Source organism: Clinocottus analis, unplaced genomic scaffold (assembly GCF_023055335.1).
Source record: "Clinocottus analis isolate CAN_PGR_092001 unplaced genomic scaffold, fCliAna1.0.p SCAF_15, whole genome shotgun sequence".
NCBI lineage: Eukaryota > Metazoa > Chordata > Actinopteri > Perciformes > Cottidae > Clinocottus > Clinocottus analis.
The window spans coordinates 1,321,820-1,610,177 of record NW_027175876.1 but is presented as its reverse complement, the minus strand read 5'-3'; the positions used below and the strand labels follow the sequence as shown (position 1 = coordinate 1,610,177).

The 288,358-nt window shown below is 45.7% G+C and overlaps 6 protein-coding genes across 14 annotated transcripts in view; 2 read left to right on the top strand and 4 right to left on the bottom strand.

Annotated features, from left to right (window-relative positions):
• The window catches only part of LOC137785993 (galectin-3), a 2,046-nt gene extending 438 nt beyond the window's left edge, over positions 1 to 1,608 (bottom strand). Inside the window, exons 1-5 of the mRNA XM_068577571.1 lie at positions 1,567 to 1,608; positions 1,060 to 1,352; positions 720 to 939; positions 519 to 607; positions 246 to 417 (exon numbers count right to left, since the gene is read on the bottom strand). Of these exons, the coding sequence (XP_068433672.1) occupies positions 246 to 417; positions 519 to 607; positions 720 to 939; positions 1,060 to 1,352; positions 1,567 to 1,608 (816 nt within the window). The remainder of the gene's footprint in view (positions 1 to 245; positions 418 to 518; positions 608 to 719; positions 940 to 1,059; positions 1,353 to 1,566) is intronic.
• An 8,038-nt stretch (positions 1,609 to 9,646) lies between these two features.
• pak5 (p21 protein (Cdc42/Rac)-activated kinase 5) lies at positions 9,647 to 72,439 on the top strand. 4 transcript variants are annotated; one of them, XM_068577352.1, is made up of 12 exons: positions 9,647 to 9,822; positions 35,863 to 36,086; positions 38,345 to 38,389; positions 56,995 to 57,861; positions 61,567 to 61,776; positions 62,796 to 62,937; positions 63,036 to 63,190; positions 64,093 to 64,226; positions 68,542 to 68,668; positions 69,153 to 69,278; positions 69,365 to 69,499; positions 71,721 to 72,439. In XM_068577352.1, the coding sequence occupies exons 2-12, from the start codon at positions 35,883 to 35,885 to the stop codon at positions 71,874 to 71,876; spliced, it is 2,301 nt and encodes a 766-aa protein (XP_068433453.1). In that variant the 5' UTR covers positions 9,647 to 9,822; positions 35,863 to 35,882; the 3' UTR covers positions 71,877 to 72,439. The 4 variants fall into 4 exon arrangements, with proteins under 4 accessions (XP_068433453.1, XP_068433454.1, XP_068433450.1 ...); XM_068577353.1 differs by lacking the exon at positions 9,647 to 9,822 and adding an exon at positions 29,893 to 30,130; XM_068577349.1 differs by lacking the exon at positions 9,647 to 9,822 and adding an exon at positions 29,893 to 30,618.
• Positions 72,440 to 75,833: 3,394 nt separating this feature from the next.
• On the bottom strand, positions 75,834 to 81,923 carry lamp5 (lysosomal associated membrane protein family member 5). The gene is made up of 6 exons (XM_068577141.1): positions 81,300 to 81,923; positions 80,622 to 80,800; positions 79,967 to 80,098; positions 79,481 to 79,577; positions 78,722 to 78,910; positions 75,834 to 77,034 (listed from the first exon to the last, which is right to left on the bottom strand). Exons 1-6 carry the CDS (start codon positions 81,358 to 81,360, stop codon positions 76,856 to 76,858), a joined length of 837 nt encoding a protein of 278 aa, XP_068433242.1. The 5' UTR covers positions 81,361 to 81,923; the 3' UTR covers positions 75,834 to 76,855.
• A 5,895-nt stretch (positions 81,924 to 87,818) lies between these two features.
• On the bottom strand, positions 87,819 to 142,045 carry LOC137785466 (1-phosphatidylinositol 4,5-bisphosphate phosphodiesterase beta-4-like). 2 transcript variants are annotated; one of them, XM_068576719.1, is made up of 40 exons: positions 141,681 to 142,045; positions 138,382 to 138,427; positions 129,210 to 129,275; positions 114,409 to 114,506; positions 110,643 to 110,723; positions 109,652 to 109,711; positions 106,706 to 106,849; positions 104,005 to 104,084; positions 103,848 to 103,901; positions 103,322 to 103,403; positions 103,129 to 103,229; positions 102,629 to 102,686; positions 101,653 to 101,761; positions 101,034 to 101,244; positions 100,811 to 100,904; positions 100,578 to 100,657; positions 100,392 to 100,476; positions 100,203 to 100,293; positions 100,009 to 100,104; positions 99,767 to 99,903; positions 99,233 to 99,328; positions 98,983 to 99,127; positions 98,772 to 98,856; positions 97,902 to 98,026; positions 96,872 to 96,923; positions 96,166 to 96,268; positions 95,865 to 96,029; positions 94,321 to 94,525; positions 93,409 to 93,497; positions 92,897 to 93,053; positions 92,756 to 92,805; positions 92,219 to 92,284; positions 91,567 to 91,682; positions 91,300 to 91,375; positions 91,028 to 91,203; positions 90,820 to 90,921; positions 90,675 to 90,732; positions 90,480 to 90,566; positions 89,859 to 89,895; positions 87,819 to 89,433 (listed from the first exon to the last, which is right to left on the bottom strand). In XM_068576719.1, exons 4-40 carry the CDS (start codon positions 114,490 to 114,492, stop codon positions 89,357 to 89,359), a joined length of 3,714 nt encoding a protein of 1,237 aa, XP_068432820.1. In that variant the 5' UTR covers positions 114,493 to 114,506; positions 129,210 to 129,275; positions 138,382 to 138,427; positions 141,681 to 142,045; the 3' UTR covers positions 87,819 to 89,356. The 2 variants fall into 2 exon arrangements, with proteins under 2 accessions (XP_068432820.1, XP_068432821.1); XM_068576720.1 differs by lacking the exon at positions 89,859 to 89,895.
• Positions 142,046 to 144,725: 2,680 nt separating this feature from the next.
• On the bottom strand, positions 144,726 to 252,337 carry plcb1l (phospholipase C beta 1-like). 3 transcript variants are annotated; one of them, XM_068576717.1, is made up of 34 exons: positions 252,014 to 252,337; positions 246,885 to 246,962; positions 221,960 to 222,028; positions 193,482 to 193,622; positions 192,045 to 192,124; positions 189,999 to 190,052; positions 188,283 to 188,358; positions 186,862 to 186,962; positions 186,087 to 186,253; positions 180,528 to 180,674; positions 178,694 to 178,851; positions 176,511 to 176,593; positions 176,163 to 176,247; positions 173,032 to 173,206; positions 171,805 to 171,891; positions 171,421 to 171,491; positions 171,105 to 171,201; positions 170,926 to 171,010; positions 169,882 to 170,006; positions 169,620 to 169,774; positions 168,915 to 169,079; positions 168,735 to 168,834; positions 167,988 to 168,092; positions 167,780 to 167,895; positions 165,678 to 165,816; positions 165,378 to 165,431; positions 164,323 to 164,542; positions 163,084 to 163,252; positions 161,968 to 162,044; positions 161,780 to 161,869; positions 161,585 to 161,642; positions 161,002 to 161,088; positions 159,590 to 159,614; positions 144,726 to 147,420 (listed from the first exon to the last, which is right to left on the bottom strand). In XM_068576717.1, exons 1-34 carry the CDS (start codon positions 252,110 to 252,112, stop codon positions 147,323 to 147,325), a joined length of 3,636 nt encoding a protein of 1,211 aa, XP_068432818.1. In that variant the 5' UTR covers positions 252,113 to 252,337; the 3' UTR covers positions 144,726 to 147,322. The 3 variants fall into 3 exon arrangements, with proteins under 3 accessions (XP_068432818.1, XP_068432817.1, XP_068432819.1); XM_068576716.1 differs by lacking the exon at positions 159,590 to 159,614 and having other exon boundaries at positions 144,727 to 147,420; XM_068576718.1 differs by lacking the exons at positions 144,726 to 147,420; positions 159,590 to 159,614; positions 161,002 to 161,088; ... (1 more) ...; positions 161,780 to 161,869; positions 161,968 to 162,044 and having other exon boundaries at positions 163,090 to 163,252; positions 164,333 to 164,542.
• A 27,821-nt stretch (positions 252,338 to 280,158) lies between these two features.
• bmp2b (bone morphogenetic protein 2b) lies at positions 280,159 to 285,355 on the top strand. Of its 3 annotated transcripts, none has more exons than XM_068576858.1 (3): positions 280,159 to 280,513; positions 284,217 to 284,360; positions 284,439 to 285,355. In XM_068576858.1, the coding sequence occupies exons 1-3, from the start codon at positions 280,159 to 280,161 to the stop codon at positions 285,179 to 285,181; spliced, it is 1,242 nt and encodes a 413-aa protein (XP_068432959.1). In that variant the 3' UTR covers positions 285,182 to 285,355. The 3 variants fall into 3 exon arrangements, with proteins under 3 accessions (XP_068432959.1, XP_068432958.1, XP_068432960.1); XM_068576859.1 differs by having other exon boundaries at positions 280,183 to 280,513; positions 284,217 to 284,342; positions 284,418 to 285,355; XM_068576857.1 differs by having other exon boundaries at positions 284,217 to 285,355.
• Positions 285,356 to 288,358: the final 3,003 nt, after the last annotated feature.

Below are 288,358 nucleotides of genomic sequence, written 5' to 3'. Positions count from 1 at the left end.
CAAGCGGCTTTCCAACCCTTTCCATCTTTTCCAAGCGTTAGCCTTAACCGTGAGAAAGTGACCTGGAGTCAGTCAGCGTGTGCATTTAGAAACATCAACGTAAGACCAAATGAGACCAGAGTTAAAACAATTAGCAGCTCCAGACACTTAGAGGACATGTGACTCATGATTTATTGATGTTAATACACCGCGCACACACACGCACAAGCGGCTTCAAGCACTGCTTTACAATGTCTTACACTCACCTCGAATGGGCTCCCCGGAGCGAATGGGAAGGGCCCCTTCAGCTCCCTCTCCTCTGGGCCCCAGCGCTCGCCCATTTTGTGGTTACGGACCAGCGCCGGCTTCCCCCCTTCACTGAAGCGGGGGTTGATGTGAAAGGCGATGTCTTTGCCTCTCAGAAAGTTCACCGTGAACCTGGAAGGAGAGGGAGGGGGTTTGAAGCTGGTCAGACTGGCAGTGCGAGCTCAACGCGACGTGAGAAAGTCAAAAAGAACGGTTCTTAATTCAAGCTTTACATTTTAGCGCCGGGCTTGACGTTGCCCAAGATGGTCATCATCATCTTGTCGTAGACGCCTCGGGCCAGGTTCAGGTTGTACGGCACACTCTGACCGGCGGGAAGTGAGAGAATGGCGTTAAAACAACCGGAAATTACACAGCGTGGAGACTTTGTCACTTGTCTCTGTCATTCCTGTAGACGCGAGTCTGATTTGACTCACAAGAGGTCCAGATGTGGGCGGGAGCCAGTGGGGCGCGACAGCTGGATTCTGCCCAGGCCACCCGGACTGTCCCGGGTTATAAGGCCAGACGGGGTGGGCCGGCCACGCTGGGCGGATGGTGGTCGCGGGAACCGGTGCCGGGACTGGGACTGGAGTCAGAGTTGGAGCTGGAACTTGTACTTGAACTGGAGCTGCTGGCTGAGGAGGCTGGTACTGGGTTGGCTGGGACTGAGGAGGTTGATACTGGGGAGGCTGATACTGGGGAGGCTGGTATTGGATTGGTTGGTACTGAGGAGGCTGATACTGGGGGGGCAGGTACTGGGGGGACTGGCACTGCGTGCCTGGCCAGCAAGGCTGCACCGGAGCCCCAACTTGAGCTGGAGCTTGGACCGCGGTTGCGGGCGGCGTCGCGGCCTGACCCGGAAATGAAATCGGAGCACCGGCGGCAGGGACCGGGGCTGGTCGCGTCCCGGTCCAGCAGGGCGTGTTTGGCTGGCCGGTCCAGCACGGCGCCGGCTGTCCCGGCCACGCGGGCACAGCTGCTCCGGGCTGCACGGGCAGGCCGGGCCAAAGGCTGTTCGCCTGTGGGGCAGAACCAGAGGACGGGCAGCTGCCACACAGAGCGCCAGAGGGCTGCCAGGGAGGCGAAGAGGAGGAGGAGGAGGATGGAGAGAGAGAAGGGTCAGGGGCCAGAACAGAGATACGAGGAAGAGAGAGGGTGGACAGGATGGAGGACACCAACTTGCGGTCGCAAACAACGCCGTTTGACACAAGCAAAAAGTTCAAGCGTTCATATTTAGATGGAAAATGTGGAGGAAATAACTGCAGTGATTTGTGTCATTCTTACCGGTGTAGAGATCTGAGGATTTGATGAGGTACTTACATCCATCTTGCCTGCCAGAAAGAGATCAAGTGCACTTTTTTAAATGTATTTTACAGCTACGGAAAACTACAAACAGAACAGAACCAAAATAGATCTTTTGGGACAATAGAAATACCATGCTATGGAAACAGAGGCACGATAGCAGCAACGGAAATAAATCATCTTTTCACAAGAAGCAGACGGAGCTTTAATTAGCCGACGAGAGGAAATAGTTCTTTCGGTGACCAGCAGAGGACTCTACTGCTTCTCAAAATGTGAAAGTATCAGCGCTGGAAAGGTGGAGGATTGTCTGTCTCCGTATAGATATTCACTGTTAACGGCAGCTGACTGGATGCCAGGGAACGCACTAATTAAATGAGTCATGCAGGAACATAACGGCAGATTGATTCAGGGTTTTATCAATGACTCATGTGCATTTGGAGAGGAATGTGTAGTAACAATGACCACTAATGTATATATAGTTGTTCTTGTGACTGAGAAATTAAATTACTGTTACAGAAATCATCTTTTGCGGATGTGTAATAAATCCTATAATAACCTTGATTCCTATAATATCCTATAATAACCTTGATTGAACGTGACCAATCAGCTGACAGCAAGCAAACAGATAATCAATACATCCACAGTTATCATATCTAGCTACATTCTCTGACTCATTTAATACACTATAACTCTACAGCAGCACGCTAACCCACAATGCATTATTTTCCTCTTGGATGCAAACAACCTTTCTGGTATTTTGTATCAGCTGCCTCAGATGAGACTGGAGTCCAGAAGTTACCTTTTCTTCCCGTCCGTGGTGCTCAGGTGCCGGCTGCAGGCTGCAGGCTGCAGGCCGAGGCGCAGTGGAGGTGAATCAGTCGGCTTGTGGCCAAACGCATCGAAAAGCCTCTTTTTATAGACACGGACCCTTCCAGCACTTGGCCACTCCTCACCTCATCCCTCCACTGTCAGAAAGAGATACCACACCCTCACATGTCTCGTGACATATATATATACACATGGATTAAAAACTTTAGTTAGTCATATTACATACTTTTTACATTCATACAATAGGTCTTCTGCATTTAACCCGTCCTTAGCAGGAGCTGTGGGCTTCTGAGAAGCAGCCAGGGGTTCAGTGTGTTGCTCAAGGACACTTCAATATGTGAACTACAGGGATTAAACCAGCTACCTTGTGGTTTTAGGACGACCTCTCTACCCGTGAACTCCAGCACTCCCAAATGAGTGACCCCGACGTGATTTACGCAACCTTCTGATCTGGAGTCCGACTCGCTACCTTTGCGCCACAAAATCCTCTAAATAAGCTACAGAGGGTAATGTGTTTGTGTTTAAGGTTTTAAATGTGATGTTCTCCTTGTTTATTTGATCTTCATCTGCATTCCCGGACTTCAGTTGGTGTTTAATGTTATGGTGGTCTCGTAAAATAAAGGGAAAGAAGCTGGGAGATGAACAAATATCAAAAATATTGGATGTAAAAATGTGATATTCTCCACAAGATGATATTCCTACACGAGATCCACTGGCGGCAGAGCGATGTTTTTTTGTGCTGACGTGGTTCCCTTCACTGGTGAGCAGTCATGGGACCATAACACAACCGCCATGTGTGTCAAGGCCTCGCAGAGTAACGCAATTACAGCAGAGAGACAAAGGAGTCAGGACTCACTGCTGTTCTCTGTGTGTTTTTAGTGACGCAGACAGTTTGGAAGTCAGTCAGGTTAAGTCACTGCACTGGGTTTAGTCAACTCAACGCTTCTGATTTAATATCTCTGTTAGCGTGTATTAATATTGGAAGCCTGGTGTATCCTCCAGAAGAACTCAGTTCGACAACTTCTCTCTTTTTCGTAATTTATTTCCTCAATCACAGGTAAAGTAACAAGCGTTGCAGTTGCAAAAGCAATGAGTTGAACAACCAACTTTCAGGTAGGCAGAACAACAACTTCCCCACAAACGGAAGTGGGGCCTTTACATACACAGTTTATAGTCACAGGTTCGTCTCCCCTCGTCCTAACATCTGATTCGCTCTATCCTGTCGGGAAGAGGAGAATCCCGTGTTCCAGTCTGCTTTTCTCTAATGTCAATATCCTGATAAACAGGTGTGTGTGTTGAGAAGTGCAAGCATGTGACTACAGTTCCCTTGAAAACCAGACATTTCTAGACACAACTACAGCTGCATAGCTGTGTTGTACTGACCTTACTAACATAATCTGAACTTCACTATACATGAATATGAAAAGCATCTACAGGAATTTTAGATTTATATTATCATTTCTCTGGATGATTTGTTGAATGCCAGAGCTGTAAGTGTCTGACCTCGATTGATGTTTTAAGTATCTCTTCTGGCATTTTTACGCGATATTAGTTAGACAAGAGAGACGTCGGACAAATAAATCTTCACACAATCGTCCAATTAATCTCCAGGGCGACGCCGTCAACCACGACAACATACGACTCTCACGTATGTGGATTCACACAGCTGCAGTTGTCCTCTCCGTTATTAGATTAGCGATCATCTGAGCTGAAGAAAAAAATACAAAATGCCAGAAATTGCAGAGCTTCTTCGAATGCTAAGACTTAATCCTCCGAGAATTCAGCGCCTGACATTTATCCAAGTGGGTCTTTAATTCTAAACTCTATCCGGAGACCGAGGATGAAAAGCATCTTTTATACATTTAACGAGTATATAATTCAGTGTAACTCTTGCTGCCAAGCTTGACTCTTTCATGTCACGTAAGTAGCATCTTAGGCGCTACTGGTTCCTCGAGGTTGTGTGTAACTTATTGCTGCAACATCAAAATCATATACGACACAGTTGCAGTACATCTCATAGCATGTGCACACACACATACTCGGTTGTGTTTTCATGACTTTTGGTGACATTGATCGTCATCCTAACTATAACCCTGAACCTCAATTTATCCTTACTCTAACCCTTAAACTAAGTGCTCACTAAAATATAATGAATTACATGCAATTGGACCCGTATTATGTCCCCCAAAAAGTTGAGTCCCCACAATGTGACTGTGTAATCAACGTCATGTCCCCATATATAGAGGTAAAACAGACACACACACACTCACACACACACATACACACACACACACACACACACACACACGCACACCCTCAAACTCATTAATTCTTCACGAGTGTGTGAGAGCACCCTGCAGCCTGACCACAGGAGCCCAGCTGTGGCTCACAGCGCCACACATTAGCGAAGGGTGCGGCAGTGTCGGACAATTTGGTATGTTGTAGCCTCTGGCATTGTGTGTGTGTGTGTGTGTGTGTGTGTGTGTTTGTGGGACTTCACTCGAATCTGTTGAGCTGAGCATCTGCGCTGATTAGATCCTAATGTCTCATCATCTCCTGTAAGCCTTTACAAGGCAAATTGTGTGGTTTCTTTTATTGTTCTGTTTTTTTCTTCCATTGATTTTCAAGCGTTTCCAGAATTAAATGATGAGCAGACAAATGTTTCTCGTTTACCCGTTAACAACGGGGCCTGTTGTGTCTTACAGCAAACAGTTATAGGAAATGTAGCGGCAGTAATTAGTTGTCGGCGTATTGATTAAACGATACGCATCTTAGTCGACCGAGTGTGTCCCACTGGTCTTGTTTCGCAGCACCTCGAGATCTTCTTCCAAGATGCTTGTTCCCCTAAAGTCTGCCGGGTTGATGAATGCATGATACTATCTGATGTCTGTGCTTTTTTTAAAATCATTTTTTATCATTTATAAACTTCACTCAGGAATGCTACTTATTTATTGATATTTTATATTTGTTTCCAGTGAGATATTAAGGACTTTATATTGTGACTTTGCTGTAAAATCCTAAAGATATCCCCGTAGTTATCTGGCTGGAGGGGTGTGTTGTTGCATGCAATCTGCAAACTCACCACTAGATGCCACTAAATCTCACTGTAATCCTTTATTAAACAAGGGAACTTCAGTCTCGCTGTTAAAGTTACGAATCCTTAAATATTAGTCATTTTTACTTTAAGAAACCCATACAATGTATGTATCTAAATACAGGTGTCGATGCTCTATATGAATATTATAAATCCATTAATTTATTGACTACTAATTAGCAGAAATCTCAATTCTGTCTCTCTATTTGTACCAATTTCTACCAATATCTACGCATGCAAAATGCCCGCCAAGTCTTCCTGAATCACGTGACAGTCGAGCATTTTGAACCTCCCTTGACTCTCTTTCTGCAGCTTTCGCCATAATGTAATGAAACAGCGTCTCAAAGACACTTTGTCATCGTGAACTCAAGCTCGGGCCTCGTGGTCGAAGGGTATACTTCTCTTAAACGAGCTGTTGCGCTAACGCAACACATTCCACGGTGGACAGACAGGCATATTTTACTATTTGCCACTGAATCCCTGAATCAACTCACTGTAATTGACAAACAATTGTCCCACATTGTCGTATTCTCCAGCACACAGTGACCACGGCTTCAGGCAACCACAGAGTGAAGCTTCATGTGAGGATTGAAGAGAGTGGATTTGCTCGGAGGCTGCGTACTGTCACAAGAAATTGTCTTGCCAAGAAACAATCCAGAACATTTGGTCCACGGTTAGTCTCCTGTTTGGCCTGTCAAGAGCTGGAACTGGCAGCACTTGTTTCCTCAACCCTTGTATGGACTCAACCCAATCTGTTTCTCTTGAATAATGTGATGAAAACAAAAAGAAAAGTGGCAATAAAAACATTTTTAAAAATTGAGCTCAAATAGAGATTCAAATCAGGGGGAGAACAAAAGACAGCGCCTCATTTGAGTGACCATGTGCTCATGACATATGTTGTCTGATGGGAGAAGGAGGATGTCACTTGCAGGAGATCTTTTTCCCTTTTGTAGTTTTTTTTATCCAATAGGAGGAGCCGAGGGAAAAGGAGGCAACCGCGAGGCGCTGCTGTCAGGCAGAAGAGAGCCTCCTGGCAGGAGCAGGGCTTTTCCAAAGCGACGGCGGCCTCCGATAATCTCCGGGCCTCGTTCCAACACTCGTAAACTGCGTCCTCCTTGCCGTCCCTTTGGCCTCTTCGTCTTCGGCCCCCTTTTATTTCATACGAAAGGTGCAATGACAGGCCGAGCGGAGAATAAAAGAGACACTTCTACAATACAATTCCTGCAAAAGGTCAAACGTGTGGTTTTCTATGATTTCCTGTCTTTAGAGCGCTTCTGTGTGAACACAGAGATGAACGAGTGTGTCGAGAGGGAGGGAGACGGCTTCAAAGAAAGCGTGTTTTTGCAGAGACCTGAGTTTATGTTTACATGTTTATCTTTGTGTGTGTGTGTGCGTGTGTTGAAACCATCATGCCTGGAGCGCTATGATATCCTCCTGCTATCACAATGGAGCACATTATTCACTCAGAGATGTCGTGGCTCACGTTTCAGACGCGACCAGCAGCCACCAGTGTAACGTACGGTTGGGATGTCAGGAGCCGTGCACTGCCATAATCCTCCACTAGATGGAGGTGTCAAAGTCTCACAGGGGCGGCATGGCAGTCATGTGGTTGGGGCGATGTGAGTGTATGAGTTTGTAATATGACTCCTTCACGGACACCATCACTCCAGAAACACAGCATACGGATCTGATGATGCACTGCAACCTATTCAAATGATTTTCCACCGAAATATATATATATATATATATATATATATTAAGCATAATCCAGTAAATCATCTAGATATAGCTTAATCCACTGCTTCTATCACATGCTGGGTGACTATTTTGTTCCTCAAAAGATAGAGCGCTTCACCGTCACAATCCATGCTCTCCCCTGACTAAAATGCATCACTTGGCTTATACTTTCCTCCCCCGAGTGGCTGTATGAGAGGGATGGATATGGCTGCCCATGAAGCCCGTAATAAGTGTTGCACCGCCTGGAATAGTCAGTCTTGGCTCACGTTTCCCAGCAGGGTTCATGGGGGAGACAGTTTCCTCACAAGACGACACATCCTCGGAGCAAGGAGACGATCTAGTAGTGAGGGAGAGTCGGCATGCCTATGCTCTTTGTGCCAGCTTCCATTTATGGTGCTTCCACATATTTAGCGCATATGTGCAGTGAGAGCAGGAATGCATTTTTGATTTGTTCTGAATTTTAAAGTCTCCACGTGTATGAGCAGCGGGTAGAAGGGAGGGAAGGGAAGCCGCAAGCAAGTCAACTGGTGAGACGGGTAACGGGCTGATGAGCTTTAGGGAAGCTGGTGAAAAGGGAAGTAGTAGCAGTACCCATCATTGATAGTATGTTTCACAACAACACAAAGAGCTAGACCTCGGCATGGTGGACACTCAGCGCTCTGCACTCCTCCCAAGTTAACCAGACAGTCAGACATAAGGACTTTCCTGTCACAGCAGGGGATGAGGGGGGAATTGACTCGTGCCCTCGCACATTCACTTAACTGCAGTCTGGGGAAGAACCTTGTGCGACAAACGGCACGTCAGCAACAGAGATGGGAGATCAATGAGGGCTGTGACATCGTCTCACTGTCTCACTGTGTGGATACCCAAACGCTCCGGGGCTGCAGCCTTCAGTATTTCAGCATAAAAAAAACACATTGCAAAGAGATTGAAAGGAATATTTATTTTTGCCCCAGGGCCGCATGGCAGGTCATTTCGACGATGTATATTTTGGGTTATTGGTATACAGATTCTATGAAGCGTTTTTAAACTGGATGCAATACAACACATATAAAAGTGCATTTGTTGCAATGTTTTGTTCATACAACTGAACTGTTTGGGATCCTGTTAAGTTGAGTTTGTTTTTCATACAACTTTAACATGATTTGTTCCAGTTTCTGACTCTGGGAAAGTAGAAAAACAGTTGACATTCATCCAAAGTCCTGTATTTCTGAACCAAATCACATTCGTTTTGATATATAATGTTATATTTTTTTCACATCCATACACCAAACCTCCACTGAAACAGTTTGGAACTATAATTTTTAGCTAAATATATCATTATCAACCCTAAATTAATTCACTATTTGCTACATATTTGCTACATGCTACATATTGTGTTTAAGCTAGCTTGAATACATGTTAACTTCACTGCTTGCATGCTAGCTCCTGCTCAGGTGACTTAATATGTCGGCTAGAGGCCCATATTCTGTTAGTCCAACTAAAATATGAGTGAAGTAATCTTTTTTAAACATATATGAATATACTCTGAGCTAACTCAAAGTGCTGAATTATCTACTTGCTTGCTAATTCATTGTGTGTCGGCTATAGGCACAAACTTTGTGAGACAAAATAAAATAAGGGCCTAAAGTTATCATTTTTAACCATTTAGTTGTTACTCTTCTCTATTTACCAACCACTTAGCTATCTGTTACTCTTATACTAAGCTAACTACTTAGCTAAGTGTTAACTTCTCTGCTTGTATGCTAGCTAGTGTTCAGGTGAAGGTAATTAATATGTCGGCTATAGGCCCATATTCTGTTTGTGGTGCCGAAATATGGCCCCATAATAATCTTTTTAAAACATTTAATAATATACTCTTAGCTATCTCAAAGTGTTGAACTCTCTGCTTGCTTGCTAACTCAATGGGGTGTCGGCTATAGGCACATACTTTGTTAGACAAACTAAAATAAGGTTAACATTTTTAACCATTTACCCACGTATCCAGTTTAGTGAACCTAATCTTGACTTCTCTGCTCAGGTGCTACAACAGCACCATATTGTGTTAGTCACGTGGTATTTCTTCTATTTTAAAAATCCCTGGAAAAAAAACGAATCCTGTGATGGACAGTGTATAAAACACACACACACACAAAAAAAACGTTTCAGGTGGGAGTTCCCCATGAAAACGTCTTTATAGTAAACGTAGGCGTGTGCGTGTGTGTGTGCGTGCGTGTGTGTGTGTGTGTGTGTGTGTGTGTGTGTGCGTGTGTGTGTGTGTGTGTGTGTGTGTGTATGTGTGTGTAATTGAGGCGACGTAACGTGACGGCACGTCGACGTGACTGACAGTTGTCCCCGCGCTGCTGCTGCACAGGTGCTCCACAGACCCGGAGCGCTCTCCGCCCTCCGCCGCCACAAACTGCGCTCATTCGCTCCCCGCAACAAGCCCGGATGTAGCGCACAGGACCGCACAGTCCTCCGTGATAATAACATGGCGCTGGCAGACACATAACGGTGCCCACTATCATAACAATATCCACAATAGCGGACCCAAAATAAGCAGCGGGACATGTGAGCTCATCGACCCCCGAGACAAGCAGGTACGTGCGGGGCATTTTTGTTCGACAAAACGCGCTTTTTGTGTGTGCGTGTGTATGTGTGTGTGGACGATTGCGATTTGGATGGAAATGTGGCTGCTTCTTCTTCTTGCAAGGGGGCAAAAAAAAAAAAAAAAAAAAGACAGAAGAAGCCTCCTCTGTAAATGCAAAATGCTTATCCAAAAGGTTTAGTGTGTATCTGTGTCTACGCGTCTGCGGGTTTTCATGCCTCACACTGAAACAGCAGTGTCATTCCGGGGGTGGGGGGTGAGGGACAGCGGGAGGAGGGGGAGAGAGAGCAGGTTTGTGGCGCTGCTTACGATGCATCCGTGCAGAAATAAATCTGTCATTTTGTAGTGCATGCTGTCGTCATGGCTGTCAGATCCCTCCGTGCGTCGACCGCTGTCCTCGGCATTGAACCGGGTGGGCATCACACCTCTTATGCACGTTGCACAATGCACTGTGGAGGCCCGGCTCCGTGAAATGCATGTCATTGTTTCTCCAAAAAAACGAGGAGAGGAATATTGTGGAGGATGCTTTTGGTGGTCGGAAGGGAAAATCAGTGCACCTCCAGCCTCGCAATGTAGCAGTGGCTCACAGTGTATGTGTGTGTGTGTGTGTGTGTGTGTGTGTGTGTGTGTGTGTGTGTGTGTGTGTGTAGCCCCAATGGAGCTCTCAGCTCTCATGTTGTTATGTTTCTTTACCTTTTTTATCGCAGCACTACCCCTCATTCACGCTGATGACGGCACATGAGGCATGTATTATTTGCACTGCCCCATATATTTTGTGTTTGCTTGTTTGTTTGTTTGTTTGTTGTTGTTGCTTGCAGCCGAGTGCCAGAGCTCGAGTGTGCTCGGGCTAATGTAGGCCAGGTGAGAGCAGGAACAGATGGCTTGTTTTCAAGTTCAGTGTGGCTTTCGGATTAGAATGTGGAGAGGAAAATTAAAAGTGGTGGCTGTAGGCCCTCTGAGCTGGGGTTCCCTTGATAAGCTCATAATCGCCCTAACGGCAAAACTCTATTAATAGGGGTAATAACACAAAGCACAAAACCTCTAAAGCTGTGCGTGGAGGCCTGCGTTTCGCCCCGAGGACGTGGTACCGTGCTTCCCCGGTGTCGCTCGCCCTTTGCGTTCGGCCCATGTGCCAAGGAGGCGCCGTGCGTTTCCTTATCTGGACATGCTGTCAGTGTGTAAAGGGGACGTAACCTGTGACCTCCAGGCTACAACCAGCCTCCTGGAAGTGATGGGGCTGTAACAATTAGTACATTTTTTAAAGCAGCAGTCTAAACATTACCTTGATCTTGCCGCTCTAATTCGCTGCTTCTCTTCGCCTCGTGTGAAAGTAACTGAGTAGCTTTGGGTTCATGTTCAAAACTGGACCGTTGAGGAAGTTATGATGGGATATTTTACATATAATTCTTCAATTATAGGCTGATCAGTTGCTGAGGTTATGTTTCAGCAGTTTGCATTTGGTCATTTTGGTCCTCGGGAGCGGCACTGCTCCAAAAATATGTGGCATTTTTATCTGCAGACTACCCTTCTGTCATACTATTACTTGTAATATCAATTTATACACACTTCATATGTCATTTTTTTCTATTTAACAATAAACTATGTTGTCTAGTTGATTAGAAGTGGATAAAAGTCACTGTGACGACACCCGTTGGTTTGTGGATTGCGGATTTTAAAAGTCTGGTGTTCGGCATTTTGGTGATCCGTCGCCATCTTGGCTTTTTGCCACCATGAGAGGGTATATATATATATATATATATATATATATATATATATATATATATATATATGTGTGTGTACATCCAAACACTGAATGAAACATTTGCAGCCAATCAAAAATGGTACAATTAACGTTTATGAACTCATCATATTTAAGACGTCTGCATTGGCTTCACTTCTCAGACCCGGCGTCTAAACTGACCTGAAGATGACCTCCCGTTCCTCTCAACGGCTGCACTTTGACCTCTGTTCTTCTGCCTTTCTGTAATGTTATGTTTCTTTCTTAATAAATACACTTGTCTCCACGCCAAAGCAGAGATAACACTGATTATATCATTATATTCACAGACTTAACACAAAACTCCTCCAGAACCCAAAATAGACATTATACAACTGTTTTTTCGCAGGCTGTGAAGCGCCTCTTGTGTCTACAAGAGTAACATTGGTGAAGTGATCCTTTACATATACTTGATATTTATGTATATATACACCATATATACAGCATCTGCATCTCCAGATCACGCGACATGAGGAAATGAGATGAGAATGCTCTCTTTGTTTCTCCCTCAGAGACGATGGGGTTGTGTGTTATAACAAAAGAACTGGAGGAAACTTAGCTGAGTCAATGTGTTGGTCTGTGTGCGCTTGCTTGCACACTCCCTGGTTATCCACTCTGTGATGTATATGCAGTGCCAGCACCGAGCACAACAGCTTTACATAATGATCAAAGCTCGAGGGGTGCCAGAGCATGGCTTCAGCCGGCGGTAATAATAAGAATAACCTTTTGAAGTTATCACAACCCCACAACCTCATTTCCTTTATATTCTGCTTCTGTCACACACTCTCTCACCTCCGTCAACCTATTTTACGAAGGCAACGCACCGACCCACTCGAAGGTTCCTCTCCTGTTCAATGTTCCCCGATACGGGGGTCAGCGCTTCAAAAGATAAATAGAGTTAATGAAGGCATGACTATTTCAGTCCCAGTGGCTCTGCACTGTCTGCACTGTCTGCCCTGTCTGCACTGTCTGCCCTGTCTGCACTGCCTGCACTGTCTGCACTGTCTGCACTGTCTGCCCTGTCTGCACCGCCTGCACCGCCTGCACCGCCTGCACCGTCTGCACTGTCTGCACTGTCTGCACTGTCTGCACTGCCTGCACTGCCTGCACTGTCAATTACATAACACAGTCAGGAGGAGTCGTACGTTTGACCAGAAGAAGAATATCCTGCACCCTTTGATGCACACCCTGTGTTTTCTCTCCTGTGCGTGTCGGGTGCTACTTCCTCAACCTTCAAGATTGACCTCGCGTGTCTCCGGCCTGCGTTCTCTGTCGCTCTGTTAAACAGGGTTTGAAATGCAACAGTGGGAATGTGTTATCTGTAATTGAAGCGTCCGTGTCCGAGTCGGCCCCCTATACTTATACTTATATATATATATATATATATATATATATATATATATATATATATATATATATATATATATATATAGGAGCCTCTTAGGCAAAAAAAAGAAAGAAAAAAGACTCATTTGGCCATTTTAACCAAGAGTCTGGAGGACTAGCGCTGGTCGATCGCACTAATCAAGCAGCAGAGCGAGGGAGCATGCAAACAAGGCTCCGGGTTTATAAAGATGAAGAGGGACGTACAGAAGGGGAGGAGAGGAAGAAGGGATGGAGACGGGAGAATTAAGGTGAGGAGGAGGATGGCGAGAGGGACAGGTGATGAAGGGAGACGGGGATGAGGAGAGGGAGAGACGCCGCAGCCCGGAGGTTTTAACTGAAGGGAAATACAGACGGGTAAAGTATTGGGATATAAAGAAATGGGTTAAATGGAGGGGAAGTGGAGAATAAAGATGAGGGAGGAAGAAGAAGAAGAAGGGGGGAGAGTAAGAGGATCAGAAGGGCCAGAGACGAGTACAAAGAGAAGAGTCCATGAAAGGAGTGTCTGTCTGTCTGTCTGTCCGTCCGTCCGTCCGTCTGTCCGTCTGTGGTTTATTTCTCTCAGTCTGTCTCTTTCGCTCAGCTGCAACCTCCGCCATCAGAATGTCAGACTCATCTTCAGATGTCAGCACTTTTGTCCCAGGTTATTGCAGTTTGCTGTTTTTTTTTGTCCTGGGATTTAAAAAAAAAAAAGAAGGGGAAAAAAAGCTTCCCTTGTGTTTTCTACATGACTTGGCATGTCAGGGACAAAATGAGGTGGCGTGTGTGTGTGTGTGTGTGTGTGTGTGTGTGTGTGTGTGTGTGTGTGTGTGTGTGGGAGAGATTGAGCGTATAAAAGAGACATTTTGATGGAGGAGAGATGAACAAGAAGCAATGTAGAGAGCTGTAGGAACATACAGTGTAATGTTCGTGCACAGACTTCATGGACGTCGTCATCGTGATGTCACCAATCGATTTCAGCAACTCGGCCGCCGCCATCTTGAATGACGGCAGGTTGTGGTTTCCTGCCGCCAATGAACAGAAGTTACCGTATTTGAAATGCGGAGGTGTGACGTAGAGACGGCGTCTACGGCTCTGGTAGCAGCAGCGGCCTGTCAATCACAGTAAGCCCGCCCTAAAGCATATCCTTCTTTATGGTCTATTTAGCTCTAACTGGGACAATCACTTACTAAAAGAACATCATGCTGGATTGAAGAAGACTTGGAACGAGACATTGAGACCATAAACTCATGTTTACTATGTTTACTGAGGGAATACATCAAGAGAGAACTAGAGTCATTTTCTCATAGACTTCTATTTAATCAAAAGAGTCGCCCCCTGCTGGTCACAAGAGATTATGCAGGTTTTAAGACACTTCCGCATTGGCTAGATGTTGCCTCTGTTGTGTCTTTCCAAGCTGCAGAATGAATGACTTCTTTCCACCAAGGTGCACAGGTGTACAGGTGTTGCATCCTGTCTTTCAGAATTTAATAATTCAGCTTTTCAAACCAATAAATATCTGCTCATCACCAAGTGTTATCTGACTGTCAGCGAGCCAATTCAAATGATTTGAAAAGAAAGAAACATGGATCTAAAATGTTGTGCTGACACACACACACACACACACACACACACACACACACACACACACACACACACCAACGAGTTAACCTAGATACTCCAACAGCATCAGAATTAGTGGAGGAGACACAGTCCACCGTAACCTACATCCTCTACGGTTTAACTTGTGTGTGTCTGCGCTCAATGAGGCTGTTCTACTTCTTACCCAATTCCCCTCTTGACCGGCTCTGTGCTGGCAGTGTGTGCGTGTACGTCTGTGTGTGTGTGTGTGTGTGTGTGTGTGCCGTCGGTCGTGGGGCGAAGGCATCAGAGGGCACTGATGAAGAGGCCCAGTGAAGCTTGAAGACCCAGCGATGCCCTGCGGCTCCTCGCTGCTGCTTCTGCCCAGCGCAGCGCTGGCCCTTACAGCGCCGTCACCCGCCCTGCGGGCTGAGGGAGCTACGCTATTTCTGTGCAAGCGTGGTGGTGAACGAGTGTGTGTGTGTGTGTGTGTGTGTGTTTGTGAACATGCCTCAGCTTCTCTGTATGTAAGGAGGGTGATGCTGCACGGTTGAAGATGTGCAATAGAGGCCTAAACTTGTGTTTTACAACACTTCCTGTTTGTCTTCTTATGTATGTGTGTGTGTGTGTGTGTGTGTGTGTGTGTGTGTGTGTGTGTGCTGCAGTAACCAGTTGGAGCTTAATTCCAGTTTAAGCGCTATTAAAACGATATGTGCTCAGAAAGCAAATCGCTTTTTTTGCAACTGTGCGTTGGAAACATGAATGGGCAAAGTTTTCATACATTTAACAACAAATTAACTTTCTAATAAATGTCTTTTAGTGTTATATATATTTTGAAAAGAGAATGAATCTTTAATTTTTGGGGCACTAAATGAATAAAAGCTTCGGTTGGTTGCCACCTCTGAGCTGATTGTTCGGTCGTTCTTTGGCTTTTTTCATGCTGAGTGCCTTATTTCCAATATCTTATGAGCACATCTCTGGCCAACACAGGCTTTAAAGTGGTGCCTTTGTGTGTGTGATTCTTCGTCGAGGAACTTTTGTTTTTCACAGGAAAACTCCTCAGTCCGGTTTAAGCAAAAGCACGACTTGGTTAAGTTTGGTTTAGCTAGTTTAGAAGATTGTAGAAAAAGAAGTTTGGGTTAAAATAACTACGGCGGTGCTGTTATGAAGTGACAAATAAATCAAAGATGACGGGCATCAAGCAGCGGCCTGCGGGCTGAAAGGAAGATGTTCGTTGGACCTTTTGCTTTTACTGTTTTTATACTTCTTCCTTCATGATTATGTGCAACAAGAATTAGCTTAAAATGCAACTTTACTGCAGTGTTACAAGTCCAGTTCAACACCAAAAAGCTGTAAGCAAAAAGCGTCATAAACACAACTCATAACCGCAGCGTTTTCTTTCTGCTTTGCACTCACAGCTCCGTTGCTTTGCTTCGTCCATGAGATCCCTCTCTTTATATAATTACTACTTCTTTAGTGACTCCTGGCGGTCTCCTGTCTACCTATCTCGAGCACCGCAGGCCTCCAGATGGGCCCCAGACCTCCACAAAGCACATCGCCGGTGCCTCGACTTCGCGGGAAATGCGGAAAAAAAAGTCTGAATGCGGCACGCCGACTGTGATGTTGCGATGAATCGCGACATAAGTGAGTTCACGGCTTGTAATGTGTTCAGTCTGTCAGCTTTGTTAACAGGGCTGTTGTTCCACGGCGGAGATCGGATCAGTGTATTTTATGACCTTTTTCTTGATGTATTTACACACTGCGCTGATGAATGGACAAGGCACTCTGGGTAAATCGCTCTGCGGAGCTCGTAAATCTTTATTGCTGCACATGTGCGACACCGGTTACAAGATTTACAACCATAAATGATGTGTCATGTATTTAAATTCCCCCCTCTGGGTGCACTCCCTTCTTATGGAGGCAGAGATCTGCACGATGTTCGCCATCTAAGAGCGGAAGACTTGCATGTAAACACAGAGTGCAAATGTAGACACTTTTTTTTCTACCAGAACTCATCATCCCACTCAGCGACATGATCACAGAGGAAGTGGGAAGTGAAGGGAAGACACGGGAGTAAAGTATCGTGAGGGGATCCTTGAAGTCGGTCTCCGACGCTCTCCGCCGTGGCGTTGCCGGCGTGGGCTTTCGTAACAGTCGAGCGAGCTCGCGCTGTTTTGTTCTGTGATTTGAGATCAGTCAGGTGGAATTTCATCAAAGCAGACTTGAATGAGGACATTCATTATGGCTCAGCTTGATTCATTACCAACCCCCTAGCTCCCCCACACCCGTGGGGGTGTGTGTGGGGGGAGACTTCAAAGGAAACAGAGAGAGCGAGAGATGGGTTGAAGATGCAGCGCCGAGGATTACATCATCGCATCCCGTCCGCCATCCACACTGTACCCACCACCTGAGAGGTCGTGTGCAACCCTCAAACCGACTCACCTCGACTGTGGGTTCATGGTGATGCCCCCTGTCAATCAATTTAGGCCAGTGTCTCAATATTCATGCATGTACAGTATGTGACTCTCTCCGTCTCACCGTGTGGAAGTGACTGCGATCGTCCTCTCATCCGTAAGGCGACCTCAAGCTCGACTCACTGACCTGCCATGTTGGCGAACACGCCCCACTGTTGTGCTTGTTATTGACTCGTGATCAGGAGGGATTTAGCAATGTGTCAATATGACGGGAAGACACCCGCTAATATCAAGGGTCTGATTTAAATAAACAGCACAATGAGTCAAAGCCACTGAGGCTTAAATGCACAGCTGCGTTCCCCTATTGACCAGCGGGCGCTCGCATCCCCATTTGTTTTGACCTGAAATAAGTGAAATTCATTCAATCAGCATTTTCAGAAGACGAACGGCGTCCCGCTTCTAAGCTAATTACACCGAATAGATGACTTTCTGATTGGACGCAGTCGGTTTGACAATGATTTATACGAGCCGAGACAATCTAATCTGTCTTAACATTTGGTTTGCGGCTCTATAAAAATTGACTCTGCTGAGTTCCCGGAGTCAATTTTCGCAATCAAGCCTCCAGTGGATGTGGCCCGCGCTGTCAGCGGGTACAAACACACACACACACGTGTGTTTTACCGGGTCGACACAGTGTTGGTGCTGGTGTTCTGGGAGCAGAAGGTAGTTGGGGGGATCTCCTGTTCTCACCATCCCTCCTTCTTCCCCTTCTCTTCTTTCTCTGATTATGCCTGAATGTTATTTCTCACCGCTTGTCCGTCAAAAGCGGCCTAAATTTAGCGCCGCTTGGAAAACTCGACCATCACATAGATTAGCGTTTGCGATGTGACGTCGGCCCCGGGAAACCGAACACAACGTAAAAAAAAAGAAAAAAGTCCCTCATTATCCTCTCATGTCGTTATCTTCGTGTGTGTGTTTGTTTGTGCGTTTGTCCGTGTGTAAACTGCATTTGTCTTACTCTCAATCCGGAGCACATATGCAGCCAGACTCTTCATGACTGAACGCATACTGTGTGTATGCACTCACATAAGTACTCTAATCAGCCACACACACATACACACACAAAGACACACACACACATTATGGCAGGCGGCTAATGACGTAGTGTAACACAGAGCACACAGATGCGCCGGCTGAATAGATTAAAGCATCATCCAATGACACAGCTGTGCTCTCTTTGATGCCTGCAACTGCAGATAATTACAACAAAAGAGGGATGCAGAGGTTTAGCTGATATATATATATATATATATATATATATATATATATATATATATATATATATATATATATATATATATATATATATATATAATAAAGAGACCCAGTCTGGCGTGTATGGCATGTTAGCGCTGTGTAACCTGTCAGCTGCAGGCAGTGTGATATACTTCTCTATTTGTGGAGCGCTTGTAATGCTATAAGCTACTTGCTAACTCCTCAGAATTTACAACTGCATCGTGCTATTGTGCAGCAGTCTGGTCGTATTTAAAAAAAACAAGACGTGCAAGACGAACCGGTGTCGACAGCAGTTACATTCTCCAGCATTGGGGTCTGCTAATTCGAGGCCGGGTTGCATGTAGCTTTCTATTAGTGTAGGGAGATGCTAAATGTGCAGCATATAGGCTTGTTAGCTGTGTGTACTCCGTGGGGGTTTGTTTGTGCGCCTGCTTGTCGAGCAGTTCTCTCTCTGGAAGGAGCTCCAGCAGCCTCGCAGGGTTTTTTGGTTGTGCAGCGTTCACAGCGCTACCAGAGTAGCTCTAATTAAGCCGGGCACGAGTTTCTTTTAACCACCCCCCCGTCCTCCCCTGTGTGTTTAAGATAAAAAAGACAACTCCCTGAATCAGCCGAGAGATGCAGGAAGAAGAGGAGGAGGATGAGGATGAGGAAGCCGCACGCTGCTAAAATATAAATGGGCTGCACATCTTTATTTGTTGAGAGTTTGACTGCAACAAAGCAAACAAAATGGTGGACCCCACTAATGGCAACAGTTAATCCCAGATTTGTAATTGGTTAACAAAAGGCATCGTGTAATTCTAAAGTGATTATCCTCGAATCCATGTGGGCAGATTAGGCGGTCGTCTTGTCACTTATGGCGCGTCACAAACACAGACACACACACACACACACACACACACACACACACACACACACACACACACACACACACACACACACACACACAGACACAGTGGTCGCTCGCTTCCGTTTACGGGATAAAAATAGCACGACCTCCTTCACCTAAAAAGCCAACGGCTGAAAATGGGTCCTTCACCTCCTTCAGCCCTTTAAGCAGCTGTCTCGTCTCTTTTTGTAATGCTCCAGGAAAAACCACAACAGAGGTAGCCCTCCTGATTGTGCAGTTCTGCAGCATGCTGCAACGCAATATGAATTATTCGGCTTTGTTTTCCCCCGTCGTTCCATTATCCTTCTAGCTAAGCCTCTTCATTTCCTCCTCGGACGGCTGTGCCACTGTGCCTTTCCCTCCCTGTAATTTATCCATCTGCAGGAATGGAGTATGTGTATTTGTGTGTGTGTGTGTGTGTGTGTGTGTGTGTGTGTGTGTGTGTGTGTGTGTGTGTGTGTGTGTGTGCACTGAGTAATAGGAAACGTTGTGTTTAAAGGGTGATGATTGCTCTGGCCCTCGTGGCTTACAAGTAGACAAGGTAATGATGGCTGCTACTTTCTCAGCTAGCTCCAGTCAATCCCCACTTAAGTGTGTATGTGAGTGTGGCTGTGTGTGTGTGTGTGTGTGTGTGGCTGTGTGTGTGTGTGTGTGTAAGTGTGTGTGTGTGTGTGTGTGTGTGTGTGTGTGCGTACACTAGTACAAGGAAATGGATCTAAGAGCTGTCATGCTTTACACACAGTAGCTTGGGGTATTGCTGGATATCTTCACGAGCGACACACTTTCTGAATGATTTTTTTTTCCTCTGCTGACTGAAATGACAAAAGTCTCCAGCAGATTTGATCAGCCGTCGCTCGCTAGCCTACGTTAGCTGACGTTAGCTGACGTTAGCTGACGTTAGCTGACGTTAGCTGACGTTAGTCGACGTTAGCTGACGTTAGTCGACGTTAGCTGACGTTAGCTGACGTTAGCTGACGTTAGCCGAGGTTAGCCGACGTTAGCCGACGTTAGCTCCATGAATTGGTTGAAAACACTGTCTCTGGCTTTTAATATTTCTGTGGACTAAAGCATGTTCATGTCACTTGTATCCTAGGAAGTAAAAGTTATAAAAGTTATTGTAACAGGGGTGTAAATCACTAGTTTAATGACGATGCAATATTACCGGTATGTTGATGCTTCAGATCACAACTATCACTAAGTGTGCCACGATATGATTTTGATTTGATTCAAGGGCCTGCGATCGATATAAGACGATATCACGTGCCCATCTAACACAATCAGGTACATTAAGAACTTACCAAAAGCAATGCAAATTAGATTTTATTTTGGAAGGAGGTGCACTTGAATGGAAATTGGTGACACCGACGCGCACGAGAGATTAAAAAAATAAAGCAGGAATGAAAAAAAAAAGTTAAAAAATCTATATTTTTACATTTAGACTCTTGCAGTTTCTAAACTCACCAGCCTCCAATCTCTTTTCAACACGCTTCCTTCAGATTGTGGAGATTAAAGCGTGGGTCTCTCATATCTTCCAGGATCTCAAGCGGCGTGAGTTAATCATATAATCTGACATCTCATAGTAATTTGACATGAAAAAATCGGCAGGCCACATTGCCAGAAGCTATCTTCTCAACTGTCCTTGAAAAAAAAAAACAGACGCACATGATGTCTGGTCCATCTCATGCCAATCACTGTCAGATGATCTGTGTGTGGATGTGCTGCAGTGTATTTATAGCATCGACGTTGATCTATGTGATGGGCATGTTCATCTCTATGTAAGACATGTTGTACATTTGTATTCACTTTATTGTCAGATGTTACTGAGAGACTTCAGAGCAGAACGGTTTCATCAAACTATACATTTAAGATGAGCCGATGGGATAAAGAGAGAGCGAAAGAGTGAGCGCAAAGAGACTAAAGATGGGTCATTTTGGATGTATTAGGTATCCTTAAGAAAACACACTCTTCAGTCATCGATTTCTCATTTTCATGGACTCTTTTATTGCCTCCATACAAGTCCGATAAAGAAAGAAGTCGAGTTGATGCTTTACACAGAAATCAAGGTTGAAGATCCTGTAAACAATTTGATTTGGCTGCAAAATATATTACTTTTCGAAAGCATGTTAAAAGCATCTTTGACCTGCTCTGATCCACACACGCTGATCCAAATCTTTCTCTATAATTTCATGTATTATAGTAATTTTCCACGTAAGTTCTCAATTAAATGAGAAAGCACTCTGTACTTAATTCACAAAAGAGCGTACAATAGACAGATTTACCATGTGGTGATTATTTATTTGTTACCTTACTCGAGGACATGCTTCATCGTGATGTATATTATTATGGAGAGAGCCTCTGTGGTGTGTGAACGTGCTTGAATGTGAATTATGATGAATGAGTGAATGCTGAAAGGTCGGCAGACTATAAAGAAACTATGCAAACGACAAATCTGAGAAGTATGATGGAAGATTTCGCCCCACCTCCCAGAACAAAGCGAACCGAAAAGTCAAAACAAGTCTAAAAATAAAATAAGTCAATTCTTCTGTGGAAGGATTTAGTTTTTCCTTTTTTTTCTCCACTCATCCGTAGTAAACATCTTGTGACCCCCTTTAGATTCATGTTGCGACCCCTTAGGCTCGTTTCCCCGGATGGCGAGCCACTCACTGGAGTCTCACAGCTGCTGGTGGGAGCTACTGGCAAGAATCAGCGGCTATGTGGGGCGTGGAAATCTGTGGCTTTTTCCGCGGCGAGCCGGCCCTCAGAACAACACTCGCGCACACATTCTCACACGTCGACCCGCTGTGGCCCTAATCCCGGCACGTTATCAGTGAGCATCAGCGTGTGAAGTCATGCGGACGGGTTTTGAGTCGAGGGGGGGGGGCTGAGCCTCGAACTCTGAGCAGCTGGGAACCGTCGATGAGAGCGTCTCCGTTGGACGCATGTCATCCTTTCACACCCCGAACCCACCACTGCCCAGCAGCCCACATTAGCTCAGAAGAGACAGAGAGAGAGAGAGGGGAGGCTATTTTTAGCGCTTCATGTAAGACACTCTGTAGTCAGGAGACCAGTCAAAAGTCATATGTAGTCACAACTCTCAGCTTTTACAGTTCTGACTGCTGCCTGGGAACAGAAATGACGCGTGCCATTTGTTTTATGCTCCGGAAGACAAAGGAGATGCTTTGTTTCGCGCTCGAGAGACTCTGGACAAGAGAACAGATTTTGTTAATCCCACGAATGTTTCAGCTCGTGCTGTTGAACATCGCACTTTGTAACGGCACAGACCAGAAAATGAGCCCGTCTGCCTGTGTATCGACTGATCAGTTCTCTAGAACGATCCCTCACTTTTGTGCGCACCACACAACTCCAGCAATGTGCACCTGTACATGACATCCATGACAAAACAAACTGCTTTCAGATTTGCTCTACTATAATCCGGTTTTATACAACATACCGTAAAAGTCGGTTACTAGCCGCTACTACCGTCAGTGGGTGTCCCTGCTAGCTCCCCGCTGTAGCCAGCTAGCACTGCTGCTAGCTCTCCACTACCTCTGCTGCTAGCTCTCCACTAGCTATCCGCTATCTCCATGTTAGCTCCCCGAAAACCACCGAAGGTAGCGGGACCAGCCCATGCTCGACGCCCAACTCGGGCAGCGGGGACGCGGGTAGCTAGCAGCAGCGGACAACTAGCAGCAGCGCTAGCTTGCTACAGCGGGGACACCCACCGAAGGCAGAAGCGGCTTGTAACTCGACTTTTACGGTAACGCTTTGTCGACCTTTCATCAAAGTGCCGAACAGACAAACTGGAAACGGCATCAAGAGAGAATTGAAGAGACAAAAGGGCCGGTGCTCTTTCTTTGGGACGGGGGGGAGTGCGACTGCTGAAATGAAAGGGAATATTTCAAAGACAAAAAGCAAAGTGAACATCAGCGTTAAGATGAAAGAGGACCGATGCAGATGTGTGCTATCGAGCGCTGCTGAATCGTGTCTTTGTTTTTTGGAACTGGGTGAGTTTGCTGTAGCGACTGTATTATTATTTTTGGACCGACGCCTAAATTGAATTACTGCTTGTTAGATCAATAGAGCCCATACTTTTAGCCACTGACTGTCTTGTCTCAGTTTCGACGTTTCTCTTTGTAGTTTTTTCCGGTATTTGCTTGCACCTAATCCACTTCAACATATTCCACAGATTGTTTTATACACAGTGTGCTTGTATGCACTGTAGATATTTAAGTCTCTGTGGACACAGCTTCATATTTCCACACCTGCATTCTGAAGCTTTACACTGTATTTGTGCTGAGGAAATGCCTTGCAGAATTCAATACAAGTCTTATATAGTTATATTGGACAACAGATGATGCCCGTGGGATGCCATTAAATCTACCACTTACGCAGTTTCACAAAAGATTCTGACATGTTTCCAATGTTTTCTTATTTTTTTATTGTTAGCGCTGTGATGTCTGTGTGCAACAATATTTGTTATGGTGATACAGTTTGCACAAAGCTCACTGGACTATTTAAAAACACAGACAACTCCCAGAACTCAGGGACCTGTCAATCAAAAAGGTAGCCACACCCTAAAGTGTACCCTGCTTTATGGTCTATTTTACTTTATATGGGAGAGATAATTTACATAAAGAACATCATGCTGTATTGAAGAAGACTTTAAACTGGAGATTGAGACCCTAAACTCATGTTTACAATGTTTACTGAGGGAATAAATCAAGAGAGAAATAGAGTCATTTGTATAGGCTTCTATACAACCAGAGGAGTCACTTCCTGGTGGTCAGGAGAGAGAATGCAATTTAGACTTCTATACAACCAGAGGAGTCGCCCCCTAGTGGTCAGGAGAGAGAATGCAGCTTTAACACATGAAGCATAGACTTCTATACAACCAGATGAGTCACTTCTTGGTGGTCGGTAGAGAGAATGTAGCTTTAACACGTGAAGCTTAGACTTCTATACAACCAGAGGAGTCGCCCCCCTGGTGGTCAGGAGAGAGAATGCAGCTTTAACACATGAAATGGCAACAGAAAGGAGAGCAGGCAGTAGGAAGCTCATCCAAATGGCCGTCTCCGTTGTTTTACGTGCAGCACCTGAAGCTCTGCTGTTCTTTCTTGCAGAAGCCCGACTTCCTGGTCGCTGTCACACAGCCGGTGCTTGATCTAACCCAGACAGTCAAAGGTTGGCCTCTGTCCGATACATTGCCGTGCTCTCAAAACAAGGACAGAAGGAGCTTCCTCTGTTCCAGCCCGACAAGACGGCGGTAATGTAGGTCAACAGGTACGAGCTCCCATTTGCAGCTAAAGCCAAGTGGGGTGGAAGAGGAGGCAGTGGGATGTAAGCATCATACAGAGGATGGATAGTGGAGGGGGATGAGAAAATAAAAGGCACACCATTGGTCCACAGAGCGGATTGGCGGTCTGATTAATGTTTTATAAGTATCACTGCTCTGTTTGTAGGTTGGACTTATCTTTCCTAGCCCATGCGTGGGCTAATGGTGGAGATGTGAGTCACACTGGGCTGCGGTGTGGAGATAACTCCCAGTATTGTGCGTTTCCCAACACAATTAACCGGCAAAACACAATTACCCGGCGTCCCGTTTCAATTTTCAGGAGAATGAAACCATTTAATTTATGAGCTGGGAGGTCGAACAGCAATCTTGTTGTTTAGGTAGGTTGGGCAGATACGGATGTCTCTACAGATGTGTGTTTCCGCTGATAAATAGTGTTTATTGTTTCAGCGCAAGGTTTTCAAATGACTGAAGCCTCTGCGTGAATGATATTTTAATATATTTGGTACGCAGAAGTAAGTCACGTTGGTCACTGTCGCAAAATCCAAATGAAAATGTCCCGACTCGCTCGCTTGATTGCATCGTCATTATCATTAACGTTAACATCTCCTCGTTATTCCTCTCTTTGCTCGTGCTCTTCATCGGTCGCTCCTCCGCTGCGTGGGATTCATTGTCGAAGTAGAAGTTGCTGGAAGCCGTGGCGTGAGCTGGATCCTCCTCTCCCGTTATGGGGGAAATCAGACGGTGTCCTTGTCTTTTCTTTTTTTTTAATGTCATATGTCAGAGCCATGTGGTCCAGCTCCTTCCTTCAGGTAATATGGAGGCGTGACCTCGTATTCAGTCCCACACATTCAACCTGTCCTACATCTCGTGGTGCTTTTCGTTAAAGGTACAGTATAAGGGACCATGGAGCAGATAAGGACTCCTGACCCGTAGTTCGAGGTCACGACCTCCCAATCGGGTCAGATAAAAGGCGGAAAAGCGGCACGGCTGGTGTTTTTCCACGCGTCTTTTCTATCCGTCTTCCTCGTCCACACACTCGGGGTGCATGCTGCGTCGTTGACTTTCGCTCACACCTTTACGCCCCGGCAGTTTTTGAAGCGGGAGAACGTGTCCCAGGCGTAAAAAGAAGAAGACGACGCCGCTCGCTGCCTTCGCCGTGCGGCGTCTGGCTCCTCGAATCCTTAACCTACATCTTTTACATCTCAGCATTAACCATTTTCCCATAACACCGGGAGGGAAGGCTTCTTGCCGAGCTATCAATAATAAACGATTAAGTGGAGGGTTTAACGTGCTGGTGTAGATAATGGGGCGGAAAGGAGGAGGCTTTCAAAGAACAGAGTGCTTTTAGCTCGGGAAAAAAACACAGCAGCGGGAAGAAGGAGAGGGGTTTTTAATGGTCAGAAGGCTGTGGGTTACTTTTCAAGCGTCCTCCATCACAGCTGCTTAGTGACGAATGAAAAATTGATGATTATCATTTTGTATCTAAAAAAAAAAATTGAAATATTATTTCTGGATGATAATTAAATCATATGACCAGCTAGGACAATGGTGCACATTCAGAGATGTAATCACAAAGAGGTTATCTGTGCATCTTCTCTCCCTTATGGAGACGGCAATATAACTCCTTCTTCTTCTTCGTTGGTAGCTCAGGTTTAATTGCCAGGAACAAATCGTATTTCTATAGATTGAAACAAGACTAAATTTGGTTGGAAATGACATTTTCTTTACTCCTTTCAGCTGTTTAAACTTCATTATCATGACTTATTATAATAATAATGAAGTATAAAGTTTCAACCGATATGTCTTGATCCTCAAACGGTACTGTACCTGGTGCCTGTGAGGTATTTGGGGTTTTATGACAGTTGGATGCAGTGATTTACATCTTTGAACCCCAAGCAGCTTTGAAGCCTTTGTTTTTGTTCATCCTGTCACATTTTACTCTCTATGAACTCATTTTTCACTACAATACACGCGACCTGCAGCTCTGTGGAAAAGGTTAAACGTTTGGCATGACACAGAAATAGAATAAAAGAATGATTGAATGAAATATAATGACATCAATCATGAAATAAAAGCGCTTCAGTGTGTTCAGTAGCCTGACTGTGGAGCTCAGCAGGAGAAAAGAGACCGAACTTTTGCACTGTGAGTAAGTCTGTACAGTGCAATAAGACAACAAGAGAGAAAGTTCTGTCATTTACAGTATGAGACATAATAGAGACACACACACACACACACACACACACACACACACACACACGAGCGCGCGCGCTAACATAAACAAATAGTCACAGAGCGCCCTGCAGTCATTCCCTTTGTGTTCCCACTGCTTCTCATTGAAATGGTAAGTCTATGAAAAGACTGCTCTCAGTTTAAAAAAGCAGCGTTTGTCTGTGCGGTCTGGAAGTGGATGTGTCTGCACACAGATGTTTGCCCCGGGGCCCCGAAACTAAAACCACATGGCAGGACCTTCTTCCCACGTGCTCGATAGTGTTGATAGCGCGACTGAGAAATGGCTCCTTTTCTTTATCGGGGGGGTCGAGGTGCAGAATAGAAACGCGGCATGAGGCGCACACAGTGTGTTGTTTTCACGTGCAAGACAACACAAGCGGCGCTGAAGCGACTAAATTCTTCCTTGCTGCTTTATTTTATTCATGTATTTTCTCACGCTTTGGGCCACAATGAAGGTTCAGCGTGTCTCTGGTGTCATCGTGTCGTCGTTCCACATCTCAAACTCTGCAATGTCTTTTCCGAATGAATGTGTTGGAGCGTCTGGGCCCTGGAACCAGGAGGCCCGACTTTAAAACGTGATCTTTCCCTCCTGGACATGCATTTAGCTGTCTGATGTTTCAGTTTAATGTTGGCAATATGAAAACTACTATTAAAGTATTGAAGCCTCTGAAAAAATACTGAACCTCAAGGTTGTGTGTGAGTCTGGAGCTATAGAAAAATACACACTTATTTGTCTTTGCTAGGGTTATGGGTGCTTATATTTTCCATTTGAATTCAAATAAGTGAAGAAATGTAGGCTGAATGAATACAGATACCGTCAAACCTCTGCTCTAACCCGATTCAAAGTTTCCAATAAAGCTATTGTGAGTGCATTTAAGTAGAAATTGGCCACGACATTGAAGCAGGAATCCAAAACCTGATGTTTATTCGAGCTACTTGTCCAGGGGGAAGATGAATTGTGAGGTCAACAGGTGGATTTGCGTTGTGGGTGTCGTAAAGAAGTTCGCTAACGTCCGACAATACGAGCTTCTTGACCTGACAAGCGATATCCCCAGCATGCGCTTGCATCAAGTTAATGTAAAATCAAGATTGTCCAAACAAGCAGAGGAAATGCGACGGCGCCAGCGCTTAACCTTGGTGAAAAAAGCGAGGAGCTCGGATATCTGATATCTGGATATCTATCTCCTCGGTGTTGAAAGGGCCTCTGTGGTTTTTCAGGCACTAATAACTGGAAGCAGACGCAGATCCAGCTGGAGGGAAAACCCTTTTTTTCCATCTCGAAACGTCTGCAGCAGGAAGTGGAGGACGTGGCTGTGGGGGGAAAAAGCACATCTGAGCCAATCTAATAAGTGTCCGGCAGCCAGGATGGTCAGCCATTTAACTCTGAAATGCTACGCGATAGCGTTAGCATCCCCTTTGTGCCTCGCAAAGGACCAAAATACCGAAACACTGCGAATCCTCCTGCGAGATTTCCATCTCAGATCCGCACAATGCTCGTCGAACGGAGGCGACGCTATCAGATGCTCAGTTTCAGCGCCGCTTTAGTTCGCCTTCAATGCGCTTTTTTAAAGGCGTGGTCACGTGTGTGCTCGCATGTCTTTTCGTCAGACGGCGACACACACACACACACACACACACATTCCTCATTGCTCGGGACTGCAGAGATCTCATTTAGATAACGCCCCCCTGATCTCTCGGTACCTCCCAGAGTCGGCCTCTCCTGCTGAACTCATCCATTATGTCGCCGCGCGAGGAGGAGATAGCGGCGACGGCTTCAAGCTGATCCTCTCGCCCGATAGCGAAAAGATCAGAGACAGACTTGAAGTCGGCGTCTTCAAACCCGGGTAGCTCAAATTCTCTGACCGTCTGTTTCTTTGCACTTAAATATTTGTGCAGGAAAAGGACCATTTATCCCGCTAACAAGCAGGCGTCCCTGCAACAGTCATGGTGTAGCCGCCCATTAGCCACGTGGAGGGCGCTTTGGTGATGCTGTTTAAACTCCACTTATCGGCCGTAATTCTAGTCTCCTCCTTCTCTGTTTAGTCTGCAGCCGCCCCTGCAGCTCCCACACACGTCCATTAGCCCTCTGCATGTGTGTTAGCGCCTGGATGAGACGCATTGGAGGTGGCTGGTGTATTTATATCCGGTGCGTTTGCAACCGTCAAACACGTTCCTCTCTCACCACAATGCTAAAGCAGTGGCGGATATCAAAACCTCACGAGGTTGCAGACGCTAGATTTTGGACGGTAAAAATGTTTTTTTTTGCTTTCTGACTTCTGTGTAGATGTCACACGTCCTGTGAGGATGTAATCCTCGCAGGAGAAGATGAAAGGCCCGTCTCCTCGAGGTTTCATGGCATTCTGTGAGCCTTCAGAAATCCTACAATATTCATGCAACGTCTTTACCGAACTACGCCACAGGCTCTGTGAACAGGTCGTGATCATTATGAACATACGTGAACTCAGAGCAGAAGATCTCTACTGACAGACACTTCCCTCCCTCCTTGTAACGCCAGATCCAGAGTGTTTCCATCTTTTATGTGTGAAGTATTGCTATGAATGAAAAGGGATCCATTGGCAGAAATGTGATATAATGTACTTTAATGTGTAATACAAGTAAGGATTGTGTTTTTATTATCTTAGACTGAGTTTTTAACCTCCACAGGGAGACAAACACTGGCTCTAGAAATGACCACTTTCATTTGTTTGCAATCTGAAACCTCACCACTAGGTGCCGCCAAAAACAAGAAGAAAACATTTTTTGCTTCTTTGTCAGGTTTCATTCAAAAAAAGCTGATAAATGCACAAATATATCAGCTTCTTGCTTTCATGAGCGCCCGAACAGGAAGTGGTCCGTCTCACATCGTTAAACCTCAGAACACTCACGCTGATTGGTTTCATAGAAGGTCAGACGTCATACATGTTCAATGTTTTATTAAATTGCTTTTTGTATAAATGTAATTCCCCGTGCGCTCTCTCCAGAACGCACACTGTGACAGCCTCGCCCTGCTTGTGTGTGTGTGTGTGTGTGTGTGTGTGTGTGTGTGTGTGTGTTTGCCCTCAGCGCGGTGCTCGGCCCTGGCTGCCACGCACAGCCGAATGTCCCCTCGGCGTCGGCAAACGGCCAGACTCTGTCACAGCCGCTGACTGGACCAGCTGTTTCTTTCTCTTTCTTCCATCTTATCTCCGCCGCCACACGATCTGTCTTCCTCTCCGTGAAAGAGGCAGCGACAGGGCGGCTGGCGGTGCGGCACTTGACACCAAAAAGTTGATATCCGCGCTTGCTGGTAGACACTTTTTAGTGTGTGTGCGTGTGTGTGTGTGTGTGTGTGTGTGTGTGTGTGTGTGTGTCACAGATCAGCCGGGGACTCAAACAGCGTCCCGTGGGTTGTGGGAACACAGAGGACACTTACGCTCTCTGTTGTCGGCGACAGACCGACGCGTAGGAAGGAGGACAGCGAAGGTCAGAGGGAGCTCGGTTTGGGACGCGGCCGGTCGAACCCAGTTAGACAAACAATGGAAGTGAAACGGGACCGGTCCGGGCTTAAGCTGTCTGGCCGTGCCTTGGCCCGGGCTGCTGGCGTCGGCACTTTTTTCGGTGCCCTGTGCATCTCACATGGGGAGTTATCAGAGCGTGCAGGCAGGGAGAGGCGCACTGTAGCAGCAGCAGCAGCAGGCTGGTCGTAGTAGTCGGAGCAGCTCGCTGGGGGCTGCAGAGGGTCCTCTGGATCTGACCCGGTTTGTCAGTTCGATAACTTCACCCACGTGTCCTGCAGGAAAACCGCCGGCTTTCTCATTCTGCAGTCACGGCTCGGGCTGGGGGACTCGGCGTTTCATGTTTTTATTGAAGGAAAGTTGAGGTGCGTGATGGATTGAGCAATTTGATCGACTCCGCCATGGCTTACCCGGAGCACTTTGATTGGCTGAGAGAAAGCGTCACTTTTTTTCCAGGTAAGATCGACAATTTATTGAGTCGACGTACAAAGAGTTGACGTAAAACATGGACGGTGAGACGTAATTATCACCAGGGCCGTAATTTTAACACGCGGCGGCCTTTGAACGTGATGCGAATGAGGGATGTTACACACTGTTAAAACCATAAAAAAAGAGCCTTCTCCCGCTGAAGTTGTTTACTGCTCTACGGATACATCTACGGGGAATGAGGAGGTGAACTGCACGTCTGTGTAAACAGCTTTTTGGGCCAATTAAATCATCTGAAGGAACAAGGTCTGGAGAGAACAAGTGAATGCAAATGGGACGCAATTGAACGGCACACAACAAAGCACGAGGACAAAGCAGGCGAGGGACAACACAACCCGAACACCATTGAAGAGGAGCACAGTTTTTTGCATCACTTTGTGCTGTTTTTTTTAGCTGTCACTCAAAACAAGTTGCATTCAGGAACACCAGAGAAGGGATGAATACCTCTTTGAACAACAAAAAATGTACCATCGTGTTTTGATTTTGCAAAACATTTGACCTTTTTTATTAGATTGGGAACTCCTCCTCTTTTCCCTGTCGCGGCAAACGAAGCAGAGAACTTTGCCTCCCCGTGAGCGCGTTCATCAGAGGAAACTTGTGTCCTACTCACGTCGCATTTTAAATTATGCATGAACTGTATTTGCATGTTTGCGCGCGAGTGAACGGCTCTGCATCTCAATACCAAATGATGCCTCCAAATTACAATCTAAAGGATGCAAAATTTATGTTTTTTTTGTTTGTTCGGAAGACACATGAACACGTCACGCTGCCGCAGAGCGTTAGCATGCGCTCAGGAACCAAAAATAGACACGGTGTATATTTATATACACACACACACCAACAAACAGAGAGTTTTGCTGTAGCGTGAGGCAGGTTTCCAGTGAAAGTGTGTGTGTGTGTTGAGGTGATGCACAAAAGAGGAAATGCCTGTGGAGGCTCAGATGGTGACAGATGGTTTGAAGACAAATCAGCCTGGGAGTCGGGATCTTTGCCCTGGGAGTACTCGGCCCTTTAAGTGTGTTTGTGTCAAAGCATCCGTGTGTTTGTACAGTATAGAGGAGCGTGTGTGCTCCTATAAGAGTGTGTGTGCATGGCTGAGCATCTCTGTGTTTCGTGTGTGCAGTTTGTGTACATGTACGTGTGGTTACGTAACGCAAGATGCAGTCTCTCACACGCGCACACACACCTGGAATGATGGCGTTCCCTGTGCAATCTCTCATCGGAGTGACATCGTTACTCTTTTGGCAGAACCGCCTCGCGGGCATCAGCCTGAAACTTCACAAAGTGCTCCACAATCGGCCCCGTAAATTACAGCTCAAGAGGCGCTCATGTGTGGCAGTCGGGAGGAGTTGTGTGCCGCAAAGTCGTTCCTTTCGGCCGCTGCGTGGAGGGAATTCCCGGGGGCGGCTACACTTTAAAGCCCATCTCAGTTTCCCAAAAAAAGCAAAGGGAAGCTGCTAAAAGCTCTGCAGGAGTATACGTTTGTGCCTGAGCGGGCGTCTCCATCTGCTCTTGTTGTCTTGTTGTTGTGTCTCTCATCGGTTGAGCCGGGCCGAGACGACTTAAGCCCCCGCTAGCCTCTAATAATCTCATTCTCGAGACGTACCATCTATGTCAGGGAGGTTTTCCGTCTTCACAGGCCTCAAGAGAGCGGTAACGACGGCGTACCCCCAAAAATACGTTTTTGCCCGTCATGAAATGAAAGTCTAATAAATATCTTGCCTAACCCGAATCAAGAGGAAACCAAGCCTCCTTTAGTTTGCTGTTGCAGCGCAGCACCAACACGTGGCTTCCTCCACGCCTCTAATCTGGTTCTTAGTTGGTGGATGTTGCATTATGGGAGGTGTTTTCTGTTTGTACTTTTGCTCCAAGGTAACAAAGGGGCCTCAGCTGGTGATTCACTGCAAAAGGCTGCGAGTTTCGTCACAGCGTGTTTCAGCGACTTTTGCAGTCGATATTTACAAAATGCTTCAGCGTCGCCTTCTCTTAGACTCTCCCTTTCTCCCGGAGCGGACGCTGTCCAGCTTCACCCTTGACGTCGTCTTTATCGACTTTGTTTTTTGGGAATGTCGTTCCCAATCAGCGGGACGTCTCTCGCACGTCGCAGTGTTTCTCCTCACGGGAGCCGCTTTGTGTGTGTGTGTACACGCTGGGAAAATAGTAACAAGGTCAGAAACCTTGGCTCGATTTGTGGAGGTTTAGTTGGACGCCGGCCAAAAGCGGAAAAAAGGGCTGCCTCGGCAGAAAAAGGGAAAAGATTAGCGCCGGGGATTGTTAAGCTTTCGCTTTTTATCGAAGGGTGACACCTGTCTGTCCTGTGTTTTTGTGAACCAGACCATGTGAAGGACCAAACCAGTGGTTTCACGTGTCTCAACATTTATTTTTAGATTTTCTTTACTGTGTAAACGAGCCTGTGGCACAAGGTTTCTCTTCCTCTTGACTTGTTTTAGATCCAGTATTGAGCTTTCTGAGGGCAGCAGTGTGCTGCATACTGTAATAATCTCTCGTGCTCTCATTGTGCCGCTGTGTGCATCACAAAAGCCGTAAGCCTTTCTCAGCTTCCCTCCTCTCTCCGTGACTCTTCACATTGTTGTCTCTTCTCTTTCCGTTGTTTCCTCTATATGCGTTCAATCCGCTCTGTTCTCCTCTTCCGCCTCCACCCATCCCCCCCACATAACCACCACCACCACCTATCTCCCCATCTTTCCTGTTTGAGGCTACTAATTTGCTCCGTCCGGCTCTCCTGCAGGGCAGCAAAAGGAAATGATTGAGAGAGATTTCTGTGATAATTTCTTCGTTTTTTTTCTTCATCTTTTTGTCATTGCATCTGCGGACGTTTCTACCCGATCAAAAGACTTCATTATTTGTCAGTAGTACACAGATTTCATTAACCCATATGTCTGTAAGGACTTAATCATCTGTTGGTTCACACATAGCTCACATAGAGACGTGTAAACATATTACATGGGGAAATATATAAAGATATTTGAGAGTGGTTCCTTTTCCACCCTTTCCAAAATCTAAAATACAAGATGAAACGTGTAAGAAATGGATAAAATAGCGTGTTTGTTTGCTCTAACATCATCTGGAAATGTGAGCATCTCTGGCTATAGTGTACAGTAAGTAGCTCACTACCCACAGTGTTGATGTTACTTCCAAAGTCAAGGGGCGTAGCGTTGGCTAAATATATCATTTTAAGGTTAAAAACATGGAACATCCACTGTGTGGGAGCCGAGATGCCGGTGCAGCATAACAGAGTTTAAGCTAACGCTAGCGGCTCTTTCTTGCTCTTTAGTTGACATTTGGTTTGGGGAAGTTTGAACTCCAGGAACTTAATTGCAGAACTTTTTTTATTCATAATACTGTAATACTAAGGCCAAGAAGAACTAAAAACAATGCCTCCTCAAGTCTTCAACGGGGATCATCAGTTGGTGAGGATGCTGATATTTGCCTGCAACATATAGCTGAGCTACTTATTTAAACATTGTCGGTAGCCATCGTGTTCATATTCAAGACCATTTAACATGGTCTCGCTTTAAAACAAATCAACTACAACATACAGAATTCAGCTCGAGATTTCAACAAACTCAGAGTGTTAGCATGCGCCTTAGCTTCGGAAGATGGACGGCCATTAAGCTAATTAGCTTCGTCCATCTCCAGAGCTAGTTTGTTAGCTAGCAAGGCTCCAGAGTTCGCGTCTGTTCTCCCAGTCGTAGTCTCCTAGAGATGAGGAGTGAGGCATGATGCAGTAAGCAGGGTATCGAGCTAACTAGCTAAACTAGCTAGCCACTCCATTTTGTGTAATTTAGTGTAAACGTAATGCTTCATCCACACAATGTGGGAAAACACATTTCACCGTACGCTTTTTGTTCCTAGCTGGCCCTCAAATGGCTTTGCTGAGACACTTTTTTTTATTTGTTTAGGTTTCTTGGTTATGTTGTGCACAATGCACAATGTACCACACACAGATGGAAATATACAAATGCAATATTTGGTGCGGGCCAGGCACAGCTGGCGGTATCTGGTGGGGTCGGGTGTGAGCTTTGTTTTCCTCTGAGGACAATGCCTCCTCAGGGAGGCGACACAATGGACTCCATTCACAGCCACACCAACACCATCATGACATTTTGTTCCTACGACTGGACACCATGCAGCCGCCCGACACCGCCGATACCTCAGTGGGATTTCCAAACAGTTACAGAGTAAAAAAACAACATGAAACCTTACATAAAGAAAACACCAACCCGAACTTGGCATCCGTCTTCTTCTTTTTCTCTCTTTCTCAGTTCTTTCTTCTTCTGATGTTTATGTTATGTAACCAAAGACACTTGATTTTTCTGGCGTGTTTGGACATTCGTGCTTGTTCTTTCCTTGTTTGTATCCGCCGGCATTTGAGGGCTGAGATTAGCATGCAGAGTATATAATAATAACACAATATAGAACATCACCGGTCGTTACAGCCAATCAGCCTGACTTATGTGGGGTACTTCAACTGTTATACTTCAGACTTTTTAATAACCAGGATGATTATCAGTTCAGTTATCTTTAGTATTACTATTGCCTGCTTTAAAATGTGTTGTAGTTTACTGTTGTATAATTCATACGCGTTTCTTACCGGACAGTGAGCCATCTGTAAGGCTCAGCAGTAGATTGAAAGACATGCTTGCAGAGATATTAAAAGGCATATTTAGGCAACTTTAGATGTCGCTGCACATCAAATCTCTGCTTTTTAATGTTTGCTCGTTAACACAAACAAGAGGGAGCAAACTTTTCCTTAATTTCTTTCCATATTTTTGTATTCTATCAGTTGCATTCATCATATCTCCATATATATATATATATATATATATATATATATATATATATATATATATATATATATATATCATAGAAAAGAACATTAATCAAACCCCTGGAACAGTACATGCTAATTAGTTGTCACAGCTTTCATACGTATTTACTTGTACTGACAAAACGTTTGATGCATACCTCATGTGTCATGCGGTATTTTTAGAATTAAAGTGCACGTGATGCAAACTGTATTAACGACACACTCGTCTGCATCCACTCGACCTGACGCCGCGCCACACCTTCCGCACGCAGTGAGATATTAAATGCATTCAAGGTCGCAGAGATGAACCCGACAGTGGCGCTTTTCCTCTCTTCGTCTCTTGACGTGTGAATCCATCTTTTTCCGTGCTTTTCCCCCCTCAGGTTTGCCAGGGTTTTCCAGCATGTTTGGGAAGAAGAAGAAACGGCTGGAGATCTCCGCCCCGTCGAACTTTGAGCACCGGGTGCACACGGGCTTCGACCCGCGGGAGCAGAAGTTCACCGGGCTGCCTCAGCAATGGCAGAGCCTCCTGGCGGACACTGCCAACCGGCCCAAGCCCATGGTGGACGCCTCCTACATCACGCCCATCCAGCTGGCACCCATGAAGGTAGAGTGTGAACGGACAGAGGGCGGCGGGCCCGAGCACCCGCGGGGACAAGTCGGTATCATCTTCTGTGACTCTGTTGTTCTTCATCCTTCTGTTTCTCCCCCCACGCGCCCCGCCCTCTCTCTCTCTGTCTATAGGAACTTTACATTCCTTTTATTTATTCCTCCCACCTCCGTTGCTTTGACTTTTTCTATCTGTGCCTCCTCGCTGCGTACAGCTATGTTTCACTTCGATGTTGCCGCGTCTTCACCGCTCCTTCCTCCACTTGTTACAGAGATTTCAATGCCATCTGGCCACATTCACACTATTCAAATCGCCCCTTGTGTTTGAGATTATAGTCATAGCATTTACATCGCATTGCTTTAAACCTGCACAAGGCAAGTGTGTGATATTAAAGTAATAGTGAAGGACCATAAGAAAATAGCACAGCCTCCCTTTTACACATTAAAATGTTGAATTCAGAAACAATTAAAGTAACTGTTGCTCAAATCGGTGCCTTCAGGGACTGAGCTGCTGCAGTTTGACTCGTAGCTTTTAGTGGCTAATGTTGGCTTCAGTGGCTTTATTACTAAAACAAAAGAAGAAGTAGCTTTACTTGTAATTCCTTGACACCATTTTACTACTAATCTAACTATAGAGAGGTAAAGTCTCTCCGCTTTTGACTTTATTTTGTATTAAAAAAAATATGCACAGTAGTCAAAAACGAGAGAAATGTTTTTAAATTTCGTTGGGATTTTGCCATAAATTAGACGGATGATGTTTTGCAATATAAAAGATCATTTTGTGAAGAAAGATAAAAGAAAAGTTGTTTTACTGTACCGTATAGTTTTGTGATCTACATTTCACGTCTCACATACACGTGACCGACACCAAACACGGCCGTCTCTCACATGTTCAACGCACAAATGAAGCCGTTGTGTTGGTGTGTTTTATCCTGCGACTCTTTTTATGAGCCGGTAGTTGTTTGTGTGAGTACACAAAACATGAGAAATACATGCCTCTGGGGTGTGTAATAAGTCATTATAATATTTAGGGTCATTCTCAGTCATTCTGATAACATATTTATGACACAATTTGACTTTTTTTAGACTATTTATCAACAAATATCATATAGGTAATTCATGGCACAATTCAAACAGGATCACATCATTATTTGTGACTACTGTACTTTTTTTTTTTTTACCAAAATAAGGCCAATGGTTGTCCACCAGGGGGGCGGGGCTTAACCTCCTCCATTGAAGAAAGACAACAAGCGGCACAAAATGCTCCAAAAATAAAGAAAACGCAGAAATCAAACCCCAACCCAGAGAATATGACTTACTCTAGAGATTCATGACAGATGTTTGCTCACAAACGAACCATAAACTCTTGATAAACTCATCGTCTTTCTGCCCCCTGCTGGCCAACAGCAGCTCAACGCACCTTTCAAAGGCGACGCCTCGTTTTGTTTTCCATCCGTCGGTGTCACAACCTCCTTCTGACCTCCCCCATGTGACTGTGATTGTGTGTGTCTCCCCTTGTCTCTGAACCTTCTGAGTGTCTCCTCTGATGTGTTGTTGTTCATTGGCTCTTCTTAACACACCGCATCGACACATTCGACCCACTGATTATAGTCGTTTTGCACACACACACACACACACACACCAAACTGTTGGATAAATAACAGTATTTTCGCCTGCACCTTCCTCTGGGTTGTAGCAGGGTGTGTGATTTTCTTTTGAGGCTCCTCTCCTGCACACTTGGAGGTTGCATAAGGCCTCGCAGGGTGTCCACAGGGGGGCCACTGCTCAAGCCGTGGTGTTATATATCTTCCATTGTGCTGTCTGTGGTCCCACCATACTGCATGTGTGAACCACCGCTCTCCAGCTTTCAAACCTCGGAGCCTCTCCTGTGTGTTACAACACCTGCTTACACCATTTTATTGTCGACCTTGGTAACTCTTAAAGAACACTTGCCTCATAAACACGCCACTTTTTTTTTAACATGGTGCTGCACTTGGTTGCATTTTTCTTTGTTTTTTTTGTTTGTATAAATCTGAAACAGTAGGACTAAAAGCACCACAGTGAGCATTAATCATCAAGCGAACTTGTGCATTAGTCCCCGAGGAACCACTTACAGGTCCTGCTGACAGTAAAAAAAAAAGAAAAACACACCATCAGACATCCACATAATTCCTGTAAGAGAGAACAGCAATATGCCACAGGAGATATCTCTGAAGAGGGGGAAACAAGAAAATAATTCTCTTGCTCTCTTCACAGATATCTCCCAAGAAAGTCCGGTCATCCGAAACGCCGTTGCCCAAAGTATGACTTCCTCTTCCCTTCTGTTTTCAACCCGCCCCCCCTTTTTCCTTTTTTTGTTTCTTTTTTAAATCCCTTCTCACACAGCCTCAACTCTTTTGTTCCCACATCTCTCCTCCGCCGCCTGCTGCCATGCGTTCAGGTGGAGGTGGTGTGTCAGCAGGAGCAGGGAGAAGCGCTGTGACTCCTCCCATGACTCCTCACATGACTCCTCCCATGACATAACTCCACCTTCGCTCCGCCAAGTCTTTTTTCCACCACTCGCCCCTTTTCTGTTTCCTTTCGCATGAGCACATGGCCAGATTAACCGCGGCGGCATGTTCCCTTTGGTTCTCCCCAATTTTTTTGATGATGATAATCTTGATGATGATGATGATGATGATGAAGTGCATGTTGCCATGACAGCTGATTCTGCTCTGCTGGAGGCCACTCTGTAGGAAGTAGGTCAGAAAGGGTTTGCATGTGTTAGAAGAAGCTCACGATCCATTTTGATTCATCTCGATCCGAGCCGGACCAGACCGGCACTTCTCTCCTCCTCTCACCTGTCCTTTCCTCTCCTCTCCTCTTCTCTCCTCTCCTTCACTCTCCTGTCATTTCCTCTCCTGTCTCCTTTACTGTCCTGCTCTCCCCTCCTCTCTCCTCTCCTCCTCTCTGCTTTCTTGTCCTTGTCTCTCCTCCTCTCTCCTGTCATCTCTCAACCTCTTGTTCTCTCTCCTTTCCTGCCCTGTCCTCACCTCCTCTCCTCTCCTCTCTCCTCTCCTCCTCTCTGCTGTCTTCTCGTCTCTCCTGCCATCTCTCATCCTCTCCTTCTCTCTTTTTTTATCCTCTCTCCTTTCCTGTCCTGTCCTCACCTCCTCTCCTCTCTCCTCCTGTCTCTAATTTCTTGTCTTAGTCTGTCCTCTCCTCTTTTTTTTATGCTCTCTCCTTTCCTGTCCCGTCCTCACCTCCTCTCCTCTCTCCTCCTGTCTCTTTTACTATCCTGTCTCGTTCCCTCCTTCTCTTTATTGATTTCTCTTGTCATCTCTTCTCCTCCTTTCTCTAATGTCTTGTCCCCTTCTCCTCTTTATTCATTTCTCCTGTCCTGTCTTGTTATCTCCTCCTCTCCTGCTCTCCTCCTCTCCTCCTCTCTTATGTCCTTTCTTGTCCTGTCCTTTCATATCTTCTTCTCCTCTTTCCTTTCTCCTCTTCTCTCTCTTCTTCTCCTCTCCTATATAAAACAGGATTTGGTCTGGATGCTTTGCTAGCGCTATTTTTTTTTTCAGATTAAAAGAAAGAAGTATTTCTAAACGCACGTTCTTCTGGAATCTCTGTTTGCAATATTGACGAAGCGCAAAAGTCACTCAAGAAACATCGTAAAACAAGTTTTGAGGGTGAAATTTATATATATGAACGATACAAGATACTCGCCAGCAGTGTTCAATCAACAGAAGACGCCCATACCCGTCATGAATAACTCAGAGTTATCCTCAATATCGAAGTTCTTGCGCCAGACAACTTTTCAAACATTGCCAAATTGCTGGAAACTTCAAAGGGAAAAGAAGAAGAAGAAGAAGAAGGAGAAGGAGAAGGAGAAGAAGAAGAAGTAGAAGTGATGTAACCCAATAACTGGAAACAAAAGTCTTCACGTAAAAAGAGAAAGAAAATCTTTAAACTTCAACAAGGACCAACATCAGTTTTACCCGAATAAAAACCAGACTGGGGTGGGAAATACAAACATGTGTGTGTGTGTGTGTGTGTGTGTGTGTGTGTGTGTGTGAGACCCTTGACTCCCAAGGTGGGCTGGGTTATAAATAGTGTCTCACCCATGGCCCGATACCCTCCCTGACACTTGATTGACACGAGGCTTCCTCTGCTTGGCAGACTCCTCCAGCTCTGTCTACAAAGTGTGTGTGTGTTTATGTTTGTGAGTGTGTGTGTGTGTGTGTGTGTGTCCGTGCACACACCAGGTGAGCATGGACGCAGTCTGGCAGACCTCCAGTGCAGAGCGACAGAGCATCCAGTCAAAGGTCAATGTTGCTCGTGTGCATGTTTCTCTCTCTGCGTGCTTGAACGTGTATTCTGCGTGTGTGTGTGTGTGTGTTTGTGTGCGGTTTAGAGAGGCTGGCGTGGTCATGATGCTGGAATAACTACTCCCCCCTGCCCTCTGGCTCGTGCGCTCATCGTTTATTCACGAGGCTTGTAGCCTCGTTGTCAGACTGCTCATCTCAGCTGAGCGTTAGTGTTGCTTAAAGCCTTGGCTCTCATCTCTTTTCTCTCCCCCTCTTTCCTCCCCTCCTCCTCCCCCCCCCTCCCATCACGCCTTTCAGCACGCATGCTAATCCAGAAGTATAGGCTAACACCATGCCCTAACAGCATTTCCATGTTTAAAACATTGTGCGCTACGCTGCTCCCCTCCGCGCAAAAAAAAACGTCTTCATTTCGATGTTGCGTTTTTCCTGTTTTGATGCTGACGTGTGTGTGTGTGTGTGTGTGTGTTGTTGTCTGACACCAGGTTACACGTGTGTGTTAATGTGTTGCATTCATTAGCACCAGCAGGGGCAGAGCCGTGGCTCTTATTCATGGCGGTCTCATGTTGCACCTTGACTCCGACACCCTCAAATTGCCGACTCCCGTGGAGCCGAGGAGGTAATTCACCATGATGGCGTGTGTGTGTGTGTGTGTGTGTGTGTGTGTGTGTGTGTGTGTAAGCTCAGTGTGTGTTGGCATGCATGTAAGTGTGTGAGCGACCGACCTGTGGAGGAAAAGGTGACGGGAGTTTAGTGTGAAGCAGATTCTTCCGTCTGTCGGTCGTGTGTTTTTCGACGGGATGTTGCTTTTCTTCCGCTCGCGTCATTTGCATTTGGATCCGGGCCAACACAATTAGAAGATTCATTCCCAAAATAACCAATACTGCAGTCAATTAGCAGTGTTTAGAGGATGAGTCGGAGCCATACTAACCTGGCAATAACGGTGAGAAAAGAAGGTGCAGCGAGCAGTGAATTAATACCATCGTCGTTATAACAGGATTCTTTTGAACACTCGCAGTAAAGTGAATATCCTCCACACAAGGTCAAGGCAGTGAAGAGTTTGCTAACTCACAGAGGAAGACAGTAACGCACTGAGTTAAGCTGCATAGTCCACCTGAACACATGCAGTTTAATGAGTGGAAAAAAATAGAAAAGATGAATCTTTTACCCTATAGGATGTTTTATTCAAAGGCAATTTCAATTCGTTGTCTTGATCCCAGGGTTATCAAACAGGCCCCGAGACGTAGACATCCTCAGCAGTGAGGCCGTTGGAGAGAGAGAGAAATATGATTTATAAGGATTTAAAGGCAAACCCATCATGGGAACAACTCAACGGGTCTTCTTCCTCATCCTGAGGGCGTCCCAGGAATCATCTGTGCTCATCATGTGTTTTAAAGGATGGATATTCGTCTTTAAGACCTCCCCTTTAAATAACACCTTCCTCTCCCTGGTGAAGATCAAATCCCCTCCTCCTCCCTTCCCTTCGGCCTCTTACAGCAAATCCAGCAACCGACTGCTTTCTTTTCTGTAAAAAATATAACGGACGTCATTTTCAGCTTGAATTAAACGCCGTTTCACGCTTCCAGTCGGGTCTCGTAATAATAATATACATCTCCGTCTCGCGGCGTGTGGGCGGGAAGTTAATGTGATAGTAGTTTAATGGCCTCCAGTAGATCCACAGGTTTCCCTCTGAGCGAATCAGATAAGAGCGGCGAGGGATGGAGACATGTGAGGATGCTATTATAGCCGGAATGGATATGCAGGCTAATTAAAGCTGCATTTAGATAATATCTTTAAAATATCTCTGACAGGTTTCTCAGTCTTAGCAAAAGACTGACTCGTGGACGTAGTCGTCTCAACGTCACCTGCTGGTTTGTTTACTGCAGTTTTGAAGCATTTTGCCTGTTTTTTTTGCAAATAGTGAACGGAAGTGATCGGATTTGTGCTGCAGAGCAGTGACGAAGAGACACCTGTCAATCATGAGGTAGCCCCGCCCTAAAGCATACTCTGCTTTTTGGTCTATCTCACTCTAAATGTACCATATTGCTGTATTGAAGAAGCGATTGAGACCATAAACTCACGTCTGCATTGTCTCCTGAGGAGGAAAGAGAGCAGTCGGGTCTTTTTCTCATTGACTTCTACATCAGTGGTTCTCAAATGGTGGTACGTGGACCCCTGGGGGGACGTCTTGAAGGCCCCTCAGGGGCCATGTGAGATTTGGAAAACATATATTTAAAATGAACATGCATTAAAAAAAAATCCTTTTAAAAAGTAGTTATTCAATGAAGATTCAAGTGTAAGTTCATAATCCGTTTTTTTAAAATATTTTATAATAAATTAGACGCTATCACATCCATTTTAAACCAAAAGTTGCTCTGGTTAGGGGGTAAATCACTGAAAAAAAGGTTGAGGACCAACAATTAGGATTATCAGGCGTCGCCCCCTGGTGGCCAGTAGAAAGAATGCAGGTTTAATGCACTTCTGCATTGTCAGAACCAGAAGGAGGACGGCATTAAGGATGGTGTTGCTTGTGCTTGAGGGATAAATCAGATGTTTTTGGAGTCAGGAAGGTGTTGTTTGCTGCTGCGGGCGCCGCAGGAAGGGGGACGGCGTGGCGAGGGAGAGCACGGCGAGCATGGCGTGAACTTCAGGGCATCTCCGCATGCAAAGTGGAGGTCCGTGCATATGAATCCTAAATGTGCATGATGATATCTCCTGATGTAAAACCTATCCTCCCTGAATGGACACACACATACAGACACATAGATAAGTGAATGAGCAGTGCATTCCAGGAGTTATAACGCAAAGAAGATGCACTTCTTCCCTCCGGCCGCCTTCTTTTCTCCTGTTTTGTGATTTCTTGCATTTTCCCCCAAAACGGCTGCCGACAAACCTCCGGAGCCGCACACGCTGAAACCTCCCGCGATCAGCTGGGGGGTCACATGCACTGCAGGTAGTGTAGGTGGAGAGAGCTCGCTGGTATTTTGGGTAGCTGAACAACGCTGCGCTGGTCTGAAAATATCTCATCCTTACATCACACTGGAGGAAGAAATAATGCAACAAAACGCAGCACAGAGTGCCGAGGAAGCTGCTACTGAGGCATGTGCACTGCTGGTTTGAGGGTTTCGGGTTGCACAACAGTACATGAGTGCAGATTTACACTTTTAACTGTACAGTGTGCTGTCAGATATCATGAATCACATCTTTTTTTTTCAACTGTAAACCCACAAAAGTCATATTTAAGTGACTCACATGACATATTTTGAGGTCAGACCAGGCGGTCTCAGTGTTTCTGACAGCGAGACAAAAGGACAGCACGAGGCACGTGACAGTGGGCATGACATGCAGGGTGATACCGGGCACAGCGCTCCTGTACATGTCAGTGGGTCAGCTGGCAGCGGAGCACCTCCCCCCCACCACCACCACCACCACCACCACCACCACCAGCTCTCTGGCAGGTGACAGAAGGTGGAAACTCGATCGCCGAGTCTCTCCAAAACGTCCAGAGGGTCCAGGCTCCACCAGTCGGGGAAAAAAGGCCGCCTGGAGGGGTGTGGGGGGTGTTTCTGGATGCAGCTGCTTCGCCTCCCGAGGAGGTGACGGGGGTCGGCAGGAGGGTGAGTGATTATGGCGGGGGGGAGAGGAGCGGCGGCGAGCGGGAGAGAGACGAGGCCGGAGCCGAGCCGGCCGGCGGGAACGCCGAGGACGGAGGAGGAGGAGGAGGAGCCGGCGGCGGTGGGGTTTAACGCCACCCGGGCGCAGACGAGTCATAATCGGTCACAGGTGGGGCGTTCGGCTGTTTTTCTGTCTTCCCGCCGAGCCGAAGACTGCATGCTGGTGTGCTGAGCTTTGCAGGTCGGTGTGCGCAACAGGCCTCTCTCTCCGCTCTCGTCATATAACGAGAATAAAGGCATGACAGTGGGTGACGGTGCAGGTAAGCAGCCGCTCCACTCAGCTTTCATTCTCTCGGTTTTTCCTTTTTCGGGGGGCCCGACCTTAACGGAGACGTTGCGTTTTACACACCCAAAAAAAAAGGTCACGTTTAATTTGACTGCGTTTCTATTTCTGTCGCATTCTTCACACTAAAGCGTGACGACGCTGTGAGTTATCGCCGCGCAGGCTGTTTGCTCATGTTTCTTGCAGAGGGCAGGTTCTGCGCTCCGAGCGCCTGCATGGCACGAGTTATTTTTGGTCGCTTCGCTGGGTTCGCTGTACGTTTAATACATATGGAAACGCAGTCCAGAGAGAGATAGTGTTTCTGATGCAACAGGGTCACCCGGTCTTTGCTTCAGGGGCAGGAATGCAAATAGTGGGCTATTATGGGTCTTGCATGTGCAAGCAGGGAGCAGCTAATTTGAAGTATTTGTGAATGCAGTGTGTGCTGGGGATTGGAGGCAAGAAGAGGGTCCAGACTGCAGAATCTCTAACTTCTGCTCGTTTTTTTTTCCTAGTTTCTTTTCTGCAAAAGAACAGCTGAGCGGCTCCTCCATCGCTGTGTGCAGATGCAGACACACACACACACACACACATGCGGTGCTTCATCACGCACAGCGGCTGCGTCGTTCATTCCACTTCTTCAAACAACACAACAAAAAAGAACAGAAAAGAAAGTCGGACGCTTTGATCGATACGCGTCTAATTTCAAGTTTGATTTGAATTTGACTCCTTGTGTATCACCCACACCCCCCCCCTCCTCCATCTTACATTGATTTTGGGATTAAATTGGTCAAAGCAGAAATAGACTCGCAAAGGAAAATAACTCCTGATTGATGCGTGTCCGTGCAGACACACACACACACACACACACACGCACACACACGCACGCACACGCCCTTGTGCACGCTACAAGCAGATAGAGAGAGCATCTGTCTTTCTTGGCAGCGAGCTGAAGTGGATGGCATTGATTTAGACCTCTCTCTCTCGCTCCTTCCTCCGCTCTGCTCCTCCTCCTCCTCCTCCTCCTCCTCCTCCTCCCTTGCTTCCTCACTTTGTCTCCTCTCGCGGCCGCCATTCACAGTCGCACTCGGCTGCAGATCTCCTCTCGCGGAGGCTTTTTTTCTGGAGCCACAGTCGGCGGGGGAATTTTTTTTTTGGGCCCTCAAGCAACGTGAGTTTGCCAGAGCGGCTCAAAATGTCCTGGCAAACAACCATCCTTCAGTGTCTGAATGTGGGCTTTTTTTTTAAGGACATTTAGGCTGTGCATTTTAAATAGTTAAGGATTGTTGCATAAAATAACTGATGTGAGATGACTGGCGGGTTTTACTTTAAGAGCTGCGAGTTTATCTTCTTAATACTTTGTGTCCTGTGGCGTTAGAAGAAATATGGAAATGCTGTATTAGAAATGCTCCCCTTGAGGTGCAGCGTCTCGTTTTCAACGACAATTACACGACATAAGCACAATTAGACAAACGAAACATGAAAATAACAACAACATTATGAGATGGTACCTTACGAGGAAATAACACGCTATCCAAAATCAGGGGGTCACACTCAAGCAGAGCGAGAAAATGGATATTTCTTTAATAGGTTATTAAAAAAAAAGCTTTACTGTATTTCTCCACAGCTCTATTGTGGATATTTGCATCCTATTAAAGTGAAATCAGCATCAACGCTGTTGACATAAGCCAGTGGGTCTTCCCTTTGTTTCTCGGTCACGTGATGATACTTGATCCACTTGGTGTGAGGCCATGTGATGACTGGACCTGCAGGATCCTCGTGTGGCCGGATGGAAAACTACAACTCACTGTTTAGTGCTTTTAAAAAAATATATATATTAGGCCCAATCACAATTTTCTCCACACTCATACTCGCTGACTTTAAGGTTCGAGGGATCTCTCGCAGACATTTTGAGCCCTTTATGAACCCAAGTCCGAATTTTCGGCAGCCTTTGGCTTAGGGAATTACCCACAATTCATAGCAATGTGACTTTAAAGACGTGGTTTTCCGAGGAGTGAAGTGAAAATGCAAGCGTGGACTATGTTACACAGCTTTATTCATTCAATTTAAAGCTGTTTTGACCAAAAATCAGTAAAGAATATAAAATAAATAGCCACAATTGTACATAAAATGTTAAGATATTATCAAGATGAGGCGATACGTTGCAGTAAAGTGCTGTGATATTTGTATTTACACCATCTCAAGCCCTCTTAACTCTGTTATAACATATAACAGCGGACGTCAGTTCAGTCCGGGGGCATTTAGGGTTTAAAGCCATTCCTTTATCCCTGTGGAAGAATAGTGAATGACACTTTTCATCTATCTATCAGCTTTTCAGACCAGATTAGGGAGCATTATTTGTATTATTTTATAAGCTTTCAGCTGGGATATTTTTAGATCCCTCTTTTTATGGACTGCTACCAGACCAGGAAACTCCTCACAAAAACATTTCATCCGCTTTCATACATAAATATAAATGATGTATCATTAGTTTGGTTTTACCTATAAATTACTATAAATATTACCACTGGATTGAGAATTGTTTTCTGTGTACTGTAAAACGCCAGAAGACGAGGATGTTCACGCTGTGGAAATTTAAATATAACTGTCGCTAAGTCTAAGCTAACATCTTGTTGTTGGTTGATTTTGGTTCTTACTGCACAGCCTTTGCTTTTTTAATTTTCTACTTTTTTCTACACATAAAATATGAAGCTGTGATTCAGGGTTGAAGTCTACGACCACGCGAGCTGCTCTGTGAGCACTGAGCCACCGTGGTGCTCGAGCTGAACGCTAATGCTAGTGTGCTAACATGCTCGCAATGACAGACGCCAGAACGCGAATGTTGAGCTTGTAAAATGTTCTCCGTTTTCTCCATTTTAGTTTTTATGGCACACTGACATTTGCTAATCAGCAGATAAAGTGGTTAACTTTACATTCATATCGATTAAACTGTTTCAATCTATTTTTAACATTTGACCTGCTCAACATTTAGCTTGTCATTGCAAGCATGTTAGCGCACTAGCATTAGCATTCAGCTCAAGGGACCACTGTGACTCAGTACTTACAGAGCAGCTAGCTAGCCACCTTGGCAATTGCAAATGTAATATATAGTGTGTGTGTGTGCGTGTGTGTGTGTGTGTGTGTGTGTTTGGGGGATTAAAAGCACAGCAGTGGAATAGAAGCGAGAGGAGAAAAGACAACGTGAGCGCGGTCTAATGAGTAGAAAGTGAGCGTTGAATGAGCTGCGACGTCGCGGCCTGTAACCGGCTGACGGGGCTCAGATTAATGAGCGCCGCTGTGTAATTAATCCGAAGCGGGCAGCTGTCTGTTTATCTGTCTCAAGACTTGACTCGGAGATAACTTGGGGGGTGGACACCTAATTGATCCCCTCCTCTTCTTCTGCTTGCTCTCCGTCTTCCTCTCTGCTTTTAGATCAGAAAGTTTTTCCCTCGACAGTGAAACTCACATGATTGATCACCCGGGCGAAAGCGAGACACAGTGCTGCGGTTTTGTCGATTCTACTTCATATATTTCCTGGCAATTTTGCGCCGGCTATGTTTTTGAATCAACCTAAATCTGCCAACGCTTTAGAGGGGATGTGCCTCCGGGCTTTACCCGGCGCTAATATACTTAAGGTCGGGGGATTTGCTCCGATTGTGTGTTTGTGTTTTCATTTTGCTTCCCGACCACTAATCCATTTTGCTGGAAATCCTCCCTCGTTCCACGCGTCGCACCCTGTGTGAAGCTTGTAGCCGAGGTCAAAGGTCACTGGGTCACGCTGGTCTGAGCCTGCCGGCTCTGGGAGCTGTGTGGGGGGTCGGAGGCGTCTCGTGGTTTCTCCCAGCGAGGGAGCTCCACACTCGGCCTCCAGCAGCGTGTTTACGACGCCGTGAACGCCGATGCGTTAATCCCATCGGACCTCCAGAGGCTTCCACTGTTTATATGTGCGCTAACGTGTACAAGGAGAAATATGATAATGACATGTACAAATCGGGACATACGCTGTTATTTAGAGCCCTTAAAATAATGCAACGTCTACTTGTGACCCCACAAGAGATGTTCAATTGTCGACAGATTTTCTGTTGTATTGATTTTGTCGCTCACAAAAGATTTAAGAGGTGACTAAGAAATGACGGCTCCGGCAATTATTACATTTGCGAGTATGTAAAATGATTATATTAAGTATTATTAAGTATATATAAGTGTGAAATACAATAATTCTATGGAGGTTTTGAGTCAATGAATAGCAAAACACAGAAACTACAAATCAAACCGATTCTAAAAATGTAAACTTGACATTGAACCTTTTTAGGTAGACCCTTAAATTACACTTATTGATTTATTCAAAATATAAACTATTGAAATGTATTTCAGGTCATCAAACCCTGAGGTCAAAATTCACAAAGTGAACCTAAAGTGACGTCAGTCTGTTTTAAAAGACACTGACGTGCATTTCTTACAATAACACATGACGACAACGTTCAAAGTAGAAACTTTTCTGATTAAAGTTTAACATGTAAATGCTAATAAACAATATTTAAGTTGAATTTGGCTCGGACAAATTCTTTCACCTGTTGCTTGAAGTTTAGGACCTTGTTGTTGTCCCCATGGAGAATCATTTCAGCATTTAATCAAACTGAATCCTCTTCATCTCTCTTATTACTCTTTGTTTTTACTCTTTGTTTTAAACATTTTGTGCTTCCATAGTATTTACAAAAACACAGACGCGTGAGCAGAATCATTTTAACGTCCCGTTTTCATCCTCGCGTGTCTTAAGATGGCCTCCGCCCAGTCAATGAACCCCATCCCGCGCGCAGCCTCTCCTCCGCACGTAGCGGTGACGGCTATTAGCTTCTGTAACTAACAGGCAGAAGGACGGCCCGAGGAAACGGGTCAGCTCACAGCCTATTAATCATAGAAACAATCCAAAATACGCTCCGTGAATCATCCTGCTCCCGTTTGCCCCGAGACCTCGTCGTCCGCAGTTATAACGCGTCGAGAAATTAGCCCAAAAAACTGCTGATACAGGTGGGTCAACCTGTCAGCTAGCGTACTGATGCGAGGTCGCGCTTCACTGCGTTTTGAGGTCAGGATTAGTGGTTGTAATTAATAGCAGAGAGAGGAGCCTCTAGGGGAGAGAGAGGGGTCTTATTACCAGAAGCTTCACTCTACTTTGTCCCTTAATCAGGGAAATTAACATTTAATTCACGGTTTATTTCATTCACAATGAGTGTGCAATGCTGAGTGGAGACCAGCAGAGGGCGGCAGAGGATAATACACTATAGCTACACACAACACACGGCCGTCAAGGGGGAAACAACCAGCTGACACTGAAAAGTTTTGTTCATTTTCTACATTTATCACTGTTCCGATAATATAATCTGTTTTTATTACTGACTTTCTAGAGAAAATAATGGATGAATTGTGTCTTAACTTCAATCCTTTGCTCAGTTAATCAAGTAAAACGTGTTATTTTTAGGGCAAGGCCGGTGAAATCCATCTGCTGCATGCCATCCGATCTGCTTAGGACACAGCGTGGACTCTATTAACGTCACGACTTCATCTTTAGTGTACAGTATCAGCATTAATTACTTATTTTTACTACGATCACTTCAAACAGGCAACGCAATTTGAGAAAACACCCAATGAAAGCTTTCCTTCCAAAGCAAGTGAGTGTGTTTTGCCCCTAGAATGGATAAAGACTAACGTTACTCAGATGATTTTGAAAATTTGTATATATATATTAAGTAGTAGCTTGGAGAAGGGCAGACAGGACGGGGATGAAAAATATAGAATAACACCGGTATTATAATGTGTATTTGTCTTCTCACCACTATATATATATATATATATATATATATATATATATATATATATATATATATATATATATATATATATATATATATATATATATATATATATATATGTCTGTGGATAAATGTTCTTCTTAAACTCAAGAATACCCAATAATTTAACATTTCCACCATGATTTAGGAGCAACACACCATGCTAATATGTACAGATTAACAAACATATTAATAATGACAGGTCCTTATTAGCAGTATGAGTAATATCTTGGGGGAAAAAAGCATACAAAGCAAACACATTTTTTATTATTGGACACTTACCCTGAAATATGTTATGTTAAATGAAATATAACACGCATACATACATGTATAAATTTAATAAACAGTAAAAGTGAAGCATAATTAACATTTTCGGTGAAGCGGTTTGTTTCTTTTTACCACTTCTGTCCACCAGAGGGAGCTAGAGGACAAGACGTTGCCTTTTATCTCGCCGCTCACCTGAACGCTGTGAGATTATCTGTTGAAATCAACACTGTGTGTGTCTGTATGTGTGTGTGTGTGTGTGTGTGTGTGTGTGTGTGTGTGTTTAAGACACGAGCCACTCGTCTCACGCAGCGTGGCCCCGCATCAAAGAGGCCCAAACGGGCCGGATGATGGATGTCCCGAACAATATCTCCACTCTTTGTTCCCTGCATCAGATGCGGCGTTGCGGCCGCTCATTAATCAGCGCCGCGGGTCGCGTGTCGGTCCTCTGAGGAGAGTTGTGAGTCGTCCCTTTGTCCGCCGTCCCAAAGGCGCTCTCTGATGTCATCTTCCTCTGAGACGCTGAGGATAAGCTGCTGTTCACAAATTGGTCGCCGATGCAAAAAAAGGATGCTGCACTTCAGGAGCGGAGGCTGCAGTAGTAGTAGAAGTGTTTGTGTGTACTTGTGTGTGTGTGTGTGTGTGTGTGTGTGTGTGTGTGTGTGTGTAAATACCCACGTGTGCTCGTCCTCTGCAGTGTGAGTCGTGACAGAGAGATTCACCGGGTGCTGAGATGGTGGGATTTGAACACATAAAGGAGGAGAGAGAGAGAGAGGGAGAAAAGTGCGACGTGGATAAGAAGACATGTTTCTGTTGTACAATGTTATATGACAGTAAAAAACACACACACACACACACACACACACACACACACACAATTTCTATGCGGCCGCGTTCTGGCAGAGCTGAGAGTTGAGAGTGGGCGTGTTGAGTAGGCGATGTTCTGCAGTGTGTGTGTGTTTGTGTGTGTGTGTTTGCATGTGTGCGTGAGTGTGTGTGTGTTTGCATGTGTGCGTGAGTGTGTGTGTGTGCGTGAGTGTGTGTGTGTGTGTGTAAGGCAGAGAGAGAGAGTGCGGGGGTGTGGTAGGTGATGAGCTTTCATGTGTGACTAAAGACTCACGACTGGGAGGAGTTACACATCTGCTGTTGTCGTGCATGTGTGTATTTGTAGTCAGGCTGCGTGTGTGTGTGTGTGTGTGTGTGTGTGTGTGTGTGTTTAGATAATACAGGAGCAGGATAGCAGCTTCATTGAAGGGAAAAAAGAAGAGAATATTCACATGTAGCGAACATTAATGGACTGAAATTGGCGTCTAAATCAGAGCTGAAACCATCGGTTGATAAATCAATTAGCGGATCAATCAACAGGAAAAACGAGCCATTTTTTTTAATGAGTAATTCATTATTCATCAAGAGAAAAAGCATATGAATGTAATACATTTGGGGTTTTAGTTTGAAGGTCTTGTGATCGGCATGTTGTCTGTTTCCTTCGTTAAAATCCTCCTCTTGAGATAAACAGCTGATCAGACGATGGATGAAGTCCATAGACCTCAAAGAGATTACATCATGTCCACATTATGCATCATCAGTGTAATTTAATGTCAGTTATGTATTAAAGGACGATTTGTATTCAATCTGCAGTATAATTAAATATGAAAAACCCATCTTCTAGGCTTTAACACAGCGCTGCAGCGTCCAGCCGTTATCTCAGCAAAGTCGAGTTTTCATTTCCTTTCGCTTCATTTTAACCGTCCTGCAGGCGCCTGAAGGGGGCGCTGTGCTCCATCACAACCGCGCGCTGGATGCTCGAGTAGCGTCGTGCACCCTCTCACCCCCTCATCCCCTCACACGGCCTCACCCCTTCACCGCCTCACCCCCTCACGCCGCTCTGCCGTGAGCTTGAAGGGCCCGACTAGTTCAAACTAAAGCTACGACATATTTTACTCTCTCGCCTCAGGCAGTGACGGGAGGTGATGAGGAGCCAGAGCTGCAACACTATGAAGGTGTGACACCTCTTTTGTGACAGACGGCTTTATAGTTCATGGTTTGCAGATACAAACCATAAACTATAAACAGTTTAGTTCGAGGGCAACCTGCCGTCAAACTGTTTGCGACCGCGTAACGGAAGGTTTCGGTTTAAAATCGCGGGATTTTTAGTAGATTCCTGACACAGAAAAAAAGCACCAGAATCAAACGAAACAGCAGTGCAGAGGAGCCATGCAGCAGAGGAGCTCCTCCTCCTCTTCCTCCTCCTCCTCCTCCTCTTCCTCTGGCCCCTTAGCCGTCCCGGGACCCCGCCGGCCCGGTGAAGCGAAGCCTCCAAACCAGGAGGGTTCTCGCTAGGAGTCACGGGAAGGGCAAGCTCATTAATTATCTCTCCCTCTCTTCCTCCCTCCATCCTCCCATCACACCCTCCCTTCATTACCAGCAAGGTTAATCCCCCCTTATCTCCACAATGAGGCTCATTTTTCATGGCTCCCTTTCCTACGACACTTCCTCCCCTCTCCTCCCCCTTCTTCCCCCTCGTCTTCCCGTCTCCGTCCGTTTGTATCCGGCGATTCCTTCTTTCCTCTCCGCTGCTTTTCATCTTCTGCTTCTAGTTTTGCATCAACCCACCCAGTTAGTTTGTTCACTCTTTCTCCACTTCTATTTCCTCCTCTCCTCTCCTCTCTCGTCTCCTCTCTCCTCTCCCTCCCCCCTCCCCTTCCCGTGCTTACCTTGAACAGGCCGTAGTGAGTGGAGGAGAGTAGATCTATTACAGCTTATCACTAAAGGACAGGCCAACGCCGCACGCCGGTGAAATATGGCTGCTGTCACAGCCGCCGCCGAGCACGACCCGTGCACCGAGCTGTAAGGACAGGAGGGAGGAGGAGGAGGAGGAGGAGGAGGGGGAGGAGGGCAGAGGAGGAAGAGGGAGGTGGGGGTGCAGGAGCCGGTATCAGGGCCCCTAATTCAAATTAATGGAAAGATTTTCAGGCTTGATGCCGACCGCTTGACAGTGATTTGGCACACAATTAACCTTGTCTCCCCCCTTCTTCCTCCCTCACTCCTTCCCTCCCTCCCTCCTCCCCCCGTCACCTCCTCGCTTTCCTCTCGCCCGCCTTGTTTTCCCCCCGACTCTCTCCGTCCTCGCCGCACCTGTCACGCTCCTTGACACAGTCTCATTGATTACGAAGCCACTCGGAGACGATGATGTTTTATTAGATAACGTGACGCTCCCCGCTGTCGCGTGCCGATTGAATTAAGCTCCGAATCACAGAAGTCCACGCCATCACGCCTTTTTTTTTTTTTGGGCGAATTCACGGCGCGGCTCAGAGGAAGTGTGAAGGCAGTGACGGTACCGGCAGCAGTGAGGAGTTGTAGCGGTTTTATTCGCAGCGATTAACAATATTAACGCTCCACAGACGTCATGTTTTAAGGAGGATGCGGCCGAACAGCGTGAAGAGACGAGCGCGTGACCTTTTTATTTCATTTTGTACGTCGGCTCCAGCTCGCTCCGTCCGATGCGTGATGGATTTCCTCTCGCCGACGTCTTTAAAAGTGTCCCGCGGCCTCCTCCGCCGCCTCCTCCGCCTCTCAGCCGGACGTTTTTTATCGGCCGTTGAACTTTTGGGCTCCGGGGTCGCGGCACCTGAGACACTGGAGACACTAGAGGGTTTAGGAGGAAGAGGGGAAGTTCACCAAGAAACAGAAGAGAAATGAAGGAGAGGAGGAAGGTGTTATTTTAGTCTGAAAAGAAAAGGAGTGCTGGAGGAACAAGTCAAAGCCATTGTTGTATAAAAGTGTAAATCATAGCTTGTTTTTGAGGAAAAAAAGCCCCAAACTTCTGTACTTGGATGTATTGAACCCCATAAGTGGAATATATAGTTTGGTTCATGAGAAAATTAAGAGTTGGACCATTACAGCTGCATCATTTCAAAGAGATAATCATCCTGAAAGTGATGAAACCTTTTAATGTGTCATCTTCATTCACTCTTAACCAGAAACATATAGACTGATATTTACACATCTGAACAACACCTCACATGTGTAGCCTTTTATTATAACACCCAAATGATTCAAACAGCCCTAGTGGTTGCAGAGACACTTCGAGCAGAGGCCTTGACTCACAAGCTTGACACACAAACGTCGGCATTCCTCGAAGCTATCTTCACGGCTGGAAATGTGAAAGAAATTGAACTCTTAAGCGCTCAGCCAACGCCTTGAAACTCAGATCTTCTCGTACGTGTGAAAGGGAGAATACTCCTTTTAAATAAACCGCGGTCGCCCCGCTTGAGCCAGCATCTCAAAGACAAGACGGGCGGACGGCAGCGTGTTAGCAGTGACAGCGTGCAGCTAGCCGAGCGACGGCGTCTCGGTGTAAATCCACGATGTCAGCACAACGAAGGCCGCGGAAAAAAAGAGTTGATGATTATCACGACTTGTCGGAGACTCTACTAGCATTAGCACGCGAGCGGGGACGAGCGTGACAGTTATGTGACGGACAGCGAGGCGTGAGGGTGTCACAGGGTGTCACAGGACCTGCTGACGCGGCGTTTAATGGAGGTTCAACACCTCGCAGAGGTAGAAGAGACGGACGAGTGTTTAGTGTACGTCAGCAATTTTGGCTCCAGACCTCCTTTTTCCCTGTGTTTGAGTCATCGTAGGAACCCCAAATTAATTCAAATACTTGTGTTTATTGTATGTAGTCTTGGGGAAAAAATGTGTTTCTGCAAAGAAAATCACTTTTAAAAAGATATTTTGATGGTAACTATGACCATCCAGCATGATATGAGCCAGATTCCCCAAAAATGCCTCCTGGAGCGTCAATAAGACAACTTTTTGGAAAGATTAGGACCTAAAGAATCAGAATCTGTAACACAAATCACAATAAAACAAAGTCTTGGTCTGTTAGGAAGGAGTTTCAGTCAAAAAAACTGTGCGGTTAAAAAATGGAAAAATTACGTATTTTATGCTTAAAGATTATCTGAATGGGGCATGCTGGGACTTAAAATTGGTGCGGGAGGATTTTCACACGGTTAAGGCCATTTCTAGTTATGTCGGCCTTCGTAATGACAAATACTTGTCGGATTTTTAAAGATACATTTCTCCTGAGGAAAAAACAACAAAATGATTTACACAAATGACATTTTTTGACACATTTATTGATAAAAAAAAAACAAGACAAAGAGGACAATGCAGACTGTCCTTCATTACAGATGTTATAAGGTTAAACAACTGTCAGCCAGCTGCGTTACAGAAGCTAATTTAGCCGCTTAAATTCTCTTCAGCTTTAACAAAAACCCATTCGCTTAAATGATATCCTCCTGAACATGTTTCTTTCTGAGCGGTTCGTCTGCGGTGTTGCAAAAGCCGCACGCGTTAGCATTGACAGGCGGGCGGAGAATTTCGTGTGGAGAGGGAGCTGAAAAACTTGAGACTATGAAAACATCAAGAAGCTGCAAAACACGCTAAAAGTATGACGGGCACTTTCACACAGGTACCCGAAGGATGCTAATCCAGAGTGGAAAGTCGTGATTAAAAAAAGCACACACACACACACACACGCGGGGGGATTTGCAAAACAACTGAGATTGTGGAAAGTCAGGAGATTGTTTGACTTCGATACTGGATGTTCTGACTGTAAGTCGGAGGACAACATCGCCTGAAACTCAGTCAGATAAACGCACATTTTGCAGCTGTGTTTGATCGCCGCGAAAAGCTCTCGGATATGTAGCCGATAATCCGTTTCCAATCGTCCCCTCGAATGTCCGAGTATGGCGGCTGTGACGAAGGCGGGTGGCGATCCCTACAGTCCACACACCACCACACAACAACAACAAAAAAAGGCCATACGTGCACGCGCAACACGCACGAGTGCGGTCGAGCGAGTCGCGCCGCAGCACCGGCTCCCCCCGTGACTCACGACACCTCCGTGTAAAAGGGCTTAACACGAGGTAGGAGGGGATAAGCAGCACCCCTGATGTTTAAGCTGCCTTCGCTTTGAAGCAGATGTGTGAGAGAGAGTGTGTGTGTGTGTGTGTGTGTGTGTGTTCAGTCGTCCGTGTGTGCAGCAGGCGCACGCCGTTGTGTTAGAGCGCCGAACCAAACGTCACGACCGTTAATGTATCCTGATCAGCCCACTGAAAGTGAGGCTGATCTGTTGCGAGGGAAATGGGGCAGGAGTTAGCTTCTTCAAGTCACCGCTGGTTTCCTGTTAGCATCCGAGGTACCCCGCTCGTTAAACCCCCCCTCCGCCCCTCCTCCCATTGCACTTTCCCACCAGCTGCATCCCCAACTAACTCACAACAACCGGTTGTGTAGTGATGATTGATTTCACACTTGTCTCCAAAGCCCTGATACGCATGAATTGAAATTCCCGAGGGCCTGAAAGGTTTTTTTGCACGTTTTTCCTCGAATTTCAATTCATCTCATTCAGTTTCTCCGCCAGGAATGATTGACCTGAAATTGAATGTACTGCACCCCCTCCCCTCCTCTCAAAGTATCAGGGCTTCCCTCCATCCCCGCTGCAGCCTCTCCTGTGTGTTAAGTGTAAATGTGTTTGCTCTTCTCGTAGACCATCGTTCGAGGGAACCGGCCGCCCAAAGACGCTTCCATCAACGGCCTCCTGGAGGACTTTGACAACATCTCGGTAACGCGCTCCAACTCCCTGCGTAAAGAGAGCCCGCCGGGCGCCCACCAGGCCGGCGGCGGCGGCGGTGGCGGCTGCGGCGGCGGCTCCAAGCCCTCCGGCAGCGGCCGCCCCAACGCCCCGGAGGAGAACGGATTCAGCCATTACTACTCCCGCTACTCCTGTGACCTCGACACCTCCAGCAGGGACTTTTCCCTGGACCCCAGCAAGCCCAGCTTCTCCATCGACGGGGACTGGGCGGTCGGGCGGCACTACCGCTTCACCAAGCAGAACGGCCACTCGTACCCCATCCGCAGCCCCTTCTACCCGGACGCCATGCCCCAGAAGTCGGACTACGGCAAGCTCCCGCCGGACTACCACGCCTACCTGGAGAGCAAAGGGCGCTCGGCCGACGAGGTGGCCTCCACGGTGGGGAGCGGCGTGGGCTCCAGCGGCTACTACCGGGCGTCGGTGGGCGGCTCGTCCAGCCAGGACTACCGGGACACCTCGGTGGGCACGCCGTCCCGCGCCTCGCTGCACAGCGAGCAGATCAACTACCCGGACAGCGAGTGGAGCTACGGCGGCCTGCGGGACGAGTACGAGAAGCGACCCAAGAGCTCCTACGTGGCGCAGACCAGCCCCACGCCGGCCATACGCCAGCGCTCGCGCTCGGGCTCCGGGCTGCAGGAGCCCAACGTCCCCTACGCCGGCGCCGGCGGGGCCTTCAAGAACCCGCCGCAGGCCCACCCGTACAGCTCCTACACCTACCCGCGCCTCTCGGAGAGCCTCGGCAACTCGCAGACCTTAACCAAGGTAACTACGCCCCGCCCACAAACACCAACCCCACGCACGGTAATTCTGGTAATTCCCTTCCTCGCAACATGAAAGGGAGTTGCGACGGGGATTTTGACACTGCAGCGCTTGTTGTGTAAATGGCTGAACGGGAGACGTGTCGCAACACCCTGACGAGCCTGTAGAAACATTTCAGAGAAAATTACACAGACGTATCCCCACATTTAGTCCCACCTGCAGTCTCTTTGAAATATTCTCTCCTTTCTCTTTGCGCTTCTCGTTCCCTCTGAGTCTCGCTCTAGCTTTCGGCCTTCTTTGCCGGGTTAGACGGCGTGTCAGCTATTAATCTGCTCGTCCCTGAAGGAGGCGGCCACACACCGGATCAGCCCTCTTTTAGTGGCCACTGTCTCTGCACACACAGACCCATTGATGCGACCGCCGAGCGTCAAGCAGAAGGCTCTGATTTACATGAAAGAGTGACGGAGACGAGACAGAGAGGCACAGAGGATCGTAAAGAACAAAGACGTGACGTCGCAGGAACGAAGTGAGAAGAAATACATATAAATACCAAAACCAGAGAAAGTCAAAGCAGGAAAAAAAACAAAAATTTGATATTTTTTGTTAGTCATTCTGTGGTTATCTAGTCATAAAAGAACACTTTTAGAATTAATTTGTAAGAGATTATTAATTTAGCTATTTTAAATATCTCGGGCATGATGTTCCTGAAGTGTCATGAGTAAAAAAAAGTCATCATAGTATTATAAAAAACTTAAATTGGAGCAACATGTCTTGCTCTTTAGGTCAGATCCATTTTGTTGGAATAGTTTTATCGACACAGCGGTGTGTCGTCTGCGTAGAAGTTGTCTGTCGTGTTTAACAAACGACGCCAGGAGAATAAAACCAGACGCAGATATGAATCTTAACCGGTTGCGTCCATCATCGTGCCGCTGTCTGCTCCTCACCAAACCAGAAGGTCTTCCAGGTGAGCACCTGAAGAGGATCAAAGTTAGCTCAACGCATCGCCAGCAGCGTATTGTTGAAGCGAGAGAAGAAGAATTTGAGTGTCGGTAAAAACTACCGGCGACGTGACCTGCCATTTATGTCATGTTTCATAGCATAAATCGTATGTTTCATAGCATAAAGCTCATGAAACAACTGCACTGTAAGTATGTTGGCGATGAGCTCCAGCGGAGCAGCCGGAGACGCCCGAGAGATCGTTCTGTTCTCCGACGTCAGCAAACAAAGCTTCCACGCATTACTGTAACCCGTGTGTTTCCAATTTACTCGTGGCGATTCCTTTTATGAAGCGGAACTGCGTTTGCTCGAGTAGAAGATGTCCGATACGTCGGTACGGTCGTGTGTGAGGGGGTGAAAGAGCTGCAATGCATCCGCAGGGGGTTGAGAGAGTCACAGAAATCACTCTATGAGGTGCTTTTCATATCATTTCTGTATGTATTCTTTTTAAAAAATCATTCTCCAAAAGCGCCCCGTTAGGCCCCGTCTGAGGTGTGTGTGTGCAAACGCCATCGCAGCTTCTCCACCATCCAGGAGGAGACCAGGAGCCGGGAGAAGAACTGAGGGGTTTTGCTGATGTAGATCCCAGGGCGCCTTGATGGAAAACCATTTAACCTGCACGCTTCAGTAAATAGCCACTCAGGATGAAGAAGAAAGAAAAAAACTGCCACGATAATGCCAGAGTAGCAGGATTGGAAGTGATGCAGGGTGGAGGAGTGTGTGGAGGGGGGGAAGGTCATTTTTCTTACACATGGTCTGTTATTGCCACTCTTGGAGTCGTCGTGCTCCAGGAGGCACATTTGCGTCCCTGAAAACAGAGCGTGTGTGTGTCGGGAATGTGAAGATCTAACAGGGGGGGAGCTTGTGTGTATCGATCTCCGTTTGTATTTATTACTATATTAAGCGTATTGTCCGTGTTTGGCTCGATGTTCTCTGTGGTTATGTTTAAATATACATAGTGTAGAGTGCAGGACGAGAGGAATCAATGCATCCTAATTTGTCTTTGTGATGCTTGGAGATTTCACAGCAGTCGTATATATATATATATATTTTAAAAAAAAAGAAGAAACAAGGAGTCATCTGGCAGCTTAAGAATCACTATTCTTCTCGGCTCACAGACCTTGTAACAAACCCGCCCGTCTCCCTGCGCTCTCATTCTCTACCTTTTCTTCTCCTTCCCTCATTCAGCCCACTCACACCGCTGAAGTAAATCCTCTCTCTCTCTCTCTCTCTCTCTCTCTCTCTCTCTCTCTCTCTCTCTCTCTCGCTGCCGTTGTTGGGAGCCGGTGGGGATGTAACAGTAGACAGCACAGTGACTTGGCCACACACACACATACAAACACACACACACTTCCTCTCTCTCTCTCTCTCTCTTTCTCTCTCTCTCTGTGTTTCGTGGCGAGTGCGAGAGCTCAGTGCCGCAGCTCTCGGTGACAAATTGATGTTGCGGCACTTTCCCTTTCTGCAGCCTTAGCATAAAAAAAAAATAAAAAAAACGGGCCGAACGATGTTCCACCGCCGAATTCAATTTCACAGTTGAGTTAGGTTGTTGATTACCCTGCCAAACTCAGATTAATGCGCGTTTAACCAACATGGATCAGGAGACCCCTGGCTGACAGCCAGCCAGCGGTGCCGGCCAATGATGTGGGGAGGGAGGGGGGGGGGGGGTAGAAGAGGGAGGGGCCGTCTCAGCATCCCCCCCTCCCTCCTCCCTCCTCCCTTACACCTGCCTGAGAGTGATTGATTCAAAGAGTTCACACCATGTAATTATACGCCATCCCAACACATCAGGGCTCCTCCTCCTGCCCTGTCTTTTCCGTGTGTGTGTGTCTGTGTGTGTGTGTGTGTGTGTCTTTCTTGTGAGTGATAGTCACAGAGGGAGAAACAAATGAAAGGAAAGAGAAATAGGGGGAGTTTTTTTGATGATTATCATCCTCTCAGCCACGCTGGTTGAAGAACATTTTTTGTGGAAAAGACTCATAATTAATCTCCACATGGTGGAGGCGGTTTGATCCACGACTGTCTGTACGGTCCAACCTCTGGACTATTGATCTTTTAGCCATTACACTGTCACCTTCTTTATATTTGGAAGATGAATTTAATCAAGATAACTTTCTTTGAGTGCATGCTGCAGTCCATTCAGTCCTCTGCTTGACTGTCATATATTATATCGAAGTGGAACATGCATGTATTGATTTCTTTACAGTTTTCTTTACATTACTTTCCTCTGGCGAGCCTTAAAACTACATCACACACATGTCCACATGCCAAAAAGGATGCCACCGGCCTTTTAACGCCTTTAGAGTATGACATAGTACATAGACGGTGACTATAAAGTACTGCCTTGTGCATTTCTACTGCTAGTGTAGTCAAAGATGTTTGTGCGTATGCATGCATTTGTGTGTGTGTACGTCTTCTGGGATCGTCGGTGTGTGTCCCAGATCCGGACGCCTCCCGGGCTCCCGCGTGATGAATGGAGAAGTTGGGGGAGCGTCGCAGGGCGGTGGTGATGAAGTGTGGACTAAACGTCCTCCATGTAGGTCTGTCAACGGGCTCAAGCACCCGCAGACGTCCCGGGAAGTAAAGCTGGCAGTTTCACACGTTTACATCGACGCCTCCAACGCTCCCAGTACACACACACACACACACACACACACACACGTTGTGATCCACCAGTCCAACAACCTTTGACCTCGTTCCGTCTCTCTCCAGGGCGACTACGAGCGTCCGGCCCGTGACGGCAGCCCCCAGGTCGCGGGCGGTGACACGTACCCCCGGGGGCCCCTGAAGCAGCCGCAGGGCCACATGAAGCCGCCGGGCTACCCGCCGGCACACCTGCCGTACCCGCCCGTCTTCCACCATTACAAACCTTCACCCTACCATCACCCGCCCTCCCAGCCCAGCCCGCCGTACACCCCGCAGGTACGAGGGAGCGCTAACGTTGCTGAGACAAATATGTTCATCTCAGTCCATGTTTAAGGTGTTGTCTGAGGAAAGATCCAGCAGAAGCCTTTTAAACTGGTCTTACTCTCCAGTGAAAAACATGTATTTTGAAAGCTATTGTCTGAATTTCAGCCATTGTCTGGGTTTTTGGGGCGATTGTTAGCTCAAAAGTTCCTTCAATCTTTTGGAAACCGTGATTGAAAATCCTCCCGCGGCCATTTTAAGTCCCAGCATGCCCCACTCAGACAATCTTTTAGCATAAAATACGCCATTTTTCCATTTTTAGACAGATTTTTGACTGAAACTCCATCCTAACAGGTCAAGACTTTGTTTTATTGTGATTTTTGTTCCATATTTTGATTCTTTAGGTCCTAATCATTCCAAAAAGGTGTCTTATTGACGCTCCAGGAGGCATTTTTGTGGCTCATATCATGCTGAATGTTCATAGTTACGATCAAAATATCTTTTTAAAAGTGATTTTTTTGCAGATATACATTTTATTCCCAAGACTTTGCTGAACAAATACATACAATAAACACAAGTATTGGAATTAATTCGGGGTTCCTACAACGACTAATAAAAACACAATATATAAAAACACTATAAGGTGGTAATATCTACAAGAAAGGTGGTAATAAGACACTTTTAGATGCAGTTTTAACAGGTTTTAGTGCTGTTCCTGGATTGTAAAAAGAGGGAAAATGGGAGAGTTATATGGGAATATTGCACATGTAAACATACGAGACATAAATCAGTTGTTTTGACAGTCTTTGTTTACTTCTTAATTACATATTGGGATTTTCCTTTGAAGATACTCTTAAGAAATACATATTACATCATCTTAGTTGGTTCACTACAAGTTACAGTGGCTACAAATATGGAGAGAAGCTGCTAAAAAAGGATCTCGCACACATCAAATTGTTCTTGTCACTTCCTGTTGGAAAGCATCAACATCTCGTGTGTGTGTGTGTGTGTGTGTGTGTGTGTTTTGCACACAGGGCGCCTACTCGCAGCCCTCGTCGCCCTACATCCCCCCGGGCGCCTACCCGCCTCCCTCCTGGGGCTCCAGCTCGGACACGCAACCCTCCAGAGTCTCTCACGAGCAATTCAGAGCCGCGCTGCAACTGGTGGTCAACCCAGGTGGGAAATGAACCAGAATCCTACGAGACACAGGTAAAACTTAAAAAAAATACATACATATATATTATTATTCTGCACTCTTGTGTTTTGGCCTGCAGGCGACCCGCGGGAATACCTGGACAGCTTCATCAAGATCGGCGAGGGCTCCACGGGCATCGTGTGCATCGCCAGCGAGAAGCACAGCGGCAAGCAGGTGGCCGTGAAGAAGATGGACCTCAGGAAACAGCAGCGGAGGGAGCTGCTCTTCAACGAGGTGCGAAAGACGGGCGACATTTTGAGCTCGTGGCTCCGGCTAACGTTGTGCTATCAGCGCGCACGACGCGTCCGCTGCGGGTCTGGTTTCAGATGAGACGCGAGAGTTTTGGTTCATTTGGAGGCTGGATGCCGGATGTTGTGCAGCTCCTGGAGGCCATCTTGACCCAGAGCACGACGCCCCCCCCCTCTCCATGTTTAGATTAGATTAGATTAAACTTTATTGTCATCACACATGTACAAGTACAGAGCAACGAAATGCAGTTTAGCATCCAACCAGAAGTGCAACAGTAGTGAGTACCAATACAGAGAATAAGTTAACGGTCCAAGTGGAACTGTAATATATAAATATGGAGTATACAGGTTGATTAATTGAAGTAATATGTACATATTATACAGATTGATTTGTGTATTTAATGTAGTTAGACTTAGTTAGAATTGAGTGAAGGGCTTTAGATTTATTGTATCAAGCACTATTGCACTGCTTCTATTTTAGGTCTGAGTGTGTGTGTGTGTGTGTGTGTCTGTGTGTGTGTGTGTGTGTATGAGCATGCATGTGTTCAGCTGGGAGCTAATTTGCTTTGTGTAATCTTGTTCATTTCTGACTGTAATCCCTTTATAGTAAATCCTCCAGAACACGTTCACATTAGAAAAAAAAAAAGTTAAATTAATAGATAATTAAAAATTATATGAAAAATGCAACGCGTTATTGAAATAGTGCGTGATTTATTTGCAACATATTTATTGCAGTCATGACATGTATCCATAAATTTGATTTAGGTGTGTCAAAACAAACGCAGTTCAGAAATGAGCAATTATTAATATTAATATCATCGGCAGTTATTATTGCTGAAACATGAAGATACACAGAATAAAGTGTGTGTGTGTGTGTGTGTGCTCCAGGTGGTGATCATGAGGGACTACCATCACGAGAACGTGGTCGACATGTACAACAGCTACCTGGTGGGAGACGAGCTGTGGGTCGTCATGGAGTTCCTCGAGGGCGGGGCTCTGACCGACATCGTGACTCACACCAGGTAACACCTGACACACCAGGTAACACCTCACCTCTATATAGAAGTACACACACCAGGTAACAACTCACCTTTTATATAGAAGTACACACACCAGGTAACACCTCACCTTTGTAGAGAAGTACATATATATAGTACTATATAGTACACACACACACACCAGGTGACACACCTCATTATAGAAGTACACACACCAGGTGACACACCTCTATATAGAAGTACACACACACACCAGGTGACACACCTCTATATAGGAGTACACACACACACACACACACACCAGGTAACACACCTCTATATAGAAGTACACACACCAGGTAACACACCTCTATATAGAAGTACACACACACACCAGGTGACACACCTCATTATAGAAGTACACACACACCAGGTAACGCCTTTCTTCAGTATAGAAATACATGAGACTCTCCCTAAATACCAGGATGTTGTTGAGTTATTGTTTGTTTGTGTGTCAGACTTTTATTTTGAAAGGTAAGAACGTTAGCAGAGGATCTGCTCCGCCTTCATCAGAGTAATTAAGTTTGTGAACCTTCATGTACATTTTAATATATATATATATATATATATATATATATATATATATATATATATATATATACGCTCCGGACGACGTGATTGGCTGAGGCCTTCATGTGTAATCTGTATCTGGTGACGTTCTCCTGATGTTCTCCTGATGTTCTCCTGATGTTCTCCTGATGGTGCCGACATCAAACGGATGAACTGGGAACCAGCAAGTGAAGCTGTTCGATGAGTTTTTCGGCGTCATTGTTCTCCAGCTTCTCCTCCCCGCCGCTGCGTCGTGTCTCCTCGCCGCCGCCTCATTGTTTTAAGCTCACTTCGTGCTCGGCGCTTAATTACAGTCATTTGCGTTGGAGTGTCAGCGTTAGCGCCGCGCGGTGTCGGCTGCTAATAACACGCTTTGGCGAGGCTGAGCACCGCCGCCGCCGTGAAACCGCTCTCCCACACAGATGTTTGCCTGTTTGTGTGTGTGTGTGTGTGTGTGTGTGTGTGTGTGCGTGTGTGTGTGTGTGTGTGTACTTTAGAGAGAGTTTCAGTTCACACATGAGAGCTTTTAGAAGTACTAATGAAACTCTCAGTAAAGAGGATATTATTGGGCGCACGTCTTTTTCTTCTCTTTTTCCGTTTGTTTCATTTTCAGTGGAAGTAAACGTGGACTTTTCATGTTTTCACCAAGAAGTTCTTGCACTTTTCAACGTCAATATAGACACAAAAAAAGAGGAAACACGGTGTAAATATAATATTATAAGAAATACGGCAGCAGGTTTTTTTTTTGCTAATTTCAGCCATATTTGTCCAGGTGAAGGCTTTGTGCTATTTATGTTAAGCCTTTTGTTGTGGAAATAACTGCTGTCTGCCTCGCGTCGTGTAAGCCTCATCAGCATGAACACACACATATACATCTGACACACACAAACACACACACACACACATAAAGGCACGTTGGAGAATGAAACGGGCGTCCGTCATCCTGAACTATTGCAATCACGTTCAGATTTCAATTAAACTTAAGAGTTTGTTAATGAGCTGCACTTCACAGGGACTTGAACCAATACAAGTGCGAAAGCATATGTTTGTGTGTGTGTGTGTGTGTGTGTGTGTGTGTGTGTGTGTGTTTAATTCTCCCCTTGACAACCTTTTCAGGCTCATTAAAAATGTTTTTCACAATTTTCTATTTCAGCGATCCTGTTTTGCGTTCAAGTGTGTGTGTTAATTTCTCTGTAAATGTGTGTGTGTGTGTGTGTGTGTGTGTGTGTGTGTGTGTGTGTGTGTGTGTGTGTGCAGTTAGACGTGAATTGCTTTTGCAGACACGTCTCCATCCCGTTCACTTTGAGTTAGCCAGTTGTTTTTCCACCAGCAGAAGGCTCATTTATCTTTTGTGATTGTAAATGCACACATGTGTGACTATAAAATCTGCTGTGTGTGTGTGTGTGTGTGTGTGTGTGTGTGTGTGTGTGTGTGCGTGTGTGTGTGTGTGTGTGTGTGTGTGTGTGTGTGTGTGTGTGTGTGTGTGGTGGCCTGGGGGTTGTTTCTCATAATGCAAGTTTATAAGTGACTCCTCTAACAGTGAGATGTTGGCGCAATTTAGATTAAAAAAAAGAGAGGTGTGTGTTGAGAGAGTTAATGATGTATACTGTGTGTGTGTGTGTGTGTGTGTGTGTCTCTGTGTGTCTCTGTGTGTGTGTGTGTGTGTTCTATATGCATGAACATGTACATGTACTATACATTTATATGTTTACGATGCTCGCAAATGAGCATTTCTCTATTTCTGTACATATATGTGTCGGCAGCTTAGAGCACACACACACACACACACACACACACACACACACACACTTATAAACACGCGGCATGGCCCGGCCAGCTGGGTCTAGATGTCAATGTTCAGTGGAGCTGGGAGTTTCTGTGTGAGCTCAGTCAGACGCACTGCATCGCCCTGTCTCTCCATATGGGACCACACACACACACACACACACACACACACACACACACACACACACACACACCATAGCTCCAGTCGCCGCCGGCTACACAAGGGCATTTCTGCTCCATTTTAGTTGAGTTGGACTGTAATCTCTCCAGATTGACAGCAGAATCTGGAACAGTGGTAATTTCTACCGTCCCAAAAAGTCGATTATGAAATATGATAAATTATTATAAATAATATATTTTTCAGGTGTTGGATTATGTTCTTTTTGTTATGTCGTGTGCAGACATACACGTACACATTGATTCAATTTAATTAATTAGTAGTAAGTAAATAAAACAAATCTGATCTTCTTTTCCCATAATGCACCACAAAGAAAGTACAGGGATTGCGATGATTAAAACAAACATAAAACATGGATAAAAAGAATACAAACTCGACCGTGTGACTTCTTAGGACATTTTATCTCGCCTAAGTCAAAAGATAATGTGACTTCAGGCAATTGTACAAGCTTTTAAAGATGGCATTTTGAAGCTAGCATTTAAGCTAGCAAGTCAATTAGCATTTTTGCAAGCATTTTTTGTCAATATGCTCAAGGGAGATTTTTATTATTAGTGATCATAACATTTGATACAGTTCACCTGTTGTGCAGTGTGTCTCGAGGCTATGGAAGCCCATTTCCGCCACACACACCAAAAAAAATGAGGACCAAAAAAAAAAAAAAATGTTTTAGATTTTTTTTCCGTCCTATTTCGTCAACGAAAAAAAATAATTTTTGTCCTCTTTTATTTTTTTTTGGTCCTAACTTTTTTTTCTTTTTTTTTTTTGGTCCTCTTTTTTTGTGGCGAAGATGGGTTTCAATAAAAAAAAGGACCCCAAAAAAGGACCAGCCCAAAAAAAAAGGAAAACTTTTTTTTTTTTGGTCGTCAAAAAAAAAAAAATGACAAAAAAAAAAAAAAAATCTAAAACTTTTTTTTTTTGGTCGTCAAAAAAAAAAGACGACAAAAAAAAATAAATCTAAAACCTTTTTTTTTTGGTCGTCAAAAAAAAAATGACGACAAAAAAAAAATCTAAAACTTTTTTTTTTTGGTCGTCAAAAAAAAATGACGACAAAAAAAAAAAAATCGAAAACCTTTTTTTTTTGGTCGCCAAAAAAAAAATGACGACAAAAAAAAAAAAATCTAAAACCTTTTTTTTTTGGTCGTCAAAAAAAATTGATGACAAAAAAAAAAATCGAAGACCTTTTTTTTTTTGGTCGTCAAAAAAAAATGCCGACAAAAAAAAATTAATCTAAAACCTTTTTTTTTTGGTCGTCAAAAAAACTTTTGTCCTCTTTTTTTTTTTTTTGGTCCTAACTTTTTTTTCTTTTTTTTTTTTGGTCCTCTTTTTTTGTGGCGGAGATGGGCTTCAATAAAAAAAGGACCCCAAGAAAGGACCAGCCCAAAAAAAAAGGAAAACTTTTTTTTTTTGGTCGTCCAAAAAAAAATGACGACAAAAAAAAAAAAATCTAAAACCTTTTTTTTTTGGTCGTCAAAAAAAATGAAGACAAAAAAAAAAAAAAATCTAAAACTTTTTTTTTGGTCGTCAAAAAAAATCACGACAAAAAAAAAAAAATCTAAAACATTTTTTTGGGTCGTCATTTTTTGTTGTGTGTCGCGGAAATGGACTTAAATGAGCTTCCATACGAGGCAACTCATGCACCCCTCAAGTTTTTTGTGTTTTCTGAAAAAAATGATCATTTTAGGACGTTGACGATATTAAAAGTAGTCTTTAACTTTTTAAGTGTTTTGTTCTTATTCCATTTCAAGAAGTCTGCTCACGAATGTGCGTTTTTTTCCTCCTCCTTCGCAGGATGAACGAGGAGCAGATCGCCACGGTGTGCCTGTCGGTGCTGAGGGCGCTGTCCTACCTGCACACGCAGGGCGTCATCCACCGCGACATCAAGAGCGACTCCATCCTCCTGACCAGCGACGGCAGGGTGAGTGCACACGCGTGTCGTCCATTCACACGCCTCCCACCGGGACGCTTATCAAAACCCGGATATCCCCGTTAATAACCGATGTCCCTCCCTTGCTCCTGTCACTGATGATTTCAGTCACACACACACACACACACATACACACTCTCGCTGACCTTCTCCACGGGAGCCACTTGTCAACAGCCAGTGCCAGAAAACTCATCATCATCATCAATTAGCACTCGCGCCCCAGTAATTAAATCCCGCCTAATGCCTCCTAACGAGCTGATAAGTCGTGATTAATTGAAGGCTAATTAAGCGCTAATACGGGAGATTAGTGTCTTCTATTGAAGTGCGCTTCCCCTCACAACGGGTCAGCACACTTCTTGACATCCGACACGGAGTTCCTGCACTAATACGATCGGCGCTGTGCGTCCGCACACCTGCGTGGCGTCTTTGCTCGCGCGCGTGTGTGTGTGTGTGTGTGTGTTTCTTCTTCTTGCAGATCAAGCTATCAGACTTCGGCTTCTGCGCCCAAGTTTCCAAAGAGGTGCCCAAGAGGAAGTCGCTGGTGGGCACGCCCTACTGGATGGCACCGGAGGTCATCTCCAGACTACCTTACGGGACCGAGGTGAGGACACACACACACACACACAGACAGACACCCACACTGATGATGGTGGCGCTCTGAGTGAAGGTTTTTCCGTGTGCGTCCAGGTGGATATCTGGTCTTTGGGCATCATGGTGATCGAGATGGTGGACGGAGAGCCGCCTTACTTCAACGAACCCCCTCTGCAGGCCATGAGGAGGATACGAGACAACCTGCCGCCTCGGCTAAAAGAGTCGCACAAGGTACAAGAACACAAAAACACAAGAAACAGCGCCACTTTTCTATTTTGAGTTTACTTCTTTTACTGAATGTTCTGGTAGAACTTTATAATAAGTACACACTACTTCACTTTAGATGAGGTCACAGAACATACTTCACTAATACTTCACCAACGAGTAGCTACTTGAATTCATCATTTACTAACACTTTACAAATGATCGTATTAGTTATATATTAGTCCTTAATACTTCTTTTACAAATGGGGAATCCATCATTTATAAAGTATGAAAACCAAATCTTATTATTTAAGAATGAAATATGTATAACTGTGTTTATGAATTGCATAATAATGAGTATTAATATTGGAGTAATGCTTCATAAATGATTAATTCAGTGTTTATTAATGCTTTACTAATGCTAAATGGTGCATACTTATCATAAAGTGCCACCAATGTTTCTTTTATTGATATTCTAGGGGGTATTACTTCTTACACAATGTATATTTGGCTTTTTCCCTTATTTTACATAATAGTTCTTACTTGTATTGTTCTTTTTAGGTTCCCCCGGTGTTAGTATTAATCATTACACACTTTCTATTTATTACTCTATATTGTTTATGTGTGTATATATTTCTATCTTATCTTTTTTCTTTGGACATTAACAAACACGTAGATGAAGGAAAAGGGTCAAAGATGCATAACTTGATGCATCAATACATTAAGTGTGCATGGTTGACCTGACCTTGACAGGAAGGTCATGCCTGAAACACAACTTAAATCTCAGTGATTGTTTGTTAATGAAGCTTTTTATGAACAAGAGGACTATTTCAGACTATTTTCTCTGTTCTGCTTTCTGAAATAAATTAATAACGAATCTCTCAGGCAGCGCGAGGCAAAGTCAGTGGACTGCAGTTGTCTTTTCTAATTTCATGATAAATCATCCATGAACATCCCTTCTGTTACTGTAGGGGTGGAAAACACACAGTTATTGAATCTGACATGCCACAAAAAAACCTGAATGCTGCTCGGTTTTAGCATTTCAGCTCAAATAAAACGCCTTGAACTCGTCTGGGTTTGATGGTAATTGATTTGTGTGAGCAGTTTGTTTACACACATCTCTCTATACTCGGATGTCAAATACGGTTTAAGAATCTACAGAAACACCACCGTCCAAACGTTTGGGGTCACTTATAAATGTCCTTATTTTTCAAAGAAAAGCACAGTTTTTTTCAATGAAGATGACATTAAATTAATCATAAATACATTGGTAACGTGGTATACGACTATTCTAGGTGGAAATGTTTGTTTTTTTAATGAAATATCTACATATAAGTGTATAGAGGCTCATTTCCATCAGCTATCACTCCAGTGTTCTAGTGGTACATTGTGTTTGATAATCGCCTCAGAAGACTAATGAATGAGTAGAAAACCTTTAAAAATCTTTTAAAAAACCCTTAAAAACCCTTGAAAAAAACCCTTAAACATCCTTTTTAAAAAACAACGTAAAAACCCTTTAAAACCCTCTTGAAACCCCTTAAAAACCATTGAAACCCCTTGAAACACCTTAACCATTTCTTTAAACCTGGAGCACTCTTAAAACCCCTTGAAAATAATTTTAAAAAAACTTTAAAAACCTTTAAACAAAACATTGAAAACACTTTAAAATCCCTAAAAACCCTTTATTAAAACGTGAAACCTTGAAAACCCATTGAAAACCCTTAAAAACTCTTAGAAAAACCTTGTAAAACCTTAAAAAATCATTAAAAAAACATTGAAAACCCTTTAAAATCCCTTTAAACCCTTTAAAAAACGTGAAAACCCATTGGAAACCCTTAAAAACTCTTAGAAAAACCTTGCAAACCCTTTGATATCCCTAAAAACCCTTAAAAAACCATGAAAACCCTTAAAACCTATTGAAAACCCTTAAAAGCTCTTAAAAAACATTGTGCACCCTTTGTGCAGTGATGTCACACAGCTGAAAACAGTTCTGCTGGTGAGAGAAGCTATAAAACTGACCTTTCTTTGAGCTCGTTGAGTATCTGGAGCATCACGTTCATTAAACTCTCAAAATGGCCAGAAAAAGAGAACTTTCATGTGAAACTCGCCCGTCGAGTGAAAGCTATCTCATGCCAGAACTTGCAAAGAACCTGACAATGTGTCTGTGTGACCCTCAAACCTTTAACCGGTCGTGTACAGCCTTTAAATAAGCGACCTCTGTAACGACCTCGTCTGCCGGCGTCCTCAGGTGTCCTCGGTGCTGCGCTCCTTCCTGGACCTGATGCTGGTGAGGGAGCCCTCGCAGAGAGCCACCGCCCAGGAGCTCCTCCAGCACCCCTTCCTCAAGCTCTCCGGACCCCCGTCCTGCATCGTGCCGCTCATGAGACACTACCGCCACCGCTGACCTGCTGGCCCCGCCTCCTCCACACAACAGACAAACAAACAAACAACAAACGCACACATAATACACACACACTACCAGGGTTGGCACGTTGCCCTCCACCAGCCGAAAACTAACACTCACACCTGTAACCGTGAAGTAGATTAGCTAGAGGAATATCTAAAGAAGTTACACTTTTTTTAAATTAAAATAACAGAAAAGAAGAAAATCCTTTTGGAGACGAAGAAGTGGAGGAGAAGAGTTTTCCAGAGGAGCTCGCTGGTCGTCGGACGGCTCGCCTTCGTCGAGTTGTCGTAATTCAAGCGAGCTGCTGGAGGAACCTCACAGGTGTGCACCAGGTCTGCTCCGGGGAGGCGGCCTCCGAAAACCGGTCCCGACCGGTTCTCCACGACGGCCGCTTGGTCACCACAGAGACTGCGCTCTCCTCGCGTCTCAACGCACTCAAAACGGTGAAAATGTATTTTAGAGAAACTTGTAAGTTTTTCTGTACAGTTTTGATAATTTGCAGTATTTTATCGTGTCGTAACCATTGTGATATGAGCAGTATTAAATAGAGTTTCTGCAGAGATCTTTCCTACTGTTTATAATCCAGTTTTTTGCTTAAGAGATATCCCAAATAAAAACCCACCTAAACCTAACTGTTACTAAAAAAATACTAAATATATTTATTATCTTACATTTGTAGACAGACCTTCCATTAAATGTTGGAGAAAAAAAAGGGTAATGTCACAATTTTTGTATGACGTTTTAAAAGTATTTATTTATTTATTGGAATAGAAGGATTCTTTTGGTAGTGTGGCCTTTTTTCTTTCATTTTTTTGAAGGGGGGGGAGGTTAAAATCGTACATTTCTATAAAAAAAAAAAAGAAATATAAAAAAAAAAGACAGCGCTATCAGTTGTCATATCATCCAAGCAATACCCCGATCCTATTTATGAAAGCCCTGTATTTATGATACTGTAATTTACATGTAGCAAAAGGAGGAGTGGATTTGACGGAAGGGAAATTTTAAAAAAAAGAAAAGAGAAAGGATTTACTCCACGCAGGCCTGTTTCCTTTTCTATATTTGGAGGCTCATCCTGTTTCTATAAATGCCAAGAGGCGCCCGTCCAAAGACGCCCCCGCCTCCCGCACACATTTTTAGGGGGGATGCCGATAAAAAAAAAAGTCTCGTTTTTTTCTACTCCACATCTTCACTGTCATCATCTCACTCCTTTATCCTCACGCCTCAGTCAGACGCACTACTATCACCGGAAATGTGCTGCCATTCTCATCTCTGGTCGGAAACCGAGGAAAGGGAGGCGGAGAACAATCCTCCTTCTCCTCCCGCATCGTTTTTTTTTTACCCATCGTTCACTGTGATATGTAAATACGACTGTGCATACGTGGATGTGAGCGTGTGTGTGTGTGTGTGTGTGTGTGTGTGTGTGTGTGTGTGTGTGTGTGTGTGTCGAAGAGCAAAAGAGGTAGAGCGTGTTTATCTCTGTACAACATCTGAAAGTGTGTGTGCGTGCGCTGCTGGCTAATCCTTGACAGTTGTGTCGAGGCTTGAATGAGTAACACTTATCCGTGGTGTTGGCTTGTACAGTGATATTGCATGTTTGTTATCAGTGAAGCTGGTTTCAATTAAAAAAAAAAACGCCCATAAAAACATTGAGATGTGTTGCATGGATTCTTCCTTCATCACCCTCTGGTCTCCTCTTCTTCTTCTCTGTGTCTCATATCAAGCAGCAGAGATTATCACACTGTCAGATTATCCAAGGGGAAGTCCCTTTCAGTCATCCACAGTTTTATTTTCCTCTTTTGTTGTTTGGGTCTTCCATATTCTCTGAATTCAACAGTTCTCATTTCCAACTATTTCACCCGATAACTTCACCTCTAGAGACGCGTCTATGGATCGGCGTCGCCGTAATTTACGAGGTTATTTCTCTTTCTTTCCCTCGAAGCCATTTCCCTCTGGAGCAGCGTAATGGGGTATTGATTTAGCTCAGAGAATGGAGCCTCTCTCTCTCTTTCTCTCTCCCAGTAAATAAACGTAACACGTACTGGTGGCCCAGCGGGACCGCAGGGCATCAGAGAGCATCCAACTCAAAGACTGAGTTACTGTTGAGGTGAACAGAGTCACACAATTTACACATCAACAGGACAACGCTCCAAACACAGCAGGTCAGCGTCACATTAAAGGTACAGGTGACTCAAGACGGTCAATGTGTTCCTAAAGAGGTGCGTTGAAGCTTCAAATGCCATCGATTCATATTGATTGTTTAAAAAAAAAAAGATATTCAATCAATTACATTTCCTTTTGACGCCTCACTGAAGGAAAAGTGCAGGTTAATATGATTAAATAGCTCCATTCAGAGCGTTTTTATGAGTCAGTATTTTATTTTTAAACGTGTAAAGTTGAATTAATAATATATATAATACGATATTTAGTGTTTCTGGAGAAGTCTGGTGGGTTTTGGCCGTTGTGTGGCTCAGCGGCGTTGTTTCCCAGGTCACTTGAATGCAACACAAACTGGCTTATTAGTGATATTTGTTACACCTGTGTGTTTTCCAACTACGTCACGTGTCCCAGTAGCTGCTGCTGGAAAAGTTTACACACATTTTATTTGAGTTTTATAATAGAATATTATGATATAGATAGTAATATATATTTTGTATTATTTATTTTTTTTAAAACACATGTCATCGTTGTCTTAAAATGAGGAAGAAAAACTGATTCAAGCTCACAGAAACAAAAGAAACTGAACAGACGGCAGCTGCATTGTGGGAAATGACTGAAGCTCAGCAACAGGTGAGTTTTCTAAAGGGAGGAGTTACCTGTCGCTTAACACTTAATCCATCGTCCATTCAGGTGGCTCATCTTGCTCGTCGTGGGATTTGAGTATATGAGCTGTTTAATAAAAAATAAATTACTTGTGTAACATTTGCTGAACTTGTTGAGTGTTGCAGGTTGTGTAAAATGTCACCTGCGGCCATTGTGTTACCTTATTGTCAGAGAAACCTCAGTGTCACTTGCATTGGCCTGATTTTTTCTTAACACAATTCAAATGGAGCCTTCAGTTGAGCCTGATCACTTTCTGACCTCAACTCTTTTCACGATGCTTTTCTGAATAAACAGAATGACCCATGCTGGACGACCTTTCCACCTAAAGACACACACATCTTCTTAAAAACTACACTTATCGGCGTCCTGTATGGGTCAACCTTTGAGGGCCCCCTCCTCGTGGATGTTGGATCATTCTGGTTAATCAAAATGTTCCAACACGCTCTCGTAAAGGTATCGTTTTAAAATCTTGCTCAGGTTGAAAAGGGCGACGTCAGAATGTGATTGATTTGTGACCCACTTTCTCAACACCAGACGGTTTCTTCAGGATTTCTTCCACTGACCACGTGAGTCACGAGTGAGGAACTGAGATGAAGAGCTTTGACTTTGATGACTTGTGACTGCAGCTGATGCACGACGACGCCCACGCTGCTCAAACAAATAGGTGGAGCAGACACCAACGCTCCATTTATCTCCAATTAGACTTTTCATATTGCATTTCCTTCAAAGTCAAAGAGTCAGTCGACAAAATCAATACTTCTTTCCTGTCTTCTCTTTTGACGGATCGCTCAACTTTTTTCACATTATACCATTTTATTTGTAATCTTATGTATATTTTTATTTTATATATATATTTTAAATTATGATATACATAGATATATATATAATTATTTTTTCATTTTATTTCTATATATTATATAAATATTTTTTTATTTAATTTTATATATTTTTTTAATTATTTATTTTTATATTAAATATATTTATTATATCAAATATATATATATATATATATTGTATTATACATTATGTGTGTGTATGTAAATAATATATATATATATATATATATATATATATATATATATATATATATATATATAAAAGATAAGAATAATTTACCAGGTGTGTGGAGGTGATTCCAGCAATTTATTTCAATGAACAGAAGAATACTGCACAAGATTGCATCAGCAGAGGTTTATGCATAGACTTTGATTCTGAAAATATTATACACACATTTTTTTTAAACCTTTTTTTCTTATTTGATAACCTCTCTGTTCATAAACACTTTCATATGGCGGTCTGATAAAATTCTTCACTTTTTTCAGTACAGAATTTGTGTCAGATGTTTATGCATTTCTTTCCTTCTTTTTTTTGATATGTTCCGATACGTCGGTGTGGAGAAACCTTTCGTCGAAAAAGTCAAAGCAAAAAAAACATCGCAAACTCTGAATGCCACTGCACTGCACACACGACAAGACGGTCCACTGTGAAACACGATGGCTGCATTCAAAAGACCAAAGAAAAGCTCAAAATGCTTGAACAAAAAATAAATATATACATCAACATTAGCGATTTTTACAGAACCAACAATAGGTATTCAAATTATTTAGCAGCGCTTTCCGAGAGAGGAGACGACAAACAGTTGACAGATGACGGCAGAAGCTCTGGCAATTTCTTTCAAAGACAAGCTGGATGAAAGTAGCCGAGGTGACGGAAAGAAAAAACAAAACTTAAATCAATCAATCAAATCTGTAACCTCAGATGACCACCAGTCTGAACAAAACTCTATTGTATGTTTCATAAAAGCATAAATTTGTTTAAATTGTTATTAAAATTCTAACTACTGTAATACAGACTATGAATTCATGGCATTAAGATTCAATTCAGGCGGTCGGGAAAATTAGGTTTTGGTGGGTTTACCCTGCAACTACATCCATGCTCGGCCCCGAGCCGGCCCTTTTTTTAACTTTGTGTTGTTCCAAAAGTCCGGCCTTCGGCGCCGGCTGCACGCGTTCCCCCGTTGAGGGATTCGGTCCGTCGCGCGGTTTCTTCCTCTGTGGTGTTACGCCGGGGGACATCGAGGAGACAAGTCCTTTTTTTAAATTTTTCTTCTTCTTTCGTTGTTATTTAAATCAGGTTAGCTTTGGAGAATGCCGAGGCTACATGTTCTTGTACATGGAGCGGTCTCTGGGCAGCGTGGGCTGGGTCGGCGCCGTCAGCTTCAGGTGGAAGTGGTAGACGGTGAGCGTGATGACGATGATGAGCGCCAGGATGAAGCCCAGGATGAGGGGGAGGGTCTCCTCCAGCCGCTCCCGCTGGTCAGTGATGCACTTGTAGGCTGCAGAAAAAAAGAGAAACCATGAACACAGACGACAAAAATAGGTTGTTTCACTCGATTGTGTCCAAATGAGGGCTGCAGCTAACAATATTGTTGTTTAATCGATTCATTGTTCAGGCTACAATCTTTCCCGGGGAAAAAAAAAGCAGCTAAAAATTTCATAAAGCCCAAGAACTTCAATATATTACGTTTACTCTTGTGAAAGATGAAAGAAACAAGTAAATATTCACATAGAGAAGCACATTCTCCCCTTGCAGGCATCAGCTGATGCAGGCTGTGCTTTCCTTATGTGCAGCGTGCACAGGTGTGTGTAGTATGCGTGTGTAAAGTGGAGGTAGCATCTGTGTGTGTGCACAGAAGCAACTGATGAGGTTTGTTGTTCACTAGATGACACAGATGCTTCGTCTCCCTTTCATCTATTCAACCAATCAGTGTTTTCCTTATTTATTACGTGCTCAGCTAAAGGTTAAAGGTTAGCGTGCAGCGTGCACATCTTTTCTTGCACGGGACGCATCAATACAACACTGGTATTGGATATCGGTTCACTCAGGTATCTGGATCAGATATCGGGACAATGGGTCGAACCTTTTCAGCTCCACATCTACGTCATGTGTCTGCAGCGTGTTGTCTCAGAGCTGAAGGAGCTGAAGACAAACATGTCGGCTGTTTTGAGGTATTTCACGCTTGTTGTGCCTCCAGGTTCTTCAGCTACTTGCAACATCTGCAAAGCCAATTACAATTTCTTTTGACTTATTAGTAATTATCAGGTGTATTTGCATTAGTTTGTGACTTAACTGGGATTTTAAAGGTTGCATTGAGTTCTCATTTGATGCCGTTGTGTCGTTTTTATATTGAGATTTTAATTCCTTTTTTAACGTTTTTTACAAAATGATGACACTTATTTTTTAATTTTGAACATTGCAAGTTGCAGGTGTACAATTTTGATTGAAAAAAGAGTCGGTAAATGTATCTATCTTTATGTGGTTTGGTTAACAAAGTCTTAGATATCTGTTGATCCAGATTAGTGTTTCCATATTACAGCAAACGCACCTTTTAGTCTGTTTTGTTCATGTGTTTCACGCCCTCCCCTCCCACTGCCTGCACTATGTGCGCCCCTGGTGGGGAGAGGAGCCCCCCCCCCCCCCTCCGGCCGGCTGCACAGGCTGGTTTAAAGTTGTTCCTCCCTGTGGAAAGCGGTAACGCACACGAGGAGGGAGGCAGTGAAGCGTAGCACAGCCTAGTTTACGGCGGCTCAGAGCGAATGATTCTTCCAAGGTGATTGGCTTCAGAGGACAGCCGGGTACGTTCAGGATGTCTATAAAAGCTGCATTGAGGGCGAGGATATGACTGCTCTCATAAAGTCCTCACCCTCACACCCCTCTCTCTCTCTTTGTGTCTCTTTTCCACCTCTTCTTACCCCGTCTCCCTCTCTGCAGTCCTATCTTCTCCTCATACTGCAGCAATAACCTCCTGATGGGGGTTGTGTGTGTGTGTGTGTGTGTGTGTGTGTGTGTGTGTGTGTGTGTGTGTCTCAGAGAGATAGAGATAGACAGCTGTATAGTTGTTAAACCCTCACCCTAGGATTCCTCATCATCATTATCACAATGTCAGCATGTGGCAAAGGTTGACTCTGCTTTCTCGTGGCAGTGTGTGTTTTTTTTGTAGTTTTTTTTTCTTCTGTTCTTACGTTCACTGAACATGAAGTCCGAGGTGATGTCGAAGGGCTGGATCTGGGTGTCGTACAGGGAGACGGTGACGCCCTTCTGGTGGTCGGTGGAGATGAGGGTGAGGGTCTGCTGCGCCTGGCACACGTAGGAGAGGCCGGCCGGGGTCACCAGGGCCGACAGGCGGTGCGTGTTGGCTGTGTGCTTCCCAGCTGGAGAGAGAGGACGAGTGTGACTGTTGGCAGGGGATCTGGTTCTGGTAAGTCTTGTCTGTGTGTGTGTGTGTGTGTGTGTGTGTGTGTGTGTGTGTGTGTGTGTGTGTGTGTGTGTGTGTGTTGGCCCAATGTGGGCGTATATGTAAAAACGAGATCCATGTAAATTCCATAATCTGAGATGATTTAATAGATAATTTGAGTTGATTGATTGTTACCAAAAGCAAAATAAAGTGACCCTCCAAAATAAAAGATGACAAACTTTAAAATACTAGCTGGTGTGTGTGAGAATATAACAGGAAGTCATCTTAAATATATAAAGTTGTATCATCTTTTATATCAATCTATCTATATTTCATCTTAAACTATCTTAAATCTGTAAATTTTGTGATTTTTTTTTTTTTGATAAACGTGGGCGAAATGCAAAATTCAGCATGCATGAATCAACCCTTTAATTCCATCTGAATGCAAATGTGACATGAATGAGCGCACGTTGCGCTCCACGCAGGCGTCCCGCAACGTGCTCCATGCTGTAGTACTACTGTACCGCACACTGTGCGGGACACTCACGGTTGTACGCGTTGATGAAATGCGATGTCTCCGCGGTATCGTAGACGAACTGGACCTTGCTAATCTTCCACACCTCAGTGCCTTTGTCACGGAACTCCTGCAACACACACACACACACACACACACACACACACACACACACACACACACACACACACACACACACACACACACACACACACACAAAGCGTCAAACAGGGCTTTGCCACTGCATGGAGAGGGCAGGTTGGCCTCCATTGAGGGGGAAAAACGCCATCTTGAGTGTTTTTAGGCTCCTTTCCACTGTTGAAACATGAATATATCCTGACGATGAATTATGTAATAAACATTCCATAAATATAATTAATTAGTAAAAGCGACGTAAAAACCAGTATTGGCATGTTATTCATGGTGTGGTATGGCGTCTTTATATCCTCGTGAGATGATGGACTTCTCTACATTGTTGGTGGGGATTCATTCTGCCGCTTCCGGCGCGGTCTCGCCCACCTTAGAGAAGTAGATGCGGAGCGTGTAGGCGTTGTTGTTCCAGGTTATGTGGATCTCTGACTCCGTGGTTCCACATTTCCCCTCGATTTCCGCACCACGGGGCAGAGTGAACGCCGCCTGCTCCGTGATCAGCTGGAGAAGTTGGGACACAAAATGGACAGATTACGCTTGAGGTTTGTTTTAATCGTTCCATTTTTTACGCACGAGTTTATAGTGTAACCAAATATCTAGAAACGGGTGAGATTATGGAATATGTTCTCATGAGAGGCAACAAAAAAAGCATATTTAATCAATGATTAAAAAAAAAGTTGGATATCAAAAAACGGATTCCTTTTCTTCACGGATGGTTCCAACGACGTTGCCATTTTACGCACAACTACACGCTATGAAAGCAGTTCCCCAAAACGATTCTGATGTACTCAGCATATATACTGTGCTTGTTAACAAGAACAAAAATACTCAATTTAAATAAATGACAACATATTTTTTATAAAAACTCCAATGTTCCATTGCGGCATCCATCTTTACGCACAGCGTCCACTAATGACTTCAGCACAAAGCAGCAGCATTTCCATCTTGAATGCTTGAAATGTCCATTGCGTTTAATTTCTCGTGTTTTTGTTTTTTATTATTAAATGCACGAGGATTTCCTTACGTCTATCCCATTGAGCGCGAGCACGTCATATGGCACGAGGAATCTCACGGCGAACTCCACCATCAGGCATGTCGTGCCGTTCTCCCGCACCGCGAAGATGGCTTTGTCTGGGTTGGTGGAGAGACCGGACAGGTTCTCCCCTTCCTGCTCCGCCAGCACCACGGACAGCGCCAGCACACCTGGCAACAGAATCGAATAATATGGAAGTTTGAGATGGGGGAGGAGGAGGAGGAGGGGGGAGGCAGTCATGGTAACAGATGAGGCACAGCGAAAACACGCAGAGTCAGCAGAAACCGCCAAATCATGGTTATACCCTTTTATAGTTGACGTCTTTGGACTACTGGCATTTCACCTCTGCCTCCTCGAGGCAAAGTCACACTCAGGTGAAAACACCGTGAGTCTGCAATCTGCAGCATCGGGGGAGCAACAGCACGCCACTGGCTGCGTCCACCACGTCAGAAAGTCATGGAGCTGCAACACGTTTCAACGACATCCGCGTCCACTTGAAGAGGAAATAAGCGGGGTTGAAATTATGCCAGAACGCGGAGACTCTGTCATGCTTGAAACACGCACAGAAGGTGCACGCGCACACACTCACTGCAGTGAGGAGTCACGACAGCTGTACACACACACACACACACACACACACACACGCCCCCCCCCCCCCCCCTCTCTTACCAAACACGCCGAGCAGCAGCAGCCGGGCGCTCTCCGTGGTGCTGAAACCGCGTCGTCCCATCGCGTTCAGCTTCCCCAGCGCTGAACCAAAAAAAGGGGCTAAATGACTGGGCAGCTCGTGCTGAACCCGCGACAAGAAAGGAGAGACAGAAAAGGCAGAAGAGGGGGGAGGCGGGAGAGGAAGAAAGAGAGAGAGAGAGAGAGAGGGAGAGGGAGGGAGAGGAGGGAGAGGAGGGATTCCTCTACTCAGCGGCCAGTCGTCACGCTCAGATCATCGTGAATGCAGCAAAACACTCTGGTCCGGACGTGAGATCCGGGTTGCTGTGCAGAAAGAAGCAGCCGGCTCCGAGGAGTTCTGGCCGTCCAGAACAGACCGTCCTCTCCAAGGTTGACGGGGTTTAACCCGGTGACAGCTTGCAGGACCGAGCTCCTTCAACACACCAGCAGCAGAATAATGATCCTTCTTGAAAAGAGGAAAAAAAAAGTCCGTCACCTGAATTTGTTTCTTTTTTTTAGGACTCTGCCACAGTCTCAAGTTATTCCCGCATTGCTGTAGTCTCCATCTCTGTGGTCGCAGCTGTAGGTTGGGCTGAAATGATGTACGTCTGGAGGGAAACGCCGACAACACCCCCTCCCTCCCTCTCTCAAACTCCACTTCTGCAAGGTTGCAGCGGAGAGTTAGAATGAGGGCTGCGAAAACGACTTCAACTTCACATCCTTTGTTTTAAATGTATTATTTATTCTGGATTTACTACAAATGCGTCTCGTTAGAAAACGTTATAACACTATAGTGTAGAATGTGTGGGTGGCTTTACGAATAGTAATTTTGATACCAATTACACACACACATAATTGGCACGTGCGCGTACTATAAACCAAACCCTGCTATCAGAACAAAAACGACATGCAGGATGACAAAAGTAAATACTGTTCACATTAATGTCTCCTGATTGAGTCTCTCTCTCTCTCTTGTCCAACACAGGACACCAAGTGCATTTCATATTGAGCTTTTATTCATCATATACCATTACAATCAGTACTTGAAGACAGACAACCTAACGTAAATTATTTGCTGACAGGAAACTGAAACAAGGTAGTAGCACAACAAACGTAAACTCTTCAATATTTCAAAAATGTATGATCACCCCCCCACCTTCGCTGTGACCCCCACCCTCTCCAAAAGGAGTGGCTGCTGAACAGCCAAAGAGCACATACTCTGAAACTAGAAGTTACACATTACGTTTCACTCTAGCAGCAGAATCCAGCTGGAAGCTGCTGGCATCTTTACGCACAGTTTACGCATAGTGGGTTTGAGTTGCTGTAGATATTTTTAATCATTAAACAACCTTTTATGCTCTTTTTACTCTCTTTATCCTTTGGTTGATGGCATCCGTTTGTGAAATGGCAGAAACCTTTGCAGGACGGATATAATGTCACCACTCTAGTGTGAAACTTTAGATGTTGTTAGTGGCAGACACGGAGACTCTTTACGCACGAGGCACGCTGGCTTTCATTTCAGGACGCCGAACTCACACTTGACGGAGCTGATGCTGTCGATGCTGGGCTGATTGTCCACCTGGGGATGATTCATGACCTGAGGAAAAGTTTCCGATCGAGGAATCCGCCCCGAAGGCAACATCGGATTCTCCTCCAACTCTTTGCCGCCAGTTTTAAACTCCGGGGAGGTGAACCGGCGTAAGAGTTTGTTGCTCAACAGAGAGAAAGTCGTGGTCGAAGTTGCGCCAGTCGGTGCGCTGAACAGAGGAGCTGCGGCTTCGCCGGGAGACGCGTCGCGCCGCCTCACGGTTCTGGATTTACGCGCGGGCACCAGCGCGCGGTCCCGCGGCGGGCTGAGGACGCTGGTTGGCAGACTACACCTTTTCTCGTGAAATTTGAACACACCGTAGTCTAACAATTTGGGTTTTTCTTTCCCAGGTTCACTTTGTCGTTTGTTGGAAGTAATTGGAGCCAGCAGGATGTCCAGGGCAGAGGGCGCGCGGGGTGTAGGGTCGCTGCTGGGCCGCGGTGAGAAGGATCTAGATTTTTGAGCCTCGCAGCTCTGCTTCAGAGGCGGGAGATTGTCCTCCTCGCTTACAGGATGCTTATAGTTCTGAGAGTGGTCTGAAATCCGCCGAGGTGCTTTAGGGGTCAGGATTTGGGAGAACACCAACGCTTTTGGAGGCGAGGAGCCGCCACTCTCTCTTTCAAACTCCTCTATCGAGTCCATCGACGGCGACGCGCTTTGCTTTACGCACGGCTCTGGTTGCCACGTGCACTGTTGAACCGCTAGACAACCCGCGTGAGTACACGTCTGCGGGTCCTCGAGTGTTTTCACCAAATGTCCAACTCTCCTCTCGACCCCGTCGTGTCCATCACCGCGTCCCAGACCGTGTCGCGGCTGCGCGTTCCCCTCGTCCACCGCGCGGCCCTTCCGGGAGTGCTGCGTGAGCGCGGCGACGCACTCCGCGTGGCCGAGAAACGTCGCCACTCCCAGCGCAGAGTTGCCCACTTTGTTCCGCCGGTCCACCTGGAGACCCAGCCTCTTGAAGGCTCTCACCAAGAACTCCACCACGGGCGAGCGGCCCGCCACGGCGGCGTACATGAGCACGGTGTTCCCCCAGGCGTCCGCGATCTCCGGGTCCGCGTTGTTTCGCACCAGCATCTTCACGGCGTCCAGGTGGCCCCGCTCGGAGGCGTGGCTGAGCGCCGTGCGCCCGGCGCCGTCCCGGCAGTTGACGTTGGCCCCTTTCCGCAGCAGCAGCTCCGCGAACTTGCACCGCGTGTCGCCGTCGGGCAGCAGCACGGAGGAGATGAGCGGCGTCTGCGCGCTCTCCGTCCGGGAGTCCACGATTTGCCCGTCGAGCGCGTCCAGCACGAACCTGGCCAGGTGGACTTTATCCTGGGACATCGCCTCCAGGAGGATCTTGGTGCCCGTTTGCCCGCCCGACTTCCCATGAGCCTTCAGCATGATTTTTTTTAAAATTGTTTTAATTGGATCAAAAACCTATCGGATAAATGTCATGTCTCTAAATGACACAGAGCAGGTTTAGAAAACCCTCTCCCTCCAAAACTAGTGCTGACAAAACGAATCCATTACCTGAGTTATATAGTGAAGGGGAGGCCACCGAGTTGCCGAGCAACTCAATGACTGCGCTTTGTTGCTCTCTTTCTCATGGAAATGTGTTGCTTACACTGACAATTAGGCGACACTGCGAGATGAATTCATCCTGCACTTGTTGAGTGGGATTAGACGGCAGTGCTCATTGTTTGGGCTCTGTGTGTGTGTGTGTGTGTGTGTGTGTGTGTGTGTGTGTGTGTGTGTGTGTGTTTAAATCTGGCCTGCGGGCTCAGTTCGTCCCCTCGAGACATTTTCAATCCTCAGTGATTTGATGTCAGAGCAGAGGAGGATCTGTCTCCGTTGGTGTTAGAATCAAGTTTTATTGAGTCAAAGGAAAGAAGTCTTTGGAGCTGCTGTTGTACAAAAAGCCCCAAAACACCAACATCACGTTCATAAAGATCCAGTTCATCTCATGGTTGTGTGAAAACAATAAATGGATGAACCAAACAGGTTTATGTTGTGACAAACATACAAAATTACTCACAATTGTCCCATTTACACCTGAATTAATTGCACATAAACTGTATTCAAAGAGCTTAACAAACCACATTTTGATTGCTTCAAGTTCATCAATCTGTTATTAATATAACAAATCTACAGTTTAAATAGAAAACAAAGGAAAAACAGAATAAAATCAGGGAAAATATTTTTTTTTTGGCAAACCAGAGCTTCAAATGTTTCATATTCTCAGTTCATCTCACTCATAACACTGAACATCTATCAGACGGCTTGGTTAATGTCTCTGGGCGGCAGAGGGCCATCAGCAGTGGAGTGTTTCTGCACCTGCAGGTGTGTGTCTGTGTGTGTGTGTGTGTGTGTGTTGGTCTCATTCACTCACACCACCGTCTGCGCTCCACCTCCTCCTCCATCTTCCCCATCTGCTGCACGTCGTCGGCCTCCGACGAGACGGAAAACACAGCGAGACGACAAAACGCACAAGAAACCAAACGCATGCAGAAGAACCACGTTGTGTCTTTTGTGACCAATTTGACACCTTTTACCTTTTTAAAGGTCTGAACGTTACGACGCTCATCAGTTCATCAGAGATCATCTTTATATATTCGGCATTTCCTTGCATACTAATGACTTCAGTCCGTTTTCATGCAAGTGAAGTGACGACAATGTGAACACGTGTCATTGTTGAACACAGAAGACGCTCTGGGAGCGTCAAACAGCGTAAAGACGTATTAAAAAAACCCACATGGTGGGATGAAGGTCAAACACATGACTTTCAACCAGGAGACCTGCGTCCAAGTCTGCTGTTTGTGTCCCAGACTCACATTAGCGGCGTTATATTGTCTATTATAATTAGTTTGTGTATCTATTTTAAGAGTCATGACGTCTTTCTTAAACCAAAGCATTTTGTTTGAATTCATGAAGTTAAACACAACCGGGCGACTTATAAAGTGACACTAAAGGCTGTGACGGCTCTGCAGTGATGCTGTGTGTGTGTGTGTGTGTGTGTGTGTCTGCAGTGGGACTCGGTCTCAAACTATGAGAGCAGATGATGATGGTGATGATGATGAAGAGGAGCCGGCGTGGGGTTCAGCTTGTGCGCTGCTGTGTTCTGCTCGGTAATAGCTGGTGAGTCACGGTGGTGGTGACTGGAGCCGCTCGCTGCAGTCGTCACCGCAGGATTCTCACTACAAAAGAAGTCTGAATCACTTCATTTATTTATTATTTTGCAGATTTGTCGTGTACTACGTTTCTCTGCCTTCGTCTGTGATTCACTTCAAGAACGCTCATCGTAGTATTTACATAGCGGGAAATGCAGATTTGAACAAGATAAGCAGAAAGAAGTAACATAAGACAATAAATTATGAACTTTTTAAAACATACTGACTTAAATTCAGCACACTTTGCTATGACATGTGACTTACTGTGAATTCTTCATGACATTTTGACATGTATTGTGAGTTTAATCCAGTTTTTTCATCCCCTTTTCGACATGCTATATATTCTGAGATTATTTTGTACTAACACTATTTTCCTAACATGACTTGTTTTCATGAGATTATTTGACAAACTATAATTATTTCATGACATATGACTGCTATGATTATGAATTCACATACTTAACTTTGATTTTGGATGTCATATTATTATAAATTGTCCTTTTTAATAACCTTTTGATATCAAAGACCATTTAAATATTCTGGCCAGCCGCAAACACACTTCATCTTTTATGATACAATAACATTACTGTTATCTCCAATTACATAAACTGAACATAAACAGGTTCATATTCAGGGGAAAAACTACATTTCTTGCATTTGGACAGTGAAGGAACACAAATGAGCCGTGTGGTTTTGTCCCATTTTACACCTGGATTTATTGGTACACATACTATAAAACAGTATTAAAGGAGCTGGATAACAACAGTATTTTCATTGCTTTAAGTTCAACAATACAATATAAATACAAAAACACGCACAGAATGGTTTGTTGACAAGCTACAGTTCAAATAGAAAACAAAGAGGAGACACAGTAGAAACGGAGGAAATCAAATCGGTGACTCGCACTGCAAAAATAATCCGCTTTTTTTTTTTTTTTGGACAAACTAGAGCCAAAAGTTACAACGGAAACATTCAACTAGTGCAAAAAAAAAAAGCCTCTAACAAACATAGTAATCTTAAACTACACTATATATAATATATATATTCATTTATTTATATATATCTTCATATAAATAACCCCTTAATTTGGCATTTTGTCATTCATAAAATAATTTTACCATCCTAACAGACACCGAGTGGCACATTAGAAAGCGATGGGATAAAATTTAAAAGCACTTTTTTTTTAATTAATTAATTTTTTTAACTGGTTTCATCTCTCTGCTCTAGATATGTGGTGGAGCTTCATCCTGTGTGTTGTGGTGCAGGAAGGGCAAAAAAACAACAACGGACGAATAGAACAAAGACGGAAACCCGGTGGTTTGATAAATGTCTTTTCCCCCGAACATCCAACAGACCCTCCCTCTCTCTCTCTCTCTCTCGCTCTCTCTCTCGCTCTCTCCATGAGCCCTTGTGACTGAACACAATTGGTCAAAAAAGTAAATTATACTACATACATTCCAGTATATACAAGAACATCCCGTCCCCCCTTTAAGTGTTACAGCAGAATAATCCAGAAAACTACAACAAGGCCAAAACGCCTCGAGGTGCTTCTTCCCCCGGAACGTCTTTTTATATCACCGTCATGACTTGTGGTCGTTGTTTTGTTAGTGGCGTGCCATGCGACGTGAAGCCTGGCTAATCATACGTGTACAAATACCCACAGGAATACTTCATAGTAGTACTTCACTCCCACGTGTGTCTCTGCTGTGGCTTCTTCGTCCGGCAGTGTGCACAACAGTGCTTCTCAAGTGAGTGGAAAGCGTCTCGGGCTTTCCACATGTTATTATTCAGTCACACCCCCCCCCCCCCCCCCCTTGACCCCGAAGGCGAGCGGCGGGGGAACGGCGAGCGTTTACGAGCTCTGAGGGTCGCGGTCGTGCAGTCAAGAAGCTATTAAAGGGAGCGCTTCGCTTCAGACGGCGTCTTTAACGACGCCGCCGACCGGACGAGGGCGGCTCGGAGACGAGCCGGTCGGCTATCGACACGACGTCATTTTGATCACCCATAATGCAATAAAAGTTTAATTTAGTCCGTCTTAACCCTTTAAGTTACTCCTAGATGTTCCCTTTATCACGTCGTCGGGTTTTCAATTAGGTTGGAAACTCGTGTCACTGCTTCTTGAAGTGAATTAAAAATAAAAAAGCAACCACATTTTGTCAGTATTGCTGTAAAATTGTCACTGATTCTCTTTTTTTCGGTTTAACTTTGAGGGAATCATGTGTTTTTTGTGTGTTTTAGTTGCATAGTATACATGATTTTGAGCCCAAAATGACTTTGAACGAATGTTACACGTGTTACTTTCAAGTAAAAGTTTCAGGACTGCAGTTACACAATCTCTCGGGTATTTCCTCAGTAATAAAAACAAAACTTTGACAGGATAAGCGGCCATAATAACAGCAAACATCTATCCATCGTGATCCCTTTATAGTTTTTGGACTCAGCAAGATAATAAGCCTTTTTCATATATATATATAATAATATATATAAATATATATTCGGCCGTTACATGAACAACATGAAAGTCAGTAATACATCTTGGTGCATTGTGGGTAAAGGTGACACTGGGGGTTGCCGCTCCTTCATACAGTGATTTTTCTTTTTTTAAATACATTCTTACTGAAATACAGACGACCTACAGTAGTGCACTGCTACATGTTCCACATCATGAAGGCCTATCACATACAAAGTGCTCCGGACAGGACTGGTGTGTGTCTGTGTGTGTGTGTGTGTTTGTGTAGCATACAGTGTATTTCACAAAGCTTTTTTTTTAATCATTTGTGCTGACATGACATTAAAAATCCTAAACGTATTCTTCTCTCCTCTTCCACACACACACTATCTCTGGAGTGGTTGATCGGGTACCGATTTCTTTTTTTAAATTTTTTTTAAAGAAATAAAAAAAAGAAAAGAAGTAAAAATGGAAATCCATCTTCTGTGAATGAATGAGTTTGTGCGTGTGTTTTCTGTGTGTAATGTGTGTGTGTGTCCCCGAAGGATGCAAAGAACATTAAAGGTGAAAGAAAATCTAGATCCAGTGGAGGAGGGGGGATGCATCCGACTCTCTCTCTTCCTCCCTTCCTCTCTCTCTCCCAGTGGTTAGACCCTCTGACAAACATGGTGAGCCCCAGCGGCTCAGTGGCATAAAGGAAGTGCGTGGGGTAAAAGTGCAGAGGGGCTACTGTGTGTGTGTGTGTGTGTGTGTGTGTGTTTGTGTGTGAGAATGACAGAAAAGAACAGAGATAGTGATGGAGGCCGGGTTAATGTCTCTGGGTTGTATAGGGGCTATCAGCGGCGGTGTGTGTGTGTGTGTGTGTGTGTTGGTCTCATTCGCTCACACCACCGTGGCAGGTCTGCGGTCCATCTCCTCCTCCAACTTCACCATCTGCTGCATGTCCTTGGCCTTCGAGGAGACGGGGGGGAAGAAAAAAACCACACTGAGACGAGACGGCGTTTTGTCTTTCGTCGCCACGTTTTGACGCGTGCAGGTTTGAGCTTCAGGGACGTGGATTAGCATTCATATCGTTGCCTTTTTAACTCCTAAAGTGGTGCATTGCTTCATTTCCATTGCATATTTCCACAGGTGATGTATAAGCTACATTGTTGGTAGGAAAGTGGGACTCTGTCACAAAACTATGAAAGCAGATGATGATGATGATGATGATGATCTGAATCACTTAATTTCTGTTTTATCGCTTGAAGAATGCTCACAGAGGTTATTTAAAATACAGATTTTAAACAAGCTCAGCAGAAAACTGATGATATGAGGGGAAGAAAGGAGGGAAACAAAGGTGTCAGAGGTAGAGTCGAGTGAGATGAGATGCCTACCTTGAACCTGTTTGTTTGCGTGGTGTGATTTCAAAAGCTGTGCCGGGAGGGGGAAAAAAACAAGCAAATCACATTAAAAATAAATGAATATGTGCATACAGGTGATGGAGCGTGGCAGGTGGTAAAATAACATGTACAGATGGAGATACGAGACCTTCACACGCCAAGTGAACATTTACATTTAATGCCAGTTACTGAGTAAATACTTCAATACGTGAAGTTGTTCTACTGGATGAAAGAGACTTCTTCTTCTTTGGGAGCAACACGGAGTCTCCTGAGGCGATCCTGACCAGCTATGTGGAACACTTCCTGCTTAAACTATTTACAGTCTACATCACAGATGACAGAGTGCGGCCATTATCGGGGGAAGGAATCACATTAGTCCCCCCGGTTTTGGACTTAAAAACCCAGTGGAGCTGAAAGGACCATAAACTGCTGGATGCTCTGGTTCACGCAGGAAGCGGCTCTCATAATAAATACTGCGGGTTGAACATCTATTAGCAGTCGCGATGGACACCGGCGGGCAGCGTGATGGCGGACACGCTCTGTTACCTTCGTGTAGTTTCTTCTAAAACATGCAGTTTATCGGCCGTGATGTTCGGTTTCTTGCATTCGTCCTACCTGCTCGTTGAACTTCTCCAGTTTCTCCGACTGCTCTCGCTGGTTTTTCTGTAGCTGCTCCAGCTCCTTCTGATGCTTCATGGCCAGCTGCAAGACCCCCAGGGGGCAAAATATTAAACAATAATGCAGCAGGACAATCTATCACGCGTTAAAGATCGGAAAATCTTTAAAAAAGTGCATTAAAACGCGACCCACCCTCTTCCTCTCGTCCAGGAACTTCTTGGTGTTGCTGCTGTTTAACTCTCGTACTCTCCTGAAACGGCACAAAAGAGCGTTACGAGTGCGACCAACGAGTCGACCTCCCGCCGAGCGACTTCAGCGTACATACGTGCGTACCCACCTCTCTCTCTCCGCCTTGTTTTTGATGGACTTGTCCTGGCTGATGGCTTTACTGTTTTCCATGGACATCTTGGCCTGGTTGGCGCGCATCTCTTTGCTCTGCCTACGATTGTGGAAGGAAAAAAAAAATATCTGGACCCCTGTAACACATGGATGTAGACTGTGTGTGTGTGTGTATATGTGTGTGTGTGTGTGTGTGTGACGCTCACCGCTCGTGGATGAGTTTCAGCTGCAGCGTCTGCTGCTCCTGGACGGTGGTCAGGAGCTTCTTGAGGTGTTCGCACTGCTGCGTGACGTGGCTGTCCTTCATCTCCTGCTCCTCGCTGCTGTGACTGCTCAGCAACTCGGACCACTCTTTGGTGTGCTGCGCCGTGATCTCCTTCACCTGCAACACACACACACAGACACACAAACGGGACGTTACAGGCGCACGTCTAAAGGTTACGGGTCGGCCCTCACAGGTGGTGACCGTGTGCGTCACCTTGACTTTGTGGTCGGCGGTCAGCGTTTGGATCTTGTCCTCGGTCTCTTTCTTCAGCTCTTGGCAGTTGTTTTCTCTGTGAGGAAAACAGCAGATGCATTAAAGTGATGACGTGCGTTTAAAGAGACGCTCCTCTCTGGATCACACGCTAAAAAGGCCATTTGGGGTTTTATAAAAGCTTTTGTAAAAGGATGTTCTTGAAATTGAGCAGGATGAATATGTGACTTACGATACCGATTAATTTCTCTTTCTTTAATTTTTCATTACCCTCGTTTCTTGATGGCTTTCTCCAACAGTTTCTCCAGAGTCGTCTTCTCCTTTTCGTGCTGAGAGATCAGCTTGTCCACCTGGCTGCAGTGGGCTTTCTGCATGGCAGTTTGATCCTAATTGAAGATAAGAAAAAGAACATTTATTAGTTTATTCACACTGTGGAAAGGCAGTTCTAACCTTTACCCAAACTATATCAACCTCGTGCATAAACAAGTATGAGAATCAAGCTTAAAACATGTTCAACACGACAAAACAGACTATGATTAGCTCAAAAATATCGATAACGTCTACAAGTAATGAACCAGCAGACGTCTTCATCCAGTCAACAGATGGAGGCTGGTGCTATTATACATGGGTTACGCAATAGGACTTAATGCTATGCTAATTATTGAGCCAGCACCCGCCATGGTCTCTATGCTGAGCTGTGGTCAAAGGAAAAAAGCAACTTTAGCAAGTCTAATTTCTAACAAATCGTTAATTATGTGGCCGCATTTACGCACGTTTTGTAATGAACGGATTTGGTAAGCAGGAGAGACAATGAGGACGCAGTGGTCAAGGGAAGATGAAAGGAGGCGCCGGCCGCCCGCGCTCTCCTCCTCGTCCGTCTGAGCATCAATGAGCAGCAACAAACACTGAAACCATCACCAACCTTTGACTGCTTCTTCTTTAACGTGGCGAGCTCCTTCTGTTGCTTCTTAATCAGTTTAAGGTACGTCTGCAGCGGGAGAGAGGAAGGCGTCATTGATCCTGTTCAGTTCATGTTGAGAAGAGTCTTTTTTGGCACAATAATCAGTATTTAGTACAGCGGATATTTTATGAGGTAATTATGAGATCGTTGGGGGGATTAGATAGTTTTATTTTAACAAAAATAATAAATTGCAAAGAAACAGTGCAGTATTAGGTGCTTGTAATGCTATCATAGCTATGTGATGCTAACACTATCCTGGTACTTTGGTATGATAACATTACACTTTCACCCTACGCATATTTTACCTATAGCTATAACTCTGATAAATACTTGTATATATTCATAGTAACCTGATAAAAGCATACATTCTTGGTACTTAAAATGAATTATGAGTAAATAATGCAGCATTTGTTTCTTCCAAAGGTAATGCTTTCACTCTTCTTGTACGATGTCTCACAGGCTTGAGCTGCAGGTAAGTTTTCGTGTTTGTTCACATACCTTCATCAGTTTTAAGTCATCAATGCTGACATTAGGCACGAGTGCATTATCTGAAACAGCAGAGAAAAGTGAAGTTTGACTCTGTGTACGAATGTTATGTGTTTTTAAAATGCATATGTTTTTAAGTGTGTGTGTTTTTACCCTTCTTGGTTTCTGCCGTGTTGTTCTGAGCAGAGTTGGAGGTCTGGGCCATGTCCGAGCTGGCCTGCGGTGTCACGCTGGTCTTCACCGTGTCTCCTTTGCCCTTCCCCTTCTTGTCGTTCTTGGAGCTTCCGCTGGGAACGTCTGCGATGTCGTTCTACAAAAAGGAAATTATAGACTTAGCTGGTAAGTTTTGTATGGCTGCAGACGTAATGGAGGTAAAAAAAAATGGCCGGTCGGACAAATACAAGTTCATGCTTTTTGAGGGAGATTTGTTTTTCCCTGTGTTTTATCTATTGTACAGACGTGAAGCGCTAGCAGACGTTAACTGCTAGCTTAACTAGCGTAGGTCACTGCTGGTGTCCACCTGCCTGTTGCTCCCTTAATAGCTGCTCAATGTTGAATCAAAAGAGCCACAGAAGTTTAATTCCTTCTGGGTCCGACCAGACCCAGTCAACCAGTAAACATATCTTTAAACCAGTATGGAGCTGGTGGTGAGCGTTCATGTGTACCGTGTCGATCCCCAACGCCTTCATCTGGTCCGCTCTCTTTTCGGCTATAGTCAAGAACTTCTTTGGGTCCGATAGCGCGTCCACGATGGCTGAAAATGCACAAAAAACAAAGAAAAGATTCATTGATGAATAATAACGGCGGGGTTGAGAGATTGTTTCTTTGCCACATGTTTGATAAGATAATGTCCAAATATATATACTCCATAGTTAAGGAACTCTTTTTCGGAGCTATGTCTGGTAATATTTTGACGAGAGTAACCAAAATGAGACTTAGAAAAGGTAGTAAACAAAGAGCGTTATCTTTAATGTCACTCTGCTCCAACAGATCTAAAGCGCTATCACAGAAGCTGTCCTCCTCCTGCATGATTAATTGCGGCTTCATTATGCTGAGAGAGGACTCGTGGAACTGGCCCCGGGGTTGCGTCTAACCGGGTTTAATGAAACTGTTTCTGAGAGATGGATTATTTCTGAGCTGCTAATACAGCGCCGTGCGTTTGGCGGGGAAGCGATTCTGGCAGCAGATCTCATGGAAGAAAGCTAATGGTTACAGTAATGGTTCCTCAGCGCGAGCCCTTTGGCTTTATTTAACGACGACTCCAATTGTCCTACTCATTCGTATGCTTGTGCTTGTTTTAAACTGTCTATTACTGCAGATTCACTGTCATCATCATTTGCACCACGCCATTACTCTGAATGCTCAACCCAAGGCTGAGAGAGAGAGAGAGGGAGAGAGAGTTGCCTTGCTTGCCTTTTTCTTCTTCCCTCTCCTCCCTACAGGCTACAGAAACAACTTCATTATCGCTTATGAATAAACAAAATGTCGGTATGAAGCAAACTTGTATTTCGGCGTTGAGACATCGTAGAACAAACAGCAACAGACACAAAGTTTTGTAATTATTGTGCTCGCCTCACCTCCGAAGCCATCGGGCACGTAGGTCTTGAGGATGATTTGGCAGAAGATGGTGGGCAACGACAGCGGCTTGTTGCCCTCGTTCCTCAGCGAGATGTGGCGGTAGCCGGCCTGCAGGCCGTCCAGAGGCAAGAGGCGCTGGCCAATCAGCTTGTTGTTGTCGTCGTAGACGCCGATGCGCAGCACCGCCAAGTCAGGTAAGATCACCTAGGAGGGAGGAAGGAAGGAGGGAGGAGAAGGTGGGTTGAGGAACAGGACACGACAAGGTGCAAGAGGAAATAAAAATCCTGGTTAAGAGGAGTAGGTCATCAGCAGCCCTGTGGGAAGTCTCCTTACAGCAACGCTGCTGAACCGCTCTGATGATAAACAACAAACTACTTCACGGCCGTTGCAGTAAAATGGTTTCTCTTTCGAGCTAACGGCGTCAGAAGGTCAAGGATGAAGCTGCAGGAGACGCCATCAGGGGGACGGTCACAGGGATACAGGGAAAACGATAGCACACGACATAGCCGACTACTGACAAGGCCATCTCCACCGTTAGTAGAGTAAATCATGTGTGTGTGTCTTTGAATGAGCTTGTGTGCACCGGAGAGAAGAGTCTCAACTGGCCGTGTGTGTGTGTGTGTGTGTGTGGAGATAAGTGAACGACGAGAAAGAGGGTGATTAATACCAAGACGAAGAGGAAGGTACGCGATAAGACCCGGAGAATACTCACGAGAGATGAATGGGCGGGAAGCGGCCGCGCTTACGCAAACCGTTGACCGGCTGATGGCTGACGTACCGCGAGCGAGCGCCGTGGGTGTGTGTGTGTGTTGTTCGCTCTGACTCATCTTGACAGCGTCGTGTGTATGCACGCAACGCAAAAAAAGGTGTGGCAGCACATCTGAGGGCATTTGTGTCTCTTTGAGTGCATGTAAAGATGTGAGAAACGAGCCTTGCCAGCAGCTCTGCTTGTGATGCCCCTCTGATAGCACTGTGTGTGTGTGTGTGTGTGTGTGTGTGTGTGTGCGCGCAGAGCAGCACTGCGGCAGGCTGTGATTGATGGTGTGTGTTAGGAAGCTGGAGTCACAGTCATGGCTGAGAGACTCCTCATTCTGCTGAGCGCAGCACTATTGCACACACATTTCTTTCTCTTTCTTTCGCTCCTTTTATCTCTAATCTCTCTCCTTTTATTCTCTCCTTCATCCCCCGCCCCCCATTTGTTTCTTCTCTGCAAACCAAAAAAAACAGGCAAACAAGACGCCTCGTCGTCGCCCCGTCTATTTAGGTTGTATAGGTGATATTCTGCGAATGATCACTTCCCGCAGTTGAAGTCTTTTCTAGATTTTCAACAACCAAGTGGGCGGCTTCCATCGCCACGAGAACCTTCTCTTCGAATTCACATCACGGCCGTCCTCCTCTCCTCTCCCTTTTCTTCCCTTCCTCCCTCCTGCTGTTCCAACTACCGCAGCTTTCTTCGCAACGCAGACGGCATTCAAATAAGTGCAGCACATTTGTTTTGCCTCACTGTATTCTGTTATCTCCTCCTCCCCGTCCTCCTCGCTACCTTTCTGAAAACAAAGGGCTCCTCGTTGTAGGCGGGGTTCAGTCCGTTGTTCATCACCATGCGCGTGCGAAACTCCTTGCGGATGGTGTCCGTCGGCAGCCCGTACATGTCCACCTCCACGTACGTGCCGATCTTCTTGTCCGACAGGAACTGTCCTGAGAACACCTGAAGTAAAGAGGAGGACGGCATGATGAGGATCTTTTCTATGAGGTACAATCAAGCGCCATCTACTAAAGTAAAGATACATCACTGTGGGGTTTCTTTACATTTATATATTTTTACATTTTCAGGGTGACCTCACCTGTACGCTGCAGGTCGCAGCGATGACTCCGTCCACGGGCGTCTCTGAGAACGGGTCAAACATCCTGTCTGACCGCCGCATGAAGTCGGGCTTCAGCAGGTACCTGATGTACACACACACGTACACACACACACACACACACACACACACACACACACATACAGAAGATGAATAAGGAAAAAGCACTAACAACAATCGGCTCTGTTGGATCAACTCATGTTGTTAAATACATAATCCTAATAATTAAATACAATACTTCACTTAAGCTCCAACAATATCAGGAGTGAGGATATGTGCAGCATGAGAAGGTACTGAGGCTTTTGTGCGTGGGAGCGTGTGTGTGTGTGTGTGTGTGTGTGTGGTAACCCCGGGCCCAGCTGAGTGGTATTAGTGATGATGGGTGTCTACACGAGCCCAGATCTTCCCACATATGAGATTTCCAGCATTAGCAGTAAAAAATCTCTGCCCTCGGGGACGGTATTAGAGCCGTGGGACGGAGAGAGGAAGAGATGGATGACTGCAGAGCGCCTCGGAGGCGGTTAAGAGCAACTCGCTTCCCCCCCCCGCCTGAAGCACTCATTGGCTCTCACGGCAGACAGTAGATACGGTCTCCTCTGGCAACCACTAATGAGATGTGACAAAGCTTTAATTGATTAGCTTTTTCGGAAGAACGGAGGGATGGAAACGAGCTAAAGACTGCGCTCACCCGCAAGAGCCGTTGTACTCAAACTTTCCCTGGTTCAACTGCATGGCCAGATCTGAGAGAGAGAGAGAGAGAGAGAGAGAGAGAGAGAGAGAGAGAGAAGTGTTTAGAAATACTCACACGGATATCACAACTTAACACAGTTACATGTCTCCCCCGCGTCCTCCCTCATAACTTAACCGCCGCCATCACAGAAGCTCCTCCTCTAGTGTCATTCCCCCCCTCCTGCCTCCAGGCTCGCACATGCTCATCTCCCAGCAGGCCATATGGTCGCCCGCGTTCGCCTCTGGCCATGGGGCAGCAGCTGTTTTCCAACAGGCATCACTCACAGTAGAGAGGTGTGTGTGTGTCACATTCGAGTTTGTGTGTGCATAACGGAGATAATCAGAGAGAAAGATAGATGAAGCGGAGTAGGAGGTGTGTGTGTGTGTGTGCACCTGCTCTGTTTCATGCATGCATAACCTGATGCTGCAAAATTACATGCAAATTATTTGCAGAGACTAGAAACTACATTTGTTATGTCTCCACAGGTGTGTGTGTGCGCGAGACTTTGCTTTTTATGCCACAATATGGCAACATTACCACCAATGTGGCAAGAAATACTTTTATTTAAAGACGCAGTTAACCTAAATGAGTCCAGTCCAGAGATCTTAATGTGTTCATTTTGCATCCATTACATTGTAACGGTGAAATATATGTGTAAACCTTGGCCTAAGGTTTGCAAATATACTATCCATGCTAGTACTATATGCTATCAGCATGTCCTCATTATTTTCCACTTGTGTTTTGGGGGGTGTAGCTTGTTGATTAGTGGGCGTGTTCATTTAGACCTCAACATTAGCATCTAGATGCTTTCAGTGTGACGTATGAATAAGTGAGGTCACCGGTTCGCTGCATGCTTAGATCAGGAGGTTAATGGGGGTGCTTGCAGATGTGTATGCAAGTGTGCGTGTGACATGTTTCTGCTGCATGTGGAGTGCTTGATGTGGGTGTGTTTGAGGTCAGAGGTCCCATGTTGTGTGCCGTGTGGTACCTGGGGTCTGAAAGTTGAGCGAGACCATCTGGCAGCCCGCGTTCCAGAAGATCTGAGGCATGTAATTACTGGAGTCCACCCGGCCCCCTTTGGGGTAGATACGGCTCATCTGACGCTTGTTGTAGCTGCACTGGCGCTCAGGAAAATGTGGAAAAGAGACGGAGAGGAGAGCATGTGCGTTCCACACAGGACTATTTTTAGTGTGAACAGCTTGGGTCAAGCAGTCCCACGAGAGAGAGAGAGGGAGGCAACGTTTGTGTGAATGTTGGTGTCAGGTCAAGGCACATTGGCCTCAAGAGGCCTGCTGTGCTTTTTCCAAAAGCAGAGTGGAAACAAATATGGCTAAAAAACATCAGATCTGACCGCCATTCATTTAGATGACCTCAATCTATTAAAACTCTAAATGTATGCGGCTACAAACAAGTAGCTTCACAACTGTGCTCCAGTGAAGAGTCGTGGACGTCGAGGGAGCGGTGATCATAACAAAACATCCAAGTTGTTGATTAAAGCTATAAACTAATTTGTCAAATGGCAACATGCATAAGGGAAACCCGCTTGTAGAGATGAACCCACAGAGGATTATCATCAAATCAGCAGTTCCTCTACACGCCATCTGCTCTGCAAACGCAGCTAGCGGCTAGCAGGTTGACTTAGTGGAGCGTTTAGCAGCTAAACAACCACATATTTACCTCCAGGAGTTGGTAACCAAAGCTGTTATGTGACCTGTAACCGTGTTAAGATCACAGTAGCATGGCTGCCTTTTGTATTATGCTAGAAACAGGATGCTAATTAAATAACAATGTAGTGTAAATTGTATTCTCCTGTTCAGATGAACGCAGCACAGCTTTTGTCTTGGCGCACAAAGGATACTTGACGAACTCTATGGCGTTGGTCTTCAGATAGCCGAGACCGACGGACTCGTTAAAAGATGACATGTTATGGTGAATGTTCCGGTCTGAAAGACAGAGAAAAAGGGGAATGAGACGCGCACAAAAGATGCTAAATGAATAGGTCGGTCCCACATCATCCATGTATTCATGAACAGGAAGCAGAAACACAGCAGCAGGACGTCAGAGCTCACCCTCTGCCACATCGAAACTCTGGAACTTGACGGGCTGTGCGTAGTTGACCATCGCCGAGAGCCACGGGTGGATGTTGGTGGTGGCTCCTACGTAAGTGTACTGAGCGATCAGAGCCTCTTCAGAGTCCTCGGCCTCTTCCGCAGCCTGCACGGGGAGGAACAAACACACGTTCACACGTTAACGTCAAACTGGATCGCTCCGATGCATTAACTCCGTACGAGACGTGTTTATTGTCAGTCGCGCGCTCGCCTTCTTGTTGTTGTCTTGGTCGGACGCTTCTGAGATGTCCGTGACGTCTGTTGCTTCTGTGACTTCAGATATCTCGGTCACTTCATCGTCAGGGCCCTAAAAACAAACACAAAGATTTAGAACTTCACTTCTTAAATGACGGAGAAACGGAGTGTAATTCCTAAAAATTAAACATTGTGGTTTTAGAAAAAGACATTTCAGACGATTCTTACTCGCGTAATTTTCTCTTTTTAATTTCATTTAGCTTTTTTTGGCCACATATACAATATGTTACATTCATGTCAATGCATATTGATTTGAATGTACACATCATTTTTATGTTATCTTTATAGTTTGTACTCATGTTGCATGTTTTGGATTTTTTCCTTTTGAAGTCTTACAAGTTTGAGAGTTTTGCAGCAATGTGTACTGGGAATAATTGGCACAAAACATACTGTACTTTATACCACTAAATGTAGGTAAAGACACTGAAGGATCCATTTCTGAGTCTCCCGTCTGCTCAGTGAGATCTAACGGCGGCCTGAGACAACTCACCTTCTTGATGCCGTTGTTGTGTTCTTCTTTCGTCGTGCTGTCTGCGTTACTCTGAGAAACACTGTTGGTCAATTTCTCAGTGGGCGCCTCCGACAGACTGCTGGGGGCCTCTGAATTCAAATCCGCCTCCTTCTCTCCTACAACACACACACACACACACACACACAAATACCCAATTGTCTATTGATAAATCTATTGCTTTCCCTTTAACATGTCAACACACACACACTCATTAAGCTGACCGTTCTCTGTGTCCTCTTCAGTCTCCTCTCCCATAATGATGGCGGGGGTGTTGGTCTCTCCTGCCTCCATGTGTTTCTTAAAGGCCTCTAGCTGCTCTGTACGACACACACACACACACACACACACACACACATTAAACCAGTAAACCACATTATAAGAATGAACTATTCAACAGACTGAGTTGATTACGTACTCTGTTCAACTTCAGGTTTCAAGCGTTTGTTTTTGATGAGGATTTTGCGTTTGAGGTCGTTTGGAGAGGGTAAGGGCCGCCCCGACTCAATCTGCCGTTAGGAACATAATCACACATCTTAAATGTAGAGCGCCATCATCCAAACTCAGTCAACGCTGAGAGACGCTGTGAACCAGAGAGAGAACTTACCGGGTAGTTTTCCAGAGGCTGCTTGAGGAGGAACTCGCCAAAGGTCTCCTCACAATACTTGGCCATCTTGTACTGCTGTGGTTTACTGGTAAGACACACAGAATGCATCGAGTCCACGACTTTAATACAAATAGCTGAAAATATATGCGTGGACACCCTTGCTTATTACTAATTAAGCACACACACCTGCAATGGTTTTCAAAGGACAAAATAACAGGATAGTCTGAGGTCACGAATGCTGTCTCTTTGATGGCTTGTATGACATCCTGTTGGAAGAGGGAACAAGGAGAAGAGGAAACATTAAGGAAGTGGACAAAGCTGTAATAGATGCAATGTCACACTCCCAACACAAGGGGGCAGACACACCTCATGCAAAGGTATTGAAGCAGCCAGAAAAAGGCTTGTGTGTGTGTGTTCACCTTGAACAGGATGTCTGTGCACATGGCTTTGCCATGAGTGATAATGGGCTCCTGGTCCTCTCCTTTCCCGTCCCAGCAGTCCAGCTCCACACATCTGCCCGGATGGAAAGCAAACACAAAGCGTTCATGCATTGCAGCGGTCCGCTGATGATGCACACGTGATAAGTTTTACTATCGCCGTTACCCATGTGTGTGTTTGTAGCCACACACATTATTAACCCACCTGCATCCGGACAGCAGCACCTGCCGGTACATCTCTACTGAAGACTTTCCTCCGAACTGTCGGCCTGTCAGGTAAGTGTTGTGGGAGGAGCTGATGAAGTAGTGGGCCAGAGGCTGCTCCATTTCCTGGTACAGCTCCAGCCGATCCAAGAAAACTGGAGCGTTTTCATCTGACATCAGGTACCGGCAGAACCCGTCGCTGGACATGCAGCCTGTGAAAGAACAAAGGGGGGCAAAGTCAATTGAGGGTAAATATTAATATTCTTTATCCTATTAGAATAATTGGCGGCGGCCAGAAAGGCAGACAGAAAGCTAGTTCAAAGGATTCTTCCAGGATATTTGGATCGCTTACACATGCTGAGGCGAACATGAATGGCTTTTATCAAACATTAAAGAAACTCTCGTGACCCTTTTTAGCTAGTTTGTACATGATAATAAACATATCTCTTTGAATAATAATGTAATCGTAATCATAAGCAGTCACACTAGCGGTAAACTCTTGGTCGTGATGACGGGAACAGGGAAAACCAGACGCAGAACTTTGCAGACAACCTGATGCAACATATGTAGTTGCAGAGCTACGCCTGCAGGTGGCAGCGCAGCCTAAGAGATCTCTCTACCTTTCTTCTTCAGCTCGTCATCCCGCTCGTATTTATCGATGATCTGCATGGCTCTCTTGGGGTCGTAGAACGGGAACAGGATCTCATTTAACCTCGGGTCACGCTGGTTCTGAGGAGCAACATTTACCCACAGACGTATCGTCAACACACACACACCTCATCCGGGACACAACACATCCACTGACGCACACAGGCCTGGGGGGGACAACTACAAAACAGTCATTTCAAGAACTGCAATTACCTCATTTTGTGTAATAAAGTAAAAAACAGTGGATTTTTTATGTCTACTGCGGTCTTGAATGGGGAGCACTTGTGGGTATAAACAGGATTTCACAGACAAAATGTAATTATGAGACGTGGAAGGGGAAGCGGTGAGCCACACTAACAGGTGCAGTGATCTGCTTAAAAGCGAGGAAGTCGGAAAGGCAGCTCTACTTTAGCGAAAAACAACAACAACATTATGATGCCAGTGCCCGCCCACAAAAGCCACTTATGGAATTCATCAAACTGAAGCTTTTTTTTTGGCTCCGTCGAACCAGAAGCAGGTACGTTCATCCAGAACGGAAGAGCACGGCCACGGAAAACAAGACGACGCGGACGGAGGGCAGGAAACGAGACGAGCCGAGCAGAGCGGGAAGCAACAGGACGGGGGAGGAGGGGCCTCCACCTCCCAACACCAATCAGACACAAGGAGGTATGGAAGAACAAGGGAGGAGGGGGAAGGGAGGGGGGGCGGCAATGCAGAATAGGGGAGCTGGTGGAAGTTGCCCTTGCAGGTTGACTTGGAGGTTAAATACTTTGTACACCTCGTTAATTGACTTTTAATGAGGGTCGGCTGATGTCCAGTCCGGGCCAGAGGGCAACTTCTTCCCAGAGCAGGAGGGAGGAGGATGGAGGGGATGGGGGGAGTTGCAGAGAGGGGGGGGGGCGCGAGCAAGCGACACACAGAGAAGTTAATGAATAATAAAGAGCTTACTTCATTCAGAAAGCTGACTAACTGGTCTACAGTTAAATAATCAGTTTTGTTCCCATTGCTGCAAAGGAATTAATTAGAAGAAGAAAAAACAAAACAATGTTATGCCTCTTTTTGGAAGAAAAAAAAACACTAGACATCCCCCTCAGTCACTCACACAGTCCATCAGATAAAAATCAGCAAGCAGTCTTTGGAAAAAAGAGGATCATACAATGTTACACGCTTACTAATAACATGTTAATCGTCCCCTTGTTATTAATGTTGAACCGTGGAAGCGGGTTAGGCTGTTCAGACATTGTTAGTGCAGCAGGCGCAGAAACATTTGTTCTGACTGTCTCCAACAAGATGGAGTCGCTCACACACTTCAGGGATATTTCAACAGTCATTGCTGTCTGTACGTGGGCACGGGGTGCTCCTGTTAAGAGGGTTCATCACGTTCTAGTATTCACTTTGAGGTATGCAATCTGTTCACAATGCCGTAAAAACAAAATGAGGACACTTACATGTTCTTGAAGAGTTCCTCGATGTCCGTGCGAGGGCAGATCTTCTGCGTGAGCGCGTAGAAAATGTCGTAGGTGAAATCCGACGGTTCGATCTCATCGTTCTGCGGGCGAGAAGCGAGTCGGTTAAGGCGAGAGCTAAACGGACGTACGGCTCCGAGTGCCACATGTTATCCGTCCGACCGCCATGTCTGACCTTTCCACTCGGAAGGCCGAGGTCCTTCAGAGCCTGGAAGATCCCCTTCTCCGTTTTTCCCGACGCAAACGTTCGAGTGATGCTGTAAAACCAGAGAAGAAGAAAGATGAAGAAGAGTGAAGTGAGATAATTTAAGAGTGAACAAACATTCAGTTTGCATGACTGATCAGCTGTTCCTGCTATCAGCGTCTTTTTGGATCGACATTTTTCTTCATTTACAGCCATGAAACATGGGAAAAATTGGCAATCTAGGACGAAAAACGGTTTTCAGGAAGTTGTTTCAATTGGTTTAAAAGGTGATTTATGTCGGTAACTTCTTCTCTACAGCCATCTGGAGCTCATAGTGCCAACTTCTGACCAAACTACGCTGTAGCAGATTTTATTCGCTGATGGAAACGCCCCTAATTAGCATTTCTTTCTTTTTTTTCTCGTCATTTTAAAATGTCTGCATATCATTTGTACGACAATTGATTGCAGACATCCTTCAGCTCGCGGTTAACCAAACGTCTCATTCGTTTCCACTTACCCTCTCACAGGAATCTTGGCATTCACATTGGTCTGGAAGCACATTCTCATCCAACTACAGGAGAGAGAGGAATTTTAAAAAAAAAGCACGTTAGTGAGAAATGTCCGATTTTTCCAGAACTACGTAGAGAAAAAGATTGTGTAGCATTACTACGCACTGTTTCTTGAGGCAGGTCATCGGACAGACGTTGTTGGCCTTAAAGTTGTGAATCACAGACCTCAGACCCTCGATCCACTTCTGCAAACAACACAAGCAGAAGTGTGAAGTCTTAAAACAAACCAAAGCCCCCGCACACACACAAGCACACACACACACACACAAAGTAGCACAGAGTGTGCATTGTGTTTAGAGGCGAGTGTCTTTGGGGAAATAAACACAAGCAAATTAATTGCCTCCTAATTCACACACATGGGCGAGTGCTTGGACAGGAAAATCAGGAACACACACACATGACCCAGCGATAAACACAGTGAGCTGCTGCACGTCCACAAGCAGCGACGGTAAACAAGAGAAGACGATAATCTGAAAAGTTTCGACTCTTCTATCTCTGAACGCCTTTGATTCCAACGCCGTCTGACAGTGACGGCGGCATCGTTATAAACACATTAAACAAGATAACGGGTGCAGCAGGGGCAGTGTGGTTGGGCATGTGGCCCGGTGTATGTACACGTGTGTGTGTCTGTGTGTGTGTGTGTGTGTGTGTGTACACGTGTGTGTGTGTACGTGTCTGCTGATGTAAATAACTCTGTCATCTCCCGAGGTCTGCTACTCAGGGCCACCTGCATGCTGGGAAGTGGTGCTGGTGTGCTGGTGTCATGGTGTGTGTGTGTGTGTCTGTGAGTGAGAGAGAGGAAAAGGAGAGGGGGGGGGTGGACAGAAATGACAGGAATAAATGTGTGGAGGACGAGGACACAAACCTGGATCTGCATGTATGCGTGTATGTATGTGATTGTATACGTGTGTGTGTGTGTGTCTCCTTGCTGAAGGCCGTTTTACAAATATCATGGCAGCCCTGTGGCACGGAGCTCTCCAGAGCGCAAACATGGTTTATAACAGCCACGGCCACAGAGACACGCTCTCATCAACATCGGCGCTGCAGAGACGAACATCAGGTCTCCGCCGCCACAAAGACGTTCGTTGCGTTTTCAGTTCGGTTCGACTCCGGCTGAGACTCTGAGGGACATTATTTCTTCGTCAGAACTGACATCTTTAATACATTAAACAAATATAAAAAGGATGGATTCCTCAAGACTAGCAGAGCGTGCTGCGACTATTAATCGCTCCAGCGTGCTTTGTTCCTGCCGGTCGGCTCGTCTTTCTTTCCTCAGCACCTGAATGATCCTCAGACATAAACCACGACATGTATATGTGAATCCATAGCAGCGACTATTTATACGTCGTTTACTCTGCATCGACAGCCCTGAGGCTGAGAAACAACGACACTCACTTCACGTCGTCGTTGTGCTTTTCCTTGATGGATCTTTTTTTTTTTTACGGTTTTCTGTTCAAGGTCAAATGATGAAGACGGCTTTTCATTTTCAAGAAATCCCATAAAAATGTTTAAAAAAAACTGGAGAATTAATATACTACTACCAATAATACTAATAAAATGTTATTATTATTTATGATCTTATTTTAGTTATTTCCTACATTGTTAGCCAAAAACTATTCCAGCACATCGAGTCACATGTTTCTCCATCATGATGCTATATAAAAAAATATTTTGAAAGCATAATGTCGACCTCTATGCTGTTTTTTGACACTATAAACGTGTAACATGGGTTTGCAACTCATGATTATTTACTTGGTTTTGTATTTTTTGTTGTTCTTGCAGTGGATTTTGAGTCAATCCCACATACATCCATCCAAAATAGTTCCCAACAAGCAGATGCTGCTCGATGAAAACTACAGTGCACAGCTGTTTTTCAGGAAATAACTTATTAGAATTAGTTTTGTCTCCTTTTAAAAGATTCACAACATCAACAGGAACAAATGGGTTCAATCTTTTAAGAGGATTCAACCTCATCTTTTGAAGTATTGCAGGAAAAGGTTTCCTCTCGTGTCAAGCATGACACCACCAGCACTAACGCCGCGATCACTTCATCTGAGAAGTGTCAAACTGCAAATCCAGATCAATTCAGCTCCGGGAAATTGAAATTGAATCTGCATGAAGGGTTGTTTACTGCGGGCCGTACAGGATGTGTACGATGTTTGGAGGTTTGCCAGCAGGGGTCATCAATAATGTCTGCTGAGAGAGAGAGAGAGAGAGAGAGAGAGAGAGAGGGAGAGGGAGAGAGAGAGAGAAGGGTGGAAAGCTGCAGAGAGACTTCTCACAGAGCTTTTTTCTCTCGATGTGTGAAGGAAAACAAAAGAAGAAGAGAGTGAGCGCGCGAGACAGAGAGAGAAAAGAGAGAGAGCGACGGGAGCGAGAGTAGACGAAGAGCGAGACAAAAAGGCTCAAAAAATAACAGCAGAAGCAGAAGAGCGGGCGGCGCACGGGGAGGTGGAGACGCTCAAATGACTCATTCTCAATCTGTCTGTTTATCAGAGTGAATCCACGGCAGCGTTGCTCTGTGTGGGAGTCGGCATGTGAACCATTCACCTGGCAATTTGCTTTGTTTCTGGAGGAAAAAAAGGGACAAAAATCTGCTGTCTCAGGGTTTTTCTGACGCAGAATTCATTAATGTGCCGAACAGAGTTTACGTCTGCTTTGTGTCCAGATCACGCATTTGTTGTCTGATTGTCACGCACATCATAAACACATACAATTCAAAACCGCACCAGCTTCGGCCGTGAAAAAAGACAACTTCCCCTCTCTTACGTGGTGGAAAACACAGAGGATGCAGGTGTTTCTTTACCCTGGCTGTGTCCGGGTTCTCCGCCACCATGAACATGAAGTTGAGGTTGACCAGGTCCGTGCCGCTGCAGATGCAGATGATGCAGCCCTCCAGGTCCGCCTCCGTCTTCCCTAGGGCCTCGAACGACGACAAGATCTTGGGGTCCTGAGAAAAAGAGGAAGCGAGTTCAGTAAAACGCCGTCGCCGTCGCAAACTACTTAATATGCCCCAATACATAGTTTGTCTAATGCAGTACGGCAAAAATAAATACCAGGATGTCCTACTGGAAGCCAACATGCCTTTCTGGACATTTTAACCCACAATTCTTTGCCAGATGGGCAAAGTTCAAAGCGAAGCGTTCCACATGAACGCATACTGTATGCAACAGTATTGAAACACAGCTGCGGCGTCTGCTAGAAGTACAAATAAGAAGGGATTCAGAACAAAGGACAAAAAAGAGGTGAAGGCAGAAAACGGAGAAAATAATAAACGATAGAAAACAAGCGAGAGGTAAAAAAAAGTGTGTCGGCCGTCCAGGACGGTCACAAACCGAACAGCTCAGAACCGAGAGGAGGAAATGGAAGAAAGATGAAGGGAGATTTCAATCTCCTCTTCTGGTATTGTGTTGCCGTGAAAGAAGACACAAGGGGGGAGGGAGTTCAGAGAGACGGCGGTTGAATTGTTTGGTGCTGTGGATGAGACTCAGGGTGTTGAAAAGTAGGATAAACAGTATGAATCATGCATGGGAGACTTTTAAAGCTCCGCTTGAAAGAAACGGGACACATTAACATATTATAACATTTTAAAATAAATCTAAATCCAGACGTGGATGTGTTCGACGGTGAAGGAAAGCAACACTGCAGACGGCGCTCTTCACTGGAGCGAATGGTGTAACGACCCTTCCCTTCCACTAGGGGTCTGGGTCCTGTTTGCTCTGGGTTTTGTCTTTCAGGCTTTTTTTCATGAGTGGATGAGCCACACCTGAGCCTGGAGGCTCCTGTAAAAAGGAGCAACACCTGAAGACAGACGCGTCGCTCCCTTTCGACCTGCCGGCTGCTTGCCGCTGCAGCGGATTCGTTTAAGTTAGTTGCGTTATTATTTGAATAAATGTCTATTTATCGCTTTGCTACTCGTCTCATCTCCAGTCTCTGAGCCGGAGAGTGACAACTTAAGTCAGTCAACGTGAGGAGGATCGGCTCATGACATTAACGGGTCCAATTAAGACACTGGTTTTGTCTTTTATGTTGTTATTCCACGTCGTTTTAACCCGTATTGTCGACACATTCACTGCTCATTGATACAAATACAAAAACCCGTTTGTTGTCTGGGCTGTAACGTCTGCGCTGGACCCTCGAGACGTCTGAGATCGGAGGATGGAAACAAAGCAAATCAACAGGTTTTCAGGCGGATAAAAACGGATTAATTGATTGATTGAGAGCTTTTCTCATCAATGTTACCTTGACAACACAAACAGAAGAACAAAAAAAGGCAGCAAATGCTTTGGCTCCTGACAGAGCACATAGTGCAAGGCGGGACGCTTTATATAATTGAGCTATATAAGAAAAATCCCATCAGGGAAAATGTGCAAGATATTTGACGCGTTGTATTAACCCGATCCAGCCACGGCTCACCTCAGAAACCATTTGCACATGAGCGTGATATGAAAACCAGCTTTATGCACTTTAATTACTGGATAAGGCGCTAAATGTAAGGCTAAAATAATTTCCACAAGGGTGAAGAAGTAAACAGCTCGATTTACGCTAAGTATATGTCATACAACTGACATTTGAAGACCTGTAGTTCCTTCTCAGGACGATCTGCGTTCCTCACCACACAAGACAGAAATCCACGAAAAACAATCTCTCGCTATCAAAAACACGACTCCTCCCTCACCTCAAATCTTTTTCAGATTTCCGCCGGCCACCATCGTCACCGGGCGGGGGGGAAGTGCGTAATGTTTTTGTGTGTTTGTATGATTGAATTAACGGCAACAGGCCACGGGTGTGGGTTTTAAAAACCCTAGCCAGCAATCATCCAATGCCATTCATCCTTCCCTCGCTCATTGGATTATGTGAAACGGCTCTCGAGCCTCTGAAGAGAGAAGCCCTCCGGTGCTGCCGGCCGGGGAGGAGCTGCAGCGTCTGTATACGTGCCCTCACACATGTAGATACGTACACACGGCAAACAAATCCCCTCCTGCTGTCAACAATGCACACAAGCTGGTAATGCTTATGTACACGGTACACAGCGGTGCCTCCGGTCAGGTGTTTGACAAGGATTGCGTCATCATTACAGTCCACAGAAGTCATCTGGTCTGTCAGGATCAACGCTACGACAGGATGAATATGAATCCATATTTAATTCACGGAGAAACCCGCACAGGTCCGTGTGTGTGTGTGTCCGTGTGTATCCAGCTCAAAAGATCGGTTGCCAGCTGCTCTGAAAATGCACAACAATGCAGCGGCTTTGTTCATATTGGCTATTTCTAGATCCGTTTCCTATTACAGGACGAGGAAAAGGTCATTCTGACAAGAGACGGAACGACTTTTATACCTGAGAGAATTTGATCCCACAGCGTGAACTCCTTAACCCAGTTGTCCTCTGACTGACAGCTCGTCATAATTAGGACCGGAAGCACAACGTCTCATTACTCCTCTCCGTGTCAAAAGCACACGCACACACAAAATATATATCTTTTTTAAAATGATTTTTTATTCAGATAGAACCTGCAGCTTAAAGCCGGGGCGGTATGAATATTGATGAGTTAAATATTTGATGTTTACGTTGCTGCTGATGCCTGCGGTGGATCCGGGAGAAACTCAACGGAGAGTCCCGCTGCAGCTAATTAAAGCATGAATAATGTCTCCCCAGATTTCATTTTACCAGGAGAGAGACTGAAACGCCGGGCGGTGTGTGTGTGTGTGTGTGTACGGCGAGAGAGGAAATTATCTTTCCCCGAGGTCTCACCTTTGGGACGGCACCAACGCGGATGCTGTTGATGAGGGAACACTCGAGGACCTGGCCTTCCTGCGGGAGACACGACAAGGAAGATGCAGAGAAATGAAGAACAGAGATGAATGCGTTTGTTTTGCAATCGTTCGGTTATTACGCAACACCTCCGCGACTTCCTCGTAATCGAGTAAAACACAACGTGTCTTGTTCATCGCCGTCAGATGGGGCGTTGTAACACGTTGGTTCAATTTGGGGGTTTAATTCCCAGGAAGGCGGCCTGCAGGCGGGATGAGCAGGTATAAAGAATGCAGAGAAATATATATATATATATTTGTTTTGCTGTTGAGCAGCGGACGTCAGCTGCAACGAATTACCTTCATTCTTCCCCTCGTGGATTTTAATACCCGTACTTGCACGAGCTGAAAACAACTGGATGCACAGAGGGGAGGAAATCAATCTAAAAAACACACGTTGGAAACCAGCCATCGGTGAGGACTTGCAGGCCTTGATAGTCAGGTGTTTTTCTTGTTTACTCAATATCTCACACATTTCCTCTGTCACAGTGACATAACACTCTTGTTTGCTTTAAGGACCAGACTAGTTGAGTCCTGTTTCACCTGGAACTACAAATAGCCAAAGTAATAGAGACCGTAATCAGCTCACAAGGGTTGTGTTGCTTGAGGAAACTCAAGAAGGCAATATTCAACAGAGCCGGGATCCTTTTTTTTCAATGTGTACGCATCATCTTTCTGACTCAGTAGAGGATCAATACCTGATATCAGTGCATCTGTAGTTCATATTCAAATGAACTTGTTACATAAAAGGTTAACACACACGTCACTGGATGTTTTTCCTGTTGAAGTTGGATTACAACTTGTAGAACAAGACCAGAATGGAGATTACTCTGTTTCTGAATGTTCAGCACTCTGATGGTTTTACAGGTTTCCAGGGATAAAGAAATGTTAGATTAACCTTTTTACGACTACTGTTTGGAGGATGATCATACCTTTCCCTCGCTCTTCCAGCAGATGAAAAAGCCATACTCGTCCACCCTCATCTGGCAGTTGGGCTCAAAGATGAACGGGTCCTGCAGAGGGGAAGGAAATATTTAGAAGAGAAGGGACTTCATCCGTCACGGGGGTTTTACCTGACAGGGGGAGGACATTAAACAGTCAACCTGTGAAACACCCGGAGCTCCACAAACAGATGGAGCTAATTCATTTCCCTAAGATATACCCGATTGTCCAATGACACACACACACACACACGCACGTTGCGTGCAGAGGAGATGAAACCTTTTGCTCGGGCAAACATGAATTGATATAAATGTGACGGCTATGAACTGTTAAAACACAAACATTCTCTGGCTGCGCGTTGGGGACAGGTGACAACCCCGAGGGAGAAGCACGTGTGTTTGAGCAAGATTAAAAAATGCGTTCGCCCAGCCACGATGATGCTGCTGCAAACACACACACACACACACCCGTCTATCAGCTCCTGTTCAGTTCAACAGGAGTGTCGGGGCAGAAAATCTACTAACATTAGCCGGCTTATCTTACCCAAATATTTCTCGCTTTAGTTCAATCAGCTGTTGGAGGCTTTGATTGCACTAATGAATGACTGTGTGTGTGTGTGTGTGTGTGTGTGTGTGTGTGTGTGTGTGTGTGTGTGTGTGTGTGTGTGTGTGTGTGTGTGTTTTAAGCCATCAAAAGCCAGACATCTGAGAAGGATAAAACATGAGAGAAAAACACAATGGCTCCTGGGTCACTTTAACTTTTACATTAGCAGTCAGGAACAGTGTGACACACGCACTCACACACGCACACACACACACACTATAGCCGGATGTGGCTTCCATGACACACTGCTGCTGGTAGGACCAAGCAAGCTTTTAATCGTCCGTATCATGTCATCTAAAAACCATCATAAAAAAGTATCGAACAGTCTAATTTCCATTATGGCAAACTGTAAAATCGTCTGTAAGTGCAGTTCAAAGCTGGACTCTTTCATCTGGATTGGGTCTGACAGGAGCTTCGGTGTCACACGACACAGCCAACTCAAAGAAGGAGACGGTTCTAAAACGAGCCCCCGACTGTTTGGACCGCGCAGCCGGCTACTGTTACGCCGTTCTTGTAAAACTAAAAGCTTTATGGGAACACTCCGTCCTTCCACACGCAGAGGAACAATTAGGCTGAAGCTCCGGCTGTCTCTGGTTGGACGTGGACGGAAAGACAGACGCCCCCGAGCTGCGGCAGTCCAGATCCCACTCCACATGTGTACATTCCTCCCTAAGTGCCTTTGTAAGTGCAGCCCGGCGCGTCTCTCTGGGTCCGTCGCCCTCGCTGCATTGATCACTGCCACGATGACAGCAACCCTAAACCCATTTGGTCTGCGTTATTAAGTCAAGCCACACACACACACACACACACACACACACACACACACACACGTTTGTTTACATCTGCATTAAAGAGCATCAAGTGGATGTAAAACACTCAATATGTCCTGATCTTATTTGTGTATTATCCTAATTTTGCAATCAGTGTTCAAGCCAAGTTTTTATGTGACAATTCACAATGTAAGTTATAATAAAGCACTTAATATTTTTGGTTATATATTTGCTATATTCAGCATGGATGGGGCGGATCATGTCAAAATGACTAAACCAATAGTGGGATCTCTTAATCTACGTAGGAGTTACAGTAATATCAACAATTTGGATAGACATAAATGCTTCAAATAGATTTTCAGAGTCTCCTCATCTCGGCCTTCATCAACTGTCATTATGAGGCTGTTCAGTCCCCATGGAAACCAGATCCTAAGTGATTGATTTCCAAGTAATGAGACAAGGAATAAAACACACATCCTCGCACACACAGACAGACACACACATGGTGATCAGTCATGCTGGCAGCTGAGGGGCCCTTAAAGATCTCCTTGACCTCTGACCCCAAGACAAAAAAAACTAATACATTCTCGTAAATCTATAGCTAATTTTAACGTCTCTGCCACCGCGCTGTACCACGTACAGGCTAACCAGAAACACACATTTAGTCAGGTAACAACTGACAGACGAGCAACATTAAAAAGACACAAGAAGAACATATTAGCAAAAGACAGAACTAGCACCGCTAGTTGTGAAAGATATCACAACAAAGCATTCTGGGAAATGAAAACGCTCTTACAAGTAGCCTATGTTGTATATTGTTGGTGTAATTATAAGTCATCCCATATATAGCTTTGACTTGCATTGTAAACTATGCACACACACACATACACACCCCTGATCATTACCTGTCTCCACCAGCTGTCACTCAGCGGGGTTTTTGTTCAGTGGAAAATGTTTGGTGGAAAACCGCCGTGCTGGTCCGCAGACTCGCCCCGTGTGTGTATTTGTGTGTGTACTTGTGGCCTTGTGAGAGAGGGGCTGATAAAGAGCATGTGTCCGTCTGTGGGTGGACTCTCTCTCTCTCTCTCTCTCTCTCTCTGTACGTCATTCCCATCGATGCAGATCTCCCCTGCGGGCGTTGTGTTTGCCGGGCAGCAGAGCGGCGGCAGCAGCTCACGCAGGACTTTTCCTCCAGAAGCTCGCCGGCCCAGTTTCACGGCTCACTTTTTGACACGGCATGAAGCTTTTTTCCCCCCATACTGTCGCAAACAGAAAGGACTGGAGTGTGTGTGTGTGTGTGTGTGCGCGCATGTGTGTGTGTGACACACTTTTGCCTTTGCGTGGCAAATGTCCTAGCTAAGTGTCCTGATTAAGTTAGTCGGAGGAAACGTGGGCAGAGAGACAGGAAGACGCACACGGGGTCAGATGAACATGTGTGAACGTGTGCTGCAGGATGCATACGTGGTGACACTTTTACTCTTAAAATATTTGTGGGAATCATTTCTAATTATATTGTTTTTGGATAGATGGGCAATATAAACGCTTGCAGCTGTAACTGAGTAATAAGTTAATGACCCTTCTGTTTAAAAGAAAAAAAAATAGCTTTTCAAATCAATCATTGTTATGTTTTGAAAATTCAGTATCAGTTATTGTTCCATTATTGGACTAATTATTGTACATTGTTTAAGTCTTTTGCCTTTGGGAAAGCACTTTGCAACTGTGTTTTATATCCAGACGTCTCCTGTGCGGCATCAAGCTCAACTTTGTGATGCTGATTGTGAACCTGCTTCAGGATCTCTGCAGAAGTCTCAGGATTCAGACGCTTTCTTTGTTCTCCAAAAGCGTGTATTTTTCCAGATTTTCTAGCGTTTTGAAATCGCACCACTCAACTCCCCTTCCGCCCGTAACAAACCGACATACCGATGAAGAAAATGACTAACGCTCAATGTGTAAATAAACACGAGGAACACGTTCGCTCACTGCGATCGCACACAGATAACCTCTTGTGTGGCGCTGCAGACGAGCAGCGGCCACGCCGTCTTCTAGAGCTCTCATTACAGCGAGGACGTATCGGGTTATGCAGGGGACGCCTCTGCTACATTATGTGCGTGCGTGTGTGTGTGTGTGTGCACGCTAATGACTAACCGAGGGGCGCCGTCATTAAGGGTGAAGGATGATAGAAGGACGGAGCAAATAACCTGGAACAACGAGGTTATTGACTGACTCAGGCCGAGCCTTCCCGCGCTCATCAAGGACTAAATGTGTTACGGTGTATAAACCGGTAAGAGGCTGATTATTTTGACATTCTGAGCAGTTATAATTGTATTTGTGTAACGCAACGTAGAAACCCTCACGAGTGAACCGGAGACACGTGGCTTTTTACCTCATCAAACCTTTCGAAGGAGGCGCCGTCCTGCATGAACTCCGGCAGGTGCTTCTGCCAGTTGAACTCGTAGGATTTCGTCATGGCTGCTCACGGACCTGAGAGACAGACGGAGGAGAGAGAGAGAGAGTTAGTGAAAGCTCTGCAACAAGCAGGAACATGGAGCATCCTACGGAAACACACACACACACTGTGTGTCTTCTTCTAGCCACTGTACCACACGCAAAACCATACACCAACAAACAAGATCTGGGGATCATTTTGGGTGCACGTGTTGAACTCGGATGTTCAAAACCGTGAAATGTTTTGATGACAAATACTGAATCACAAATAATAAACAGTTGGTCCGGTTTTTCCCCAAGGAGTTCACATGCTGATGTCACAGCTTCACAAGTTGTTTGTGGGCTTTTATTTAGGATGCATTGTGTAAAACCTAGAGAGGGGAAAGGCAGTAAAAACATTCTGTAGTTGCACACAGAAAGGTCAAAACTCAAATGCCCTTCAGCCAATGAAACAACCCGACTGAACTCAGGGGTTTAGGAGTAACTGCACGTGCTTTTTAAAAAGGTATTTACTACATTATATGATAAATGTGATTGCCCAAAACATGAATAACTGATACATGCATCCACAGCAAAGTAACTATCTTATGTACGACGTAAAAAAGCATGACTTTACTTCTGACACGTTACTTTACTGTGCAACACAAAGAGCAACGTGTTTACATTGTAAATACATAATGCACGACATAATTACTTTGGATAATGAGATTTAAACGGGGTCATGACCTTTTCATTCCAGTCTGGCCTCGGACAAGTGCTCAGAGACATTAATGGGCATGTCTAAAAGTAGAAACAAATCCATCAATGCAGTCATAAATCTGGCTCGCAGTAGCAATCACTTGATTAAGCAGCAACTGACAGACGTTTTAACCCCACAACACCACCGTCCTCCACAACCTCTGCCAGCGCATATCTTATTCAGCCTCACAGTATTTCAGTGCGATGCTTTAAAACGACAAAGCAGACGTCGCCGGGTTGAGTTGCTATTCGGTGGTTAGGATTTTCTTTTCTTCCATATTTAAGTTTGAAGGAATACAATCCCTAGAAAAGAAAAGGCAGATCCTTTTTCTACGGCTATTTCAAAGTGTTTATCTCGGCATCGCTCCGATTGCCGTCACCATTTTGTGACAGTGCCGTGCAGAGTGCCGTCTTCTAGATATTTACAAAAAAGGAGCAATTTACTGCACCACATCCTCACTGGGTAACTCCGGGTGACACGGGTTGAGCATATCTGACAGTTAACGAGTATTTGAGGGTGGAATTTTTCCATTAAGTCTACTTTTATCTTGCACTTAGCCTTAAACACCGTCTGGATGGGCACCGCACTCCTCTTCAAACACACGCATTAAAAAATAAAAAAGTCAGGCTTGATTCATGTGACACACCTGAATGTGTAGCATCATGCTAGACTTCCTGCTTGGGGAGGGAGGGGCTCCTGACAGGAAACAGTCATAGTGGTGACGGCAGCACTTGAATACAGGCTCTCCTCAAACGTGTCGGGCAAACTGAGACCGTGAGCGACTGTGTTTAGTCTAAGAGCTCAGCTGGTGATACGTCGTTGAGGGAATACTCTGAGGTGTGATTTGATTTTGATTACGATGTATTTCAGGGCCGAGATTCCTTCATGACGATAGTCAACACAGACACTATATGCATTGAACAATACACAGCAAATCCCATCTAACATACGAGAAAAACAATTTCCAATTGGCTTGGATGTAATTTAGTTTCTAAAAATACCCCAAAAAGGTTTTTATGGGAGAAAATATCCACCTGCATGAATGTGTGTGTATGTTTTGTGTACACGTGTCGGTGTGTGCAAGCGCCTGCTGTTAGCGCCGAGATTGAAGTCACACATTTTGAATCTGAAACCTTCCCATTCTCCCTCCCGGGGATGAACCTGAGGGAGACGGGATGTTGACGGGTTGAGATGACAAAAGGAGGGGAAACAGAAAACAGAAAGAAAATGGGGACAAACAACGTGCTCCAGAGAGATGGGGAGGAGAGTAAGAGATAAAACGAGGCTGATAAGAGAGAGAGAAAAAGAGAGAGAGGGCGAGAGAGAGAGAGAGAGAGCGAGAGAGGCGCAGAAGGAAATAAAAGCAGTGCACTTAAAGTAAGTCAGCGGAGAGGTTCGAAGGGTTGGGAGACTTGAGAGATGGAATAAAGGGGGGATAGGAGAGAGATACGACAGGTCGGCAGGAGATGGACGAGTGAAACAGCTGTGTGTGACAGAGGCTTGCTGGAGAGGCTGTCGGACAGCGGGGTGGGGGGCGTCTGCTTTTGATGTGGGGAACACAGATCAGAGACAACATCAACAGGGACAACAGACAACGACTCGCCGAGTGGGCTTCAGTCCAACCCCGACATGACAAATGCAGACGACGAAGACGGGGCATTGAGATGTCTGTGAGATGTCATCAGGCTTCAGAAGCACAATTATACAGCAGCTAATAAGAGCTAATCTCAACCCCGCCCCTCCATGTGCGGTGTTCATTAAAAATACACAATTAGTCTATAAACAGAGGGCGGACCAACCAGAAAATGAGAAAACATTCTGGGAGGGTAGTCTGCTATACGTCAGAGAGGCCGAGGGGAAGACTGGCCATCTGGAAGTTCGAGAAGACGAACCGATCCATTCCAGGCCGAACCGGCAGAGAGGGTTTTTTTTTTTTTTTTTTTAAATTTATTTCTGCTGTCAGTAGTAACTGTATCCTCGGCCTGGACTTGGCAGCCGCAGGCGGCACAGACAGGCCAGTCTCATACAGACTGAGTGATTGTTAGATAGGACTGTAAATCATAGCTTGTTGAATAAAAAAAAAAAAAGAAGCCCAAAACTGCTGCATTTGGATGTGTGTAAATGTTCCCCAATGCATTCATTCTCTCTGAACTAAACTCTCTTTTTAACTTTGTTCTGCTTCACTTTATCAAAGCCAACCTGTGCAGAGAGAATGTTCACATGTTGAATGTTCACACATTGAATGTTCACATATTATGTTATGGTTTGGGTTAGACTTTACAGCTGCATCATTTCAAACAAATAATCATCCTGAAAGTGATTTTTTAATAGGCGGAAAACCTAAAACCTTTTCATTTTTTTGTGTGTCATCTTCATTTTATCTTAACCAGTAACATATAGACTGATATTTACACATCTGAACAACATCTCACATTTGTACCTTTTATTATAACGCCAACATTATTCAAACAGCCCTTGTGGTTGCAGAGATACATCCTTTTTAGTTTGGGGATGACATTTTCGAGGAAAGGGCCAACAAATAGGTTAGATTAGGGTCTTGATGGTCTTCAGCTTTATTAAATTTCCTTTAAACCCCAAAAAACCCTGTATTTCTGTGCCCTCTGGGCACGAAATTAAAAAAGGCCTCTCCATCTCAAAGTCCTGCGGCTGGTTTTCAGTCCCAGTACGCCCAGTGATGTACGAAAGAGGAGCCAACTTTATCAAACCCGGCCCTCCGCCATCTGTGGTGTCCTTCCAGGGGACCATAACACAGACACAGACACACACACACGCACACACACACACACACGCACACACACACACACACATCCTGTCAGGGGAATGAAAACACAGATGCAAACTTCCTGTGGAGATTACGAACTGAGGGCAGGCGCGATGCCAGCAACACAACCCGCAGAGAGAGAAGCAGGCTAGTGTAAATAGGCTGCGCCCCTTTTAGATTATTGAATTATACTAAACCAAAATCGGAGAGAGACGTTACGAATTCCCTAAAACCGGATTTCAAAAAATGATACGACAAATCGCACGTCTAATTTGGACTAATTGGGTTGTGCTGTCCTGGGCTGATGTTAGCCTAGATCTGGCCACTCTCAACAGTTAGCATTAGATAACATTTTTTTCCTCAGCGGGATGAAATTCGTCCAATGGCGGCGCGGCTCGGCTGAGGTTCTGCGAGGTCATGCCGAGCGCTCAGCGCCACCAGGACGTGCCGAGTGTGTGCACACGTGTGTGTGAGGAGCAGGAGGAAGCGAGCGAGGTCCGAGCCCCGCTGTCCAACCCCTGACAGTGAGATAATTACGACAGATAGCAGCCCCCGTGAGGCGCACCGTTTCCAGCCCGCTCATCTAAAATGGCAGCTAGGGTAACACCCAGCGGTCCCACACCTCATAAACTAAAATTAGGCTACCGCTACATCAGTCAGCCAGCGGTGGAAGGTTGACCGGGGACACACTCAAACACACACACACACAGAAAGAGAGAGGGAGAGAGAGAGAGGCACATCTGACGCGGCTGGCACAATAACCAAAGCTCTGCTTTAATGCATAATCCACAACAGGTATTAAGTGAAGGGCTCCGACTTTCAAAACAACAGATTTCGCAGTTTTGGCTAACCAAAGCACAGGAAGTTGAGGTAGAAAACATGCTTTTTTAGTTAGTTAGTTAGGCCTGGCTTCCTGCCTCACTTGATCCTACAGCACAAATTACCTCCTGATGTGTTTGATCATGCACTTACTTCAAAATCTGACCCCATCCAACCCATTTGAGTCCATGTTTGTAACTTTTTTTCATATTCGGTTATGGAGAAACGAGGATCTCGTACGACGTATACAAGTATGGCGTCTCTGCAATCTCTCAAAATGATCTAGATTCACTCTCGAATATACAACGATGGCGATACTTTAGGGGCTACTAGACACAGTATTAACATTAGCCGTACAATAAAACTTTAGATGAAACCGAATAATAATAAATTAAGACCCTTTCTGTTTATGACCGCTGTTTTCCCTCCGCATACTTTGAATGTTGCCTTGAGGGGTCCAGAACACTACACCATGTATGTGCAGTACTGTAAGCGGAGTATACACAGAGTCTATTAGCCAATGAGCTCCACTGAACCCTGATTCACAGCAGCTCTGCTGCAGCTGTTATGAATGATCGGCCAACATACAAGCGGAGCTTGGAAGAAAAAGAAAACTCCTGCATCAATGGCTTACTCAAAGTATTTAAACTATTCAAACTCCGGTTCCCATAATTGTTCGGCAGTCTTCTCCTTTTGTAGCCTCAGAAAGCAGGAACGCCGCTGTTCCTCCGCTCGGTGTTTATCTTGAGCAGCTGGTCGGAATTAGAGCGCGAGATAAATGTTACGTATGTGATGCTTTTCATCATGCAACTTGACATTTTTTTGTGCCCAGGTGCTCCTTGTTTGACCATGTACGGCCTGACTGGGAGAAAAAAAAACAACCAAAGTCACACTGCAGCGAGACGAGGACCAAGAATTATTCATCGTACTTCGGTACACACACACACACAGACGCACTATTTACGCATCTTTCAGGACCAAAAACTGTGTATATCAACCACAGACAGTTAACTATATATCATACAACAAGAGACAATCAAAAGCAAACTATGACAGCAGCGTAGCACCGGACACAACTTGGGATTTCTCTCTGAATTCCTCATCCGACTCCGGCTATAAAAATGTTTTAAAAAGAAGAATAGTTTTTCCATAATGTGAGACATAACTTGACTTTGCTCAAGGGCGTCTTCCTCTCGACACAGACAAACGTTCATCATTCTGTTCCCCCACCCACGATTCTGGACCACAGGCTCACGTCTCAAATCACAACGTTAACTCACGCGCTCCATTTCATTAAACAATACGACACCCGTGAGCATCGCTGCTTTCACGCGCTCGTGTCTATTATTTGTTCAGGTTGTTCCAAGCGTGGCCTTCCTTTTTCCCAGCGTGTCCGTCACGTATCGAAGTAGAAAGAAATATGAAATCTCGTCGAGATCTTTAACCGTTTCGTGTCACCGTTTGAAGAAGAGATGCAGTTTGTTTTTTTCAGCTCTGGTTCCAGAAATCTGGGTTTTTTTCATTTCCACCTGGGACTCACCGTTTGTTGTGTTTGTGGTGTTTCTTGTGTTTCTTGTGCTCTTTTAGACGTGACAGTCTCTGGTTTGCCAAGTGCAGGGCCCACTTGTCGTTTCTGGTGACATTTATGAGCAGGTGAGGTCAGATTGATGAGGATTTGTGGATTAGAAGACAGGACTCAATCGCATTAAGTCATTTCTGAACTCAGAACCTTGACTTAATATATTCTAATCAAATATACACACAGATGAAATGTGTTTCCTTTCAATTTACTGCACTACACAACAATGATGAATCATTTCTGTAACTTTAACACATCGGGCACGGTGTGTTGCCTTCATTATAAACACTGATATGTTTATAAGATAACCCTGTTATCATAACATCCAAAGCGTGACACCTTTATGACTCAGTTAGTTTGACTCTTGATAGATATTCACCTACACGGTAAAACATTTGTAATTTTGGAGATGAATAAAAATGATCCGAGGTGTGTAACTCTATACTTTAACTTTTTTTAAACCGGGTCTGCAGCGTGGTTTAGTCAAACTGCCGATCCGGCATCTCTCTGAGTGGAGGTGAAGTCTACGGGAAGCAGCAGCAGCCGGGTTCAGACGAAACCACAGGTGCAGATATGGCAATGGAGGTTTTAAGTGATCATGTGAATTTGAGACAGACAACACCAGTTCAAACCGGTTCAAACCGCAGCTAATGACGGAGCAAAGAGCCCTGTGGCGTAAAAAAAAATCCATGAAACGAAGGCAAACGAGAAAAACCGCCCCGTGGTTGTGTGCCTCCGCCTGTCTGTGTCTGTCTGAGATGTCAGCACCTGATCCGGTCAAACAGGATGACATAAATACACACACACACACACACACACACACACACACACACACACACACACACACACAAAAGACAACTTCTGAAGACACAAATTATCTACAGGACGGGCACTAGCGAGTATAACCGAAAGAGAACAAACCATCTGAGCTTCCTCCTGCAACTTGACATCGCTGCTGAAATAATCTAACAATCACAGATGCTGCTGATTGAGCCGATGATCTACACACATCAAGAAAAAATTGTGTAACACCGTATCACAACCTGGAGGACAAACTAGATAAAGGATAAACTAGACAACCTAATGATGTGACAAAAGAGCTGTAATGTTGGTAACAGGGCCTAAAGAGGGACCTCTTTTCTAAAGTAAGATTAAAGATTAAAGTCCAAAACAGCATTCTGATAATCTGTAATGTTTCTTGATTTTGTTTTGTTTTTCATCACAATACAGAAAAAAAAAAGAAATCAGACAAATGATAACAATCATCATTCTTCCATCTAAAAATGTATTTCTAAATCAATGTTCTGTGCTTCTCTTAATCTGATAAGCACTGATATGCGCGCTTCAAACGTTCCTTCTGATCCGTTTCAGCCTTGAAACACAATACAGGAAATCAACTCCATGTGCGTACCCGCCTGATCATATCATTCTCACTCGCCTCTACACTCTAGAAACTTAGTGTACAAGAGAAACACCAGCCAAGCTTTAATCTACGTACTCTGCGTAACATTCTTACATGATACTGCTGCTCCACGCGCTGCCGGCTAAGCTTCAGCAAAAACAAACGACAGTAAACAGAGCAAACAGTGTGTGTGTGTGTGTGTGTGTGTGTGCGAGGCAAACACGCTGTAACGTAATGTCCATCAGGCTGGCGGCGTCGCCGCTGACGTTTTATTGCACACGCAATACAATCGCACTACTGTCTCGGTGCTGCATCGCAGGCTCTAATCTACACTGCACACACGACAGAGTGTCATCACGTCCTCTTGCCTGTTTGTCTAGGATATTTGCATTGTCTTGCGGCTACAAGCGAAGGCCAGTAACACACCTCTCCTATCTATGTATTTACATTAGTTATGTATGCATTCCTGCTATAAAAAGGCATAGAAAGACAGACATAGAACAGTTCCTGTGCCGACCCCCTACGCCGCTTCTTAATGTGCCTCTCCTACAATAATACCATCAATCTTCCTCTCTCGCTAACAGGGTCAGGGCAGCCCTGGAGGCCGAAGCCATCTTAGGACACACACGTCGAGCAGCTCACCTGCAGCGACTCTCTGCTGCGAGTCCACTGCCACCAAGAACTAGTTCAATCAGAAATATGTGTGAATATGTTAAAACACAGCACAAAAACGGTGTTCATTGAATATGAAGAACGATGAAAAGGCAGAACTTAAACCAATGGCGCCATTTAATTGTTACGTTTAAAATCCAGCTGTATATTTCAAACGCTAACACACAAGGGGTCGGAGGTCAAACCCCCCCTCACCCTCACTGGCTCTTCTAACGATGCTGCTTTGGCGCTCGACGGGTCTGAAAACCTTACCCGGCTTCGTGACTTCCCATCACGTTGAAATAAAAAAACAAAAAAAACAATGGTGTTCGTTATTCCGCCGCATCACATCGCAATTAATCTTGCATCTTAAAAAATTAAAAATTAAGCAGCACTTTGGCAGACAGTGTGTTAAGACAGCTGTGACGCACACGGCCGCTCCCTGCTCCTGTTGTTTTTGGATTAGAGAGAGAGAGGGATGTTTGGAGAAGCATTAAAACAAGATTAAGAAGGGAACGAGCGTTTCATTGTTGTAAGATTTGAATCAATGAGTGTACAGTTTGTCTATGATGTCACGCGTTTAGCAGTATGTGTGGTTATCTTGCCCTGCATACATTAAACAAGGGGTAACAGAGCGACCGGTATGAATCAATTTCCATCCATACACGTCGCCTTGCATTGCCTCATCTGCACGCTTCCAAGTACACCTGTCACATAAAAAAGGGAGCGGGGAGAGAAAAAGAGGGAGGAGCAACCCAGAGGCAGTCAACTTCCTTAGATGGCACACAAACACCACCAGGATGACGTTGAGGTGACACTCCAGTAGCCGTGTTGTACTGTAATGTAATGTATGCGGCTGTCGCAGTACATTCCCATCTCAACATTAGCCCTGTGAAATATACAACTTGTATCCAACTGCATTGTATTGGAAGGTGCTGCTGTTGTCTGCACATAACATATGGAAAATATAAGTAATAAGATAATAGTATATTGCAATCCAACACAAACAAGCATCAGGAATTGTACCGTTTTGGGGGAATCCACATGATTTAGAGAACAATTTAATAAAAGCCGCAGTACTCCTGCAGGGCTTTTAGTTTAGTTAAACAATGTTATGACCTCCATCGGCAGGCGAGACAACCTCCAACCAGGATGCACATTAAAAAACAAAAGAAAAACAACATAAAAAAAGGGCAAACTTTCACAGCGTGCCCTTCTTGGGGCGACGCCGATTCAAGATCGTAGACAACAGGACGGCAGCGTGCTGGTGGTGGCAGGTTTGTTCAATTGCATTAGCGCGAATTAGATTAAACTCTGCCCTATCAGATGCAATCCAGTTAGCAGAAGGAGGGTTTGACGTTTGAGCATACGGAGCCGCACGCATCAGTCACACTGCAGCGAGACGAGAGATACCGCAAACCTGCTGCCGTTTAAACTGGATGAAGCAAGTCTCTAATTTGATGAGAGCCCTTAGCGAGACATACAGTGTTGTAATTACACAGAGAAGACCTTTGTTCTCCGAGCGGTGAAATCAATGTCGCTATCGCCTGCGTCTGGGTGCATTGCAGGGTGCTGCGAGACGGGCTGGTGATCACTGTGCAAACACAAGATGGAGAGCCTGTGTTCCCCCCCCCGTGTACGATGAAACAATCTCTGATTTCACGCCTCCTCGACTGAAACTGCATGCCAACTTGTGGTGTACGTGTCGCTACACAAAACCCTGGAACGTATTTCTGAACAATGGCAGTGTGGAGAGGTGCAGGATCGCTACCAAAATCCCTTTTCCCCTCACTCGTATTGATCCACATTTGGGCTCCGACTGCGGCGTGTCAAACGAGGTTTGTGTTGCCCCTCTAGCAGTGAGTGACTTTGTGTGTGTGTGTGTATTTGTCCACGCTTGTTAGCGCCCATGCGTTTGTCAACCCATGTTAATCTTAGCCTAAAGAGTCAGTAATGTACAGTATGTCGGCAATTTTTACCCTGCAGGTCAAAAGAGTGGAGTTGGGATTGCAAATTTTCATCAGTTAAAAAGCAAGAAGCAACTTTTTTTTTCATTCACAAGTGGATTGCTCAAAAATGGATTACTGTTTATTTGTGAACTAACCTTGGAGAGTCGGCTGCATTCAACATTAGTTTGGCCCAATGACTCATCGTAGAGACAAGAACTTTTCCTTCTTAAAACAACCATGGACACAGTGCGAGGTTCACAGCTGCTCGGCTAACAGGAGATTGCGGCCGGTCCCAGGTGTAAATGAAAAAACAACAAGTCAACACTATCCACAACCTTACACAAAGGAAGGATTAGGAGGAATGAAAGGTTAGAGGGGTTTAGTGACCACAAAACTAAATGGATTTCAGCTCGCTACCACCCTCCATACTCCAGTTGGTAAATGACTTGGTTTCATAACTACTCGTTGAGAGAGACATTTCATTTAGTTGTAATCTTTTCCACACAACACATCCAATTCTCAAGAAAACAAAAGGTTGAAAAGTTCAACTTTTCTTCACTACGTCTATACGCTGTATTTTGAAACCCTCTTAAAGTTGACCAGTGTATAAGTACGTCTCTGATCTCACGGTGAGATCTCTCTGTGCAGTATTGATGGAGCGAGATCGTTAAAAGAGATGAGAAAAAGAAGAAGAAAAAATGTTCTTATGCTGCTATTTCTTTGTTGGAAAAATCTGTTTTGACTATTTGTTTCTCTAGGACGGCAGATGAGGAAGCATTACGCTGTGGAAGGGAAGAATGTCTTTTTCCAAGCCAAGTGACCTTCTTCCACCCTCTTTCTTTTGCCTTTTATAGTTGAGGATCACCCTGCTCACTCACGCTCCCTGGTCCCGGGGTTACATAATTATCTCGAGCCTGGGATCCTGGAAACGGGCCGGTGCAGTGCCCAGCTGCCGACGGACACTGAACATACAGTATGTGCACATGCAAGCGCTTAGCACAAGTATCCCATGTGCACGGGCGTAAAGAAAAACATTTTTCAGGTCACTTTCCAGGGTTCGCTCCCACTGAACAGCAGATGAAGATGTAAATTTCACAAAAACGCACCCATACTGGGAGATCCACGTGTCGAAAGAGTCCTATATACACGCATCCACATCCATCCTCCAAATTAAGTTACACAAAGAATTTAACACATGGCCTAATGGACCGAGCGTTCACCTAATAAATGATGGCCTCAAGCCTCCGCCGAACGGGGGGGGTGTTAGTGAGCGTATGTCAGAGAGCGGCTGCTGACCCCCGAGGGCCAAATGACTGCCCCTCGCTGAGGGAATACCGAGGCCCCTCAGCGGGAACACCAGGGATGGAGGTGCGAGAGAGGTAAGGGCTGTCCCCGGGTTATCGGCAATCTTAATCAAAAGGTATTTAGAGCACTGCATGTGTGTGTGTGTGTGTGTGTGTGTGTGTGTGTGTGTGTGTGTGTGTGTGTGTGTTTGTGTGGCACTTAGTCAGGGAGTTCCCTGAATGTAATGAGGTAGAGGGGCCAGGCTGACGCATTAGCACACTTAACCTCACCCTGCAGACTGGGACACACAGCCCTGCGGCCCCACCAGCGTATCTGCATCAACACGACTGCAAGTTCAACGAGTGCATTGGGGGGAAAAGACGAATTACAGAGTGGAGAACAAACTGCATCAATGCAAACCTGCGGCAATCTCCATCACAGTGATGCATTAGGTGGCTTTGTGCGGGGAGGGGGGAAAGGGAGTCCACAATATAACTAGAAATCCTCCGTCTTTCGCCCAGTGATGGATCTGTGTAACTGAAGCCACCAAATGGAATATGGAAAAGAACATTTCTCACGGAGGTGATGGTGAGGAGACGGTATCCGTGTCTGGTTAATAATAGAAACATCCCGCCGGAACACTGGTATTAGAAAGGTAGTTGATTTTTTTGAAAAAAGAGAAGAAGTGTTTGGACAAACCATGGGTTGGAAAGGGAAGAGAAGTAGCCCCTCAGAAGAGTGATGTGGATGTGACTGAGGCGCAAGCCGCCGGTGCGAATGGAAATACTGTTCTGACCGATGACTGCGAAATTAATCTCAGCTGCTTCTAAAACAGTACTTCCTTTTCTTTCACTTCTATTTTCTGCAGAGCTCCTGCACAGGAAGGAACGCTGGACATTTGGATTTTTTTATAGTTTATACATTTACACTGCTTCGTTGTCCCAGAGCCGCTTGAAACCCGTGCTATGATATTCCTGGAGGACGAAAGAGGACACGGCGAGTGTGTAACTGCAGGCTTAGTCTAATCTTGGCACACGTGGATTGATGTTTCACTCGGAGGTGATGGAGGTAGGTGCAGGGCAACCTGCGGAAGGCAGTTAATTTGGGCACGGACGTTAGGTAACTGGCCTTTTGCAGAGCCTTCAGAGTGAAAATACCCAAATTATCCCCAAATTGCTGTTACATCACAGACCAACGCGCGGCGCTGCGCGGCACCGCGCTGTGTGCGACGGGCTTATTTAGACCAGATTAGGGGGTCGAAGGTTTGCTTTGCCCAGCTACAGGGGGCCAGGTTTGCCCAAATATGGTCAGAAAGTACTGAAGAGAGAAAGACACACAGACACCATATTCCGCTTGACATATACGAGTGCTTGAGAAGCCTCTGAATTTCATTTTTAAGAGGGATTCAATTCTCTTCAGGCAAATTCAATCCACTTGGGAGTTCACTGTTTGCTGGTTACTGTGAAACAACACAACGATAGCATGACCCGAGACCTAAAGGGTTTTTTAATTGAACAATCAACCAAACTCACATTATGGAAGATGCCTGTCACATCTGAAATTAAAGCCAAAAAGGAATTCGCTTTAATAGTGGACATCTCAGAGGGGGGACACTGGCAGAAAGAGGGATAACCCCGCAAAGAGAAGAAAACATGAGTAATAAATAAAGGCTTGAGCGTTTGAGACAAGAGGAGGGGGGTAATGGGCAGGAGGGAGTGGGAGTTGCCGAAAGAAAATATAGGATTTCTCCCTTTGCCCAAATAAGTAGCTCTGAAAAGAGAACGTGTGCCCCGCTGAGCTGCCGATAAGGCAGCCGGGGAGAAAAGGAGCTGTGGAAACTGAACATGTCCATATAGAGACGGAGAGCAGCGAGGAGAGGGAGCGGCACGGGGGCAAAGGGGTTAAACGCTTCCCCTGAAATCTGTGCTTTCCGCTGGCGCGAGCCCAGTGAAACAGTCCCCGGGTCCCCGCTTGATTGACACGGCCGGAGGGGTCGACTGCGAGCGCGGAGGAGCGCGGCCGAAACCGTTGCCCAAGAAATTGCAGCTCATAAAAAAAAACAAAAAATTTAATTTGAAAAATCAATTGCAAACTTGAGTGGTGACGTGTTTTAATGATGTTTGAAAACACCGACGACGAAGAGACTGAGAGGTGTTTTCATCAGGCTTTGTGACTTCGGTTAGCAAGGTTTTGAAAGAAGGAAGGTAGAGACAGAGAGAGAAAGAGAGAGAGACAGAGACAGAGACAGAGAGAGAGAGAGACAGAGACAGAAAGAGAGAGAAAGAGAGAGAGAAAGAGAGAGAGAGAGAGAGGAAAACCTGTCTTGACAAACACCCCGCAGATGTTGCTCCTCTCTGACACCACTGGTCTCTATAGCAACCCTGCTGGCCAGTAATAGCCTCCAGCTCGCCGGGCTGCAGCGGCGTCATGAAGACGCACACACACATACACAAGCACACACACACGCACACACACAAACCAGGCAAATTCCAGCCCCTGAATGGGATCCCAGTGTGTATTTTTAGAGACAGAGGGACTCACTATCCCAACCGGCCCATCAGGCCTCACCAGGGAACACACATATCTAAACAGAGGCCATCTACACCCATCATTAAAGGCTCTGGCCACACACACATGCACGCACACACACACACACACACACACACACACACACACACACACACACACACACACACACACACACACACACACACACACATGCACACACAGACACAGCGCCATAAAAACAGATCCAAGTCTCTCGCTGCTAGTAAACAAGCCCTTTAATTGCCGATAAGATAGCTGGGACTGTTACATTAGCTGGCTTGAGTACGTGCAAAAAGCACTCGCCGATTACAGCGCTTAATAATGAGCTTGTGCACTCGTTTCAACAGTGATGATGCTGTTCTCCCCCTTCTGCAAGGCACCGTCACGAATACAGAAGATGGTTTCCTTGAACCAATGTGTTCAAACTGAAGCCTGTTTTCAACAGGTGTCCTTGGCTGTAGAAACACTCCCTTTGAGAGCCATCAAACATGACTAAGAAGTTGATTGCATCAACGTTTGTGCATCTCTCGTCCTGAAAGAAGACGTCTGTTTCCTACACTTCTATCTGAGGGTGTCACCTGCATGCTCCATTCATATTCTGTCCTTTTTCTTTCACGTGCTTTGCATCCTTGTAAATAGCAAACACGCGTGTCATTTCAACCGAGCTGTATTGACATTTGACGAGTGTGGCGTCGCTGTCGGGGTTGTAATTAGAGAGAGCAACCGTCGTCTCTTCCGGCATCCTTACGGGGTGTGTCGCTACCATCTGAAAGTGGCTAATAAGGACCATAATTTGATCTGTGAAGCTGCTCTGCGAAGCATTAAGAGGAGGCATCCCAACCCGTCACAGATGTATGAATAAAAAATAACGAAATGTGCAATCTGGAGCGAGACTCACTTTCGCCCCCATCGAGGGGAAAACACAGACTTTCATGCAATGTCACAGGAAAACGATGCTCTTTGGGAGGTGAAGCTGAGCGAACTTACCGGGTGACAAACAGAGGGGCAGAAACTTGAGGGGGGGGTAACGCGGGAGGACAGCACCGGACCACTCTGGAGAGAGACAAACACAAGGAAGAGGAGAGAGAGGAATTAGTGAAATGTAATTTGCAGTCATCCACCATGCGGCCAAGTCACTTGCAGTAATGTTACAGATGCTCGTACAGGGGAGACGCACTAACACGTCTCTGCACAGCATAGACAGGGGTGTCTATGCTCCTCATCCTATTAGGCTTTTGGAGAATTTGAATCATTCCTCTGGCGTCTGCTTAATAAACTTTTAATAGCAAGCTGCTTCCCCCGAAGAAAAGGTTGCCTCCGTCAGAGGGAGAGGGAGCGACAGTGGTGAAAATGAGCTGGCAAATTAGACGAGCGGCGACGCCTCCGTGTCTGCTCTGAGTGGTGGGTACGCCGGCGAGAAGCAGGGGAGTCGACTAAAAGCTTCAAACGTAAATGTGAAATACAGAACGGGGTCAAAGGGACAGAGGGAGAGGAGGGAAACGGGAACAAAGGCAGCTATAGATGGAGGAGGAGGATAATCCCCCCACTTTGGCAAGCCATCTTTTATCCTTATGTCCGCACAGAGGACGAGACAAATTCCTTAACATTTCCTGTACTTGGGAGCACTTGCACTCTCTTTTCACCTCGTCGTCACAGCTCCATCTCGCGCCGCCCGGTGCGGGACAGGAACCGTGGCGGTAATGGTTCGCAGTCACTTTTGCAAGAAAAACGTTGCCAGATAAGCGTCGACAAGGCGGGATGGATTTCAAGCTCTGAGCAAGAAAGGTACTGTTCAACAGCCGTTTATATACAAATAGATGTATCAAAAAATGCATTTTGGAAACAGAAGCAGCTGCATGTTAACAATGTTATGTCTGTCATTTCCATTGTTTCAATGCTCATCCACACACGCTCTCTGCCTATTACTTCCTGTATGGCTATTTCCTGGAGGATATGACTTCCCCTGAGGAGCCATCTTCATGACTATCTGAATCACATGTACACCCATTATAGGGAGGATATCATAGCGCTGTGCTTCTGCAAAATGTGGACCAATAAAGCACCAAAGACGTTAAGTAAATACATGATTGGTGAGGAAATTGTGACAATACAAACAAGATGTCCTTGATGCATTACCCGAGCTACATGTGATAGCATAATGAACAGGCTGCTTCGGCTATCTTTATTTTTGAAGATGGAAAAAACAAACCGTATCAACCACTTATGCCTCTCTGTGATTGGACGGTCGGTCTGAAGGACACTTATTCCTCCTCGAGGGCTTGAATAGATGCGAGTGTGTAATCATCGAACAATAGTGTAGACGGAACAAACCGTGCAAGGAGTATTAGCTCCCCACAGAGTGTCAAACCCATAAATAAAAATCAGAAATTCGTAATGAGGAAGTGATTTAAGGTGTCAATATATCCACAACAGGTACACGTCCCGTTGATCCAACCAATACTGACCCCACATCTGCCTCTTGTCTACCCATCTGCCTCTTCCTCTTCCTCTCCACGTGCAGCTTATGTGGATCAAATATTCTACATGTCGAGTGGCCTCACAGGCCGAGAGCCGCTCAGAGGGCTCTTCATCCAGGGAAGAGGATCAGTGGGCGTCTGCACCGAGAGAAAAAGGCCGGCCGCGTCACATAAAACACACACAGAGACGTTGGACTGAGCATTTGGCGATGAAACAACGGCAAGTTCCAGAAAATAAAATAAATGCATCTATGAGTGGGACAGAAAGTAAATAAATACAGGGATATTTATATTAACACATATCTTAACCGAGTATGCCAAGCAGACACACAGCTGGCAAACACACAGCTTCACTAATTGTTAGATTTTTTGGGTAAAGAGGCATGTGTGCACGACAATGCACACAACATTATAGCTAGCAATAAATTATGGATTTTTTTTTGTGTGTGTGCATATCAGCTATTAATGCTAGTTAATCATTGCTTAACAAGAATTGTCCAGAAAATAATCTAATAGCATTTCTGAAAGTAACAATGTTAAACAATAAATTCCATTATATGTCAATCTTCTGTTGTTTTTTAAGGACATTTTGGAAACCTAACCAGCTGCATGTTAACCGTGTTATCCTGGAGACGTTTAACAGTCTGTCATTTCCATTGTTTCAACGCTCATCAACACACACGCTCTCTGCCTATTACTTCCTGTATAGCTACTTCCTGAAGGATATGACTTCCCCTGAGGAGCCATCTTCATGACTATCTGAATCCCATCTACACGTGATAGCATATCAGATGAACTTCAGCTTCTACTCACGATAACCTAATAATATGAAAGTATACTGCTTCAGTTACCTTTTAATTTTCATAAGAAACTCACTCCCAGCAGCCACCACGACCAGCATGCTACAGTGATGGACCGACAATATCAAACACAGTAAGGATGTCCTTTCCACCCTTTCTGTGTGCATGCATGTGTGTGTGTTTTTACAGGATGTGTGTATTTTTAGAAGGCGCTATTCTGAGTATCATCCAGCGGTGCAGTCATAACTCCTTTGATTAGGGCAACAGGTGAGAGGCCGGTAATCTCACCCCTGACTGCCGGATTTAAACGGCGTCAACAGCGGCAGATCAACCGCCATCACTCAACCAATGACAGCTCAACGGGGGAAAACACACAGGGGGTGCTGATTAAAAGGACAGCACTGTTAACGCAGCCGACAACACACACACACACACCCACAGGTATCACAACATGGGACACGGCAGGGGAAGTGGCATTATCCATGTTACCTGGAATAGTCTTTAAAAAAAAAGAACAGGCAATGAAAGTATCCACAATGACTGAAAGCAGGTGGCAGCCACCAAAAAACGACGCTCCTAAGCCGGCTTGGACGCGTGGAGAATGAGCGGGGTGGATCAAGAGATAAAAGCATACGCCCCGCTTCGGGATATTGGCCCGACTCTCTGAGGGACTCGCTGTTGGCGGCTCTGCTGCCACGAACAGCGGCTGTCAGGGTATTGAGGGAATAACGCCGATGTCAGCCGTCTTCCTCTGCTAAAAGCTGAGAGTCGCTGTGAAGGGGACATCAAACAACACCAAGAGTGAGGGGGGGAGGGCATGAAAAGGGATGAGTGTGTGGCCTAAAAATAGGAGACTTTATTCTTCACTATATCTTTATTTTGAAGCCTTATTTTTGTCAGAAGGGAATCGGGAGAACGAGGAAGTCGAAAGAACGATTCAACTGGAGTTTGTTGTATAGTTCAACTTATATGAAGTGTGTTCTAATGACGTTTATTACACAATAAAAAATGTTTTATTGATATTCAGAAAATAAAGCACAAAACTGGCTTCAATCAACAATATTTCCTTCAGTCCTCTCGTAGTGTGAATGAAACTGGAAGGTAAAGATAAACGAGGTGCAGAGAACGATGGAGGAGAGAAAGGATAAAGAGAGATGCACACACACACACAAACATTTCACATACACTTTGACTTTTCAATTTTTGGGCTTTCTCTGTGATGCTGTCAGGAGCCAACTCCCGAGGGCCAGAGAGAGAGAGAGCGAGAGAGATAGAGAGAGGATAACATTCAGGCGGAGAGAAAAGGTGAGAGGAAGATTTTTTTCTTCTTCCTCTCTTCTACTTAGTGAGTCACACAGTGACTTTCACTCCTTTTACCTTGGAGAAGGATGAAAGGATGTCTTGAAAAAGGACAAATTAAGGCTGGGGTCCTTTCTGCTCACACTGGGAGAGCACTTCTCCCCCTCGCACAATGCTCTGGCTAATTACTGGATTACGTTATTTATCAGTGATGGAGTCACAGAGACATGTTCTTTACCACCGATGATTGCAAACCATTCAGCCTCAGCTAATACGGACCGTTATTACACAGAATAATGTGTGCTGGTGTGAGACAAGCCTTTTTTTTTTTTTAGACATGTTATGTGTATAATCTGATTAATTAAAGTCATGTTGGCTTTTAAACTTAGGTTGTTATATAAATATTCCATCAGGGCTTCACTCACACAGGACATGAACGCTACAGACGGAGCTGTAATTCCCACATGATATTTGGCATCTGGTACAGAGACAGAGGGACAAAGCTGGGGAACAGCGGTGAGCTGGGAAATAACAATGTAGAGGACAATAACATGGAGTTTTCTGCTCTTTCGGATGCTGACGTTCGTTTGTGACTCGAGAAATTAACTAATTTGGAAGATTATCATTCAATCCAACCCAGTTTTTGACACTATTTATGCTTTTTGTTAAAAATATATTTACAATCCACAGTTAGTGGAATAGTCTGTGGTTGATTTCAAACTGCCTACAGACACACACAAGGGAGTTACAGAAATTGAGGAATGCACATGAGATACACAAAAAAGTGTTTTTACTTCCCCCCAGAACTCTGTGACCTGCAGGATTAAAGCTGCTGCTGCCACAATAACCACAGGTGTTCTGCAAAATCAAGCAGAACTGAGATTCTGAGGATTACAAGTTTAAAATGCTCGGCTGAATATACATGCCAAAGGTTGTTTTTGAAAAATATATATACACGTGAAGAAATACAAAAAAAAAGCAATCTGATCTGAGGCTTGACCTCAAAAGAAAAGTGACATGCAGACTTATTTAAAACTGGCAGGTTACTGTCGGTGGAAATAATACAAATGTGTTTTTTTATTGTCCTACAATGACAAGTCACACAATTTCCCCTCTCATAGATGGCTCAAACTCTGGCGACTGCTCTGTACAACTGCTCTCCAGCAGCAGATGTTGCATGAACCAAACAATAGAGTCAATATTAACTGAGCCAACCGTAATAAACAGATAATAAATTGATCAACCCCCTTTTTTCCGAAATTAAAAACGCTATTGTGTTTGGTGAAAAGCACTTTTACACCTCTCGTGTGATTTATTCTGTCAACATATAGCGGCATAGCTTTATACAGACATGATGGAGGTCATGCATGTTGAAGCAGGTGGAAGCATGGAAGGGTTTTCACTGAGTAATTGCGTTTAGAATAAAGACATGTATATATAATCTGTGATATGTACAGTATATACACACACACACACACACACACACACACACACACACACACACACACACACACACACACACACACACACCTCAGCCCCTGTTCCTCCTTATGTGCTCTAATAGTCATGTATCATGGAGGGATAAAATGTCTCCTATTGTTTGCCGATGTAAGATTTACAATGCTCTTCTTCTGAGGTGCTTTGATTGTGACACTTTTCTAAACTTTACATTACTTCCACTGTTTGTTATGATTGCCGTCTAATGGATTCATGCGCTAAGCCCCGGCGTTTGTTTAAATGACATGCGAGGAGTGTCTGAGGAAAAATGACTCGAGGGGCCTTCGACAAATATCTGGCGCTGGTCGGAAATCCATGTGAGCGAACTGTTTGTGTTTCATAGTGTGTGTGTGTGTGTGTGTGTGTGTGTGTGTGTGTGTGTGTGTGTGTGTGTGTGTGTGTATACTGTTTGTTTGTTCCCCTCACTCAAGAGTTCAGGGAGTTTTTTTTCAAAATGTTTTTTTTTGTAAACGGAAAAAAATAAAAAATGGCATTAAAATCCCCTTCATCTTTACACAAATACACATGAATAAGACCCGTATTAAATACTTCATTGTTGTCCCCACTGGGATAGCGGCATAAAACGAGGCATTCCCACGCATCCTTTAGATTATGAAAGTCAATAACTGCATAGAGACGGCACGGCATGCTCTTTATTCTGCATTTTTGAACTCATCTGAACACGATAAGTGATAAGATCAGCAGCTAAAAATTACATAATTGCTTGGACTTCTGGTAAGGAAGTGGACTGATTAAAGATGCTCTTTTTGGGATATACTGTGTACACACACATTTCTCTCTCTCCTTGCCCAGTCAGACAAGAGCAGCGCTGTAGAAATGAGGAAGGAGCAACATTCCTGCCGTTTATCTAGTCATCTGATCAGACCAGCGAGTCATGTGTTGGAGCAGCGTTACAGGCTCGGCAGCATGCTGTCGGCTAACCCTAGCCTCATGCATTCTGCTGTGTTCACACTTGGTTTTCTTTCACACTGCACTGTTGCTTATTAAAACAGTTGCGTAGAAAAACCACGACCTGCTCTGATTTAGAGATAAACGATCTGAAGAAAACATTCGGTTTGGTCTTTCACACCTCTAAATAAATCCATGCACACACAAAAAAAAAAAAAATCAATCAACCGTCAAGAGTCTCAAATATTGTGTGATGAATGCACTAATTGTTTTTTGCTGACTTCAAATGATCCTCATCAGAGCGTCATGAAGCCCTGTTCTCTCTATTACTGGGCTGGCCGGGTAATAATAGCCCTCCTGAAGAGGATGTTACAAAATCAAGTTTTGCATTCTGGAGCAGAGGTCGACAGTTTAATTGGAAGTGCAAATTGCGTTCACACGTATCCCCACAGTGGATTGAGCCATGGGTAAAGCGTGTGCATTTAAAAAAAAAGAAAGAAAAAGAGAGAGAGAAGAATCAACGAGCGTAGGGGTGGCTAATGGCTCTCGTTTTCAGTTGCAGTGTATTTTTAGAGCCACACCTGGAGCAGAGCGACAATTATCATCACTGAAGTGTTGTTTTTTAACTCCACGTAGTCTCTTCCGCCGCTTGTTACCGAACCGGCTAAACTAATACTGCCATTTATTTATTATACTTTTGTGTGTTAAAACGGTAAATATTGACTCGAGGACGGCAGATCCCGTCTGTTGGCGTCAGAGTAAAGCGGCTTGCTCTCTTTCTGTCCGCTTGGCTTTCTCGCTCTCCGAGTCTTCGCTGCCGGCTGAGCGTCTGCAGAGAATACCCCCGTCATTACAGTCACCCTCCAGCCTCACTTAACCTTGCTGTGAAGACTCTCTCCCTCTCCCTCTCCCTCTCCCTCTCCCTCTCCCTCTCTCTCTCTCTCTCTCTCTCATTGATCCCGCTCTTTTCTTTAAGCAGCGAACGCTGTCGTGCTCACGTAACAACCTGGACCCAGTCAGGGTTGAAGTTTAGATCCGTTGTGTACATTTGAAGCTGAGTGACTGTTGGAGTGGAGTTGATTTCATCAGCGCAGCGAGAGGAGGACGATGCCGGGCCTTTACGACGCCCGTTAGCAGCGACACGGGCCGGCGGCACAGCGCGTCCATGCTGATAAATTGTAACATGAAGTTTTATATGCAAGCGCTCACCCTAAGTGACCTTGTTTGTCCTTATCCTAAAAAACGACCAACTATGTTCTTCTACTAAAAACTTTAAACTAGTATGACATCAAGTAGACTGTAGTTAGTGTGACTTAAGTAGATGGAGACACTCTTTAAATCAGAAGTCAGACAGTAAAAAAAAATAATCACAAAACAGCACTAAAAGATAAAAATAAAAAGTGTTTTGGTGTTGCAAGTTTAGCGAAGCCATTTCCCCTCTTCTTGTGGATTACATTTAAGAAGGCAGTTCCTTTGAAAGTGACAGCCTCCTCTGCCTGGATGTGGCCTCAAGTGACTGTCACATCCATATTTCCAATAAATGTCACGGTCTGAAAATGCAGCAGAGGGTAGGACAGCATTTCGGGAGGGAGAAGCGAGGGGGTGGCTGGATACATGCGAACACTCGCACAAGAACATCGGCATCGGCATGTTGACTCTGCTGCTGGTGCAGGTGCTGCTGATGTGCGACTGACTGCTGCCGCTAGAAATAGCATTTCAGTTTTCACAGTTTGGAAGGATCCAACGGAGATACACTCATGACAGGAATGCTCTAGTAAAAAGTTATCCATGTGATATGGAGAACGTTAATGTAGCGGTTAGCAACTATTTGATAAGTAAAGATATAGTGGAGTAATGTTTAACTGGGGAGAAAATGATGTGTGACTTTTCAGTGCATGTTATTGTGGACATGCACTAGCTAACTCACAAACACCGCTCTGTACTGCTCCCATACGGCGGTTACAGATGCTAGTACGCCCGTTATCATAAGAGGTGAACTTTGTTATATCTTTGCTAACATGCAGCTGCATCTAAACAAAATGAAAAACAGCGAAGGAGCGTTACGATGATTGCCTTTTCTTCTAAATTGACCCATCGCTACACTATAATGTTAACCCAACAGGTTTTTTTACACCTTTAGTTTGTTGTCTTGCAGCTGAAAAAACATGCAAGTTGGTCACTTGCATGAATCCAGTGACATCTTTTTAAAAAAATTTGTATCAAACAATAGCTCAGTATTATCGTGGAATGTTCCTATTCATCATCGTATGCCAAATGCTAAAGTACTTACAGCGTTCTAGCAATGAAGCAAATATAATTTGGGTTGATGAAAATGTATAGCGCTCTCCTAAAATAAAGCTTTGAGCTAAATTAATCCGGCCCAGTCGACAAGACAGCCTTGCATGCTACGCATTACATTATTAATACCGATTGCATCATTAAAACAGAGCATACTGTAGAGAGCACCTCTCGGCCCCATTACAGTTTCTAGCTTGGCATGAGCGAGCATAAAGCAGCGGCAGCGGCAGCCGCGCAATCTACTTATCAATGAGCGATGTCTGGCTGTGGATCGAGGGGGGAGAGCTGCCCATCAGTCTCGCATGGAAGATACGAGGAAAAAAAAAAAGGGCCTCTTGCTTTCATCATTCAGTCGAGTCCAATAAAATGTCTGTCGCTTCCAGCTCACGATGCAACTCGTTTGCAATGTCGAACACTTTGAATGACTGAGTGGCAAAAAATGGCGAAATAAGAGTTGGATGGATATCCGAGCTAAATATTAGATGGCAGGAAAATCCTCTGGATTCCTCGTCTTTTTTTTTTTAGGGGGTTTTCCTTTTTTTTTTGTGCATTCAGAAACACACCGAGACTTCCTGATTACATAACTTGGCATGTAGGCTTACCGGCAGGATGAAGCCATATGCCTCACACACATTATGCATGCACTAATCAATTACCTTAATGCAAACCAAGTTATAAATATCCAATAACAAACCAGATGCTCTGGGAAATAATATATTCATATTGGAAGGGGTAGCTTGTGTTCTGGGAACAGATCCTTGTGATGAGTTGCTACTAGATGGTAACCAGCTGTTCTGTTAAACAAATCCTAACTGGGACTAAATAAAAATAACCAAAGAAAAAAGAAAAATTTGTAAAGTGGAAACCCTAAAAACTCACCAGTTCAGCATCAATATCGTTCAGTGGGAGAAGCTCATGTCTTGGCCTGCAGAGACAAAAAAGGACATGCGTTAAGAAGGGGAGAGAATTTCATAATTCCAGAGGCTTGTAGCTGGACTTATTTGGACGAGGTCTAAAAAAACCCTCAGCTATACAGTAGGAAGGGCAGAAGCTGAGAGACGAAGCACATACCACATCCCGCTGCTCACGCTGCCAAGAAAAACATAAAGTAAATCACAATATCGACCAAGAGCTTCACAACCGCCTTCTCGTCAGACTTCAACAATGAGGGCAGACATGTCGAGGGCTGTGATTCAACATGTTTTTTTGACATACTACCAACACTTGGCCCGGCAGTTGGTGCGGCAGGCTGCTTGTCTGTTGGCCTATCAATCCATCTGGCTGACTCTCTACACTTCCACGCTCACAGGTTTCCCTGCGAGGGCTTTCAAAACATACGCGAGGAATGACGGATAGCGCGGTATCGAGGAACGCCGCGAGAAGAAAGCCGAGCGAACACCAGACCCTTCCTAAATTTTGATAAAAAGCAAAGTAAAAGAGAGGAAACCAGCTCGGGAGCACGCCAGCAATCAAACAAGAAAACAAGCAATCGAGATGTACGGTATTCCAACAAAGTCCCTGTAGCGCAAACCTCCAACCGCCAAGCAAGTCAATGTGAAAACATACAAAGGGATACAAAAAGAGATTTTCTCACTTCCTTGCCGTTTGAAGCAAACCCTACAGCTACAATCAGACTCACCATAGAAACACAAGCATCCGAAAAGATAACACCAGGCGATGTGTGCCGAAGACTGTTCATAGCCAATTCAACCAAATACTGCACCAATGGCTGCAACACGGTCAACACTGAATCTGCAATACTTGCTTGGCTTGGCATGTGTGTGTGTCAGGATGTTTTACTTCCCTCCATCTCAATCACATGCTGTCATTTAATCCAAGAGTCGAAATCTAGTTTTGTTTTTAGCCTGCCAGTGACTCAAAGCAAAGATAGTTATTCTTTCTGGCTAAATGCACAGAGATATTCGAAAGAAATAATGCAATTTACTGTCGATTTCTCCAATTCTGAACAGTAAATTAGATCCCACTGCCACTGCCTGCATTACACACAATGCACGTACATGCTATACACTTTGAGTCAGACACGCTCGGATGATTTCAGCAAAACTTTCAAAAGTTTGCGAGCAAAATGTACAAGTACCAGAGAATATTTCTAGAATATCAGCAACACCAAAACAATCATATTTTCCATCATGATACTTGAATCATAGGACGCACAAAGTGCTAGTTTTGTGACACCAATCATGACAACTAATGCTAGCGGATGATAATCATGATTAGGTTTAAAAGTATCAGGATTATTATAAATCCTATTACCAAATAAACGTACAACAGGAAAACACAAAAGGCACAGAACGCTAAGTGGACCAAAAAAATAATAACACTTGCGTCATCTGGTTCAAAAGGAAAATTAAAAATATTTTTAAAAAAAAAACACCTGCACACCCTCAGTTAGCCTTTAAGCTTCTTAGGCCGCCGCTATTCATCAACATGCTTCACAGTCCATTTTTAAGCCTCAGGTAAGGGATTGTTATTTTGTGAGGGAGGGTAATGTTTGCTCCTGTAATCACTAGTGAAACGTCTACGCGGCAAAGTCAATAAGCTGGAGCCGAATTGTATTTTCCTTCATATAATAGTCATGATCGTTCAGCAGACACGCTTTTTGAAGGAGAGGTGGTGGTGAAAAAAAAAAAAAAAACGTTGATAATTTTACAATCATGACACTCTGTTGTCCCTGACCAAAAGCCTGTTGAGATTAGATATGGATGGAAAACATGAGGTTGAACTGTAATACACCTACGCTACACTGCACAGGAGGACAACGTTGTTCCTTGTAATATACAAGAAGACACACCAGGTCTGTGTGAGCAGGTGGAGCAGCCAAACTGGCTTGTTAAGGCCCCCCATCTACTGTACACACATTCATCAATTCATGTTGAAGTCAAGCGAAACCTTGAACAAAATAAAACATGATGGGCTATTTGCACAGTAAATAAGCCTACGGACTTCCCCGCAGGTTATTCCTGAACAAATAACCCTCTTTACCCTCTGGGTGTGTGTGTGTGTGTGTGTGATAAAACTGGTTTTAGAAAAACAGGACATCTGCTTTCTGACTCTTATCAAACTAAGCAACGCTGTCATTTGTACCGGTATCAAATAAACAAATGCATATCTTCCCCTTTATAAAAAAAAGGAACGAGAAGTCCCACACAATAAACGGACATTGCTATCAACAGTGAAACCAATTTCAACATCTGGTTCACCAACTCATTTCATGCAAATGGGCTAAAAACAGATGCAATATAAATGCAATAATTTTTAACAACCCGCTGCTTATATGTGCTTATATGCATAGAAAATAACCACTGTTTTTTTTTTTTTTTTTTGCAAGATACTAGGACTTTCCTGGTTTTATCAAAGATACCTCGCTGTCTGGCTGCACGGCAGCTGCAGCTTCCAGACTCACTGCCTTGCACGACAACCAGCAGCAGTCTTTGAATGCACCACTTTGAACAGATTTAATTAACATTACAGTAAGACTCTTTGGCAGGGCCAATAGGACTGTGAATGCCCCACTGCTGCAAGACGTAATGCACATACACACACACACACGTTTGTAGTCAATAAATAATTAAAAAAATAATTAAAATATTTCCAGGTTTGCCTGTTGACTTGTATGGACACAGTACAATGTGGGCACCGTGCCTGGCAGGCTCGCTTTCTGCTAGCTTCCCCCCGGCTAAACCCTCTCCTGTCCTCCCCCTCTCTCATCTCCTCTCCTCTTCTCTCCTCAGCCGCTGGGTTAAAGAAAAAAAAGAAACGTCAATAAACCGTTTGGTTGCATCTCCGTGAAGTTGCCCGAGCCGAGAAGGCGACTCTCCGTCGTGTCGTATTTACCTGGAAGAGAAAGCCCCGGCGACGGGGCGACCGACGCGAGAGCAAAAAAAAATACGAGATATCAAACCGCTAACGGTCCATTGTAAGCTAGCTAGCTAGCAATTAAGCTACTGTCTCCAGCTGAGAGAGAGAGGGGGGGAGTGACAGGGAGAGAGAGGATGTCTGAATGATGAGAGTCGGGGATTTGGAGTGAGCCTAGCGGGATGGAGTTCAAATAAAACACATTTAAAAAGAAAAAGGGTCCCGTCTAAACACCAAACACACACTCAAAGCAATAGCGTTTAAACTGAGGATATCACGCTAAGCAGCTGCGAGGGTCTTACGTGATCTCGGTGCTGGAGACTGGGCACGGGGTTTAATCCGACGGCGGCAAAAAAAAAAAAAAAGAAGAAGAAGAAAAAATGATGCTGTGTGTGTGTCTGTCTGCGTGTCTTCCAGCTGCTGCTGCTGCTGCTGCTCTATCCCCCCCTCCCCTGTCTCCCTTCCCCGGCTGTCTGCTCGGTGTTGTCTCCGCCGCTGCCCGGAGTGTCCCGGTGCTGTTGTACCGCTCGCCCTCCAGTGGAGAATGAACCGGCCCTGGTGCGGTACGCTGGGACTGGGAACCCCTCTTCAACTGCTGCAGCACGCGCAAACCCAACCTCCCCCCCACCACTCTCAAACGTGCCTGCGCGTGAGCTTGTGTGTGTGTGTGTGTGTGTGTGTCTTGTGAGAGAGGAGTGTGTGCGCTAATGAGTGAATGAGCGTGTGCCTCGGGTCGCCAGAGTGAGTCATCCAGCAGAACCAGACCCAGCTCCTCCCCGCGTTTCCAACAGCTGACTGCCGGAGCCGCCATGCGTTGATCGGGACAAACGCTTCCTCCCTTTCCTTCCTCCCTCTTTCCTCCCTCCTTCCTCCCTCTCTGTTTGTGTCTCTGAGGTGACTTCATGGCACTTTATCTTTATTTTATTTCTATCTATGGCAGCACCTCATGAAGGCTAATATCAGTCTTCTTGTCGTAGTAATGTACGTATTCAAAATAATAATAAGTGTGTAAATAAATTATAACAGAATCCAAATAAAGTCAGTAACCCTATAATATATATTTTTGGAGAATATTATTATTTTTCTATTTACCCATTTTCACGGAGACATGACTTTTGCTTTGATTGCTTTTATATTGCCAATATTTGTAATGTTGCTATGTCATTAAAATTTGTCATTAATGCACTTATTTTGCTAAGGAAAACTTTTGTTTGTTGTTTGAAGGGAGCTAGAAATCACCAAATCTGTGCTTTTTTATTCGTAAATACATTATCTCTGAATATATAAAGAAAACAAAATGTATGTTTTTTGGACATTAGAAATAGTTAGATCGGTATATTGAATTTAAAAAGAAAATTGAGACAAAATTTCTCCGGGTTGTAACCGATCATAAAGTAACATGAAGACGACATATTGATTATATTAATGGTAACGTTTCTAAGTCATGATTTTATAAACACTAACAGATATATTTTGGTGTAAATCAGCAACCGGAAGGACACATTAAACACAACACATATCCCGTACACATGCATGTACACACATAAAGTACATGCACGACAAGTTACCTCACATGTGACCTGCTCTCTTGTAATAGTTTCAAAATTTTCACATTTTAAGTCCCTATTTTGTCTCTTCCTCCATCTTTGTCCAGTTTTGTGGGTTGACATTGAAATCTCTGTTTCAAGTAAAATAACAAACCACGACGAAACAATAACATGTGACAAATATGACTACAAATAAAATAAATGCAAACCAAAAAAAGCTATAGTAATGCAAAATATATAGTTTTTAAATAGATGTAAGGCCAAGGACTGAAAGCAGTATACTACAGCATGTTTGCTAACATCCCCATGCAAATGTGTGTCTGTATATGTGTGTGTGTGTCTGCTTAGTGTACCTTCCAAGCAGCGCCCCGGGGTCCTCTCCTCTTCTTCCTTCCTGGTGTGGCTCATTAAAGCCCAGTTACAGGACACCTCCTCCTCCTCTTCCTCCTCTTCTTTCCCGCAGCAGATGGACAGACTCAGGGTGGTAATATTCCTGGGAGTTTGTTTGTATAACCCTGGGAATGTTATTAAAAAGCCGCTCTCCTTCTGTCTTGAACTCAGGGTTAATTAGCTTCACTTCCTAGTTGCCGTTATGCATGGAGGCCTCTGAATGGTCACAGTGGCTGTTACGGGCGACCGGGCTTGTCTTATCTCCTGTTGCCTTTTGGGATTCTGCTGAGGAGCTGAGACTGAGAAGGACACAGTGTTTATGTAGTCTGGAAAACACACACGCACACAACGCCGACATATGCACTATACACAACTGAAAAGTCACACTCGCGAACGCACACGGAGGCGAGCACAACGTGTAACAAGCTTTGTTCGAAAATGTGTTGAAGATTAAAAAAGTGTTGTCACTGGGCATGCTCAAAGCTAAATAGTGGCAGCAGACATACTTGTGTTTGTCTTGCAGGGACATTTTTTTACCCCCACCCTGCCAAAATAAAACTGATTGATTTGACTTTTTACCCACAAGATGTATAACACAAACATGTGTTATAGTTATGACACAAATGGGTCACGCATTGCCAGACAAAAAGTCCCTATGTGAGTAATAACAAGGCGAATTTGCACGACACAAATACATAACAATTTGAGCACTCCCGTAATTACTTAAAGGGGCAGTGTGCCGGTTTGGGCTCCATCTAGTGGCAAGGTTGCAGATTGCAACCAACGGAAATGCAATCGAAATGCAACGGAAACACAACTATTCTTACTTGCAGGTGATTCTGCACTAAAGAAAGAACACATATTTATATAATATTCCACCTCTGCCTATAACCCGACGCCACACACTGATCCTTTTAAAGCATTGACCAGCGATTCGGTCGCGTAAGCGTTTGAATTCATGTTCCTCTTTGGGTTACTTCAAAGGAACTGTTTCCTAGGAGATGATAGGAAGTAGGTCGTCAAGGCTTGCCCCCGCTTCCCTGAGTGTGACATACATACCATACCGTACATATACACTCACATGCATACATGCCAAGTCGCCCCACAGATGCTGCCGAACACACTTCCTATAGGAAGTCACACACGTGACCTGTTTTTTCTTGCAATGTAGTTTTATCATACTCAGTCGCTACATTGTCTTCTTGTTCTCTTCCTCCATTATCCAGTTTTTACTGTGTTCATAAGACTGTGGGTTCACATTCAAGTCTGTTTTAAGTAAAAGAACAAACCGTGATGAGACAATGACAAATAAGAGATAAAAAAGATGAAGATTATGGACCTGCTGAAGAAGTGTTTGATGTACAAGAAGGTGACGGAAAAGCTTTGAAAATAAAGTGATGCATGAATGACCGTAATTCCAAAAATATACCACATACACAGACGTCAAAGGTTAAGCTGTAAAAACAATAAATAAAAACGTTTTATATTCAACGACAAATCAAAAGACACACAACTCCACAAGTACAATAATAGCCACATTTATTTTAATTACAGGCAAATTCCCTTTACACTATTTTTTTTAAAATCAACTCCATGTTTTATCCTTTATGTCATACACACATTTACATTTCCAGAGTGCATACACAGTAAGTTGATGAGAAGGGGGGCGGGACTAAAAAGAAGGATGTCTCGCATTTCTCATGAGACGCATGTTCAAATACTGCTCATCACAAGCATTACTCAGTAGTGGTACTGTACTCAAAAGTGCACACGGTCTATTCAATATCAGACAGCTTCATATAATATCATATAATATCATGGCAATTTAAACAATGATGCATTTCACACATTCAACATCAAACAAGGCAAACCTATTCAAAGGCACAGGACTCTCACATCAATATCGTCTTTTTTAAAAAGTAGTTTGTACTTACATGTCAGGTAATCCTTCACATTCAACTTTTTTTTTCTTGTTTTTTTTTCTCGCTTTTTTCTTTTTTTCAGCTGAAATATGATTTGATATCAAATGACCCGTGAGTTAAATGGCACTGGACAGTTATGGAAGTTTAAAAAAAACGAACACACACACACACTTCCTCGTGGTTACTGAATGGGCACAGCATCCTACATAAAGGGGGGCGGGGACTAGTGGAGTTATTCATGAGACCGTGTCAACGCTGGTGTCCCACAGGTACAAACTGAGTCCGTTTTGTGGCACGACTGAACTATTTCCCACACCGCTTCAAAACTAGTGAGCGAACGCTGTGAGAATAATGCCAGCGGGCGTCCTGCGGTCCTCGGGCCCTCGGCTCTGTTTACAGGGGAACTGAACACACATTCCACTGTAGGTACACAATGAGCCAGTGAAGAGGAAGGCCACTTCAATAAAACTACAGCAAGATCCTCTTCTTCTGTTTAAATATCCTGGTGTGACTGTTTTAGTTCACATGGGGGGACAAAGGTACAGAATACAACGTGCAACCTGTTAACCAAACACCGACACTTTGTCTCGACGCTCGGCTTTCTCTCGACTTGCAATGCAACCCCCCGACACGCGTCATTAGAACACGACCCAGAGCAAATGCTAAGCTAACGTAGCATAATGACGAAGGTGTGCGGGGGGGAACACGAACGGGGACGTGTATGGGTCAAACAGACACTTTCAACCAGGAGACAAGTGGCGTTAGTGATGTTTGGGATGTGTTTCGCCTACTTATGTTACATTGTTTAGTTGTCTCAAGCCCAACTGCCATGTTTTTCCCCCGAAAACTTAAGCGCCACCAATCGACACCAAAAAGGGGTCTGACAAAGTGTCTCTCTGGTTAGCTTCTGCAGGATCTATGAGACGTTTGAGTCGCGTCCAGCTCACGCCACAGTGATGTATCACGGCCACACACACGCACACTTGCGCCCACACTGGTTTGCAAGTTCAGTTAAAAAATGTTTCAGAGAAAAAAACATAAAAACAGATTGACATTTAATAGACATCTGTGCTACAGAGCCACTGTAACGTTTACAGTTGTTCAAATGCATGCAGGTACTGTACAACACAGCTTTCTCTTCCCTTTCTCTCCGGGCGGAATCACCCACAAACAACGCAAACTTGTTAAAAAAAATTTGAAGAATGGCACTGTATCAATATTAGCAATGCCAAAATATCCTAAGAAACTAAATGATGGTTAAAAAAGTGATGGGTTTTTAAAGTAAAATAGCAGCTTTTAGTTCTGTAAAAACAAAATGGAGAACCAGCAAGCCACCGGTGCCTCTGGGTAAAAAGTAAGAGAGTTACATGGTTCACGTAAGGGAGTGCAAATAAAGTGAGGGTGACTCTAAATCTTATAAAGATGGAAGCTTTAAAAGGCTGAATTTGCAGCGGTTTCTTCACAGTACGAGTGGACTCCGCCTAAATGACGACGTCCGCTGTCGGTAAATTTCGAAACCCTTGGCACCGCGCGCCCCTCCAACCGCCACCACCGTCAACGTCACGATAATACAAAACAATAAAAAGAAAGAAACTACTCTCTCTGTGCAATAGTTCAAGTAAGTTATTTCCTGCAAATAGTTAGTGCTTTGTAACACATCCTGTGGCCGTACCGAAAGAGACGACAACATAAACATAACATATAAATACACACACAAAAAAAGGTACTATTTACATGAAACGCTCTGTTTTTTTTTCTTCTTCTTCCAAGACTGCAGTCTACGCAGAGAGGACCTCTATACTCACCAGTTCAGGCTCAGATTTGATCTAATCCTTCCATTGGTTAAAATTAAGACCCCGAGTCGTGGGGCAGTCTCGTCCCAGAGCTTGTGGTCGCAACCACATCCACCAATCAGTGTCCCAGTGTGAAGCCCAAAAAAAAAGCGCCAAAGGGGTTTTTCGAATCCCCTAAAGGGGCGTGTCGTAGACTCGCTCCGATGAGCCCTCCTCAGTGGCGTCGTCCTCCGAGTGCAAGGCCTTGTGGTTGAGCTTCTCCGCCGTGGAGGAGGCCACGAGGTTCCCGTCGCTAAGCTTGGCCTTGCTGCTGTCCTGCACAAACTCCTGGATCTCCACGGGTAGCCGGCGGAATTTGTCCTGGTACTCCTGGTCCAGATCGCTCTGGAGCTGTAAGGTGAGGAGGAGGGGAGCAAACACGAGTTATCACACGGGACGAAAAAAAAAGACACAACATATGCCGTGTTCACACCAAAACAGTTGCGAATATTCACAAAGCTTTTTTCGCCTGATTTTACTCGCTCGACATTTTATGTGGTTAATTTGCTTTTTCGCAACCAGTTGTGGTGGAAAGGGGCCGCGGCTTGAGCTACGTTACCACAAGTTACCAGCACATAGCCTCACTAGCTAACGTAAACTGACCCGGTCTCGTGGCAAAAAGGGGACGCGGCTACGTTACCCCAAGTTACCAGCACATAGCATCACTAGCTAACCTAAACCGATCCGGTGTCATGGCAGAAAGGGGGCGCGGCTACGTTACCCCAAGTTACCAGCACATAGCATCACTAGCTAACCTAAACCGATCCTGTGTCATGGCAGAAAGGGGACGTGGCTTTGTTACACCAAGTTACCAGCACATAGCATCACTAGCTAACCTAAACCGATCCTGTGTCATGGCAGAAAGGGGACGTGGCTTTGTTACACCAAGTTACCAGCACATAGCATCACTAGCTCACGTAAACTACTCGTGTGAATATTTCGCAACTCTTTCGGTGTAAACACACCATTAGAAGGTCAAAAGCAGTGATTTTAAATGTGTTAAAGACATTTATTGGTGTTCACAGTAGACAGAATGCAGAGCAGATTGTGTCCCTATCACACTGAGATGTTTAGTCTGCTTGTCACATTTGCTTATTACAAGAACACCAAATCCCAAACTCAATATGTTATATTGTAATTATTCTCCAAGTTTAACAAGCTGAAGTACTGACAGTGTTTTTTATTTTAACTGGCACCCATTGCAGCAGCCAGCAGCAGAATACAGTGGTTGTACTGGGAAGCACACAGTGCTATTTATCTTTGTAATGAAAAAACATTTTAACTTTCAATGTTGTTTCTCTTCTCTCCCGTGGACTTCTTCCAAGGTATTGCATGAAAGTTAGAGAGTATTGTGACAACACCAACACGAAGCATGATCGCTTGACTTTTACGGCGTATAATTGACGGCCATAAAAGCCGCTTTGATAGTTGAACCGACTCGCTTCACTTATTTGCATCGATTCCTCTGCAGGCAAAGTAGATCCCAGAGGAGAATAAAGGGAACAATCCAGCCACGGAAAACGCTCAGTGACAACCACGTGTCACAGACAAAGCCGGATCCGGCAACAACACGCCTGTTCGTTATCGTGAGAAAGTCACTTACTTTTCCATTTCTGTCTTCCGCCAGAACATTGGAGGTCAAATTAATTCCTCATAAAACATTTGAAAGTTAATTTAAAACACTCTATGCATCTACCACTGTCTTTACTTGTTAGCTCTCTTCTTATTCCCCCACCATTCTTGGCCCTTTGGTATAATTTTCTGGTCGGGGAAAGAGCTTGAACCTTCGCAACGCAATTTTGGGATTGATCCGCATCTTAATAAGGACTCATACTAGTATTCAAAAACTCCACATTGTACCTTTACGGAACAATTAGGCACGGGGCGACACGGATGTCCCGATTATCCCGGATAAAATAAGATATATTAACCTGCCAATCATCAAAATATGCTTAAAACCCTTAAGATGGAACTTGGATAAGAAACACATGTTATTGCACCACAGATTGTTGGGCCACAAGATTTATTTTTTTTGTGAAAATTGAACAATCTCAATAAAGAAAGGTCTCCTTATTATATATATGTAAAAGTTAAAACAATAATTAGCATGATTCTTATGATAGTTGCTGTAAAATCATGCTCCTTTGCCTTTATTTTATCATATTTTTATGGCTATGTGACCTTCCACATGATATGACGTCACGTGACCCATTGTTGATATAAGAAATATTGATTAAAGGAACAAGAATTACAACACATTGTGTTGCATGTGCTCAGGTACAGTTCCTCCTGTCAATAATTACCATGACCGTGAGTTAAAGATTATTTTCATAGGTATTCTGCTTTATTCCATGACTTACAATAATACATACAACATATTAACGGCCCTTCAGGAACCTTGGCCCTCCATGCAGATATAAATACAGCCTCCACACCTCGCTGAGGAACAGAAAGGAGGACCTATTTTCTCCCAGGCATAGAAGCCCCCAATGATTACAGATGACGAGCTTGTATTCATTTCATTGTAAGCCAATAATTGCTGTAATGCTGATTTCTCTGTTTAACTACTCGGCTGGCTCCCACGGGAGAGCAGTAATTAAAAGAAAAGCCGGTAAGATGAATGGTGTCACACTCTCGCAGCGCGATACAGTCGCGTCAGCATTATGAGGGATCGAAAAATTACCCGCGAGTTCTCAGAGTTTTTTTTTTTTATATCTGGGATCCATATTTTCATTTGAGAGGCCTTCGTCTATTTCAATAAGGGCACGCTTCAAGGCTCGCGGCACGACTTTCCGACTCGGAAAGTAAACACATCTTAATAGCAGATGCATCATGGGCCCCCCCCGATCGGAAAAGGAAAAGACAAGGTCGGCGTTATCGATCCGATCTGCGAAAGGTTTGAGGCGCGTACGTCAGATAGAGAAAGCTGCTAAACGCAAAGCCGAGTTCTCGTCTGAACCTCCGATCGATACGGCGGCCGTGACATTCCCAGCCAACAGAGAGAGAGAGAGACAGAGAGAGAGGCCTGAATCGTTCAAGAAATATTCACAAGGACACTCGACAATGGTAAGAGGAGGGTGGAGAGGAGTTGGAGTGAAGGTCAAGGACTGCCGTCCTGCTCTTCGTCGACTTTCCAATGTTCTGCCCTCTCTGCACTTGAGTTTACGAGACGGCGCATCCATTTCATTTAGGAGCGCTGCGTCGTGAGAGCTGATGGCGACACACGGTGCCTTCACGGCGTTTAAATGCAGCGCTATATACAGGAAGTAGATCGATGTCGAGGCCTGTAGATTATAGGGGTGAGAATCACCACGCACAATACAATATCGTCACGATACTTAAGTCCCGATAATATCACGATACTGCGATATGTTGAATATTGTGATATGTTGTGATTTATTAGCTTTTTTTAAACCCGCAAATTGTCCCGAAACTTTGTCAACCAAAAAATTAATGGATTTTACTATTGTAGGACAAAATACATTTAGAATTGATTCAATAAAAGATCAATACTCGGCTTCCGTTTATCGATACAATATCGCCACGCAAAATATCGCGATACTGTGCTGTATCGATTTTTTTTGTCATACTTTTTTGTCATATTTGTGTCATTATGATTTTTTTGTCGACTTTTTGTATTGTCATACTTTGTTTTGTCGACTTTTTTTTGTCATACTTTTTTTGTCATACTTGTGTCATTATGATTTTTTTTGTCATACCTTTTTTTTGTCATATTTGTGTCATAATTATGTTTTTTTGTCATACTTTCTTTGTCGACTTTTTTTTGTCATTATTGCGTCACAATCTGGCATCACATCCGTGCGCTTGCTTACTTGTTGTTTGAGCATACGCTTCCTGATCTAAATCACAATATTTTAAATTACATTTGAACTCAAGACAGAGCTTTTGTTTGTGATACCGTTGATTTAAGCAGTTTGGCATTCTTCATTGAATAGAATAAATTGTAAAAAACATGCCTCCAAAATACAAAAAATGAAATTGTTTGAGTAAAACATGCACTAACTCCGTTAAAAAAGACCTCCCCTAATTATAGCTCATCTTTCTCGAGCTCTGAGCAGAATTGCAACGCTGAGAAAAAGGTTGGAGGTTTCCTGACGTGCCTCTTCTGAGCCTGTCTGTTGCTGAGTTGTCTGAACTTAAGAAGTCATCTATTTTTAGCATTTTTCTACTCGAACAACACACAAATATACGAACACTCACAAACACAGACAACTCCACAGGGTCTCTTCTTCCGTTTTGTCACCTGAACAAACCACTCTCTCTCGTCTCGGGAGCTAAAATCTCAGCTTTGACCCTTTAACTAGTCTCTGAAATGAAGCGTGTGTGTGTGTGTGTGTGTGTGTGTGTGTGTGCGCCTCCGAGGCCAAAACGTTAAGTGGAGGCGGAGACGGTTAGATAACACTCGTGGCTACCGTCGGTCTTTGTGAGAAATGAAGGAGCTCTTGACTCGACGGGGCCTGATAAAGCCCCCACCGAGCACAGCATCTTAAGGTCACCTTCCCTGGAACGTGTCCTTCTCTCTCTCCATCTTTCTTTTTCCCTCTCTCTCTCTCTCTCTCTTTCTCTCTCTCGCTCTCTCTCTCTCTCTCTCTCTCTCTCTCTCTCTGTGGGTCTCACAGAGCGGACATCCAGCACATCACAACCAGATGGCTAAAGATGCACCACAGCTCTCTCGCAGCTCTGCAGTGCGCATGACCTACTTAGGGGCGGGACAGTCTGCACACCGTGTGTGTGTGTGTGTGTGTGTGTGTGTGTGTGTGTGTGTGTGTGTGTGTGTGTGCGCACGTGGAGCTTGCCTCGACCCGGCGTGCTGAGGCACAAACACCCTCTGATTAAAGCTGTCATCTTTCTCCCATCCCTCCACACCCTGGCACATGTGAAGGAGGTGGTAGCTGGAGGCGGGAGGGGGGGGGGGGGTAGATGAGTCTTAAGGGCACCAGGCAGATCTCAGCAAAAGACGTGGGCATGTGTTCATGTGAGATAGGCACGCACGTGTGTGTGTCCTCTGCACGCCGGCGGTCTTCTGTGAGAACTCGGACGCGGCTCGAGGCATGCAAAAAAAAAATCGGAAAAAAAAAATCTCAAGGAATTAGAGAAAGAGGGATTTAGAGAACAGACAGCCAGAGAGGACTTCCCCTAATTTATGACTTTATGATCTCCAACTTCCATCTGACGTGTTAGCGGTTTGGCAGCCAGGCGATCGGAGTATGAGAAATCCAATTCAGATTTGGGACATTGAAGGGCTCAACGTTTTAAACTGTAATAAGGTCAAGTGTGGCGCTTTAAAAGTCGCCAACTAACCCTGTTGAAAGTAATGGTGGTTTTGAAACTGAACGGCAACATTTGCTCTTTTTGTTTAGTGTGTGTGTGTGTGTGTGTGTGTGTTGCATGCACGCAGTATATATACGTGTGTGTGGTCCACTTCCTGTTTGGTCTCCAACCAGTGGCGGTTAACCAGCCAGCTTTTTAAAATCTGTCCTTCATCTCCGAAGACCTGTCATCTGTCAACAAACCGCACACACACACTCACACACACTCTCTCTCACACACACATTTCTGCCTTTCTTAAAATACAGCCTTCCGTGACCTTCTTCACCAGCTGTCCTCGTTTTGAGGAGCTATCAAGGGAAGCGGAGAGGGCCTCCGAAGAGCCAAATTAATTCTTTGCTTTGAGTCGTGACATAACGGCTGCTGCGGCGCCACGAAAAGAAGAAAAAAAAGCCCCCGCGACCGGCGACGCATCCCGCCTCCGACGCGCGCGTCGCGGCGAGGAGGTCTCGGCGGGGGGGGAAGGTGCTTTTTTCCGTCTTTGCGCGCATGTTTTCATCCAGCTGCCGCTCCTGTTCCCGCCGCTGACCTTGAGATGTGCCGCGTGACCAAACACGGCCCAATTAGGATAAAACCAAGAACCCGTGTTCAAGAGATGAGACGGGGGTCACCACCTTGTCAGCACCACGGGCCTTCTGCTGCAAAGAGGAAGCTTTGGCCGTGCTGTGCATGCACGACGTGTGTGTGTGTGTGTGTGTGTGTGTGTGTGAAAGAGAGAAGTGCAAGTAAAGGAATCACCATTCCTTCATTTACATTCTTTCCACTGTGTTGGTCACAACGATGAAAATTAACTGCGGCAGCCCGATGCAGGAGGACGAGCGACACATGTAATGAAAGAGAGAAAGAGGCAATCCCATAAACTATTACTCTTTCCGTGTGTGTGTGTGTGTGTGTGTGTGTGTGTGTGTGTGTGAGTGTGTGTGTGTCTCAGAGCCCTTGCCTGACTTCTTTCAAATAAGTCATCGGTTGCTTTGCAGGGATTTTTTCTTAGATGTCTTAAGATTCAGGAATGTTTTCTTTTTTTTTTAACCACTCTGCATGTAGAGTGATGCGTGTTTCCCCTAAAAGGATCGGTTGGAAAGGAAAAGCTGGCTGTGAAATGTGCTTTGGAGGTGTCTTGAGATGTTTAGGCGGATGCCAACTCAAAGAGGCTGCAGGATGCACTGGTCTGCCATTGTGTGAGTTACAATATAATTACTGCGGACAAATGAGAGGGATTGGTAGTTTTTAAAGTGAGTTTTTGTGTTAATTTCTTCTTTTTTTTGGGCAGCGGAAAAAAATCTGTAAACACAACCTTGACATATTATCACTTCATTAAGTTAATATGGCAAACGGTTGCCTGTTGAGGGTCCACATTGCTCCTTTTTCTGGCAGAAAAGTTGAGCAGCGCTTCGACGAAAAAGTGTTGTGCGCGCTTGTCAATATCTTGACATCACGTCAGGACTTATGGGAGACCAGCGTGGCTCCTTTGCCTTTATTATTTGATCTATTGGGCGATCCATCTTGTTTTACATTGGGTTTTTCGTGTGCTTCGTACGGCGTGAAGATGAGCACGTCGCCGCTCAATTTGGCAGCCGAGGCGTAACCAGCAACATTCAGCGTCCGCCCGAACAAAAACGTGGAGGCTTCGGTCTTTGTCGTGATAGTGACCGTCTAAAATATAAGGTTTTTTTCCTTTATCTAGGACGGTGACCTCACTGCCGCTTCTCTGAACCAACATAAAGTCCAATATTCTCTCACCTTTTAGCTCTGTTTTGGTTTCCAGCAGCTCCTGAGGGAAATATCTGGCCTTTCCTTTCTAAATGTTCCACTATGTTCCTCAGCCGATACCCGAACCAGAACATTTTTCCATTTAAATCAGATTTAGCTGTTTAATACGGAGATTTAACTATTTCTTTCCTTCTGAATTTCCTTTTGTTCCAGCAAGTGAACAATGTAATACTACTGCTGTCAAGCTGTCAAGCTAATTTCTTGGGAAAATCCATTTTTAACTAATTTGGCGGCCAAAATCAAAGATGTATTTTGAAGTATTTGACTAGAGGAGGCTGAACATGTTCTCCAACAGTCATATTGATGTAATCCTTCAATAATAATAATACAGCAACATTTGTAAATTTGGTAAAAATGCTTCAAACAAGTTGACTTTTGTACTCAAATGCCTCCAACAAACAAACAAAAGCATCGCCACATGCTACCATGCTACCATGCTACCCCTCAACACCTCCATCCCTCTTCTTCTTTTCTTCCGCCCTCTGCATCGCATCATCTTTCCTGCTCACAAAACGCTCACGTACGCCGCGGCGATAAACCTCACATCCACCCCGCTCGCTGCAGGAGTTCAGTGGGGAACGTTCTTTAGACGCAGGACGACCCTGCGGAGCGTTTGGCGAGCACGTGTGAGCGATACGTAACGAACCCGCCGGCGCTGATCTGAAACAGCAGCCGGCACAGTTTGAAACAGAGGAGGAGCCGAGCGTGCGACGTGGACGCGCACTCACACACACACTTAATGGATTTTTACTTCGCTACCTCTGGTTTGTACGCCGTGTTCCCTGTGGGTATTGCATGTGTGTGTGTGTGTGTGTGTGTGTGTGGTCACAAGTGCATTATTGATGCAAACCCGGCAGGCAGAGATGATGCAGATCAAAGTCTGTGATGAGGGAACATACTGGTCACCCCTACATCACCCAGTGAGAGGGTGAGATATGGAGAGAGGGAGAGAGAGAGGGAGGAGGGAGGGGGGGCGCTCACACCTCAGTCCTCCACATCTCCACCGACCTGTTTGCTCGCCCTCTCTTCATCCCTCTCTCCTCCTTCCTGCTGCTTTCTTCCAGTAAGGTTGCGTCATGAGCACTCACTTCCAAATTAACAGATTGCAGAGAGTCATGAAAGATAGAGGGGGGAGGGGGGAGGGAGGGGGGGACCCGAGTTTCCATGACGACTGCACAGGACTCCTGCTTGTCGAACAAACGAGCCTGTGTGTGTGTGTGTGTGTGTGTGTGTGTGTGTGTGTGTGTGTGTGTGTGTTGGTTTAAGGCGTGCACGGTGGGGAGATACCATCAGGTTTTTTTCCTTCCCTTTTTAGCCAAGTAAGAAATAATCAGAAAGTCGGAATAATTATAACCTAATAACGAGCAATTACACCACTGCTGCTGCAGACACACACACACACACACACACGCACACACACACACACACACACACACACACACACACACACACACACACACACACACAGACGAACACCAACGCACGCTGCTGTGAGACATATGGCCTTATCACTATCACATATTGTTTTTCACAGCCAAAATGTGTGTGTCTGTGTGTGTGTGTGAGGGGATGGCTGGTACACAGGATTTACAATATGGCCTTGTGAGTCCTTGTCTGTCTTATCAGCCCGTTTTTGGGGTGAAAGGACGTGGGATCTGACCACATTTAGGACGGTTGGAGAGAAAAAGATGTAAAAAGCTTAGTCGTACCAAAATATATCCTGAAAAGTTAACGTAATGAACGGTGAAGAGAGAGTTTGAAGCAGTCGGACTATGGAAAACGGGCAAAGAGATGTGCGTCCAACACCTGAGACGACACCCACCTGTCAATCAAAATGGCCACGCCCACATTGATGCTTAACTTTAAGGGGGGGGGTTTGCCACTTGGAAGGAACAGCGCTGGTCTCCCAGCGGGCGTTCTGATTGGCTCGTTAGCGCCAGTGACACCCGAGCGCTCCCGCTGGCAGTGACGACAAACCTCTACACGTCTCTTTTTCCTCTACCTTCTCGTTCACATACAGTGTTTTAAAACCATCACAAGCTAGGACTTCAAAGTCCCAGCTAGTTTTTTAGGTTGGTATATGACACATGCACACACACACACACACACACACACACACACACACACACACACACACACACGCACTGTAGCAGGCTGCTGGGCTCTCAGGGTCTCCAGCAGGGATAGTTATAGCTGTCCATTAGCGGCTGCTCTGAGCCCAACGGAGAAACTGGGTCAGAACTGTATGAGAGATAAAGTACGTCGTATCCTCCGTCTCTCTGATCCACGAAGACTAACCGCACACACACACCAAACATAGGAACTCACAACAAAAGTATTTATATATTAGCCCTGCCCTGGTTATATTTGTGCCCTCGTCCATTAGCGTTCCACATCCTGTTTTTTCCAGCCATAATGCCTTCTATGTTAACATGTCTTCTGCTGTTTGTCAATGTACTAAATGACTAATAAAGAGTCGGGTTCAACAGCCCCTCTTTTTGCCTCGCATGTATAATTTTGAGGAGTTTCAACAGTGCTGAATGGCCTCCATTCACAAAGAGCTTCAAAATCCGAGAGCCAAGTGGCTTCACAAGGGTTTGTATTCATCACACACACACACAGACACACACACACACAGACACACACACACACACACACACACACACACACAGATGGCTTTGGGGTTCAGCGTTGTGCTCGAGGACATTTCCAAAATGCTAACAGGCGGAGATGGAAACTCGAAAACTCCCGTTAGCTGACTTTCCAAAGCGCTATCGACCGACCCGGCCGGGACACGTTGTATTGACGACAGAATGATATTGGTTATGATATTGATGAACTTTACAGCGCTGATAGCCGCTGCAGTTAGAGACGCGTTGTGAGTGAAAAGACATTTTTAGGTCAATTTTTCCAGTCAATTAGTGAGTCAATGTCTCTTTTTGATGCGGTAAAAACAAAAAAAGGGGCATTCTGGAAATTTAAAGCTACGTATTTTAGACACTTAAAATAAAGAACCATATACATGTATATCCTTTTAAGTTTACACTATATTTAGAATATTTCACTGGTTTTCTTTGCTGTCAGACTGCCTCTTCTGATGGGGAACTGAAGCCGCGATCCAGGCTCTTCTTCGAAGCCACCAGTCTTTTTTTTTTACCTTGAATAACACAAAAGTTGCTGCTCTCCAGCTGCCTTGGTTGGTTTTTGTTTGTATGTGTTATTGAGTGACTTTGGTGAGTTTGAACTGAGCCTTTAAAACACAAAAGAACAGTTAAATGAGTGTTTTTTTATCAATGGAGTCCGGTGGCTTTGCGGAGAGCATGGATGACGACTTCAGTTCAGAATCCTCCTGTGTCCATTTTAAGTCCCAGCATGCCCCATTCAGACAATCTTTTGGCTTAAAATACACAATTTTTCAATTTTTTGACTGAAACTCCTCCCTAACAGGCCAAGACTTTGTTTTATTATAATATTTGTTGCAGATTCTGATTCTTTAGGTCCTAATCTTTCCAAAAAGGTGTCTTATTGACCTCTCCAGGAGGCATTTTTGGGGAATCTGGCTCATATCGTGCTGAATGTTCATCGTCACGATCAAAATATATATTTTTTTGCAGATATACATTTTTTTCCTAAGACTTTGCTGAACAAGTACATAATTTTTAACGGGTTAAACTAATGTAGATTTCTTTTTAAAAGGTAGGCCTTTCTTTTAGGTTTCTAATATAACTTTTTGCTGCTGCCATCGTGGATAGAAGCACACTGCTGGTACATCCGTCTGTTTCTCCAATTCACTGATTATGGATACAAAATCTAAACTGTCCCTTAAGCAGAAAACCCCACACAGCCGGTTGTTCCCGCAGCATTGTGGGTCGCATGCTGAATATCTTCTCGCAGACATATCTCTGGGCACTTCTCATCTCGCTGTCTCCAGAGTCGTGTTCTCTGACATCTGTTGCATATTTTACATATAAATGAGCAAATCGTTGCAACGAGAAGACTTTTTTTTTGCAGCGACGAATGATTACTGCGTAATAGGCTTTTCCTCGGAGGGGGGGGGAATTCAATTTGCCAATGTCCGGATGTCAATTTAGAGAAGTGATTGCGACGCCGGCTGAGTGATGGATAATCAGGTGCGATTTTTGTGGGGAAAACGACGGCGGCGAGCATCTGATTGGAAGAGGAGACCGGCAGCGTCTCTGCATCTCGTCTGAAGGTGAAATCCACGCTGATTAGAGCCTGATGAGCATCTTTCATATACGGCTCGTCTCGCTTTAAAAAAAAAGAAGATCGCAATTGCTGGCGTTATTGACAAGGATGCTCATGCAAACCAGGAAATAAGATGATGAACGTCCACCTCGGGATCACGATAAAAAGTCCAACAACCGCGACAAGTGCAAGGCAAACACACACATATCAGCGATTTTGGTTCCGCTCTCCATCCTGTATTTGACACACTATCTATCCTCTGGGTCAGCATTGTCGTCTCCTTCACGTCTCCATATTGTGTGCGAGGTGTCACACACTCGACTCACAACGTGCTTTCAGGTGGAAAAAGTAGCCGAGCGGTTTAACGTGGCCGTCTCCGAAAAAGAACGCCTTCGGATTTATGCCCGTCTTTAAACAAAAAACTAAACAAAAAGACAAAACAAATTCATGGTCAATGTGCGCTACGATGTTCTCCAGTTGTCAACAGAAGAAAACATAACAAGAGCATCGCACCGGTGTCTCCTTGGCGAGCAGAGGCCATCTTGTATACACTGGCAGCGAGGTTAGTACTGCGTTACATCATTAGAAGACGACCGTTACTGCCTTTGTGCTTACGGAGATGTACTAGTACACACACACGAGATTATATGGTGACAGACGACATGTCCACAATTAGTATCATGGTTTTTATATTACAAAGTGTGACAACTACGCATGCAGATGAGAGATCCCAGAGCCCCTTTTCGTGCAACATTGCGTGACAGTCGTGCCCGAGGCGTTGATGCTTTTAACGGAACAAACTGCTGTTGAGACCTCATTGGTCACCCCCTAAAAAAAAAAAAGAAAAGGTGACGCTCTCTCTCCCTCTGGTTCCTCCTCAAGGACACGGTCGGCCTCTCGCGGGATCAAATACCAGCACTCCGACCGGGGTGTGATCTCACTCCTCGCGGGCCGATCTGCCGTCCCCGTGGTTTGGTGACGCTGCCAAGCTGTGCAGATGCCAACCCAACAAATGTACAGCCACGATGTATTTTTCGTGTGCGTGGATAAAAAACCCCATAACAGATTTGTTGCAAAGGTTTGTTGCAGTCGTTTGCCGGGCGGCGCCCCCCAGGTGTGTGGAAAAAAGCTTGCATATTAATGTGCCGCCGCGGCGATGCTATATTAATACACCGGGATGCGACGGTGGTCTTACCGTGCTCCTCGGCTGCACAGTCGCCCTACAATGACAGTCACAATGACAACGTTGGGGGAGACGGCAACTCATAAAAAAAAAAGGAAAAGCAAGGCATGATGGGTAATATATCCTGCCCCCAGGAAACGCATTACGGCCCAGGACGGATGCAGCGACGGCGAGGGAGCTCGAGCTCACATGGCAATTAACCAATTTTTATTTATATACAATAAATAACTCGTTCACACAGTGATGCTGTTCCTGCTGCATCCTCACAGAGCAGCAGGTTTTGGTGTTTTAACGTCTAATGGCAGCACAAATATTTAAGAGAAGATAACTTTTGGGGGGATTTTAGAGGTCATCTTACCATTTTGCACACAAGGTGTCACTAAACGTGGGACATGTCGCCCCCTGGTGGCGTGAATACAAAGAGCGAGTTCACTTTGAGACATGGAGGAGAATTTAGTCACGTTTAACTAAAGTGATGTTTTCTATGAAACGTCCATGTTGTTTGTTGTTGTGAAGACTAAAGCTGTCAAATCCATGATTTTACCAACTAAATAAAGGTCTTGACATATTTCAATTTCTTGTAATTAATTAATTACATGTCTGTTGCTGGATCGCCATTTGAAGCCACACCAGTTAAAGGGCAATCAATTCACAATATATATATATATATATCAATATATCAATATATATATATATATATATATATATATATATATATATATATATATATATATATAGCTTTTACACACCTATATATATATATATATATATATATATATATATATATATATATATATATATATATATATATATATATATATATATATATATATATAAAAATATAGGTGTGTAAAAGCTAGCTCATTGTTGTGTTATATAATCGACACATCATTTTTTAAGGGGATGAATAATCTAAAAACTAAAAATCAGATATGAAAGCAGTTGCTAACCAGCTCTTTAAAGAGTTAGCATAGTTTCTAACTTCATCGTATCCCAAGAGAGCATAATGCTGTGAAGGTTTTTGGAGATTGGCTTTATGATAATAATTATATTACATAAAAATACAAAAATGGAATTTAAAGCCAATAACGATGAACTTACATCTCTCGTTTCTTTCATCGTCCGTATACATAATATATTGGGATTCTTCCATTTAGGCGGCGTTACCCTTTAAAACTGGGAAATGGCTGATTATATATATTTGAATGTTTCTCCTCTCACGCATGCAGGGATTCACAGACATGCTGGGCCCGGCGCTCGATGCTGCCATGCAACGGACCGCCAGCTTAAAAATTGCGCTGTTGTGAGAATGTGATGGGATTAAAGAAAAATACCAAGAGCCAAACAAAGAGTTAGTTCAGTTAAGACGGTTTCCTTCAAGATGTGTTTTTAAAAAAAAACATTTTTTCAATTAAATGTCTTACCTTTGGCCTTTCGTCCAGGATTTGCTGGCGGATATCCTTTTGCTTCTCCAGTAGTCTCTCCTGTCTTTTACTCTGAGCGTCCTCCAACTACACACACACACACACACACACGGATACCATAAGGTCTTTGCAAATCATCGATAATAAAGTGCCAATACAATATTATTCTATATAAAATACAAAAAGAAAAAAAAGAAAAAAAAGCTTATATATTCTTATCCGAAATTATTATCAATTAAATCAGCTAATTAATTTAAAATAATAAAAGGAAAAAAATAAATAAAAAAAAATAAAAATAAAAAATACATAATAATAATAATAATAATAATAATATATATATATATATATATATATATATATATATATATATATATATATATATATATATATATATATATATATATATATACATATTCTATTCCATATAGACATATTTCATTCACACCTGTAACTCTCAAATATTGTTTTATAAATAATCCTCTTTAGTACTGTAGTTCTGGTGTATCATGAAATACACGTTTTATTTATTATATCACCGGTATATTATCATTAAGGACGACCCGTTCTCTCTCTCCTCTCTCACCCGTTTGATGTACTGCACGACCTCGTTGACGAACGATCGGTTGATCTCCAGCTTCTCTCTGAGGGGAAGAGTTTCCATGTCAGTGACCCAGAGGAGGTAAATCCTCAGCGTGCAGTGACACCTAGTGGCCACGAAGAGGTACAACACCCTTCAAACAGCTGTTGGGTCATTCACGTTCAAAACTCAGACACTTACTCCTCTGTCACGTTCTTGTCTTTAGACTTGGCTTCGTTGATCTTCTCTTGTCTTTTCTTGTCCATTTTCTTCTTGAGGTCCTTCTTTTCTCTGCGGATGGAGAGATGGAGAGAAGACGTGGGTGAGGGAAGATGTTGTGTGCGTGAACGTGTGTGTGTGCTTGCTGCACGCTGAACACATCGTCTTACTTCTCACAGATGTCTCTGAGCTTTTTAAGCTGAGCGCTCTGACACTCTTCTGCTATGGCGGTCAGCTTCTCCACCAGCTAGACAGAGAGAGAAAGAGAGAGAAGCAAAGAGATAATCCTAATTTGACACAAAGAACACAACAGTTGAGTCGACTTATCGCTCATTTTGGTCGTTTTCTTGAGACGATTAGTCGTTCTTCATGCTTTTGTCATGCTTGAATCATTTATTTTCTACAGAACTATGAACACGTCGGCTTTAAATCTTATCTTACTCACTCTTTCACTTTAATTCAAGTTCCTTTTGTTGAGATTATAATCATAAAAAACAACATTCAGATGAGGAAAACAACACAATCTCTGTTCCGCTTTGTTGTCTTTTGCTTGAATAAACCGTTCAACCACCTCAGCTGTGCTCAGCTGTGCAGCTGCACCGGAGCGGAAGACATTAGTTTTTTTTCCACACCGTGCAACAGAACATGTGCACAGGCAACAACATGATGCAGCAACATGACACAGCAGCAATACGCAGCAACATGAGGCAACAACATGAAGCAGCAACATGTCGCAGCAGGAGACGCTTCATCCAACACAAGTCTGGACAAAACCCTGCACGAGTGACAACTCCACATCTGAAGGCTTTTGCCGATTCATTCTTTTTATATCCAGTGTTTATGCATCCAGGCCAGGCTACACTAATATTATTAGTATGTTATTATATGTAGAATTAGTTTCCAGTGGTGGTTGCAAAGGCTTTTTAACAACTTGATTAAAATTTAAATAAAATGCAGAGGATTTTATTTAAAAAACTTTTTTTTTTTTTTTTTCAAAACATGTTTTTGTCTATTTGCATTATTCTTCAATCAATGCACCTGTATTAAGGGGCCGGTTTAGTGGCAATCTAACAGTGTCATAATTTACATTCATACAACACGTCCCAAAAAAACCACACAAAAAACACACACAAAAAAACGACAAAAAAATGACATTTGGTACATCCCTACCAACAGGTGTTATAAACTCTGGGAAAGAGCTTATAAGGAAATGACCATCACGAATACATTTCTATTCATTACATCTGTGTGTGTGACTGTGTGTGTGTGTGTGTGTGTGTGTGTACCTGCTTGATGTGTTCCCGTTTCTGGTACTTCTCGCTGTAGTATTGTTCCTGGCGCAGAGTGAGGAGCTGCTGCTGCTGCTGCTCCTTCAGCTCCGCCAGCCGCTGGCTGTACTCCTGGTCCAGGTCGCACAGCTCCTGGTCCACGGTCGACAAGGAGTGCTCGGACCGGCTAGAGACACACACACACACAGACACACACACACACACACACACACAAAGAGAGAGAACATCCGCAAATTAAGATACCACCTCTCTGCTCCTAACTCATTCTATAAGTGTGAATGTATGCTGACGATGTGCACCTTTATGTAAGATAAAACTTGCATTGCGTCATTCAGACCGTCTTATCTGCTCCCTTGAAGTAACTTTGGTTGAAATGTGTTATCAGTGTTGTGCAGCTGAACACTGGACCGTAATCTGTGGGGCTTCAGTGTGTGATGGAGCCCTGAGGGTCCTGAACGAGTCCCCGAGGGCTAAGGGGAGGGAAACCTTATCGGCTCTCATTCTACACATAGCTCAGCCGTCCCTGTGGGGTTGTGGGTTGTATTCTAAGTGAAGGATGTGTTGTGTGTTTCTGTAGCTGGAGAAAGGAAGGAATGAAGAAGGAAAGGAGGGGAAGAACATTTCATATTTTTATATTAGGGGTGGGGAAAAAAATCGATACAGCCTAGTATCGCGATATTTTGCGTGGCGATATTGTATCGATAACTTTTATTTAATCAATTCTAAACATTTTCGGTCCTAGAATAGTCAAATCTATTTATTTTTTGTCGACAAAGCTTTCCTTTGGGGACAGTTTGCGGTTGGAAATAAAAGCTAATAAATCGCAATATATCGCAGTATCGTGATATTATCGTATCGGGACTTAAGTATCGTGACGATATTGCATTGTGGGACCTAATTTATAACATGTGTTGTGTTCGTTATTTGATTGAATCGTCATCTTTCCATGAACAAGCCTCATATGTTATTTATTTAGACACCAATTTACTTAATTTCCCAGCATGACCTTCAAACGTCCTCAGGCGCATCCTCCAGGCCTGAGAGGTGTTTGTCTTCTTCTATTCAAGGCGTGTAAAGAACTTTCTCTTTTCATCATGTAGTGAAAATGTTTTAAACTAAACAGCCTCTTTCTGAGTTGTGTTTTTTTTTTTTGGTGGATTTTTCTTTGAAGTGCGGCGTCGAAGAGGGGAAGCGGCAGCAGGACACTTTGAGGAGAAGAAGAGGAGGGCTACCTACCTTTTCTTACCGTCTCGTTTGTGGCTCTTCTGCAGGGCAGAGCGCCGCCGCTGCTGCTGGCCCTGCAGCTCGGCCACGCGGGCCGTGTGCTCCTTGATGAGCTCGCTGGTCTTGCGGTGGTGCTTCCGGACCAGCTCCTTCATCTCCTTGTACTGCTTCCTCTGCTCTCGCACGAAGCCCTTCTGCTGCTTCAGCTCCTCCAGCGTCTGAGCCTCCAGCTCTGAAGGCGGCGAGGAGGGAGGAAGGAGGAGGAAGTGAGCAAGAGAAAGGACTTAAAACCAAAGTTAAATTCTCAAATGCAAGTCATATATTCCTGTATATGCAAAAACATGTAAGATGCAGAGATTATGAGAAGTTTAAAAAGTTTTTGAGTGATGAATATATAACGACGTCGTCACATTTTACCTCCAGAATGACAAAATATTATTCATTTTCTTTGTGTGGACATTTCTGGTAAACAGCAACAATCTTTAAAACTATACAATATGAAATTATGGATCTATTTGAATGATTTCTATGATTATGAATGCTCCTAAATAAAGTACTTTGGTCTTGTAAACTCTGCAGCAATAAAACATTATGTGATAAATCATGAACACGTCTGCAGGGATGGTTCCAATGGGTTTTTTTGTGCATGAAATATGCTCTTAAAGTGTTTTTTTTAAGCCAGATAATCTTCCCTAAATGAACATTACTGGTAATGAACGCAATCAGCAGAAGTAAACAGCAGACTGTTGGCTGTAAACAAACCACACCACGGTTACATGCGCTCGACTAGAGACACAACAGAGCAGCTGCAATGATGACGTTTTGTAATCTCATTTAGCGACCGTCTTTCTAAGACCCTTTAAAGCTCTAAAGTTCACAAGAGGTGGAGTTAACGACGCATTTCAAGCACCTAACTATGAAAAAAACATAACATTTGAGATAAAGGGAACCAGAAGAGCAGGAATGTTCACTCATTCCCAGGTTTTAGAGACTCATTCCTGCTGCTATTCATCGCCACAGATGTGAGAGGCGACGCTCGAGGATGAAGTCTGAGAAGACAAACTCACCAGTGAGGACACTCTGAATGATGTCTTCAGTCTTCACCGATGGTTTCAATGAGCCTGGTGACCAAAAAACAAGTTCACACGTCATTTTAATACATACTGCGAGTATTCTACATTATAAACGTTTCATAAAAAAAGGTGCAACAAGGTGTGATTATCATCTAAAGGAGAACTATGTAATGTATCATCTCACAGGATAATCTGCATACAAAACAATACATTTGAAGGTTTTTACTGGCAGTAAAACGGCGGTTCAACGTCATCGACATTGCGCTCGGTGAGAAAAAGACGCCGCGTCGGTACCTGCGGACTGGGGCTGGTGGCCGACCAGCGACGGCGGTTTCGGGGCGATGATGGGCGTGTAGCTCAGCCCGTTCTCCGCCGGCGGCGCCGCCCTCTGGTCCACCTTCGACTCTGAGGGGGCATCGCTTCCCGCCTCCACCTGTCCGTCACACGGGGAAGAGTCAACGTGCGGATCGATCCGGTCGATTGCAGAGCGTTTGAAATCGAACGGCAGCATTTATCAACACACAAAAAAAGCATCGCGTCACTGGTCACAAACACCCACAACACATTGCTCGGCCTCCATGAGTGTCGTTGTACCTGAGTCCTGCCGGATACTTTGTACACATAGCTTTGGTAACCCACTCGCAACATCGCAGATCTCATTAATTTCCCCCGAGGCTGCGCTGAAATCTCAGACTACAAACACACACTTATCTCTTGAAGTGTTCAACGCAACTAGAAATAATCTTTTGTTCTCGTCGCACCAGTCGGATCCTCTCTTCCCTCCTTCTTCCTCCGCTCTGAATTCATCCTCTGCCTCTTTTTTCCACGCTCGCGCCATCATATCAGCCGGCAAATCAGATGAAAGGAGCCCTTCAAGAACAACCCTCCTCCTCCTCCCCCCACCAGAGTCTTCTAGTTACAACCTGAGGTAACCCCCGAGTCCTGCCTTGCCTCGTCCGTCTCTCCTCAGACATCCTCCTGTCTTCCTCCACCTCGCCTTCATCCATCATCGGCTCAATATTCAGCGCTGACGAGGTTCGTTAGTGCGACATGTTTTTGCCGGCGTGGTCGTTTCCTTCCATCACGCCTCCGTGGATCAAAAGCTTTGTCTAAAAGCAGCCGGGACGCGTTACAACTATAAGCTGCTCGGGCCTTCAGGTCAACTCAAAGCTGCAGCCTGTGCTGCAGGTAAAGGTCGCTGGAGGTGAGAGGCGCACAGAGTCGGATAGTTTCCTGAACGCAGCCTCAAGAACTGATGCGAATCAGGTCACGTCAGTTCAGTTACTCGTTGGTGTTTTTTTTAATGTGAAAAGTCGTTTGAGAAGAAGGAGACAAACCTCATTCACCTGTGTTTTAACCATATATCTACTGCGTACGTGTCTCCTTTGGGCCTTGCAGAGGTGAATTTTGTCCGTGTGGTAATTTTCCTTTGTTTTCTGTGAGACTATCACAGAGATGAAGTTAACAAACAAATGCATGCATGCACTAGGGGTCTGACAACTTGATAGTATTAGATCAAATATGTTGACAAAGTTGTACTTTGGGGACAATTTGCGGTTGAAAAAGGTAATATATCGCAATATATGGCAATACTCAATATATTACAGTATCGTGATAATATCGCAATATTGTGACTTTAATATTGTGACTTTAGGGTCGTGACTTGAGTATTATTAAATATTGTGACTTAAATATTGTGATAGTATTGTATTGATCCGTAAGTATCGTGATAATACCATATCGAGACTTAAGTATCGTGATAATATCGTGATAATATCGTATCGAGACTTAAGTATCGCGATAATATCGTGATAATATCGTATCGAGACTTAAGTATCGCGATAATATCGTATGGTGGGACCTCTGGTGATTCCCACCCCTCGTCTGCGCCACAGCAATAAGTTTTCTTTAGAGTTCAAAATCTCCACAGGGAACCTTTGAGATTGACGTTGAGCTCAGTTCAGAGTTACCATATAACAAACAGCTAAATAGTTGGTTTTCAACCTCAAATCATATCCTCTTTTCGCGAATGAGGAAGTAAAGGCTGCGCTGGTGTCGCCCGGTTCCAGTCTTATTCGCCTTATTTCAGCCAGACACAGTTAGCTTTTCCACAGACTGGGAGTGAAAAATGTCCCAAACCAGAGCGATCTACTGGGGATCAGCGCTGGAAACAAGCTGTGTTTTAAAGTGTGGCGAAATTAAGAAACCTCATGAATCAAGTTTCTTCCTAAATTGCATCTTAATGGTGTTTTACTCAAGAAGCTGGCGGCTCCACTCCGTCTCCATCGTTCTGCCATGTGCTCGGTGGCACACATAAAAGATACGAGCACACACACATGAGCTATCCAGCATATGTGATGGAGAGCAGACACACACACACACACACACACACACACCTCTTTGTCCCCCTCTTCCTCTCCTCCCTCCTCCAGAGTGAGAGCCGCCAGCTGATTGGCTCTCTGCTCCATCAGGTTGACGTAGCGGATGGGATTGGATAAAGCTTCGATGACGTCTGAGGAACAGGAAGTAAACACAGATCAGCGAACACCGAACACGAGTCTGGACCTGGAAGTGTTTTTTTAAAGCTACGTTCACCTGACTGACCTGCAAATGTGTCGGGGACGTAGTCCTTCACTTCCACGTACACGAAGAGGGTCGGCAGGGTCAGGGACTGGTTCTTCTCGTTCCTCATGCTGATGTAGTGGTATCCTGCAGAGTCAGGGTTACAATTTATAACCTCCACCTGCGTCAGCAAGCGAGCAGCAAAACATCCAGCGGACCAAATCTTCTGCACCCCCAATGTTGGACCTCCTTTTCCCTGCGTTTGAGTCGTCGTAGGAACCCCAAATATATTCCAATACTTGTGTTTATTGTATGTATTTGTTCAGCAAAGTCTTGGAAAAAAAAATGTATATCTGCAAAAAAATCACTTTTAAAAGATATTTTGATAATAACTATAAACATCCAGCATGATATGAGCCAGATTCCCCAAAAATGCCTCCTGGAGCGTCAATAAGACACCTTTTTGGAAAGATTAGGACCTAAAGAATCAGAATCTGCAACAAAAATCACAATAAATCAAAGTCTTGGTTTGTAAGGAAGAAGTTTCAGTCAAAACAACTGTCGTTTGGTTCAAAAATGGAAAAAACTACGTATTTTAAGCCAAAAGATTGTCTGAATGGGGCATGCTGGGACTTAAAATGTCCGCAGGAGGATTTTCACGCACTGTTTCCAAAAGATTAAAGCCTAAGCGCGTTACTCGTGTGATGCTGTCTCTTCTCTCATGATTCACATTCAGCTAAATATTTAAACTCTCATATTTGAGTAGTAAAACCAGCTGGAGCTCCTCACCTGGCCGGATGGCCGACACGGGGATGATGCGGTGGCCGATGAACTTCCCTCCTTCCTCGAACACGGCGATCCTCAGTGAAGCGAGCGTGGGCAGAACGACCTGAGAGGAACGCAGAGAACGCGCTCATGAGGACGTGAACAAGGCACCAGGCGACAGACGTGTGTCTGTGTGTGTGTTACCTTCTTGAAGACGATGGCCTCTTCCTCCCACACCGGGTTGATGGCGTTGCCCTGAGACGTCTTGGTCTTGAAGGCTTTCCTCTTGGTGTCCACCGGCAGGCCGAACATGTCGATCTCCACGTACGTGCCGACTTTCTTATCCGACAGGAACTGACCCGAGATGATCTGGAGGGACGGGGGGAGAGGAGAGAGAGAGAGAGAGAGAGAGAGAGAGAGAGAGAGAGAGAGAGAGAGAGAGAGAGAGAGAAACAAACACACACACACAATAAATAAAAAGCAAAGAGAGAGGATATAAGGATCAGACAGACAGAGAAAGAGAGAGAGAGGAGAGAGAGAGAGAGAGAGAGAGCGAGAGAGAGAGACAGAGAGAGAGAGAGAGAGAGAGAGAGACACACACACACACACACACGTAATAACGTAATAAATAAAAAGCAAAAGAGAGAGTAAAAAAGGATCAGATACACAGATGGAGAGAGAGAGAGAAAGAGAGAGAGAGAGACACACACACACACACACACACACACACACACACACACACACACACACACACACACACACACACATATATATATAGAGAGAGAGATAAACAAACACACACAATGAATAAAAATCAAAAGACAGAGTAAATAAGAATCAGACACAGAGAGAGAGAGTGACACACACACGCACACACACGCACACACACACACGCACACGCACACACACCTTCACAGACAGCGTGTTGGCCACGATGCCGTCCACCGTGCTCTCGGTGAACGGGTCAAAGTGTTTGTCCGGCCGCCTCATGAACTCCGGCTTCAGCCTGAAGCCGCACTTCCCGTTGTACTCGTACATGCCGAGGTTCAGCTGCATGGACAGGTCTGAGGGGGGGGGGGGGCACACGCGTGTTATCCAGGGGAGTCGACAGCGCTGGAAGAATGAAAAGGTAAAGGTGCGAAGGGGAATGAGGGATTTAACTGCAACGCACCGATGGTTTGGAAGTTGAGCGCCACCAGCTGGCAGCCGGCGTTCCAGAAGAGCTGAGGGTTGTAGTTGGACGAGTCCACCCGGGTGCCTTTCGGGTAGATCCTGCTCAGCTGCAGTTTGTTGTACCTGAACGCAGCACGGTGAAGGAGAACGCTGCCCGACAAAGTACTCTCACTACCACTAAGTACTCTCACTACCACTAAGTACTCTCACTACCACTCAGTACTCTCACTACCACTAAGTACTCTCACTACCACTCAGTACTCTCACTACCACTAAGTACTCTCACTACCACTCAGTACTCTCACTACCACTAAGTACTCTCACTACCACTAAGTACTCTCACTACCACTCAGTACTCTCACTACCACTAAGTACTCTCACTACCACTAAGTACTCTCACTACCACGAAGTACTTCTTCAGGGAGCCGAACAGACGTCGCTTCAAACCGAGGAGCCGCATGATGAGACATTAAAGGATAATTCATAAAAAACAACAAAAAAGAGGCAGCAAGACGACTTCTACTTCTTATATTTCACTTTCAAACCAGGATTAAGAACCCTGCATGTGAGGAAATCTCCTCTTCATCTAATGAAGGAATATCGGGTTTCTTGCATTTTTTAATATGTATTTAGTTTTCACTAAACGGGCAAAGAACCATATATGGTAATTTGGTGGCTGTTCATTTTCTACTTTAACATATATATATATATATATATATATATATATATATATATATATATATATATATATATATATATATATATATATATATATATATTTTAAATGTCACAACAGTAAAGGAGTATTATTATGTCCTCTAATAGCGCTCTAAGGTTGACATTTTGAATTTCAAAGTATTTCAATTTTTGGCATTTATTATTACTCATAAAAAAGTGACAAAGTTTCTTCGCGTATGCACGTCTGTGAAGCCAAAGACACATTTATTCTACAAATACGTTCTGTAAATATAATTTACTGTTTATTTATATGACTTGTATTCTACTGTGTGTCTCTTGCGTCGGTCAAAGTGAGAAAAGATACTCCACAAACTCCACGGGACACTTGGTGAGCTGCTCCAGCGCTTTGGTCTCCACGAAGGACGACATCTGGTAGCTGCGATTGATCTCTGCAGGCGGACGAAGAGCCAATAAATCAATAAAAACCTTCATTCCACGCGTGTATGAGCTGACGGAGATATAATAGACATCAGGCCGACGCACTTTTGGAGGCCTCGAAGCTGTTGAACTTCACCGGCTGGATGTAGGTGACCAGGTTGGACATCTCCTCCGTGGCGAACGCCTCGCTGCCCGCTGTTCCCTGTACACACACACACACACACACACACACAGACACACACACACACACACACACACATATACATGTCACTTTATATCTAAAGGCGATGCAGCACAATTTTTTAACAAAAGATTTTTTTGTCCTGCATTACCAGATGTGGGCACTAGAGGGCAGCCTCGGTACATAATCTCATAATCTCCCTCGTGACCTGTGTTTGAACCGCCTGTTTAAAATACACACCTCGTCCATCGAGCCCTTCTTACAGTCGTCATCGTCGTCGTCTTCATCCTCGCTTTCGGCCTCCACCTCACCTGAAGCACGGGAAGAAAGAAAAAAAAGGGAAATGAGCCGAAAAGTTGAATTGAATGCACATAAAAAAAGAAGCCGGACAGAATAGAGAGCGGGTCTTAATCTGGGATCAGCCGGCTTGTTGCTCCTCCAGCGGGAGCACGAGTACATTAAACTCAGGACATTAGTTCAACGATGTTTCGGTCGAGCTGATCCTGAGCTCTGCTGCCGATTTCACGACCGAATCGGAGGTCACGCCGACTGAGGAAATTAATTTCGGTCGAGCTGACCCACGGAGACTCGCCAAAGAGCTCAGTCGGTGCATCTGAGACTCACCGATGGACTTCCTGCCCTGCGGCCTCAGGCTGAGCTCGGCGCCCTCCGGAGGCTGAGACGGATCCGCCGTCTCCTCTTTCGTTGAACCTGTGCGGAGGAGACAAAGCCGTCACCTACGACCCCGACGAGGTCAAACCAAAGCTCCTGTTTGTGTTCAGTCTGCCATCACGCAGCACATGACGCTGTGTTCTGTGGTTAATAATAATAACACGAAGATGAAGCACTCTGCTTAGTATAAATAGTATTTCTATAAGCAGGAAGCATCATTAGGCGGTGAAGGAACGAGCGAATATTCTTCCACACTTTTCTAAATCCTGTTTCTTTTATTAATTTCCACTAAAACGACCTTTTATTATCCAGCCGGCACAATTTAGACGAGAGTAGAGGAGAAGAGGTTGCCTTGAAAAGCTTTGTGGGTTGTCCTTCACTCTGAATTATCTCACATGAATATGACTTTTAAGCTGTGTAAATAAATATGAACTCTCAGGTTTGGTGCATTAATAACAGACATTTAGGCCGTCTTTGTTGTGCGAGACACAATGAATGAATGCGTGTTCATCTAGAACCAAAACCTACTCCACCGACGACAAACGGCACACCGGTTGATTATAAAGGGTTGAAAAAGCAACACCTGTGCTGCTCGCTTCCTCCCACCAGGGGGCAGTGTGACGCTGGAGCCGCTCGAAAAACAACTAAAAGGTCGATGATGGAAATAATTTACAACTGCGTGATACCCTTGATGTGCAAACACGAATCGATGGATAGAAATATAAAAACAGAAGAAGACGAAGCATGCACACACACACTGAAAGGACACACACATGAAGTGTAGCATGCACAAGAATGCAGCCATGAGCGATGAGGGGGAACTGAAACCAGAGAGCAGCTGCCAAAATATATAACCCCCCCCCCACCTCCATAAATTGCGATGTGTAAAAAGTTCAGCGGACAGTTATAGTGATCATGAACTCCACCGGACGCTGCGAGTGTTTAAGGCGCCCGGCGGCCCGGCAGCAGCCAACAACGCCGGCGAGTGATGGAGAGGGCCATGAAAATGATAAACAACAGCGCCGCTTCGCTCCGGTGATTCAGTTTCTGGACGGGATGAGAGGCGCCGGTGCGTTTTTACAGATGGACCCAGATGGTCAGGCTGTTTTTTTTTTCCCCCCCATCTGAAACAGCTCTGCTTGTGTGTTTATGTGTGTGTTTGTGTTTGTGTTTGTGTACCTGCGCTGGGGGACGAGGGCTCGCACACGCTGGAGGAGTCGCTGTAGGTGTTGGAAACCTGCTCCGACAGCTTCTTCTTGGCGCTGCCGTCCGTCTTGTGGTGTTTCTTCTTGTTCTTCACCAGGATCTTCCCCATCAGCTCCAGCGGGCTCGGCAGGGGCACGCCGGACTCCAGCTGATGGGAGGAGGAAGATACACACAACTTATAATGAGGTCAAAGACAGAGGACGCTCGTGTGAGTGTGTGTGTGTGTGTGTTTGGAGACAAATGAGCAAATTACAGGAAGAAAGTACTGCGGGTTGTCGACTGGAATGAGTCGTTCCCCAACGCGGAAAAAAAATGTCATTCTGCTCCAAATGAACGGAGGAAGATCTCCAGAGCTCGTTAGTGACGGCGAGAGGATCGGCTCTACAGGATGTGTTGATGTAACGGCTGAAAAGTTTACACTTCCAACACTAAAATGTGCTTCCTTGAGGGGAGATGGAGGGATGGAGGGATGGAGGGAGGAGAGTTAAACCCAAACATTCGCCCTCTCAAGGGAGCTGGAAGTAGGAGGATCTCTGATTTATTTATGGGGAACACTGCTTTTGGATCTCGGTGTTTAGAGGTATTAATAATGCATTATGTGATGTCGCACACACACACACACACACACAGTTCACAGCCAACACAGTTGACAACTTATCAGCTACAAACAAAACTTTATTTGTTTCTTTACTTCTCCAGTTTTTTAACACTGATGCCGAGCGTTCATCTCTACACATTATTTTTTTCCCGCTGCAGCTGCTGGGAAGTGATACAAAATTCAATAATAACATATTTAAGGATAAAACCCTCACAGAAGTCATTTTCTGCTGTTAAACGACTTCTACTTTTGATACTAGTTGTACATTTTCTGCATAAAAACAGAACTTTTTCGATGAGGTTTTGCCAGTAAAGCTCATTTAAAGCCTCCAGCAGGCGATGAGGTCGCGATCCATTGTAGAGGTCATTTACATATCAAAAAAGAAGGGAGAGGCTTTTTTTTTTCCATTTGGGAGACGGGGCTCAGTATTAAAGGATCGCCCGGAGCAACAATGCAACAGCTTGTAAATCTAGCAACTCAAAGGGACGAAAAAAAAACAAGTAAACACATCATTTCTGAGTTGATGAGTTGTACTTTTTAATCATCCTAGAAACAGGAGTTTAATTGCGCCGCCTGAGGGAACGTGGGCACAACTAGAGATGAATTTACCTAAATAGTGATTAAACATGGCAATTAACTTTTGCTGTTATTCGACAACCCGACGAGTACAAATGGAGACACACATTTTGTGTAAGCGTTGCCTGTTAATCTTCTTGTTGAGACTGTGAGGGATGCTACATGCTCAGCGCTACGTGCGAACGTCTGCGACGGAGTCTGCAGCTTAAAACTTAAGCCTCAACAGAACTGAACAAACTGCAAGAAAAATATCTTCATTTCTGAACATATTTCATCTTTTTTTTCCCCTCGCAGTTCTAATGAATCTGTTTTGGCAAAATGCAGCTTCCATCAGCGTAATGAATTCAGTTGATGGGAGCCGTAAGACAAACAAGAAAACATGTTCACGGGGAATCACATTTTTAGGTTATTTTGGCTCATTATTTTTTTGGTGGGAGGAGGGAGGAGAGCAGACTGTTCTCAGTTTAATTGAAAAAACAAAAAACAAACTCCTGTCTCTCCTGTTTCTCCACGACTGATGGTTTGATGGCGAGCAGAGACATGGAGGAGGGAGGAGGAGGGGGAGGAGCTTGAATCTCTCATGAAGCTGTAATCCTCTTTATTCTCACCTTCGGCTAAACCCCAAACCGGCGTAGTCGTCTCTTTCCAAACCAAACGGAGCCGAAGTCCCGTCCGATACGCTGCCAGAGGGGAGCGGGTGTCATTGCACTTCCTTTCTCCTTCCCTAACTCCCTTGTCTCCTCATATCTGTCTCCTTCCTTCCTCACTCCATTTTGAAAAAGACTTCCTCCCCCTGGATAATACTTCAATGTCAAATCCAGTCATGAAGGCTGCTGGGAACTTAAGCTGCTCCGTAGTGTCGTATCAACAGGGGCGAGGGATCCCTGGTGAACGACATGCAGGCCGGGGAGAAGGGGAGGGGTGGAGGGAGAAGCACACGCGTGTGCCGGCCTGTCCATGTGCCGTGTTTTTGATGCGTGTTCCCCAGAGTGTGAGTTTTTTTTTGTGTGCGACAAGTGTCTAGGATTTGCCTCACGTAACAAAGTGCCTGCGTCATTACACACACAAAGACGCCCGTGGGAAGGGAGGAAGAAGAAGAAGGAAAAAAGAGTTTGGCCACAAAGAGGCAAAGCAAGCTTTTGACTGGTCGCCATGGCAACAGAGGAGAGAGACAGATAGACGGCTGCCAAGTAAAAAAAATAATTAAAAAATAAAAAGAAAGCACGGGTTTAAGATCAGGGCGCTCAACGCCGCTGTCGTTTTTCGCAGCCTCTCCGGAGACGACGGAGAGGTGGGTGCAGAGGGGATAAAGAAAAAAAAGACTGCGGGGTAAATAGCCACAGGTGTGTGTGTGTGTGTGTGTGTGCGTGTGTGTGTGTGTGTGTGAAGATGACAGAGAGAGAGAGAGAGACAAAGAGAGAGAGAGAGGGAGGTAAAGTCCAGGGGGCAACTTGTAGCGTGCCAGCAGTGACAGAAAGAAGAAAGACGGCAGCGCCGCTTCAGGAGCTGGAGGCCGTGTCGACGCGCCGCCGTCTGAGCAAATGAATGGATGTATGAATGGGTGTGGGTCCTGAATTCACACACGCGTGTGTGTGTGTGTGTGTGCGTGTGTGTGTGTGAGTGTGTTGTTTGTGTGTCGCATAGCCGGCCTGCAGCGTTCAAGGACACGTCTCTCGGTGCACTCATCTGTGTGATAATATCCGGTGAGTCCCTCGCTGCTGCTGCTGCTGCTGGCCGTGTCGCATGCGTCCGTGTGTTTGTGTTAGAGAGGGAGGGAAGGAGAGAGAGAGAGAGACAGAGAGAGAGACAGAGAGAAAGAGAGAGAGAGAGAGAGAGAGAGAGAGAGAGAGAGAGAGAGAGAGAGAGAGAGAGAGAGAGTGTGTGAATGTATGTGTGAGCGGATGCGTGTTGGAGCATCTTATGTACTCACAGAATATTTCTCCAGAGGTTCAGTCAGCAGCGCGTCTCCGAATATTGACCGGCAGTACTCTGCCATCTTAGCCTGCTGCTTCGGTCTAGGAGTCATCACAGACAACAAGAAGACGCACACAGACACACACACACACATCACGGTTTGTCTACTGAATAACAACAGTAACAAAAAAAACACACTATTCTTCTTCCCAAGAAGAATCTCTCCTCTGAAAAACATGTCCCCCACAGCCGATGAAGACAAAATGGCCGTATCGATGCTGACCCCCCCTTCCTCCCCTCCCTCACATCCAATGACAGGCGATCAATAAGGTCGACGCTCGTCCTGTTTACTCTGCCAACTCACGAGTCCACGTGGTTCTCAAAGGACAGGATGATGGGGAAGGGGGAGGTCTTGAAGGCGCACTCTGCTATGGCCTCGATCACCTCCTAGCAAACACAAACAGAAAGGAAGAATTGCTCATAATGCATCTATGAATTATGTTAAATAAACACAAACACACACACACACACACTCCTGAGGGCAGAGGGTTGCTACTGCTTGAGTAACGTGATGTGCATTAACATCAACGAGCGTCAATGTATGTGCTGATTCGATGTGGAGAAGAGAGGAAAATGCAGTTAAATGTCAGTCAAACGTGTCAACAAAACAGAGGAAAAGAACTAATTTAAAAAAAGATTTTGTGGAAACGGGAGCCGAGCCGCCGAGTGAGGAGTCACCGCTCCACAACTCGGCATCTGATAACCGGGCTTTTTTTTTCAGAGCGCCGCCGACAGTCTGAGTCAGTTAACGGCGTCGACAGTTCAGTCCTCGTCTGTGACTCAGCCCTCTCTCCATCTGGAGCTCTCTCTTCCCTCCAACCCCCCCTTCTTCTTCTTCTTCTTCTTCTTCTTCTTCTTCTTCTTCTTCTTCTTCTTCTTCTTCTTCTCACTCGCTGAGGCTAATTCCATTAAGCGTCTGCTTCGTCTTCTGCGGCTCTCATTAGAACTCCGTTTCGTCCCATCAATCAATCCTCCCGCCTCGCTTCTCTCTCTTTTTTTCTTCCTCACACCTTCTTCTGCTCTCACATTTTCACACCATCCTCCTGCTAGCGACGCTTCTCTCTCCTCTCTTTGTCTTCTCATCTCCTGAGACTTCAATGAAGCGCCCCTCGGCTCTTCGTTTTAGGGCCATCCCCCCCCCCGTCCTTTACTATTTGCCATCTGTTGAAAACATGACCCACTTTTCTTTTTTTGTTTTTGTTTCATCCCACTTCGTATCCAGCGCTGCTTCTCCCTCCGTACCGACTTTCATCTTCAGCGTCTGCTTTTCTGTCTGTGCTTACATATTTAGGTCTTAATCCTACTGGTTCTGGCGAGCGTTTATGACGCAGTAAAATGTATAAATCCCTACAATTACATTCACAGATGCTTTTACATGTAATCTATGCTAGGTTATCTCTTCACGGCTGACACTTTGCTCTCTGGATTACAGTTACTGGACATTTCCTGCGTCCGCTGCTTCACGATAAAGAGCGACGAGCAACACCAAACGTCTTGTGTTTGTCACAGCGGTGGGTGCTGAACGCCAAAAATAAATAAAAAAAGGCATCAACGCGTTTCATTTTTCAGCATTTTTTTCATTTTTGTCTGTCGGATGAAATCGGCTCGAAACTGACACGGAAAGAAAAGTGAGCCCCGAAGTTATTGAGGTTATGAAATCATTCTTTATGCTGCTTTTAGGAGGTAAAACTGCTCTGCTAATATGTAGTTATTTAATGATCCATCACAGGCAGGCAGACTGACACTGCGGGCCCGCGGCTCACCAATAAGTTTCGGTTTATTTGACCACCTTTGGTCACAGATAATATTGTTTTTCTGTTTGGCACCGGAGCGATCGAAGAGGGATGATGATGAGGAGCGTCCACAGAGAGCTGCAGGTGACGGGCTTCACTCTGCCGTGCCGTGAGGGTTTCTGGCATGAAATCAACTATTAAAGGACGACTTCCTTTCATTAAAACAACGTGAGATTGTTTGGCTGTCCTGTGAACAGATTTATCTGTTTGTTTTTTGGCATTTACGGCATGAAAGCAGCTTCTCGAGGAGCGTTTGCTGGAGTATTAAACTGCAGTCGCTGTTACGGCGTCAAACAAATAAAATGGGATTACAACATAAATACGTAAAGCTAATCATCTGCCAGCGAGAGACATATGCATCTAATACACTGGACCTTGTTCTTTGGATTTTCTTTTCTTTTTCAGCCTGAAACAAGTATTTGCATTTAGGTTGGAAAGATGTAGAAGTTCACATTATGTGGCTGCCAACACGCTTACATGTGACCTCAAAGACTTTAAAAATGAAATCAACTGGAAATCAAGATGCAAAACCCATTTCAACTCAAATATGTCTGAACTACAAACTGAAAGTACAAATCGAGTCCTAAACGCATGAGTGGCTCACCGTCCATGAGGTCCGTTTACCCAGAAGCCCCTAGTGCGATTATTAAAACTGCGTAAATCCCTCCGCTCTCCTTTTTTTTTTTGGCGTTACCTTGAAAGAGATTTCCGTCGTCATGGTGAAGCCGTGAGTGATGACCGGCTCTTCTTCTGTGGTGCGACCCTTCCAGCAGTCCAGCTCGATGCAGCGGCAGCCGGACAGGAGGACCTGCTTGTACATCTCCACCGACGAGTTCCCCGCCAGCTGGCCGGCTGCAGACGAGGAACAAAAACACACATTAGACACAACACTTCAGGTAAATGTTCTATTGATTCCATGCATGTCCCTTCCACACACACACACACACACACACACACACACACACCTTTAAAGAGCTCATTAACCGCATCACCCGCCAGCACGATGCGGTAGAAACAATACGACCGGCGTCATCTGAAGCAGGAGAATCTCATCAGCACCCTTTCACCATTAGCGAAGCAATTATCTCTTCACATCAGCGGCGTCGAACGCGAGAGACGGGTCGGTGTTCTCGCTTCGGTTGGCGTCTTCCCGCCATTCTTTTCTAAATGTTTCCTCTCCCACTCTCTGTCTTTCTCTCTCTCTCTTTGTTCTGTTGTTAGACTGTTGTTAGACTGTTAGGCTCGCAGAGAGGACTCAAATGCAGATGTGTGGTGGAAGAAAGTAACTTTATTCTTTCCAGGAAAGGCAGGATTTAAAAAAACAAAACAGGATTCAGACAGAACAAAACACACACACACATACTTGTAATGAGGGCCCCGTGAGGACCTTTGTCTAGCAGGTGTCGCGTGGGGACACACACACATACTTGTAATCCAGGCCCCAGGAGGACATTGTCTAGAAGGTGTCGTGTGGACACACACACACACACACACACACACACACACACACACACACACACACACACACACACACACACACACAGTACAACTCGACAAGGGCACAGTAGGGATTAACTGCAAGGGGAAGGTAACGAGACACAGGTGGAAACAATGAGGCTGCACAGGTGACAACAATCAGAAGACACACACACACACACGCACAAACAGTCACAAGGCATACAGGGGCAGGAAGTGCGGAGACACACAGGACAAACTAAACTACTCATAAAACGGGAACCCAGAAAAACCCCAAACCGTGACGAAGACGTCCTCGACCGAAACACTTTCTTTACCGAGCGAGGTCACGTCTCGAGCTGCCGTGGAGTCTAGTTTTCCCCTGTGTGGATATTTATTATAGCGTTTGACACAAACACCGCGAAGGGGCACGAATGCATTCAGCGGCGCCGTACCGATAATAATATTTAAAATGTCACTATCAGAAATACATGATGAGAAACGGTTTGTTTGTGAGAAGGGAACCCAGGGCCCGTTGTTTGTTTTTCTTCATTTCTTCATTTCGCAGGTCGCGAGTTGGTCCTATTACAACAAAATTCCATTTTTCCCCCCTGTGCTGTAGAAATTTGATCCACTTGAAAGATTCAATGCTCTCCAGTTCCCCTTAGAATAGATTTGAATAGATGAATTCTAATATCCATTGAGGAGAAAATGGCCTCCGCACAAAAGCCTGCCGTGCCCGCGCGGCGCCCGGCAGCTCAGTTACTGTGACTACCAAGTCCAAAGAAATATTTAACTCATGAATATCAATGAATCGAGTATCACGGCATGACTTGATTGGATAACCTCTGGGGGAAGGTAACACAAGGAACGGGCCTGATGTGCACGGGCGCGTTTGATTGACTGACCTGCGAGCTATGGAGTCGGGTTGGTATTCACTTAAGCGACCCGAAATGATATTTTCGAAATGAACGAGTGAGCCGTCCATGTGTGGAGGAATAAATCATGCACAAGTGCAATCAGTCAGTGGAGATGGAGTCGAGTGTGTGTGATGTGTGTGTGTGTGTGTGTACCTGTGAGGTATGTGTTGTGCGAGGAGTTGATGAAATAGTTGGAGAGAGGAAGGGTCATGTCTTCGCTCTGGTCCAGCTTCTCGGGCGGCATGATGCTGTTCTCCTCCCCGTTCAGGTACTTGGCGAAGCCTTCGACCGAGATCTGACCTGCAGGAACAGAACACATCACACGCTGAGTCCTACAGACTCTCGGCACATAAAAACACCTTCCAACTCCTGGAACTAAGGGGTTAAAGTCTCACGATGTTCTTTGTGCTTCTTATTGAGGATGAATCCCGACGAAAAGACGAAAAGTAACTCTGGTTTGTTTCATAACGAGCATTCTCCAGCACTGAATACTGCTTAAATACTCACTAATACATCAGAAAGTGTGAATCCACGGCTGCAAAATAATCCCAAATAAATGCACAATTATTCTAGTATTGTGAATAAAGTTTTCTAAAAACTTCAGATGCCCTGCGCTGTTTTTAAAAACCACTTCTTTAAAAATGAAACACATGATGTTCGGGAGCTGTTTAATAAATATTTACAGCTTCTGTAGGAATGCATGGAGGCTTTGGGAGTCGTACATGTATGGACAGACACACTAACACGTTGTTAGTTTTGATCTTTTCGTGCTATCAGTCATATATTCATCCTTTACTCTATACAACCAACACATGGTGCACGGCATATGGAACAAAAAATATGTTTTCATTGACAGAATCCTCACTTTGCAATGTTTGAAATAAAAAAAACATGAAAAAAATAAAGTATTTTTGTGTGTACACGTTTTGCTGCAGGTTTAATTCAAATTAACTGTCGGAAGACGGCGTGTGTTCAAACGTTTTTCAAGGTTACATTACAATAATGTTCATAATCACTAATTAATATTGAGATTACATTAGTGGTTTAATTTAGCCGGAACCCTAATTCGCTGTTTGCCGAAAGCCTCCGTGGTTAATCCTTAAAGCCCGTACCGCAGTGTTTCAGCTTCTTACACTTTGCTGCCGGAGCGTACTCTCAGTTATTAGCCTCCATTAGAAATATTAACGTCTGGATAAATGCATAAAACAGCTCCTGTTTTCAGAGGTAGTACAACTTTTCCTCATTTCAGGCTCCACCAGCGTTCTGCTCTTAACACGGTCAGACAGGAAGTTCAGGGATCTGGAGAAAAAAAAAGCCAAACTGCCCTTGACGTCGTTATTTTTTTCTTGTTTTGATGCTTCGTCAAGGTCACATCGAGTTAAGCGCTCGCCTTTGTTTTATTTATTTTTTTACGCCGCTGTCTTCACTGAGCTCACGTCTTGGAGAAACGCGGCTGACGCCTGAATTAATAAGTGATGAGCAGCGGGAGAAGAGCTCCAGTCATCCGGAGACAAGACACAACATTTCCATACGCATTTCCATACACGTCACACACACACACGCACACACACCTGCGTTGGATTACATCGATCTCAGGACAGAACATGCAGCAAAAACATTCCTCCGCCCACACGCCAACACTCCAAGGCGTGCTAAATATGCTAAGTGATGCGAGCTCGGCGGGCGCAGCGGTGTCCCTGCGGCCATTTTATGTTAATTAATGCGGTGCCCGCCCTCTGCAGAGTCGCCGGACTAATTAACAGCGCCGACTGTGACACGCGAGGCCCGGCGTCGCAACTTCCATTCGACCGGGCGGAGGCTTAACCTCTGTACCCGGCGGCGCTCACACAGAGTTCCCTCTAAAGTCCCCAAGACATTTGTCTCGGTCAATAAGAGGAAATAGGTGTTAACATAGCCGGGACTAGAGTGGCGCTCGAGTGAGGACCTGCAGGTCGACCGAAAGGCGAGGAGCGATCTCAAAGGACGCGAGGATGAAAGGTTACATGTAAAGAAAATAGAGGCTGAGCTGGGACGAAACTGTAACGTGGAAATATTCTAAATGTCTTATTTGCTTTTTTGGCTTAACTGATCAGCAGTTGGTAGCTTGATTCCTGTTTTATTTGTAGGTTTTCTGCCCTTTTTTGTCGACTAAGCCAATGAGGAAGTGTCTCAAAAACTTGCATTCTCTCTGCTGACCAGCAGGGGGCGACTCCTCCAGTTGAAGTCTGATTGTAGTCTGATTGTAAAGAAGTGTACGAGAAAATGACTCTACTTCTCTCTTGATTTATTCACACATTACAGCGTGATGTTCATTTACTAAATGATGCTCCATTCAGAGTAAAACAGACCATAAAGAAGCAGAGGACGCTTTAGGGCGGGCTGACTGTGATTGACAGCTGTGTCAAGATTGCGACGTCTCGGCCGTGCATTTGAGTCCCGAAGCTGCTATTCCTGTCGCTACGTTTGTCTTTATCAGTGTCACAGGAGCACTTGTGACAAACTACATGCATCAACACCAGAGGAGGAGGAGGAGGAGGGGAATGGATGAAGTGCCCCAGATGGACAGAGTCGAGATGGAAGCTAAGCTAATCCAGCTAGGTCCGAAAGCTTCTCCGCTACCCAGCCTGCTCCTGGATATCTGACGTCCGGTTGCAGGAAAATATGAGGTGAAACAAGACTTCAGGCGTCCCGTATCAAGCTGCAACTAACAGACGGAGTGTTTTATCGGTGATGATTGGTGCTCAAACATATTCAAAGTTGCCGTGTTATCTGAGAATTGCTCTGTTGCTGCAGTTTGCATTCCTCCTGATGCAAAGTTCAGATTTTCTTGTATAGAAAATGAACTAAAACGGCATTTTGTTGCATGATGACAAGTCATAATCATTGATATGAGGTGTACTTACATGCACTAAAATCACAAGCAGAGCAGAGCAAGTCTCTGCTCAGGTCGAGACAGTCTGATAGTGTGTTTGTTCATCCATAAGTCGCTGTTTGCTGCTATATTAATCTTCTAAATCCCGCCTATTGTTTCATGACGAGCTGTAAGACACAAAGCGCCTCCTCTCTCCAACCGGAGAAGATGAATATTAGGATAAGCCCTCATCCCTTTGAGCGCCTTTGAGCATTTTCATCTGCATTCAAACAATGAAGGAACGTTTGAGCGCGCAGAAGACTAAAGCACCGAGCGACGACGTCGCAGCGCCGGAGGAGATGAATGGAAGATGTTTAATATTCACACGAATCAAAGCTGGAAAGGCGAGGATGAAGACGAGAGCGAGCTTCCAATTCCTCGTCCTGGATCACACGGCTATTTTGAAAGAGGAGGAAAAAAAAGGGACCCCCGATATCTCTGCAATCTGCAGGCACATGTTCAGACTGCACAAGGTGCGTTTCTATAAGCCCGAGTGTCCTTGAGAGAGTGAGTGGGGTTGTTTTTTTGTTTTTTTGCTGCGATGGTAGCATGTGGAGCTCTGGAGCCCTCGGCCCGAGCAGATGGCTGCACTTCCTCCGGCTAGATAAATACTTCACACGGGGAAATCTGTCACCGGGACAGAGAAGGGCACGAGTCCAGAGCGCCGGGGACGAGCTGAACCCGATCACAGGCAAACACGCCGGCGTTTCAGGGACAATAAAAACACATCATTTGATCTGATTCAGGCACCCGTGATGAATTTTATCCCACTTTATACATATGTGTATAAATAAATAGGTAAAAGAGGGAGCATTAAAGCGCTGGAGTCAGTTCAGGTCAAGTTAGTTCCTCTGTAATCACAAAATGTGCAAATGTGACGGGCATAATAATGCTGCGCTGAACGGCTCTTTAGATAAACAGCCTCTTCTGGCGCCAGCGATTAGCACTTTTTTTTCATTTGAAAGCAGAAACTCGGTCTAATAATAGCCTCCAGATTATTATTTTCTTTGCTCTCTGAAAATATTTTCAAACTGTTTATTAGCTTCACATCTGCAGCAGCGGATGAATAACGATCCCGTGATCTCGCTGGCGGAGATAACGGAGGAGCAGCGCTCCGCACATCAGACCGCGACGCCGTTTACGCTCGCGCGTGGTATTAATCTGCTGGACGCGTACATCATGTGATCGATACGTCTTTGTGCACACTGATCTGATCTTTAAGGCGAGGGGGTGTGGCTCCAGCTGCAGGAGGAATAAACTAATCAAACACACAAAGAGTTGTTAGATATTGGATCTTATATTCGGGTTTTATTCAGGATCAACAGGCCGTGGTCACACTTCAGGTCCCAGCAGACATCTCTCTCGTCTGAACGCGGCACTCGGCCCGTTATCTGGAGTGGGATGTTCCTCCAGGAGCGTCGCATCGCCTTCAATTATTCTGTTATTCATGGACGCTGCAACGTGTGCATCCGTACGCGCCTCCTCATCGTTTTGATGAACATTTGAGAACCAAGAAAGAGCGACAACGCGTTGGTGATAGAGGACTTTAGAGGTGAGACGTGTCGTTAGCGCTGGACAGAGCGAGGCTCGCCGTTTCCGCCTGTTTCCAGTCTTCATGCTAAGCTAAGCTAAGCTAAGTGGCTGTAGCGTCTTTTCTTTTTTTTACTCCTCCTCTGACTGTTGAAGAAGCACATTAAGAGCTGTGAGTTCAGGCAGAACGAAACCGGAGTGAAGAGGAAGAGGAGGACGAAGACGAGTTCACACGGCGGAGACGCTTCAGTCCTCTGCTGCTCTCCATCGTCACTTACTCTCTGCTTCAAGTTCTGCTGAAGCAAAAACACACACCAGCTCTCTCTCTCTCTCTCTCTCTCTCTCTCTCTCTCTCACTTCCTTCCTCTCTGTCACCCTCTCTCTCGCTTTTTCTGTCACCCTCTCTCTCTTTCTCTCTCAACATCTCTCTTTTCTCTTCCTTTCGCTCTCTTTTTCACTCTTTTTCTCTCTCTGCCTCCTCCCCTCTCACTCTCTCTCTCTCTCTCTCTCTCTCTCTCTCTCTCTCTGTCGCCCTCTCTCTCATCTCCCTCCCTCGTCTCTCTCTCCTCCCTTCCTCTTCTTTCTCCCTCTCTCTCCCTCCTTCTCTCTCGTCTCTCTCCCCTCTCCCTCGCCCTCATTTCTCTCTTCTCCCTCCCTCCTTCTCTCTCTATCTCTTCTCTCCCCGTCTCTCTCTCTCTTCCCTACTTCCTCTCTCTCTCTCTCTCTCCCTCTCCTATTTCCATGTGATAGTTATGCATATTTTGGTTTCTTACCACCATTAAGTCATCTCTCCGCCTTGTTTGTATTGTTATTGCTTTAATTCTTTGTGTTTTCACCGTGTGAGAAGCCTTTGTGTAGTTTTTAAAGCGCTATACAAATCAATCGTATCTTTATTATTATAATCTCACTCTCTCTTCCTCTCTTTCCACTCAGGGATTCTGCTCATACGATCCTCTTCTCATGGCAGGAAAACCTTCTGGTAAGCTTGACGGCGTTTGAAGTGGTTTAAACATTTTGGTGTGTGTGTGTGTGTGTGTGTGTTTGTGTGTGTGTGTGTGTGTGTGTGTGTTATTTGCAGACTTCTAACATTCCGTTCCTCGGCGCCCCGCTGCGTCCCCTCGCCGTCTGAGGGGCTCGGTGGGGACCGGACTCCGGGGTCGGACGAGGTCGTGCACATCGGTGCCAAACGTGTTCACGTGTTTGGTGTGTTGAGACACAACCTCTGGATACCGTTACACGCATGTGTGTGTGTGTGTTCTGGAGCCACCGACCTCTCTGCGCCAGCGCCGCGTTGGGTTCGTATTTGTCCACCAGCAGCTGGACCTGCTCGGCCTTCAGGGGCGGGTAGAGGATCTCGTTGAGCCGAGGGTCCCGCTGCTTGTTGTTGATGAACTCCGTCATCTGCTCCACGCTGAGGTAAGGGCGACTCTTCGCCCCGCTGCCGGGGAGGAAGAGGAAGAGGAAGAGGAGTTTTGATGCGCAAAATACCAGAAAATATAAGGAGGAGAAGATGATGAGCGGGGGAGGGGAGGGGGTGTAATTAAAGCAGCAGATCTGGAAGAGGGAGAGCGACAGCAGCGCGAAGGAGCCGAGGATTAAATCTTCTGTTGAGTAAATTATGAGATTTGATTAAAACGCCTTTTCACATCGAAGCCCGTTGCACTAAATTGTAATCTCCGCATCCTCCTCTCCGCTCTCGAGCCATCTTCACTTAACCGAGATTAAAAAGCGAGATGCACGACGTCGCGGCCGGGCTCCGCCGGGGAGGCCGTCACAACACGTATGAACGCTAACGGTTCACATCGGGTCTGAAACCAGCGACAGACGGCGGAGAGAGAGAAAGAAACGAGGACGCATTAATCGCTCTCACGTCGTTTTGAGTTTCCCAAATAACTTTCCTTCAAAAACAAAGGATTAAAGCATCCTTTTGAGGTTTAAAAACATTACTTATGAACTTTTTTCCCCTTCTGTTACACATAGAAATACACATCTTAGCGTCTGCCGCTCTCCCCCCCACAAAAAAAGAGTTTCAAACCCGGTTCTTACACGTTAGAGAAGATGTAGTCCAGCTCGGTTCGGGGGCAGATGTTGGCCAGGAACATGTTGTAGACCTCTGGAGTGAAGTCCTCCTGGGGGATGTAGTCGTTCTGCAGACGGACAAAACAGCAACATGGTCACGCACAAGTACACAATCTACGCGTACGTTGTCCTCGGGTGTAGACGCTGAAAGGTTTGCACACGAGAGGCGAGACGATATTCTTCTTCTTCGAGGACTCGAGTGTCAGGATACTAAAGTTGGATGCTGTCGTTCATCCAATGGGACGCTCTCTAGCTGACCCGAACGCCAAGTCTCCCTCTGGAAGCCATTATAAAAGCATATTCAACTTGAAAATGCTAAAACTGCCTTTATTTTAAAGCTCCGAGCTTCAAAAAAACGGCCAAAACTGTGACCGGGCCCTCACCGATAGAGCCGTCAGAGCCAAACGGGTCTGATGGAGACCCGGTGTGCTCAGCGGCAGGCGACGGCATCGTGCCAGCGAGAGAGAGAGAGAGAGAGAGAGAGAGAGAGAGAGAGAGAGAGAGAGAGAGAGAGAGAGAGAGAGAGAGAGAGAGAGGGAGAGACGAGGGGGATGGGAGGAGATGGAGGTCAAACCCTGCCAAAAACTCAACGAGTCATTCTGAAGGCCTCAGTGCAAGCTCCCTTGTGTATTGTGTGTGTGTGTGTGTGTGTGTGTGTGTGCGTGTGTGTGTCTGATGGATTAACAGCACCACCGTTTAGCTGTAATTAACTTGCGCGTCGGGAAACAACAGCAAATCCCACCAGACCGTCATACGGCAACGCGTTCTTACCTCCTGCTCGCTCCCCCTGTTCTAATTAGCGTACATGTAGCTTGTTCTGTGTGTGTGTGTGTGTGTGTGTGTGTGCGTGTGTGTTGCTTCTGTTTGTATTCTGCAGCCATTCGTCACAGCGTCTGCTCCGCTGTAGCGTGTGTTGCAGCGCGTGTACAGAACTGCATTGAGCAGCATTTTCACATGTAAGCGTGCACATTTGCTGCTGCTGGAACAAACACAGATTGTTTGTTGTGTTGTTTGCCCCCCCACCCTCCCCGTCTACACACGCACACACACACACACACACACCCCGTCTGTGGCGGGGCAGCTCCTCTCCCAGTGATATCGGTATAACGGAGTGAAGATAAAACAGCCTCTGTCATCTCTATTGCTCCCACCGGGTCTATTTGTTCCATTACAGCCGAGGCTAAATCAGTTTCTGAGGAGGGAAGTCACGCCGACGTCCAGAAAACAAGGCCGCCAACAAATGAGCGGCGCTTTCGAAGGCGGATAAAGAAGGAGCAGAGCGTGCGGGGAGGACGGCCTTGACGGATGGACGGAGAGGATGAGAGGGGCTCGGAGGCTGAGATGAGACACACGGGGAGGCGGAGCTACTCGGCACGCCGGCGTCTTACTCTGACAGAAGGAAGGTTACAGTTTTCCAGCGCCGTCTCCACTCGCTTCCTGTCTGCCGAGAACATCCGGAAGATACTGCAGAGGGGAGGGGAGGGGAGAAGGGAGGGCAGAGAAAACATGGCGGCGTGAGCGATCGCAGGAAGACGCCACACAGAGAGACGGCGGCGTTCTTAAGCGCGACGCTCTGTGTCGTAGCGGAGGATTCACAGCAGCTTTTCAACGGATTATATCTGAGGACATCTTATGAGAACGGTTCCCAAAGAGGGAAGGAGGAGGAGAGAGGAGACAATACAGGGGAAATTACATCATAAGACAAATGTGAGACATAGAAAATGCCAAGATGAAAAATGAAAGCGCAATATATGCAGAATGCAAAAAACAAACAAATTCAGTCTAATACAACAGCCCTGCAATAAATGCTTTATTCATGAATGTTTTGTTATGTTCACCCCATTTTTCCTTCTTCTTTTTCCTCCCCTGCTGTAGTTTCTGGTGATTTGTGTTTCATTCACACGGAGCGCTGTCGAGAGTACAGTTGTGTTCTCAATTTAATGAAGTACTTCTATTGTAAATAGAAACTCCAGATGGCAACACCAGACGTACTTTTTAATATAAAAGAACGACATCGCCACAGACATGTTTGCAGAGGTGAGCGCGTAAATGCATATTCTTGTTATTGCTCCTTCGTCTTCGTATCATTTCCATTATCTTTGCCGTTATCACATTTCTGAGACGGCCGTTATTCCTCCACACACGTCTTATCTCCTCCAGTAGCAACACGACACAACACAACACGACACATCCGGATAAGACACTTCCATCGACACATGAGAGAAGAAGAAGAAAGGTGCAAAACCATCTCGTCATTTCCGTCGTGACGCAGACAATAAAATGAGATTCGCCGCCGTGAAACGCCCGCCGGCCTGTTTCGGGTTTCTGTTTTTCTGACGGTGTGTTTTTTTTAATTACACGCCGAGGTATTTCCCGCGCAGACCCACGAGCGCGCACTTTGTGCTCAGCGGGAGGGAAGCCGAGTCAAGCTGACATCAGTCGAGCTGACATCGTCCTCTCAGCCGGGAGGTTAATTCCCTAAACGGCAGCGAGCGTGTCTCTCTGCCTCCTCCCTCCTCTTCCTCCCCCCTCCTCCCTTATGTTGACACCCCACTGTTTTCCTCCGCGGCTCCGAAAGCGAGGTTATCGCACAAGTTCACTGTTGCCTGCCTGGGAGAAAAAAGAAAAAGCTCAACTTGACTAATGGAGACGGAAGAGAGAGAGAGTCTGATTTTTTTTTTTTTTTCAACGTGCAAAAAAAAAACCTCCCAGATAAAGTGAAATGCATGAAAGGGAATTCTCACACTCCGGCAGAGTCGGAGCCGAAGTTAGTGAGATATATAAATGGGGTTTTCCAAGGGCATCCCACACACACACACACACACACACACACTTTAAATGTAGACAAAACCAGAAGATTGTTTCTGCCGCGGAGCCTGAAGAGTGATGAGGGAGCGTTGCTACGACACAATGCAGGAGGTATAACATATTCTAATAAATGCACACATGCACGGGGAGAATATGCGCGTGTGCTGGAGCGTGGACGTGCTCGTATTAACGAGAAAAAAGGGCAGAGGACGCTGGATGCATTGATCAAAAAGAGGCTGGAAGGAGGAGGAGGATGAGGAGGAGGAGGAAGAGGAGGATGAGTCAGAGGGACTTACTTCTTGACGGGGATTCGGCCCTCAGGGTTGAGCTGCAGCTTCAGACGAGTGTATCTGCATTGGGACGAGAGCACACACACACACACACACACACCTCACACAACGTGAAATCAACAATTTGTGAGTAATGTATTTGCTCTCTCTGCGTGTGTGTGTGTGTGTGTGTGTGTGTGTGTGTGTGTGTGTGCACATGTAAACATTCGTCATGTCTGTCTGCGAGCGAGCGTGCCAATTCACGGTGACGCCGTGGCGGCTGGCGGCTCGGGGGCCGCAGGCTCCTCTGTGCACGTCGTGAATATTCGGGGGCCCCGTGTTGACGTGGCAGGTTTCCATCCGGCTAATCCCTAATTCGGCTAGTCTAGCATTGGCTGCGTTGAGCCATGCAGCAGCAGCGGCGGCGGCGGCAGCAGCACACGGGCTATAAATAGCCTGAGCTGCAACAGGAGCCGTCATTACAGGCTGGGCTTTAAGTGGCTGCTGGCTAATAATTAATATCCATTACAGTGTCCACTTCATAGGGCAGGCTGGTGTGCCACGGGCAAAGTCACTGATGACTGTAATGGTTAACGGGGGGAAGCGGGAGGGGGGTTGGCAGAGAAAAGGCCAGTCGACGCTAGTTGAAGTCGCTAACGGTTGCTATCTGATGTAAGGAAAGGAAGGAACGGTGTGTTTCTCATCTAGTTTACAACTTCCTGCATTATTCATCAGGACAGGAAAACAGATCCCTTCTTCTGTCTCTGTCTTTCTCACTTTCCCCTCTGCGTCGCTTTCTCGGTGACGCCCGAGAGCCAAGAGGGGTCACTTTTTAATTCACCGGCTAAGCCGCTTGCTTTTCTTTTGTAACGGGATGAACTGCAAAACTTAAAGACTGATAATCCCGTCGTGAAGCATAAAGTTTCACGCAAAGGTGACATTTTTTTCGCCTCAGTCGTACGGTATTCATCTCAAAAGATCATCTGGCAGCAACACAGTTGTACATCCTGCTCGCTGCTGTTCATCTCTCCGTGTACTTTGTGGTCGACGGCAAACTTTTATTGTCTCATAAGTCAATTAGACTCCTGCGGGGCTGCGAGCTAACGGCTTCTGTTTGCTGATAAACATCAAGAGCAGATTCATATTTTTTTTTTTGGGAGGTTCGCTCAGTCGCTGAAGCGCCGGCATAAATCAGCTGTGAGCCGTAGGTCAGCACGCACGTGTGTGTGTGTGTGTGTGTGTTCTGATCAGATCAATGCGAGCCGTTGGACTCGAGCTATCGAGCCGGATCAGAGGTGGCGTGAGGGCGATTGATGAGAGCGGCCCCGCCGGACAAAGAGCCATTGACGAGCGCTCGGGTGATTTATGAAAGAGTCCGAGAGCCAAAAGGGGACGGAGGCTCCTCTTTGACATTTAGACTCGGGTCGGCGACTCGGCCTCTCTCTAAGGATCGGTCATTATGTCATCAATGCAGCAGGAGTAGAGGCGTCTAATGAAGGCACACACACACACACACACACACACACACACACACACACACACACACTCTGCTGCGGGTTCACGGGTGTACACATGTGTTATTTCTCCTCCCTCGTCCTTCCCGTCTGCTTTCTCTCCCCACATCAATGTGAGGTGAAATGACCTTTATAAACTCAAACCCCCAGGCTGCCTTGTGGGAGCTGTGAAAAGCAACCTCCTGTGTGTGTATAGGTGTGTGTGCGTGTGTGTGTGCAGCTGCCCACCTTGGTGTGTGCGTGAAGGTGTGTGTGTGTGTGTGTGTGCTGCAGGGTTTGTGATGTTTTATTAAATGCTCTGCGCCGTTCTGTGCGTGTTACAAATACGTCCTTGCCTACATTTTTGTAAGTTAACAAGTGTTGTGTTGAATGTCTTTTTATTTTTTTTTACCCAAGATGCCTCTTGCTTTCCCCATGTGGCCTCCTGTGCATGTAGAATACAGTACATACCTAGACTGACCCCTAGGGAGGACTTACATAGTTTTTTCTTGATATTTTCACATTCATTTTGGGGGGTTTACACGTGATTTGTGCAGCATTGTGAGTGCGGATGACGTACGCTTTCTCCAGGCAGTCCTCTCTGGACATGTTCTGGACCAGGAGGTTGGACGCCAGGTTGAACAGCTCCTCCGCCCATTCCTGCAGTGGAGGAAGTACACAGTGGAGTCAAGTGCAAACCAAAAGCGCTGAGAGGTCAGAACGTGGCGGTCCGCTCGCTATCACCGCTGGGAATAAACCAAAGACGTTCGCTGATAAGCAGAAACACGCCGTTGTTTTGACTTTGATGTGAAATCAACCTTGAAGTTATGCACCCTGCAGTTAAAGCAGCGGTTCTCGAACTTTTTCTGTCACGCCCACTTTGGGGGAAGCAAAATGTTCCAACAACATGGGAACAAAATGGTCCAACTCTTTGAGACTCCTCCATCTGTGCTTTTTTAATTAATAGATGAAAGAAAATTGAAATCCCTTTCAAGTTAACCAGATTGCTCCTCCTGACAACAACTAATAACATGTGCAATCACTTTGTTAAAACAATGCAAATAAAGTTATACATGTGCAAAAAACAACTCATATTTGTCAAAAAAGATGACAAAAGAAGCCGGTTGGTTCCCTGTTTTCTCCCCATAGTTTCATGTTGAAGTGTCCTTGAGCAAGGCACTGAAGCCCCAGAGCTTCACAGCAGCACAAAGCTCCTTCATTACTAAGGATTATGGGTAAAATACAGAAAATAATCCCCCCACTGTGGGATTAATAAATATGGAAGCCCATTTAAGCCCATTCCCGCCACATACAAAAAAAACAAATGAGGACCAAAAAAAAAGAAAAATGAGGACCAAAAAAAAAAAAAAAAAATGTTTTCGATTTTTTTTTGTCATTTTTTTTTGACGACCCCAAAAAATGTTTTAGATTTTTTTTTTTGTCATTTTTTTTGACGACCCCCCCAAAAAATTTTTCAATTTTTTTTTTTTTCAGTTTTTTTTTTGGGAGGTCCTTTTTTTATTGAAGCTTATCTCCGCCACAATACAAAGAGGAACAAAAAAAAATAAAAAAAATTGCCATTTTTTTTCCGTTGACGAAATAGGACGAAAAAAAAGATGGCAAAAAAAAAAAATCTTAAACATTTTTTTTCTTCTTTTTTGTTGTCCTATTTCATCAACGAAAAAAAAATATTTTTTTTTTGTCCTCTTTAAAAAAAAAAATTTTTTTGGTCATCGTTTTTTGGTGTGTGTGCGGAAATGGGCTTCAATAAAATAAAGGATTCTTAAAAAATAAAAATAAAAAGTTTTTTTAAGAATCTGCATCCCATGCGCCCCACCTGTAATACCTCCGCGCCCCACTAGAGGGTCGCGCCCCACAGTTTGAGCACCACTGAGTTAACCCAACAGAAACCACGTGAACTTGTTCTATTCCTCGCCCGTAGAAAAGGACACATTGTCCACAAAACCCCACATGCAGACGTGCCTTCGTGAATCATGGAGCTGGTCGTTATATTCACCTTCGCCGTCTCCTCCTGGAAGGCCATGAAGTTCAGGTAGGTGATGTTGACCATGTCGAGGCCGCTCACCACCGTCAGCATCCGGTTCTCCATCTTCCCCGCCAGCGTGCTGACGTCCAGCAGCTCGCGCAGCTTCGCCTCCTGATGCAACGACAGACGAGATCGAAAACCCGGTGAAAATCAGTCCACAATGAGCTACACAGTTCAGCTGAAAACCCGGACGCACAAACACAGAAAGGCAAATGACATAAAACAGGTATGAAGAGAGAGAAACTGCTTCTCAGTTCCGCGGGTTTTTGTGGTTTCGACGTCTGCCTGACAGGGAGACTCGTCCTCCGAGTGCACTGAAGTGAAGCCAAAGACCTGCCAGTATTTGGGCGCTCGCACCTTGTCTGCCGGCTGATTTATGTGATTAATGAGAGGTCAGCTGTCGGAGGAGCGAGCGGGAGCCCGAGTAGATGTTGCAGCTTCCACGTTACAGTCCATAGCGGCGCCGCGATACGAGACATTTCGAGCGTAAACTAATTAAAGGAGGCTGCTGGTTTGTGCCGATGCTAAAGGACGGACGCTGGTGAGACTTTCCGGGAAGAATGTGGAGAGTTTTTAAACACCATTAAATATCCGCAGGGGGGTTTGTGGGGCTATTTACTCTAAAGGACCGCAATACAACTCTCCAAATCCAGAGAGCTTTGTGGTTTTCACCCTCCCAATGTGATCGAATGCAGTTCAACCCGATGAAAACTGTGGAACCAATTTTGTCTCCAGACCTCCTTTTCTCCTGTGTTTGAGTCGTCGTAGGAAAGCCAAATTAATTCCAATACTTGTGTTTATTGTATGTATTTGTTTGGCAAAGTCAAAAAAAAAATAATGTATATTTGCAAAAAAAAGTATGAACATCCAGCGCGATATGAGCCAGATTCCCAAAAAAATGCCTCCTGGAGCGTCAATAAGACACCTTTTTGTAAAAATTATGACCTAAAGAATCAGAATCTGCAAAAAAATCACAATAAAACAAAGTCTTGTTCTGTTAGGAAGGAGTTTCAGTCAAAAAACTGTGTCGTTTGGTTCAGAAATGGAAGAATTACGTATTTTAAGCTAAAATATTGTCTGAATGGGCATGCTGGGACTTAAAATTGGAGGTTAACCACCAGGGAGCGCCGCCATTGCAGGTTAAATGAGATCCTCGTGATGACGGTGCATCTGCTCCAGAATGAGTTTTTAACGAAACGCGTTCACTAATTGCACTAATTCATTAGAGGAAATGATCTTCTCCGAGAGCGACGCAATTTTCATATTAAACGCAGCTTTAATTCCGGGTTAAATGAGGCTGTTGCGTCTGCCGGGACACAAACAGACGGAGGCAGAAGAAGAAAAAACACAACTGTGAAAGGGTTTGTATTCGCTGAAGGTAACCGTCTCAGGAAAACCAAAAGCAAACTATTTGTTTTCCCCGCAAATGCACATTTAAGCAGCTCATCTTTGGCGCGAATCGAATAATACGAAAAAAAAACAAAAAAACTCGCCTCTGAGGCGCAGGAGAGGAATAACAATGATCTGCTTCTCTCCTTTTTTTCGGCCCAGTGCGCAAGCAGCATACAAAGCGAGTTTTCTTCCGGCTTAATTAACACGACAACAAACCGAAAAAAAAAGAAAAAAGAAAAAGAAAAGCCCTGGAAAGGATTTTGCAGTGAAAGCAAATGAGCTCCCACTAATTTAACCAATCAAACAAAGAGCATTGTGTCCTGTGTCACGTTGATAAACGTCCTCTACACGTCCCTCACGCCCCCCAATCGCATCGCGCGACTTAGCGGCGCTCGTTATTATCATGCCGGACTTATCTGAGGCAATGCCCCCCCCCCCTCTGAGTGAAGCATCCATGCCCTCTGACAGTTTAATATGGCAGCACAGAGATCTAATTTCCAGAAGAGAAGAAGACATAACTCTACGCCGCACGATGCAGAAGACAACGACAAGGCTCCCGCGTGTTTTGCGATTCAGAGTCGCTTTGACCGCCGATCAATCGGACCCCGAGTGCCGATTTGAATGGGGAGCCATCAGCGTCCTCTTACGTAATCTGAGCGCCACCGGGCCCCATCAATCAGGGCGTACGGAAAAAAAAGCCACTTCCAATTTGCTAAAACACACAATGAACAATAAAACCTTTGAGGAGGAGGGGGAGGCGCTTTGGCAAGCTGCCGAAGATGAAAGGCTTTCTGAGAACAGACGGGGACGACAGTGGGATGCATATTTCATTCATTACAGCGCTCCGACGTCGATACCATTTGGTACTGTTTTGACTCGACATGCATCCTCATCTCCTTCTGCGAAGCCAGCGAGGGAGCGAGGGAAGGAAGGAAGCTGCAGGTGCTCACAGCACGTCAACCAAGAGAGACGTCGGCAGTTATGTGTTGGAGGAAGGGGACTCAGTCGGAGGGAAACAAGATGATGTCAAGGGAAGGGGGAGGAGGAGGAATGAAAAGAACAAGAAGCAAAGCCATGAGAAGAGAGAGAGAGAGAGAGAGAGAGAGAGAGAGAGAGAGAGAGAGAGAGAGAGAGAGAGGAGAGGAGTGGGCTCGGCCATGTGAGCGAAATGCAATTTGTGCTGGTGCATTGTGGGAGCCGTTTGGAGGCATGCCCGAGGACCCCGGTCCCCACAAAGATGGGAGATTCAGAGCCAAACCAGCCTCGAAGTTTGGATGTGATTTGGGGACGCTGGCGCCGCTGAAGCAAGAGGACGCTTCACTCTTTTCGACCACCCGTGTGAACGCCGACTATTTCAGCGTATATGCGTGTGAATGTGTGTGTTTGTGTGTGTGTTTGTGTGTGTGTTCATTCAGGCATGGGAGCAGCTGCAGTGTGTCTCTTTCGCAGTCACTTAGCATTCAGGTGAAGCCGCAGCCCGTTGAAACACACACACACACACACACACACACACACACACACACAGTGTGCCACGAGGCCCCACCTGCGCAGCAGCCGTGCGCTCGAACCGCGTGAGCGAGTGCCGACCTTCGCCTCAGGTCGTTAAACCTGCAGCACGGCACATGTCTGAACTCGACAAGAGACACACACACACACACACGTATGCATGTGCACGGTGTCACATGTGTGGGCGCCCACTCACACACACACAAACACGGGCACGTCGCATCAAAGGAAATGTCAGTATGAATGATTGATGTCGGCCCGACTACCTACACACTTGCCACTCAACACTTTAATGTGCCGCGCGACAGATGTGATGCCAACCGACCCCCACGGAGGTTTCCTTTAAAGAGAAGACGGCGGCCTCACAAAGGAAGTAGTGATGAAGCGTTTCCTTTTTCCCCCCAAAAAATGAAAAAATGCGCTGGTGGCGACAAGTTGAAATAATTGATTAGGTGGCGAGGACAGCTGCTTTAACAAGTGAGCGGAGCCTCGTTCAAGGAAGGTGCTGCCGGTGTACAAATCAATGTCACAGTGTCTTCGGGAGCACTTCTTCTCCTTTTTTTTTTATTCGTCCATTCGTAATGTGCCAACTCTCACAAGACGTACAGTTCCCAGTCGTGTGTTAAGAGAAAAACACATGAGAGAGAAAGAAAAAAGCCATCTCGGTTGGCATCTTGAGGACGCCTGCACTCTCTCTGACCCGGCCGCGATGTGCATTTTGCAGCGTTTCACGCTACATTTTTTAAGGCATCTGCCGAGGAGGGTGTCGGAGGAGCACGGAGCTTCATTTCCACCGTCGGTTTTTAAGATTTTTTACTGGAGCACAAGTATGAAATATCGTACAGATTCATAGAAGCTACGTTTAGCATTTAGCGCTTGATGCAAACAGCCAGTTACCGCCGTCACCGGCTTTTTACGCACTTCTACTCGCTCCTCGTGAATTGCTAATCCCTTCATCCAACAAAACCGCCCAATTGCGGCCGCCTCGACCCCGGAGAACCGCTGGTGGAGATGAACGCGACCTCTCTAGCGAGCGTGGAGTGGCATTGAAAGTTATAAACGACTCTGCATCAGTGTTTTAAAAAAAAGGCGGGAGCTAACGCGCGTAGCGCTGTGACGCCGCGGTCATGAGCGCCGGGGCCTTCTCACCCGCCGCCGGCTCGCCTGGTTAACTAGCAGAGCGGCAAAAGCCGCTGCTGGTGGGGGCAGAAGAAAAAGCTGCGGGCATTTGTAAGGAAATGATGGGATGTCATGGGGTGATGTGCTCATTCTGCCACACAAATACCACGCAAACCCGCTGCTTCTCATCTCGAACGCACCCACGTGTGGGAATAGATTTGGCGATGATGGCTAGAGTTAGCTTTTTTTTGTTATTTTACTGTTGTGTGACGGGTTTATTTGTGTGTGTGTGTCTTTTTGCTAGTTACATGTGCTTCCTTGTTTATCTGCCAGCATGACTCACAGGGTCCACGGAGCATTTCTCCCCTCAGCGCGGCTAATCCTGAGACGACTACCTCTCCTGGCGATGCAGTCATTTATTTAAGAGGGTCACGCTGCATCCTGCACAGCATGTTTTAAACATTAGCCACATCGTAGCTTACACAGACAGCAGGCACTGCAACATTGATTCCATTAGAAGGAAGACGGCCAAGCGAAAGCTAGTTTGCCGCGAATGACCTTTCTCCATCGTCTGCACGGGAACGCAGACGCCGCATTCCTCGACATACGCGGACACCTTGAGTTGCGGTCCGAGGAAACACACAAGGAAGATGTGATGCGCCGCACTGTACATGCTGCGTGCGCCTTAAAGGGACAGTTCAACCCCAAAAAATTCAATTTTCTTTTGTATTTGACCTTTTACCTATTCATTAATTTACATTGATCTGGTGTGAGATGCTTTCTCTCCAATATAATGAGAAATCATGTCCGGGTCACTCAAGATAAACCTCAGAGCTGTTTGTGAGTAATTTCATGTTGGGACCAACTTAGAAAGAAAACTATGTATTCATAAATTATTTATGTATGTATATATATATATATATGTATATTTGAATTCTGCTAGGAAGAACTGACATTAAAGGATATAAAAATATCTGTTCGTCATTCCTGTTTGATCAGATTAACGTACGTCATGACACGTGATACGTTTACTCAAATATAAAACTTAAAAATATGTTTCAACTCAAAATCAAGGCAGGAAATCCAGAGATCGCCAAAAAGCTCTGAAAACCCTGCCTTCATTTCCAACATCCTGTCTTTATGAATTGGCTTATCTGCATTGACAGCGACTAAAACTAAGTTATGGAGTAGACTGAACTAAAGGTTTAAGTTACAAATAGACTGAACATGAAGAAGACGTGGAACCGACTCCTTGCAGAGAAACAAGCTCTGGTCTCCCACTCATTCGACGTAATGGTGAGTTGCATTTTTATGCACTTTATAATTGTCTTTAATGGCGGTCGTATCATTTTATTACATCATATATTGTCTAACAATAACCAAACACAAAACATGTTGGGGACGGCCGCTCTACATAATCCTCTTTGTATCTGAAGAAGTTGCTTAAAAAATAAACTTTTTGTGCTTCGGGGTCTTTTGAATGGGAATCGATGATCATTAAAAAGTTTCTGTGACAATTTAGCTTCTTTAAAAGTGTTTAGTTTTCCCGTCTTGAAGCTGACTGCCATCACCGTTCACCCCCTATTGAGAGATTGATTATTGATCGTTTGATCGTGTCTAATTCAAGGTTGTGCTCTTTTTCTTTTCTTACTTTCTTTTCTCTCTCAGAGACTTCCTTTGCGACATGTTTTTTTGTTATTTCTTGCTTATTTTGTGTGTGATTGTGTCTGATATTGTTCAGTTTTTCATGAGTCTTTTTGTTTGGGACCTCCTTGTCCTGCACATACTGTACATGACATCAAATACATCTTCAAAACTTAAAAAAAGGAGGAAGAAGAATTCCCCATAAAGGTCCATAAGCGGATCAAAAGGGAAGTTAAGCAAACCTGCAGCTGAACAGACGTGCAGAGACACGCAAACAGAAAGATGCACAAAGAGACGCACAAACAAAGAAGTCCACAACTTTAGTTCTAAGAAAGAAATGGTACACTTCACACCCGCTCGCAGTGGGAAGCTACAGTAAGGAGCATTTCTGCTACACGGGGACACCATGTAGTTCAGCTTTAAAGCTTTCCCGCTGATCAAACGCCGCGTTTGATTCCGCCTCGGCGGCAGCAGCAGCCTTTCATTTAAAGATGGGAGAGCTGTCTGCTCTCGTTACAGCTCTGCAGTTTCATATTTTAAACTTCCTCGGCTTGGAAGCCGCCTCGCTAATTTCCTTCTTCTAGCTCGGGGGGGAGGATGGAGGAAGAGGGGGGGGGGGGGAAACTCGGCCACTGCGCAAGTGTGTACAGACGGAGGATGAAGCTCTCACAAACAGCTGCATTGTAAACAAGATCAGAGGGCGTGAATGGGAACAGGCGGCGGGGAGGTGCGCGGGCGGGGAAGGGAGTCTTTGATTCCAGGGGCCTTCCTATCTCCTCCGTCCCGCTCTCATCTGTAAAGCTCTTTGTCTCGGCTTCTTTTTCATTATTCCCCCCACATGGTCGTAATTCATTTTGAGCACTCCAGTGTCGGCGGATGTCGACCGACCGACCGCCACGGTTTCACGAGGCGGAGAATTGCCCGCGAGACCGGGAGTAAAAGGTCAGCGCTTCATCAGTCAGCCGTCAGGTTATGCATCACCGACTAGTCACCGAGTGTGCACACGTGTGGATTTGTGTGTGTGTCTGTCGTCAAAAAAGACCTTCTCAAAAATAGAAAAATGGTTGGCTTGTGGTTGAGGTGTGCCAAAATGATGCCGATTACTTATTTTTCCTTTAAGCCATCCGGCTCACTTGGCTGTGATGCTTTAAACCAATTCAAAACCAATCCCCCCCTCGGGGGGTGCAGACTGATCGATTGCTGTATAAAACAGTAAATCATAGCTTGTTTTATGAAGAAAAAAAGCCAGAAACTGCTGTATTTGGATGTATTGAACACAATGAGTAGTATACCAGTGAAATATATGGTTTGGTACCAGAGAATTTAAAATGTCACAGACAAATGTGCCCTAATGCAAATTTTGGAGTCCTCGCCTGAATGTTCTCTGCACTAAACCCTCTCTGACTTTGTTCTGCTTCACTTTATCAAAGTCAACCTTTGCAGAGAAAATGTTCACATATTGTGCTATGATTTGGGTTGGAGTTGGACTTTACAGACACATCATTTAAAAGAAATAATCATCCTGAAAGTGATGTTTTTCCAGGCGGACCTGAAACTTTTTCATTTTTTTCTGTGTATCATCTTCATTCACTATCAACCAGTAACAGACTGATGTTTACACATCTGAACAAAATGTGTAGCACACATGGGTAGCTTTTTATTATCACACAAAAATGATTCAAATAGCCCTTGTGGTTGCAGAGAGACACCCTTTTTAGTTTGGGTATGACATTTTCGAGCAGAGGCCTGGTTATTGGCAACTGTCCATCAACGCTGAGTTCAAGGACACCGGATAGCCAGGATGTAGCGTATTAAACTGTTAGCTTGCCTCCTTGAGTACGTTCTGTTTGTACTGCATGGGTTTTGATTGAGGGGTTTAATATTTAAGAGAGAGGAAATAGAGGAAAGAAATCACAACCTGATTAAAGCAAAAGCTTAAGATCATCATCAGCTCTCCGCGGGAACGCATCTGCCGGCGGCGATGTGTCGGTTGGCGCTCGTGCCGGTTGAGAAAATGCGTGGGAGGGAGGTTGGAAGCTTTAAAAAAAAAATAAAAAAGGGCCTCGTTTCAAGCTCTTAAATCGGGGCATTTCATTAACCCTCGCCCCGAAGCACGTGACACGTGAAGCGGCAGACGGAGCGGTGGACAGAGAGCAGACATCACGCCGTTTTCCAAAATGCCAGCACATCGGGGCCATAACTCGTGCCGACAGGCGCGCACCCATTTTCGGATGATGGAGCGTCACACACTTTTAGAGGAGGGGGAAGTGAACAGTGTAATATTTGTTGTGGTGTGTTCACTCCGAAAGAGTCGCGAAGAAGCTTTGCGAATATTTGCGTTTTTTCGCTCTTTTGCTTTTCCGCTTTTTCGCTTTTTCGCCAGACTTGAAATATTTCAACTTTGGCAAAAGAAACTCGCCCGACGCTGATGAGAAAGCCAACCAGCGTGGAGAAGCTCCGCCCGACGTCACCGCCGTCCTGCCGTAGCAGAATTCAACATGGCTGCCGGTCCGCCTGAAGGAGCGCTGTAAGCGGCTTCATCCAGACACTCGTCCTGGAGGAGCCGGAGCTGTGTGCGACTACGGATAATATTATGAACGCAGACACGGGCGGCGTTGGATGTGGGCCTTCCTCAGGTATAAAGCAGAACTAGTGGGTATTTTTTAATGGTGAACGGCAGAGCGTCTCATCGAGCGTCTCATGCGCGGATAGTAAAATCGGGCGAAAAAGCGTTGGGAATATTCTCAACGCTTTTGGTGTGAACACGGCATTAGTCAGTTACACAACTTTTTTTTTTTGTATCATGAATAATCTAATCGTGGAGCCAAACCTCCTCAACGCCTGCGGGGCAGCCGGACTCCAAAAGTCCCCGAGCCACGAAGAATTTGAAAAAGAAATGGAAGTGAGTGTGAGTCCTGCATCGGTCCCCCGAAAGTCGGGGCTACTCCTAATCCCAGCCGGCACACTACAAACCAAAACTACTTTTTCCCGCCTGAAGCGGCGGTCGTTCTGCGTTCATGTTTTTTTGTGCGCGTAACGCAAACGCGCCGAGCACGGTTTGTTTTTCTTCTAGATGTGAAGCCGTTCATTTCATCGTGAATATCTCCCCCCGCCCGCCCCGTGTTTAAGTGGAACAAAACTGCTGTTGACAGCTGTGGCCGCGGGGCCTCGGGGGGGCCACAAAATGGCTGAAAATCCCCAATTCAGTCCGAGCGCACCAGCTCTCTCTCGACATCTCGTTCAGGCCGTCGCGTCGCTGAGGAGAAACACATTCGTCTGCTGCTCGACGGCATTTGTCTGCAAATCACAGCCCTCAACAATTTTAAAACCATCTGAAGTCATCTCCGGAGCTGAAGTGTGTGTGTTTGTGTGTGTTTGTCCGTGTGTGGACACATCGTAAAAGAGAACATCTCGTCAACAACCACACAATATGAATTCATTCATATTTACCACTTTTTTTTCATGCTAAACTAATGTTTTACAGTCCATCTTTCCTCCAAAAAAAACAAAAAAAGAAGAAAAGAATCTCTATTGAATGCACATGATGACCGCGGGGCTTTGCAGAGAGTAATGCTTTAAAAGAACTCGGAGGAAATTGGACAATCTTGCTGACAAATGTGTTTTGCAGTGGCACCAAGAAGCATGAGGAGTTAGTGCCGTTCTGATAATGTGACACACACATTACGGCTGGAATAATGCTCGGAGGGCAAACAAGAGTACATTTTCATCTCATAAAATACAAAATAAAATGCATATATGAATGAAAATGATCCCTTCCAGTGCAGGGACTGTATACAGACGCTGTTGCATGTGGGGAGGAGGGGGTTAATATGCTTCATTTTTGACAAAAAGCTCAAAGCAATATATTCATGGCAGACTAAACAAAATAGCAGCGGACAACAGCCGCTGTCAAATTTGGAAGAAAGCTGTTCTGTAATAGGTTATTACAGCCACTGAATGGAGAGCCAGACCCAGAGAGCATCGCTGGGCCTCCAATCACATTGTGTATTTGTTTGTTTAAAGCTACAAGGACCTTCCAAGGACGTCTCATATTGTTCTGTTGGGTGAATAAATATGGTTATTCTGTGGTGTGGGCTGGTTTATGTGGCGATGGCCTTTAAATGTGCGACGTGTAGCATGTAGCGATGTGTAGCATGTAGCGATGTGTAGCGTGTAGCATGCAGCCACCTGCTCCAAACAAAGAGGGGGCAGCACTCATCCTTCTTCTTCTTCTTCTTCTTCTTCTTCTTCTTCTCATCCTACTTCTTCTCATTCTTCCACTTCTACTTCTTCATCTTATTATGATCCTACTTCTTCTCCTCCTCCTCTTCCGTCTCCTCCTTCTTCTGATCCTTCCTCTTCTACTTCTTCATCTTCTCATCATCCTTCTTCTTATCCATCCTCTTCTACTTCTTCATCTTCTCATCCTACTTCTTCTCATCCTCCTCTTCTTCTTCTTCTTCTTCGTCTTCTGGACTGATGTATATAACTGTATGAAGATGATAAAACAAAAAATTCCGGCCAGATCTTTACACGTCGCGCCTTTAAAAGACACAGACGAGGCTTTTCAAATATGCAGAACCGGGAGCAGAAGCGCGGAGTTTTAAATGTATTATTTATCTTGAATAATAAATCACACAAGGAAAGGCTGAAATTAACTATAAATACGGGATGAAGGAGAGTCACACCCTCCCCCTAACACACACCCCTTAATAAGATATATAGTCACTGATCATAACCGATGCTAAAAGCCTGCATCAAACATTACTCTCACTTCCATTTGTATCTCAATAACTAAAAGGTCTAAAATCTGTTGTGTAGTTTTCAAGCCAAATGGTACAGACCAGAAAAAGTGTCAGCCGTAAAGAAAATGGATGCTTTGCACTGAACTTCAAGGAGGACGTTCGTCAGTGATGCAATCCCCCTGAATGCTTCATGGTGAAATAGTTTTTTTTAACGGCCGAGTCTTTACGTGCACATTCGCAGTCCCCCAATCACAACAACGCCTGGACGAGACACCGGAGAATACTAGATAATACCGCCATTAACGGGCTAGAAAACAGACTTTTGAAGCAGATGCCCGAGTCACACGGGGAATGAGAGACCTGTAGGGAAGCAGACTGCCAGAATGGATTAAGAGGGAACATAAAAGCTTAGAGGGCAGGACATAAGGATAATTATACAGAGGAGACTAGTCGTATCGCTGTCACAGAGAGTCCTTTTGCACCCCAATTCCTGGGAATGTAACCTGCATGATAATCCACTGCAAGGGCACGCGTCTCGTGTTCAGCGGCAAAAAATGGAGGCTGTAAATTTCACGCGAGTTCGTACGCTCGCGGGCCTCTTAAGAGCGGGGTCGGTGTCCGAGGGAGATAGTTAGAAGGAGAAAGAGAGAGAGAGAGAGGCGAAACAAGGGAAAAGAAGCGAGAGGACGAGTGTGATTCACTGTGGAGGGGACAACGGAGAGCCAGAAAGGGGCAAAGGGTTAGCTTTGATGAGGTGGAAGCGCTCTACCTGGCATGCTCTCGCCGGATGAGCTCGCATCGGCCAGACGGGAAGTCAGAGGCGCAGACGAGAGGTGCAGCCGACCTTCCGATACGCCGCGCCAACTCCAGCGGGATTTGAAAGAAAATAATGCTAATCAAACGCTGTGACTCACCGGCTAACGCGGTAGCGCACGCGGGTCGGAGTAGCTGAGCTGGAAATCAACTGAAACGCTCGCGGGCTCACATGGATGAAGGATTTAGTAAAGCGTGATGAGTGAGGTGAGTGTGTCATAAAATGATAGGCTGCCAAAAAAAACAACTAATGCTGGGATGTGTTTTTTTTTTAAAGGCTGCTGTCGAAACAGAATACTGATGGGCTCACATGTTTAGGAGAGCTTTTGTGTGTCGCTACACTGCCGTCGAAGAAGATATTTAACCAGCTAAATGAGTCAGATAGAAAGGGGAAGATAAATCATCTGGTTACAATGAGGGTTAAACACAACCTCAGTCCAAGAACATGATAATAAATCAAACATAAATGACTCCACAAGTTGGACTGAGCTAATGATAAAATAGCCATTTGATACCACGTGTCATCCAAAGTAAACCAAAGTTTTTGTTCCCGTTTCTTCTTCCATCTTCGCGAGCCCCAGGTATTCTAGATCATTACTCCCACCCACACTGTGTGAGTCATCCGCCTTTGAGAGGTGGATGAACCCCATTCTGTTCAAGCTGTCCATCAAGTGGCTGGTCTTTCAGGTGGTGGCACTAAAAACAGCTCCCGGGCGGCAGATACTGGCAGGTACATAACTACAGTAATTATCCCGTAGTCATTCAAAAGCTCTAATTTAGTGCAAGGCTGGAAAAAAAAAAAGCGGACAGCAATCAGTACACGGTGTGCAGGCATGTGCAATGGTGGCATCGAGGAAGGCACAGATGAATAAACGCCCACGCAAAGATTTTTAATCGTGCGTATTGTGCAAAAATAAACACGGGGCAGAAACAGCCGGGAGACTGATGGAACCAGCACCGGGAGCGAGACTCTGAATTTACACCTTCTGTATTTTCGGAGTGGTGGGCGTCGTCATCGTGGTGTGACCTGTTGGTTTGCGGATCGACGTTTTGTCGCCCCGAGTTCGGCACCTGAATTTTTTTGACGCCACTGAACGGAAGTTCACGGAAGAGATTCTACGTCTCTGGTTGGTGGCAGTGACCTGTCAATCACAGTAAGCCCGCCCTAAAACATAATCCGCTTTATGGTGACTATAATTTACTAAATGACACTTAGAAGTAGAGTTTAAGACCATAAACTCACGTTTACTGAGGTTATAAATTAAGTAAGAAGTGGAGTCATTTTCCTCATAGACTTCTATACAATCTGACAGTCGCCCCTGCTGGTTATTAGTGAGAATGCACATTAAAAGACTTCTGCATTGGCTTCACTCGTCAGAACCGGAGATTGCCGCCTGCCACGAACTCTCACTTCAACAAGTAGGGGGATACTAAGAAGGGAATCGATTATAAAGTAGTATTAGAAGTTGTGTAACCACATGCTGAAGGTATTAACAAATCCATCATAGATAATCTAACATTATTTGGAATTTATTTGGAAGCAAAGACCTGGTCCAGAACTTTTCACATTCACAAAAGTGACAGAAATAAAAGAGATCCTCACACCCCAAGAATTCAAACCATCCATCAAGAAAAAGAAGTGGCTGCCAACAAGCCTCTTTCATGAAGTGCACTAGTCTTCCCTTGATTCCTCAAAGCGGCCTAAAAAAGACTCACAGTATATCAAGCTGTGTGTTTGCCAAAGAGGGCCATTTCCAGCCTTTGGTCCTCCCTCTGGCACCCTGCTCGGGCCCGCCGAGAGCCTGGAGACCCGTTGGAGTGGAGGCCCCCCATGGGGGAAATGTCCACAAAGGGGTCCGGGTGTAAATAATTTATACGAGTCCCTGTTGGCACAGTGCAGCCTCCGGGGCTGGAGATGCTCCACCGCTACTGCTGCTGTAAAGGACGCAGCATATGTCCTCTCCCTCTAGCTGTTTCCACTGTTGCCGTCTTTTACTTACGCACCCCTCCCCTTCACACGACTCCAACATGCTGGGGCTCCTCGTTGCGTAGAGGACACTAAGCAGACGCCGGCCCCAATGACATCTTTAGTAATTCCGACCAGAACCAATTGGGTTTCATTGGGAGACATTCCTGCATGGAGGGGGGAGGAAGAGAGAGCGCTGTGCAACATCAGAAGTAGCCGGGGCCTGCTGTGTAAAGTAATAGTGAAGCTGAGGAGACGGGGCTGTGCATCGTCTTTCTGCTGATGGAGACGTACGCGGAGACCTGGCTTCATTCAATCTCGGAGACGACGCAGGTTAATATAAATGACGCACGGCGGATGTGCAATGATGTGCGTGCGGCCCGTAAGAAAGTACCGGCGTCTCATACAAGGCAACAACATGTAGTGTCTGTGTCCTGCAGGAAGTTAACCCGTGCATCATCAGCATTTCTTGTTTTCACATCAGTCAGACTATAGTACGAGCTCAAAAGTGAGGAGGCTGAGCAGACACAGGGATACATGAATTAGACCTCTCCCGCATTCTCTGCAAATGTTCAAACTTAAACTTGGAAAAATGCATTGATGTTGTTATTTCACTGTGTCGTTCAAGCGTCTTAGCACACAAACTTGAAGAAAATCCTGAAGTGGCTCCACAAAAATCCATGTAACACCCTTGAGGCCTTGGCGCCATTCGAGCGACTCTCGTAGGACAAATCCACACTCCACACAACTTTCATTGTTCCTCATTTCAAAGCCCATTATTGTTTCCTGCGAAATCGCAGCAGGGCTATTACACGAGAACACCTCATGTCATCAGGTGGTAATGTGCTTCAGACAGTGAGGTATGCCGGGTCATTCAGACCTTCGTAAATAAAATTCTCAAGAGGAAACAAGTTGTTTAGCACCACGCTGTCGTGCCGGTTCACACACTGGTCCCGCCCATGGAGAGCAACATTCACAGGCTGACATGTTTCTGTGCATAAACAGCCCTAATTGGGCTCCCAAATCCTTCTGCAAACATCTGAGGATCCTTTCGTAAGCACCGTGCAGCGATAATTGTGATTTATCCGCTGTCTGTTGTCATCATTTAGCCTTTTGCCATCATTAACATCGCCCGTGACACAGAGAGCTCGCTGTCCCCGACATCCCCAGACCATCTGCCGGCCCGGGCCACGCCAGCCAGCCAGCGACCGACCGGCCGCCTGGATGCCTACCACCCTCGCTACAACGCCCCATTTGGTGTGGCATCTGTGCGCTCCGCCGATCTGCCAACAAAAGGATTACGGGATGTTTAAACAAGCGCTCGGATGTGTAAAGATATTCAAATATGGCCGTTTGATCCTATGCTCGAGCTAATGCACCGAGCTGACAGTGATCCAGAGGGTGAGGTCGTGGGGGGTGGGAGACCCCCGTTTCAAGATGCCACGGCGTTAATGACACGGGGGGAAAATCAACACCCCATGCGGAACTAGCCACCGTATCTGATTGGCTTTGATTTGGCGAGACCGATCTCTGATAGAAGATGATTTTAAGGTCACGGCTGTTCCAGCAGACACCTTTGTCGCCCCCCGAGCGTAATTAGCCAGTCTCGCTTTCTAATGGCAGTGCAGGAGATGCGTCTAGACAAAACGCCTGCCCGTGAACAAGACAGACGATGCCAAAAAAACAAAAAGCATCCTGATTATCTGAGAAAGACCTTTGACTCTCGCTAAGGGGATTTTGTTTGTTCTTCTGCATGAGACAGGAACAGAGAGAACCATTTAAAATCCTCGGCTCTCGCTCGAGTCACTCTCTCCGTTTCTTGGCCGTCCTTCAGGAGTAGTTCAGAGAAGAAATGAGGGGAAACAGGGCCAGAAGGGTTTCAGGCAATGATAGCGCTCGTCAATCCTCTCATCCGCTACCGAAACGTCACAATCGACAGCCGTTAAAGGACATCAACCCAACCACAAAAAAAATATGTCAGCATTTACTGCCGTAACGTCCGCTGGCCTTTCCCGCGACGTCGTCTCCCTCCAGCCAAAACATTTCGGACAAATCAAATCAGACAGGGCTCCTCTTTCCAACCCCCCGAAGCGACGCATGTGAGAACTGTCATCGCGCTCGGCGGACATCATTACAACCGCCTCAGATTACTGCGAGCGCATACATCAAAGTCATGACTTTATGAATATCATCAATTTACTGGCAGAGACCATTACGCCCTGCTGAGGCTCGATGCCTGCAGTTGTTATGTAGTATTATTATATAGTGCCTACTACTGCGTAGTACGCAATAACGATACAACCTTGAGAAGAAAAGCAGTAATTGCAGCACACAATGGGGTAAATTAATTCCACCTGGAGATATGTCTGAATCAAGGGTGTTTTTCCTGGTGAGGGGTCAGCTTTAGTACTGAGTGTTAACAAAAGATATTCTTTTAAAAGGCTACTATAATGATATGTGTGAGAATAAAAAAAAGAGGAAATTGCTGGCTTATTTTACTGACATCCTCTTTTTCCATGGCTGTTAAAATAATAGGATTTATAGAACTGCACGAGGCGCCGCTACGTGTTAAGTAGACGTGTTTTTCCTGAGAGTTTTATCTGGGAAGTGTTACGCTTGTGAAACAGAACCTGCAGTCTGTCAGCTACACACACACACACACACACACACACACACACAAAACACGTGGTGTCCAGAATGGAAGTGGCCGAACAAATGGCTGCAACGACTTCTTGTGGGAACAAATGCACAGGAAGTGAAATCATTCAAGGAAAGAAGAAAGTCCTTTCTGAGTCTCAACAAGTGCCGGGACCCAAACTCAATTTGCCTCGTCATCATTTAATGGAGGAGAAGAAAAAAAACAAACCAAGTGAATGCGGCTCCCATCTCCATTTGCTTTGGCTCTTTGGAGAGGAAATAGTTTGTGAGAGCTCCGGCGGTCTCTGGAGCAGCAGCATTAAGAACCAGACGTTTTCTTCGCCGACCCTCCTGAGATTTACTATCGAAAACCAATTAAGCATTCGGCGGGCTTGTGTGCTTGGAAAGGGGCCTTCGGAGGGAGCGAGAAAGGTCACCTGTCTCTTTACGTCTCCGCAATGAAAAGGTCCCTTAAATACACATGTTTATACGTACAGCCACAGAGCCACATCGCATGATCGTAGCCCCCCGGCCCCACACACACACACCCACTTCCCGGTCTCACCTTTGTGATTAATGGTGTTAGGAGCCGACAATAGTGTGACCGAGGCGACAAATCAACACAATTCCCAAGAGCCGCTCTCTCTCTCTCGGCTCATCCATCCTCCACCATCCGCTCGCCCCGCGTATACCCGTTATGAATAGATGGACGATAACAGTATGGCGGGGAGAGAACTTTGGGACGAGATACCGATCAACCCAATTAAATCCGAACAAATTAGAGAGGGAAGGGTGGAGAGACCTTTGTCTAACCCGCGGGCTCGCCTGGATGTTTATTAACCGTCCGATTGCAGAGTCAGGTTTCAAGAACGAGATATCTTACGGCTTTCCAAGTCGTCGATGATCGTTATACGCCGCCGCCTCGTTAGCGTTGCTGGTCATTAGCAAAGATTATCGTTTCCAATTAAAGTGACGAGTCGTTAGAGACGTTGGCTCTCCATAAATCGTCAACTTTAAAAATAAAAAAGGCAGATTTATTTCTACAATTTTCAAGGAGATTAACACGAGCCGGTGGAGCTTCATATCCCCCCCGGTATCCAATACAGCTTACACAATTGTGTTAACATTTAAAGGACGGCGGAAAAGCAAAGCAAGCGTCACATTTGCCGGGTTTAATAGAGAGCAGATGCTGTTCTTGGAGGAGTTTGATTTCTCACTGAAAAATCGAAAACCACCTGTTCAGTCAAGCAGAAAAAAAAAAAACCTACTTGTGAGTTTTTAAACTCCGGTCCCCTCAATCACTTTGAGGAATCCCGAGCCCGGAGCCGCTGACAGATCTCAGCAAACGTTGCTCCAATTACCGCAGTTAAACAAACTTCCCCTTGACTGACGGCGACGCTTCAGCGCCTGGATAGGTGTGGACGTTTCCACATGAGCGGGGGCTTAATTGGAGGCTCGTGCGATTGTTACCGAGCTCTTCCTGTCAAACGTAAAGTCACCGCGTGTCGTGGGATCCTTTCCTGCCCTCGTTAGCTCTATCTTCGTCCTCTCCGCCTTATGGTTCCCACAGCAACAGACCCATCACACCGGCCATAACCCCTCATATTTCATGCTCATCTGCAAGGTGGGCGATGTATAGTGGTGTGCATGTGTGTGCATGTGTGTGTGTTTGTGTGTGTGTACCAGTGCGGGGGTTTGAAAGTCTACTGAAAGTTAATTCCACCTTTTTGTCCAGTCATTTTGTGTGTACCGTAAAAAAAAGTTGGGTTAAAAGCCGCTACTACCTTTGTTGCGGCTCGCTGTAGCTAGCTAGCTAGCGCTGCTGCTAGCTCCCCGCTGCTGCTGCTGCCACTGCCCACGTCCCCGCCGCTCGAGTCGGGCGTCAAGTCCAAGGCTTGTCCCGCTACCTTCGGTGGCTGATGAGGAGCTAGCAGGGAGCTAGCGGTGAGCTTGCAGCAGCGCCAGCGAAGAGCTAGCAGCAGCGCTAGTTGGCTACAACAGGGAGCCAGTGGAGACACGCACCGAAGGTAGTAGCGGCTTGTAACCCAATTTTTTTTCCTGATATACAGATATATGATATCACATACATTTCAAACTAAAAACCAACAAACCAATCAGTGCCTGTGAATAAAAGCTCAATAAGGTGAACGCTTAGGGAGTCAGTCATACACGGTGGAGTGAAATATCTAGCGTGCTAAGTAATTATTGGGATTCCTATTGACGGCTGAAAAGAGCAACCGGTTCCATATGTATTGACACTGATTGCTCCGCATAGCAGAAGAGCTAAATCCAGACGGAGGCCAGTCAATAGCGGCGCTGCTAAGAGCCCCTGATTGTAGGCTTCAGTCACCTGGCAGTGGCAGGCTCAACGAGCGACGGTCAAGATTCACGGCTGCTCGCCAGATCGATCTGAGGCTGGTAGTTAGTAAATGTATACTTGTGTCTTGCCGCCAGCCACAACAGGCCACCTGCACAAGACAAACATCCCAGTAAGTTAACCTTAAAAGCCATTGACAGTGCATGAAACCTGTTTGCCAAAAGCAACAGAGAAGTGTTTGACATGATTATCTGAACTTATGTTACAATTAACTGAGATGAACTGAAAACACACCGTGAAAGAGTTAAACACAAACAACTCCTGGAACGGACAACTTAGTGCTAGAGACCTGTCAATCACCTTGTAGCCCCGCCCTAAAGTATACTCTACTAAATGAACCTCACGCCGCATTAAAGAAGATTAAGATTAAGAGATAAACTCATGTTCACAATGTTTACTGAGGGAATACATCAAGAGAGAAGTAGAGTCATTTTCTCATGGACTTCTATACAATCTGACGTATGTTTGACCCCCTGGTGGTCAGTGTAAAGAATGCAACTTTAAGACACAGACCGATTTAAAAATTGACAGAATACATAACGATAAAAATCTCATTGAAATGAACACTTGTGGGCCGTGAAATGAAAGACCCATGGCCTTCTCTGTGTGTGTGGACACATCCATCTATCTACACTGTAAGTGTGGACTGTCCCTCCCCTGTTGACTTCACCAAATTCAATAACTAAGAAACAAATACACAGTGAATGTCTTTCTTTATTGGCTTCAACAGCTTGTTTGTGAAGCTGCGGGCAAAAGATTAATTTTTATTTATTTTGGCTGAAACAGAAAGCACACAACAAGACTCCCCTGTGTTTTCTTTTGTTCTTATTAGCAGGCTAAAATGATTCAAGAAGAAGAAGAATAATCTTTTCCTTGAGCAAATAGATTGAGACATTCCAGCTGGGGGTCTGCTAACATTGGGAACTTTACCTGCACAGGTGCACCATTGTGCTCCTTCTGGCCTTCATGCCAAGATAGTCATCTCTGGACGCGCTTGAGCAACTATCCCGTTGCAGCGACACAGGCCGCTCTGTTCGTCACGGCCTCTATTTCATCTGTTCATTCAGTCAGTCATTTGTTTGCCCCGTCATTCATCCTCCACGAGGCAGTTTCGGTCTCACGTCAGAGAGAAAGGGAGAGAATATCACCTTTGGTTACTGCATGAGCGGTATTGAGATGGCCAGCTTCTCACCAGGGTAATTCATCTGTGAGCAGAGGTAACTTCAGCAATCCACTAAAGAATCAAACCCAAACCCATCAGGGTCCATCATTCTTACCTTTTCTCCCTCTCTGCTGCGCCTTTTTTTGAGTCCATATACTCGTTTGCTTCAATCACCTCTTACTGTGCAAGCTGCCGATCCCCCTGATGGAAACGCTAGTTAGCATCAAGGCTATTGGTATCTAATCTCTTCTTCACATATTGGCGCTGACTCAAGTGACTGTATTGCGAGATTGACTTAAAAAAAGAGAGCAAGAGAGAGAGGAATATGGAGGGGGCGATACATGCTTGGATAGTGCAAAAGTGAATAAGCTTGCAGTGTCTCTAATGGCCAGCAGGGGCCGCCACCTCCGGTTCTCAAAAAGAAGTCTGCATGTATGGAAGTCTATGAGACAATAACTCAATTGATTACCTCAGTAAATGTTGTCAATATGACCTGCTAGTTTCCATACTTCTTCACCACAGCATGAGGTTAATGTAGTTCATTATAGTCCTGTTTGTAGTCAGATAGATCATAAAACAGAGGATCCTTCAGGACCCGTTCACACTTCTGGTTGCAAATAAACAAGATGGCGACAGCCAAAATGCTGAAGCCGTGGCGTGGAAACGGTGCCCACATCTCATATGTGAGGGCATGTTTATTTCAGTGATCACCATAAGCCAGAGTGCCATGAGTATGACGCCGCGGGTGCTTGCTTGTGTGTGTGTAAATGTGTGTGTGTGTGTGTGTATGAATGCGTGAGTCTAAAACGGGAGTGAGTGGGAGTTCTCTCTCCAGATCCTGTCAACTGACAGACAGTTCAGTCACGCCTCTGTGCACTGAAAATGTCTCTGAGTCCGTTGGGGAGGAAAGATGAGCCTCGCTGCCATTCATTTACATTTACCACAATACAAATAGCTCCTTCTTTCCATTCATCTTCCATTGAGATATTGCATGAAGGCTTGATCGCCTTAAGCTTTGAAATAAAATGTATTTAGCTGACAACTGATTCATAACACACGTGTGCATTACACCGATCCAGAAATACTGTAAATGACAGTTTATTACTTGTTAGAGCTAATTATATGAGCAAAATTCACCTCTCAAGTCTGAATACTATCTTTTAATAGGTGAACAAACATAATATATTTGGTATAAAATAGTGTTTACGCGTGCAGGGCAAGAAATTCATCCATTACAACATCTTTTTAGGATCAATAGCACGCTGAAATTGTAGTGTTGACTATTACAAAATGCGATTTTTGATAAATAATTAGCAATGTGGAGACATAATGACCACCAAGCGGGTAAAAAGCAAATAATAGAGCAGCTAGAATAGTTTAGAAAATAACGTCTTTTTACTGTAATATAGAAAATCTCCGCTCTGCACTACGAGTGTAGTAAAGCCAGAGATATTATGCTCTCTCTCTCTCTCTCAGCCTCTTTAACAAAGGCCTTGGCGGAGACTCATTATCATTGATTGTCCTCCCACCGTCTCCTTTTTACATTCAGCTGCTCGTCTCTCCAACCACCAGAGCCCGCTTTGCACCGATTGCCATTCTTAAGGATTTGATCATTAATGCGCTACGAAACCCCCCGCTAATGGTCTCACGTCCACTATTTCAACACACTGATACGTGACACTAATCTACGGCCAATCAGCGAGAGCGGGGAGACGCGCCGCCGACATCCGTCGGGCTAAATCTCGTGGCGCTGATCTCCTCCCCCCCCCCCCCATGTCATCCAGTAAGCCGGGATCAACTGCTACTGGGGAGACTGTGTCGCGGTGCAGCAGGTGAGAGCCGGCGGGTTTGGAATTGCTTTTGAGCCGACGGTTGTTTGCATGCGTATTACTCATGCACACATCATCGTTGGAACACACTGCAGGTATATTATCATGCTCCACGCGCACACACACAAATAAAGCGCCGGCTCTGCGACGCTACGACGCTACGACGGCTATAAATGTGGCGTATCGCAATGTACGCTATGCAACACCAGCAGCACGTGCACCTGCACGCTCAACTTAGAGCCGTTATTAAGCACATGTTAGATTTTTATTGCAGTCCAAAAAATAAATCTCCCCCCGCCCCTGACGCTGTAATGCAAAACCAGTCCGGCGGACAGTTGAGAAACGTGTCGCATATCAGCAGAGGTCGTATATCTTGAACCCGGCCGTCCCTCGATTCCGCAGACGGCGGCGTGTCCGGCGTTCCTCACGAGCTCATCTCTTGTCATGGGTGATGGAGGATGGGGGGATGAGGGTGTGTCCAGGGTCAGATGAAGGCCCTGCCCGCCCCGCTGTATACGTCGATAGACTGGAAGGGCTGTGATTATTGCGGCACGAGGACACACACACACTGTGACCCCCACCGACCTTCATCGATACACACCAGGCAGCACAGGCGACGGAAATTAGCACTGGAAGCACAAGAGAACATGCTCTCGAGAGGAGATTGTTTTTTAAAAGAGCCTTCCTCGCTTGTACTGTATACATTTAAAGAAGCTTTTATCAACTCATTTGTACATTTGTTAAAGCTGCAAGTCTTTTTTTTTAAACCAAAGAAGAGGACTTTGATAAGGCACCGCTCCACATTCCCCACCCAACAAAAAATAAATACCAAGGCATCGATGCTGCCGGACTAGTTTTGTGTTTGCGGCCTTGAACTGTGTAATCACCGGCGTAAACACTGTCACAACAACCGCCGCTCCGGCTGTGCATTGGATACGGACACGTCTAAACCCCGACAGTAGCTCGCTGTGCACTCGGAGGAGCTGTTTAGCACTTACTGCTGTGGGGGGGGAGCTTTAGCCGACTTTGTTGGCCAGACAGAGCGGTGGTGATAATGGCCTGCTGGCCTCTCCCAGATCCTGTTACACTGCTGGGGACACACAAGCTGCTCTGCATTTAGCAGCCGTCCTCTTTTCCGATGCGAGCTCGGGACTGTAACGGAGCCGGGCGGCCACTTCCTCTCCACCCTCACGATGGAGCCTGGAGGAGCAGATATATACCTCTGGAGGAAATGAATATCGTAGCCTCGACTGGGCTAACACCGTCTATTACGTTTGTATTCGGCGAGGAACTAGGGGAAAATAATTAACCTTTTTTAAGTCCCAGCATGCCCCATTCAGACAATCTTTTGGCATAAAATACGTAAATTTGCCATTTTTTAACCAAACGACACATTTTTTTTGGACTGAAACTCCTTTCTAACTTTGTTTTATTGTGATTTTTGTTGCAGATTCTGATTCTTTAGGTCCTAATCTTTCCAAAAAGGTGTCTTATTGACCGCTCCAGGAGGCATTTTTGGGGAATCTGGCTCATATCATGCTGGACATTTTTTTCCCAAGACTTTGCTGAACAAATACATACAATAAACAAAAGTATTAAAATTTATTTGGGGTTCATACGACAACTCAAACACAGGAGAAAGACAAAATTGGTTCCACAGTTTTCAACGGGTTTCAACTGTTGATGTGAAGCACCGGCAATGCATTGTCCATCTTTTAAAATGACCCGCGTCACTCATTTTGTATGTTACCTGACTCCCGTAGGAGCAGCATTGTGGTTCATTCTTTTGATTTGTGTGAGATTTGCATGTGTATTTTTGCTGATAACACTACCCTCTATGAAAGCAGTTTGTTTCCCTCTCGGTTGATTTTGATTATTTCAACCACCACCAGCATGCCTGGCTTTGTGTGTCTGTGTGTGAAATCCACAAAACACTGCGACCGGAAAGTGCTATTTGAGGACAACCCCTCTCTGTGTGTGTGTGTGTCTGTGTGTGAGCACGAAAGAGTCTTTACAGCCATTTTGGCTCCACTCCGCCGGCCTCCACCTGATCCTATGCATCATACGTGACGCTCATGTCTAATTCAACACACGGACGGCAAAAATAATTCACCTCGGACACGGCCGACTCTCCCCCCCTCCGGCTGCGGTAAGATAACGATATCTGATTCATCTGACCACATTCTGCCCTCCAACAGCAGATTTCTAACAGCCATTATAATAAAAACACACAAAAATTGAAGGAAGTCCGCGCGTAAAGACTGAATCACGAAGGTTTTCTCTCGTTTCAGGATGCATGTAGAACCAGGAGCTCGACGTCCCCTCGCTTGTCAAGGAGGCAGCGTGTAATTTGGTCTGTCAGACACCTACTGTAAGCGGCGCGCTGAGACGCTGATTACATTTCCCGTCTTGCCAGTCGGACTACGGGAGAACAATCGAGACAGCAGAACGTTTCCGGGAAAGCAGAGGGGCGGCGGCCCGGCAGTAACGCCCTCCTGCCCTACTCCCTCTTTCTCGGTTAAGGAAAGGAGACGAGAGCGAGGGAGGAAGTTATCTGAACGCCGGCGTGTAGAAGTTAGCGGTGAGGTTGAAGATAGCGGATGTGACTTGAGCGGTTTGGTTGGTGCTGAGGAGAGAGAGGGATGGAGGGAGGGAGGGAGCTGTGCAGGAACAAGATAATCTGCAGATTAAAATTAGGAGACAATATGAATGCATGGTTTGAAACAGTGAGCTCTGGTACTTGGACACATCCCATTGTTCTCTAAATGTATGAACACATAAACGCTCGCATACATTGTATACACACGGATGAAGTAAAACATGTAAGTTATGAGTTTTCTGTGTTTTTATGGAACTTGAAGCTCTCCATCCTCAAGGTTTCGTTGAACTAGAAACAGAACTCTTCCCATTAAGTGTTTGATATAACTTTGAGCTGAATAAAGACAATAAAAAATACCAGTGGAAGGCTAACATTCCTGAAATATCGGGTGGTTTTGAGATGAATAATCTCCTCTGCATGTGTCTCCACTGATCAGTCGATTGGGATGATCCACTCTTTTTCCAACGATTAACATTTAGAGAAGCAATGAGCCTTTTTGAAACCAATAATTCGAGAAGCAAACACTACTAAACACTTGATGTGCATGAGGAAAAAGAAAATAAATCACTAATGTTCATATAGTGTGTGAAACACGAGGGGTCTGAGACCCTTTGATTGACGCTTCAGACCCCCTGAAAGCCTCAATGTCGCCTGCAATTGTCACAAGAAATGTTTTCTCAAGGCTTTCTAACACCTGGCAGCCTTTATTCAAACTGCAAAACATGTATTAATTGAGTCTGTCACAGTTTAAACTCCACTTATTACAACCGTGACGTGAAATTAAACCCGTCTCATGCATTCATGCATTTTTGCATAAGCAGAAGTTGGGGTTCACTGACTCGCTCCAGGACATTTGAGAACAGGAGCAAAGGGGATCGACCCGGCAACCCGCTCTCTCTCACCCATTTGAATACTTCATAATAATAACCATGCGAGTGAAAAGAAGCGTAACAAAATGAGAGGCACGCTTCATGCCCTCGCCTCCGTGCTTTGAGTTAAATATGGCCAAAATCTGCCGGCTGTGTGCGGCTCTATGAAGTGGATGAATATCTCACCGAGAGGCTTTCTGGAGCCGTCCAGGTTGTCCTTCCGACAAGTGGACGATGTAATCGAGCGCGAGCTGCGTGACGAGGTGGACGCGTGCTATGTGAGCATCATCATTGTTTTTGAGACTCCTCCATCTGTGCGATTTTAACTAATAGATTAAAGAAAATGGAAATCCCTTTCGAGTAAACTAGATTGCTCCATCTGACAACAACTAATAACATGTGCAATCACTTTGTTAAAACAATGCAAATAAAGTTATATATGTGCAAAAAATAACTCATATTTGGCAAAAAAAAGATGACCAAGGAAGCCGGTTGGATCCCTGTTTTCTCCCCATAGTTTCATGTTGAAGTGCCCTTGAGCAAGGCACTGAAGCCCCAGAGCTTCACAGCAGCACAAAGCTCCTTCATTACTAAGGATGGTGACATGTAGAGAATAATTCCCCCACTGTGGGGTTAATAAATATGGAAGCCCCTTCAAGGCTACTTCCACCACACAAATAAAAAAAATGAGGACCAAAAAAAAAAAAAAAAAATTAGGACCAAAAAATAAAAGTTTTAGTTTTTCTTTTTTTATTTCCGCCACAGAAAAAAATGACATTCCCCCCCCCCCCCCCCCAAAAAAGTTAGTACCAAAAAAAAAAAAAAAAAAATGAGGACCAAAAAAAAAAAAAAAAGATGACCAAAAAAAAAAAAAAAAAAAAATAAGGACCAAAAAAAAGAGGGACAAAAAAAAAAGAGGACAAAAAAAAATTAATGGACATTTTTTTTTCGTTGACGAAATAGGACACCCCCGCCGGCCCCCCCCCAAAAAAATTACAACAAAAAAAAACTTTTTTTTTTGGGTGTGTGTGTCGGAAATGAGCTTCCATAAATAAAGGATTCTTAAAAAAAATATATATTTTATTTTTATTTTTTAAGAATCTGCATCTTCCCTCGCACCTCAGCACCCCACCTGTAATACCTCCGCGCCCCACTAGAGGGTCGCGCCTCACAGTTTGAGAACCACTGGTGTCGTGTGTGTGTGCTTGTGTGTGTGTGTCTCGACAAGGAAAACGTATGAATCCCAACTGAGGAGCAGGAGCCCGAGGGCAGCGGGCGTAACTTCATCATTGCTCAGAAACCTTTGACGGCGTTCCCGAAAACAAGAAAATTCCGACGGTGCCCTAAAAGACAACATGGAGTCGCCTGAGCTGTGGCAGAAACCGGAGCTCAACGGCAGGCGAGCCAAAGCCTTTCCACGTGGAGCCACTTCCAGTCCGGTGAGGAGGATCGCAGTCTGACAACACTGGGACTCTTTGAGTGGCACAATAAAAGCACTTCTGAAGCTTTTTACCGACATGTCAGCGCGGGTTCAGCATCTCGTCTCGTCGAGCGCGTCGGTTGCCAGCAATTTGCATGAATGAATGAATGAATGAACGCTGCCAAGGGAGCTCTTGAGCGAGAGGAGAGAGGGAGAGAGAAAAAAAAGAGCGGCGAGCGTATAAATATAAGATCAACAGACGCAACAACAAGACGAGGTTGAAGTGTCGACAGGAAAAATATTTTTGCTCTTTCGAGCCGCGTCCTCGTCCAGTAAAACGCATCAGAAGGAAACATTTTAATCTGGAGGGGATTTAAATTAGCTTAAAATGTTTATAGTAGAGCGTTGCAGTAATTCTATCAGATTATCAGCGCAATAATATCGCGATTAATCCTATGTTGAAGTATCGCGATACACAATTACATCAACAAGCGCAAATGTTTCAGAAAATTGGATTATAATTTGCATTTAAATGCTTAACTCAACAATACAAATAAAAGTATAAAATCACACAAAAAAACAAACATGTGGTTATTCCATACAGACTATTTCTTTATTTAAATAGAAAACATGGTATAGATTGTGATATAAGCTTTCCAAAGAAAGGCAATTATCTATATTGTGATAAAAGATTTCACTAGTTTGTCCCAACCAAAGCCAATTAAACATCATTATTGTGTATTTTTTAGCACGTATTCGGTGTCACTTGACTCACACGTGTCATATTTCTGTACTTCAATCAGTCGTGTGTGTTCTGCATAACCAAAGCCGTCATTTAAAATGAAGAATGAAAAAAAAAACCACTCTTTCAGCTTTTGTGCGTTGCTCTCAGACTGAAGTTAAACAGCACGGTGATCTTAAGAGAACAAAAAAAAAACAACCTTCACATACGAACGAGATCCTCAAAAAAAGACGTGTGAAGGAGAAATACTTGAGAAGCGAGGCATGAAAAGTGGCGTCCACTTCCAGCCGCGGCTGTCTGGTGATATCTCTGCTGCTCGCGTGACGTCTTCCTTTGAACATCTTCCTCTCATCCTTCTGCAGACCTTACATAAAAAATCCTCCCTTTTGCTTTCCCCCTCTCTCTCTGCTCTCCTCTCATCCCCACAGTCTCTTCATCATCCCCTCCCTCCCTCCTCCTCCATCCTCTCCTCCATCCCATCAACTCTTCAGACAATGTGTCTCACTGGTGCTCCCATTACAAAGCCCAGGGTGCATCACCGCTCCATCACCCAGTAATGGATTTCCAATGCTTCGACCATCTTACCCGTCACGTGGCCGTGTCTCCTCCCCGGGTAGCATCGCTCTGCGAGCTGTTTAGAAATGCATGAATCCTCTCTGTGTTATTGTACTCATTCCTTTATTACTCACTCCGAGTCTGAACGGGGGTGAAGACCAACAGATATACGCAGAGTTTGGTCGTTATTTAAGCAGATTTATCCTCAAAGAAGTGTAAAAGAAAGCAGGTTTATTGTTCTTATCGTTGGCAAGCCGGGCGACTTAACAGCGAGACTTTGTGCCAAATTCCTTTGACACGTTTTGCGGCGTGCCAGATTTAAAAAAAAAAGAAAAATAATATGTGTATGAATTCTTCTCTCGCCGCTAACAATCAAAAGACCTTTTAATTAGCTGCGAAATGACAATTTGGAAACCGGAGGCGAGTGGAAAGCATCCGCGCGCCGCGTGGGCTCAAAGTCGAATCCTCCCCGTCAGTCGTTGCTTGTCATTTGAGCGTCGCTTCCTCGCGTCTGTCTTCAACATCGCCGTCTCAGAACCGACGTAAGATACATGCAAAGGGGAGCGACGATGACGAAAGAGAGCTGAAGGTCGCGTGAAAGACATTCACGCTAACTGCCCCGCGCAAACAACTACACCCGTTTCTGAAGTCTCAACCGTGACAACCGGCTCTGGATCCGAGTTCACGGCTCGATGGATGCCAGACGGGCTCACACCCACTCACGGCTTTCATAATAAACACTATAAATAAACACTTCCAAAGCGTAGCGTCGCCTGAAAAAACAACAACTGCACTGTCTTCTCAGCACACGGCTCGCAAGAACAATATTGTTCTCGTTTGAAGACGTATCAGACAAACCAGAAATGCAACGTTCCCGCCATCCAGTAAGCTCGCAGTTCGCGCCCACGTCCGTCCAGACTGACATCGCTTTATCGTTTTAGCTTGAGGATCGTGTCCTTGACCTTTGACCTCCAACATTTTAAGCAGTTCAAGACGTTCCCTTCGAGGACGGCACGGCACAGAGGCGTGAAAGTGTTCAAGCAAACTCAAATCAAGCTAATTGGCAGACCAACCTTTGGCGATTTGGTGCACTTTCCATTCCTGGCGTCTTTGATGTAGGATATATCCAGTAGATCCGTATCCTGTAAAGAAAAGAGAAGCAAAGCTGATTCAGTGTCAACGTCAAACAATTCAGGCCGAAGGGAAACATTCAAGCAAGCATTTCTACTTCCAAACCTGCCATAACCTGGGGGGAATGTGTGTGTGTGTGTGTGTGTGTGTGTTTAGCGACATTAGCCTTAACACCAGAAGCCGTGTGGGAGTCATTAAAAAAAGATGGCCACTGCTCTAATGACACGTTGGCCCACAGAAGCTTCATTGTAGCGTTGGTCACGACATTAGGACAAACGAGTAAAGTTCCCATCTTGACTGATGACACACACACACACACACACACACACACACAGGTTCTGCGTTTGGACTCGGGCACGGAGCTGGTGAGACGCGCCAGAAGCCAAAGAAAGAGGCACAGGGTGTGTTTTTCGTGACAAACAATATGCTCAGCTGCAGCACACCACTGCTGGCAAGGACACAAACTGGTTGGATGCAAAACACACACACACCCACCCCCCCACACACACACACACACACACAGACGCCGTGCCACATCCTGGATGGAGTCGGCTGTGTGCGTTGCGGTGAACTGGCAAAGACACATCACACGTCAGACGAGCACCGCCTCGAAAACAACACGAGCGTCGACATCCTGATTTAACCAAGAGAATTAAGTACGGAGCGTTTTTCAGTGGATGGAAACCTCGACTCCGCCGATGATTCACTATTGATCCGGCGGTGTGGAAAGCCACGTCAGAGCTTCTTTTGTTCCATCTCACGGCTCTGATATTTCACGCGGCACCGCAGTGAAAACATATTTCAAAATAAGAGCACCGAACGCCTCCTCCTCCTCCTTCTTGATCAGTTTTTCCAAACACCTGACTTCCTGTCTCCAGTTCAGGAACGGCGACCTGTAGCCGTCATCCCAGATAGGCATCCGTCAGCTCATGGCTGACTCGTGCACGTGTTCGCACGTCCCTTTAAAGAGCCGGTTAACGTGGTTAGCGGTAAATAAACATAAAACACTATCCCGCAGGAGGCCCCTGCTATGTTTTATTAAAGTCGCCGCATCGCTCTGTCTCTATTTGGATTACCTTTTACAGCCAGAGAGGCTGTTCTCACGCAGCTACACCTTCACTGTTATCTGTAGATTTTATATATATACAAATATGTATTATAGAACTGTTGTATGAGGATGCGGTGAGGTGGAAAAGGAGTGAGCTGTGTGTCCCCTGTGTGGCACGTAAAGCCGGCCCACAGATCATTTAGTTTTCCAGTGTCAGGGCCATATACAGTAGCATTTATAGATGCACACTCTTGGTAAACAGAGGTCGTTAAAAGAAAGAAGAGAAGAAGAAAAAAACGCCCGTGGCCACTTTGCTCCTGCAGATGCAGAGCCACTGTCTGTCTCCATAAACCGTAAGAGGCGGAAATTAAAGCACTCTATTCTATGGCTGCAATCCACCAGGACAAGTTATTCCCCCTTTTTTTTCCTTCTTCTTTTTTTTTCCTGCAGCGCAGAGCATCAATTAGGCCGTCCCTGTTTGCACAGCGAGAGAGCCTCCGAGTCAAAGGTTAACGCCCACGTCGGGTCTGCGAGAACGCCGGCCTTTGAAGTCTCTTTCGAGAGAGAGAGACGGGGGAGGATGGAGCAGCGGGGCTGCAGGAAGCCGCTCGCTCATGGGGTCCTTTTTTCTTTTTCTTTTCTTTTTTGTTAGCGGCCTCCGGCCCTGCATAGTTAACGCCGCTCTGGGCTGGTTCAAGCGTTAACCAGCGGAGCCGACCCATTAAAGGTTTGAGCAACTCGCCCGTTTGGCTGCTCACACGTGTCGCGATTACATCGCAAAAGCCGTGTGTGCGTCAGCATTTGTGCAGAAGTATTTCATTATTATTGTCTCGGATTTATACGTGCAGACGCCGCACGCTCGGTGAATTAAAGTCCTTTGAGTCCGGCCGTTATTTCTCCTGTTCCACCGACATACGCTCTTTATCTCTTCATTTCACTCTTTATTTATCGCCACCTTTTCCCTCTCTCTCTCTCTCTCTCTCTCTCTCTCTCTCTCTCTCTGTGTGTGTGCCATCAAAACAGCCGAGCAGGGATCCAAAAAAAAGCCCGTTTAGGATCCACGGCACGTCCGAAGGGGGAACAAGCCGGGCCAGCAGGAGCGAAAGTACAGAAAATTAATGAACATGCTTAACATACGCTGGCCCCTGGGCTCTGTTTCTCTGCGCCTGATCGGCTCTACCTGCTGTTCACGCGACATCTGCAACATCTTTCTTTTTGGAATTAAACCCGGTCCCTTTTTTTTCTCCAAGCATAGCGAGTCAGAAGGGTGCTGTTTGTTTCAAACTTTGCAGGAAAGTCGTCGCTGAGCTGTGAGTCATTTTGTTGTCACGCACGCCTCTGCTTCAGGCACGAATATACACACACACACACACACACACACATAGATAGATGGGCCGTGTTCCTCGTGTTTTCCTTTAATTTGAAGGAACAGGAAGCTCACTGGTGTATGAAATGCGATATGCAAAACTTGACCGGAGGCCGACTTGAGGGAAAAGGTCTCGTTCCGAGGTGCTTTGAATAAAACAGCCGTCGCTGAGTATCGACGGCGGGGACGTAGCCGTGAGGGGAAGAGAGGGAAACATGGGAACGGGAGGTAGAGACGGGGGAGAAGAAGGGATAAGTGGGAGTGGAGGGGGGAGAGAGACTGAAAGCCACAGGTTTGCTTGCTCATTTACCAACAGCATGCTTGACGGCCTCCGGGTTCAAAATGGATGTGCACTCCACAGGACTCGAAGCCTCTGCTGAGCGACGGAGACGAGGAGCGAAGAAAGTGAAGGGAGGAAGGAGGGGAAGAAGGGAGGGAGGGAGGCGGGGAGGGAGAAGGGCAAATGGAAAGGGAGGGAGACGTTTTGAGGCCGGTTCGCATGGCGAAGGATCCCATTCTCAGGAGTGCTGAGTAATTATAACGTTTAAAAAAAGCAGGAGGAAAGAGATCCACCTCCACTGCGTCACGGTTCCTCTGGACAGCGACGACGCACGTTCACGTCTCCAATCCGGTCTTCCGGACGTTGTTTTTTTGCTTACAGGACCGCTGACAAGCTGCTGGCTTGTGTCATGAGGTCACACAGACTGTACCGGTGTAACATGTCAGGGTGGCCCCTCGACCCCGTCGTGCCATCTTCACGGGCCCGAAAATAAACCCTCATAAATACAGTGTGTGTGCCAGGACTCCTTTCTGGACGCCAAGGCCCTGTCTGCACACACACAGACACACACAGGGCTTGGAATGCAATGAGTTTTTTATGTGATGTTGAGTTATATGAGGCTGTTGCGTAACGAATCCCACCGCGGCGTTCTCTCCATACATGAAGTGTTTTTTCGACTCGGGGTCGGAGGACTGTGGGCACGGACCGAATCGTGGAACAAAAAAAAACAAAACCGGAGACCAGACAGGTGCTGCGCCCCCGCGAGTGGCCCTCCAGGGACTCTCGGCTGCCAGGAAACGCATCCCGGTTTCGAGGGAAGGTGAATTTCGCGGAGCGGAGAGGCCCCGTGCTTGAGCTCGGTTGAGAGGCGGCGGCGCGGTCCACTTTCGCGGCGAAGAGACTCCCAAACAGCACCGATGTGATCGCGTTATAAACCTCCTCCGGCTGAGGAAAGAGACGCCAACGGTCCTACGAAACAAAGGAAAAAGCGCGTCTGTATCGGAGGAGAGAGCGGACATTTTAGCACCTCACCGGAGGCCCCGTCACATGCCGACTCGTTCCCTTTTCTCCGTGGATTAAACGCGTTGACGGGTGCTGTGAAGGGGAGAAGGACAGCAGAAGTGGGGGAGAGAAATGAGGTATATATGGCATGCGACGAAGGCCTTGAGCCAAAGTGGAGGGTCTGGCATCGCCGCGAGGGTCTTTTTTTAAGCTGAGCGACTCAGTTTTTCATCCGTCCGCTCGGTCTTTCCTCTGCAACCCTCATTCAAATTCAATGAAAAATCTTCAAAACAAATCAAACCTCTGGCGCGTGCGACAGTTTCCCTTCAAAGTGTGACGGAAAAGGCATTGAAAGGTATTTACCGCTCCGTATTTTTTACATCAAGCTCTGCAAACGGCTGCCGGTTGTAAAAAAAAGGTAAAATGTCTCCCGGTGGTGAATCAATCTGGGCTGCCTCGGGTTAAAACGTGGAAATAGCTCGCAGGCGTGTAAATGTCAACATAGCCGCTGGTTAGATGTTTGTGCAACGGGTGCGTAGCATCGTGGTTGTGAGGCTGCCTCCCCCGTCTCCTTCTGCACATCAACAGCTGTGTGAAGAGTTCTCACAGCTCGCATTGTCTTCAAGCACCTTGTCGTTGTGGTGAAATGTTCCCGCCGTGTCGCCGTCATCATGCAAATTCAACATTTGCATGATGTGTAAAAAGTAGCATCAACTCCCTGTTAGCGGCTGCAGGCCTCTGTTCAGACGCTGAGACGCGAGAAGAGTCAACTGGCCGTCATGTCAGGAGACGCTGCTGCCAGCGAGTGAACATATACGTGAAGCCTTCAAGGTCTACATTCAGAAACCTTCATTTGGACAAGTGCTCGATCCACTGAAGAGAGATGTGTCCAACACTGGGCCTCAACTCTAAGCCTCGCCGCTGCAAAAAGCTGGGCTTTCTGAAAGCTAGGCTTTCTAAAAGCTAGGCTTTCTGAAAGCTAGGCTTTTAAAAAGTTGGGTTTTCAAAAAAATGCGTTTTCAGAAAGCTAGACTTTCTAAAAGCTGAGCTTTCAATAAGCTGGACTTTCTAAAACCTAGAGTTTCTAAAAGCTGGGTTTTCTGAAAGCTCAACTTTTAAAAAGCTGGACTTTCTAAAAGCTAGACTTTCTAAAAGCTACACTTTCTAAAATCTAGACTTTTTAAAAGCTACACTTTCTAAAATCTAGGCTTTATATAGGCTGGACTTTCAAAAAGCTGGACTTTTAAAAGCTAGACTTTCAGAAAGGTAAAAGTCCTCTTTCTCCCACAGAAGCACAGATCTGAAGCCGTCCTGAGTTTCATTTGCCCCCAATTTCACTCTGACATTTAGAAGAAGTTGGGAGATTTGTTACAAGAAGAGTGTAAAAGTAAAAAGACGTGACTGACACGCTCGAGAGAACACGCTTACTTACTTTTATCATCGTATCATCTATATATCATCATCATCATCATCATCATCTTTCCAGACTGACGTTCACATTCAAACTCTGGACTTCTGATTCGTCGTCCGTCCCTTTAAAGGAAAATGCAAAAGGAGGTTTTGGTGCAACCAGTAATTTATTTATTTCATCTTGTGTGTTGATCTAATGCTGTTCAGCAGTCCCATTACTTTACAGAAGGATCTTTATGTCGACTCTGCTGGACACCAAACTACACAAGACTGCTGAGCCGAGCGTTCACAGGCTTAATGCAGGTTTTTTTTTAAATGCAGATGGAGAGTTTCCCCCAAATGCTCGCCGGTAATGCGGTGAGGATGATATGCAAGCAAGCAGGAGAGATATAAAGACTCTGCCTTAAAAGATCTTTAAGTTATCTGTCGAGTCAGAATCAGGATGACGCTCAAAGTGAGTCGAGAAAAACGAGAAAAACAACTTTGTCTCTTCGTCTTCGTGGCTTTAGATTCACAGATTGCAGCATGTTATCACCTCGAGTCTCGTGGTGCAGGCAGATGCGGCGAGGACGCAGAGATTAGAGGTCAGAAGGGAACGAGGGAAGGAAGGAAGGAGGCGGCCGAGGAAGGCGCGAGGGAGCGTTGGCGCAGCGAGGCCGAGCGATGGAGGAGCGTGTCGGCGGCTGATAGTCGCTATCAGCGGCCGCCACGCTCCACAAAACAACCATTGCGGAGATAAAAGCCGCTGGAAGCTTTGTTCTATACGTCAGCGTGCACGTTCCTGCCTGCACACACACACACACACGTCGGGCAAAGCACACACACACACACACATCTCCAAACTCCTCTCTAGCATCAATCTGCAGTGTGTGCCGTGTTGCAGTCATCATAAACACTCGGGGTGGGGGAGGGGGAGACTGAGAGCGATGATGTGACCGGGCTCTTCGGCTTTTTTTTTTTTTGCCCTTCCCTTGGAGCATGCAGGAGCAATCAAATCTTGGACACACACACACACACACACACACACACACACACATCCGCGGTGACGGATGGAGCGTGCAGCGGGACACTGGAGGGAGTGTACTCCTCGCTGATCGATGGCAGAACCGAGTGAGGTGACAGAGAAAGCAAAGCCTCTTCCCTCATCTGTCCATCATCCACTGAGTCTCTGCTGCGCTGCTGGCTGGATCGTTCTCTCTTCTTCCTCTCCTCCTCTTCTTCCTCCTCTCTCCTCTCCATGGACGTCTGCCTCCTCCCGTTCCTCCTCATCCCGCCTCCACGCTTTTCCTGAGCGTCTTTCCCGGCAGCGGCTTCCCTCGGATGACGCTTCACATCTTGTCTTGTCTGATCCCGCACATGCCAACGCACCGCCCTTCTGTTCCTCCACCCCTTTACAACCACACCATGTTCAGTCTGTGTGGCACACTGTGGAGGTTGCAGGGGATGCATAAACAGAAACATCGGCAATAACCACCCAGAAAGGGTTCATTAAGGTAATCCAAGGCCAGACAGGACACAAACAAGTCAAACTATGACGCACTTATACACACACCTGCACACTTTTCTTTCTTCACACACTGTTTTTATTCCATTGGATCCTCACATAGCGGTTCGGATGAACCTGATTTACATGCATTTTCCTACGAAGGTCCAGCAACACGTGTTGATTTTTGCTCTTTGACAACACAAATACGGTTTAGGAAAAGATTGTGTTACAGAAGTTACGTGCCGAATAAATCAACGTACTTTTTGTTGTTATACCTAAGAATGTTGGAGGATAACATCCTGTTTTATTGAAGTATAGCAAATACATGTTGATTGTGCAACGTATCACTGTGTTCCTCTTCTTTCTGAATATCCGACCGTCTCATCTCAGGTGACACAAAGGAAATTGTGTGGCATTCGAGCGGTCGTGTGAAATGTACATTGAACCAAACCGAGTCTGTGATCGGTGATCGGTGTGTCTTGTGTGTGCTCCGTACTGTACAGTCCTTTGAGAACGAGGCTCTCCTTCTCCACATCGCCTCATTTAGACGCCTCCTAAGTGCGATCCACGGCCCTTTGAAGTCGGGACAAATCGGACGGCTCAGAGAAAATGCGTTTTCTCTCTTTTACGTTCTCTCTGTCTCTTCTTCCTTCCTCACACTCCCTTCTGGTTACCCTTCCTCCTCTCTTCTTCTTCCTCGACCAGAGCCGTGTGATCAGTGAGTAAACAGTGAACACAGCAAACGGAGGGAGAGGACAGGACTCTGGCGTGAGGACTACGAAAAGACTTTGATAAACAGTGTTAACTAAACAGCAGAGTAAACAGTAAAAAGCTCCTTGTTCAAAGTTCCCCTCCAAGCTGCATACTTTCACATTGACGTGCTACATGTTTTTGGTTTCCAAAGAATGATTCATGTGGTTAAAATGGACCAATATATGGACGAGGAAGGTTTTACTGAGTGTGGTATCAGGGGATGGAGAACAGTTCACGGACCTGTGACACTGGCGTTTCTGTCTTTTTTTACACACAAATTAAGTGAAACCCAACGTTGAAGAGGATCAAATGGATTCTCCTGGTTTGGGTTTCTCCCAAAGTTTTATTTTGAAGTCCTCGTCTCGAGTGTCCCTGCACTTCCTGCCCTTGTGATTATCCGCCTTGTCCTTGATTGTTGACCTACACTCCCCCCTTGTATTCAAACCCTGTTTGCCTGCCGCCCCGGTGTCGGATTGTACTGAGTGTTTGATCCCAGCCCGTTTTTCATCCGGTCTGATGGAAACCTGCCTTGTTTTTCTTGCATTTGGGTCCATCTTTAAAGCCACCTCCCGACCGCAGCGAGGTTCAGGTGAAGCATCCGTTCTCGTGTTGGCGACCGGGGGCATCCGGCACAATAATCTGTTCGCTCTTACTCGACGCGTCGGGTTCTGCTCCTCTGCTGAAGTGCTTCTTTCTTCAATTTGTTTTTTATTAATTTTTTTTATCGTCCTTCGTGTCAAAGAACCCGCGGGCAATTATGTGCGTTAGTGAACGCGTCCTAAAAGCATTTGATTCACAGACAGCGCGAGGCGTCAGCGGCACATCGAGGCTGCGGAGAGAAGCGGTGTAAAAGGTTTCACTCCCCCCCCCCCACCACATGCTAATGTACTGATGAAGACTAATTCTTCTCCTTGTCCCTATCTCCTAATGGCCGAGGTGTTGCCTCTTCCTCTCCCTCCCGTCATGTAACACTCTGTCTCTCTCGAGGAAGGCTCTCGGAGACGAGCCGGTATCTCCTTGTCTCGCCCCTCCGAGCTGTTTAACTTTGACACCTTTTCTTATCATTTTACACTAAAGTGAAACGACGTTAGTAGCGGTGGAGGAGGGGGGGGGGAGAGTCGACTGACACACATTTCCTGACACACACGGGCAGGAAATGGAAACAGCGGGGAAGGAACATTTCTGGAGGACGGACAAAAGAGCGATGGCTCAGCGGGAAAAACTTTCAACATTCACCCGGCGACACCGTGTTTACCCCGTCACAGCGGATGGAGGTGGCAGGCGGTGTCTGCGCTGTGAAGATACACGCGGCGCTGAAAGTCTTTCACAGACGGCTGCGGTTCAAAATGCCACATGTCCTTTTCTTGCACTTTATTTGCTTTTAACAGGATTTCTCTCCGTCTTTGCCGGTGTAACTTTTGCTCAGTTGGAACGCTTCTCTACAGAGATGGCAACCGTCTACGCTTTGAGGCCAAAACGAGTCCAGCTAAGCTTTCGGGAATCTTAACCCTTTATCGTTCAAGTAATCATATATGGTCACTTCCTCACCCTGTACATATGACGTCTTTGGTGGATGTTCATTTTCTACCTAAAAATATATATATTTTTAAATGCCACAACAGTAAAGGAGTATTATGTCCTCCAATAGTGCTGTGGGGTTGACATTTTGAATTTCAATGAGTGACCTATAAAGGGTTAAAATGAGTGTATATATTCATGTATACACGTCCCACATGTATGTATGTATATATATATATTAGGGGTGGGGGGGAATCGATACAGCATAGTATCGCGATATTTTAATGTATCGATAATGTATCGATACACGGAAGCCGCGTGTCGATCTTTTATTTAATAAATTCTAAACTTTTTGGTCCTGGAATAATAAAATCTATTCATTTGTTGTTGACAAAGTTTTCCCTTGGGGACAATTTGCGGTAGAAAAAAAAAGTAATAAATTGCAATACGAAAACGTATCGCAGTATCGTGATATTATCGTATCGGGACTTAAGTATCGGGACAATATCGTATCGTGGGACCTCTCTCTCTCTCTCTCTCTCTCTCTCTCTCTCTATATATATATATATATATATATATATATACATACACACACGTTGTTCCCACCCAAGTATGGCCCTTTTAGATCGTTAAGATTACGCAACAAAGTTGAGGGTGACCACGCGACACGAGGTAAATGATGAACCAGACGGGTCTTTGCTCCCTGTGATTATCTCACTCTCAGACTCCTGTTGACCACGTCTGCGAGTTAAAAACCTTCTCCGTACCCGTCGCACCGTTCCCGCAATCGTTCCTTTTATGCGCGGGAAGCGCTTGGAAATTGCTGGAGAGCAAAAATGCCTCTAATTGCCTTATTAGCATTAGCAAATGGGACTTGAGTAAGAGCCATCCACACTGCCCTCACTTCTCCGGCGAAATGAATTAAAATGAAATGCATTGAGGGCTTTTCCCTGAATACAGGAGGGGGGGGGGGGGGGGGGGGGACCAGCTTGAAACATCAGGGAGGCGAGAGACAGAAGAGAGACAAATGACAGCTCGTTATATATTAATTATGCTAATGAATAAATGCAGAGTGCCTATGTGCAGCGTTACGATAACGACTGGGCGTGATACGCCGTTATTCAATTTGCCGTGAGGAAGAAAAAAAAACACTTTAATCTGAGAAACTAAAGCCATATGTGATTTTTCTCTTTGCATCCTGCGACGAGAAGTCTCTTAGTGGAGGAGGAGGAATCCCCCCTGTGGTGTTAACGATCTGCCGTATGACTCCATCATCTCTCCATATTTTAGTAGTGTACAAATATATGCTTTAAATGACAAAGTTGATAGTTTTATGACAAATTAAATACTTTGTTGTTTGGATGGAGGAGGCTGAAGGGCGACGAGACGCTTCGATGTGGAACAACTGGAGAAGCAACCGGATGATCTGGATGACGTAATTTTCTCCATTTTTTAACCAAACAACAGTTTTTTGGACTGAAACTCCTTCCTAACAGACCAAGACTTTGTTTTATTGTGATTTTTGTTGCAGATTCTGATTCTTTAGGTCCTAATCTTTCCAAAAAGGTGTCTTATTGACGCTCCAGGAGGCTTTTTTGGGGAATCTGACTCATATCATGCTGGATGTTCATAGTTATGATCAAAATATCTTTTAAAAGTGATTTCTTTTGCAGATGTACATTTTTGTCCCACTTTTTTTGCTGAATGAAATACATACAATAAACACAAATATTGGAATTGATTTGGAAAAGTTCCTTTCCAATAATCTTTTCTATCTCAAGGATCAAAAGGTTGATTTTTATACATATATACAATTGAATTGAGAGAGCAAACACACAGAAGTATGTTGGTTACAAGTGAATACATCTGGTCTACAGGTTAATGGTGATAAAACTCATCTCTATCAGGACTCATAGTATGAGATGACGTACAGTTTCTGCTCCATGTGCCCGCCAGGCATTGCTCTTAATGTGTTTTAAGGATATGGTTATGCAACTGCTAATTTTTAACATCAACCTTCCCACTGTCAGCAGAGGAACATTAATAATACATCGCCATTTTGCCAATGTTGGAGAGCAAAAGCACTTAGTATTCCCTTCATCAAGAATCCGCCATCAAAGCGAACTTCACCTTTTGTCAATTTTACATCATTCCTCAGAGGAGAAAGGAATAATTTAAGACGTGCAATTCTGTCTTCAATCTTATTTTAATTTCGGTTTCTCACCTCTCTCCGTGCCCAGCGACGGCGGAGATGAAAGAGGAGGAGAAAGGGAAGAAAACGGGGGATGAAGGTCCGACCAGCACCGAAACCGCCAAAGACAAACACAAATTAAACAAAAAGCGGGGCGTATTCTCTCTCTATGTGAATAACAGGTGTGTCGCAGGCGAGTAGCCGGTCTCTATCGGCCTTTAAAATTGGATGCAATACTAAATTAACCTTTTGGAAACTGTGGAACCAATTTTTCGCTCCAGACCTCCTTTTCCCCTGTGTTTGAGCTGTCTTCGGCACCCCAAATTAATTCCAATACATGTGTTTATTGTGTGTATTTGTTCAGCAAAGTCTTGGGAAAAAAATGTATATTTGTAAAAAAAAAATCACTTTGAACATATATTTTGATAGTAACTATGAACATCCAGCATGATATGAGTCAGATTCCCCAAAAGTGCCTCCTGGAACGTCAATAAGACACCTTTTTGGAAAGATTAGGAGCTAAAGAATCACAATCTGCAACAAAAATCACAATAAAACAAAGTCTTGGCCTGTTAGGAAGAAGTTTCAGTCAAAAAACTGCGTCGTTCGGTTCAAAAATGGAAATAAATTGTATTTTATGCCAAACGATTGTGTGAATTGGGCATGCTGGGACTTAAAATGGGCGTGGAAGGATTTTCACACAGTTTCCAAAAGGTTAAACGTTCTTACATTTGTCATATTACATATTTCAACACACAAACACGACATTTGGCCTCTGCATTGAACCCATTCTTAGCGATTTAGGAGCAGAGTTCTGCTGTAAAGCAACTAGAGTTTCAGTGTCTTGCTCAAGGAAACATCAACATGCAAACTATGGGGGAGACCGGGGATCGAACCGTGCAGGACGAGCGCTCTACCCCTGAGCCACAGCTGCAACCGCCCCCAAAGGTCAAGACTGTCTACTTTCCATCAGTAGCGTGAAAAAAAATGGAGGATTATCAGGTACCGCCGTGTGTGTTTAAGTATTCTGCAGCGTTGACGCCGCAACCCACCGGGGTCGTGCGCTCCAGCTGAGCTTCCCCTCCAACCAGTCCGAGCCCAGAGATGAGACAGGAAGGAAGCGCTCTCTCTCATTGAGACCTTGTCTGCTTACCGGAGACTTCAAAGTCTTTTTTTGGCTGAATGCCTTTATTTGAAAGGGCTCCCTGGAGGGAAGCAGCCACCTGGCTCGCTGCGGCGGCGGCGGCGGCGGCGGCAGTCAAAACGCAGCGGCAGCAGCGGGGGGGGGCTTCTTTTTTCTTTTTTTTTTTTTTTTGGAGTACTTTGTGGCATCGGAAAAAAGAAAAACAAGCCGCGCCGATTGGATTGTCATGGCAACTGGGCCGGGTTTTCATTATTTGAAGTGGGAAAAAGGGGATCGAGAAGAAGAAGAAATGACGAGAAGGAGAGCGAGCGTCTGTTCGCGGATGTTGAACGTTAGTTCGCCAGAAGCGTCGGTGTTTAAATGCCTCGCCCTGTAAAGGCTCGGCTGTAATCGATATGGCATTATCTTACTCCGTGAAAGAGTTATCAGAGATCCATAAAGGGCTGTGGCCGGCTGTGACCTCGGACTTCTGACCCCCCCCCCGCCCCCCCACACACACACACACACACACACACCCCTACCCCTACCGCATAACACCACAGCTGATCTACACATTTTATTGACTGTGGAGCAGGTCGATGTCCAACTCGGAGGAAAAAACACGCACTCGGGTGTGAAATCATTCCCAATAGAGTTAATAAGCAACGGGAGGAAAAACAAATAGTGGAAGTGAAAACAATGGCGTCCCCCTGGAGGTCACAGGTCCTGCAGCATGAGGCGGCGGCGGCGGCGGCGGTGGTGTCGGGGGTGAGCGGCCATGGTGGTCGCTCCAACTCTGACAATGATTTGTTCGTGCACGGCCACAAGCAGCCGGTTACTGGGCCCCCGCCCACGAGGAAGAGGAGGAAGAGGAGGAGGAGGAAAAAAGGAGCGTAAACGAGCTGACGCACCAGCTGATGTTCGGGGCGTCGTGTTGTGATGCAGAGCTCATGCAACAGCTCCGGCTCTGTCGCGGCCCATGCAAATATCTAACTGACAGCTACAGCCTCCGCTGCACATTTGCATCTATTCAAATCGAGGTCGTGTCGGGATGACGAGCCAAAAAAAAAAAGTCCAGCGGCGAAAAGCCGCCGCGCCCCGAAGGCCCGTTAACCCGTTTAAACTGTGGAAAGCAGTGTTGACTCCAGGCCTCCTTTCTCCCTGTGTTTGAGTTGTTGTACGAACCCCAAATTAATTCCAATACTTGTGTTTATTGTGTGTATTTGTTCAGCAAAGTCTTAGGAAAAAATGTATATCTGCAAAAAAAAACACTTTTAAAAGATATTTTGATTGTAACTATGAACATCCAGCGTGATATGAGCCAGATTCCCTAAAAAATGCCTCCTGGAGCGTCAATAAGACACCTTTTTGGAAAGATTAGGACCTAAAAAATCTGAATCTGCAACAAAAAATCACAATAAAACAAAGTCTTGGCCTGTTAGGAAAAAGTTTCAGTCCAAAAAAACTGAGTCGTTTGGTTAAAAAATGGAAAAATGGCGTGTTTTAAGCAAAAAAATTGTCTGAATGGGGCATGCTGGGACTTAAAATGGGAGCGGGAGGATGTTTGCACTGTTTCCTAAAGGGTAAGCTACAAAAACCCTCCTTCACTGCCCAGTAGCCGAGGAAGAGGATGAAGTCCACGGCTTGTATATCTTTGCTGATTAGTTTCAGAAATGAGCAATCTGGTCTCTCTATTAATGAGCTTTTAGACAAACGGCGGCTTCGGACTCTGTCGTCTAGTCGAGACAATGAAATTAGGAGTGTGAAATAAGGGGGGCGGCTAACCTTCGAGAGCGCGGCGGCGGCGGCGGCGGCTCATTGTTGGGCCCGAAAAACCAATAAGCGCACCCGGCGGGTGACAAAGACGAGGTAATCGCGGCCAAAGAGAAGCGACGGAGGAAGACGAAGGCGAGCGCAGACGAAGAGACTAAAAAAAACAAAACAGAGCGAGCGAGCGAGAGCGAAGCAGACCTTTCAGTCTATTGAGCAGAGATAAAGTCAATTTACCGGCATCGCCGCTAACCGTACATCTCAGGGCTCCACATCAACATTTCATTAAGCACCGGAAGAGCCGGCCTGAAATACTTTACGCTTGAAACAGGAGAGTTTTTCTGTGAGTGGAATGAGACAGCCAGAGAGTAATTGTTTGAGTCCTCCTCGTCTGGCTTTTTTTTTCCTTTCTCCTCTCTTTGCTTTCTTTGCCGCGCGCAAACACCTCCGTCATACAAATGTCTCCTCTTGTGTGTGAACTGTGTCAGATTTGAAAAGAAATGATTCCACACAATGGGAAACCGCTGCCTGGAAATATATTTATAAATGCGTGGACGCCCCGAGACAATCGAGACGCTTAATCGTCCTCTTCGCTGCGCTGTCATATCTGAAACCGCTCAGTCACTCGGCGCGCCCGTGATTAAGCTAACATGCGCCCGTTGTCTGTTGGCGGTACGTTTTATTGGACACTCAGCTTAACAATTAGTCATTATGTCATCAACGTCTAATATAAGCTTCAGATCTTTTTTTTTATCTCCTCTACTGATGATTGCCCGCTCGTGATGTAATAGTAAAAATAGTAAATCCACAAGAGCACTTTTCATTTCTATCATAGTCATATTTCCTTCAGCCACGTCAACATGAACAATATAAATCCAGAAAACTGAGCTCAACATATATTTTGTGCCAGTTTCACAGGCTGCAATAATGCTGCAGACATTACAGCTGTTCAATTATGACGTTGCAAGTCTACGCATGTGTTTTTCAATTAAAACAACTCAAGTACCATTTTTCCTTACGCCCCACTCTGCAGCAGTGAAGTGCTTCACCAGAAACACAGTGAGAGCTTAATTGACTCGAGGATCTTTATGCATTTTGTGCCCAAAGAATTGCACAATATGAAATTGCACACACAAAAAAAAATCAAGATGGCGGCGGCCAAAATGCCAAATGACGTGTGTCCACTTCTTGTAGAGGCTCAGAGGTGTTGGTTGTTGCACTGCAGGTTTTCTGTCAGTGTGTTTCTTGCACATGAAAAGGAGTAAGTAGAGAGAGAGAGAGGACAAAATACACGCCCTCTGCATCACTATACTTATTGTGTCTGACTGTTGGGATGTGACCGTTCTCCTTCAGCGGCTGCCGCTAAACATCAGTCTGGAGCCGTGTGATTGTCGAGCTTATCGGTTGTTGAATCCGGGGTGTGTGAGCCGGCCAGTCGGAGTCGCCGCCGCCGCCACTAAGTCACCTCCTGTTGCCCGGGCGGACTCAGCTGGAGGCCAAGAGATTCACACTGAACAACGTTGGCAACAACTGAAAAGCCAAAAGGCTCTAAACGGACACACACATACAAAAAAAAAAGAAAAACACGCACACACAGAATCTCTCTCCGGATCTTCGCGCCTCCAGGTTTTGTGAGCGGCTTCCAGTTGTTCGGGGAGAGGAAACGAACAGGACCGTGTCCCTCCTCCCCCCTCAGTGTGGCTGTGTGTGTGTGTGTGTGTGTGTGTGTGTGTGTGTGTGTGTGTGTGTGTGTGTGCGTGCCTGCTGGAGCGTGTGTTCTTCCACCGGTGGACCGGCGGACTGCAGTGGAAAAGAAGTCCTGATCGGAATTCAAAGAGAAAAACACGAACAACTCAAGCGCAGACAAAGCCGCCCGGAGTCACCCGGGAACCGCTAATCCAAAAGAGTTTGGCGGCGCTTTTCTTCCTTTAACACTTTTCTTTCTTCCTTTTCTGCTTTTGACTCTCAGCTCTGATGAAGAGCGATTCCCTCTACAGGTCCACACATACCCGGCCATGAGAGCTCCACGGTTTACATTCTCCCGGGTCGCTGCGAGCCAAGATGCTGCTCATGCCGCCTCATAAAACTGTAAAGTTATCTTTGTTTTACTTTTTGTTGTAGCAGAGATTTTGTTCCTAAACAACATGACATGCAGTGGCAACGCTGACAAAAAACAATGAATAACATTTATAAAGACTCGACATCTATGGCCAATAACCCCGGCCTGACCTTTTGATATAAACTTCAGCTAATTTTCTTTAGCCCGTTGGAAAACTGTGGAACCAATTTTGTCTCCAGACCTTTTTCCCCTGAGTTTGAGTCGTCGTAAGAACCCCAAATTAATTCCAATACTTGTGTTTATTGTATGTATTTGTTCAGCAAAGTCTTGGGGAAAAAATGTATATCTGCAAAAAAATCACTTTTAAAAAGATATTTTGATCATAACTATGAACATCCAGCATGATATGAGCTAGATTTCCCAAAAATGCCTCCTGGAGCGTCAATAAGACACCTTTTTGGAAAGATTATGACCTAAAGAATCAAAATCTGCAACAAAAATCACATTAAAACAAAGTCTTGGCCTATTAGGAAGAAGTAAAAAAAAAACTGTGTTGTTCGGTTTAAAAATGGAAAAATTACGTATTTTTATGCCAAAAGATTGTCTGAATGGGGCATGCTGGGACTTAAAATGGGAGCGGGAGGATTTTCGTGCACGCTTTCCAACAATTTTACTTGAGGTGGAAAGATTTTCTTCAGCTTTCACAAGGACAAACTTGAGCAAGAGGCTTGTTTTTAGGCTTCGACATTGACTGAGAAGCGATGACAGGCTGAGCGGGAGCAATACTGAGCGAGTGGGCGGCTATAACTGTAATTTTCATTTTTTCCGCGTTGCATTGAAAGCTGTGTAATAGAACATTTCATGCAGCGTGACGAGTTGATTTCAGTGCAGATGAATAATCAATCGAAATGAAAATCAGTAGCGCTGCGGGTGTCAGCTCGACTTATCACGTCCACATCTTTCTGCAAGTTTAGCAAGAGCAATAAAAAATTTTAAAAAACCCCTGTGCACCATGGACAGAACACGCTGGAGGGATTATATCATGGGAATCCCCCAGAATGAGCTGGAAATAGTTGCGAGTGAGAGGGAAGCGTGTATAAAAAGCGCATATAAAAACAAATGGTTGGATGGCTTGATCTGTTCTATGGAAGCCCATTTCCGCCACAAAGAAAAAAATTAGGACCAAAAAAAAAATAGGACCAAATTAATTTAATGATAAATTAGGACCCCAAAACAAATTTACTTTTTTTTCTACACTTTTTTTTTTTTCTTCGTTCACTTAATTGTTTGTCAACTTAAGACCAAAAAAAAAATGTTTTACTTTTTTTTTTTTTTTGTCGTCATTTTTTTTTGGGGTCCTTTTTTATTGAAGCCCATTTCTGGCAAAAAAAAATTAGGACAAAAAAAAAAAAAAAATTTCGGACCTAAAAAAAAAAATAAAAAAATGTAATGACCAAAATGATGTTAATGACGAAATAGGACAAAAAAAAGACGACCAAAAAAAAAAATCTGAATTTTTTTTTTAAGCGGCAGCTCTTTTGACATAAGTTATGCTCTATTTGACGTGGAATACTTTAAACGTGGCTTTACAACAGATGCAATACTTTAAATGCTAATTCACATGGGATTGAACTAAGCAAACGCACCCTAGAAAAAAAGTCGACAAAAAATAAAGTCAATGGAAAAAATAAAGTCTACGAAAAAAAAAAATTCTTCATTTTTTGGTCCTAATGAATTTTTTAATTTCTTTTGGTCCTACTGATTTTATTTTTTTTGTTCCGGGAATGGGCTTCCATAGGTCCGGTATACTGCTGCGTAATGTCACTAGCAATGGTTGACTCCTCGCCATCTGACAGGCGTGTTGAGTTGAGTCACGGCAGCAAACCTTTGCTCATCGAAGCCTTCAGACTCGCTCCCCGACCCCAAATATCGTCCCGTCACGTCTGACGCGACCCGACAGCCGATCTGCCGAGTCAGAATGAAACAGGACGTTGTGACTGCAGTGCCGAGCTCGACCCAATCGGCTGTGACTCGCAGCTGTAAAGCAGTGCTTTCTATGGACACATTCATCCAAAATGTACCCAAAACGTCACTGAAATGACAAACGAACCGCACTCAGAATGAAACATGAGTGACTTCTCCAAATGAATAATGCCACCATATCAGAATGAAAAGAAAGGATTGATGGAATTAAGGATTGTTAAATTATAATTGCTTATTTCCACACCCATAATTCTTGCACCTGTTACTGTAGGCGTTGCGTTGGCTATCTCCAACAATGGTGTAGTGCTTTTACATCCAACTTCCCTAAAAGCCAATCGGAAATGAAACGTCAAAATGCTGACGCGGCGTTAAAGTGACGTCTCTCCAAGCGTTTCCGAGCGGTATTATTGTTACGAGGGCGACCAGATCGCTATCTTTGTTTCCTCATAGCGGAGCAACGAGCAACAACACGGCGCTCACATAAAAGTAGAGCTATAAATACCTCGGCGGGTTTGATTACTTCCTGATAGCGGAGAAAGAATTCCTCTCGTCAGAAGTTCGTCAGAAGTTCACACTTTGATCGCTATTGCTCTTCCTCTTCACCTTCTTGTCGAAATTGCGTGGTGTAAGCGATGCTAAGGCGTCATTAATCTATAACCAACGCATGATACGTTAGAGCAACGTGGCTATCGCCCGCTTTAGCTAAACGAGCCGATGCCATGTCGCATGGCACAAGTCTGCGAGTGTGTGGCGACTGTAGCTCGGTGGTTAGCATGCGCCTCTTTCAATCAGGGGATCGGTGCTTCTAACCCCCCGATCCGCTAGTGGATGAGTCGATGAGCAAGACACTTAGCCCCAGATTGCTCCCCGTTGCTGCGTCTGCGTTGTGTAGAGCCAAAATGTGAGTCGCTTTGGATAAAAGCGTCAGCTGTAACATAAAAGTCCTTTCCGTTGGTTGGGATGAAATAGGGCCTCCGGGGGCGCCGGACTATAACTTGGCAGAGGTCACGATTCACTTTCAGTCGATTGGCTTCAGATTTATGACCACACACACACACACACACACACACACCCCGTCTCTCACCGACACACAGAGTGCTGACGGAGGAGGAGGATGATGAGGAGGAGGAAGACGAGGAGGAGGAGGAGGAGGAGCGGCAGCCTCTGCAATCACAGAAACTGCTGCGTTTGGGAGAAACGGGAAAGAAGAAGGTGTGTGTTTGTGCATCAAGTGTGTGTGTGTTTGGTTTAAGATGAATCCCAAAACCGCCTTACTCATGCTCTGGATTATTTCGCACACACACACACACACACACGCACACGCACACACCGGATGCCGGCCGGTTGAACTGTCTTTCACCTCCGGACATCATTCAATGCCGTCGGCCGAGCGCTCGTCCAGGACGAACGTCCTGAAAATTGGCACGCGGCGGAAACATAAATCTCCCCGAGAGAAATCATTTAACCTTTTGTTATAACCACAGCCTTCACCGGGAGAACACACACACACACACACACACACACACACACACACTGATATCAGTTTCAAAGCGGCAACATTCTCCAGAATACGAGCAGAGGTCGAAAAGAAAAAAAGAAGAAGAATGTGACATTTCACAAGGTGTGTGTGCGTGCATGTGTGTGCGTGTGCGTCTGTGTCTGTGCGTGTGTGTGCCGTCGCATGGCAACCATGGCAACTAAACCAAAAGGCTGTTAATTTGACGGAGTCGGTCCACCTCGTCGTCGGTGTGGAGATGGCTCCTCCCCCTTTTTGAAAGCGGCACTCAGCCAACCGGAGCACAACTTATTTTTAACCCGACGAAAAGATGCACCTGTTCCTGTTCGGACATTACAGGAATGTTGGCATGCCGGTGTCGGTGCCCACATGCATGACTGCGTGTGTGTGTGTGTGCGTGTGTGTGGGTGAATGGGTGTGTTTGTTTTGGTTGCCGGTGTGTGTGTCTGCTCCATTACATACACACATTTGCATATATGCAAATGTGGTCAAATGAGCTGGGGGGGCTGTTGTGTTGTCACCGTGAAACATAGCCGAAGGTTTTTTTTTTGTGTGCCTTACATCGACGTTTTGCGACGTGAAGTAACTCGGGGAGGCGAACTGTTTCCGCCTCGTGTCGGAGAGAGCAGATTCCTCGCGAGCGGAGAAGCCAAACAGCCGTTCTCTGGAAATAGAAAGCTGTGCAAATTTTGCTAATCTGTCACGGCGCAGTTTGACAAAAGCCATGTAATTGCCCATTACGAAGTCACTGTTGCAACAAGGGGGGGAAAAAAAGCTTCAAAAGGAAGTGTTATTGCAAAACTGTGAACAAGGATCCCAAAGAAGCATTTATATATATTTATATATACACACACACACACACAAGTCCCCCGTTATTATGTGTGCGCTTGCTCAAATAAGGGAAAGCAGCACACCTGCAGGTTGTTATTGAATAGCTGAGGGAAAAGGTGTCATTTCACAGCGACAGTCCGTCAGGTGGAGCGACCTCCCGCCGGCGCCGATGACGTGTACTTCCAATACGTCGGACCGGAAAAAAAAAAAAAGGTCACGGCGTCGGTGTTGATTTACGGCCGAGTTTCAACGCGTTCCCGTTCGGCTGCCGATGCTCACGGCTAAAGCGCCGTCGTCATCGTCAGCTCCTTTATCAAAATCTCCGTCTGTGTGTGAGTGTGTGTGTGTGTGTGTGTCCTTCAAGGTGAGCGTGCCGAAAGACAAAAAGTCGGCCAAATGGACTCTGAACCAAACACATATACAAACACTGAGAGAGAGAGAGAGTTATGGCTGCGGGAGTTTACATAGCCGTGGAGGCAGAGTGATCCACACAGTTTGCACCTGTTCCCACAGCCACGGGAGACAAAAAAAAGGGAGTGATTGCGCAATACCCTTCAACTGTAATCGGGTCCTATCGACTCTTTCGAGTGGCATTGTTCAGACTCCCGTCTTGGCGACGCGCCGACTCGTAGAGCAGCAGTGAGGGAAGCGTCGAAGCAAATGAAGCGTCTCTTCTGATGGTGTTTTTTAGCCCGTCTCCTGGGCCGCCGCCATCATTTAAGTCACCTCGATTCGCTTTATTTTATTCATGTTTTAGCCTTTTCTGACAAGTCTTTCCCCAGAATGCTACATGTGAAGTGGAGTACTACTTCAGGAGAGACGGCTTTTACCCAGGAAAGACTGCAACCGCAGGCATCAATATGGAAGGAGAGAGGACTGAGTCATCGGCTAAAAAGGCTAAACAGATCGGACGTTGAGGCTTCACTGCTGTCAGAAGCTCACTTTGCTTCTCAACAGCTGGATCAGAAACACGCATGACGAGATGGAAAAGGATTAGCAGAAAACGTCCTCCCGTCACCCTTCACCCTCTTCTACCTCAGTGTTTCAGTCACACGCGCCAAAGTTTCAACGTCACGAGTCTCGAGTCTGCGTTTGGAAGGTCCAGAGTCGAGTCCCATGTCCTAAAGTTTTGTTTCCTAAGAAAACGAGTCCTTCTGAAATGTGCACAAACAGCTGCTCCACCCCGACAATGACAGACAGCTAGACAATGCCGATTGTTTTTTTCATGCTAAAAGATTAGCTTGTTAGCTAGCCCATAGCTTAGCTGTAGCCTCCTGTATGTGTAGCCATTGATCACGTGTTTATTTGTACGTAATAACACCATCTTTTGTCCGTCTGCACTTTATTAACCGACTTTAACTTCATTCAAAGAATATCCATTGGCAGAAGAAAACGAGTTGATTTGCGGCACTTTTTTTATACTTTTTATGTCATCGCAAGTCCAAAGGAGGAAAGGGAATCGGATTCATGACTTAGTCTGACTAAGCAAATCAGATATAATTACAATTTTAGTTAAAAGAAATTCATGAAATACATTTTTTAACCGTTTGGCATCAAGCCCTGTTTGCTGAAAATCTGAATAGTTAATATTCCCGTACTAAATTCAGATTATCTCCTCAACCACAAGGCCTATTTGAATAATTTTAAAAGGTATAATATACAGAAAAATCTTGGGAACACAGGTAATAGATTCATATATGTGTTACTTGTGTATTGGTTTATATACAAAAAAAGGAAAACATATATATGTATATTTTGCAAGAAAAAATATAATTAAAAGCTGTGTTTTCTTATCGTAAGTATATTTGCTATATTTTAATTTGAACACATAACATAGCTTTATATGTAAAGAGTATCTTGGCTTCTATTGAGTTAAGTTAAATATTTGTAATGCTTATTTTTAATGCTTAAAATAACTAAACTGACAGTAAAACCTGTGTGCATCAGCGACTGTGTGTGTCTGAAAGTGAGCGCGATGGGCACCGAGTACAGTTCTGCTGCGCTCCTGAAGAATCCGAGGAATGCTTTTACTCTGCAGGCCATCAGGCGTCTCACACACACACACACACACACACACACACACACACACACACACACACACACACACGTAACGACCGGACACCGCGGCGCAGCTTGTTTAAATTGGTCTGCCGAGCAGATGTGCAGCACCATCGCGGACGGTCTTTATACAAACGCACCTTTCTGAGGACGACCCCGGCAGCCTTTCTTCATGCCCAAATAGAGTTGTGTTATCAATTAGAGTTATTATATCCAGCGAGCGGCGAGACAGAACAGACGCCCCTCAGGCACGCAGACTCGTCAGGGGACACGTCGCAGCGACGGGCGACGATTTACATCTCTGGCGAAGGCACCGATTCATGCGGAAAAAGGATCAAACAAAACATTTTCCAGTGTATAAAGTATGCTGCTCGCGGAAAAAACGATACAGCATAGTGTCGCGATATTTTGCGTGGCGATATTGGAAGCCGAGTATCGATCTTTTATTTAATCAAAAGGTTTTTGGTCCTAGAAAAATGAAATAAATGTATTTTTTGTTGACAAAGTTTTACTTTGGGGACAATTTGCAGTTGAAAAAAATTTAATAAATCGCAATATATCGCGATACTTAATGTATCGCGATAATATGGCATCGGGACTTAAGTATCGTGACAATATTGCATCGATCTCTGGTGATTCTCATCCCCACGAGCAATAAAGGAGTATTAACTGTTTACTTATAACCATCCCACTATATTTTAGAGTAAGAATAACACAACTATGTGTCTGTATCAACTTTAAAAGGTGAGATTATTGAACCCTTTCATGTTAACATACCGACAATCTTTACTCTGTAGTGTAAAGATTGTAGATAGTGTCAGGGACGCGACACTCTGAAGGCGCCTTTGTGCTGTTAACTTTGGTCAATTATTGTCAATAAGATGACCCTTAAACGCTGAACAAACCCTGAACACTTCACAAAAGAGGCTAGAGGTCACAATAGGCTCTAAAAGTGGAGAGCGAGGTAAATGGTTAACACGAGGGTCGATGGGGATTGACTCGATTATGGACCTCCTTATTGGATGTGACGGGGAACTTGAACACAGCCTTTCTCTTCCTCATTCACAGTGTTGCAAACACAACAGCATCCTTTCTATTAGCGCCACGCTACACGTGCACAGCCTCGGTCAGCTCCTCCGTCTGGACTCTGGTGTCGGCTGCAGTGTAATATCCTCATCTAGAAAAACATAAAATCAATGGCGGCTATTAATTAGTCTGCCTCGAACTGCCTTTGCTGATACGGACACACACGCGCAGACGACGGGATCGGGATCACGGCGCCGCAAAGCTGCAACCGATCGTGGAGTGAAAAGTGCATGTTCACGCTTTCAAGGTCAACCCGGAGAGGAGAGTCACGAGAGTCTGATGGCGTCTGCTTTCACAACCCGGTTTCCTGGTGAGTGCGAAAAAAAAAGGCCTTGACATAACTGGACAGAGGAAGAAGAAGAAGAAAAAGACAGAACACAATGCTCTGTGGAAATATTCTCACAGGTGTCAAGTTGAGCACTGCAGGTGCAGCAGTTCAGATTTCTGTGTGTGTGTGTGTGTGTGTGTGTGTGTGTGTGTGTCTGTGTGTGTGTTCTCCAGCGGCTGCTCTTTAAAACCTGAGAAGCTCTCTCATGTGCGCTGAACGAAAGCCGAGTCAGCGCACGCGTTTCAAACCGACCGAGCAGGCGAGCTGAGTGGAAGACGCTCGCGCTCTTAAAAACGTAGACGCCGCCGCTCTGCCGTCGGCCAAACCCGCAGACTTTGGAAATGGTGTTGCCATGGTTATGGGTGCGAGGCGGGCAGCGTTGACAGTACTCAACGACGGCGTCGCGGACAGTTTTTTGTTTCAAGCGAAACGTCTGAGAAACAAAACGCTGCGGCGGCGGCGGCGGCGGCATGCCGGCTCCCACGAGGCGCTGCAGAGCAGCAGGATTCAAAACGCTCCGATTCTCTCTGACCGCCGACTCACATCGCGAGGCGGGGATTATCATGAGCGTGTCTATCCAATTTATTCTCCTCCAATCGTGACTGCAGATGCACACTGGATCGACTCTCTATCTCCTGCTGACGCTCCATCACGTTCATGCCAAATGAAATCTCAAAAAGACAAAGAGAGAGAGGCTGTTTTTCCCCTCCACTTTCTCTTCGAAGAAAAACAGAAGAAAAAAAGCACGTTGGTACTCCCCCCCCTCCTTTTCCCAATCATCACGGTGCGTTCAAGCACTCCTGCACCGCGGGAAAACACATACCTTCCATTACGTATCTGTGCAAACTGAGTTGGGAGAAACAAATGATTGATTCTGTTGTAAGACTCAAAGGAGCGTAAACGATTGTGTGGCGTCTAAAAAGTTGAAATGTGAGCTTCCTGGTTTGACTTTCATCTTCGAATTCAAAAGGTAAGGCTGCCAAAAAATATGTTTCAGGTGAGCTGGATGAGCTTATGAGCGGAAAAACCAGCTGTGAGCCGGTGGAGGTGGAGTCTCACCTTGTTCTGGTCGGTCCAATACAGGAAGTAACCTTTGGGGTCGACCGTCAGGGTCACCGGGGTCACGGTCGTGGAATCCTGCAGGAAGACAAAGGAAAAGACATCTGCAGTCAATGTGTGTGTGTGTGTGTGTGTGTGTGTTTTCACAAGAGCGCGGATGACTCTCTGTGTGAGCCGATTAAACGGCTCGGTTCTGGTCGTGCACGCATACCAGAATGTGAAACGACATTAGAAGCTCGGTTTCTGTTGTGAGAAAGAAAAAAAAAGAAAAGCACACAATCATTTCCTTGTCGGGTGTTTTCCACCATCATGAACTGGTATCACCACATAGAGAAGGACCAAGAAGCCTGGTGTGTGTGTGTGTGTGTGTGTGTGTGTGTGTGTGTGTGTGTGTGTGTGTGTGTGTGTGTGTTCATTTGATACGCCTGCAATCATGAACTACAGGGTGCTTCACACCTGATGTTCCCATTTTGCCCCTCCAGTAACAGACACATGCTTTCCCACAGTTCCCACACACACACACACACAAACACACACACGCACACACACACACACACACACACACAAACAAAGAAAAGGCTCTTTCTTTTTATAGCAGCACTCAATAATATCTGGCGTTGCCATGTCTGCCTCAGGGTCAAACTGTGTGTGTGTGTGTGCGTGCGTGTGTGTGCGTGTGTGTGTGTGTGTTCACAGCAGCAGTGGTCCAGCACACAACAGTAGCATATTGTCCACCTCAATCAGCCGCGGCTGCGAGATCAGAGATATGGAAACCGCGTTTGCTGCACAGAGCGAGAGAAGCTTCAAAGTGTCTTCGGCGAGGCTCCTAATGATGTCGCCCTTCTGCGGCGCCGGGCCACGCGGCTAATGGCCGAGCTCGGCGTGACCCCGCGTGACTCGCGGTGTCGGATATGAAAGGGTTGAGTCTGCAAGCCGAGGTGCAGCAGACGATTAAGCAGACGAATCATTACCGGCGTCGCGCGGCCCTCAGTGAACCCACGGAGGGGAACAGGTTAAAAAAAAAAAGGAACGAGAAATGAACGGAAACGAGCGACTCTGTGGACCTCGGGGCGGGCGGAGGCGGCGGCGTTCGCTTGTGACAAGCCGGCGCTGCCGAGAAAATGGACGAAAGCGACTTCAAGATGGCGCCAAAAAAATCGCCTCGTGCCGCTGAGCGCGATCCTCACACGCCGGATATGTACACGACAAGAAAGCCTCTCGCTCGTAGTTCCTGGATACGCCGTCTCGTACCAACCTCTGATCTCTCTCTCTCTCTCTCTCTCTCTCTCTCTCTCTCTCTCTCTCCCTCTCTCTCTCTCTCTCTCTCTCTCTCTCTCTCTCTCTCTTTCAATTTAGCTCTGACACTTTGACCCGTTGAAAACTGTGAAACCAATGTTGTCTCCAGACCTCTTTTTCCCTGTGTTTAAGTGTTTTTCCCCTGTGTTTGAGTTATCATAAGAACCCCAAATTAATTCCAATACTTGTGTTTATTGTATGTATTTGTTCAGCAAAGTCTTGGGAAAAAATGTATATCTGCAAAAAAAAATCACGTTTAAAAAGATATTTTGATCATAACTATGAACATCCAGCATGATATGAGCCAGATTCCCCCAAAAAAGCCTCCTGGAGCGTCAATAAGACACCTTTTTGGAAAGATTAGGACCTAAAGAATCAGATTATGCAACAAAAATCACAATAAAACAAAGTCTTGTCCTGTTAGGAAGGAGTTTCAGTCAAAAAACTGTGGTTGGGTTCAAAAATGGAAAAATATGACGTATTTTAGGTCAAAAGATTGTCTGAATGGGGCATGCTGGGACTTAAAATTGGCACTTTATGACATCACTTACTCCTGTGGAACTTTTCTGAAATGATAATGACGGGCGGGCGAAGACGTCAATTGATGGCTCGTCTGTGAAGTCGTGGGAGGAGAAAGACGGCAAAATTGTTGGAGAATCCGCTTAACGACGCGAAGGGGAAGTCGTTTTCGCCGGCTTTTCGTTTTCTTAATGGCCGCCGCAAACACATTAAGTCATTATGGACGACTTAGCACATATTCCTCACGGGTCCGCACACTTACGAATATGAAAAAAAAACACACACATGTACTTAGAACAACTGTGGATTACAGTCGGGGAGCCGCTGGCTGAGATCAAACCTGCGGAGGGTTGAAGCTCGAGCTCTTTATTGTCATTCGACTTCACGGGAGGATTTGTCATTAATGGGAAGACATTAGGCGGCGGCGGCGGCCTGCTTTTGGATGAATTAAGAGGAGATTAGTGACCGACTCGTGTGAGTACAAACACCCCGAGGGCAGGGCAGGAGACGCTGCAGATCCCTGAAGTGAAGAGTTTGAGTCATTAGCTTCCACCTGAGGAGGAAGTCTCTGAGAGAAGATTTCAGCTTTTTGTGCGTTTTATGCTAATGACATATTCTTCCTTTAAGGGATATTAGGCTCTTCCCCCCCGTGGAGCTCGATAATACCTCATTCAACACGCAGTCGACCGAAATAAATGGCCTGATAGGAAATGTAAGAAATCTCAGTTTACACGGACCACGGCGTCGTCTTTCACGTCTTTCCGGTCATCCGATCCGTCAGGAAGAAAAAGGTCTTTGCCGATCCTCTTCTCAGCGGCGTTGGACACCCGTTGGTGCCGAAATGAGCCGTTTGGACCGACTGATAATAAAGGCAAGAGATCGACCGATAACGACATCGGATATCGGGTCGATACACTGACTCAAACAGCCGGATTGGGTGTCGGGAACAACATGCCGATGAGATACCCGATACCGATTATTTAGACGTAGCACATCCATGTCATTAAGACCGCTGCATTTTGTTTGACAAAGTTAGGAAAGGCATGTGTAAGCGGAGCCTAAAGGAACGATCCAAGTCCTTTCTACACACACGCTGTACTCAAACGCTGGTTTGGACTCGGTATCGGTGCTATTGCTTCTGAAAGAGTCGTATGCTGTTTCATTCACGAAGCCACAGCATCGGCAGCCAGATGTCTGCAGCGGTGTGTGTTGCACGCGTCTGTGTGTGTTGCACGCGTCTGTGTGTGTGTGAGGGAGTCCGTGGAGGTCTGGGAGACTTCGAGGTTCTCGCAGGCATTTTTCGAGAGCTTTTTTTTTCGATTGCCGAGTGCCGGAGAGTCTGCAGAGATTCACGCAGCCTGCTCGTGAAAACGCTCGGCTGCACGCTGGCAGTACACCATGCAACACACACACACACACAGACACACACACACGGGAAACACGACCCAACGCAGTGTCTTCAAACCAAAAACATCCTCCGCTCACATGCATCCAGGCTCGGTGTTCAGGTTCAAGCGCGGCCCCGACAACCACGGCCGAGATAAGAAGAGAGTGATTTAATTCAATCCCTTCTTCACGGACGATGTATTCAGGCTTTATCTCTCCCAGTCCCTTTCCCCTCCTCCCTGCTTTCCCTCTGTGATTCTTTCCATGAAACGATACGGAGAGGACAGAGGCAGGAAGGAGTGCACGGGAAGCCAAGCAGCCGGCTGTGTGTGTGTGTGTGTGTGTGTGTGTGTGTGTGTGTGTGTGACGCCGTGTGTTTTCACAGTAAAAGGCCTGGTGGGCATTCGGTTCTGGACACGGGGCCCTACAAGTACAAATTTATGGTACGCAAACATGGCTAGTTCTGGGAAACAGACCGCCCTTTTCCCTCTCTCTCTCTCTCTCTCTCTCTCTCTCTCTCTCTCTCTCTCTCTAAACACACCAGGCAGAGAGCCGGAGGGCCGAGCGCTCATTGGTAGCGACTACTGAAACACTCCAGTTCTCTTATCTGTGCTTAAGATTGATGATTGACAGAGCGGTGTGGGTCTGCAGGTTGTGCGTGATTTCCTCTCTGCGCCATCTGCACTGACCGCACTCACGCGCCTCTCTCATAGCGCGGTGATGCCATCTGGGATGAGCTTGCATCACCTGAGGCTCATGCGAATGAGGGATTATTTCACTAAATGTCAGAGCGACGGCCCGGTGACGAACACCTGAGTGATGCTGCACGCGGGACGATCTGCATGTGATGTGATCTTTTAACCAGCTTTCGTCCCGTGGAGGCTGTCACTCGCTGCAAAAGTGGCTTTGCATCCTCGGCGATGGGGGGGAAACGGCAGAAAGCCGGACTGTGCTCACATTCAGACGATGGAGATGGAGATGGAGTGATTTTTTGGAGGAACCACAGGAATGTCGTCAAATGGCTTCAGGAAAAGATGTGAAACCAATAAGACAGAAAGTCTTTCCCCCCAATAGAGAAAGCCATTGCAGTGACGGCACAAGACATGCAAACAAAAAGCGTAACAAGCAGTGACGTCACTCAGTTGGAGGTTCAGTTGTAAGTGCAACAGCTGGGGGGTTTAATCCTGTCCACGCTGCGGGGAGAGAGATGCGCTGCTGGCTGTTTGAGGGGAAGGTGCAGTGCGTCATGGCGGTCCGTTAGGAGGCTATACTACTACTGTGTGTGTGTCTGTGTGTGTCTGTGTGTGTGTGTGTTCGCCCACGAGTCAACAGGAGCGTGCAATCAGATTGGATCAAGGTCATTTCACTACGTCTAGACAGCCGGTGGATGGCAACAGAAGCCAAACAGCAGAAAGAGAGAAGAAGAAGATTTTAAAAAAAAGAAAAAAGATCGTTATTCAAACTCTTGCTGCTGCCCGCTGGTTCCTCTGTGATGTTGAGACAATTAATTGTAGTTAATTGATTGGGGGGATGAGAAAAAAACGTTTTCCAGTGAAGGGGGATAGCGGGAGAAGGGGGGGGGGGCGTAATTCAAATATTTAACCTTATTTAATGAGCAGCGCGCTCATTCTCACACACAAGCAGTGGCAAACACGCACCCTCTCTCTCTCTCACACACACACACACACACACACACACACACACACACACACACACATTGAGGAGATGTAAACAAAGCACTTGCATTTCTTTATACCATTATTAACCGGCTGGCACGCTGCTGAATGAGCTGCTGCTGCTGCTGCTGCAGAAATACACGGCGCGCTTCAGTCTGCTGGCACGTACATGCACGCACATAAAGCGTGCAGGTGGAAATAAGAAAAGGAAAGAAGAGGAGAGAAAAAAAAGCCTCTTTCGCCATTACTTACATCATCCCATTTCATAAATTTGCTGCCCCTTCTCAGGCTCTCGGGCACGGACACCGGCTTGAGCTGCAGCGCGTGGACTCCAGGCTGTGCTCCTGCCATCGGCTCGTCTGCTGTTGTCGACGCGCGGCAGAGCTGGAAATGAGTCACTCCGAGGTCTTCTACTCTCTCTTTTTGTCTTCTGTTCCTCTCCTTTACTGTGCGCGTGCGTGTGTGTGTGTGTGATCTGCTTAAAAGCAGGCTGACGGAAGCCCACTACACTGCTTGCCAGTGTGTCATGCCCGCATTGGCGGCGGCGGCGGCGCGTCTCGGCTTTTGGAGAGCTGTGGAGGCGGACGCAGGCGCAGCGGACCGGGGCCACTCACTGACTGAGCGACATGCGGCTAAAACATAGTCGAGGAGAGAAAGAGAGGGAGGGAGGGAGGGAGGGAGAGAGAGAGAGGGAAAAGGAGGGGGGCATCTGAATGAGTTACACGTCTTGGTTTCACATTGGAAAAAGTCAACGCGGGCACGGGATCGATGCTCGAAGTGATCTGGCGCCTCCGTGCGTCCGAGGCAGGATGACGACACTTGATTGGCCCCAAAAGCTTCGAAGGCAGAGGAGAAGCTGCAGGAAGAAACTTGAAGTGGCAATATAGTCAAAGCAGGTGATGCAACAGGGATGTATGAGAGGACCACTGGCCCTCCAGCTTCTAGTGTTGGGATTTTTGACTCAACATCATATTTGACAGCTTGAGAACAACATTTAGAGATGTCATCCCACCTGAAATGCATCATTATGTAGGTTACAGTGTGTATTGAGCACGGAGCATGACCTCATCACTGAGGGGAATTTGTGATTTTGGGCGACACAAAGTAAAGTGAACCGACTTGAATCTCTTCGCCCCCCAAAAAAAGAAGCACCTGTCGCTTTGCAGAGGACAGAGCGACGATGATAACTTCCCCCTCAAGAGGCGTGTAGATCCAGCAGGTGGATGGATGGAGGGATGGCTTTTTGAAATGTTGTATTTTCAGAAGCGGAGGCCGGAGGCGGCGGCAGCAGCTGTGCAGCGCTGAGGACCGCCGACATCATCACAAGTGATGTTGCAGCGAGAGGAGAACGGGAGAACTCGATTTCATTCAAATAAAATGAGGGATTCCACATTTATCCGACAGATTTGTCTTCTTGTATTCCCAAAAAAGGCTTCAGAATATTCAAGCAATGTGGATTTACATAAAACATAATGCATAATTGAGTGGTAATCCAGAATAAAGTGCATTTCTTTTCTAAAAAATGTGCATGCACCACCCTAAAATATTTTTTCATGTTCATGGCATCATGCAAATGTGCTCCATCCCTCCTCATCAGAAGATGTATTATTCATCACCGCACACAGGTGCTTCTTTAATTTTAGAAATCAGTCCGAACCCGTCAGCCGGACCGGACACTGATGTCTGCCTGCGTGCACACACATCATGGCTGACGGCCTTATTACTTCTTCCCGACTGAACTTTGAAAAAAGTTCTGTGAGTCAAGAGTGCGTCACCGCCGTTGGGGAAGAAAAAAAACTTTCTTATTAAATAAATCATAGAGCCCCTGTGGGCTTTGTACCACCCACACTGTGTATTTCCACACACACACACACAAAACTCCAGACGATGTGTGCGTGCGAGTCCTCCGAGCGGTTTTCCCTCTCTGTGGTCAAGTCACTGGTCGTCAAACAGTCCTGACCGGCACTCCTCATGTCAGACGTTACAGCCGTTTGTTTGGGTTTGCCTCCTGTCATTAATGATTGATGAACAGTGACAGTTTGGGGACCGGGCCTGGACGGAGTCACAGTCACAGGGTGACAGCTCTGGAAAAGTGAGTGTGTTTAAAAAAGAGAGAGAGAGAGAGAGAGAGAGAGAGAGAGAGAGAGAGAGAGAGACATACACACACACACTCGCTTGCATGAGAGAAAGAAATAAACTTCAAGACGGTATTTTCTGATGAAGTACATGCTAAAATGCTACAAATATTCTGTCACATTGTGGAGACGCGTGTTGTTGTTTTTTGTGCCACACATGAGTCATCGTCATCCTCCGAGCCTCAGACTTTTGTCATCCGTCTTATCGGCCCTGAGGTTTCCAGCTCGCTCTAAAGTCAGCCACAGCGGCGCTGTCGCATGAGAAACAGAGGCCGACAGTTTAGGGGTTAGGAGGAGGATTATTGGATTGTCGGTGTGTATAAAAGCAATTCGACCACAAATGTCCTGTTACCTTCTTTCTTTTCAAACGAGGGTGAGTCTGATTCCTTTTTTTAGTTGAAACAAATCACCTAGCTCTAACCTCCGTGTGCCTCAACCAGAAGACACAAAACCAAACGCACACGTCATACTTTATGTGTTCACAAAGTTCCTGGACGAGCAGCAGCAGCAGCAGCAGCAGCAGCAGCAGCAGCAGCAGCAGCAGCAGCAGCAGCAGCAGCAGCAGCAGCAGCAGCAGCAGCAGCAGCGTGGTTGGTGGAGACGATCGATCTCATCTTTTGGTACCTGCTGCTCGTCCTCTGGAGGCCGAGGTAGAGATGTCGCCTAGTGCCAGACCAACCTGCTATTAGCATTAGCATTAGCATTAGCAGCGTGAGCATTAATGAGCCTTGGGCCCTCGTTGAGCCTCCAGCAAACTGTCCCAGAAACTAAGCGGCTGGAATACAAACCCCGGGTTTGATTTATTCAAGTTTGTGATCCATTGGGATTCGAACCGCCCCGTCGCGGGGGGCTATACCTATAGAGCTATATCTGTCAAACCCAGGTGTATCATGTGACGATGGATGGTCATCCCGCTGGAAGGAACGCGCCTAAAAACGTCAAATTTACCGCCAAATGGACCTGCAGTCTGTGCTCTTGAGCTGTGTTCTCACCAAGAAACGCTTTGCAGGACTGGAACCAAATGACAAAGAAAGTTCTGTTTGACTGCAGAAGAAAATCACGACACAATTGAACCAATAAATTAAGAAAAGCGATATCTTCATTATCAAGCTGACGTATAACTGCATAGTGTCTTAACTTCTCAACATTTTGGGCAACTAACAGCTGATACCTGCACGGTCTCCAGCCTGGCAGAGGCTTTAAAAAGCTAGTGAGCATGACCTTATGGACAGAACATACGCTATTCAGTATACACACATACGTAGGGGCGAGATGGGCGATTTGCTTCATGTGAAGCGACACGAGGGAGTGAACATCGGCGTGACGGTGGTCCTACCAGCACATGATGAGGAACAGGTGTTCTCAGACGACGGCCTGCTGGAGGCTTTCACTATTAATAATATCAATATCCGCTCCAGATCTCTGCTCAGGTGCACATTCAGCGTCAGAGCTTCACACGGCTCGGCTCGCTCGTCCGGCGTCAGACGCCGAGGCCTTCGTGTGTTGCGTGAGTCTGTCGGGCTGAAGCTGGTTCTCTGTCCTCTCTGTGAACCCACGCAGGAGGCTGCAGGAGGCTGCAGGAGGCTGCAGGAGGCTGCAGGAGGCTGCAGGAGGCTGCAGGAGGCTGCAGGAGGCTGCAGGAGGCGGCAGGAGGCGGCAGGAGGCTGCAGGAGGCTGCAGGAGGCGGCAGGAGGCTGCAGGAGGCTGCAGGAGGCTGCAGGACGCTGCAGGAGGCTGCAGGAGGCTGCAGGAGGCTGCATGAGGCTGCAGGAGGCTGCAGGAGGCTGCAGGAGGCTGGAGGAGGCTGCAGGAGGCTGCAGGAGGCTGCAGCGCGGCGGCAGCAGGCTGCAGGAGGCTGCAGCGCAGCGGCAGAGCATGAGCAGCATCTTTTGGACGTCTGCTGCCAGTGCACGCTGGAGAACGACGGCACGCGTCCGTTACACTGTAAACGGCCTTCAAGCAAGGCGTATGAACGAGCTGTGTGAGGAAGAAATGTCAAAAGGTTTGAGATTTTAAACTAAATCGTGAATCTGAAGGATTAAAAATCAGATTTTTATGATTCATGTGTACTTGTAGCAGGAATAACTTCCATCACAGACAACATTGTGTCGCACAAATGATGCTCTATAATATATAACATTTATACTGTACACTATATATTATATTGTATAGTCAATAATCAGTTTGTTTTAATATAAAATCTTGGGAAAAATCAATTAATAAACCTTTTATAACCAGACAGAAATGTCTTTTCCGTCCAGTACAATTTGAGATCAATCAGGTTGCTTCATCACCGTGATGCAAAGATTAACATGCATTATTACATGTAAGATAAACATGCATTATTACATGCAACCAAACACTTTTACATCACTTTTTACATCAACCCTGATTGAAACCTTTATTGTTTAAACTTTATTGACCTTTATTGTCATAATACATCATTCCTTAACACAAAATTCAGCATTTTAAAATGCAGTCAAAAGCTAGTTATTCCACAGTATAGCCATATATATACATATATATATATATATAATTTCCAATTCTCAAAAGGAATAACCAGTTCCAGGATGGATTACGTTATCAGAATCTTTTTTTACGATTTGTTTCAATAAGTAACCAGAATAAAAAGTGACTTCCATGTCAGCCGGAGCGCTTCTGTAATCCCGGATACGTCTACGTTCACACTTCTGTGGTTATAATTTGACTATAATTGGAAGGTTTTACTGGTCAAAATGTAATTGTTTCCTGTGTGCGTTCTGGTGTGGTTTGAGGGCCCCGACACTCGCACGGCTGCAAATACCCGTCTGACAATTAACTCGGACCGGATGCGTCTCCAGCCGGCATCCAGAGGCTGTGTGTGTGTGTGTGTGTGTGTGTAGCCGTGTGTTAATGTGTGAAAAATCAACATGCAATACGCCCGTGCGCCAACTTACACGGGATTAAAAACCCCATGAAGCGGAGCGGCTTCCAGCGTTCCTCCTGCACCTGTGCGAAGGGAAAACACTCAGTAATTCATGGGCTTCCCTGCTAATTATGTGACTATAGTCTATTTACTTCTGTATTATGAAACCATCAGCCTTGGGATTCTAAATGGGTTCAGTTCAAAGGGTTCCTCCACCACGCGTACTTATAAAATAGTGAGTAAGTACTGGCAGGCCTAACTACTACTTAGTGAATACGAGCGCTTCAAAGACACCGGGGATGTGGTTTCTTGCCTATAAAAAGACCAAAGACCAAACTGGGACTTTCAAGGTCTTCTAATGGCGGATCAGTGCATGCAGTTGTCCAACAGAGAGTGCTGTGGCACAACTTTAAAGTCCCTCCTCCTCTTCCTCCCTCCTCCTCCTCCTCCTCTCGGTGGCTCCGCTCTGCTTACGATTAAGAATAATCCTTCTCTCAAGGTTCAGGAACTTCATTGTCCATTCAATCCAAATTCCTGGTAACTAAAATAACACGGAACATGTGCAGTGAAAAACGATATGTTAAAAACTTAACAGCTTGCAGAGAGAGGGGCCCCGGGCCTGCGGTTCAGGTCAAATTATGAGTTTAAAAGCAAAACGCTGTGGCTCTTTTTTTTCGCTTCCCCCGGCCCTCGACTCTACGTCGACACACACACACACACACACACACAAAAAAGTGTTTTTTTCCCTGACATTATTCACACCTGGAGAGTTGCAGCGACCTTGCGGGGCGAGCCAGGGGAGGCTTTAATATGTCTCATTCCCCTCGCTGCGTTTCTGTGCGCGTAACCGAACACTTCTGCTATACTTCTATTGTCTTATGAAGGAGAAGGAGAAGAAGAAGAAGAAGAAGAAGAAGAAGAAGAAGAAGAAGAAGAAGAAGAAGAAGAAGAAGAAAAAAACTGGCAGGTGTTCTTCCCCTCAGGCGACAGACTTTAGAAATGAGGAAAATAGAGGGTGGGAGTTGGAATGAAAGGGAATAGCATGCATGCATGTATACACACACACACACACACACACACACACACACACACACGCGCGCGCGCACACACATGCACACGCACAAGCGTATACTTTTGACACACATGTCTGAGTGTGTCGCGAGATCACACGGTCAGCGCTGTTCCATGCAGTGTAAACATGTCTGAGGGTGTGTGTTAAATACTCATTACAGAGGACTGGGAGAGCTCTGGGAGAGACTGGGAGAGACTGGGAGAGAAAACAAACAAACCCCACAGGGCGGCTGGGAGGGCCGCGGCGAGGTGGAGGCCTCTCCCGGTGTAATTCAAGTTCAATAACTGACCCTTGACCCCGCTCTCACTCGGGTTACACAGGTTCTGCTGAGACAGATTATAGGTGCAGTTACCTCACAGCTGTGGACACGACACACCTCCACAGAAGCTTCACACACACCGAAAAAAGGTCAGTTGGTAATGTCAACAATCAGCTAAGCATTGGTGAATATCAAATGGCAACACATGACAGGTTCCCTCCGATGCGGCCACCTTTTTTTTGTGTGTAGGATGATGTAAAGAAACCGGGACCACACAGAGCTCTTTCACAGCCAGGAAGTACGGAGACATCGTTCACCTGCAGAGCGCTGCAGCTGGGCCGGTTTCACTCTGTCAGACTGAACTCATTACCTGCATGTCAGAATGATCGGGGAAGGAGGGAGAGGAGGAGGAAGAGGAGGAGGAGGAGGAGGGAAGGAAAACACGGCCACTTCACAAATGTTGGTAATTGTGCAGTTTACACGCGAGCAGGGACGGAGCGGCCGTATGACATGCAGTTAATTAAAGATGGAGGAGGGTGGAGGAGATGCTTTCTTTTTGTTTGTGATGTTTTTTTTATTCACATAACCTTTTGGAAACTGTGCGAAAATCCTCCCGCGTCAATTTTAAGTCCCAGCATGCCCCATTCAGACAATCTTTTGGCATAAAATACGTAATATTTCCATTTTTGAACAGAATGACAGTTTTTTTTGACTGAAACTTCTTCCTAACAGGACAAGACTTTGTTTTATTGTGATTTCTGTTGCAGATTCTGATTCTTTAGGTCCTAATCTTTCCATAAAGGTGTCTTATTGACGCTCCAGGAGGCTTTTTTGGGGGAATCTGGCTCATATCATGCTGGATGTTCATAGTTATGATCAAAATATCTTTTAAAAGGGATTTTTTTTGCACTTTGCTGAACAAATATAAACAATAAACACAAGTGTTGGAATTAATTTGGGGTTCCTACAACGACTCAAACAGGGAAAAGAGATCTAGAGACAAAATTGGATGAAGAAATTAAACACAGAATCTCGTTAAAAAATGTAATTAAATTCCACAGCGTTTCTAAAAAATAAGGAATAAAAACTCCCACTTTGCTGTGTTTTTGAATTAATATATACTCAAATATATCCGCCCCGCCACATGAATCCACATTTTCTTTCCTTTTTTCTTTCTTTCTTTTTTTTTTTGTTGCGACTTCCAGATGAGGCCAGTGGAAGGACTGCAGATGCCTTCGGTTGTGGCCGCGACCTAAAAATGGTTCACATCCCCATGCTGTGTTAGCATAACCGCGGGGTCACGTGCTTTTGAGGGAGCGACTGCAGAGCAAAAGGCAGAAAGAGAGACGTATCCGCTGAAGGTTTTCTTCTTTTTTTGTTGTTGTTACGCTACACTTCTGAACAATAACACAACACGTGACAAAACAAGACCGAAGACATCTGGATGAAATCGATCGACCACGTCGGCGGGTATCGCTTCAGGGCCCAGACATCTGCGCCTGCGGGCATCTCCTGCTCCCGTTGTGTGGTGCAACAGTAGATGGGGCTGCAGGTCTGCAACACTCACCCCGTGGACGCAATATTTATGGTAAAAAACCAACATGCAACAGGGGAGTTGACCAACATATCGAGTGTCAAGGTCTTGGCAGAAAAGGCCGTAAATTTTGCATCGTTACGGCGTCGTCCTCTGGGTGAGAACGCCGCGGCTAATTCAACCCACCTGAGAGAGAGAAGCAGGCTCTCCTCCGCAGAGGACTGAAGACGAGGAGAAACAAGCCTCACGCCTCTCCAGCCGCTCATCGCATCTCGCCGCCGCAGCTCGTCTTGCGCGGCATTTCCCCTCATCATCTCCAAGACGCACAAAGTCCAATTGTCTCGAGACGGCGTCATTGTGTCGACACGAGAAAAAAAAACCAGGATTTATAAGAATCCCCGCACCTCCCACTGTGACTTTACCATTTAGTGTGTTTGTTGTAAGCAGATCTGCCAATCAAGCGACGCACACAAAAGGTCCCATTGTCCGCGGGCCGCTGTGGGCACGGATCCAGAGAGGGCGTTAAAAAAAAACAAACCCTCCTGTCTTCTCTGATAGCGATCTTTTCTTCCAATCCCTGCATGCGGCGACTACCCCGGCGCTGACTAAGCCCGGCCCGGCGCTAAGATGCTGATCTAACGTCAGTTTTGTGGCCCAAAAAACGCTTTTAAATGGAGGATTAGCTGGAGGTAAGCTGGTCATAGGGCTGTGCCTAAGGCCAGGAGTGGAGTTAGGGATCAGGCTTTGTGCTCCCCCCCCCCTCTCCACCCTCCACCCTTCAAGTGGGCCTAAATCCTTTCAAGAAAGAAAATGTTGATGTTTACATCCTAGCCGTGACCCCTTCTTGGCCTCTCCGCTCGAGCATTCCTGCCATAGCTGTGACATCTAGCTAAGCTTCAGGACACCAGGGGGATCGTGAAAACAACGCTTAATCACAGCCACAGGGCTCCTCCACCATGACAAAGCAACCCCTTAACCCCTCTTTGTTTGTGTGGGTTCCTTAAATGCATGTATGCATATATGTGTGTGTGTGTTTTGTCGATGCTGTGCTCGGATTTCTTGGTCCAAAAGGTGCTCTTATATTCCTGATCTGTGGCCACGGCACATTTATCCTGAATGAGTCACCTTGTTAATTTCCTCCGAATCGGAGCTGTGGGCTCGGGCAGGAATCCTGTTTCGGATAATCGCACGTAATGCCACACAGATCAGGCGTGTTTACTGTACACCTGGACGGAGGGAGGAGGAGGGGGGAGGAGGGGGAGGAAGGAGGGGATTCCCAAAAACATGTTTGTCTGAATTATGCGCTGAGCGCAGCTGTCAAACACGGCGATGCCCCTGAATAAAAACAGGGCAACGCAACGATAATCTGACGGCACGCTTCCTCTCTTGTCGTGAAGTCGTCCCGCAACACTGGACAAGGGTTGAAATACAAGACACAGCACACGGGTTGAAGATGGACAAGGATACGCCATCAATTCTAATGAGTTACCTGCGATCGGGGGACAAGTCAAGTCGGCTTGCTGTGCTCCCATTCGTCAAGTGTCAGAGCGAAAGGAACCGTCTTGGTTGGAGCTTTCTCTCCGTGCGAAGCGGTGCAGTAAGTTTTGTGTGTTTTTCGCTGGTGGACGGCTCCGGCGGCGGACCGCTGCGCCGGAGGAGACGGGTCAACGCGGGTCGACCGAGTCCAGCTAAACAAACAGGCGCTATCAAAGAGGAAATTTCCTGTCCAATCCGAGAAGTTTTTCTTCTTCGCAGTTAGCGTACATTCACCAGATGATCCCGAAGGTCGGGGGCGACGGGTGTGTGTGTGTGTTAGTGTGTTAGTGTGTGTGTGTGAGTGCAAGTGAGTGCAAGTACAAAGAGACTCTGTTGATTGGTCACCTTAACGCACATGCAACAGTTATGGAGAGATTAAACATGACAGTATAGTAGTATTATGTAGTCAATTTACATGAGAATACTCACTTATTCACTATTCATAGAAAGATTTGGGATTGATTGTGTCTTATATTCATATATAAATATCCATAAATGGAAAGCTTGATTTCATACACATGGTTACTAATTGCATTTAAATGGAAAATATACATTAAGTGGGCAATATAATACTGTGAAAGACTATAAGAAAAATACAAAATAAGTGGAAAATCACCTTTGCAGCTTTGCACAAGACTCTTTGAATGTAACTTTACACAAATAACGGACACAGATTTGGACACAGAAACAGAGACACAGACAGTATTTGGTTAATATTCACGTTATATATAATTTCCCGCTCACGCAGACCTTTTAAAAAGCCACCGGCGAGGCTTTGGCAACGTGTTCACGTTGCTTTCCAGCCAGAATTCCTCCATCCTCTTTGACTCGATTACCTGTCACCTCGCCAGACAAAGGACGCAGTATGGAGCGCTGCTTCTCATGCAGACAGAGGCATGTTGCACACACACACACACACACACACACACACACACACACACACACACGCACACGCAATAGTTCTCATGGTTCTGTCGTAATTTTACGGCGGCATTGGGTTGCAGGCTCAGCGCCGCATCGCTGTCTTGGCACCAGGTGACGAGCGCCGTTAGCCCGTTAGCTCCTCGCTAGCTCCTCGCTAGCTGGTTGGTGGATATTCAGCACAATACATCTAAACTTCAGCACTCGCTGGATGTTTGGATTACAAACAAATCAAGCAGACGCTGTATGAGTAACTTAGCAGGTGGTGTTTTTCTATTGGCGGCGAGCAGAATTATTTCTGGACCCTTTTTCTTGGAGATTTTGAAGAGAATTTAATCGACATTTTTGAAGGAGAAAGCTGCCAAACAACCAGCATCGCGGTTGCCAATAATATCACATATTTTTGGAGACTGTTAAAACTTTGCTCTCAGGTTGCAGATATAAATACATATATATACATGCGTCTATATATATATATTTAAGTCTAAAATACATATTTTAACCCGAAAATGTATCTTTTCTGTGCCACAGACCATGCTTTTGTCAGACACTTGGAAGGAGTACAACTCGGCTATTTTTGGGATTACACTGGTATTTCGCGGTGTATAATCCCTCTTTCTCTGACCGAAAAAGTCCGACGCACTCTGTGTGTGTGTGTTTGTGTGTGTTGCGTTGCTATGTCCCTGCACACAACAGTCACTTTAACTACAAGAAATGTGCGTATGTCCAAATGTGTGTTCACGTGTGTGTGTGTGTGTGTGTGCGTCCTCCCCCCTCCCCCCGCCCGCCGCCACACACTGCCGAGATATTTTTTTTTTCATCACATGAAAGCCAACAGGGGGTGGTATGCATGCAGGGCGAGTCGCTTCCATCTGCCCTGTCCACTTAAATTAGTGGGGCCTCGCATCCAGCAGCATCTGGTTCCAATATGGAGCCGGGGCGGAAGGGTGGGTGCCTCGCTGTGCGGCGGAAAATACAGCCTACTGTACCTTTAAATAGCCCTCAGGAGGCTTCAGGGGACGGATGCTGGCCCTATCGCCCTGCAAGACTCTTTGTATCTGGCCCTCACACTTCTTCCCCCCTTTGAAAAAAAAAAAAGAGGACAAATGTACAATTAGGCAGGAATGCGTGCGATGCCGTGCGTGCGTTTTTTCGCAGAGCGAAATGAGATGGCGAGAGGCGGCGTCGAGCTCCATCGCCGCTTTTGAGATGCACCGCTTGACCCTCAAGGCCGGAGCCGGGTTTTTCGGTTCTTTCGGGGCGGCTGTGTTCGGGTTTTAGCCTCTTGTTGTTCTGGTTCTGCCGGCATTTTACGCCGAGCCAGACCTCTGTCAGCACTCCTCTGTGTGGCACAAGTCTGCAAAGATCCCTCCTCCTCCTCTTCCTCCTTTTCTTCTTCTCTCCCTGTACAAGAGAGGCACTTCAGAGCTCACCCATAATTCAAAGGTTTCCATCTCAACCATAATTCACACTGCGCTCTGCCCTAAACTGAAGGGGCCGTCTGTAACGGCGCTGATTGCATGTTTGTCAAGCGAATTGTCAGCGCGGCGTGCTCCAGTAGGAGGAATGGAGGCCGGCCAGAAAACACCAAGAAGACTCGCTCGCTTAATAGTTTCCTGCGGGATCCATAATATGACCTTAAAACACCGTCCTGGCAAATACACACACACACGCACGCCCACGCTACAAAGTGTGCACGTGTGCGGTCTGTGACCTCGCAACAGTTGCAGGAAGCTGAAGAAAAGAGGTTTTGTCTCACTTCCTATCACAGTTTGGGAAGGTGATGACGCCGCAGGAGACGAGCGTGAAGCCAGTATAGTGCCATGATGTCATGTAGGAGACTGTAGCTCAGTGACTAGATGCCTGTCTTTCAATCAGAGGCTCGGTGGTTCGATCCCCGGCTCTGCTAGTCCGTGCTAGTCCTGTTGCTGTGCATAGATCAAAAATGGGAGTCGCTTTGGATGAAAGCGTCAGCTAAATGTAGAGATGGAAAGAGACCAAATGTTTTAAGAATGAATTTTTTTTTACACAAAAAGTAGTTCCACCGATTCCTGCATCAACCAACAACAGGATGACAGTCCGTGTATCTATCCTGCGATGTACTTTGACTGAAAACACATCGACAGCGCAACTCTCTCATTTATGTTCAAAGTGCAAAAAAAAAGATCGAGATTGCAAAAAAAAAAAAAAGAGCGTTATGATCAGAGTGAAATGACTAGACGAGAGCATGAGAGGAGGAGGAAGGAGGGAGGAAGGGAGGGGGGGGGGAGTAAATCGACTATACAGAAAGCCGCAAATTGTTTAAGAGGCTCTCCGGAGGGGCCTCCCCTTGAATTGGGTCCGAGCACATGGACTCTGTGTTTGCGTTAGCCGCGAGGGAGGAGAACACGGGGCGGAGGAACACAGCGCGATCAGATAAGACCGATGACAGGGCCGAGAGAATTGATGACAAACTTTTGACAGCTTCTGGCCCCCGTCTGCAGACCGAGCCCGCCCGCTGAAATATGGATCGCAGTGTACCTCCGACACACACAGACACACAAACACACACACGCGAGATACACACACAGATACGCGGCGTGTAACGTGTGAGTGATTAGCCGGCTGAACCACAGTAAAGCGCCGCGGTGCCCGTGTCAGGAAAATAAACGCTATCTGAAATATCTCGGTGTTTTTTTTTTCTCGTTAAAAAGTACTAGCAGATGTGAAACAGCACCTCCACGTATATATATATATCTATATATCTCTTCACACACACTCTCCCCGCTATTGTTGCGAAATCCTCGCCCTTTGACCTTTAGCGTGTCGGGCGTGCACACATGCGCGGCGCTGACAATCAAAGGGCACGTCCGAAAAGCGGCGTGGAGGTCAAGCCCTCTATCTCGGAGGCTTTTCTTCGGGCGTATTGACGGCTCGTCCGCTAACGCGCTCTACCTGTGTCAACAGTGCCAAAGACAACCGCCACGAGTGCTAACCACCAGGTAATTTTATTAAGTTGTGACTTCCTCTTTTTTTTTTTTTTCCTCCCTTCCTTTACATCGGGGGTTCAGAGGTCAAGAGGATCTGTCAGCGGTGACAGAGAGGATTATGGGTGTAGGGCATTCCATTGGCAGTCATTACTGGCCTCAGTCAGCACCCGGTACTCTCTCTCTCTCTCTCTCCCCCTCTTTTTCCCTTCTCATCCTCTGTCTTTCTGTCTCTTCTCTCTCCTCTGTCCTCTTGACAGACTAAGAGGCAATTAGTGTCACATTAGCGAAACCCACGGGATGTTTTATTCATGCCAAAGCTGCACGCTGCTCATATTTCTTTCCTTCAAATTAAAAAAAAAAAAAAAAACATTTTTATGCAAACTCTTAATTTGAAATCTTCTTTTTTAAATATTCAGGACGTGCTCAGTGGGAATCCTCACATCCCAGCTGGAGCTGGAGCTGTTAATGGATCTGAGCAGGTCCTGCTGGGTCCGATGTGCATTGTGGTACCGGTTCTCCTCCCTGCCTTCAAATGTTCTGCTTTGGAACGAGACAGCGTTCTTTCCTTGTGGGCGGTGGGTACCTTTCCTGAGAACAGCCCTCAGGTATTACTGCCTTTCCCCCTCTCCTGTGTCCATCAAAAAGAAAAAGAAAACACACGTATGGAAGCCCATTTCGGCCACAAAATAAATAAATAATTAGGACCAAAAAAAAGTGAATTGACTTTTTTTTCTTGCTTTTTTTCGCTGCGTTTCTTTTTTTTTTGTTCACCAAAAAAAAATAGTCAAAGAAACAATACATATTTACATTCAAATGAAGGTATTGTGAAACCAAAGTGATGAAATGTGTTGCTTGGAATTTTTTATTTTATTTTCGTCAACGAAAAAACAGGACGAAACTTCTTTTTTTTTTTGTCCTAATTTTTTTTTCTTGGTCCTATTGTAAAAAAAAATTAAGACCAAAAAAAATAAAAAATAAAAAATGAGGACAAAAAATAAATATATTTAAATGTAAATATGTATTGTTCATACAACAAAACAAGTACAAATCACATAATCTTGTTTCAATTCACGTATTCTTTTAATTTAACATTGCAAGCATTGTTTTATATTCAAGCGTTCTTGTTATTTACCAAAAGATAGCTTATTGATGGTTACTGTAAAGTCTTCCTGCTGCTATAAGTTAAGGAAATTGCAGTTAAAATAAAAACACATGCAGTTGTGTATGCTGTGTTTAAATATCTGGATAAATATTTCATTTACTTTTTGTACAAATATTAGCTACCATTATATTGAGGCTGTAACTGTAATTTTGACAATTTCTATCAGTTATCAGTTCTCATTTCTCTCCTGGAATGAAACGGGAAACAAAAGTATACATTTTGTTTTTATCCGTTGACTAAAAAAACGAAAGGCAACGAAAAAAATAAAAAACTCAACTAAATATTTTTTTTTGGGGTCCAATTTTTTTTGTTTTTGTGAGGCGGAAATGGGCTTCCATACACATGAATATGTTTCTTCCCTTCCTTTTTTTCCTGCCATCCCTCTGCTTCCCTCCTTGTAACAGGATAGTGGGAGTTTACGTCACGGCGTGGCGAGGGGGGGCGATATGGGGGGGGGGCGGGTCTCTTTGACAGTAATGCAAGGGACACTTGTTTACCTAACCTCATGGGTCACCGTGCAGTTTAGCGGGGAATGAATGACTTCATTTTTAGGGTTTTAAATTAAAGGGTTCCTCCTCCCTTGAACTTAAAACAGATTTGGTGCATGCTTTGGAATGAACAAAGCACTCACTCAGCACCAATCGAGCCTTTCTACTCCGGCTGGAGCAACACAAAAAAAAAATCACGGCGAGGGCCCAGAGAGTGCGTTGCTTATACCGTCTAATGTTTCACCAAATATTGGAACAAATTCTTTTCATTCAACCTGACACGGTGTCAGTTACACCAACAGTTAGTGGGCTTACGCCATATCAGAGGGAAATTGCTACCTTATGCGCTTAAAAAACATTTTTTTGAAAGCGGGGGGGGGGGGGAGCGTTTCATTTAGAGCCGGTGGTCATTTAGGCGATGTGATTTTACCACCAGGGAGCCTTGGAGCCATTTACACTCACACATGGCATCAAGGCCCGCTGTGGTGGCGATGCCTGGACACCATGAGAACACAAATTAAAGCCCATCTCTCCCGTGCTTCACCCCACACACACACACACACACACACACACACACACACACCAATGCGGGCTACAGGAGCACGCTCTTCCTCCCGCTCCAGCCTTTCATGCTGCGTGCTCGTCAAAGGAGAATTGATTAAAGGCCCCGTTCAAATGACTTCCTTTTTTCAGAGCTATTATTTCCCAATAACCAAAAGGAGAGCAGATTGAGATCAGCGGTCTAATCTGTTGTTTCCCTCTCTCTCTCCGTCTTATTGGTGTTTGTTTTTTTTTGCCCGGCAAAAAGAGCTCACCCCATTTTTCCTGTCAGTCATCGGGTTGTAATACCGGGGCTCACGGCTGTAACTTTAGACGGCTCAAGCGCTCACGCACGGGCCTTTTTTCTTCAGCTTCTTCTTGTTCAGAGAACAGAGTGAAGCGAGTCACTCTCCAAAAGACCCTCTGACAAATAACCCCATGCCACAAAAGAACCTGCAACTCTGCCGCACAGGGGGAAAAAAAAAAAAATGCTTTGATGCCGCATTAGAAAGGAGGGCTTCTTCACCCGCGTAGTGCAGTGAAGAAGAGGAGGCAATAGCCGTCCGGGGGACAATAGAAATCCTTGAACTCTTCATCCCGCAACACAGAAACGCGGCAACAAAAAAACCAAGTGGTTAGCCAGCTAGCTAGCTGACTAGCTAGCTGGCTGGCTGGCTAACCAGCTAGTCGCTGTTTGTCTTCTGGGAAAGAATCCACCGCGCTAGTTAGCACGTAGCTAGCTAGCGCGGTGGATTCTTTCCCAGAAGACAAACAGCGACTATTATGCTGTCGCTGGTAGTATAAAAACAAAGTAACGCAACCGGGTATGTTGGGTATGGCAATATGTCATGCCTCCCCGGTGCCAAATTGAGTTGAAAGTCGAGCTCAGCCATCAAAACAACGGAGCAGATGGGAAGAAGAAATGAAAAAGATAAGGAGGGGTTGAGGACTCCGCGTGAGCTGAAACACCTACAGTGTCCGTCTCACTCGGGGCTGTAATCGTAACGCACCATCTCCCTTCAACTTCAAACATTCCTGTAAACACCTGCTTGTATCTCGCCTCCGCATCTGTGTGGGTAAATACCGCCCGTTCTTGTTCGCCTGTGTACAGACAAGACCTCCCTCCGCTGTAGCTAGCTACCTCTGGACAGTTATTTCTTCTGTGGCCATGCATCACATCTCCTCTCTCAAGATGAAGAGCTCCCGCGGAGATGAAAAAGCAGACTCTCTGGCTCTCTGAGGGTGTTGTGTGTGTGTGTGTCTGTGTGTGTGTGTGAGGGGGGGGAGGGGAAACCCGTTGTAAAGACGAGACCTTCAGGTGAGAAATGTGCGGTTTTGGCAGACAACAGTCAGATTCATCCAGGTGGTCCCAGGCGCCCTATCCAAACAAGAGGTCCTCAGATGGAGCGGCATCAAGATAGTTGCGCTCGTATCTCTCACTTTAATGATTAATCTGATCGGAGCCAACTTTTTCATCTGTCGACACCAGTGTTCTCGCTCTTTTGACTCGTCATCCGGACGAGTAATAACAAGAAAATGTTGTGTCTTTACGGCAGATTCATAAAAATCACCTTCAGGAGCTTCCTCAGAGACACCCGCAGAAATGTGACGGTTAGCGCTGAAGCTACTAAGCTAGAAACGCAGTTATACGCAGCGATGCTGCGTGTTGCAGGGGATTCCCTCTGTCCACCGCTTTGACACGATTGGTACGTTTTCAAGATGGACGGCAGAACTGCCTCTAATACTCCCGCATCAATGAGGATTACGCTCCACCGCTCGGTACTAGCGCTCGCTACTAGCGCTCGGTACTAGCTACTTTCTCAGTGCTTCTTCTTGCTCTTCCAGCATTCGTAGCTATACTGACGAAAAATAATCGTGATGAGTGGATACCCTACGACGTCATTCATCATTTTTTTGCACATAGTCATGAACGAAGAAGTATAAAACCAGCAAAAGCAAAAGGTCCAACAAACATCTTGCTTTCAGCCCGAAGGCCGCTGTCTGTTTCTCGTCATCGTCGATTTATTTAACTTGCGTCTCCAGTGACGGCACCTGCGTAGTTATTTAAACCCAAACTTCTTCGTTCACAATCTTCTAAACTAGCTAATCTAAACTTAACCAAGTCTTGCTGTTGCTTAAACCGAACTGAGGAGTTTCCTGTGAAGGCGGAGGATCGTGGGAATTGATATTTGTCCGTGGCTTTTGTAGGAAAACGCACAAAAATTGTCCCGCCCCTTTTCCTCATTTCAAAACACCAAAGCTACCTTATCTTTTTTTAATCCACTTGACCTAGATTCGTTGCATTTTTTAGCGCACGCTCCTTCCTCGCGGCTCAGATTGGCGGCTTCGCGCTCACACTTTTTCACTCCGAGGCCTGCGGTCCGTCACCTCGAGCGCCTGGTTCATGCAACTCCTGCCCGACACGCTCCGCTCGCTCCACGAGTCACCAATTGACCAAATGTAAACGTTAAAGATGGAGGCGAGAGATGTGACCCCCCCCCCCCCCCTCCTTCTCGCAACCCTCAAAAACGCTGCTTTTGGGCATTGATTTCATGCGTCAAAAGAAAGAAGAAGAAGAAGAAAAAAAAACCCACAGATGACTTTTCTGATGGTGGAACAAAGCTGGCTTTTGTGCCCGTAGTTCTGGGAGGCCGCTCACTCTTGTCATGTACATGTGAAATTAATTAGGAGGAAATACTAAAACACTTGGGTGGAAATTGCTTTTCACCAGATGTTCTACATACGAGGATCAATTCAGTATTCTTAGCGTAGCAAAAATGACTATACGAGTTCTCCGCTCGCCTCTTTGATGAAAGCCAATCTGTCACTCACGGGCACATAAAAAGAAGTCAGGGTTATACGCTACTGTTTGTTCCACTTTATGGAGTCTTAGGTAATGTGATTACTTAACCAGGTTAGGAAAACAGAATGTTTCATTCTGGGCTACAATTCGACAAGAGGCCCAGTGTTCCTCCCTCGATCCACGCATCGACCCAACGAGAGGTCTTTTCCTCGTCGTCCCCCTCCTCCTCCGAAACGCAGAGGCCAAATAATCACAGATAAATCACTGTCGGATGCGAGAGAGCCATCGCATCACGGAGGTGTTTAGGTAAGTCTGCGGGCCGGCGTCTCATGTGTCACGCGTGTGTTTTCAGTGCGCGTTTGGAAGCGAGGCGGCCTTCAACACACGCCTCGTTTGTGGCGCCGTGGCAAAACTTCCACGACGCGGATGTAAAGAAAAAGTGCAGCGCGCAATGACGAGGCAAGAGCTGAGACGTATTGGCAGTTGTGTTTACGTCGCCTGCTCCGCTGCACAGCGTCAAAGACGTGACATGATGTAGCGCTATAATGCTACATGAAGTTAGCTCATGTCACAAGTACTGGAGACATTTGTAGCAAAGCATCGCACACTTTACACACTTGAAACTGACTGTTGTGATGTTGTTGTGCGCTATTTTATATTTGTTCTTACACTATTAGCATTTATAGGAATTTTTTTATTTTTTATTTTTTTACTTATTGTATTCTGTGTGTAAGGAGCTAAAAGAAGCTTTTTATTGTACTGTAAATATACTATGTATATTTAATCTTAGGACACTTGAGTATACTTTGGTATCTTTTAAGCCCTACTAATCATAAGTATACTTAAAGTGTGCTATTTTGGAAGAACTTATTTTGTACTTAATATATTTAAGTTGTACTTAAAGAGTATTTTTTTGTGCTGAATGAGAACAACTGAAAGTATACTTAGTACATTTTTAAGTATATTACTGTGTATGTGCTAATATACCTTCCGATAGCTCACTTAAGTTGTGTTATATTTGTGTGTGTTATCTGTGACAATAAAAATATCTTGTATCTTGAAAAGGAGAAACAACCCACTTCTCAATATAGCTGCATTTCTTCAAGCTTAGTCATCTGCTCTTATTGCTGCTGCAAACGCACACAAAGCCTCAATCCTTGAACTCTGCTTTATATATATATATATATATATATATATATATATATATATATATATATATATATATATATATATATATATATATATATATATAGTTTTCTTCATTTCCTTGTCTCACATGATGAAACTGCAAGTTGTCAGGATACAATCAGAGAAAGAGAGAGAGAGAGAGAGAGAGAGAGAGAGAGAGAGAGAGAGAGAGAGAGAGAGAGAGAGAGAGAGAGAGAGAATACAGCAGCTCTCCCCATAGCTTCTGTTGCTCTGTGTATATTCAAGTGAATCCAAGCCATCTGGACTCTGTTTATTGTATTACAAATGACACATAATGGTAATCTGGCATGTGATGAGAGGACGTGAATTATAGACGTGGGGATGGGGAGCAGAGGGAGGGGAGGAGCCATGAAAACGGGTGTTAACCTCCATTTTGATTTCCTTTAACGTTTAATTTAACGTTTTTTATCTACCTGATTATTCATCACCGTAAACTCGCCCCATAACCGAATGAAACAGGATAAACAGAGGAAACCGCCAATTAAATCACATACCAGGGAAGATTGTGGATGAGGGAGGGGGGGGGCTTACTGTATACAGAACAGTTGGTTTAGTGACATAAATATTTACACAAACTGCCATGAATTAAGACAAATGTTACCAGGAAGTAGGCTGCATTGTGAGGGGCCGGAGGGAGGGTTTGTCTACATTTATTGGCCTTCTCCTTGAGTCCCCCTTTTATTTTTTTCTTCCTCCCAGTTTTTTTCAAAGTGAACGAAGCAAGAAAAGTGTCTTAACTAACTCCTCCCGCTGAGCAACCGTTCCTCTCGACATGTTGTCGGAGGCTTAATGCGATGTGAACATTCGTTTTTCCGTTGACATTTACAGCAAATACTAACATGGATCATGTATCCCAAAGCAGACCGAGCGAGGCAGCGAGGGACAGAGAGAGAGAGAGAGAGAGAGAGAGAGAGAGAGATGGGCGGAGATATGAATAGTTGCATCAGACTGGCCCTCGTTGAAGTTAAAGATACATACTGCATGCCCAGGGAGTGGATGTCAGTTAAATGTTTATACAGCTGCTCCGAAGATTATTATTATCATGAAACCACACAGCTATAATGTCATTCTGTGGATGCCAGAGTACAATCAGGTCCTCCCTATAGCCTACTAGCCTCTCTCTCTCTCTCTCTCTCTCTCTCTCTCTCTCTCTCTCTCTCTCTCTCTCTCTCTCTCTCTCTCTCTCTCTCTCCCTCAGATAACCCCGCTGTTCTTCTCCCTCCGGGCTTCACGGCTCGGACGCGGCACGACACCCTCGTAAAGAAAATGTGACAATGAAACGCTGTTTGTTCCGGACTAACTTTTCCGCCTGTGTGAAAGCCAGCGTTTGCATTTTTTTCTTCCGGCTGCTTATAAAGATGCCTTAACTTGTTCTGTTTTTTCACACCCCGGCCTGTCAGCAAGTGTGGGTGACACTTATAAAGCTTTAAAGTAAAACCCACGACGGAAAGACTACGAAAAAAGGAGGCGCTAAAACAGCAGCAGAGCAGCTAACCTTAGCAGCTCTCGTAGCACAACTTAGCATTAGCTACAACACCCTGCTTGTGTCGGCCACCAGGGGGCAGCGAGCTGTAAACACTACTCTGACATATTATTAAGTTGATACAGCAAACCTGATAACAAGCAGTTGCTAGTTTACACATCCAGATGTTTTGGAGCAGCATTATTTTTAACCGAAGGTCCAGATTTTCCCGCTCTTTTAGCTCTTCGTTTGGTCCCCGGCAGTTCTTTGATGACATAACCTTTTATTTAGCAGTGAACTGCTCAGGTTGTGTTCACCGTTGTGGTATTCACAACCTCGTCAGGGTCATTTTCAGAATGCTTGTGTTTGCTGACATTTTTCAAAATGGAGGACGACGTGGATGCTAACGTATAATATATTCAAACCTATAACTCATATCGTGAAGAGCTTTTTTTCCTGATTTTTCATAATATGTCTGAAGATGTTGGCATTCCCAGCAGACTCCTCTTTGTCGTCACGAATCCTTTGCGTTGCGTCAGCTGCTCGCCGGCTCTCTTAACGTTTGTCGTAGGCGGCACGCGTTCACTAGCTCGCCGCTAACGCCGTCTGTCGGCTGGTGAACGCTGGGTAGGCATTCGGTACGCTGGGTTTACGAGAGCTTTCTCACTTGAAAACAGATCACTGCTGATGAAAACCAATCAAAACAGTGACATTTACAGCTTCAACAATCACACAAACGTACTTGTACATTGAGTATAATTCGTGGCTGTGCTATAAATATAATCATACAAGGGGATGAGTAAAGCTCGGCGGTGAAACGGGTATAAAAGAAAATGCAATACTTCAAAATTGTGTGTGTGTTTGAGGCATTTTTCAGCGGTAACAATGTGTCTCTCTTTATGTAATCTATATGCAAAACAACAACAACAATTCAGCACTTTGGTGACTATTCGCTCGCTAAATAGCCGATAGCCCGACCTTGCCCCGGATGATACGAGCTGCTCAGCTTTGTCTAACCTTCTCCGTATCTCGCCCGCTGATTGAAGCCCTCCCCTGACGTCACGCCGCCGGCCTAATCTCGCCGTGTGTTGGAAAACCATTGGAAGCCACGGTACGCTAACTTTTACTGCTCTGGGCTCGACGGCGGGCGGATGAAATATCTGTTGCTCTTTCACCCTTTTATCCTGCGGAGTGATTTGAAAACGCTGTCAGCTCGCATTCGCCCCGTGAAGGTCACCACACTTCTATATCAGGATGTTTCTATTTGTCTTTTTGGTTTTCCTGAACATTGGCAGTTCAACCTCCGCTGCGTACACACATTAACGTGTTAATGCGTAAAGCGAGCAGCGAGCAGCGGCGTTGAGAGCGCGAGGAGCGATCCACCGCCTCCTGCGTGGATATCGCACATAAACAACTATTAATTGAATCTGTCCTCGCTGTGGAGATGTGTGTCCGTTTTCCGAATCCCCTCTCATGTATAAGATACTCGCTAAGTGTTTTCCTTCCCTGGGCCCGTAAACAGCTGCTTGTGCTTAAGCAGTAAAATGTAAATCTTGACGCTGGCTGTTTATGTAGCCCAGGCTTCTAATCATGCAGACGTATAATTGAGTGACGCATGGTGTCTTTATGAGTGGAGCTGCATTCAAAGGGCAGATCCCTGTATTTATGTCTCTCTCTCTCTCTCTCTCTCTCTCTCTCTCTCTCTCTCTCTCTCTCTCTCGCTCTCTCTCTCGCTCTCCCCCTCTTGAAAATGGAAGTCGCCGCCTCTCGTCCCATCGACTTAAACGAAGCATGTGTTTATATGAATTCCTATTGCGAGTTGTTTAAGTGTGAGGTCCCGTACGGAGCTAGATGTCCCGCGTACGGGAACGCTGTTTTTTCATAACCGCCGCGAGCTGTCGCACCAGTCAGCGCCGCCGGAACCGAGTTTCTCTTTTCGTTTAGAACAAAAGAGCAAACATAGCGGTCGTGTTTTTTTCCCGATATGAGACAAGCGATTGGAAAAAAAAGGATTTAAAATTTGAATGTGAAAAAGCATTTTCACGACGCGGTAGGTACAACGCAGTAAAAACTGCTGGTTCTGGGTGAAGGAGCGGCGCTCGAGGCCTCGATTAAATTGCAAAATAGCCAAATAGCCAAATAGCCAAATAGCCAAATTGCCAAATAGCAAAATAGCCAAATAGCCAAATGGCCAAATAGCCAAATTGCGCACAGCTTCAGCTTCCACCGTCGCGCTCCTCAATATTTGAAGCAAGGTTTGGACCCGTTTTTTGTGAGGCGGTATAATCTGGGGGTGGACTTGTTGCTCAAATTAGTGGGTAGAGAAGCGTGCCACATGTTCAGTATCCATAAATATTGACTCTGGCTTTCTAGCTGGCCGTCTCTGACCTCGGTGGTGTTTTTTTTTTTCTTCCATTTTTGGGAACGAACCTATATGAAATGTGTCCCACAACCCTCTTTCATGCGGCATGTGCGCGCAGACCGTCGGTCGCGCTTCTGCTGTCAAACACATGTGGGATTGATGAAGTTTTTCACGTTTCTTTTCCTTCAAATTTAAAAAAAAAGACGCTCGCGGCCGTCGAATTCAGAGGAAACAAATCGCTCGCTCGCTCGCTCGCTCGAGGGGGGGTTTCGCGAGCAAACATCTCCGGAGATGATCTCCTTGTAGAGCATGTTTCTGTGTGTGAAGACTACATCTGGCTCGAGGCGGAGGAATGCAGGCCCTGTGTCTAGCCAAGTTTCTGTTAACAGCAGGTGAAAGGCTAATAGTTGGATCTGCAGTGTCATCTCGGGGCTTCGTCTGCCCCCTGACTCCAGGAATGTACGTGATGACAAGAGAAGGCCGCACCATCCACATCCAGCACGACACGCGTGCACACACACACATAAACACACACACACACACACACACACTGTGGCATGCTCAGAAATGAGCACGTACAGGAATTAGAGGACAATAAACCATGTCTTCCAGTCTTCCGCGTGATTTACGTATTAAGACAACACATTCTGTCCTCGCCTCCCTCCAATAACCACAAAGATTCCCCCTTGAATAGGTTACTTTTGTTATAAGTGTTACACATTGTTCTCCCCAAAGGGGGTTTCCATTCAGAGAAGAAGATACATCTATTAAGGCGAGGGAAAAAGTACACGATGGGGGGGTTTTACTCCGTATTATTCTTCTGGTTAAAGATGATTTTTTTTTCCCCCTCAGAAAGGTGAAGGATGAATGAAACATGGCGGTTGGAGATATACGACCTTGAAATGGTTAGAACAATATATAACATTCAGCCGACGAGGGAATGTGCGTTCTCGTCCGTCTTGTGGTCGACGCCGTGCGCTATACCTGAGTTTTAAGTTAAAACAGAGAGTGTTCAGTTGTCTGAGAGATTTTTTTTTCCGCTGCGTTGTTCCTTCGGCAAAGGCCGAAGGCCTCGAGGAAGAGGAGGGTGGAGGGGGGATCAGAGGACAAGAGGATTTCCAAGAAACTCCAGTTTAAGCTGATAACAACAGTCTCCGGCTAAACCACCGTTATGAGGATGTGCAGATGCTCCATTGTTTGGTGTTTTTTTTCACAGCGCACCTGTGGAGATTTCGCCGAAGACTCTCCTGCAGGCCGACAATTTGAACGTAGAAAGTATAGCGTTCTTTTTATTTAACTTCCAGGAACCGCCGCCCCCGTAGATAAATAGATAGATGTCCAGTGAGTGTCTCTGTCTTGCCGTTATGTTTCACGCCCCAAAATGGCGGCGCTAAAGCTAGCGGCGGCCCGTGAGTCGCAGCTTAACCTCCCGGAGCCCTCCTCTGATAGCGTCTCTCTCTTTACCTGCCCTCTCCGCCATGTTGTCCTTTCAATCAGCGTGTAATTGGATCAGCGGCTGCGATTAGATAAGCGTGAAGTATCTGGCTCTAAACAATGACACATGCACAGTGTCAGAGCCGCGTGATCAAGTCCCTCAATGCACAATCCAGTGAAACACACCTTTATATGTGTCATTTAAACAAAACACCTATATATACAGAAGGGAAAAAAAGAGGCAGAAGGCCTCAGATGAAGCCCTCTCTTTCTAATCCTCTCATTCGGGTAATTAAAGATACTCGCGGCTTACTGTGTGAGGCCTTATCCTCCAATCTAAAGCATCTAAAAGCCCGAGCAGAGCAGCGTTTACCTGGGCCTCACCGAGCGCTGTTTTGGCAACAGCGGGGGACCCGACTATCGCCGGCAACTGGATTAGCACGACAATGGAGCTAAATCAATAGTACAAATCTACGTAGTATGAATTTACACGTTCTCCCATACCCTGATTTCATGAATGAGTCGGGAGAACAACTTCAACTGGACAGAAAGTAGTAATCTGGAGGAATCAGAAGAGATTCCCCTCCCTCTAGGACTCAAAAAGTGCTCGGACCGAGCGAGCGGAAAGCCAAGAAACTGTGCACGCTGCTGCCACTCAGGTAACGGCATGCACCCACGGGCCTCTCTGCATTTTAATTGCTAAGTGGAAGATCTGGGATTATCCCTCATAAAATGTTATTGTCCTGGAAGGAGAGAAAGATATCTTGTGATCTGTTGGAAGGGGGTGGTGGGAGAGGGGGTTTAATCTATTGCTATCTCTCCGAAGACAAACAGGCCCAGCGCTTTGGCCAAAACACAGCCGCCTGCCCCGACCCATCACCACCTGATGCAAGTCATGGAGGAGGAGGGAGGGGGGTCGATGGGGGCTTTTCTTGTGGAGATGACCCAAACGTTTCATGCTGCAGGCAACGAGAGCACGCACCGTGCGAACACGCCGTGGTTTTCAAATGATTCACGCTATAGGGGGAAAAAAAAGAAAGACATATTTCACATATTTCGCAGCCTGTAGCCGCCGCTGATACATCGATGGACCGCCGTGAAATGATCGATCGAGCCAGGGGGGAGGAAGACGGTGTAAATCTGCTCTGGTGTCAAGACACACGTGTACAAGCACACCCACGCACACACACACACACTCACACACACACTCACAGAGTGAAGTTCAGCAGGAGGATGTGATAGTCCCTCTGCAGGGACTAATCCTTTAAAACCACAAACGCAACACATCGCGATGCCTTTATCTATATTAGCCTTAATCCAAAAGCTAAACACGACGGAGTGCGGCTGTTAACACCTCCATCAATTATCTGTTCACGTGCGTGGGGTCAAAATTCACATATAGGATCATTACACCACCTAGGGACTACAACAAGCTACTTTTAAAAAAAAAGTTATTTAAAGAAAAAAAACAGGACACAAATAGACGGAGCGCTCGTATGGAACATAACCTCAAGAAAACAAACAACTTAAAGCAACAGCATGGGTTTGAACTGTTGACTTAATGGCTATTTTTATGGGCGTGAATTTCCAGGACATGTATAAAGATGATGATTTGTAAGAAAGGCAGATATTGTGTGTGTGTGTGTGTGTGTGTGTGGGGGGGGGGGGGGGGGCATGGACCATCGAGGAGGAGCTCATCATGTAATTTGACTGTAAATCAGCAGGCTTTTTATTCACATGTGAGACTGTATAAAAAAAGAAAGACTGCTCCAATTGTGTTCCAGTCTACTGACCCGAGCCATCACAGAAGCAGAACCCTCCTGTTTTGGGTCCAACAAGGGATCCAAACGGAGCCAGTGGCTCTCAAAGTGCGTTTTATTAGACGAGAAAAAAAGGTTCGAAGCCTTTTGCTTTTTTCTTCTTCTTCTTCTTCTTCTTTTATGGTGGATAAATGATTGACAGCCCTCGGTGACATCACTGCACGACAAAAAGAGTCGTTGGGGAGGGAGAGAGGGAGAGAGAGGGAGAGAGAGAGAGAGAGAGAGAGAGAGAGAGAGAGAGAGAGAGAGAGAGAGAGAGAGAGAGAGAGAGAGAGAGAGGGCACCAATCAATGCAAACCACTACGCTGTGGCGCACAGAGACGCGACGCGCTCCCAGACTCGAGGCAACAAGGTCCAAGGAGCGACACTTTGAGTGCGCTTATCTCCTCCGAGCTGCGCTCTACTTTTTGTCTCCGCGAAGTCGTTTTTTTGTTTGTTGTTGTTGTTGAAGATGTTCAACCAAGCTGCGTTATACTTAGCTCGGTCCTGCCTGCGCGAGCCCGCTTCCTCGTAGACTTTAAGATATTTTTTGTTCCCTTCCTCTTCTTCTTCTTCCTCCTCCTTCCCCCGCGCTGACCTAAAAGACCTAACCCCGACTTTTCTGCAGCTGCTGGTGAGAATATGTGCGAGAGGCGGTCGGCGGAGGGCATGGGCTGTCTTCGGTCCCTCAAGGAGAAGAAGAAGCAGCAGCGTGGATTAAACACGAATTAATGTGGAATTTATCGGAGCACCCAAGGTGGAACGACGACCGGACACAGCGCTTCCTCGTCAGGTAAAAAAAAGAGACTCCGCATCCAGTTTGGGGGAAAACTTCTACACTCCAAATGATAACAATGTCAGCAAAGTATGAACGAGGAAACGTTGACTTTACAGATATAAATCAACAGTTCTGGCTCCGCTTCGTGCTGACAGGGTGTGCGTAAAAGTTCAAACGTTCCCATTTGCAACCTTAAGAAGGGAAACTAGACTAAAAGAGAATAAAAAAAAGTGTTTAAGTAGTTTTATTTGGAGCGTTGTGCCACTCAGATGACATGTACTTCTTGGTAGGGTTTGTGTGTGTGCGTGTGTGTGTGTATCTTGTCCCGGGCTACATCTGGCTCTGGTGTACACACACGCACGTCAGATCTAACACCTGCGAGCCTCTTGAAGTGACTCCAGCCCTGATGATTACACACGACCCGCAAAGCCTCCGCAGAATAAGCCGCTTGTTGCGCCGTCTCGCTGCCGCGCATCCCCACTCCTCCACTCCTTCTTTCATGCCTCCTGTGATCTTTCTCTTTTCATATCACTTCCCTCAAAACCTGCTTTCCTATCTCTGCTAATTGGAGACTTTATGTCTGCGGTGTGTGTGTGTGTGTGTGTGTGTGTGTGTGTGTGTGTGTGTGTGTGTGTGTCCCCTCCTCCCCTCTTTGCGACTTTCTTTGATTTGTCATCCCCTCCCCAAAAAAACCCTTTTGTGTTGTTCCCCTCTTTCATAACTCCTTCACCTTGATATACTCCTGTGTTCCTGCTCATGTTGAGATCAATCTTCTGCTCCAGTTAGACGCGCAAAACTGCCGCAGGGGCTTCTTTCTTTTTGTGTGTGTTTGTTCTACTTCAAAGTGAGGAGCTGTCTTCCCTTTTTAACCTGCTCTCCTTCAATCATTCCTACTGTATGGCGGTGGGGAGGAGGAGGGGGAGCGCAGCGGTGGGGCCCCTGCTGTGTCCGCCTCATGTCAATACCTCAGCGCCAGAGTATTGACCCCCAACCCCTCCTTAAACTTTCATCCACAGGGACTGACTGATCATGGTCGCCGTGGTCCGCTCTTTCATGGTACTGCTGCTCGCTCAGGTGTTGCTGGAAGGCGCGACGGGACTCATCCCCGAGGTCGGCAAGAGGAAGTACAGCGAGTCCGGGAGGCAGAGCCCCGAGCGCTCCGAGAGCTTCCTGCACGAGTTCGAGCTGCGGCTCCTCACCATGTTCGGACTGAGGCGCCGGCCGACGCCGAGCAAGCACGCCGTGGTGCCGCAGTACATGGTGGACCTCTACCGCATGCACTCGGCCAACGGGGACCACAGCGCCAAGCGGCCCAAGAGCATGGGGAGGCACGCGGAGAGAGCCGCCAGCAAGGCCAACACGATTAGAAGCTTTCACCACGAAGGTACGTATTAGTGACATACCTGTGTACCTGTCTCTCTCAGACGGCTCCCCCGGGACCCTGTATTTAAAACATGACTCAGTGCGTCAGGGGCTGAACTTCATCTCCACGGAGCGTTAGTCATCTGCAGGTGACACGCGTCCGCGCTATGTGGGACTTCTTTAATACGTTTTTTTTTGTTTTTTTTTGGAGGGTTGCTTAAACGCCGCTGGCACGATTTTTACCAACGAGCATCTCAATGAAACGATCTCTCATATATGTGATGCAACCTTCACCCAAACACCCCCCCCCCCCCCCCTCTTCCTCCTTCCTCCCTCAACCTCACCCACCTTCTGGCGCAGCTGTCACGGGCTTGAACAACATGAAGGGGGCGGTGGCGTGGTGCGGTGTGGCGTGGTGTCCCTGGGGTAATTTGTTTCTTAATAATTGATGGTGTTTGCGTGGGCTCTGAAAACAGTTTTTCCAGACACGCACCACGGGAGCGGGATAAAAGGGCGGTGTGTGTGTGAGTGTGTGTGTGTGTGTGTGTGTATGTGTGTGTGTGTATGTGTGTGTGTGCAGGTGATAGTCATCCCCCTCTGTGTTACTGCCATGAAACAACAAGACGTGACATTATGCCGACACGCGCCATGACAAAGTCATCGTGTCAGACTGAGTCATTTCTAACAGGACTTACACGAGTCCTTGTTAAAAAAAAAAGAAGAAGAAAAGGGGTGGGTTGCGCGCCTTTTACTCTTTCCATATCACCGATGTCTCCGCGCCGTGCGCCATTACGCACGTTCCAACAACACCATGATGGCTCACTTGGTTCATATGCTGCGTAAATACGCGCTGATTGTTGAATTCAGTGTTTCAATTCCTTTGATTTGCTTACAAGTTAACATTAATAAAGCAGCAAGTCCATCTATCTATCTATCTATCTATCTATCTATCTATCTATCTATCTATCTATCTATCTATCTATCTATCCATCTATCCATCTATCTCCATGCTGCTCGGATGAATGAGGCTCACACACGTGGATACAGTGCGTTATTTCACCAGCTGGACACTACAGTGTTTACACAATGCCACTGGGCTATTTTAAGCCGCCTAAAATAATCTTAACAGGTGAAATTGAAACAAGACTAAGGCTTTATTAATATATAAAACTGGGCGGCAGAGCGGCGCACCTGGTCATAATATCAAGAAGATTTATGTATGATGTTTACAAAAAACATAGCAACTCTGTATCTACCATTCAATTTCCAAATGTTCCTATATTCCCTTTTTTTTTTTTTACAACGCACACGTTACCGCGTCCATAGGGGCTCCACAGAGTCCTCATACAGAGTCCTGAGTGTTTGAGTGGGGAAGTTTCCATCGGGTGGTGAGTCAGAGGGGTGGCTGAGTGGCTGCTTGGGTGCTCTCCAGAGGCCCGGTGCAATGACACCCAGTGGCTACACTGACACACTACAAACAAGCACGACTTGGGCTTGAGTGACTGCTCCCCGTGCCCACTGCTGGAAACCTCTGCGCCGTGGCCAGCACACACACACACACACACACACACCTCGACACCGCCGGGCCATTACCCATGTGTCCGGGCTGTGTTTACGCAGCGCTCCGCCGGCTCTTTCATCCTATTGCTAACCGCTAAGTCGCTAAGTCAGAGGTCGCTAAGTCTTCCCACGCCGAGAGAGACGCAGCGAACGGCTCCCATCGACCACCAAATCTACCGTCTGATATTAAAGTCGCTCGGGGTAATTAGTTTCATTCGTGCCAAATAGAACATTTCCACCGTGGCGCAGCAGGAAACGGCGGCCTGGAGAGACAAGCCCGTGATGGACGACCCCGGCGTTAGCCTTTATCTTTTTGTTTTGGCGCGCGGCGCGAAAAGAAATTAGGAATGTTGATACACTCATATCTGCGGTTCACACGTTTCCCCCGACAAGCCTCGACTTGTTCACACAGAAGAGAGAGAGAGAGAGAGAGACACAAACGGGAGAGAGAGAGAGAGTGACAGACAGGGAGGCGGGACAGAAAAGAGGATTTGGCGGCCGGGAGAACAGAGGGAGAAGGGGATTTGGGAGCTGAGGAAGGGAAAGAAAGAGAGGGATTGGGGACAGGGGAGAGGGAAGGAGAGACAGGGGGCTTTCCCACATCAAGTGAGGAGCGATCGGCCCTAATTGAGGTCTTTGTACCTCTGGAGGGAGGTTTAGGAACGAGACGCTGGAATTTCCTAAATGGCTCCTTTTGAAAAACGGCAGCGAGTTCAAAGTTTGCGTTTGTTTCACCACACCAAACAGATCCAAACGCGTGTCTATACATCGTGTGTGAACTGAGAGACGCGCACGTTCAAAGAAAATTGCCGCTTCAACTTCTGTCGTTTATAGGACGATGTATTGAAGGGGGAAGGCCTCGCACTTTGAGACGGGCTTGGATCTGTGAGCGTTAATGGAGTTAACAAAGTCAGCTTTCCACTTGTGGAGAACAGATTCTCTCCATAATTGAGATATTAATAGCGTCCTACGTCTTCTCATGGGATTATTAACTCTCCCGTTGCAGCAGTGATACTCCTGAGCCGGCCTGTCGATGCAACAGTTGCTTATTTATGTCACGTCTTTATGTTCACGTCTTTTGTTTCTCCACTGATTGTGAGAAGTGTGCTGAAGCCAACTCGAGGGGGCAAACGGGCCAGTCGAAGAGGCAGAATGATCATTTTTTAAGGTCATCGCAACGGTTCTCAAACTTTTTCTGTCACGCTCCACTTTGGAGGAAGCAAAATGTTCGGTTCCCACGTCCCCAACAACATTGGAACAAGATGGTCCAACTCTTTGAGACTCCTGCATCCGTGCTTTTTTAATTAATAGATTAAAGAAAATTGAAGTCCCTTTCAAATCAAGTAATCTGATAAAAACTAATAACATATGCAATCACTTTGCTAAGACAATGCAAATAAAGTTATACATGTGCAAAAAATAACTCATATCTGGCAAAAAAGATGACCAAGCAAGCCGGTTGCATCCCTGTTTTCTGCCCATAGTTTCATGTTGAAGTGTCCTTGAGCAAGGCACTGAAGCCCCAGAGCTTCACAGCAGCACAAAGCTCCTTCATTACTAAGGATTATGGGTAAAATACAGAGAATAATTCCCCCACAGTGGGATTAATAGAGGATTCCTGTAATACCTCCGCGCCCCACTAGAGGGTCGCGCCCCTCAGTTTGAGCACCATTGGGTTATCGAAGCGCCGCTCGGTACATTTTTAGCGTGATGACAGGATGACATCACCGCGAGAATATTACACGTGCAAAGTGCCAACGTGTGTGTGTGTGTGTGTGTGTGTGTGTGTGTGTGTGTGTTCATGCCTGCAGTGTGACAGTATGGCCCACACTCACTCGGTGTAAACCACGTGGCAGCTTGGCCGGCTGCGCAGAAAGAAGGCTGCAAGTTGTGTGCGAGACGAGACCATGTGTGTGTGTGTGTGTGTGTGTGTGTGTGTGTGTGTGTGTGTGTGTGTGTGTGTGTGTGAGAGAGAGAAAGCCGTCCTCGGCCAATATTTCCCCGCTCACAGATGAACCGCAAAGCCACCTCGGCTTTAATCATAGATGTTGTTTCTCGTTCTCGCGCCGCACGCTCTTGTGTTTCACCCTTTTTGGCATGAGCTTCACACGTCTCCTCTTACGCTTGTGCTTGTCTCTGTGCCATCATCTCCTCCTCCTCTGCAGAGTCCATGGAGGCCCTGTCCAGGCTGAAAGGTAAAACGACCCAGCAGTTCTACTTCAACCTCACTTCCATCCCGGACGAGGAGTTCATCACGTCGGCGGAGCTCCGCGTCTACAGGGACCAGGTCATGGGAGCGGCGCCGTCCAACAACAGCAGCAGCAGCAGCTCCGGGAACGCCAGCGACGCCGGCGGCGGCGCCCTGGCCGGCGGCGGCGCCCTGGCCGGCGGCTCCCACCGCATCAACATTTACGAGATATTCGAAGCGCCCTCCGCTCAGGGGAGGGAGCCCCTGGCACGTCTGCTGGACACCCGGCTGGTGCGGGACTCTTTGAGCCGCTGGGAGAGCTTCGACGTCAGCCCCGCCGTGTCCCAGTGGACCTCGGGGCGAGGGCGCAACCACGGCTTCATGGTGGAGGTGCATCACCCGGAGGAAGGGGAGGCGGAGGAGGACGGGGAGCGCGCCCAGAGGCGTAGCGCGCACGTGAGGGTGAGCCGGTCCCTGCACCGGGGGGACGGCGGGGGCGGGGCCTCGTGGCCCCAGGCCCGGCCCCTGCTGGTGACGTACGGCCACGACGGCCGCGGGGACTCGGTGCTGCACACGCGGGAAAAGCGTCAGGCGGCGCTCCGCAAGCAGCGCCGGAAGCACCAGCACAAGGCCAGCTGCAAGAGGCACGCCCTGTACGTGGACTTCAGCGACGTCGGGTGGAACGAGTGGATAGTGGCGCCGCCGGGGTACCACGCCTTTTATTGCCAGGGGGAGTGTCCGTTCCCGCTGGCGGACCACCTGAATTCCACCAATCACGCCATCGTGCAGACGCTGGTGAACTCGGTGAACTCGAACATCCCCAGAGCGTGCTGCGTGCCCACCGACCTCAGCCCCATCTCCCTGCTCTACCTGGACGAGTACGAGAAGGTCATCCTGAAAAACTACCAGGACATGGTGGTGGAGGGGTGTGGCTGCCGGTGAGGAGAGAGAGAGAGACAGCGGGGGCGAGAGAGACTGACATCAGAGGTCATTATGGACACCCGGTTTCCCAATGAAGACGTTTATTTATATGAAAGACAAAAACAGAGCTATTGTGGAAGAAGAAGAAGAAAAAGAAGAAAAGCTATATATGAATATATTTATGTCTACGTAAAAAGTTGGGAAAAATAAATATTTTAATCAGAGGAATATTCCTTCACTGGTTTTGAAAATGTATTTCCGATGTGTACATTTCCGAAATGGGTGCAATACCACATGAAGTACAATGCTCAGATTTCTATTTTGTATTTATTTCCTATTATAACCACTTTATTTTGTAAATAAATTATGTGTATTTATCGTGAAAAAAAAAACAAAAAAAAAACGTGGTCGCTCCAATTTTCAACCCAGAGAGAGAAAAAGCTACGCGGCGAGCTAGCGAGCTAACGTATCCGCGTCGGGGTGGAGGTAGGAGGGGGGGGGGGGTGTTGGCGATGTGTGTGGCTGACACGAATAACACAAGTTTCCAAATTCTGACAGAAATTAGCTGCACAAACACAGCGGCGTGACGAGGAGCTAACACCGCGCTGATTGCTAACTAAGCATCGGGCTCTTTTGGTGAATGTAATAGGAAACCAACAACAACAGAGGCGTATAGATGGGATGGGTGGAGGAAGGGTGGAGGGGGTTGGTGGTGCCCGGTTGGTGTAATGAACTGCGGTGGAGGTGCAGGGGTCACCGGTCGGGAGTGACAAGTTACAAGCCCCGCGATATGTGATAGACTCCCTCGGGAGGATTACAACAACACCAGAGCATGTTTTCATCACATGTCACTGCAAAAGATCCCTGGGAAGGGTTTTTTTTCGACGTCGTATGTGTTTTTTTTTCCTGGTTTGAACTAATATTAACGTAGAGGAAGAAGAAGAAGGGGGGGAAGGTAATCTGTAGAGGCTTCTGAGGAAGGCCCGACAAAAGCAAAGTTTATTTATCGGACGATTTTAAGACGGGGAAAAGCTGTGTGAGACACACCGAGAAAAAAGATTCCTCTTGGCACTTTAATTAATAAACATTAACACACGCACACACACACACCTGTCCACATAATGCACATGCTCAGACAGATTCGTCGGCGGCCTTTCTTCGTCGTCTCTGACTCATAAAGGCTCTCTGATGTGGTTCCACACTGTCAATAATGGAAAGAAACGTTATATAAAAAAAGAAGAAAAAATCAGGTGGCATGTTTGAGAAAAAGTACTGAAAAGATAAAGAAGTGCAACACAAACAACACCAGACGCTGAAACGCCGACAAAACTAGCACATGTTGCAGGAAGACGGTTTTGAATCCCGAACACCTGAGTCAATATCGTCATGCTGCGATGTTTCTACAACGGCGAGGAAAAGCTCGCACATCAGATAATGAGAGGGAGAAGAGAGAGAGAGTTTTGACTGACTGCGTTTTCTGCTGTGTTTGCATTAGAAAAGGGTTTGGAGGGATCACAAGGCAGCTCAAAATGCTCTAAATAGAGTGTGTTTCTTTTTTTTTATGTGCGCGCACATCGGGACCGTGGAATGTTGGTTTTCAATCTCAGACACATGCATGGAAAACCAAGCGTGGTTGTTTTTTCAATCATCTATTCAAAGGTTTCCTGGTGGGCTTTTTCTCTTTAAAATAAAAATAAAAACACACAAATGTGCGTCGGACAAAGATACGCTTGTTACTTACGTAGGAAATTACTTACGTAGAAAAAAAGGAAGCCGTGAGACTTTAAACATTGAAATGTCACCTTTTTTTTTTTTTACGCGTCTCAGATTATATGTTTATCTATTTTTATCCTCCGAGAGTGTTTGCACCCGTCTATTGGAGATGATGCAACAATCCAATTATTGTATACCCTCCCAACGTGTACACACACACGCACCTCCTCCTCCTCTTCCTCTTCCTCCTCCTCCCACCACATTTCAGTTTCAATCTTCTGCATGTGTTATTTTATTCTACCTTGCATCCCCCCCTTCACATCCACCCACCCACCCATCTGGTGTCCATTTCTCCTCTGTGGACCCCCACCATACACACCACAACCCCACACATGGGCTTCACACACACACACACACACACTCACACACACACACACATACCTCTCGCCAGTAGCGGCACCATGTTTAATGGACTTCAGGAGGAAGTCACTTCGCCGGCACACTTAATGAACATTTGATACGAATGAACACTAAAAAAAAAAAAAAAGTTTCTGGAAATCTCTGTGTTGAGCAAAAGTGTTAAAGATTGAGTGGTTTTCTGCCTTTATAGTTCAAGTCCATAAAGCTTTCATTGGGTCGGGTGGAAATACTGCTCCCGGGGCGGCTGACACATGGGTAGCACTCCTCCTCTGCCCCCTCCCTCCTTCCTCCTCCTCCTCCTCCTCCTCCTCTTCCTCGTCCCAGCTGAACTGGCTTCCGGTTGTCCTGCGAGTCGGAGTCGGGCTCCTGCTCTCAGAGCCACGTTAGCGTCAGGCGGCGTCCTCGGGGACCGCTCCTAAACGTCTCTCTAAGGACGAGGCGAGAGGTCAAGGGTCAAAGTAATAAAGGGCCATATTATCTCTGCCATTACCGACTGACTGACTGACTTCTCCTCCTCCCCTCGGGCTCGTCCTCTCGCCGCGTGGTCAGCCGGCGCGTTGAGACTGAGAACACGTTTAAAAAAATGAAAAAAAAATAATGTTTTTAACGTTTTCACAGCCCCGTTCTTTTTTTATCCGGCCGCAAAACAAGCCGGGTCGATTTCATGTCACAGGAGAGTTGATGATGAGCTAAACATTTAGTCTGCGTGTGTGTGTGTCTGTGTATTGCACGGTTTTGTTACCAAAATCTCACAGGCTCAACTGTGAGATATGTGTTCTTGGCAAGATTCTCTTCACCTGCTACACAGACCTCTGCAAAGTCGCTCTCTCTCTTTCTCTTTCGGAAAACAGATTTTCCCTCTTCTCCGTTCTCCCTCTTTTCCGCGAAACATCTGGTGGATCTGTTACCGTCGTGTCCTCCGCCGTCTTTGTTTACGCACAAAACACACAACAGAGCGGCCGCACGGCTGAGGAGCGTGACACCCGGGGAGCCGGCGAGCTGTGCGAGCGTGGCGGCGGCGGCTCCTTTGCTTTTCTTTTTGTTGTTGTTGTTGTTGTTTCCTGC

Coding starts and splice junctions, on each gene's coding strand:
- lamp5 (XM_068577141.1), bottom strand. CDS start 81,360: ATGGGACGACGCGGTTTCAGCACCACGGAGAGCGCCCGGCTGCTGCTG. Junction 80,801..81,299: donor GCTGCTGCTCGGCGTGTTTG/GTAAGAGAGGGG, acceptor TTCTGTTGCCAG/GTGTGCTGGCGCTGTCCGTG. Junction 78,911..79,480: donor TTTCATCAACGCGTACAACC/GTGAGTGTCCCG, acceptor CTCTCTCTCCAG/CTGGGAAGCACACAGCCAAC.
- pak5 (XM_068577349.1), top strand. CDS start 30,564: ATGGCTTACCCGGAGCACTTTGATTGGCTGAGAGAAAGCGTCACTTTT. Junction 57,862..61,566: donor ACTCGCAGACCTTAACCAAG/GTAACTACGCCC, acceptor GTCTCTCTCCAG/GGCGACTACGAGCGTCCGGC. Junction 69,279..69,364: donor GACTACCTTACGGGACCGAG/GTGAGGACACAC, acceptor GTGTGCGTCCAG/GTGGATATCTGGTCTTTGGG.
- LOC137785466 (XM_068576719.1), bottom strand. CDS start 114,492: ATGACGAAATCCTACGAGTTCAACTGGCAGAAGCACCTGCCGGAGTTC. Junction 99,329..99,766: donor ACAACAACGGCATCAAGAAG/GTGAGTTGTCTC, acceptor GTTTGTTTTTAG/GGCCCTGACGATGAAGTGAC. Junction 91,683..92,218: donor TAAAGAAGAAGCAGTCAAAG/GTTGGTGATGGT, acceptor ATCTTCAATTAG/GATCAAACTGCCATGCAGAA.
- bmp2b (XM_068576857.1), top strand. CDS start 280,159: ATGGTCGCCGTGGTCCGCTCTTTCATGGTACTGCTGCTCGCTCAGGTG. Junction 280,514..284,216: donor TAGAAGCTTTCACCACGAAG/GTACGTATTAGT, acceptor CCTCCTCTGCAG/AGTCCATGGAGGCCCTGTCC.
- plcb1l (XM_068576716.1), bottom strand. CDS start 252,112: ATGGCAGGAGCACAGCCTGGAGTCCACGCGCTGCAGCTCAAGCCGGTG. Junction 186,963..188,282: donor GTAACCTTCCTTCTGTCAGA/GTAAGACGCCGG, acceptor GTCCGTCTGCAG/AACGACTACATCCCCCAGGA. Junction 169,080..169,619: donor CCAACACGCTGTCTGTGAAG/GTGTGTGTGCGT, acceptor CCGTCCCTCCAG/ATCATCTCGGGTCAGTTCCT.